The sequence below is a fragment of the Lycorma delicatula genome, chromosome 9 (genome assembly GCF_047948215.1).
Source record: "Lycorma delicatula isolate Av1 chromosome 9, ASM4794821v1, whole genome shotgun sequence".
Classification (NCBI taxonomy): domain Eukaryota; kingdom Metazoa; phylum Arthropoda; class Insecta; order Hemiptera; family Fulgoridae; genus Lycorma; species Lycorma delicatula.
The window spans coordinates 7941384-8210189 of NC_134463.1; the positions used below are offsets into that span (position 1 = coordinate 7941384).

Consider the following 268806-nt stretch of genomic DNA (forward strand, 5'->3'; position numbering starts at 1 on the left):
AAAGTAACAATCTGAGAAAATGCACCCACTCACTTTCTTTGTACGTGTTCTCACATAGTTCAAGTTCATCTTCGAATTCTGCTTGTAATCTAAGCCAAATTGAACGCACTCTTTCCGCTAAAAGTTTTATTTTATCATATCAAATTCCGACACCGTAGTGCTGTATTGTCATCGAAGTTAAATGCGTGTACCAAATTTCATTGATTTTCATACGATAGATCAAAAGATATAGCAGTTGCAAGATTTGATTATTCCTAAAGCGAGTTAAATAAAAGCTTTTAAAAACAAATTGTTTTCAAGTAAAACCTAAAAAAAATTATACTCAATATATTTTAACGAATTTAATACTACGGCTACTTTCTCACTAATTTCTGCCAACTTATAATCATCATATGGTGTTCTGCCTGTTAGAAGGTTTCTGGCACCGCTGTTGTCTCCACCTGATTCTGTCCCCATGCCTTTCTTAGCTTATTATAAAAGTTATTTATAATAAAATCATAAATACGCCGACATCAAGTCTATAAAACCTGAAAATTCCAAATCATTTATTTTTGATCACCTGAAGCGACAATCTTCCGTTTTGAGTAAATTATCCAAATAGAAAAAGCCCATAACGCTATTTGTTTTTTTAATTTACGAGAAAATATAGAATATCATTTTCTAAGCGACAAACGCGTAAAATATTTTTAGCACTTTGTAAACGCCGATTGACAGATACCTTCCAGGCCTAAAGAAAAAAAAAGGCCAAGCCAAACAAACGTCGAATTATTAAACAAAATTTCTGTCACTTTTACAGTTAGTATATCTAAAACAAAAATCAAGTAACGAAGACTTAGCCGGTCAGCTACAGTAAAGAATGTTTTTCTAGATTGATCTAACATAAAGTATTAATCTAGATTTTCTTGTACATTGGCGTATTATGATTTTATGTTTGTGGAGATTTTACTTTCTTGGAATCATAGCTCTAGAACTCTGCTGTAAGAAGGAAACTATGGTAATCAGTCAAAAAATGGGGATTGGGTTTTTCTTTTATTTCTCGACGTTTCATAACCTAGGAACACAAAAAATAAAAAAGGGGGTAATGTTCGTTCGTACGTATGAACGTGTGTTGGCATGTTTGAAGGTTACTAACTTTTGACCGGATAAAGCGATTTTATGTATGAGCCAGTTTGTTGATAAACGTTTTAGGCCAGTTCTTTGGGGTCAATTTTCTCAAAATTTTGCAAACATAACCCTAATTTATATTAAGTTCAGTGCATGCGTGCATGCTTATCTTACCTTTTTTAAAAACAACTTTTTCCAAAATTCCTCCCCCAAAAATCGAAAAATGCTCATTTTACCTACATAAATAAAAATGTAAATTTTCGTTTGTTCAAAATCTTAAATTTCCGAAGTTCTTCACCGATTCCCTTGAAATTTTGACAAAATGTTGCACTCGAATATGCGCATGTTTTTATATACCTAAGATGTCACACCTGTGACAGGTAAAAACATGATTTTTTTTTTAAACAGGGCTATCTGTTAAACGTAAAAGCAATAACACATGCATACTAAATATTTTACGATTCCACTTCAGTGTTTCCGATATGTGTCCACTATAGACTAAAAAACTACTGAACTGATTTACGCGTGGGGAAAAAGAGAGAAAGGGAAAAATCGGAAAAGGGAAAAATATAAAAGATAAAATGAAAGAAGGTAAAAAGGGAAGAAGGAGAAAATGGGCGGGAATGAGGAAGTGGGAAAGGGAAATAAAGGAAAGAGAAACGGGAAAAGGAAAGGGGGAGGAAAAGAGGGAAATGGGGAAAGGGAAAGGGAATATGGTAAAAATGAAAATGGGAAAGGCAAATGGAGGAGAGGGGAAGGAAAACGGGGAAAAGGAAAGGAGAAAGGGAAAAGGAGAAAGGTTAAATTTTGTGAGGTTCCGTAATTTTTATTTTATAAATCTAGCAATAGCGAAGCATTGCCGGGTCTGCTAGTTTATTGCACATTTTTTAACCGTATGTTTTTAATGTCTTCCTAAGCATAGGTGTGGTGCAAGCGACCAAAAAAGAATACTTGGAAGTAATATTGGGGTGGGGGAGAGCCGATCAAAATTTAAAAATATCGATTTTTGAATTTTTTAAAACTTTTTTGGTTTATTTAAACTTTTAATATTAATAAAAATTTAAATAATAAAGTAATTATATTGAAAGAAAAATATTAGGTAACTTTTTTATTGATTGTACATTTTTTTAGTGAAGTTATTTTTAGTTTGTTCCGTTTAACTTAGAAAATATAGAAAAGTAAAAAGATGTTCTTGGAAGGTGAATTTGGAGGTGGGAGAGCAGAAAGAAATTCCGTTTTTTTTTTAATTTTTAAAACTTTTTTTGGTTATTTATACATGTAATGATAATTTTACACTAAAAATTCATTAAAAAGTACCCCTGCCCCCAAAAAAAAATCTTGGTAATTTTTCACGTATAATTCTTTTTCCCCCCTATGTAACAAGAACAAATAATCAGTTCCAGGAACGTATTACTACTTTTTTGACAACTTTTTTATATGGTAATGAGAAATCTTCTGTAATATAAATTTATTAACTGACTGTAAACATATAATTTTTCTTTTGGATGTAGTCAGTAACGAGTAGTTTATAATAACTGCTACATTTAAGTACCCGCAATCGTGACCCCTCATACGCATATACTTTCGCGCGTGTATATTTATGTTTTTAATATCTAAACATTTCTTTTCGAGTTTTAAATGTTAATGTGCCCGAATAAATACATAACCAAACCGTAGCAGTCCTGCAATATAATAAATAAGGGTTCTACGTCATGGTATTTCAATTGATCATTTGTTTACAAAATCATTACCGCCCCATTGAAAGTCAAAATTTTAATCTGAAAAATATTGACCAGTATATTTCGAGACAGCTGATCTCCGTGGTGCGAGTTGTAGCGTCTCGGCCTTTTATCCGGAAGTCCCGGGTTCGAATCCCGGTCAGGCATGGCATTTTCACTCGTTACAAAATTTCAATTTCATCTCATCCTCTAAATCAATACCTAACGGCGGTCTCAGAGATATATTTCGACATAAAGAGAACAGTCCATTGTTTTGCCCTACCATTAACATAATGATATCTACCGGTGAAACAAAAAAGCAAAAGTTCATGTAGACATAGATTCAGAAACATTAGTGAGTGTCGGCTAGTTTACGCCCTGATTTCTGCGCCTACGGTAAAATTAAGGCAAATGGTAATTCTTAGAGCCCAAATCAAAAAAAAAAATTGAAAAAAAAAATAGGTTTTAGAAGTGTATTTTTAGTCATTTTTGAGAAATCAGAGGTAAAAGACAAAAGATAAGGTCAAAAAACAAAGTGTTTTATATTTGGCGTAAAAATACTTTGTCAGATGATTAAAAACACATAGAAATGATTTAAACAAGATTTGTAGAGAATTTGTTTCCGAGTAATATGGTATGAATAAGGTGTACTAGAGATTAAGTACAAACATAAGAATTTTGAATTTTATTAAAAAACAAAACATATCAAAATGTAGCAGATTTTATCTAAATATTAAACAAAACAAAATTTTTAGTATTACAGAACAAAAAACTAAGTGTTTTAGAAATATAACAAATAGAAGCGAAATACAAGAGAAGATTTAATTATTAGAATTTTCAGTGCGTATTACCAATAGAAAAAACTGTTAAAATACAGAAAGCCACTAAAAATAACAGTTAAGTGAAAGAATTTAAAGTATAAACAAAAAAGTATCAAATATTTTAATTATTAATAATTTCATTAATTATAATAAAAATTGTATTCGCAATTTCTAACATTTAAACGGATAATGGAATACGGTATCATTGTTTTATCTGATTCTAATAAATTACACTCACTATCAACGTTGACGCAGCGAGCCTCTGTCTCCAGTACTAACTATCGTCATACTGTAAATATTATTGTATTGTCCTCTTTATAGTTTGTTGAAATGTTATGATATTATTAACGCCGTAACTGGCAATTTTAGGCGAGACAATTCATTCTAGTACTATATTTCCAGTTAATCATAACATTTAAAATCAACCCAAGTTTGCTAATCCCTTTCGATCATAAATTATATTTACTCAAATATAGAATTATAAAACGTATTATTAAAATAAAATAGAATTAATGAAACATCACTACTCTGTTGACCTCTTTAATCGAATTTTTTGGTCTCTGATTTTCGTTTGAAAGATACTCGGTTTGAATCCTGGTAAGGTTTAGCATTTCTCAACCGCTAAAACGTTCAAACATCGCACTAATACTTACGAACCTTCTAGCTTTATATTAAAAAGTTAATGTTTAAAGGTGTAAAAAAAAAGAAATTGTAAAATCACTTTTAATGACGCGATATTTTTTAATTTTAATTTCTTAAATTCAGTTTCATTTATGGAATTATAATAGAAATATAACACATTCAAGAAGTTGGAAATATTTTTAAATCAAACCATATTTTCTCAATCATCCAAATTTTATTTGCTGTTCGGTTTGTATTAATGTTATTTTTAAAAATGTTATATGATTTCGTATGGGTAATTATCATCCATTTCTCTCTCTCTCTCTCTCTCTCTCTCTCTCTCTCTCTCTCTCTCTCTCTCTCTCACTCATTATAGATTTTTTTTTTCTTCTTACCTATCTTTAATTATTATTTTATTTGCTTATAAAATATATTTTTTCGTTTTAAATGAATCTATTTTTGTAGTAGCTCATTTACCAATGGGATTCTTCCAATTTTAATATTAAACTATCTTAATTTGTCTATTTCACAGCATTATTTATCTAATCTCTTAAATTCAACCAAAAGTCTAATTTAACTAATTGCGATCGGAATAAAATCTTTTCTTAGATGTTTTTTTATACATCATAAATATATTTAAATATCTCTGCCCGATCATTATATTTTTATCCATTTGGTATCGTCCCGATTTAGTATCTCTTAGTCTCATTGTCAGACGAAGAGAAGGAGTTTGTACATATTCTTCATTTATGATTTATAAAAATGATTTTTACAATTACTGGTTCATATTAATGCAGAACTTTTGAAAATCTATTTCTTCTTTATTTCTTTCAAATTTGTCCATTATCTTAAATTTTATTTTTCTTCTAATTATTTTTCTAAATTCTTCTCCTAGCATCTCAGTCTCTTCTTTAGTACCAAATTATCAATCTCCTTTTTCTTTATGTTATCTATTTCTTTACATATTCTTTCATTATTTTCATCTTCTGCTGAAGAAGTTCAGATATAATTTGGACTATCGCTATAGTTTTGAGCTTTAAATTTATTCTGATTGAAAAATATCTCTCACTGTGCAAATTTTAATAAAATAACCTTTGCGATAATTTTTTACTCATTATTATTTTTATTATTTCTGCTCCTATTGCTCTGTTTTTTTAATTTTCTCTTTATTATTCTACTCTTTCTTGACCAAAAATCGTAATAATATCTTCTTCATCTTACCTCATAAATGTTTACCATTTTTAGAAAGATTTTACCATTCTAACGATTTTATTTTTGTTTTAAATTATGTAACCCATCACTTTTACTATAATTTTCTAACATTCTAAGCTACGAATAGATTCTTCTAGCCGAAGCTTAGAATGTTAGAAATCAGAGTATAAAAATTCATTGGTCAACAAAATTTAATTTTTTGTTTGGTTAATGAGAGTGAATGGCTGATTCTTAAAGTATTTTTATGCTGATTTCTTGTATGTTAATAGATTGTTTCTATCGGGGTAATTTTTTGTAATTGAATATCTTTTGAAACAGAAAATGTACGGTGAACGTAATATGTCAACATTACATGCATTTTGTACTCACCTAATCTATTTCTTTTGCATCTTCTGCTGTAATTGCTGTAGGTAGATCCCTCTTTAGATTACAACAGTAGTCAGCTAGAATTTTTAGATTCCATTTTCCTTGGTATCGTATTTCCATTGTAGACATCTCCTAGCGAAAGCGTTCTCCATGTTCATCACTGATAGGGTCTAGATTTTTGAGAAAAAATTCAAATATGAATGTAAGAAATGGATTTTGAGTGACATGTTACACCCAAGTTCTTTGTAGTTTTGAAGGAGTTCACCCACAAGTTCTCTGTAGTTACTGGCCTTATGGTTTCCAAGCAAGTTGTTTACCACATTGCTCACCACAATGCTCTCCATGCAGCAACCCCCAAGTCATTCAAATATTCTTCAAACGCCTGATCACCATTAGTTTTATTATTTGTGGTCCGGCAAGTATTTCTTCCTTTATTTTAGCATCGTATGTATTAGGGAATTTGTTTTGTTAAAAACTGAAACCCTGCACCATATGATCCATTGCTTTAAAAAAAACTTTTGAATAAACCTAGCTTAATGTGCAGTGACAGAAGATAAACTTTTTCTGGTTTTACTAATACCTGACTAACAACATTCTTTTCTCCTACAGTCAGTATCTCTCTCTTTGGCTACTGCTCTTCTATGTTATGGTTTTTCCTATCCCTGCTGTTCCACTCGCACAAAAAGCAACAAAACCTAGCATATCCAATTTGGAGTCGAAGTAAAAACGCGATTACTTTCAGATCTCCAGAAATTTGCCATAAATATTTCTCATACTGAATCCTGCTAAATACAAGTTTCATATTTTTATAAGATTTCTTCATGCGAGCAGCGTATGCTGATGGTAATGACGGGTACTTATTCCAATATGAAGTAGCACAGCTTCCTAACTAAGCTTTGATGAGCAACACAATTCTTCGGAAAATTGAGCAGTAGGTTGCTATTTCTTTCCACTATGGAATACTTAAAGCCTAAATTATCTGCAGTATACAAAATTCTTTTTGATTTAAGTTCGTAATCTAGATTTATCAACCATTCTACAGAGGGCTTCTACCCAATTCAGAGATAGCAGCTTTTGTATGATTTTCCGCTGCTCAAAATCCCTCAAACATCTACGCGAAGAATGTCAGCTTTTACTGCGTAATTCACGAAGAATGTAAAAACATTCAGGACGTATTTTACCGGTGAAAATAAAGAAGAAAGTTCATAAAACTTAGGTCCGGAAATGTTTCGTTAGCGAGTGTCGGCTGACAAAATATTTCGTCCTTATTTTTGTTCCTTTAGTAGAATTAAACGAGACCATAATTCTTGGAATTTAAATTAAGCAGTAAACGTAGTAGTTTTATAAGATATCTAATCTGACACATTGAAAACAATAGATCCCAAACTGTATTTCTTGTAGTTTTAATGAAATCTGTGGGTAAACGACGAAAGATTGGGGTCGAAAAACACATTATTTTATGTTTGACGTAAAATAACTTTGTTAAATGGGTAATAAAGACATAACTTACGAAAAATTTGATTCCGAATAAAATTCTTACATACGTAAGAATTTCGAAGTTTGTTAAAATAAAAAAAAAAATGTGGCAGTTTTTTACTAGGTATTTAACTAAGTCTGTAATCTTTGAACGAATTTTTAGCTAAAATATATAGATTTGTATCATAACTTGTAATTTATTAATTATTACTCGACTTAAATATTAATCTTCTCTTTTCTTTACTTTTGTTACAGGTTATCAAGAAAACTTCAAAAGCATATGATAGAAGAAGAAAAAAGATATCGGTTCTATTGTAATTGAAATTTTATTTAAAGAAAATAATTTGATAAAATACACTTATTGAACAATAATTAGTAAATGAGATGGTGTTTTAATAACAAAAATGAGTGAGTTGAATAAATTAAGAGATAGTGCCTAAAATTCGTTTTAAACTTTGTGTACGTGATTTTTTTTTTTTTAATTTTAACTTTAAAAATCTATAAACTATTAAAAAAAGTTATATCTTGAATTTTTTTATTCGTAAAATTTGAAGAAAGAAGTGGTGAATTGTTTTAATAGTTTACAAATACATATATATTATAAGTGATAAAAGCAGATGGAACGAGGGAATGTAAGTAGACCTGGGGACGAAGGAATGCTATGCAGATACTGTGGCTGGTGACGCCATTTCTGGCGGTGCTGAGCCTCGTTATAGTCTGCGTGGCTATCAGTACAAACCAGTGGCTTATTACTGAAGAAAAAATGCCAAATCCAAATTATAACGGTTCAGGTGGTGAAGATTATCTTAATAAAAGGACTGTGTCTGGACTTTGGACTATTTGTACAACTAATCGTAAGTAAATTATTTAAAACTCTTTTATATATTCATTTTGGCTAAACATAGAATTAATTATCTGTACTAAATATTTATAAATCATCAAAGATAAAATTATAAAGAAGCGTTTAAAAAAATTAGACTTTTTAGTCTACATCTTTGCAAATTAGTTTAAAACTCATTACAGACAGCCGGCCTCCGTGGTGCGAGTGTTAGCGTCTCACCCTTTTACTCGGAGGTCCCGGGTTCGAATCTCAGTCAGGCATGGCATTTTTACACGCTACAAAATTGACTGAAAGCCATAACAAAAGTTCTCTGAAGCCATACCTGATGGTGGTCCGAAAGCTAAAATGCTCATTACAGAGAGTGGTCTTTACTCCCCAAACAGTTTCCTGTTAGCCGATACAATATTATTTTATTTTTTATACATATATATATATTTTTTTTAATTTTAAAAAATACTCTTCTGCCTATACTTTTTAACGTAATTTGAATTTTCACCCGTTTGAAACCGGATAAATTCCAGTTTAGGATAAAATATACCCAATTAAATATGTAACAAATAATTTTTTATTGTAATCCTCACTAAATCTGGGCGCTTTAAGGCCAAAACGTTTGCAGTTATTGATCAATTTTCAAGTAGTAACTCTTTCAATCAGTTGAAAAATGTTGAAAAAATTAATATTCTGTTTCTACTAGCAGAGTAAGATAATACTTTTTATTAGTAATTAAAAATAACCATTATTACTATTATTATTGTTATATTTATTTATTATTGTGAATAAGCTAACTCTTGTAAGTAAAAGTTAAATTAAATATTTAACTTCAGAGAGGTTGAGGTACTGTAAAAGTTGCAAAAAAATGATTTACCACTATCTACTTTCGTGTATAGCGCTCTACCATGTAATTTACGTGGGTTACGTTATCTAAATTATATAAAGGTTATTGTGCTTTTTCCTCCCCGCTCCTGATAAAACAAAAGTTATTTTAAAAAGATTTTCTATTCAAATACGTGTTCATCTCTGTATTTCTTTTAATTACAATTCACATTCTCCTATTCGGCTTATCTAAACAATCACAAAAGTTCTTTTCTTATTTACAAATAGGCATTCCTAACTGAGATAGTTACGAAGAAAATGGCTGATAACTGGAAAACAGTTGGTCCAAAAGAGATCAATTTTGGTGAAGTCAGTAAAAAAAAATAATAGTCTAAATAAAGGTCATATTTAGATTTTTGGGGACATTTCATATTGGTGTAAACTTAAGTAAGGTTAAAGGTTGCCACAAGAAGGTTGTCTTTTTTACCGACCTTTTGAAGAAAAAGGTACGGTATTACTTTAGATCGCATGGTGGAAGTTGGTGGATGAAAATCATTTTCACCCACCAACTCTCTCCGTGCGATCTCATCCCACCATATTTGGTGGTGAAAATGAATTTTCACTCACCAAAAATATTTGTGGCTCGAGAATCTCCAAAGCTAGTTATCAATTACATTGAAATTTATACTCGTTAGAGTTTTGTATTTGAAGTTGTGCATGTAAAAATTTAATTAAGATTGGTTTAGTCGTTCTTGTTACGCTCAATTAAGGTAGAAATATTTAGCGGGGCAAGTTAGATGCGTAATTCATTATAATGCTGCAAGTTTGAAAGTTTACGTTTCTTTTTATAAATGTTTTAAGTATTTACCAATAGATAGTCGCACAATGATTGTTAATTATTAAAACAAAATTTTAAACATAAATATTTGAATAAACCAGTTTAATCATCGTATTTATTATACACAAGAAATTTTTTTTTTTTCAAAATTTTAGATAAACTGACTTGATAGTTTTTCAAACAAAATAAAATACCGAAAAGTCAATCTTCTTGCGCAAGCTTATGTAAATTTTTTTTTTAATTACAATAATATAATTAAAAATTACATATAGAAGCGATTGGAAAACATAATCAGCTCATACGATTCTCAACCGTTATTGCGAAGAGACTAATTAAACTTAAAACTCATCGGCAGAAATACATCTCACCAAGTATAGATGATCATTTTAATTGTTAAACAATCATCATTGGAATTATAAAGTAATTAGTAAATATATATATATATATATATATATATATTTTAAATAATACTTAGGAAAATCTACAAAAAAAAAGTTTCTTCTACCTTTATTTAAAAAAAAAAAGAATTAATAATAAAAATTGATTTTTAACTAAAGATTACATTTTTTTTTTTTTTTGAGGTTTTTAGGGGCATCGACTACTTTGGTCATTAGCCCCATCCCACTTCAAAAAAAAAATTAAAAAAAGGTTCAGTGATTCACATTCTCGTGAATCAAAAGAGGTCAAAAATTACATTTTTCTATAACTTCGAATCCAAAAAAATTACTTCCTAGGCTTTCCTTTCGGCCATCCTTTCTTGCACCGTTTCTCCACTCTTCTAACGGCCTCAACCTCTGATGACAGCGTATCTGAGGCCTCAGACATGGCATCGTCTTCCTCTCTTTCCGATGCTAGTGACGTTCTGCGGCTGACGTCAGGAGACAAAAACTTCGTTGGTGCAGTTAGCATCGTTACTATTGAATCTATACTAGCAAACGATGCACTTTCCGCGGCTGATGAGCTGGATTCTATCTCTACTGCAGTGCTGGGTCCAGCTGAAATAGATGCTCTCACTGAAGCTGTTCTTTGAGCTTTTGGAGGCTCCATTGTTGCAGTTTTTATATCTTTATCTGGTGCTTTCTCGATAGTAACTTGCACCTCCATTTCGGTAGACTCGGATTTTCTTGTCATAATTTCTTTAGGCTTGTGACTAGTCGACGGAGTGATCTGTTTCTCTTTGTCAGAAAAGTCAAGATTTTTAATTTTTACGCTAGTTGGTGGCTTTACGATTGCAGATTTGGCTGGTTTTTTAAACGGCGCTGGTGCGTCTCTCGTGTCAACGGCGTCAGTCCGGGGATGAGCCGTCTCAACTTTACTTTGTTTTCTCTGATGAGTCGACTCAATCTTTGAATCAATGATTCTTTCAATCATTGTCGCAAGACTTGGTGCCATCGTGTTAAGCAACTGCTCCACATTAATTTAAGATGTGGACGGGGCAGCCGCTGCTTCTGCATAAGAAGTCGATGGTCGTCGTGTACGCTGATTTACAATTTTCTTCGCTTCAGGATAACTGACCTTGTGAAGCGTTTTAACTTCCTGAATGGCTGTTTGTAATTTATATGTAGGGTAGTTCCCAACATAGTTCCAGTTGTGATGCCCTTTACAGTTAACCCAGATTGGAGGGTCTTTACATGGGTCACCCTCGTGTATTTTCTCTCCACATATACATATTTCCTGCGCTTCACATCTAGCTCTTGTGTGTCCGAATCGTTGACACTTAAAACATCTCATCGGTTGCGGAATGAATGCCCGTACATCAAGCCGATGGATGCCAGCTCGTACCTTTTCAGGAAGGTTCGGCCTATTAAATGTTAAAATATGCGAGGCCGAAGGAACAACTTCACCATTTCTTCGTATGGTTAGTCTGCGACACTGAGTCACTCTCCCTGACTCGACATTTCTTGTACAATTTCTTCTTCTTCTTCTTAATCTACAATTAGAAGATCGCGACAAACAACAACTCCTCTGGATGAGTTAAGTGTGCTATGCGGTTGGACAGAAACCGCAAATTCACCGATCTTCTTCAACGCCTAAACTTTCTGGCTTTGCATGTCGTTGATGGTTTTGACATGGAATCCATTAGAAGTTTTACGAATTTCTTTAACAGGACCACCAGCACAATATCTCTTGCGATTAAAAATGGGCTAACTTTTGAAAGTTTCCATTCTCCTTTGTAACAATTAAAAATCTTGGTTTGGGAGCAATGTTTCCAAACAACGAATTTCTCAATTCCCTACTGATTTTGTCAGCATCTCTCTTGATTTTATCTCTCCTTGCTCTTTTTCCTCTTCGCTTGTCGCGAATCGGAGGTTTCTAAACGAGGGTGTTTACGTGTACCCTCTGCCACGTTAGTTTGTTCAATATTCATGAACATCTATCCCTTCTGTAGCAAGGCTAGCCGCCGGGGTACACCCCCACTCCAGGGCTACTAACCTTGGAGGTCCGATCCGGTACTCCGGTGGAACCGGTATATGTCCTGGCAGAGAGCGGATGCGCAATCTCTGCAGTGACTCCAGGCTTCTACTCACCGAAGCTTTCAGAGCTCCCATGCACCGACATACATGGGCACCATTGCTACATGCTTGCCATCGCAGGGGGCATGTGGACAACGGAAGGGTCTCCGTTACACGTGCAATAACATTGACCCTGGCCGCCACATCGCCAGCTCTAAAAGTGGTATGAGTCCATTTCCAAAATCGTTTATTATTCCATTTCCTGCAGGTAGCCGAAAAATCCAGTCCGTTTAGCGACCTGAAGTTGGAAACAGGTCAAACGTAAAAAAGCATAACCGAGGAATTTACTCGGAACCCCGTTAGCCATCTATATATAATGTACGTAAGTACAGCTGTTGCCGCCCTGGTCGTGGAACATAGATGTTGTGTTCCGACGTGGGGATTATCTACCTCAGGGCGAATACATTATTAACCTCTTTCGTAATCTCTTCAGTTCAAATGAAAAATAAAAATGTATTTATAATACATAATGTCTATATCTCCTAAACTTCCCACAAGGACTATTCTTTTTTACTGATAAATTATTTATATTATATATTTTTAAGGTTTTTAATGTTCTCGTATTTATATTTTTTTTATTGATTTTTTAATCCTCATAATCGAATAAACATCTATTACTTTGTTTTGTTTTTTAGTAAACGTTTCCATTTGGTAATTTAGCTTTATACACTCTAACTTCATTTATTATCCTGAGATCTTATTCTTTTTATGGTATCTTTATGTAACCTACAAAAATGAATTCATTGTATTGAATATTCCAACTCATGCATATTTTTTTGTTTCATGCACCACATTATGCACACATTTTTTTTTTAATTAAGTTTTGAACATCAAGGTTTTGCACATCAATCGTAGTGTTAGTGTAAGTGTAGAAAGAATGATTGAACCAATTATAATGAAAAATTAAAAGATTAGATCCACGAAACTAATTTTTATTATAATTTCGCCGGTTAATTAACACTTAAAACACAAAAAAAATTAAAAGGAAAGAAATTAAAGTTAATATCTTTTATAATCTGCGATGAAATTAAAAAAAAAAATTGTTTTATTTACTCAGGACAAATTTTATAATAATATCAAGAGAAGATTTAAACTATAAAATATTTGTTTAAGAAATTTCTTGCCCGTAATTAATATCCTGCAATTTTTTTGGGTACAGTTAAAGGATTCTCTTAAAGTCTACTGAGAATTAATGTAAAAAAATCTAGTAGAAATTTGATAAACTGAGATAATTGGGAGCACGGATATCGGAAATTTCGGATAATTGAGACCTTTATTTTATACTAATAATAGCTTTACAAAATCATAGAACCTTCAGATTTAATGGATATCTTAAAAACAAGCTATATAAACAATTTATCGTTTATAAAATAGTAACTAAATTTATTAATATAAAATAATTTTTCGTAACTAAAGGCTACGTCAGTAAAACGAGAGAAAATTTAGAACTCCTATACTTTTTTTCCTACATCCCCGAGCCGGACATCCAATTAAGTGTACTCGACTCGAGGACGTGTCCTTTCCGGATCTTTTAATTGCCTGCCTCTAATCTCCAACGGAAGAACCAGGCCCGGCTATGCCGTTCCCAGACACCCCCCCCCCCCCCCCCCCCGGAGACCAGGTCTCGGTCTTTCCTTTTGCCAGCCTCAAACCGACGGCGCGGGAGCCGAAGCCGACAAAGCGTATCCGGCAACCCACACCGCTGGCCGGATTTCGGTCTTTTCATTCATTCACACCTAACGGACCCCAGGAGTCCCCGCTCCATCACGGGAACTCACACACCAGGGCATGTGAGCCTTCAGGAACGGGGCTGTCCGCCCAGCCCTGCTACAAACTAAAACCGTAATTATCCCAGTCGTCTTGTATCATCTTTTATTCTGAGGACTGCTCTTGCAAATATTGCAAAATTATGCCGGTTTGCGGACACAGCCAAGAGCCACTCCGAGAGCTGCTCCGGTCGGGTATGCATCAATCCTACATTTATACGATGTTCCTCCCATCGTCTGCACACAAAAATTGTGTGCTTCGGCATCGTCAACCGCATCGCAGTAACGGCAGATGGGTGACTCTCTCCTGCATTTCTTGACAAAAATTCATGCGAACGACCAAATCAACATCTTATAATTTCTGAGCGATTTTAATTTTATAGGAGGGAAAACTTAAGTCCTTATTTAAGATTTGATTAATTTATGGTTCACTGATATTCAATTTAAATGCATTTTTAATTATAGAACGTTACGGTATGTATATTACGGCGGTTTGAACTCTATTGTTGTGTTTGGCATTCAAACACTTTTTGCTGGCCCTTTATGTTTTAAATTTAATGTGAATCCACTTTCCTCAAACATTTTAACAAATACGTTAATTGCATGAACAAACAGTACCCGCCCATGACGTGAAATTTTGAACCGGTTGAAAAGTAACTTTCGTGCAGTTGTCGTTGAGTGACCATTTTTATTAAATGATTTCCTTCACTGACCTGGCCTGTATATATTTTGTATATTTGTGGGTAAAACAAATTCGTCAACTCTATTACTGTGTTATAAAAAATGTATATTAATTACACTTTGATGATGATGCACGTAAAAATTATAACACCGATTTTAAAATGTTTGCAATTTTTGTACTTCTTATAGAGTTTTTTCTTTTCTTTTACAAAAAGCGTTTGACATTTTTTTTAAATTTATCTTTGAGTGAGAAAGAAATATCGGTCTTTTAAAGACTAGTGTGGAACGGAATACAACGTTCAGTTATTCAGCGTAAGGTACTCCGTACCTTACGATTGCGGTATCAGCCATAATTAGAAACAAGACAGCAAAGGAGAGAGACAGACAGACTGGAATACTGCAGTTGACCTTAGGCGGAGAGACCGAAGCCGGGTGGCTATGGACGGCCAGAATTAAGGGGTGGGCGTCGGGGCTCCTCGGGGTCATCGTTCGCCGAAGATCCCCTTGGGACGTCGCTCTGTCTATTCTAATTTGGTGACAAGAGTGCTTGGGTGATTGCGCAGGGGCTGTGTACATACCACGTGGATTAGGTCTGTCCCCTGCATGACTAGAGGGGGAGATTTTTTAGTGGGTGAGAGCCCCGCACTTGCCATCAGAGCGGGCCTGCCGGCGGCTAGCAGAACGTTTTCCTCCTCATACGAAAAACAAAAAAAAAGTATTCTGTAAGTACTATAAGGTGCTTTCACCCGGAGGGTCCCGGGTTCAAATCCCGGTCAAGCATGTCATTTTCACACATGCTACAAATCATTCATCTCATACTCTGAAGCAATATTTAACTGTGGACCTGGAGGTTAAACAAACAAAAATAAGGTAGTTAATGATTTTGTTACTTAAAGGCTTTTTTCTTCTTTCAGACATAAGGTTGTCTTTTATTACTCGTGCTACAATTTTATCGTTTTAAAAAAAACGAATAGTTACTACATATATTTTCGTATCACTCCATTCTTCAACGTAATTTTCTTTGACGTTTTTTAAACCCTTCGATTTCTTTAATTTATCAGCAGAAGATATTTTTTGTGGCTGTATTAAATCTTTTTTTATACTATTCTAAAAGATTTTCCGTTTAGATCATTTTCGTTGCGATAATCTTATGTATTACGATATATAATGTGAAATTATTTGAAACAATAAATTCTTTCTTTTTTTTTAATGAGATGTGCGGGCATCGACTGTTGTGATCGTTTAACCCGAATGGAAATTTATAGCGTATGAAGAATGCCATATCTGACCGGGATTTGAACCCAGAACCTCCGGGTGAAAGACTGAGACACTACCACTGGCGCCACGGAGGTTGGTATAAATCCTTTTACGAAACGTATTAAAATTTCTCTCAAGTAAACAACGAAAAACATTTTTTTAAATTATTCTGGTATAACTGATGATATAAGCCGTATACAAGATTGGTTTCTAAAATTAAAATAAAATTTTCGAGGTAAAAATTAGTTACAAAATAATTTATTTCAATAACGAGGCTGGAATACGATGATATATCATATTCTTTCATTAATTTAAAAAAATTAAAAGTTACGAAAATATATTATCATGTAATATAAAATAATTGTTTGCCCACTAAACTTAATAAGTCATAAAATTTTATCAAACTTTACCTTAACACTTTTCCGTACTGCCTTATCTTTCTGAGAAAAATTTTATGTAAAATATTCCGTTTTTGTGATAAATAATAAAATAAACCAAATTAGCATAAAGCACACCTACAATGTGTAGTTAAGAGGTCACAATTTCTATAATAAACAATGTATCTAATGTTTATCATATTTAAATTATTTATGTAATTTGTAATGTTCGCCGTCTAAAGGGATTTTTTTTGTGTTTGGTTCTCCTGCTCCACTGGGCCGGCTCAACAATCAAGCATTACTCAGCCCAGGGGAGTGTACTTGCGACTCTAATGAGCCTCCCCACCTACCGGTAGGCAGGTAGCCCCGGCATAGCCGGTCGGCTCACCGGTTCCGGATCTTTTCCTTATTTTTATCTTGCCTCTAGCTGTAATCACTAAGGCCAGGAACACCGGACCCGGCTATGCCGTTCCCGGGCCCTGCCCGAGCAGCCGGGCCTCGGTCTTTTTTTTTTATTATTATTTCTTTTTAGTTTTATTATTTTAGTGTTATTTTACCTTTTTATTAAAGAAAATTCCGGGCGATGATAACGCACAGGCGTTTTTCGTCCCAAACAGAAAAATAAAAACTACGAGTTGCGTTTTTTGTGGAACGAGTCGTAGCCCCTGTCGCCAACCACATGCTTATCTGTGGTAAAGGTGTCGAAAGCACCTCTTCTCCACTTCATCTTCTGTGGGGCCATCAACGAGCACCGCCAAATCGTCGGCGTACGCAACGAGTGTCACTCCCTCCGTTACCGCAGTGATGTCTATTGTGGATCCTTCTCCACGTCCTATGAACGTCCGTACTCTCGGCGTGTTTACAACCGACAAATTTAGAACTCCCAGAAGAACAGCCAGTTTAAAACCTCGACAGATCGACCTGTTCCCCCCCCCCCCGAACGCAACACAGTCTGCATTATAATCACCAGATAGGACCACCGGCCTCCTCGATTCTCTGATTACCGCTTCCAGGTCTAACAAGAACTCGTCGAGCCAACTAAAGGGTTGGCTCAACGCAGACGTTGTATCAGCACCTAATGTTATCTTTACCTCATATTCATTCATGCGCTAGTAAGTAATATAAACATACACACGCATGAACAAAAAATCCTTGTGCAGAAACCATACTAGATGCACTATACTTTGAATTTAGATGTCCATCAATGCTTTGTCTAATATTTTAACAAATTTAATTTAGATTTCTGTAGTAAATCAATAGCACCGGGATGACAGAAACGCGTAAATTAAACTTTTCATTATAGCGTATATTATAGTTGTATATTAACTCTTAAATAAAGTTTTATGCTTTACGTAAATAGCCTACTATCATTTTCCATTTAGTTATTTTATGACTTCATTCTCTCCAAGTTGTTTGCATGCAAATCAAGAGTACTTGTAAAATTCCTAAAAATAAAAACCGGACAGCTTTCCTGTAAAATGAAAAATAATTTTCTTTTATCTTGTATTACATATTGACAGAAATGGTAATGTTCTTCCCCGTAAATCCAAAGAGGAGCACTTCAGCTTCTAAAAGCAAATGTTTATAAAAACGTGCTTTGTAAATATTTACTTTTTTTGCTATCGTTTGCCTGGCACAATTCATCATCTGCTTTTGTTAACATATTCAGACTGTAATTTAATATCAATTCGGTTTTATATTTTCTGTTTTTTTTTTTTTGTATCTAATTGTTATTCCACTACGTTGTTGCTGAGGGGAATTGGAAAGTTGTAGCTAATTGAAAACATTTCTTTCTTTTTTGTGGTTAATTGAAAACATTTTTGATCAAAGTTTATTAATCCATATTTCACCAAAACGGTCTTCGACTTATCTATTGTCCAGGTTAATATTTGGCATTATTTAGCATCAATTTTCCTCAGTTTCTCTTTTTGAGGCGCGTCCTCAGTATTTACCGAGACATGAAAGTTACCTCTAAATATTTATATTTTTTTCTCATCTAAACTCGTATTTTTGTAGTTCTTTAGTACTTAACTTTCCGCTCTTCCTAAAGACCCTTTCTATATTTTATGATTTGATAATTTCCCGTTAAGTTTCCCGTTAATTTCCATTTTTTTTTTGTAATTTCTTGATCTTTTCATGATTTTTGTAGCTATTCATTCAGAGTGCTATCAACATTAGGTAATCTGCATATTTTGCATATTCATAAGCATCAGTCCTTAACCTTATATGAATCATCATGCTGTTCATAATTGAAAATAAACTGAAAGTTTGTTCTTTTATAACAACGAATATATTGATTGATATACAAACAAAATATGATTTCACCACAAATGCTCTATTTCACAAGCTGAAACCGAAAAAAAACATTAACCAATCACAGTACGCAATCTCTTTAGCTTATCACAGATTCTGCCTAAGTTTTTCCTCCCTCCAACACGGAACTCATTCCCATAATTTAATATTGAAACCATCAGAGAAATCATATTATACTGATTACCAACCAACCATAATACTGCAGCTTTTAACCGATTACAAGTATCAAAACTTTAGATTAATCGAAAAAAGCATATTTACCTAATTAAATAATGGCAAGTGTAATATAAAATTTAAGTGTAAGTGTAATAAAAATTTTATTTTTTGTTATTGTTGCTATTATAATTGTTACTGTTACTGTAATAGATAATAGAATTATTATGGTGTGGTCATGGAAATTTAGTAGTTGTTCTATGATTGGTCTTGCTCTATTTATTATGTTAAATTTTATTCATGATGATACTTCTAAGGAAATTTTTTTAATTTATTAATGAATTTTAAGTTCATGGCAATTTTCTGCCACTCTTAGAATGGCTTAGATACTAGTGGTAATTCATTGAAAGAGTGTTCAGGAGGAGGTGTAATTGAAAATCATTCAATTGAGGATGATTTATTGTTTTTGAAGATTGTAATTCGTTTAAATGCTATGGCTTCTCATATAATGAATATGAATATTATAATTCTAATTATTGAAATTAATGATCCCATTGATGAGATTGTGTTTCATGTTATGTAGTTGTCTGGATAATCTGAATATCGACGTGGTATTCCTGCTAGTCCTAGAAAGTGTTGAGGAAAAAATGTTAAGTTTACTCCTAAGAATATGGTTGAAAATTGAATTTTTAATCATTTTTTATTTATTCTCATACCTGTTATTAGTGGGAATCAGTGAATAATTCTTGCTATAATAGCAAATACAGCTCCTATTGATAATACGTAGTGAAAATGGGCTACTACATAGTATGTATCATGTAAAATTACGTCAATTGAGGAGTTGGCTAGGATTACTCCTGTTAATCCTCCAATAGTAAATAGGAATACAAATCCTATAGATCAGATTATTTGGGGAGATTTTTTTTTTGTTATTCCTTGTATAGTGGCCATTCATCTAAAGATCTTAATTCCTGTTGGCACTGCAATAATTATAGTCGCAGATGTAAAGTATGCTCGTGTGTCAATATCTATACCTACGGTAAATATGTGGTGTGCTCATACAATAAAACCTAAAATACCAATTGCTAATATTGCATAAATTATTCCTAGATGACCAAATGTTATTATTTTTCCTCTTTCATTTGTAATAATGTGTGAGATTAATCCGAATCCTGGTAAAATTAAAATATACACTTCTGGGTGTCCAAAGAATCAGAATAAGTGTTGATATAAAATTGGGTCTCCCCCTCCTGTTGGCTCAAAAAATGAAGTATTAAAGTTTCGATCTGTTAGTAGTATTGTAATTGCTCCAGCTAATACTGGTAGTGATATTAGTAGTAAAATTGCTGTAATTAGGACTGATCAACAGAAAAGGGGTATTTTTTCTATAGTTATTCCTTTTGGTCGTATATTAATTGTTGTTGAAATAAAATTGATTGCTCCTATAATTGATCTTAATCCTGCAATGTGTAGGGAAAAAATAGTTAGGTCAACTGAAGGTCCTGAATGTGCAATTTGGGCTGAGAGAGGGGGGTAAACAGTTCATCCTGTTCCTGATCCTGACCCTACGATTGATCTTGCAATTAAAAGTGAAATTGATGGTGGTAGTAATCAAAATCTTATGTTATTTATTCGTGGGAATGCCATGTCTGGTGCACCAATTATTATGGGAACTAGTCAGTTTCCAAATCCTCCAATTATAATTGGTATAACCATAAAGAAAATTATAATGAATGCATGTGATGTTACAATGGTATTATAGATTTGGTCATTTTTAATTATTGATCCTGGTTGTATTAGTTCTAATCGGATAATTATTCTTCTTATTGTTCCAAGTAGTCTAGCTCAGAGCCCAAAAATAAAATAAAGGGTTCCGATATCTTTATGATTTGTTGAAAATATTCATTTATTCATTAAATGGGATGGCTGATTTAGGTGATAGATTGTAAATTTATTTAAGGTTTTAAACCTCTCATTATTTGTCTTGTATTCAATTATGATTCTATATTGCAAATATAGAGGTGCATTACTTGCTAAGGCTTATTTGCAATAATAATTTTAACTTTGAAGGTTAATAGTTTTTTTAACTTAAATCCTTCTTTAATTTAATTTAAAAATTATTATTATTGGAATTCCTATTAAATTTAAGATAATTGGTGTAATTGATTCTTTTTTTGTTATTTTTTTTTATTTTTGATTTATTTGATTTGGTTATTGTAGGGATTATTATGTTTAAGTATATGAATGTTGACATAATTGATGAAATTAATATAATTAATGGAATTATTGGTGCCATGTAAATTGTTGATTTTATAATTATTCATTTTATTAAAAATCCTGTAGTTGGCGGTATACCTCTTATTGATAATGATGAAATTATTAGGGATGTTTTTGTTAAATTTGTCTGTGTATTAATTTGGTTTAAAAAATTGATATTGTTTTTTTTGAATGTGTTTATTATAGTTAAGTTAATTATGGTGTATATAATTAATAGAAGAATAAATTGTTGTTTTGAAATTATTAATGAAAAGATTATTACTGGTGAGTTTGAAATTGAAGAGTATGCTATTAATTTTTTTAGTGAGGTTTGTTTTATTCCTGAGATTGGTGCTATAATTATTGATATAATTATTGATGTTATTATTAATTTAATTCTGGTTATTTGGGTTGCAATAATTGTGGGGATAATTTTTTGTATAGTTATTATTATTATGCATATTTCTCATCTTATTATTTGTATAATTCTTGGGACTCATAGGTGGAATGGATTAAACCTATTTTTATTAATATTCTCATTATTATTAAAATTCTTTCATTAATGGGGCAGTTAATGATAGCATTAATAATTATTGAGGTTATTATAATTGATGAGGATATTCTTTGAATGATTAAATATTTTATAGATTGTTCATTTATTTTATTTCTTTTTTTTAAAAGGGGTAGAAAAGAAATTAAATTAATTTCTATAGATATTCATGAAAATATTATTCTGTTGGAGGATATTGTTATAATAATTCTTATGGTTATTGTTGTTAAAAATATTGTTTTTGATAAATTTATTTTAATTAAAAAGAGAATTTATTCATCGATGGGGTATGAACCCATAAGCTTGGTTTAGCTTATCTTTTTGTAAAAGGATGTGTGATGCATTAAGAATTTTGATTTCTTTAGTTTCAGTTTAATTCTGGATTTTACAATTTAGCATGAGTGAGGTTTCACTTAATTTACTTCATCAAAGTAATCCTTTAATCAGGCATCTTGCTTAAGTATAAAAATCCATTGTTTTTTTTTCCTTTTTTTTTTATATATCGTTTTTTTTATACGGTACATTATTTGCTTATTTAATTTATTTTTAATTTTTTGCAATTTTTTTGCAATTTTTTTGCAATTTTTTGCAATTTTTTGCAATTTTTGATTTTTGAGTTTATTTTTTCAACAAAAATTTTTTCGTTATAATAAGATTATAATATAAATTATATCATTCAATTGATTAATTATTATATTACAAAAAAGAAAAAAGATAGTTATATTATAATATATATATTATATATAGTAATATATTTATTTAAATATATCTATTTCTCCCTTTAATATTTAATCTTATTAAATATAATATTTTAATTCATAAGTGTTATATAAATTTTATATAACAGTTTTTACACACCCCTTGACTAATTGAGTGCAATATATTTAAACCTATCGCAGTTCCTCATTTTGTCGCTAATCACAGCACGGTAACGTACTGACCAATCGCTACTCGCTAAATTTCGACCAAACAGCGCGGAATGAAACTTACCAATCGGAATGCAATAAATTTCCACCAATCATAATTCCGTATTTTGTAACAAAACACAGCGCGGAAACGGACTGACCAATCGGAATCCATCAAATTTTGACCGCTCACAGTACGTAACTGTTTTAAATAATCGACAATCTAAACTCTGTTATCGCCATACCACAGCGAATCACAAATCCAAAAACCCCCAGAGAAACCTCATTGTCTACAGATAAAACATAAAGATCTAATAGATAATAAAAAAATACCACAACTACAAGTTTTTTTTACGTATAGAGTAAGTTATTTTATCATTCATTAGAGACTTATAGATGAAACCAGTCTGACAACTACAACTCTTTACCAACGGAAACTTGACGTGTTAAAGTCAAAACTGTTACGGCAACTTACGAGTACGGCATTAAAGATTTCGATAAAATAAGTTAAAATTTCAGAACACTCCTATTTCACCCGTTTAAAATTCATTATAATTACTTATATATAGTACAGCTTTATTTAAATATATGATTGGGTGGAATTGTTAGAAGACACTTTAATCTAAATTATAAGTTAACTTATTAGCAGTTTGATTTGTGTTTATGTTTTCCTAATTATAAAAGTAAAAAAAAATAAACTCTTAATGCCGGTGTAATGTATGGAATTTCTACTTTTTTCTTTAGAACTTGAGAGTACCTGCAAATTAATTTTTAGGAAATGTCGAATAAACTATATGATTTCATCGCTAAGAATATAAAATTTTGTCATTTGTTTTGTTTAGTTTCGTAAAACATAACTACCAATCGGCTTATGATCTTAAAATTCTGTCGTTTACTCGATACAGACGAGTTCAATTTTTAACAGCTCGATTAATTTTTAAACTTAAAAATTAAACAAATTACTTTGGAAAATTAAATATATTCATGTATTGCAGTCAACTAAAATTTAATATCCACAGTCTTAAAAATTAGTAGGCGGTCGCGATAGAAGCAGTAAATAAAATACAATATTTTTTTATTAGAAAGTACATTTAATTTGTAGGTTTATACTTTTTTGCCGTAAACATCATAAGATATCTTTTTTTTTTGGTAGATATCATAACAAAGCAGCCTAAATAAAATAATAGTATCATGATTCAACTTCCAGAACGTTTCGACATATCTTCGGGTTTCACATTCCCCAGGCCCCAAAACCACCGTGAGTCCAAAAGTTTATATATATAAATATTTCACTTTCTTGTGGACACTATAACTGCTGTAATTTTACGCCAGTCACTTTCAAATTGATACACAAAATATAACGAAGAAAAATGTCGGTCGAGTCCGTTAATGGGCAGGCAAATTGGACCAAGAGAGTAGAAATGGGGGCTTCTTCGAAAAAAAGTACCGCTATAACTTTCTTATTAAGTAAAATATCGAATTCGTTTAAAGTTCCTACTATTTTTTAGATAAGGGCCTAAAACTTATCTAAGTAAAGTTTTTTGATATCATCAACCATTGGCCCAAAAGGTGGAAAAAATTGGGTTTCGAAGACAAAAAATCGTACCTCCCTTAATAGGCACAATATCGAATCGGTTTAAAGTGGTCGTTAGTCCTCTAAACATTACCTAAAACTTTTGTCTGAAACAATTTTTGATATGACCGAGCCTTACGGCAAGGGATGACCAAAATGTTGCTGGAATTGTACGCTAAACATGTGAAACCTTTTTTTCACATGCAACCATTTATTCATCAGACTGAATAAATTTAAAGTTTTTCTTAATTTTGAGTTGGAAATCTTTTTTATCACCTACTTAGCACCGGTTGCCTTTGCCTTCCGGTGTGCCGAAAGGGATTTTTTATTTACATGTAAAGTAAGCAAAACGAGGAGAAAAATAAATAAAAAAAAGTAAGAAGCATACAATGATTGTAAGAGAAAAAACTGTGTGATAAATATTATATACTTAACATTTATTTTTTTTTTTTGCTACATCCATTTTTCTCCAGTTTCTTCAGGCTAAAACTGCAAGCGGTTTGGCAGGATTTATTAACTCGGATGTCTATTCATAACCCCAACCTACTAAGGGATGCCGGAGGCATTATGTAAATGAAGAGTTTTTCGTCAATTTCTTATCATTCTGATGTTTTTTTTTTTTTTTATATTACATTGGACCCGGTAAATTAAATAAGATTAAATATTACTACATCCATTGCAGTTAAATATTCCCTTCATTCCATTGATGTCCATCTTTCCTATTATCCTTTGGAAAATAGTCCAGGATATGAGCCAAAAATTATTAAAATTTCTCATTAAGAAATGTTCTCGCTTTCCACCGAAATTACATGGCGTACGGAAGTATCCAATAGATGTATAAATATAAATCATCGGAGGTATCGTAGAGTAATTGCTAAATATTGCAAATTAAAAAGCACGACTGCCAAAAAAAATTGCTGAGAAACATTACTCTTTAACATAGGATAATTACTAATATAAGAAAATTAAGAGTGCTTGCGACTGATAATTCTGTATATATTATTTGTATATAGTATAATTTTTCAATTTTTTTAAATTTATTTAAACTAAATTTATTGATTATTATAGCCTATGACACTCCCGGTAACGTAAGGTTCCAATACAAAGATGTAAAGTCATACATCTAAATCGGTTCAGCCGTTTTGAGCTGCTGCGGTAGAAGAAACGTACATTAATTTTACTTCAAGTTGTAGAAAATTCAGTAATGTTTTACAGTGAATCTGATATATTAAAAAATGAATTTTACCTTAATATTTAATGTAAATACAAATTTTTCCTTCCTCTTCTACTCCAACTTTTACTCATCCCCATTTTCATCCTCATGCTCCTCTTAGCGAAAATTGTTATTTATCCGCTGATAACGAACACTATAATATGATCTATTATAGTAGTAATTAGGTTTTCTTCAGTATTAAACTCGTTGATGAATGATTTCTCTCAACGAGTTCTATGAAAAAAAAAGCGGGATAAATTTAAAAAATCCGACATTTACAAGCTAATCTGCCTTCCGCAATACTCTACGGAAATTTAATGCGTAAATGTACTATAAACAGAAATTTTTAATGCTATAATATATCCTAGAAAGATATAGATTTAGGCCTAAAGGAAGAAAATAAATAGGAAGTCTAGAAGGAAGAAACATTTAACCTACGATAGCCGCATATATGCTTAGTTTATATAACATGTTGGGAAACGCTCGTAGAACGTAAGGTTTACCCTTAGGTTTACTACCTATCGCCCGTTAAGCTTACGAAGATTTATTTTGAGCTCGAGGCTAGGTGTTAATTTCCCCCTGATTTACAACAAGCTACTGACACTACAGTTTCTCCCTCCCCTCTACAACTCTATCCTCTTGAATATTTATTGCCGGCTACGTTGGCTACGTTACCGTTATTCCATGTACGTTTACATTATGGCCAGATATCTACCGACGTTAACCCGTTAAGGTTGGTTATATAATAAACATAAAGCTAATTTACATGTAATGTTCTATAACATTATCACTGCTACCATTATTATTATTATTATTATTATTATTACGCATTTAATATCAAGATTATGTTTTTTTTTTTTTTTTACCACTTTTTGAAGAAAGGTACGGTATTACTTTCGGTCGCACGATGGAATTGGGGGGTGAAATTGAAATTTTTTTACGTTTTTTACTTAAGTATCAGGAATACGAAAATAGCATTCATTTAAAATGTAATTTCCTTATATATATATATATGTGTGTGTGTGTGTGTGTGTGTGTGTATATATATACCGACCCGTCTAGACAAGAGACTCCGGCAGATGTCGCCATTCCCGTTTAGCCTGGACCCCTGCAGTTTCTTTACTCTCATGATTGTGAGAATAAAACTGATAAATAAATAAAGTATTCAGGATTTATAAACCTAAAAAAAATAAACTACAAAACGCAGAATAGTAATAACTGAAGTACAAAGACCTTCGACTAGGTAAACTTCATAACCTACCTGTACTTCTGTTGCCATGATGACAAAAATTAGTTTAATTTGTATTTATTAATTTTTTCTTCTTTAATTAACAAGTTCACCCTCCAAGGGGACTAGGGGCTCGATCGATGGCTTAAAATCTTCTCTAGGCTACCACAAATGTATCCTGCAAATTTGAAAGGGATCGGTCGGTTGGTTCTCGCTTGATGGGAGAACAAGCAAACAGACAAAATTTCGGTATTATGTAAGATATTCTCGCGTGTTTGCGTCGAGAAGGATAATGAGAGACTAAAAAAAGGCAAACATTCCTTTTAAATATAGTTTATTACTCTAACAACATTAATATGAAAAAAAAAATAGTGATAAATGTGTAAAACAAAATAGTAATTCAAATAAAAGGACAAAATTAATTTAAGGCCAAATACCAAATACTGTCCAATTTATTTAAAACGTTATGACGACTGATAGAAATTAATATTGCATTAACAATAAGATACTAATAGATAAACTTTTAATCGTGAAATTCAGTTTCTGCAAGTATTATTACTTTTACTGTTTACAGAAGATCTACCCTATAATTAATGAAAAAATAAAATAATTTCACCTTCATTCCTGTTCATAACTTCCTGTTTTCAACCACTGTCCGAACAGTATGACGCCGCATTCTTCAGTCGTTAACAATACTTACTGTTACCGTTATTATCGCACACTGCACCGAAATCGGGCTTGAAAAACTACTAACCCTGCCGCTGGTTCCCAGCAGTATTTCTATCTGTTAGCCTGCAGAACCAGTATCCCCGACCCGTCAAAAAAATTATACCTCATTTTAGATTTCTCATTTAATCTGTGTTTTGTATGTATATTTCTTACGCAAAAAGTATTCAAAATCGAATGTATTTAATGGAATGTATATAATCCTTTGTACTGTACAAATCAGTGAGTTGCTCACTGCGAAATTGTGGAAGTGTCGGAAACACAAATTCGGTCTTCTTGCGCAGAAATGCGCAAGAATTTTTTTTTAGATCTTAAAATTAAATAATCTGTATCCGTGGAAAAATTAATTTATATTATAAATCTATTTCATTTTAACAAGATTAACTTTTATTTATATATTTTTTTTTTAGAATAAAAATATTATCGCTTTCAGAATGAAAAACTTTGAATTATTATACAAACTTCTACTCATAATTTACGAAATCCCAGACTTTATTAACAATTATGGATTGCTAATGACTTTGGAAATTAAAACAATGTAAAGCTATTTTTGAAAGAAATTAATTTTAATATAATTAAGAATAAAGCATTATTTTAATAATTAAGTAATGGTTTTAAATTAAAAATTAAGATAGAAAAACGTAATTTACACCTGCACTTCTTATAATAAAAAATAAACACGTAAGATTGAGTGTTAAAATCTAAAAAAGCATTAATAACCACATTATTAACACAGTTTCATTTCTATCGAATGATTCTCGTAGAATATAAAATATTTTCAGGGCATGTACTACTAGTGAAAATTAAAAAAGAAGTTCATATAAACATACGTTCGGAAAGGCGTCCTCACTACATTATACCCCTACTAAGCCCAATAACTGTATCGGCGTCGCGCGTATATAAGACAATATAATTGCGCAAGCTCAGTTTCAGTAAATAGCAATCAAGGTACTCTGACACACTTGCTATTTAGCACGTAGGAATATTCTCGCTTCTGATAAATTTGGTAGTATGTTACCGTATTCTGAGTGCTACGTATTTCGAGTGTTATATTGATTATATTTTATTATTTACTATTATTAGTAACCATATCACGTAAGACAGTCGCGCTTTTCACTGTCAAATATGTTTCGCACTGGTAAATAAACGGATTTTATAAATAACCCATCATGAATAATCGTAAAAGAAAAAGAATTTATTGTTTTAATGTTGACTAGGAAGAACAATTTTGTTCTATTGAGTTTAAAGGAAAATGCAACTGTTTATTGTGTAATAATAGTATGGCGCCCCGAATAACTTCCATGCGCCCCCAAAACTTTTGAATTTATTTTGGGCCCTTACTGACAAAAATGTAACCGACCGCTGTTGTAGAGGATTGGATTATGATTAAAATGATATGAATAAAAGAATTTCGAATTTTTAAAAAAATATATAACAAAACTGGTTGATTTTACCAATATAAAAAAAAAAAAAATATTAAATATTTGAGAAGAATAAACTATCAAAATTTAAAAAAAGAAAGAAAATCAAATAAAACAATTTATTAGGCACCTTTTAACCTAATTAAAAATTAATTTTATATCAATTTATTTAAAATTATTTATTTCCTAAGTTGGCAATACTAACTGATTCGAACGCTTAAATTTTTGTATCGCATTTGAACAGTAATAAACATCATTACAGTGATACGTTGTTTCGCTTATCCTATACTGAGTATTTTAACTTTTTTTTCACGTTTTGAAGTTACTGCATAATTACGCGGCATATGAAAACAAAGAGGGGGCTTTATCCTCATTTCCAATATTCTTAAATTCATGTGAGTATTTTGCACGAAGTCCAGTGATATGTTGCTGAAACTGAACGAGCTTAACTTCAAAATCCGCTGGAAATTTCTGGCCGGCTGAATTTCTCGTCTAAGACAAAATCTATCCCTTTTCATAGATTTTCTGCACCACCTTCTACGTGCAATAAAATTTTCAATTTCAAATTTATTAATGGCTTCTCTTGCCTTCAGTTGTATTTTTTGCATCGTTACTGGCAGGGCTTTAGATCAAGCAACTTTTATAAATTGAGCAACATCTACTTGAGAAAATCTTCCTGTTTTTGATTCTGTGAAACCCTTTTACGTAGATTTGCAAGTAATAATCAAATTAAAGTTGTTTACGCCGTCGACAAACATTTGTTTCTTCAGTGTCAAACTTTCTGGCATCTGATCTATCCCATTTTCTTGATTCCCAAAAAAATCACCTTCGTTTTTATACTGGTATTGTTGTGAACTCTTCTTGACTCTGTTGCTAGTATAGGGTGCTGATAAGATGGCAAACATATGCACCGTAAAAAATTGCAGTATATTAAAAATCAAATAGCAAAAAAATGATAACAGATAGCAGAGGTAACAAATTTACCACAGGCAACGGTGTTTTTCAGGTCATTATTAAAAACTAAAGGTTTGTTAACCTCTAAATAAAGTGAAAAGGCTTATTGTTGTACCTTCCTTGCACTAATGATCCGATTACATTCTGAAAAACTATCTGAGTAAGAAGATAAGTTAAAATTACCAATTTTCAATAAAAAGAAAAAAGATAACTTTGGAGAGAGGATGTTTCATTTTCAGTTATTAATTTTTTTTTTAATTGTTAATATTAAATCGTAATGATATGCAATATTAAAGAAATGAAAAAGTTAGATGATTTTAAAATCATCTAACTTTTTCTGTAATAAACCTTTTTCGAATTAAAAAAAAAAAAAGTTCGAATCTAAGGTGCACCCAATTTTTTTGGATATTAAGAAGAATAAAATGTGCGGTTCAGTTCCGATAAAATATGGTAAATCCATTTTTAATATAAAATTTATAAACTGTAGTTAATAGTGAATCCATTACAATCAAACGAAATTTAGTGAAAACTTACTTAATCTTTGCATTTATGAGTTTATTATTAATTGTGTAGCGTTGAATTTATTTGACGTTAAGTTCATCATAATAAATATTTATTATACCAAGTTCGAGAAATGTTTATTTACGTATTACGGCTGAAATCCTTCTAATTTATGCAAATTGTCTTGGTTGCGCACAGTCTACACTCGCGCGCGCTTAAAACACAAGTATGCCAGTACAACCCACGATTATTTAAATTATTCAAATATCTTTAAAATAATTTTTTTTTCTTCCTAAAGTTGATGAATTTCAGCAGATCTAGGAAGTTAGTATAAAATATAAATTTGAAAGAAAGATTTATTTTTAAAAATTTCTCAAAAAAGAAGAAAAAAATTAGTTTTCTCTCTCTCTCTCTCTCTCTCTCTCTCTCTCTCTCTCTCTCTATCTATCTCTCTCTCTCTCTCTCTTTCTATCTCTCTCTCAATCTTCATATACATATATACAGTTTAAAAGCTGTTTCCATTAACTTAAAACCACAAACTTAACCCTTTTTTTTGAGATATCTAGAAAAATCTTCAGTTAATCAAAAAATGACAATTATTATTTCATGTAAATATATAGTACAATTTTACTTGTTTCCGCGCATCTCTTCATCATGGTCAGTTGAAATAAAAATTTAAAAAAATTTAGTGCGGAATACCACCTACGCGTTATAGTACTACTATATACCTCCAATTTTTACAATTTTTTAAAATTATTTTCTATAATATAAAATATTTTTTAATTAACTGCTTTAAATTTTTTTTATTCAAATTAACGATGACCCATGTGTCGAATAGAGTTTTTTTAGTTACTGTCCTGACACCATAGCTCTAGAGGTACGTATGCAAGATGGAAAGTATGGTAATAAGTTAAAAAATAGGGTACGTGTTTCCTTTTTCATATCTCGACTTTTATGATCCCAAAAACAAAAAAAAAAAACTTGAGATTATGTTCGTATGTTGGCGCGTATGAAACTTAATAACGTTTGACTGGGTAAACCGATTTTGATAGAATTTTGTACAGAGATTTGTGTATATGAGATAATTTGTTAATAAAGTTTTGGGATCAATATCTTCAGGCGGTGGGATGGTTTGGGGGGTCAATTTTCTCAAACTTTGCAAATATAACCCTACTTTATATTAAGCTTAGTGCACTCTAATCTTATCATTTTTTTCTAAATTTATTCCAAAATTCCCCCTTTCCAAAAAATCGAAAAGCTATTTTTTTTAATGACTTCCTAGGCATATTAGTAGTGCGATTGATCAAAATGAAAACTTTGGAGGCAATATGGGAAGTAGGAAAGCCGATCAAAGTTTATATATTTTGTAATTTTTCAAAACGTTTTGGTTTATTTAAACTTTTAATATTATTAAAAGAGTAATAATAAACTTTTAGTAATAATATTACAATAAAATTTCATCATAATTCACTACCAACCCTCAAAAAATAAATCTTAGGTAATTATCTATTGTCATACATATTATAGTAGTTTTTTCCTTTAGTTTCTTCCATTTAACATCGTAAATGTAAGAAAACATGAAAAAGTTTCTTGGAAAGTGATTTTCGAGGTGGAGAAGCAGAAAAATGAAAAAGTCCTTTAACTGTAGGAAAATTAAAAAATGACAAGCATTTAATTGCTATACAGAAGTGTGAAGAAAGAACTGCCGAAAGCTGTCTGTGGCATTTCCAGGACTCAGGTTCATAGCCTAAGAAAAGAAAAAATAGAACTTCTATCCGAAGGGTCAGAATGTTCATTCATCACCCCGTAAAAGAAAAAGAAACGTTCTAAACCGATTATCGGATTAGATAATTTCGATAAGGGGTGGTAGGCGAACTGGGATTGAATTTCACTCAAAAATTGGGAAGCTACCAACAGTTAACAAACTCTTTAAAAAATTGAAAATTAAAAATTATTTTAACGGCAGTGAAACTAGTTTAAGAAGAATTTTGAAAAAAATAGGTTTTAAATGGCACAAAACAGAAGAAGAAAGTAAAATTTTAGTTGAAAAATGTAATATTAAGCAAAAAAGATTTCATGTTTGCAGGCAATCGGTGATTTTATAAAATGTAACCTAACGATCGTATACATAGCTGAATCTTATGTTTTAGCATCTCATTCGACGGAAAAATCATGGCCTGACGACAGCGGTGCAGGTTTTCATTTACCAATAAATAAAGATGAACGCTTAATTATAATCCACGCCGTTGGCGAAATGTGCTTTATTTTAAACCCAATGATAACTTGGACAGCCAAATAAAAATTGGTGATTTCCATGATAGCATGAGTACTAAAAATTATTTGAAGCGGGCTGAAGAAAAATTAATTTCTAAAATTCCTTCTGAGTCTGTAGTAGTTATTGACGATGCTCCGTATCATACTCTCTCTGAAAAACTTCCTGTGTCATCAAATAAGAAACAAGACATGACTGTTTGGCTGCAGAAACATCATATTCAATTTTCGCCTCAAATTGTTAAACTACAATTGTATGAACTAATTAAGTTGAATACCAATTTGACGAATTGTTGGAAAGAAGTGCGCATCAATTTCTGCGGCTTTCACCTTACCATCCTGATTTAAACCCAGTCGAGATAGTATGGTCAGAGGTAAATCGTCATGTTGCGAGCCACAACACAACGTTTAAGATATCAGAAATTCAGAAACTGTGTGAAAATAAACTGAATTCGATGAGCGACGAACACTGGAGACCTTACTGTGAAAAGGTTAAAAATATTCGAAGATAAATATTGGAGCTGAGAATCGTTAGTACAGTCTCTGACAGAATCTTTCATTGTCTCTTTATGTAGCGACAATTTCACTGAAGAGTTGACAACTGGGAGAGAGTTCTAGCTGAGAAATTTAACGGATAATTCATTTTCTAGTGAGTAATTAAAGTTACAGTAATAACTATATATTGCAATATTTATCGTGTAATTAGTAACAGATAATATTTTTCATCCGTTATTACGTTTTACAATATACAGTACAGAATTAGCCGAATGTATTTCATTTCAAAATTGTCATTCATTTGTTAAAAATAGAACAATTATTTAGTAGAGGGATTATTAAGAACGAGGAACATGTTTTTACGTTGAAACTCTAACCTGTATCTATCGCAGAGTTCTATGTATACAATTTTTGCCACGTTGTTGTGCCTACTGGTGTACTTCGTCGGAGCTAGAATCGGAAACCCAGTGATTATACGGTGTATTGTTTCATTATGTTGCATACATAGCCTACATTTATTGTTGATATTTTCTTTAAGAATAAATCTCTTAAAATTTCTCGTTGCTACTACTTGATCCTGTATGCTACATATAAACCCCTCCGTCTCAGAATGTAACTTTCCCTACACAAGCTATTTTGAAGCTGCTGACATTTGAAGCTGCTTTGTCGACTCCTTCCTGTTCTAGACGGTACCTATATCTCCCATGCAGCTCTTTTCTTCCCCGATCTAGAATTTTATCTGCATCGCTCTCTTTCGTGTGTTCTACGTTGCTAGTCCTGTTGGCTAGGTTTAATGGCGTATAGTTTTGGTCTGCCGCTACGATGGCTTGATAGAAGGGGTGATGCCTGCTATGGAAGTAATTTCTTAAGTTTTCGTTCTGGCCGTAGCATAGATTTTTAATATAGAGTACTCCTGTTTCACCTTCCTGTCTCGGGAGCGTGAATCTTTCTTTTGACGAGTGGATGTGGTGGGACTTTCCTTGGTAGAATATTTTTCTAGTGAGTCCGTTCAACTCGTCTAACTCGGTATTTTATTATGCCTAACGCATACGTGAGTACCGTTATTATTATTTTTATTATTATTATTATTATTATTTTACTTATTGGACAGATGACAACAGTAATTGTCATTTTGGTTGTGGTGAAATAAATTCTTATATTTTTTATTTTTATTTTGATTAATCCAGCAGTAGTCGTTATGTAACAACAAAAACTAAGTAATCAATTTCAACAATGAGTCCAATAAAATAATCATTATGTCTTACCAGCTGACAAGTCTGAAAATATATTTTTAATAACAAAAAAGTAAGAGAAAAACCATTATTTCTTACATTGCAACAGTGAGGTGAGAGATTTTATATTATTTCGTGGTTTTCATCCATTTAAGTTGAATAAGAAAGATATTTAGTTCCATTTCAAAATCATGAATAAATATTTATTTTTTAATATTTATTTTTGACTAATGAATTAATTCACCACAGAAGCTTACAAATAACCTTGTAAGTAGTAATATGAAAATGAAAATTTTTAGCGCATTAAAAATGTCTTTATTACCGGGATTCGAAAGCGGGTCCTTTGGATGAAAGACCTAGACGCTACCAATCCACTACCTAGATCGGCTTATTTAATTGTATATTTAAAGCATTTAGTTTAGTATGTTTTGGTTTTATCAACAAAAAAAAAATTGAACTTAACTAATTTTCCAGTGATGAATATAATGTGTTTGCTAGTTCGTTGTTGAAGAATTTTATAATTCTTCATTCATAAAAATTGTAATTAAAAATGTTTTTCTTTATTCGAAAACACAAAAAATAGAATAATTATTTTATAATTAGATAATATGATTTTATAATTCGATATTGCAAAATTTAGTGTACGTGATCACGCTTGTTTAATATATACGGATTGTATACAAAGTTCACTATTGTGCTACGGTTATAAGAGGAGATGTGAATCGGAGATATATTATATTAGTTATGGGTGTTGAGGTCATGAATGGGTGCGGCAGTGGATGGTGGAATGGTCGATTGCAGATAGGTAGGTACGTTTGATGGATTGGCCAGTTGAATAGGTACTTCGATGGGAAATAAATTACGAGGCATGCACTATAACCGACACACAATCACATGCGCAGAATATATGTATATATACGTACACATTTATAATACGTATTCTACCCACGTGCAGGCAACATACACACTTACATAAAAATATTTAAAAAAATAAATGTAAAAAGTATTTCTCATACGCTATCCGTACATTTTGGAATGATTAATTATTTTCACGCAAAAAACTTTAATCCAAAGAATTATTCTTACAAAATAAAACCTAGCAGTTAATAAAACAATTTACTTTCATAGAATTTTAAATTTTCTAAACTTTTGCTTAATTTTAGTGTGAAATTAAGATGTTTGTACTGTAACAATATCTCTGTTAAAAAACATGAATTGAAATCAAAATATGAATTAAAAGATTTTTTATTCAAATCGGCCCTTAATTACTTTTTCTCTTACATCAAAATATTTTCCTGGGTTTAACGATGTAGTTTTGTAGCTGTTAGCAGTGGTTTTTTTTTATAATTATTATTTTTAACGTAGGTTTTTCTTGTGTCTTACTCTCTCAGCAAACGTTGGCGATCATAATTTTATTCACTGTTGTCTTGAAAATTGACTCGACATTCGAAACCATTGTCTTAACTTTTTTTAGCCATGACAACCTTCGCCTGCCTGAATCAAATGTCTTGATGTTTTTCCCTGAATAACTAAATATAACAGGGATTGTTTATCTGGATGTCTCATGAGTTGGCCAAAATAGGACAATTTCCTGATTTTGACTGTTCGCACCATCTCTGGTTCCTTTTTTACCTGGCTAAAAATCCAGCGCACTTTTAGAATACGCCTGCAAAACCACATATCAAACGCTTCAAGATTTTATTCGATGCCTCAGTAACTTTTCAGGATTCCACCTGCATCCAAGAATTCGGAGAATACGTAGCATCTGAACACTCTGGTACGCAGGCCCAATGAAAGGTCTGGTGATAAGAACACATTCATAAATTGGAAGAAGATTTCTCAATTCTGCACTTTATTTCCAGACTGTGATCTTACCGTTCATCGTACGTTCATAAGTACAAATATCTTTTCAGATTTTTTTTTGTTATATTATCGGTGTTGATGAGAAATACTATTTACGTACCCCCCCCCACACACGGGGGAGAGGGTCAGACTCGCACGGGTTAGGCTAGATGTTACTATTCAGAGCCTGTGTGTGCCCGCACTCTACTGACTAAAATTCCTAATTCACCGTTCCTCCCCACCCGAGGTCGGATCAGCAATTAAGCATAGCACAACCCTGGTGTGCCTTTGAGCTCGGGGGGTCAAGAGTCCCGTGCATCATCACCATCGCCCATCCGCACAAGCGCAGACGAAAGATGGCTCCGCAGAAGGCTGTCCGTCACCACCCCCCCCCTGCTCATTGGAACACACCTAGGCACACCTAGGTATGCTGGCCCTCGCGACCTAGGCTGTCCATTCCTAAGATGTGTGGTTAATACTAAACCAGCTCGGTGGGCTTAAATTTATTTCGGAATTATTTTTATTGTTTCGGTATAGTTATTTTTTCTTTAAATTCTTCTTTCAAATTTTTCTACTTCTCTATTATTTAGGTATAAACATTTCGATCGTAACATGTATCTGTAATAAAACAATTTTTCCAATTTAATAATTTTCTGTACAATCTATTTATTAAAGTTTCATTTTTCAGGAAACTGATTGTAAATAAAGTAATTCACAAAATAAACGTAAATAAATAAATAATTTTGTAACAGAAAATCGAAAGTCTTCCCCTTTCTAAATTTTATATTATGTGAATTTCTATTAATATTTCTTCATTTAGAGAACGCCGAATTTAAAGTAGTTTTCAAATATCCAAAGACAAATTACAAAATTAATAAGAATATATTTATTTGTATTATTTTTCATAAGTATTTGCCCGTAAATTTACAAATGTAACAATTTGTAACACATTCAATTAGATTTTTATTAGGAAGGACAATTTTATTGAAATTTATGTGGAATTTTTATTTTATTTTCTTGTTGAACATAGGACCATGAAACTCTAAAAAGAATAATGAAACAGAACAAAATGAAAAGATTGCAATTTTTCCGCAGCAATTGGCAAGAAACCTTTCTTTTTTAAAGGTTACGGTTAAACTTACTTTTCCAATCATCTTACTTTACTATCTGCCCTAATCTTTGTTGGCTTACACCCAAACTCTTGCAAATGCATCTGAAAAAGTTTAAAAAGTTTTTTTTATTAAGTTCCCAATTCTATTACTGTTATATACAACATTTAACTTAATATAACTTTATTTTAGAAATCTGTTTCTTTTTTTATTATTACTCATTTATAACTAAACGGCGTAGTATTAGACATATAGAACAAATTTGGAATTTTTTATGAATGAAAAAATCAACCAATCTTTTTGTAGTAGTGCTTAAAAAAAGAAACAAATTTTCAATAAAAAATCTTTTTTTTTATCATTTACTGTTTAATTGGTTAATGTTTCTTCACATTATTTATTTTTATACAACATTATGTACAATACAAATAATAACGTTTACCGTCTTACTAATTTAGTAGAAATAGAAAATTCGATAAAAATTAACAAAACAAAATAATTTATTTATTAATAGTTAAATTTGTTAATCAAATTACAGTCAATCTTGTATCTACGAGTATATTAAAAAAGGTATTGTTTTAATGTTTCACTCAACCTTTTAGAATTTATTCTATTTTTTCCAGTCTGAATCTCGCATGAACGCGTTAGAATCCTTCCTCATTTTACTCCATCTTTATGTCAAATATTTCTATCTTGACCCTTCTCTTTTTTCCCCTCCTACCTCCCGAGCTGGATACCGCAGGATTAAGCTTAGAACAGCTCAGGAGGTTGTCCTTTTAACTCAAACGGGCCTTCCCGTCCGCCGACAGTACGTCCGGTACGACAGTTCAGCCTGCCGGTTTGGATCTTTTATTTTTTCCTGCCTCTTACCTTTGAAATAAGATGGCCAAGCCCGACTATGTCGTTCCTGGGCCTCACTCCAAAGGTCTTAATGCCTCATGCCTCTACTACGTACGCTCCATAGAGAGCGCCGTAGCGGGTCTGGGTCTTTTCTTTCCCGCAAGGGATTTTGGGAGTCGTCCTTCTTCTACAGTGTGTGTTATTCTGTGTGTAGGGCTATCCCCATTTCGTCCACCCTGTCCTTCTGCTACAGGATGCGTGTAGTAAGCCCTGAAATGACTTTAAAATTCTCCTCGTTGTTCAGCACGGTTTTAATTAAGGTATCAGCTTTGAACGGTCCGGTTATTTGAGTGCACCGACGATGCTTTTCTTCCCGCTGTTGACTCGAACATGATATGTTCAGGGTTGTCTATTTCTCCACAGTAAAGGCAGAGGTCATTTGCTGCCCATCTTCTTCCGTATATGTACGCCCTGAACACATCATGTTCTTTCAGTAGCTGGGTCAACCGATAGTTCAGTTCTCCGAACTTACGGTTGACCCACGGGTCAGTCTGTCTTATAAGGCGATGAGTCCATCGCCCTACTGAAGATTGGTGACCGTTCTCCTAATAATATACAACATCATGCCTTTCTCAGTATATTATAAATCTTTCGCTGTTTTTTTTTAACAAATTCTTTATCGTTACCTGGGAAAAACACGGTGAATATAATGGAATATAATCTTCGCACTTTTTTTCAGTTAATGGTACCAGTTGTGGTAACCGGTGTTCTTTAAATTTAGTGCTTATTGCATTATTATTTGTTTGGTGCTGTCTCAGTCTTTCTTTCATTACGAGTTCGAATCCCGGTCAGTCTTGACATTATTTTTTAAATGTTGTAAATTATCCACATTGTACTCCAACCCACTAGATTCTTTAAAAAATAAAACCAAACTACCAGATTCTATTAGTTCTTTTTGCCGTCTTTTGACCTCTTTTACACAATTTAGTTTTTTCTTTCCCCGAAACTTCCTCATTATCTTTGCTTGTTTTTCTTCTTTCTTCGCTCCACTTGAGATTTCCTTAGGTTTTATGTTTTCTTGAAGCTTAATTTATCAACCATTTTTCTAAATGTTTCTCTTTTATATGTAAAATTCTTGTTTATTTTTAGTTCCTCGAGTTTTTTTTCGATCTATTTGTACCAATTTGTTTTTGTCTATTTTTTGTTTCATTAATAAAATTAAAAATGTTCTTCGTCAGTCTTTTATTACTTATTCTATATAGATGCTAATAGAGTTTTACCCTTCTTTTCCTCGATATTTTTAGAATATATTTTATTTCTTGATATAACTCTTACGTTATTCTTAGGTGGTACATTCCATCCATATATTTTAAATCATACCTTATTAGTTAATTATTTAATAAAAAATAGTTTTAGAAAATGACTTGTGTGAATTTAAAAATTAAGTACAAGTTAAATTAGATTATGTTCAGTAAATATAAATAAGTTACAATGTAATAGTTTAACAAATAAATGAAAATGTTAAAGAACTTAGTTAATTCTTAATCTTTGAACATTTTGCAGTTGAAAATATTTGAAATCTTATCTTAAAACCTTAGTTAAATAATTTAAAAGTATTATTGCAAACCGTTACACGTTTAATAATAGTTTTTAAGTTGATGCTTGCAATATTTTATAGTATTGAACAATACTTAAAGTATTCAAACTCCCATTCATCAAACATATTTACATTTTATGCGGTAACGGTTACACTGATCTAAAACCCTATTATTCCGAATAACAATCTTACATTCTCCGTTGGAATAGTTATATATCATACATCCTTTATGCTCGTAAAGCATATAAGTTGGTCACATTAGTTTTCTTGACTTCATTGTTCTTGATTTAATAAAATATTTTATTAAAATACATCAAAAACTTTAATGTTCATTATAATTCATTCATTTATTCACTTGTATTTTATTATTTACTTGCTTATCCGTCCGTTTTACATTCAATCTATTTTATCTTTAAAGATTTCAGAATAAACTGATATTGTCGTTTATTAAATTTCTATCAATAAGCATGTATAAATTACGAAATGCGGAGTAAAAATAAAATTATACGCTCTTCAAAAAACATAAAAAATACCGGCTGATTTCTACGTCTGTATGTATTGAAATGATATTTTGATAGTTATGATTATTAATAATAATTTTTTTTTATTTGATTTTCAAATTTGAACTTTAAACAAAAGCTAAAACTTTTAATCGAACTGTATGTTTTATTAAAAATACTTTGTATATTATTTTGTTAAAATAATTAAGCGCCGTTTAGGGAAATTTTACTAGAATTAAATGTGTAAATCTACATTTTGATAGAAAAATTAAACGAGAGAAAAAAATCTTTCTACCATTCAAACTCTCCGAGAGTTGCTTTTTGGTCGAATTGCTCTTATAGTGAAATTGCATTATAATTTTAATTTTTGTAGTAGTATTACTTCATTACCGTTTTGTGTTTATTTTTTCTGTTTAATTCTTTTTTTGTATTTATATTTTCTGTAATAGTTCCTTTTATCGAGTACTATTATTGATTCTTTATAAATCTAAAAACCCAGTTGTAGATTTTATATTTTATCTGAACATTTTCTTTATTTTCTTCGAATTATCACTTACATAAATGATTCTTTCCATTTCAGATCATTTTAGGTAAATTTCATAAGAAAGCTACTAATTTTAACGGTACCATGATTCGACTTCTGGAAAATTTGACATCTTCGCATTTCACATTCCCCAGACCCAAAAACACCGTCAGCTCAAAAGTTTATATATACATTTATATATAAATTCAGTTTCAGTTTCAGTTTCTTGTGGGCACGATATATACCTTAATTTTGCGCCAATCAATTTCAAATTGTTCCTTAAAAAATTACTCCTTCCAAAATCTCGGTCGAGTTCGTTAACGGCGAAAATCGAATCATGGAGTGGAAATGGGGGAGGGGCTTTTTCGAAAAACAAAGTATTGCTATAACTTTCTTATTAAGTAAAATATCGAATTATTTTAAAGTTCCTACTGTTTTTTGGATAAGAGCCTAAAACTTATCTAATTAGAGTTTTTTAATATCACCAACCATTGGCCCATGGGGTGGAAAAAATGGGGTTTTGAAGACAAAAAATCATATTTCCCTTAATAGACCCAGTATCGAATCGGTTTAGGAAGTGGTGGTTAGTCCTCTAAAAATTTCATAAAAACTTTGTCTGAAACAAGTTTTGATATGATCAACCCTTACGGCAAGGGATGACCAAAATGTTGCTGCAATTGTAACAAGATGAGAGAGGCTTGTCGTATGCCAACATCTGAAACTTTTTTTTACATGCAACCATTGTATTGAGTAAATTTGAAGGTTTTCTTAACTTTAAGGTGGAAATATTTTTTATCCCCTACTTAGCAGCGGTGAAATCTACTTCCACCTTCCGGCATGCCGAAAGAAATTTTTTTTTAATTATTTTTTAAAAATTATGTAACTATCTAAAAAAAAAAAAGGGTGCAGTACATATTATTTATGTTTCGGTTTCGCAGCAACTTAATTGCTGATCAACTTTTAGAAGCCTTTGTGCCAGAAAGGATTGAGAAACTTTACTTAATATTGCACTGCATTATCTACTTGCATTGCTGAATCGACGGATCTGTACTCTATACCTTCTTCTTCAAAAAAATTCAATAGAATGCCATTGATCTCATCCTCAGCAACTGTATCATTTTAAAGGTGTTTAAAAAAAATTGGCTTTTTTAATTTTATCTAAAAATCTGTGGAACCACTTTTCTAGTACGTAATTTTAACTTATTTTTCCAACTAAACCTTTTTTATTTATAATATGTTTCTCTCATCTTCGTAATTTTCTGAACAACAAACTTAACTTACATCTTACTTTACAAATTAAAATATTTGTGAATAATAAATACATTGCTTAAATTGCTAAAAAATTGGATAACTGTTTGCAACATGAACGGAATGAACTTTATGATAATTTTACTAATCTCTAACTAGAAAGTTTAGTATTATTTTTACGATTAGAATTACTTATATTAACAGAATTCTGTTAAATTTCTACTTCATAGCTTATCAGAAATAGTTCTTTTTCCTGATGACAAAGATGAAAAGAACTAGAAGTTATATTTTTAGAAAGATTTCTTTATACATTTTTATTATGAATAACACATCTTTAAAAAAAAAAAAAAACCTCTTTGTCGTAAATTAGTGGTTGATAAGAATAAAACCAGTGATTTTTATTTTTTATACCTTCTCCTTAAAGTAAATAATTTGTTTTCCAGAAATATATTCATTCTTTTTTTCTTCAGACGATTTATTAAATGAGAGTAAACTTCCTTTCATTTCCTTTTTCTGTTCATTGAATTTTACTTTTTATTTATTTTTATCGAAAGAGTTAACGTTACCGTTTATAAAGAATCAATATTGCTTTGCTTTCTTAATTCCTTCACCGTTCACTGATCTTTTTTTATATTAATATAAATATTACCGTTTACCAGAAATTTTAGAGTTAAATTGGTAGATACTTTGTTTTCTTTTCTGAAACTTTGCAATATTATTATTATTATGATGAACTAGCAAAAATACTTGTTCTTCTCGTTGGTAAAAGTTGAATTTTAAAACCCCTTTTTTTTGGATATCTTGCCCTTTCAAGCTCAATAAAACATCTTTAAAATCAATGAAAAATTTGTTCAGTGAAATCAATTTCAGAATCTACCTTTGAATTAAATGTATGATTGATCAATGTTAAAGAGTTGTCCGTTATATGATCCTTTTATTGATTATTTCTAGAACTTTCTAATTAAAAACTAGTAATACAAAACCCATTTAAATAGTATTAAAAATAGTTAAACAAATGGTTTAAAGGAAAATCCCCAAAAACATTTTCTTTCATTTGAGAGAGACATTTTGAGAAAAAATTTCCCTTTCAGATCTGAATTTTTTCGGTACTTACGTATCAGCTCGTCGGTTATAACCGTAATGATCCCGTAACTTTGAAAATACTTCCGGGATCATTAACATATTTTACATATTAGATATAAGCATTATTGCTTATAATTATGGATATAAATTAAACAATCTTAATCCACGCTGGCTAAACTCGACTAATTAACAGTAATATTTGATTATTTAAATAATAAATAATTACTGAATTTATTATAAAAATTCTCAAAACATTACCGTGTCAATTAGTCAAGATTAGCGAGCAAAGCGAACGTAGGTTAAGTTTGGTTAAATTATATTTATAAAATAAATAAATATAGACGTTTATAAAAATACAGTGTTTATATCAGGTAATATTAACAACAACCCAAAAGTTTGCTATTTATTGGTCGACGGACCAATAAATTTTAGTGCCAATAAATAAAGTTTGCAGGAAAAAATGTATTTACGTACCAACGTAAATATATTTTTCCTGCAATTAAAAAATTTATTTGTCTCCATATCCCAAATAAATGAATTTTTTAATGATCTTAATGACGTTTTAATCACCTTTTTTTTTTGTTTTAGAAAAAAAATTTGTGTACAATTGTACACATAAGATCTCAAATCTTGTAATTTTTTGGGGAATTTTTTATATTAACTTCACTAAAACAATAATATTTTGAATGAAAACTACTTTTAATGAAGTTTTTCTTTAGAAAATCATAAAAACAATGTCAAGATTAAAAATAAATTTTTGTAGAGTAATTTATTACACAGCTTGCTCAGCTTCTCTCCGGCCATGGAGAATTTGGTGAATATTTACACTGATTTGGAAAACGAGAGACACCCATCTGTATATACTGTGGCCTGGAACATTCACCTTACCAAACATTTTATGAGCGTGACAGATGGATGGGATGTAAAGAGAGAGCAGGCCTTAGATGGATATTGCCCGAAAACACTGTGAGCTACATGATACAAGGGGTGGTAGAATGGAATGCTATAGACGATTTGGCCACGGAAATTCTTCAGAGGAAAAAAATACAGTTTCGTGACTGAAACAGGGAACAGCAAGTACAAAAAAAGGAAGAGAAACACCGAGACCCGGCTACTAGGGGGGATCTGGGAACGGCATAACCGGACTTGGTTTCCCTCATCGGTGGAATGAGGCAGGCAAGAGGCAAGGCCGAGTCCCGATTACTGTGGTGGGGCCCGGGAACAGTATAGTCGAGCCCGGTTACCCCGCCTCAGTGATTTGAGGCAGGTTAATGAGGTAAATAAAAGATCCGCCCGCCTGGGTTGAGTATTGCTGGAATGCCGATCCGACCCAGGGGAGCAGGAGAAGAAAAAAGTAACTTATTGTTATAAACCGGTAACAAAAATAATCAAATCAAAATAAAATAAAAAACAAAAACATTTCGCTTATTAAACAATTTTTGTGGACTAAATTAAATAATTATAAAGTTTTAATGAAAAATAAATTGCAAAAATATGTTACAACTTTGAAATCACATAAACTTTAATTATTTTAATCCTGTCCAACCGAATATACTAGTAATTGAATTTTATTTTGTATGAAATGCAAGGAAACAGTTTTTTTTATAAATATGGAGAGACATGTGATCAATTCCGTGAAACTGAATTTCTGGTACTGGTCTTATTTGCCCACGATATTTTTTTACTATATGGTTGTCAGTTGAAGAGTTACTTGGTCTTCCTCTTTTCTTTTTCATGATAGGATTCTCACAGTGAATTAGACCACCACCAACACTCATTTTGATGTGCATTAGATCCGTAAATTTGTTTTTAAGCACATGTCAAGCCGGTGCATCACGTTATATTCCAACCAGCTTTGGACAACAGCGAAATCAATAGCATGGAATATAACACGTAGAGTCCATTTTTTAGATCTTATAAAAATTCTATAATAACTCATCGTTTGGTTGAATAAATTTACTCCCCCCGTAGCATAATTTGTACCTTTTAACGCACAGGTTCATCAATCATAATGAACTCTTTCTCCTTTTTGTCCCGGTGTTGAACCGTACCAACATTACCGCTTCCAATAAAAGTGGATGCCAAGCAAACAGGTTTGTTGTCAATCCATTTAACCATCGTTACATTATCTTTACTAGTAATTTCAAAGATCGAGCCGCGTTCCAATGTCATGGCATTTTTATCGGTAAGTAAAGCCGGTTTATAGAATCTATTTACTCTTGCAGTTCCAACTGCATATATGTTCAGTTGTAAGAGAGCTTGGAATAAATGATATGAGAAAAACCGATTGTCAAAATACAGTTTTTGATCTGTTACATGATTCGTACCCTTTTTGAGAGCTTTAGTACTATACTTGACCCAAAACCAAATTGTCTTAATAAATTTTTGCTTATTTCAGATTCTTTTCCTCGGTACAGTAAAAAATCATAGACCAGACCACTTTTACCGCAAATCATGAAAACTTTTATCTCCACGGATTTGGTTTCTCTTTATAATACTGTTTTACAGATAAGTGGCCGGTAAATGGAATCGATACACTGTTCTTCTGTGTATAGTTCAGAACATATTTTTCTCAAGATATCATACGAGCGGCCTTACTTTGAAAAATTAATCTTTGTTGTCAGCTGGTATTTTGAGATTATTTACTAAGTGTAAATTTGAGCAAAGCTCTAAAAACCTATCAGGACTCATATTATTAGCAAAAACATTAATTTTTAAACCGGTATCCCAGTACAGTTTAAGTCTTGGGAATTTTAACATATCAGTAATAATATGCAGGGCAATTAATATTTGTATTTCGGAGGGATGTTTTGCTTTAAAATTTATTTTATTATTTTGGAGTACATAAGTATTAGTCATATCGGAAATCAGTGAATATAAGTCATTCAAGTCATGTTGCATACAATTGTACATAAACACTTATTATCCAAAAAAATAATAAAAATTAAAAAATAAAGAGAATATACTAACATACTCTACAATATTACTTTATTTACAGACCTCGTATGTATCACATGATAAATAAAGAATAATAGCCTGCTTTATGATCAATTGACTCCTTTTTTTGTCATATAAATTCATGGAGAATTATCAGTTTTTTATTTTTTTATTTTACGCGGTTGATTTAATTTTGGACTTAATGCTTCTTATGAAGAAATTTATCCTCAAAATAATATACATGTATATTTTTTTTAAAACATAATTTTATTATATATTACATCAAATATGAATATAAGCTTGCTGTAAATATACTTAGATATTTTTGAAGTAAAAGACTTGCCACGATTAATGAAAGGAAAATTTACGGAGTTTTCGAAAATATTATTTTAAAAACTTTAAATTACATTTAGAAAATAATGTTAAAATAATTATTTAACAATTTCAAAATTAATCGTTTTATTTTCAAACCGAAAGAAAACTCATGAAAAAAAGTATTTTTTTTTTATAGTATAGCCTATATAAAATTTCATTAGATAATTTATAAAGGTTTAAAAAAAGTTTTAGATTTTTTTTTTTTTAATTATAAATAATTAATGTATTTTTATCATTGACGGGTGAGAGAATAACTATTGACTTTAATTTGAATAAATTAGCTGCCAAAATCGAATAAAACGATTTTAATTTTCACGAAATTGGATTGAAATTCAATGATATTTTATAACAAAAAAAAAATTATATTCCTGGAAAATACAACACAAAATAATTTTTGTAAAAAATTAATTACAGCAAGATAATAAAAATTTATATTAAAAAAAAAATCACGAAACAAAAGAAAAGCAATAACGGTTTTACTTGATGTTTTCAATTAGAAAAGAGAAGATGAAGTTGGCAGCTCTCGCAACTGTTGATGCAAACATTTGACATGTATAGTACTTAGTAAGTAGTCCTTGTAAGAGGATTTCTTTCGTAATCAGTACATTTTGCTGACTGTGAGCGAAAACGGAGTTTATTTTTTGTGTTTATGTTTTATTTTATTGTTTGTTGTTTCCTTTCTGTTATAATGAAAAAAATTATATACATATATATATATACACATTGTGTTGAGGAGCATGCGGGAGTATGTGTCTGCAAGTGTGGTGTTATACATTTTACAGTATTAATAACAAACATACATATGTGTGTGTATAACATATATATGTGTGATGTATATATATACACACACACAGATATAACGATTATTTCTAAAATGGTGGGCTGGCAATACTTTTTCGAATCCTACTTGTAAAACTAAAGAAAAAATATCCTTAGGAAAAATGTCAGTTTCTCCTTCGTTCTCCCCCTGTCCACCATTTTGTTATTTTTATATAAAAATTTATATCTCATTTTGGAATAGACGAATCACATTAATATTCGATTAGCGTCTTGATAATAAAATTAGCAAATAATCAGGACTTAAATACCTTCTCAAATAAAAAAATGGGCCACGTTTATTTTTCAATCCGTTATATATCCATAAATATTAGATTTATCAAAATTTCTGTTATTTGCTAAAATATTAAGCCTTTCACTTTAAACAAAATGACATTTTATTTTTTTAAATCGGTTAACAAATAGCCGAGTTATGGAAGAAAATTGATGTTGTAATTTTGTGTCTGTTTTCATGTCCTCTACTTTTCATTCATTATTAAATCTAGTATTGTAAACCAAGTATCCGATTAAGTAATCATTTTCTCACAATAATATACCTAATAATTATTACAAAATTACAACTTCAATTTTTTCCCATTACTCGGCTATTTATAAACCGATTTTAGAAAATAGCATAAATTTTGATTAAAGTAATATTTATGGAGATATAACAAATTGAAAAATAAACATGGCCGCCATTTTGAAATTTTAAAAGGTATTTAAGTCTAATTATTTGCTAATTTTAACATTTTATTATCAAGACGTTTACCAAATATTAATGTGATTCGTCCGCCGGCCTCCGTGGCGCGAGCGGTACCGTCTCGGCCTTTCACCTGGAAGTCCTGGGTTCGAATCCCGGTCAGGCATGGCATTTTTCACACACGCTACAAAGCACTAATTTCATCCTCTGAGGAAAAAAATGCTTAACTGCAAACCTGGAGGTTAAACAAAAAAAAAAATTGTTATTCGTCTATCCGAACTTGAGATAAATTTTTATATAAAAATGGCGGACAGGAGGAGAACGAAGGAGAAATTGCCATTTTTCCTAAGGATATTTTTTCTTTTGTTTTACAAATAGAATCCGACCATTTTAGAAACATCCTGTATAATATTTAACAACTGTAGGGATTAATAATAATCAAAGAAAATTAGATTTATGCTTATTAAACATAAAATAAATTTAATCTTATCAGAATATAAATAGATTTTGATAATACTTTTTTCAACTATTTGAAGGAATTATTTCTTTTTACCATTGCTCTAGATCTGACCATCCTCAAATAACGAGATTTATTTCATATGACGTTGTTTATACAAGTTGTTCAACAATTATAAACTGTAGAAAAATTATTATTTATTTATTCATTGACATTGAAACCAACCCTACTTTTCAACATAATCCTTAAATACATTTAGGCTCTTATCCCATCTTTCTGCGAGGTTTTTTCCGGTTATAATGAATTACTCACCTTGATGTCTGAGCCATTCTTTTACACAGTTCTTGACTTGCTGATTGTTGCCAAGCTTGGTGTTACAAAAAAAAGACACATTGATAGGATCAAACAAAAAAAATCTGATCGTGGAGTTCAGAATACAAATATGGATATGGCAACATCTCCCCAACTAACATTTGAATAACTTAGCGATTGTTCTGAACGGTATGAGTGCGGGCGTTACCATGCAGACAAATTACACCTTTTGAGAAAAAACAGCACATTATCTTCTTACTGTGGGTTTTACTTTATTTTCTATCGTGTCGTAATAGTACTCACCGTTTATTTTTACGCTGTTCTTCTAAATAAACACTGAACCTTTATTAATAAAATTAAATAAATTGCGCCTTTACAGTCTCAAAACACCATTAGAATTAATTTACCAAAATCTCCGCGTCCGACTGACGCGAAGGATTTGAATTTTTTCCCGGCGGGTGAACTCAAATGCCTTCATTCCATACTCTGACGTTTAGATTTTGGCTAAAAATTATGACTCCGAATTTCATAGTGAGATATGCAATTTAAAATAAACTATTACCTTCCGTTAAAAAACCGTCCTTTAATTTTGTACCGATGTGAAGTCAGGTGTTTATGGTTTTGAGTAGATTGTCTCGGAACACGTTTTGGTAATTCAGCTTATCATGGATAATAGAATTCCCAGGGCTGTTACTCGCTCTACAAATTTCAGTAATTTTCCAAATTTTTATATGTGCTTCCTATCAAATAAAATCATTAATTCGATTTTGTAAAGCATCAGCTGAAACTTCCTCCGGTCATCCGCTACGATAAAAATCGGTAGCAGTTGTTCTATCTGATAAACTGTTACTTATAATAGTTTGCACAGTTAATACCCTTTTTACCGTACTTTTTTAACATTCACGAATGAATTTCAGCCTGTTTACTTTACACCTTCAGAAAATAAAAGAATTATAACAACACGCTGTTCGTCCACGGTATACATCTTAAGTAGAGCTGAAATAAACAAAAAAGCTTATAATATTGGAAAATCTTTTTAGCGGCTGATAAATTTTACGTCAGGGGTGCCAACTTAAACGTCTGATAGTTTCACTTCATTCTATTAATTTTTCCGCTGTTTCCATTTATCCCCTTAGGTATTGAACGATCCTCGTACTTGATTAATCAGTAGTTTTATTTTAATTTTTAATTACTTACAATTAATATAATATTCCTAAAGATGAATTCCTCTTTTGAAAGCGCTCCAATAGGCGGCAAGTGTTCATCATTATCCGTGTCCAATGCGTTTTAATTATAAATTTATTTTACAATTTTGATGAAGCGGTTAACATGTATGAAAAATTATTTATATCAATGAATAATTTTATAAAAAATATAACAAAAATATTGATCGTACATGTGCATAATCTATGTTTCTGTAATTGAATGAGTGTTTGTGTGTTTGCTATGTGTGACACGAACGGGTGCAAAAACTACGTCCTATAATTTTACTCGGTTATAAGGATATGCGACATTAGATACAATTCATTCCTAAAGATGACATAAATATTTTCTAAAGTAACACCATCAATTTATTCTAGAAAGTAATGAGTGAAGTGGTTTCCCATTGTATTTTTCAATGTATTGAATGTATAGTTAGATGTTTGCATGCCAAGTTACTGCATTATTATGAAAAGTTATGCAATAGTGTTTTTAAAAATCTGCGGAAACCTAAAAATCTTGTTTGTTCATAATTTATCATAATAATAAATCTTTTTATTTTGTCATTTTGGGATATCATATTCTGTTAGTTTCCCAAGATCTTAATACATTATTAATAATTTAAAAAAACTTTAACTTATTACTAATTTAAAGTGAAAAACGATATTATTATTGAATTGTTCTTTTACTTATGCTTTTCAACTTTCTTCTTTCTTTCTTATCTTCACTTCTTCACCTCGGTCTTCTCTTCATTCTTTTTATTTTTTCTTCAGTTTTCTTTTTCCAATTTTATACCTTCATGCTGTTTTTTTCATTTTTATCATCTTTTCCTATTCTTCTCAGCTTTTCGTCCATATTCTACCCTTTTTCCACTAATAGAAAATTTTTCCATTTGTACTAACAGTACCTCCCATATATTTACCCCATTCCTAAATTCATTTACTTCTTCTTCACCGCCTCCTTCCCTCCTCCTCTTCTTTTTAAAATGATTTATACTTTCTACTATACACTTTTTCCTCTTCCCGATATAATTATTTTTTTCGCCTTCTTGTTTTTCATAGTTTTCTTTTCTTCCAAGCTCTACATTCATCATTATTTAAATATCTCTTCATTCATTCATTTTTTTTTTGTCAACATTATAGATTAATTTTCTTTAATTATCTCGGTTCTTATATGACGTATGTATTTACAATCGCTGGGAAGATTTTCTTTTAAATACTGCATTCAAATTTAAAAAGTAAATCCATAAAAATTTATACAAAGTTCATGAGAATTTATTTTTAATTGCTGATAATTTATTTTTTTTTATTTTAAAAATTAAAAATTTTGCGGCAATTTTCTGAAAAAAGAGGTTACAACATAGAAAAATTATTTTCTAGAATAAAAAAAAAATTGTAAAGACTATCCGAAAATAAAAATAAAATTAATTATAACAGACAACAAATGGATAAACTAACTGCTACAAAACTGATGTTCTGATGGATAAATAGATTAATGAAGAAACGAGCTAGCTAGCGCGTACGAGTATACAGCAAGATTTATACTACATTAATTTTCTATACTGTTATACATAAGAAATTAATAGAATTAATTACAAGATGAACATAGAGAAGAAATACAAACAAACATAAGACAAGAGGAAAGATATAAAGTGGTTGGTGGTTAAGTGAGAAAGGGTGGATGTTAAGAAGATGAAGTCAGGAAATCAATTAATGTAAGTAGAAGTTTGCTACTAATATACGTAGTTATTAAAGGTCTTAACTGATAATATGACAACAGTCAATTCCCTTAAGTACTTAACTTTAAACATAAGAAACCATCAGCTTTAATATAAATATAGGCTTGCTGTTTGCTAACTTATAACTTTTAGGACCTCATACATACATACATAGTAATCTGATGAAGTTAATTATATAAATTACAGAATTGTACGTAATTCAAGTGTTATTAATAGAAAATTAATTAATTGTAAAATAAGTTTTTTAAGAGAAAACAAACAATATTAAAAAATAACAAAATATTTTAATGATCGCGAATGAATTTATGAGTTATTGATCGAGTTTGTTTTTTGCTCGGAAAAAAGTGATACAGAAACTTTTGAAATGATAGAACAAACACACGGCGATAGAAACGTTTCGAGATGGTCTGATGTCATTAAAAATGACGAGATGGAGGGAGGCCGGTAACCAGGTGTAGCAATGAAAGCATCGAACGCGTGCGTGAATTACTGAATGCTGTCTACCGTATTACTGAATCGCTGCTACTACTTACCGAGATGCTATGAAACGTTTACTGTACCGAATCTGCAGGATGCGGCCGCATTTTCAAAAATCAAGGATTGATTCCTGCTTCATGACGACAATGCGCCATTTCACACAACCGTAATTGTACGGCAGTTTTTGTCCTAACGACAGGTGAAAGTGCTGAACCGTTCTTTATACTTTCCAGATATAGAACCTGGAAACTTTTCTTTATTTTTACATTACCGTCTAAATAGCGCTATAGCTCTAGAAGGCAAAGTATTGTAATCGATCTAATTTTGGCATATGCGGTTTTCACCGGATTTGACGTTTTGACACCTAAGGAACCCAACAAACCGGATGGAAATCTTCTGGATGTAAATGTTCGTATGTATGTATTCGGTGTTGGCCTCTAAATCACCTTATATTTCCAGAAATACTGGAATGATCTTAATCAAACTTGGTCAGACTATTTCTTTATATGAGGCATTGGTGCCGTTAAATGTTAAAAGGTCAAGGGGGTGCACCCCCGTGCTAAAAAATGCTTCAAACTACTGCTACGTTGTAAGTTCACAGGTGAGCGGTGGAATTAAATAAATGAATAATATTTAAAGTGTAAAAAAAAAAACTTGGTCTGGCTGGATTTCGAACTCGATCGTGTCTCGGTACCTGGTGCGTTAAGCCTTGCGGCAATACTAGTCTGCCGACCGTGCAAGCAAAATTTGTTCTATGTAAGTTGTGAAATTACATCAGTTTAGTTAGTGCCGACCGTCGCCGCTAGTACCGCCACACCCGAACGAATTAAATACGGTATGCGCGCGCGCTTTAGTTAGAGTCATTGAATTAAATAAACGAAAATATGTTATATTCAAATAAAATGATAAATATTTTTAATTAAGTTGTATGTGTAAGCCGTGCATCAGAAATAACTCACGAGTTCTACAACTGTGTTGTCAGCTTTTTAAAGTCAATATGCCCATGTAGACGGAGCGGTACGAGTCAATAGATGCAAAAGAATAAAGTGTTACAAGCATCGTAAAGATGATTCCAAAGAAGACTTCTCTAAGGCTTTTGGGGATTTTATAACCGATCTAAACGTTGTATGGCGTTGTATAGAAATTTATGAATAAATTTTGTTTTTGTTTTTATAGTCTCAGTCCTGGAACATTTTGTTCATACTGTGAAGACAAACTACTGTGTAGTGTGTATCTACTGCTTCTGTGCAGTAGAGTTAATATATATTTATATATGCTACCTTCCAGAAAGTGTGTACTGTTACTAATGATGTAAGTGATCATCTTCAAATCCCGTTACTGATGGTGATAACCGAAATTTTTTTTTGCAAAGTTCTACGAAACATATTGTTTTTTTTTTAATTCTAAATGTGGTTTTAAAGAATAATAACAGCGAGCGTAACCAGGATTCAACTTAGTATGGAGTTATATATATATATATATATATATATATATATATATATATATATATGCAATAGTATTTGATCCAGATTTATGATTTTCCTTCCTTTAATCTGAAACAGCCAACACATCTAACAAATTTTATTATATCTAAAATAAAATAGCTTTATTAATCTATTAAAAAAATACACAAAAAAACAAAATTATTGTCATGAGAATTCAGTTTATTTGAAAAAAAAATGTTTCATGAGGGGCAATTTACAATATAATTAATATTCAATAAGCACATAACATCTTTTTTTTTTGTACTTTATAGGCCTACCACTAATTAATTGACTGGTTCAGTTAAATTAATTTGTTGCCCGCAGTACTTTTGTCATGTAATTTAATACTCAAAGCAATTAACATTATTCTAAAGCACTCATGAACGCAAATATAGAGTTACAAAATGTAATGTAATTTATCTCTTTTTAAACTAACAAATATTTTAGCTCCTTATAAAACTTAGAATTAAAAAGATTAATTTTATTATTATAAGAAATATAAAAGTAGGAGGGTTCAGCAAATATAATATATATATAAAATCGTATATATATATATATATATATATATATATATATATATAAAAGATCTTTATTAATATCTTGGGATAACCATTCAACTACACAAACTTATAAATTAAATTCACTATGTTTCACTAATTCAAAATTCTCTTACATACTAAGAAATTAACTGGTCTACCAATTCTCGATAACAATATTCTATCTCCTCTCTTGTTTTAATAAATCCCCCTACTCAAACATGACTTTTCTTATCTATAAATAATTATACGTACCTCTTTATATAACCTGATTGCTATTTCCTGTGTACCTTTACAATGCACATATTTTTCTTAGACATTAAAGATTATTTTTCTTAAAACTAAATTTACAATACGTGACTTTTTAAATTAAATTAAAACATATGTTGTTTAATCCGGCTATGTCTGTTTTATTGTTGACAGCGTTTGCATTTTTCTTGATGTACATCATTCGATATTTTCTTCGTAAAATTCTCGTTATTTTTTGATCATATCTCGTATTTAGAATAAAATTGCCAAAAAATAAAAAATACAATTCGTAATAATAAGGTTTGGGTCCTGATTGATCCTCTTGCTTAACAGCTACGTTATATGATAATCGTAATAATTGTCGCAAGTTGAAAAACAGATAAAGTATCAGAAATTATAAATAATTCAAACAATTTTTAAAAAATTCTTAAGTTGGAGTTTATGAATTCCCTTTTTTTAAAAAGGTTTAGCATCGTAAACATTAATACCAGATACAGCTGAATTTTAAAAATTGAAAATTAAACAGCTCTTCTACTAAAAAGAAGCCCTACTGTAATTTTTGGGACCCAAATTAAGGAATAAAGTTGATGGTTTCTTATACAATTTGAGCTGGGAATTAAGATAAAATAGGTCCCAAAACTGTGACTCCAGTAGTTTTTAAGGTATCATCGTAAAACACAAAATTCGGTTTCGAAAATCAAGTTTTTTTAGGTTTGTAGTACGATAGATTTGTTAAATGATTAGTAAATGTGAAAGATTTAGCAACAAAACTTTCTAAGAAAATTAATGTAAATACAGCCAATAAAAAGTAAATAATTTTTTCTGTACCTAACAAACATTCTTCGGTGTATTAGCATTTAATTCTTTGGTGTATTTTTTTAATTTACGAACGAAAGGGTAATTTCCAGGGGTTTTTCTGTTGTACGCCAAGTAAATCATCGAATTAATGGTGAAAATCGTAAGATTCAGCATATTTAGCGCAGTAGCCCAGGCACTATTACAAAGCGAATTTCCCGTCGCACTCGTTTGTCAAAAAACAAAGTGTGGCGGAAAGGAAATCTTTATCCTTTCCACCGAGCGCACCTGTACAAATTATTAACCGGCAAATTAGAATACCTACGGACACTCTCCTCCAGTGAAGTGAAATAACCTAAAATCATCTTCAATTTTAAATTATATTGTAAAGGGTAAGTTTAATTTTTCAGTTTTGTAAAACGAGATTTACTCCCCGACATTTTAGTTTTTCATTAGACTTTTTTCACCCTTTTTCTGATGAATCTAAGCTTTTGTAATAAAATGCGTATAACTAAACGGATTTTGTAACGAATATAAATGATAGATACATCACCATATTGTCATGGTATTCGAAATATTACTATAAGTTTTCCTGTTATCCTTCGAATAGAATTATTTAAAATACATACTGAAAAATCAAATACATGAAACAAGAATTAAAAGTTCCAATTAAAAATAAATTTTAAAACCCCGTTTTTTAAATCAAAAATATTGTATGAAAGTTGATTTAAAAAAATAAAAGATGTCAGTAGTTCGTTGGGGTTGAGGAAGAAGGAGACATGTGGAAAAAAATTCTGAATCAGCTTTGAAATTTCTAAAAAATAAAAAAGAAAGGGTAAAACAAATAAAAGCAGGGATGAGATAGAGAGAGAGAGTGCCAGAGGGAGAAACTTCAGCCTTTTCATATCCAAGCACAACCCCAGCCTATAAACTTCATACCTCAAAAGGTCAAAAGAAAAAAAAAAGAGTAAAGCGTTGGCTGGATAGATATATGTGTGCTTGACGGTAGTCGGATGCGATGGTCGGAGTATCAGGAAAACGGATGAAGTAGGGTAGGTCTTCCGAAGAACAACAGTTCTGTTTGTGCTGATATTACACCCTGTAGGCGTCCGTTAGATGCAGCTCACGTATTTCGCTATGCTCACTCGGAATATTTAATTTCTAATCCCTCCAATCCGAAACCACCACGACCGAAATGTCTCCCAAGGGGTGAATCATGTCTCCATAGCCCTTTCTCACGTTGCATGTACCGGGAGTATACTTCGTATTTTCTGACCCTCTTATACCTTGTACTTAATTGCTTATTTTCTCACTTAAATTTAAGATTTTTTTTTTGATTCCATCAAAGTTGTTCTTTTAATTTCAGTTTGTTTGTTACTTTCCCTTTAGATATTCATTGCGTAAAACATTTTTAAGAACCGTAATGTATTATTTTAAATACTTTAACAGGAATATAAATTATAATTTAATTATAAAAATATTTTTTATCGAATTAAAAACATCTGATAACGTATTTCAGTATATTTTTATTATCGATCAATAATATTATTACCTTTCTCTACCTTATTTTTATTTATTGTTAGGTTTTGTCTAAAAATTAAACAAGATAAAATATTTTAAATAAAAACTTTTCATTAGAAATGTTTAATAAAGAAGTTTTAATAAATGTTTAACTAAACATGCCAAACACAAAAGTTTTACCGCCTCATTTGCGTAATGTTATCTACTTTTTAAAGTTAAAAAACAAATTATTTTAAGTGGTTCTCGACTTAAATTTCAATATTTGAATTAATATGACTGTGTAATATTATTTTTATGTAGGTTTTGCGACTGAAAGAATGTCATCTATTGCGTCGATCAGTTTTCGGATATATAGCCAATTTTATAATTGATATGTACACAATATTTTCAATAAAATGGAATCTTTTTTAAAAACTTACAAATAGTTCTATTCTTTAAACAAGTAATAATTTTGTTAAATAGAATTTTAACTACTTTTCATTACTACATCCTTAGCTTAATTGATTTTTTTTTTGCCAGATTAAATAACGATTAAATAAAAATAAATTTTATTTCTTCCGATAAGTATTAATAGATTATATAGATATTATACTAGTATGTATTAACATAGAGTAACGGATAAAAAAAGAAACTACTTCAGCTTTTTCCTAAATGGTTAAAGGAAAACGTCGTTCATCAGAGCAGCATCGCTAGATATAATAAGTTATAAAATTAAAGTAGAAGAAAACGGTCCATATAAATATTTAATAATAAATATATGAAGTGATAATGAATTAAGTATATGAACAAAAAAAAGAATTGCTACAAAACAAATAAATACAAAGTTTGTGGCGGATTCTATCTTTCCGTATGAAACATCATCACGCGAGAACCAACCGACCGATCGCTTTAACATTTTCAGGATACCCTTGGGGGTAAAGTTGTGAAGGTTTTCCTCATCAAAAAGCCGTGTACTTCAATTACACAGAAAATTTCGCCGAGAGGAAGCGGTCCTTTGCCGATTGCGGAAGGAAACATGAGAGCAACTTACGGGTACCTGATATCATCAAAAAATACACCAATATGCATACGATGAAAGTGGCGCTTGACTGTGCCCCACGTCCTTGTGGATTCCATACGTTATGCGGCCTTGCGTCGTAAATTTAAATCGCCCAGGAATTTTCGTCCAATCCTGGGCAATAATAAAGAGGTTTTGGACCGGGTATTTTTATTTCTTCGAGCTATTAGTATTTTTCACACTTTTTTAATAGTGTTCCTAATTTTTTTACGCTAGTTTTATGTTTTTAAGTTTAACTATCGGAATTTTTTTTTTTTTAATATATATATATATTCATATTTTTTTGTTTTTTTATGTTTTTTTAAATTCGTCTGTGATATTAGTTGTAAGATTTTGTGATATTAGTTGTAAGACTTTAAACATAATAGTTTTAAGTTTTATTTCCTTTTTTAGTTTTAAGTTTTATTTATTTTTAATATGATAGTTTTTAACGTAGTTTTAAGTTACATGTTAGTGTTTTTGTTATCCGAGAGTGGGCCTTTTACACCCATTCCGGATTTTGTTTCCTGTGACAGTAGTTTTAAGTTTTAATTTTATGTAACAACCTTATTTACTTTTATTTATTTATTTTCCGGGCGATGATAACGTCCAACCGTTTTTCGCCCTAAAAAAAAAAAAAAAAAAAAAAAAAAGTATTTTGGTTTAAGATTTATTTTATATTTCTATTTAGTATTTTTGTTTTTAGATTTCTACTTTACATTTTTATATTCTTTTAATTTTGCTTCTGTCTAATTAGATTTATATTTTATTTTAATACTAGCTCTACCCGCCACGCTTTGCTGTGGCACATTGTGGTTGCATGGATTGTTTTGTGAACTGTTTTATCGCGAACTGTGAACTGTTTTATCATGAACTGTTTTATCGCGGTCGCGGGTATGTGACTGATGCGAAAAATAGATAAAAACAATCTTTGATGCGGGGTATATATCGTGCTAAAATTTGAGCTCAATCGGTGTAGAACATTTTGAGTTTTTAAAGCGTACACAAACGAACTTAACATTTTTATATATAAAGATTCGTGGACTGCGAAAAAAAGCCCTTAAGTCGTACATCATTTTAAATGCTTACAAATGCAGAGTAATGCTTACAAATTAATGCTTACTAAAAACAATGATTGTCGTTTAAGTTTACTTGCAACTATTTATTGTGTATTACTTATTTTGGGAGTTCCTTAAGGACCTCCTTATCACGTGATTTTGTCAGGAAACTTACTTATGACTCCGCTGAAGAGCCGATGGTAATTATAATTGTTATTGAGCAAAAAAAAAAACAAATTTGCCTAACTTTTCCCTTAATGTTACAAATATTTTTTTTAAAAGGAAAGTACCTTTCCGAAAGTTACTTTCTGAATGTTAATTAGACTGACATTTAAGAAAGTAATCCGGTAATCCGGTAATTATAAAATTGGTTACATTGCTTTTACTAAATAAACGTAATTTGTAAATTGTATATTTTATCTGATTTTTTTTTTATCCAAAATATTGGTATACATTACGTGTGTAAAAACAAATCTAACAAGATTAACCGTTATCGTGTTTGCAAATACTTATGTAAATTTAACCGTGTTCCCTGTTATTAGAGTTTTTTCTTTTTAAAGGAGGGTCGGCCAACAATAATGTAGATAAAGAAGGCTTTACCGTAATATTGTGTTTGTGTATGTGACGCTTATCTAACAATACAAGTAAGTTTTAACTACGTACATGAACGCCTTTACGCACTGAAATGCTCAAAATATTTACTAGTTAACATAAAAATAATATTTGTTATATTTTATTCAATTTTCACTTAATAGACATTTAGTTTCATACAAAAACTTTTTAATGCATTTTCTACCTCTTATCTAATATTTACTTTTATAGGAAACTCGGTTACTTTTAAACAAAATCTTAAAGTTATGAAGTTTTACATTTACCTTCTTAATTTCAGGTTTTTTTTAACTTTAAAAATATATCGAATAACATGTCATTATCTAAAGGACGAAGTTGTTATCATGTTGATCAAAGTTTTCTAAAGAATCTCTCGTAATTACGTTCACCTTTTATAATATCAAACTCTCAAAAGAAAAGAACTTTTTCGAGTGAAGTACTTGAGAAAACTTTATTCACTCTTATAGCTTTTATAATATTTCAAATATAAATATATTTTAGGTTACATTATCTATACAGATGTAGTTATTTCATATAAAATAGCTGATTTTTTTAATTAAAAATTTCCTACCTTTTTTTTATTTATGAACCCTATAAATCAGAAAATTTCGTAAAAGCATTAAACTTTTACATATCAAGGTTTAAATAAAAATCAGGATATAGCCTCTATCTATCGATATATTTCGTATGTGTTGAAAATTCTCTATAAATAAACTTGGTTTTTGGAATTTTCGTGTATTGTACCTTGTTTTCATCAATGATATTTGGCAGTTCTATGTAATTAAACTTATAGATATTTATAGGGTAAAGGTAATTTCACGGGCCGATTGTTCATCGATTTTATACTTCATATACGTAAAATTTTAAAGTTGTTTTTCTTTTAAACGCTATAATAATATTAATTAGCTTTCATTAATTTAAAAAAATAATAATCCCGGAAAGAAGCGGTTCTCAAACATGTGTTTTACGTAGTAAACGGTTAGTTTGCTCTAAAACAATTTCGGATTCAATTCTTAACAAAAATCTTGTATCTTTTCATTTGCAATTACATTTATTTCATTTTTCTGTAAAAATATGTACATAAATTCATTTTCAATATTGTAATACGGCAAAACTGAAACGTTTCTTAATTAGTTTTTCTATTTTTTTTTTTTTTTTTTTTTTTTTTTTTTTTATTAAACAACTAGAAGATGTATTTTAAAGATCAAGTAAGTAAGAATAATTTATGAAAACAATTAAAAACGTTGAACCTTTAACGAGAATAAAACCTAAACTTTAAAGGGAGTAACTAGAATTTTTTTTTTTTAACCAAATGCCCTCTTTTCCACATTTTAGTCATTCCTTTAGGTTTTTTATTTAAAACTATTAGAAGGTTTACGCTTCGAGCAGACATTCATTTCAACAGGCTTCAAGAAAAGATTTTCATTTTACGCGAGCATTTTATATATAAATATAAAATAATTAAGTGTATATTGAGTGCATGTATGTATTTGTATGAGTGTATATATGAATACATATATATGTATATATACTATACACTATATATATAAAACACATTTTTATGCAAGTACTAGCTCTACCCGCCACGCTTCGCTGTGGCACGTTGTTGATTGCACGGATGAGAAATGAGAAACAAAACAAAGCATACGTTTCATAGAAGTTTAATTTTGCAATACTTGTGGATATACAATATTTTTTGTTTTTCCACTGTCTGCGTAGATATAAAGGCTATCTGGTTTGCCGACTCGGGAACACGCAACATGCAGTTGCCCATGTGAGAAGCTATCCGCATCTAAATCTAAACCGCACAATTCTAAAGATTGACCTTGAGCTTTATCGATTGTGATTGCAAATGCCAATCGAATTGGGAATTGCAATCTTTTAAATTAAAATGGTGTATCGGTCGGGATTATGGGTATTCGAGGTTCTTTGTCCTTTGTCCTTTGACCTTTGTCCTTCAAAGGTGAAGGACATCTTCACCTTTGAAAGGCCCCGTTAAAATCGTTGCTTCCACTATGTTATTCATCAATTTCTTAACTGCAAGACGCGTGCCGTTGCAGAGTTTTGGCTGATTAATATTCCGCAACACAATAATTGTCATTTTTTGATCGAACCGTTGCTAGAATCAATCTAATGAGGAATGTTTTCCCAGTTCCTCCTGGCGCATCCAAGAAGAAGGTCCCCCCAACTCCGTCATTTATCATTTGCATTATGCGATCATAAATGCCTTTCTGTTCACGCGTTAATTTGGGAATGTTTGATTAAACATATGACTGAAGATCACCGATGTTGTAACTCTGTTCACGGCGTAAATCCACACCAAATGAAGCAATCGCAGCACGGGTGGGTGCCGGCATTCCCAATTGACTAAGAACTTGTTTGCAATAGCTAAGCACTTGTCTTCAATGTTTATCAATGCTTCGTTGTAAATGCCTTCTGTAAATTCCACGGTCATATTGGTATTTTCTAGGCGTACTCTATGCAAAATATCCTCAGCCATATGCGATCGATATCTTTCCCATAACTCTGTGGGAGATGAAGGTAAGCAAGCGGTCAATATAATTGCGAATAATGCGCGAATTTGGTTTGGATGTGCAGTGTTGCACGCGCCATTAATACATATATCCCACTGTTGGTCGTTTTCTAATAAATACAGAGCTTGGTGAAAGGCACAGCTCAATCACGACACGATCACACAAAAGTACCTCGATTAAAGTGAATTTAATTCAGATTGTATAATAATCTGAATCAGATGCAAGTGTATACGTTTTTTTTTTTTTTTTGTTAATAAACAATGTAATTGGGAACAGGTATTGTTTCACATGTGACTGCGGTTCTCGTTAGCTAGTATGGCGGGTGTTCCCCTCGCTTCCGGCAGATGGCGCGGTCACTGGTACACAGCTGACCGTTAAAAAAAACAGTTTTCTCGCGGTCGCGGATATGTGACTGATGCGAAATATAGATAAAAACAATCTTTGATGCGGGTTATATATCGTGCTAAAATTTGAGCTCAATCGGTGCAGAAAATTTTGAGTTTTTGAAGCGTACACAAACGAACTTAACATATTTATATATAAAAATTTGTGGGCTGCGAAAAAAAGCCCTTAAGTCGTGCGAAAAAACACATCATATTAAATGCTTACAAAAGCAGAGTAATGCTTACAAATTACAGAATAATCAAACGGCGTTGATTTCAGATGTTAATAAACTGCTAACGTAAGTAGAAGTTGTGCTGCTTCAATATACAACGTGATTCTCGAGTATGAATCTACTAATGAATTACGGTCTCCAAAGAAAACAAAACCCCGCAGGTCAATTGAAAAAATGGTGAGATTTTGATAAAAACGCGGTTCGTAAAAAAATTACATAGGAATTTTTTAGAAATAGTTTAGCGGTGTATTATGTCCTTTGGAAGAGAATTCGGTTATTGTCTTCGACAACGCTTCTTATCATTAAACGAAAAGAATTCCAGCCGTGTTATAGAAAAACAATGATATCAAAATGCGGCTTAGTTCAAAAGGAATAATTTTTGAAGAGGTTTAAGTTAATGTTCAATCATTGCAAAGGGTTTCGCGTATTAGAAGTAATTATAGTCCGTATAAAATTGGTTTGACACACAACGCCATATTGGTAAGTCGTGTTTTTATTCGGCTCCTAACGAATATGTTTGCCGGCCTCCGTGGCGCGAGTGGTAACGTCTCGGACTTTAATCCGGTGGTTCCGCGTTGGAATCCCGGTCGGGCATGGCATTTTCATAGGCTATAAATCATTCATATCATCATCTGAAGCAATGCATAACGGTGGTTCCGGAGGTTAGAAAAAACAAAAAAAACGAATACTTAGTTGTGTGATTTCAGTGTTACTATTTGTGAATTTTGTTCTTTGCTTTTACATAGCAAAAAACGCTACATGTCCAAAAAACGATTGTTTGGTCATGTATATATAAAAAAATAACCTAACAAAGGATTTTTTGGTCATTATGTAGGGATATTATTTTCTGTGTATTTGGTTATTTCGACTTTTTTTGTTTGCATAGTCTAAGTCTATCTGGGCAATAAGAAAGTCGGGTGTTTTAATTTATTTACTGTAAGTCATCCTTCTTGGCGGCTTTTCTTTTTGTTTTGGTGTTTTTTTTGTTTGTTTTTTTTAAAAATAAAATACAGATGTTTTAGCTGTTAAATATAATTCAAAGAAATTTGTTATTTAATCAGTTGGGATTTTGTTTACACTGGCAACGGCCTTACGGGCTCTTTGTGAATGGTCGTTGTTGTTTGACAGCGGCCATCTTGCATTGATCTGATTGGTTTTCCTTTGTTTACAATTCCAAATTAAAAATGTACAAATTAAAAATAGATAGATAGATTTATTAAAAATAGATGAATACAATCTTTGATGCGGGTTATATATCGTGCTAAAATTTGAGCTCAATCGGTGCAGAACATTTTGAGTTTTTGAAGCCGTACACAAACCAACTTAACATTTTTATATATATAGATTGAAACCATACAAGTGTATATAGAGGTGTCCCAGGAAGAAACGGAGAAAATTTCAGGATATGTTTTGCTGAAGAAAATAATGAAAAATAAACATAGTTCTGAAAATGTTTTGTTTTCGAGTTATGACTATAAATATTTCACCCGGACTTCCACTCTTCTCATAAAAAGAAGCCTTACTGTTATTTTTGGGAACCAAATTAAGGAGTAAGGTTGGTGTTTCCTTATGTAATTTGAGCTGAGAAACAGAAAAAACAGGTCCCAGAACTGTAACAACAGTAGGTTTTAAGATATCCGACTTTAAACACAAAATTTGGTGTCGAAAAGAGTTTTTTTTTTGTTTAGATTTTGTTTAGATCAAGATAAGAGAATAAGATAACTGTATTATGGAATAATTTATTTTTACAAATAATATCATACGAAGATAAGTATTCATTCAGTTGAACTAAGTAAGCTCAAGTTTTATAAAGAGCTCTCTGTTTTTTTATTAATAATTTTTAATTTTTCATTAAATAAAATCATTCCTAATTTCCGGGAAAATAAATATTTCATAAAAATTTTTTATTGTACACAAATAATTTTTTTTGTAATAATATTAAAATAAAATAACAAAGTAAAATATTTATAAAATAATAATTTACCTTCGTCTAATAATATTATAAATAGAATATTTTTGTTTTAACTGATAAAAAAATATATTTAATCAGAAAAATTTATATTTGTATATAATATTTATATATATATTATCCATTTTTAAAAACGTTTAAATGCGTACTGGTTTTTTTTTAATATAAAATGTAAAATGTTGAAGAGTTACAGTAAAAGCAATTTGATGTCGGTGATACCGCATGACTTGAATTATAAAATACAAAATACATATTGAATAAAAACAACTGAGTTTTATTTTTTCCTTATTTTATTTATTACTATTTCTATATATATATATATATATATGTTTATTAATTTTTCTTCTGAACGGTATATCCTAAATAAAATATATATAACTTCCGAATTTGATGAAAGTAAAATATTAGTACGGAAAGATTGATCTTACTCTAATGTTTATATTTCAATTCATCGTTTACGTGATAATTTTTTTAAAAATGAATCATAACATAATTCTACTGTGGTTTAATAAATAATTAGTAACAGATATTGCATAATGTACTGTGTTTATTAGTACAGTTTAATAAAATAAAATTTTACGAAATTAAATATTAAACAAGAGAATAATTAGGGAAAAATATTTATTTTTAGATGGTAATCAAGAAGAAAACAAAAGTAATGAAATGTAGTAGAAATAACAAAGATGGACAAAATAGGAGGAGAAAAGATTACGGAGGTAGAAGAATTTTGTTATTTGGGAAGTAAAATTACTAAAGATGGACGAAGCAGGAGCGATATAAAATGCCGAATAGCACAAGCTAAACGAGCCTTCAGTAAGAAATATAATTTGTTTACATCAAAAATTAATTTAAATGTCAGGAAAAGATTTTTGAAAGTGTATGTTTGGAGTGTCGCTTTATATGGAAGTGAAACTTGGACGATCGGAGTATCTGAGAAGAAAAGATTAGAAGCTTTTGAAATGCGGTGCTATAGGAGAATGTTAAAAATCAGACGGGTGGATAAAGTGACAAATGAAGAGGTGTTGCGACAAACAGATGAAGAAAGAAGCATTTTGAAAAATATAGTTAAAAGAAGAGACAGACTTATAGGCCACATACTAAGGCATCCTGGAATAGTCGCTTTAATATTGGAAGGACAGATAGAAGGAAAAAATTGTGTAGGCAGGCCACGTTTGGAATATCTAAAACAAACTGTTAGGGATGTAGGATGTAGAGGGTATACTGAAATGAAACGACTAGCATTAGATAGGGAATCTTGGAGAGCTGCATCAAACCAGTCAAATGACTGAAGACAAAAAAAAAAAAAGATGGTAATCGGTTTGGCGTAGATTTTAATTTTTTACTGATTTTGTAAGCGTAATATTTTTAAAATTCGTTTCCGCGCACCAAACGGTGAAAATATCAATATAAATAAATGTTTGTAAAAAGTTAAGAGAAACAGATTTTTTTGTTAAACTTTGTAAGTTATCCTTAAGCGTTAACCTTCGATTTCATTATTTTTAAAACATTTTCAACAATTTTATTGTTTAAACAATAAAAAACAAGTTTTTTTTTTGTTTTTAAGTAAGAAATCTTTCTTACGTTTACGACCTTATGAAATAGTTACTAGAAAATTTTGTGTAAAATTTTCCGTTCTACAACTTTTTTTTAAAACATTTTTTGATAAATTCAATATTTAATTAGTTATAATCAAAAAACGTGACTACGACAGGTTTACATCGATATAGAACGGGTCATTTTACTTGATCCATTCGGATATCTCAAACTTTTTTTTTGTAAGGCTCTCGACTTTTAGTATGTTAACTTCAGGCGTAGAGACCTTTTCTACCTGGTCTGATCGACAGAAAAGTTTTCCCTTATATTCATGTTTTGAATCTGATGCTCCTTTCTTCTTATTGAAGAAGAAACTTAGTTTTATTATTAAAACTTGTACTCTTCTTTGTTATTCTTGAAGAAACCCGGTAAATATTACGATATATTGTGCTTACAATGTATCCTGTTTTCTAGCTCTTTTCATAATAGAAAAATGTTCACGTTCAATAACTTTTTGAATAGATTAATTATGAAAAATTATTTTTTACCAACACCAAGTAAAATTTAAGATTTATTTTTAACTGATTGTAAAAGAATATTTTCTTTTACAATCAGTTAAGTTAGGAGGTTCTCTATGGACCGATTTGTATTTTCTTTTCTTTTCTTTCATTTTTAATCTTGATCATCACCAAAGAATTTATTTTCTTTTATTCTTCTTTATAGAAGAGAAATTCTTGTGTGATAGTCCTGTTATAAGTTAGTTACTTCCACACATAAAAAAAGTTAAAGATTTTTTTTTGTAGACACCACATGAGTTTCTTGTACGCTATTAAATTACATATACACATATTTTAAAGTGAAAAGTATATAAAATTTTATTTCATTAATAACTTCTGATATTTTTTTTTTTTTATTGTTATTGAATTATCATATCCTGTAAAACTTTTTTTACAATCAGAGGTTAATAATTATTAATAAATCAATATACTTAAATTAAAGTATAGTTGTAATAGTAAGTTGTATTAGTCTCTATTCAAATCGATTAAAAAACACTCTTTACCTCTTTTACACACATACCGTAACGTTAATGTATTTTTGTTGTCAATCTAATCGGTTATTTGAACTGAATTATGGATATAACACCAGACACCAGACAGTTACAGTTTCCAACACGTAGATTTTCTTCAATCGAGAAAGGCCTCCTGCATATTTTTGTAAAAGTGTTTATTTTCTTACCTCATCAAATGAAAAGTAAGGGTGATAAAAAGTTTTTTCTTTGGCGTGAAAAACCTTCTCGATAGCTCCCTACAATATTGACAAATTTATTAACTCTAATAAAAAAAGGAAATTAGATTGTAATGAAATTTTACTTTTAACAACGAATTTAATATGTGCGCATACAAACATACACACACACACACATATATATATATATATATATATATATATATACACACATAATATATACATATTAATATAATAATATAATTAACTATTAATTAAATAATTATATTATAATATAATAATATAATATAATTAATATAATTAACATAATATATACATATTAATATATAATATATACACTTCTACTTAAAAGCAATTTTATTTTTATAAGACTACCATATCTCCAAGCACAAAGAGGACTCCTATAAAGCAACTAAAATACCTTAAGTGGAAAGTGTAGGTTTGTGACACAACATTTTAAAAACCATTCAAAAATAACTTGACGAAAAATCTTCTACTTACAACGCAAACCAAAATGGCGGTTGCTTAATATTTTTCACAATTAGTTTCAAAGTAGCTCAAATATATCTGAAGTAGTGAAGCCGAAAATTATGTCATTTTGAGGTAGGAACATTTTAAAAATTTTATTTATTTTGCGTTTCACCGTTGAGAAGTTATTTATGAGATACTGTACACCACTTTTCAAACCACTCTAAAACGAGGTGTGGAGTATCTCTTGCCAATTTCAGCTGCCTTACTTTTTTTGGGTGAGAAATGAATTTCATAGCAAATGAAAAATGTCAAGTTTAACTGGGATTCGAACCAGTAAATTAGTTTTATGCATTACAAAGAAAGTTAAATTTTATATGTATATATATATATGACGTATGTTCAACAATATTTATGTACACAATTTCCAAAAAACATCTGATATGGACACCACATGTCTTTCTTCTTCGCCTATTAGATTACATATATACTTTTTTTTAAATGAAAAGAACATAAAATTTTATTTCATTAATAACTTATGGTATTTTGTTATTTTTTTTATTATTGTTATTAAATGATTATTTATTGTAAAACTTTTTTTACAATCGGCGGTTAGTAAATTATTAATAAATCAATAAATTTAAATTAACAAAGAGTTAAAAAAAGGAGAAGAAGTCTGATTCGAATCGACGTGCCTTCCCATTCTAAGATCCAAATACTTCATTAATTAAAATTTCATTTGGCTATAACTCTGGAACCGATGAAAATAAATACCACTTATGATATCACTGAAAAGTTCTCAATAAAGGGTTATTACTGCAGTTAAGTAAAAGTCAAAAATTCAATTATTTTTTGGATTTTGGGCTTTTTTGAACACTTTTGGTTCAGTCGATTGCAATCAAAAGGGGATGTGCACATCTAGATGTTACAACAGTCCTAAATCCAAAATTTCAACATCCTACGGTTAATCGATTTTCATCAGTTATGCGAAATAAAAATAGTACGTACGTACAGACGTCACGCCGAAACTAGTCAAAATGGATTCAGGGATGATCAGAATGGATATTTCCGTTGAAATCTGAAAACCGAAATTTTTCGCGATAACAATATTTCCTTTACTTCTTACAAGGAAGTAATAATTTTAAAAAAAAAGTAAAAATTAATATTTTAAAATTGTTTTTAGGTGAGTGGCAAATTTAAGTCTATTAAGTCGTTTGATCGTTATTTTTTAAATTTAACATTAATTTCAGAAAGTCGAAATTTACAGAAAAATGCGAATTTTTTTTCAGATTCTTTAAATTGATTCTTTTAATTGGTGCATAAATTTTTTTCGTGTTATTTTAATAATTTTTTTTTTTTAATTGAGGAAGTTTACCCTGTTGATTGCATTCAGTTAATTTTTTATTATAATTTCTGTTCATTAAAGAAATTAAGATGTGATTTTCTATTACTTTTAAATTTTTAATTCGACAAGATAAATATTTATTTTTTATTTTATTTATTTATTTTTTGCAAGCTGAATTTTTTTCAGATAATTTGTTTCTTTACAATTGTTTTCGAGTAAGGAACTAGTTATGTTCTTTTTTCCACAAATAACTGTACACGATGAGGAGTTTCCAACGAACACCCTCAATAAAACATGAATATACGTAAAAATATACCGCGTGTCTCACGAAGAGGTAAATTCACTCGCCCATCTCCCAACCGATATTGAAACTTTGCAGACTTTTTACCGAAGGTTCTAAAAATGTTCTGTGAAAATTTTAACATTCTAGGATTTATAGAAACAAAATGGCGGTTTTCAAACAAAAACAATTTCAGATAAACGACATTTTTTATTCATTACAAAATAGCTGATAAAAATGATTAAAAACAGATGATAATTAGAACTAGAATAATTAAAAACAGTTAGATTATTCATGGTTATACTAAATATTAACTTGTTTTATTCAATTTGAACAACTGTTAAACAATACATTATCTGTTTTTAATCATTTTTACCAGCTATTTTTAATGAATAAAATATTCGTTTATCTGAAATCGATAGTTTTATTTGAAAGCCGTCACTTTGTTTCTATAAATTGTAGATGTTTGAAATTTTCACAGAACAGTTTTAGAAGCTTCGGTAGAAGATCTGTAAAGTTTCAATAGAATCGTTGGGGAAATTGGCGAGTGATACTAAATCAAAAGCGTATACCTCTTCGTGGAATTCACGGTATATAAATAAAGTACATATATACAATACATTTTATATATTAAACGCTGTTGTACTGAATAACACACGTGGGTACAAAAGTCCAATGAAAAACAACAAAAAAATTTATAACATCATTAAACAATTGACAAAGACAAACAAATAGTAACGTAAGTTACTAAACAGAAATAAATAGAAGGTTGCTAGGCTCCTATTAAAGTATAATACAGATGATCTTCATCCCGCATCAGATACCGAATCAGCTCAAGTGTCACTCAGATAACCAAATCCAACAGCACATTTAACCGGACATCCTCGCTGTTGTCTAGGAGATTAACTGCTAGAAAGTTCACATGATTATCTAACCGCTGTCTATGTTTTAAACCGAAACGTTTAACTTCTTCTAGGTAATTCTAGGTAAACAGGTAATTCTAGATATTCGTGAATTTCTTCCGAAAGGCACGTCTGTGGTTCCGTGCGAACCACGGTGCCTCTACAATAGATTTTGCCAACTTATTCTGAAAACGTTGTATTATCTCAATGTTCCTACTCTCGCTCCTTTACCCCGTAGCTCTATACCACACATCTAAACCGGCTTTAGATTTACCTTGTATATTAAAAGTTTGCTGGAAAGGAATAACGAATATAGCTTCTGCAACGTCGTGTTTAACCGTTTCCTCTTTTATCTCACGCCGTACCTCCACGTCAAACGACGATCAAGGAGCCCATGGTACTTGACGGGGTCAGAATGCGATATGGAAATGCCGTCTAGATGGACCCGGGACAGTCATCTCTTCTCATCGTAAACATATTGATGAGAAGTATGTGCGACCGCACCTATTTAACGGTCTTCTCCTGTTACGTAAACCCACAAGTAACCTCCAAGTCAGCAAAGCTCCAATCGGTATTAGATTTTATCGGCAAATGGTCGACAAAATGGAGAATAAAGTTGAATCAGAATAAGTCAAGCTGATTTGTTTCGATTTTTTTTGTAAATGACGATAAGTTTTTTTAAAAAGTAATTTATAATTATAACAGGTTCGTTTAACAGCGAATTTTTAAACTATGTGCTTTACTCATTTTTATACAGAAATATTATTATTTTATACTTCATTTAAATAGCGAGATACTTTTTCATACTTTTTCTATTTTCTTATATGAATATGTATATGATACCAAATATTAGATTATTAATTCCACATGAAAATATACTTTATATATAAAATATTGTACGCTGAAGTATTGAGTAAAAATACAAAAATAAAAAATTCAAGTATAGACAGCTCCATAAATTTTTAAAATGTTTTTCTATTTTTATAGAACTTTACACTATAAAAGGCTTCTTTCTTTGTAGTTAAATTGCGGAAGTTTTACGGCTGTTTTAACCATTTCTCAATATAGGTGGGCTACTACCTGTTAAAGGAATCTATTTTAAAGAAAATTGTTTTAATATAATCTTATTTCAAAGAATATAATCGTATTCATTTTACAATAATAGTTGAAAGAATTATATTAACGTAAAATTAAAATTATAAAAATAGTACTAATAACAAAATATTAAAAAATGAAGTTAATGTATATAAAGGCAAAAATAATATTGATTTCGTATAGATATTATCTTAAATTTTACTGACTTCAAAAAAGGAGGAGGTTATTAATTTAGACTGTAGTTATTTTTTTTTAATGTTCGTCACGCAATACCTCCGACGTTAGTAAACCGATTTTGATAATGTTTTTTAAACAAAGAAGTATACTTTCGGAATTATCCCATATATATTTTAACTAAATCCGATGATAATCATAGGAAAAATGCCAAAAAACCGAACGGTTCGACACCGTTAGCCGCTGACCGCTCTCACCAGTACTGTGTTGCTCGCTGTTCCCTATATGACTAGAATATGAATAGCAGTCTACTATCGTTGTTTTGTCTCTGTGGAAATATTCATGGCATTTCTTTCTCTATTTTTCTTCCTTAAACAATCATTCCTTTTTTTTCTTTGCTACTTTCCTCTAAACTCCATATAAATATTAAACCTACATTTAATATTTATATAAAATGGTTGGTAGAATTTAGAACTAGTGTGGACTGTAATTTTGATGAGATGATAGATGAAATGAAGCAACGCTATGTTCTTCTTGAATCGTTATATTTAATCTGTTGTCACCTTTGACATTTTAATTGAATTACAATAGTTACATTAAACTTAAGAATGTATGACACTTTATTCATAATTGAACTTGAACATTATCAAGAAACTATGAGTCCCCTTGGACTGAAATGAAAACACAACCGCACTGCGCGGGATTCTGACGTAGAACAATAGTATGATCCTAGCTTGCCGGTGAGCTCTAGTACCCACTAGATAGTAGCACCCGACGGCTAGAAGTGGAATATAACAACGGTGAAAAAGTGTGTTACCCCTAATTGTAAAATTACAGTATAAATATTTATATTTACATTATGCAGTAATAAATTCTAATTTTGCAATATTAAATAAATAAGTCAAACAACAAGCTCCTAACCGACATCGCCCTACATGAAACGAGTTAAATATTATAATTTTGCCATAAAAATTATTTTATAGATATTATAAACATTTTTTTAACCGGTTACTCCTAAACCTTGTCCAAATGTCTACTCGCAATAATGAAACCTATAAATTGGATAGATTACGCGACCTCATCATTTCCGTTACAGCTTTCTCATCATTTGTTCAGTTTAATAACTTATTTGGATCGAAATCAGACAACACAATGCCCTCTAAAGTTTTAACTCGACTAAGAGTTGAATAGGGCAGTGAAGCCCCCTTGCCGGGGTTTTCACTGCCCTGTCAAGTACTGTACTCTGTAGTTTGTAAACAGTTACAACCCAGCTTAATATTAGCAGTAACATTCTGCGCTCGACACCTCGGTATCCATTTGTCGCTTAGAATGTTGTTACAAATTGGTGAAATGGCTACGCAACATCTTTCATTTTAAGACCAATCATCCATCATCAAATTTTAGGAGTATAACTTCCGGTAACTCTCCTTCCTCGTATATCAACTCAAGGCGATGAGAACGATGCTCTTGCGTTTCGTTTGTGTATTAAAGTGACGCGATGAGCATGACTCTGTAGACTCATTCCGTAAGAATCGACTTGTACGTTCTCATTTGTGAGTCTACATTATCGTTTTTGAGAAGTCTCTGCGTAAATATTCATATCATTTTTTCTCTAATTTTCCTTAAATGATCATTCCTTTCTTGACATCTTTCCTTTAAATGTCGCTGTCTCATTTGATCAGCTCGTTTAGTAGGCCTACCCATATTTTAATTATATAATAATATATATATATATTATTATATATATATATTTATTTATATATGTACTAGAAACCAATAAAATTTTAAAATAAAACAATTTATAAAAAATAAAAATAAAAACCGACTTTAACAAATAATAATACTAAAAAGCTACTAATAATTATATTTTTATTTATTACTTAAAGTAAACGTATTTACAACAAATAATTATTTTTGAAGTTGGTACCAGCCAACACAAGTTAAACGAAAAAAAAAGACCTATGATAAATGTAATACAAATCCTACTGTAAATAATGCAAAACTGGTTATAGAAATTTTACTACAATAAAATGAGATCTACAAATAAATATATAATACAATAAAATACGACATACAAAAATATGATATTAGAATACTTTATAGACGCTTATAAAGACCATATATACCGCTTTATAAGAGGCATATATTATCACCAAGTATATATGTCTTAGCGAACTTAAGTGCTGAGGTACGATCGTGAGACGCTCTGTTTTATTTGCTCTTTAAACCCAATTTTACATGTGGGAATCCCGTTTAGCCGCCTAGCGGTCGATTTAGGTACTAACTTTACGTGACTATGTTTAATTTGTGTTGGTTGGCGCCGACTTCAAAAATAATTATTTGTTTTAAATACTTTAGGTTATTTGGTTATACTTTAAGTTATTTGTTGTAAATATTTTTTCTTTAGTTAATAAATAAAAATATAATTATTTGTAACTTTTTAGTACTATTATTTGTAGAAGTAGATTTCATTTTTATTTTTTATAAATTATTTTATTATTTTTATTGGAAATATTAGTAGAACTTTAAAAACACGCTGGCTATACCATATTTTAAAAAAATGCAAAAATCAAGAAATCGAGCTCTTAATAAAAAATAAAAAAAGGAATAAAAATAAAATTCAATAAGATGATTACCGAGAATGAAATAAACTGTTTGAAATCTAATAGTACTTATTATACTTTACCCTAAGTTTTTTTAATAATTATTTTTTTTTAAGTTTCTCGTGAAACTATTTTGGGTATCAGACCACAAGAGGAACCTTATCTACGAAATAAGAAAAAATCATAGAAATGATTGATTTTGTAAAGAATAGGCCTTGAACATACCTAAAAAAAAACAAACGGTTAAACTTGAAAACTTTCTCCAATTGTTTGAAATTATTTTTAAATGTTCAACCCGATCGGGATTATATTTTTCAAACGCTACGAAACTTACTATAAAAAAAGGGATTATAAATGGGGAGGGAGGTAATTTTTTTATTATATGAATAAACAAATAAAATAGAATTTCATTATTTTTTCTGCATTTTACCGATGATCTGATGATTTTTGATGGAGATGAGACCGTACATGTTTAGTGCAGAAAAGTTAAATGAGTAATACAGGAAAGGGGACTGCAGATTAATATTAAAAAAATGGAATACTGGTTTTCGGTTGAACGATGGTGATTTGATCGTGGAGGACAGGTATGAATTTGTGTATTGTCAAAATTACACATATTTGGGGAGTTAATCTCTAATAAAAAAATGTGTAACTGCGGTAAAGAAATGAAGCTTTGAATCACAAAAGATAAAAGATGGTTGCTAAACTACTGCATTCATCCTTGCGGAATAGATGAGTCCTTTAACATTCAGTTATCTAACAGGGTTAGAATTGAGGCAGTAAGAGAGAGGATGTATGTATTAATGAATGTAATTGACATGATAAAAGCTAAAAGATTAAACCGGTATGGAAGTACGAGGCGCATAAGGACGATAGATGTCCACGAGACCAAGATCTGGAGCTAGAGACCCCTCACAAAAGTAGGAAAGAGTAATCAAGATCGCATGGAAGGACTGTGTTTTTTAATTACGAATAAGTGAGAATTAAATAATTGGTAAGATTGAAGATTGGTTGTAGGAAACTCTGTTTGATCACAAAATGTCAATTATTTTAAAATATAGAACCGGTCCGGAAACACAGAAAAGTTTTAAAAAAATCTTATATATCTTTTTTAGCCTCCGTTGAAGAGGGTATTAGATTTAGAGAAAACTTTACTTAATCAAATTTATTTTACTTAAACTACATAGGAATATTTTTAGAAAGATTCTTCCAAAAATGTATTCTCCAGTTCTAAAAAATATATACTGGTTTTTGGGCTTTAACATTTTTAATTTTTATTATTAGCAGTCGGGAAAGTCATGCTTTGACAGATGTTTTTTACGTATTCTAATTAAAAGTCGATTTAAAAAATAAAGTTATGCTTATGTTTATATTTAATATATATATATATATATATATATATATATATATATATATATATGAAATATAAACTTTCAAAAAAAATTTGAAAACTATTTAAACCTAAAGGAGATAGAGCAAAAGAAATATATATATATTTCAGTTTTAAGAAAGAAGGGTTGATTTTTGAACAAACCTTTGATGAAATATTTTTGAAGGAAAGTTTGAAAAAATCAAAAAATTTTGAAAAATGCTAAACCATTTTGGATTTTTTATATATTCATTGTACGAAACAATTTTTTTTTTTTGTCTTCAGTCATTTGACTGGTTTGATGCAACTCTCCAAGATTCCCTATCTAGTGCTAGTCGTTTCATTTCAGTATACCCTCTACATCCTACATCCCTAACAATTTGTTTTACATATTCCAAACGTGGCCGCCTACACAATTTTTCCCTTCTACCTGTCCTTCCAATATTAAAGCGACTATTCCAGGACGCCTTAGTATGTGGCCTATAAGTCTGTCTCTTCTTTTTACTATATTTTTCTAAACGATTCTTTCTTCATCTATTTGCCGCAATACCTCTTCATTTGTCACTTTATCCACCCGTCTGATTTTTAAAATTCTCCTATAGCACCGCATTTCAAAAGCTTCTAATCTTTTCTTCTCAGATACTCCGATCGTCCAAGTTTCACTTCCATATAAAGCGACACTCCAAACATACACTTTCAAAAATCTTTTCCTGACATTTAAATTAATTTTTGATGTAAACAAATTATTTTTCTTATTGAAGGCTCGTTTCGCTTGTGCTATTCGGCATTTTATATCGCTCCTGCTTCGTCCATCTTTAGTAATTCTACTTCCCAAATAATAAAATTCTTCTACCTCCATAATCTTTTCTCCTCCTATTTTCACATTCAGCGGTCCATCTTTGTTATTTCTACTACATTTTATTACTTTTGTTTTGTTCTTGTTTATTTTCACGCGATAGTTCTTGCGTAGGACTTCATCTATGCCGTTCATTGTTTCTTCTAAATCCTTTTTACTCTCGGCTAGAATTACTATATCATCAGCAAATCGTAGCATCTTCATCTTTTCACCTTGTACTGTTACTCCGAATCTGAATTGTTCTTTAACATCATTAAGTGCTAGTTCCATGTAAAGATTAAAAAGTAACGGAGATAGGGAACATCCTTGTCGGACTCCCTTTCTTATTAGGGCTTCTTTCTTATGTTCTTCAATTGTTATTGTTGCTGTTTGGTTCCTGTACATGTTAGCAATTGTTCTTCTATCTTTGTATTTGAACCCTAATTTTTTTTAAATGCTGAACATTTTATTCCAGTCTACGTTATCGAATGCCTTTTCTAGGTCTATAAACGCCAAGTATGTCGGTTTGTTTTTCTATAATCTTCCTTCTACTATTAATCTGAGGCCTAAAATTGCCTCCCTTGTCCCTATATTTTTCCTGAAACCAAATTGGTCTTCTCCTAACACTTCCTCCACTCTCCTCTTTCATTCTTCTGTAACAATTATAGGTAACAATTATTCCTTAATAAACTTTTGTCCAAATATTCCTCCGATTAAAATAAAAATTGGTTTTTGGCGATATCTTCCACCTCCTCTCCGAATTTTGAAAAAAAATTAATACAATCAGTCCCCCATTAAACATAAATATAAAAGCCAAATTTGTAGAAAATCGGTTCGGTCAATCCTGAAATAAAAAGCCAAAAGCAGTGCAAACACACACGTACATACATACTCGTACGCGCATACGTACTTACATATGTTTTTTTGATCAATATAAAAGAGTTGGATTCTATATTATAAATATTTGTAAAAAAAAACTCTGATACCCAATTTTTGACATTATCACCATTCTTCTCTCTTTAATATGGCTATTCTACCTATATTTGTCGGGAAAGTAAAAGAATGTAATTTTAGCGCTTCATAAAAACGTTATCGACTTTTTAAAGAAGGCGAAAATATCTATAATTAAAAAATTGTTAAAATGTATTATTCACTGTCCATGTTGCGACGTCAACGGGACGGTCTTGGTCAACCAACAGCGTTGCGGTAGATTTTAGAGCGAGGGTGGACTGTATGTGTTCATAGTTGATAAATGAAGACAACACCTTGTTGATTACTGAAAGATTGTTTAATTGTACGCCGACTTGGCGGTATAAAATAATTTTGTAACCTAACACTTGTAACTTATAACTTAACGTTAAGGATAGTAAACATAAACTAAATAAAACTTAAAGTAATTTTCATCCGAACAAGAATTGTGAGAGTCCATCCGGACGCGACCGCCTTGGGTTAGGTATAAGTGCAGACTGGTTAAAGACGCTACGTACAGTGCTCGAGGTAGCAGCTTGTGACGTAGAATAGCGTGATGGTCGCGTCTAAGTTTGCCGTGGGCACCCTAGCCACCGCTAGGTTTCAGCACCCGACGACAAGAGGGGGTGAAAACGTAACATTCCGAGTTAATTGAATAATAATAATTTTTTTTTAATATGTATATTTTTGAAAACTGCTATAAAGTATTTTTATTTAACAACTCAATTGATAAGTTTCCAATAGTTTTGCTTTGGCACCTTTGTAAGAGTTTTACTTAAAGACCGCTTTTCCTTTAAATCATATCTATGTGATCGTTTGATGTCTATTTAGGAAAATCGTTACAATCTGTTATAAAATTACAGAAATAAAAAGCATATAAAATTTTAATAAATAAATAACCTTACGTACTACCTAAAAAAAATTATCCTTTTAATGTAATGTACGTGCAATAAAATACAAACAAAATTTTTGATAAAATACTGTAGGCATTCAATTTATCTTTCGAAAAAATAACACAATTTTTAAATAAATAAAAATAATTTCCTGCCCTAATTATTATTTAAATTTTCTGTTTAAATACATAATACGGGTATATAATACATGTGTTTCATAATGAATGTCGGGGTTTATTAAGTTATATTTATTAAATTTTACTTACATTGATAAATTATATATGAATGAGAGAATAACTTAAACGGTTTTTCCTATAAGTGTTCATTGTGAGCACCATTCGTCACACGGCACACACCCAGCCGATAGGAAAGTCCATCCCGTATTTTAATCAGCAAGTCTGGAGTAATTGATGCGTCAGCTGTTTTAATCCTGTTTCTCAAGTCGGGTAGGTCAGCCGGTAACAGTGACACATATGCTTGATATTTATAAACCCCCAAAGAAAAAATCTTACGGAGTCAGATCGGGCGAATGTGGAGCCCATGGCAATAAGCCCTGTCATCTAGCCCGGCGACCGACCCAGCAGTCGGGAAGAATTTCATTCGATCATTCACGTGCAGCGTTACGTCAGTCTAGAGATGCACCATCTTGTCAAATAAAGTTCTACGGTTCGTATTCAGGAAAGAGCCGTAGTTGTAGCACATCAAGATAGTTCATTCCAGACACACTTTCTTATTTGTTTTCGGTAGGAGGAGGGAAAATCTCCAACCAGACGCCCGTTCCTGAGATGTGTGGTTAATTGAAACCCAACCCCCAAAGAACACCGGTATCTACGATCTACTGGTAGTATTCAAATCCGTGTAAAAATAACCGACTTTATTAGGACTTGAACGCTGGAACTCCAAATCAGCTGATTTGGGAAGACACGTTCACCACTAGACCAACCCGGCGGGTTAACCTTGAAAATAACCTATCCCGAGCATCCTCTTTTCTGTCCCCATTTGCCCTTTCGACTCTCTCAGCGACCCTGAGCTCTACAGGCGGTATTCCTGCGATAACGAAGGCTGCCTCAGAGGACACCGTCCTGTAGGCAGATAAAATCCTGAGGGCCAATCTTTTTAACACTCTGTTGAGTGACATCCTGCATCTCTCATATTTTAGTGATCCCTGCCAGATCGGTACCGCAAATAAAACTACGGACGACACCGTCGTGGCAAGAAGCTTCATCTTAAAGAATCCCCTATGTTGGCCTTCAACCTGATCAACGCCCTGGTCACCCTGTCTGCCATAGCGATAGTTCTACTGTCTGGTGAACTTCCGTTCATAATCCATCCAGAGACCCAGATACTTCGCTTGTCTGACTGGCTCCACCAACTTATTGCCTCCAGTAACTCTTAACGACGGGAGCCTCCTCCTTCCCGCCTGGACCAACACCTCAGTTTTCTCCGCTGCAAGTGTCAGTCCCTTCTCCTCCATCCAGGACAACCGTGCTTTCGCAAAAAAGAATGGTTCACAAACTTGCAGTCGGTATACGGCACAAAAGACATTCAGTTTCGCGGAGTCTCGTTCACCTTACAATATTTCATGAGGATTTTCTGATCCCCAGATAGCACATTATGAGTGTTTACTTTTCTATTAATATAAAACGTTGATTTGTCACTAAAAACGACACGTTAAAGAAAGTCTTCATCGGCACGGTGCATTTCATTTGGGGTTGCCATCTTTGCTACTAGAGCTTTTAAGCCGAAGAAATATGAAACAGTTTATGAGCTTGCACACAGCTAAAATTGTTTGAGTTGCTCTTTTATTTTATGTATAATTAATCAATGTACGTGAAACTTGAGAAATATTACATAGCTTTAAAACCCCAGTATTCATTTTGAAACATTCGGTCTTTTACTCAAGTATGCAGGTTATGTGAACGAAAAATGATTGTCCTAACTGTCAGATATCAGAAGATAAAATTCCATTTTAATTACATTTAAATATATTAGAATAAATATTTTCTTTGTTTTGTTTGTAAATAGCTTTTACTTTAATTTTAATATACAGAAGAACTACATTTCTCAATAAATTTTAGCTTCTAAAGTTTTTTTTGTTATATTTGCATAAATAGTGAACATTTCCTTTTGTTTGCTTTATCAAAATGGCTTCATCTATAATCTACTTTACGTTACAGTAATCTAGGAATAATATTTAATAGATTCTGATCAAAATACATTACGTTGGTACTTTAAATAACACAAGAGAAACTTCAAAAAAGCTCTATTTCACTCATACCTGCATATTTATAAACACACACTTTTGCGCGCGCACGTACACACACACACACACACACACACACACACACACACACAAACAAAAAGAGTTTAACTAATCCAGGCTTTATAAACGTTGTCTCATGTCTTTATATCTATATTAAGAACGTGAGAAGAAATAAATTGAGTCTTTAATTTTATTACAAGAAAGGTAAAGTAACGTAAAATTTCTTTACGCTTCGTCTGTCATATCAGGCTATATCCTCCGCATAAATCAACCGTCAAACTTTATATATACATATATATATATATATATATATATATAGTCGTTCATCTCGTATCGTCATAAGACAGCAAAGTTTCTCTGTTTATTTTATATCTTTATACATGAAAGCTACTATATTTAACAAAAAAAAATGCCCTTCAATAAATTAAAAAACATAAAAATAACCTGCTTCAGCCAAATACTAAATTTATTACTTTTTGCATTATACGTACAATAATTATATTCGTAAAATTTTAAATTTTGAATTTCTTATAAACAGTTCATAAAAATTTAATAAAACCCTTAATACGTTTATTCCTAAGCAGAAATTGCATTTCATAAAAATTTTCAAAATTCATACAAATATTTAAAGAAATTTCAAAAAGTTATTGATAAAAAACTTTTAGCTCTTTAAAACATTTCATATTATTTTATTGTTAGCTGGCATCTTTTTTAACCTCCGGAACCACCGTCAGGTATTGATTCGGAGGATGAGATGGATGATTTGTAGCATGTGTGAAAATATCATGCCTGTCTGGGATTCGAACCCGGTACCTCTGCACGAAAGGCCAAGACGCTATCATCACTCGTGCCACGGAGGCCGGCTTAAAATTGTTTTGTTTTTTTTAATTGTATAAATATTTGATGTTAATAACTAATATTTTAGCGGTTGTGTAACTGTCCTTTTTATTAAAGAATTCTGAGATCGTATCTCACTTTCAAATGAAATAAGTTTAAATGAAGTGCAGGAAAAAATGTGTATGTAATTTAATAGGCGTACAAGGAAGTCATGTCCAGTCAGTGTTCACATCAGATTTTTATAGTTTGGATACTTTATTCATCTACCTATCTTTTTTTTAAATTAATGATTAATACGTTTTCCGTATTTGTGCTGTGATAAGTTCAAACCACCGATATAAATAAACTTACTTTTATGTATTCCCGTTGTTGTTTTTTTTAAATATAGTACAGTTATCGCAGCGGGCTTTTATTTTAATTTACAAAGTTCAAAAAGTAGGGTTTTATGATTTTTAATTTTTACTAACCTCCATATTTCTTCCGAAAGACTTCGATTCCTGGTCAGATATGGCATTTTTCATTCTAAACATTTCCGAGCTTCATCCGCTTTTGCATTGTGGTCTCGGCAAAGATATCCAGTTTAAAAATCCAAAAAATTTTATCCGTATTACTCTGTATATATTAGTAAAAAAAGAAGAAAAAATAAATTAATTAAGTAAAATTATTGGTTGAAGGAATAAATCGTTGGTTAACCCACATTTTACCCGAATACTTCCTTAGAAGGAATGGTGTTGTATTTAACTGTTACGTTTTTTTTTTTTGTTTGTTTGATTGTTTGTTTGTTTTTGTTCTCTTTTGTAATTTCATAGATCCAATTAATTACAACCAAACTTTTGGGTAGTAACAGGTTTTTGGTCTGGAACCCACCGGCTTGGTCTAGTGGGGAAAGCGTCTTCTCAAGTCAAATGATTTTGGTAGTCGAGAGTTCCAGCGTTCAAGTACTAGCAAAGCCAGTTATTTTTACACGGATTTGAATACTAGATCGTGGATACCGGTGTTCTTTGGTGGTCCGGTTTCAATTAACCACACATCTCAGGAGCGGTCGAACCGAGACTGTACAAAGACTACACTTCATTTACACTCATACATATCATCCTCTTTCATCCTCTGAAGTATTATCTGAAAGGTAATTACCGGAGTCTAAACAGGAAAAAGAAAAAAAAAGATTTTTTGTCTGGAAATAACAAACAAAATTTAAAAATAGCGTTATTTTCAAATTTTAATGATTATATTCTATAAAACAATAAAAAATAAACACTTTTTTCTTCTTGTGATCTTGTGATGTTTTCGAAAAATTCATCGTTCTCGAGATATAAGCGAAAAATATGCTTAGCAAAAGGAATCAGGAACGAATCGCAGCTAATAATACATGGATTACATGTAAAAAAAATATATTATACCAGTATCGTAGATGAGTAAAAAAAAGTTAATTAAAATAATTATTTTTAAAAAAACCGACTACTGATTGTACACATCTACCTAAAATAATTATGGAAAACGAACAAAAAATAAGTTTTTTCTTTTCTTACAGGCATGTTTTCAAGATACGTAGTTAGTGATAGATGTGAAATTTAATATTTAATATACTATATTAATTATTATTTAATGTACAAAATGTACATCTACATTTTACGTTGTATTCGGGTGCCTGTTAAGTCTTAAACAAAGTGGAGGCCATTAAACTCACCATGTCATATAGCCTACACAGGCCCCCGACTACAACATAAAATGTAGAAAAAATATTAAATTTCACATCGCCGACTAACCGTATCCTGAAAAATGTTTGTAAGAAGAGAAAAAAATTATTTAACGATTTTCTTTTTAATTTTCATAATTATTATACTAGGAGATGTGTGCAATTAGTAATCGGGCTTTTTGTTTTTTAATGATTATTTTATTTTGGAAAAAATATTTTATTTTATTTCATAAAAAAGATCTGCTATTCGAATGCACACACCCTCCCACCAAACTACACCCACGCGCACGCACGAATTCCTATAGAGTATTCGAGGTAGTCTACAGTTAATTATTATAGAGCAAATTGTCCTGTTATCCGGTCAAGTTCAGGCCTAAACTGAGACCGATTATCAGGGCAGTTTTTTTACGTGTTTTGTGTAAATATACAGAGTGTTTCTAAAATGGTGGGCTGGCTATACTTTATAGGATTTTACTTGTAAAACTAAACAAAAAATTTCCTTAGGAAAAATGGCAAAAAATGTCTCCGTTCTCCCACTGCCCGCTATTTTGTTATTTTTATATAAAAATTTATATTTCAAGTTCGAATAGAGAAATCACATTAATATTTGATAAACGTCTTGGTAATAAAGTTTTAAAATTAGACAAAAGTCAGGACTTAATACTTTCGCAAATTATAAAATGGCGGCCATGTTTATTTTTCAATCCGATACATCTCCATCAATATTAGTTTTATCAAAATTTATGTTACTTACTAATATATTAAGCCTTTTATTTTGATAAAAATGACTTTTTTTTTAAAATCGGTTAACAAAAAGCCGAGTTATGGCAGAAAATTGATGTTGTTGTTATTTTCATGTCCTCCAGTTTTATTAATTGTTTTTATTTATTGTTAATTCTAGTATTGTAAATTAGTATCAAATTAAATAATAATTTTCTCACAATAACAGACCTAAATTACAATAGACAATAATTATGACAAAATTACAACATCAGTTTTCTTCCACAACTCGACTATTTGTTAACCGATTTAAAAAAATAAAATATCTTTTGTTTAAAATAAAAGGCATAATATTTTAGCATAACAAGAATTTTGGTAAAACTAATATTTATGTAGATATAACGGCTTGAAAAATAAACATGGCCGCCATTTTGTAATTTAAGATGGTATTTAATTCCTGATTTTTTGCTAATTGCAAAACTTTTTATTACCAAGACGCTTACCAAATATTAATGATTTGTCTATCCGAACTTGAGATATAAATTATTATATAAAAATAACAAAATAGCACACGGTTGAAGAACGAGAAAAAATTGTCATTTTTCCTAAGGATATGTTTTGTTTTGTTTTACAAACAGAATTTGAAAAAGTAGCCAGCCAGCCCGCCATTTTGTAAACACTGTGTATTCTTTAATATGTAACAACGTGTTGTGATGTTATGTGTTTTTTATTTGGAAAACTGACGAAATGTAATTGTGGATATTTTCATTCCCTGATGATGCTGATACATTGCAGCGACGAAACATATTAGAAATTCCTATGACAAATGTAGGTAAGACGATAATTAAAATTATGTGTGTTTTTAATAAAAAATAGAAAATATATATACACAAAACAATAAAAAATTCTGATGAAAATATTAATATAGGTATGTATAAAATTTTGTGGCTCAAAAATCTCAGAAAAACTACTAGGTCAATATCATTCAAATTTAGATATGTTATAATAGAGTAGCTCAAGTTGTACATGTGAAAATTTGATTACGGTTGGTCGAGTTGTTCTTGGGTTAGGCTCGATTTAAGGTCTAGAAATTTTTGATCTGAGTACGTATAAAATTTTGCGGCTTGAAAGTTTCCAAAATTACTAAATCGATATCATTCAAATTTAGATATGCTATTTTAGTTTATTTCTACATGTAAAAATGCAATGAAGATTATTCGAGTCGTTGTTGAATTAGGCTTAATTTAAGATCGAGAAAAATTTGAGCGAAGCAAGTTAGAAGCGCGATTCGTTGTAATCCTGCAAATTAGAATGTCGGGTGGCCTATTGATTGGCGTGTAAGGTAGTGCGGCGGAGAAACGGTGATTCCGTTGCTGGAGTACGGGGCACCGGGCCGTGTTTTGTGGCAGTCCGGATAGGACTGGCGATTGCTTTAAACGAGGGGTCGGCCGTGTCAAGAAGAACTACCAAAAGTGCCCCTGTGCTTCACGAATGCCCCTGTGCTTCTGTATGCCCCTGTGCTTCACGATGCACACTCGTCTACGCTTAGGGGGGTTGGGTTGCAGGGTTGAACATTGGAATTGAAGAGTACACACCGGTGAGTGTGAAACTACGGTGGCTACGGCACGGGACAACCTTGTCCGGGAGAAATGGGACGCTCCGGCGTCCCATCCTCGACGAGCGGGCGGCGATTCCTGGCGGAGCCACGAAAGGGAGTAACGACCGAAGACCCGGTGGAGGATCGCTTCCGGGATTTCCCATTTGAGGCAAAGGTATCGTAAAGACCGGAGTTTCGGCGAGGGGATCCCTTCGGGGGTCTCCTGACTAGAGGCATTGTACGAAAAGACGGAGTCCCGGCTGCCTGGGTGGGGCCTTAGGAACGGCATAGCCGGGCTCAGGGTTACCGCTCAGGTTATTTGAGGTACTGGCACTCCCCGGAGTTGTGTTTATGTTTAAGTGCGAATTCGGCTCTTGGGAGGGCGGGGCTAATAAAGAGGACAAAAAAAAGTCAGAACGTTGACGTTGCTTTATCTACGGTATCTATTATCAGCAATATTATAATTTTTTTTTTATTTCCTATTTTTTATTACAATGGGTTTTTTATGTAATTTTTTATGGGTTTTATGGATCATAGTAATTTTTTACGGATCAAACGTTACTATTATTTTCTAATTGTAAGATTTAGATTAGAATTAGTTAACTTTTTCAAAATGAAACAGAATAAAATAACGAAAAGTCGCTCTATTTGCGCGACTCGAAATGTTCGGGTAAAATTTTTTTGTAAATGAAATTACCGAGTCGCACTTTACGATAAGTTTGAAGCTTAATTAAACTATATCCTTTCATAATAACTTTAAAAATTCAAAAAAAGATATCATTTTATTCTCAATTACGTTTCGTTTAAACTATAAAATTTCATTACGTTAGTAATATTTGATTTCAAAAACTTATAAAGATCAGTAAAACTGAAAAAAAAATACATTTTACATAATATCCTTTTAAAACCTTTTTTGTAAGTTTATGAATGTTATAGACGCTGACGTTACCCATAACAACAATCTTCTTTTAAACAATAGACGTTTATCCGGAGAGGTGTAAAGAGCTTTAGGCTTTGGCTTTAAAGAGATAAAGTTAACATTTAGTTATTAAAACAAGCAGTCGAATTACTAAGACTAGATAAATAGTAAAAATAAATATACATATATATATAAAATATTTTATATTAAAATGCATAGATAATTATATATGCATTTCTCATAACAAAATATATGTCATTTTACCAAGTGTCAAAGGTAATAGTGTGGAGTTAGCATTAGCCACACCGTCTGAGGTTGATAGGTCGAGGACCGACCAAGTCAATTATTTATTAACGCTTAAGGCAATCGCATTCCTCGACACTGTTCCCAGCCACCCCGTTCTGTAGTTTGGTTCTAATTAACAACTTATCCTAATCTAGCTAACCGTGAATATAACGCGCTACACATACACTAATTTATACGAACAAGGAACGTGGCGGCTTATAGGATCGAATCGATAAATCTTCTCTTACTGTCTGAAAACTTCCGAAATGTCAAACGGATCAATAACAGTTGCTTCTTTCTTCATTTTGTTTTTTTTTTTTTTTAAATTATCTGAATTATAAATTTCTTCTTTATTTATTTTTTGTTGTATAAAGAAAATTATCTAACATATTTCCAAAAATATTTTTCCTGCAGAAGTTGTATTTATTTTTTTTTTTTTATAATTTAGGTTCATGTTCCATTCTAAATTACACTAAGATGTAGTTTGATTATTCTTGTAGGACGCTCAATATATGTATTCTGAATATTATATTATATTATATTACTTATAATCTAAAAATTTGAATTTGCATTACTTTTAAAAAAGAAATCTTTATTAAATTTTTTTTAATAATCACTTTTAATCCACTTGAAAAGATTTTACTTTTATCTATCTCTATCAGTTATTTTAATGACGAAACAGATGTTATGATTATTTAACAGAAATTATAAAAGTCGAATAAAATAATAGATATTTTATCATATCTGCTGAAAAAGGCGAATCCAAATTTGGTGAATGAAAAAACCAAAATAAAATATGGGCGGTTTTCTAAATTTTGTAATGGGTTATGACATAATTATAGCATAGTAATATAGAATTGATGAATTAGTCTATAATTAATCTCCTGTAACGTAAACTTTCGTTTTGAATAAACGTCGCTATTTCAAAGTCCTTATTTGAAAGGTTTCTGATTTACACGAAGTGAAATACGGTAAACTTTAGCTTTCCGGGCAGATAAATGAGTAAAATATATTCTACACCTCCTAAACATTACTTTAATGATTTTCATGTAGACTACGGACAAAAATGGGAATAGCAATTTAAACAACGTAAGAATTAATAAAACCTGCTTTATCTTGTTCAATTCGTTCGTCGTAAACAGCAATCAAACGGCTAAAACGACAACTTAAGATCTACTCTAAATTATTGTCTTCTTTTCTGTAACTTATAAAATCCATGCGGTTTTAAATAAAAGGTATTTAAAACCTTTCATCGTGTTTTAAATTAACGCCTGACTAGATAACCGAAAGTTTTAAGCTGTATTTTTAAATGCCTATGTACAAAAATATAAGAATTCATTCTCAACCCGCTTGCTTTTGAGTTATAAATATGGTTTAATGAAAAATATTTTAGTAACAGTGCTGAACATCAATACCAGAATGTATCCGCTGTACCGGAGAACATTTTCAGCAATTCATTTAATTTTTTGTAAGTTATTTTTATTTTTTATGTTTTGTATTTGCTATTTTTCTAAAATATTTAATTCTATTGTTTTTTTTAATATTGAAAATATCGTTTCGCTTAATACCTATTTTAGATTTAACTCATTTTGATATGTTTTGTTTTTAACCCTAAAGAGGTACTCTGGGATACAGAAATACCCCTGAAGTCATCACTAGATAACGCTAATGGTACAGTATTTGGTCGGTAGTTTCCTAACTTTGGTACCAGTATGTGACACTGTCACACGGTCGACCGGTTGATATGATCGACTAGTTGGTCGAACAGTGCTGTACCTGTGTTCATTTTGTTTACAAACATCATTTGGGGTACGTCTGTACCCCCGTGTACCGTTTGCGTAAGGTAAATAATTCTCCTTATTATATATATGCTTATTATTTATAAATTAAAATGCAATGGATTTTATTAGCTGTTTGATTAAAACGTACCAAAAGTTAGTTGTTATTTTCACAGCATCAACATTAATATTGTAGGTAATTTACTTTCAACTACCCCCGTTATAAGCAATTTTTTTTTCTCTTCCTGTCAGATATATTATTATCATGGCCTCTTCGAATAAAAAAATATCTTCTATAGAAGAAATTTATAGAATATTGATAGACGAAAATGCCAGTAATAAAGGTGGCTCAGATGTTAGCGATGAGGATATAATTATTCCCGATTTTAAGAATGAAACAAATGAATTTGAGCCTCTACTGAAATCTGAACGTGTTGGAACTATAGAGTGAGATCTTCCTATTTTTGAACCTGACAATATTTTAGACACGGTTCAATCGAATTTGATAAGAAGTGAGGATAGTGACGATGAATGGGAAAACGAGGATGATATTATCAGGGACACCAACAGTGAATACGTGAAAATTCTTCCTATGCCTACAAAAATAAGAGGAGTTAATCGGCTTAAGCGAACAGGAAAAACGGGGAAAACTCATAGAACTCTTGCCAGAAATATATTCATCCGTTTACCTGGTAATAAAAATGCAGCTAAGGTTATCAGAACGCCACTTGAAGTTCGGAACTTGTATTGTTTTAGTCAGCCTATTAGCACTATAGTAACATATACAAATGCTGAGATCAAAACCCGAAGACCAAAATATTCTCAAAGAAACTACAATGTAGATGAAGATGAGCCGGTTTCGGAATAAGAATATCCATCAAAGGAAGAGAAATAAGAGCTCTTACCGGTTTACTTTATTTTGCTGAAGTCTACAAGATGGTGAGTGTAAATACCAGTCAATTGTTCGATGTCGCTAATGGAACCCCAATTTTTTCGAGCTATCATGTGTGAAATGCGTTTCAAATTCTTGATACGGTGCCTTCGATTTGATGATAAACAAATACGAGATTCGAGGAAACAGACAGACCAAATGGCCGCGATACGTAAACTTTTTGAATAAATGTTTTGAACCGTACGCACCTACACAATTCTGCACCGTAGATGAACAACTCGTAGCATTCAGGGGGTGTTGTCCCTTCAAAATGTTTACTCTAACAAAACCAGACAAATATGGAATGAAGATGGTAATCATGTGTGATGCTAAGATGTCCTATTGTGCTTCTGGTGAAATGTATACAAGCAAAGGTTCGACCCCAAATGAAGTTCCAGCAGCAGAGTATTATACTGTAGGATTGCCGTAGCCTATTCATGAAACATATGAAAATTTGATCGGTTCACATTTGTACCCGCTTTAAAAAAAAATGATGGACCAATATAAAACAATTATGGACCGATTAAAAAAAATAAAAGAGAAACATCAAAATTAATAAAAGAACTTAAAGGAAGAGGAAAAATGCTGCTATGTTTGCCTACAGTGATTTCTTCACACTTCTCTCATACTGTCCACCTAAAAAAATAAGAAAATTGTTTTACTATTATCTTCCATGCACCCTGAAGGAGATAATCCGTATGCAGTAAAGCTTCCAGATATTATTGAAGTGTACAATATCACTAAAGGTGGTGTTGATACTTTAGACCAGTTGAGCCACACACACGCGCGAGGAAGACATACCGCTGGCCCTTAAGATTATTCTACAGTATTTTAGACATTGCTGGAGTTAATTCATTGATCTTATTAATCGGGTCAAAACATCAAAGTAGAAAAAAATTAAAAATAGAGGAAACTTTATAAAAAGGCTCGATTGGAAACGTGAGATCACACATACTGGGCCGATTAAATAGACCAAACTTATCGTCTTCACTCTGCTCTCTGCTGTACAAATATTAAAAATTAAAACATCACGCGAAGTAAAAACTACTAAGGAAGTAACAGCTGGGAGATGTTTTTTTTTCTTTTTGACCGGATAAAAGGATCGAAAAAGACGCGCTCAATGTATAAAATGCAGGAGATTCATTTGTTTGGAGTATCAAATGAAATATGTGTGCTGTACAAATTAATTATTTTTTCTTCTTATATATGTTTGTATATGTTAATACTTTACGCCTATATAAATTAAGTAAAAATAAAAATTCATAATTGTAAATAAAAACCTTTTTTGTTGGGGTACACCGTACTCGTGTTACCTTTCCTAGCATATTTTTCACGTGTACCACTCCAGCGTTAAAGAACTTCGAAGTCAGATTTCATACAAAATCACTACTACATTTATCCCGTAATTTGGATTTGGATTTATTTTACCGAAGGCGCAAAAATCAGGAGGAAAACGTTCCCTAGCCGACACTCGCTAACAAAGCGTTTTCGAACCTAAATTTATATGAACTTTCTTCCTTATTTTCACCATGTCCTAAATGTTTATTACTATTTCGGGAATCACCTGTATAAAAATTTCCGATCGGAATATATATCCTTGCTTTTGATTGGTTAAAATGTTCGGTATTGTGATTAATTTACTCGTATTTTATTTTAAAGCTAGTTGTATGTGAGCACTGTATATGTACTATACATAACTAACTAATGTTAACACTGGAAAAATACAGTTTTAGTTTCATATCATATTTAGGTTCTGCACTTAACGAATGCTAAACCTCTTTGACTTCAATGGAATTTTTTTTTTAAATTTCAATGTTAGTTTATTATCTGAGTTTGTCTATTTTATTTATTGTACGAGATTATGCGTGAATAAGATTGCCTGTTCTATGAAAATGTTAAGAACAAACTTATTTTAAATTAAAATATTAATTTTCACTACCGAAATGGCATATACCTACAATCTTTTCCTTTTAAATTATTATTAATCGACCGTACTTTTTAACTAAAACTATTATTTTAACAGATATTTTGGCTTAACTCATCCATGGTACAATTATTTCGTTGTCAGTTACAATTTACAACATGATAAAATAATTATTGTACAGGTTATTTTTCGGTTTTAAGAGAAAATCAATAAACATGGAAAAATGAAATTTTTATTTTTTGTTGTAATGAAAGTGATTTTTTGCTGGGTTCATATGAAATTAAAGTAATTTTTGTAACGAATAGTTTTATCGATAAATTCCAAAAGCTTTTAAATTCAACTTATAACTGAGATTAAAATATAAAGAATTTTTTTCAGGAAAATACAAAACACAAATCGTTCTCTTCCTTTTCTTTTAAACTATGTCAGATTCATAAAAATATAACATACTATTCACCCCTTCTAGCCAGCCCCTTCTAGGGTTATTCAGCCCTTCTAGCTGAACCTGGACCTTCAGGGCTGAGTCGGCTTAGGCGATCCCCAGAGCCAACTCCGGACTCCTCGGAGCCTTCTCCACCCCAGGGACGCCGCAGAGCTCGCTTCGATCGCTATTTCCGTGAAACTAGAGGACTCCACCCCCTGGACTCCCGAACTGTTCTTTATCCTCATGATTGTGAGAATAATACTGATAATTAACAATTAAAGTATTCAGACTTTATAGAAACCTGAAAAAGAAGCTAAATTACGAAAGACAATAATAACTACGATGACTAGAGTACGCACATCTTTGACGACGAAAAATTCATAACTTATTTTTTTGCCATGGAGTCAGAAATATAATAATGAAGTAAAATAATTGATTTTTTTCTCTTTGGGGATGAAGAAATAATGAATATTTTAATCTTAAAGGGAGCTAGAGCCTCGATCTGCGGCTTTAAACCTTTCATAGTACAACACCAAGGTATCCTCAAAATTTGAAAGCAATCGATCGATTGGTTCTTCGAGATGAAATGTATCTAAAAAGCTTCTCAGTTATGTCTAGAAACCCATCGGGTAGGTCTAGTGGTTAACGCGTCTTCCCAAATCAGCTGATTTGGAAACTCGAGAGTTACAGCGTTGAAGGCCTAGTAAAGCCAGTTATTTTTACACGGATTTGAATACTAGATCGTGATACCGGTGTTCTTTGTTGATTAGGTTTCAATTAACCATACATCTCCAGGATTGGTCGACCTGATATTGTACAAGACTACACTTCATTACACTCATACATATCATCCTCATTCATCCTCTGAAGAATTATCTAAACGGTAGTTACCGGAGGCTAAACAGGAAATGAGGGTTATGTTTAGAAACATGAGTAAAAATTTGGTTGCGATTGATCGATTTTTTTTTGTTTATCCCGAAAAAACAAAAACTCTCTTCGTCTTTATATTACAATAGTATAGATTTAATCATTATACTCTTGAAAAATGTTTTTTTTTATAGAAACAATAGAAAATGGAAATTTATTTTTCTATATGAAAAACGTACACCATTCCTTTTAAGTAAAATTTAGATTTATTACGATGAACTGTAGGTAAAATTTATATGTTAAAATTATCGTAATAACCTACATACCGTATACAAAAATGAATTTTATCCATTTAATTCTTTACCGAGCTTTTACTGAGATCTTTGCTTAGTTATAATGTATGAAAATACATAAAATGAATAAAAAATAGTTATTATATTAAAATATGAAGAGATATGTATACCATCTCATTCATTGATATTTAAATATGAATGTACTCAAAATATTAAAATGTTTTATATCTGCGACTGAGATGGCAAACATGCATCTTTATATTTTAATTTTATGAATATAATTTATGCATTATATATATATTTTTATGTTCTAACGAAGCAGAAACTCCTTTGGAAAAAGTTAGCGTAGAAAAAGAGTAGAAAAAAGTAAAAAGTATTAAACGGAAAGTAAATGAGATTTTTTTGCAAATAATATAATATGCTTATTGGATGGAATTTTTTAGATTATTTATTAACGGTGTTTATTATCTTTTTTGTACTAATTGAATAAAATAACGAAACAGATGTCTACCCATCGCGGTAGAGTTTACTACAGGATCGCAGTTTTACTTGTTAAAACCCGTTCCGGGTTTTAATTTTTTTTCTTAAATTTAATTTTTTAACTAAATTATACTTTTTTTAAGGTCCAGATAAAATAGAAATATACATTTATTTATTTATTTATAATAAATAGATAAAGATTTGTAAATATGATTACATTAAATGATAATTTTTTTTCTTACATAATTTCAATGTATATTTTTGTTAGTGTATTTTTTTAATAATATTCTATTTATCTAGAGAATTAAAATTGAAAACAATTCTAAAACTGTGTTTGTTATAAGTTTAACCCTGATGTAAACAGAGTGATGTTATGAAAAGTTTCTTAATGCCTCACAAACAATAGCGAATTTATGTCAAACAGTACGAATAAGTAAGAAAATACGCATATCAAACAGAACACTTACACTGCAAAACTAAAACTAGTTCCGTCAAACTCATTATGTAAACAGCTATAGAATAAATAACCAAGCATAGTGTTTTATGTTGTGGATATGAGACATTTTCAGTATAACGCTGTATTCCCACGAGTTCAGTTTGTTTACATGAGAGTAGAAGTGAGAAAAAATTAAGTACGAAATGTATGTTTTAACTTTCGTTTATATAAATGTAATTTTTACTTTTATTATAGATAATAATATTAAATTATTACTACTATTATTCTGTTTATTTTTATAGCTGGAGAAAAGGAGATGCATTGTTCGTCGATTGAATATTTTCCTAAAGAGGAGTACAGTCCTGATCCAAATGATTCAACCATGGCAATACCATGTAAGTAAAATTACCGTAATTTATACAAGGATCTTTTGTTAATTTAACATTTCTATCCTGAATTATATGTACGAATACAAACATAATATAAAATAACACATGAAATGAATGAAATTAATAGAAGCAGAATTCTTTTATTATATTTTGACGCGTTTCGGAACCACTCCATTGTCAAAACTTATTGTACTGGTACTTTTAAATTTCTGTTAATCCTTTATATAGCGTTTAGTCAACGCCCCTCCCTATGTTTGACGTCATGCCTTATCTGGCCTTCTTGTTTATTTGTTATTAGCGGTTGTACTTATCTTTTAATTTTATTTATCTATTTCCAGTTTTTAATAAATTGAAATTCTTGAACAAGACATCCGCTTGATTGCAATGCAAAATATATTGAACAAACGGTTAGAAAATTAAAATTAAGATAAAACGAACACATCGAAAATTGAACAAATGAGCATATGTCGATGACGACTGTCGATGATTGCTTTAGCGCCCATCGATTTATTGTCTTCGAGATCCCTGGTGGCCTACCTATATAGATGGCTCCCTGGTAGAGCCATCTATACGACTCTGTCTCGGCCGACGGATGTGGCTGTTCAGTAATACTCCCTGATAACAAGATAATATTTAAGCTTAATGCCTATTCCTCTGTATTCTTTTGCAAGGCCTATGCAATTTACTCTGCCTTGAGAGTTATATAGATGTACCTGCAGTACCATAGTGGTTGTATCAACCATCATGAGGTTAAAGGATGTCAGTAATGTTCTTTTTTTTTTTGTCAAATGACTGAAGACAAAAAAAAATGTTCTTGATCATAAAGGTTCAAGAGTGAAAAAGAGAACATGTACAACAATTTAGCGGGCAGTCTCAAGTCCGACTTGGTGATTAGTGCAGAGTTACGGCTTGGATAAAATAATTAGTGTCCAGGTTTTCTTTTGTGCAGATCAGCTATATCTTCTTCATAGAAACAATGTAAATATGCACTGCAAGCCAGAACTTATTAGTTTACTACCGCTTTCCTGCAACTAAAATTCTTTTTTCCACTATCATTTAGTCACGGTACGGTGCCTAAAGTAGAGTACCGCGGACAAGCAGAACTTCAATTTCTCCTCCCGTCCTTTAACTGCATTACCATCCGTGTAGTATTACAAGGGATCCTTACAAACTGGTTTTGGTTTAATAAAACAACTTTTATTTTAAGAACAGTGCAACTGGTCTCTTTGGTATAGTTCAGGGAATTTTTTTGGCAACCTCTCGATATCACCATTATATTCGCTTTTCTTATTATTCTTTGGCTTTCTGTTCTTTTGTGCCAAAAATATGTATATTCAATCCTTAATGGTGTGGCTAATTTTTCTTCAGTTGCATCATCTGAATATGAAGACACTTGAATTGTTGGAAGTATTTTTATTTTATTTAGTATCTAGATAGTTCCGAGATATTTTTAATTAATCAGGACACTAATTTATAAAGTACATATAGTTATTTGAGGAAATTTTTATTACAGTTTTATTTAAGTAATTTTCATTAAAAAAAATGTTTCTATCATTGTTACACCTCATTAATTTAATTAAAAATTCGTATATGAAAATCTAGGAAAGAGATAGAGAGATGAACTATACGATAAATGAAAGAGAAAGACTACAAGTTTCTTAACTATTCGGTAGATTTCGATGTGTGTTCCCTTAATTCCCACATAGGCAAGAAAACGATATTCAGTCTCTTGCCATACACGGTAGAGAACATCCGGCGTGATAGAAGAAATAGCTTCAAGCTTCAGTGATCCTGTCTTTTAAATGATCCAGATTTCAAACTTGAACAGAATACACTTGTATTCTTACATAACCCTAAAAATAGAAATCTATGGAGATAAGGTCTTGAGACCGTGAGAGCCAGGAAATCCATCTTTTTGTCCGGCCTATCGCTAAGGAAATGTTTCGTTAAGAAAATCCTACACGATAAAGGCAAAATGTGGAGAAGCTCCGTCTAATAGAAAAATGGAATTCTCCGGTATTTGGGGCGTTGCATATCTTTCTAACATACCCAGGAAGATGTTTCCCGTATTGTTTTTTTCACCAAAAAAGAAGGGATAAATTACTTTGTCTCGTTAAATAGCGCATCCCATATTCACTTCTCCACTCTCACGCTGATGTTCAGTAACGGTATGTGGAGGTTCAGAACCCCATATACAAATATTATGCTGAGGTACTCGTCGAGAAACATGAAACGTTGCTTCATCACTGAAATGAACTTATTTAAAAAAATCATCCTCCTGCTTTAACTTATCCAGAATATCTACAGCAAAATCAAACCGTTTCACTTTGTCCTATGGATAAAGCTGCTGTAACACCTGGATTTTGAACGCAATGAAACGTAACCGTCTTTTAACATATTGTGAACAGTTGTTTTAGGAATGTCCAGCTGTATAAAAAACTTCCGTACAGATTTCTTCAGTAATCACAAGAAATTTGTTCGTACTGCTTCAGTCATTCATCAGACACTGATGGCAGTCCTGGACGTGTTTACTTCAGTAACCTGCCTGTTTCATTAAATTGTTTGTCCCATTGCCGAATGTTATTTTCATATGAGAGGTTTTCATTGTACATACAACGGTATTCTCGCCCAATACGTGTAACTGACTCAAACAAAGCACGCCACAACATAAATTGATCCTTTCTCTGCACCACAAACATAATGATTAACGCCCATGTGCTGTTTGCTTGTACTAAAAACAGAACGCGCATGCGCTAGCTTTCACACAGATAAACCTAGAGTGTTTCTGTTTCATTTAACTTACAGTTCATCTCTCTACAATACTTTGTTCCGAAGCTGTAACCACTTAAAACCCCATTATTACTTTAAGGACACACTGTATATATATATATATATATTACAGTACATTAGGTTACTTTTCTAATACGGGATTTCGTTGATTGTTTGAAATGAAATGATTAAATATAGTTTGAAGAGAACTAATAATTTACTTAGTTATAAAAGAATAAATGATGGAAATGGTAGATGGTAGAGTATCATATGGTCTATAAAAACGACAGGATTATATAGTAAGAATGATAAAGATAGAACTGCTACAAAGAAGGGGACCAGAAACAGCTTGGTTTTTCTTTTTAAAAGAAAGAGCATTTATCACAAAGCGTGACGGGGTGCGGTGGGTGATCTGATACTGATCCCGGAAATCAATTACATCAGTGTTGCCAACATAATAATACAAAATTCAATTTCAACTCTAAATGTTTCCTATATTATTTAACAATATCATTTAAGCCTTCCGTAATCATTACGTTGTATTTTCTTTATTGAAACTTTAAATGTATCTTTATTATCACAGGAAATAAATAGTTTTTTTTTCAACAGATATATTATTTTTAATATGTATTTACTCAGAATTATCTGGCTTTTCACAGTAATTTTATTTTCTACCCTTTACTATGAAATCGTACCTTTTCTTTCTGATACGTAATGTATATTTTTTCTAATTTAACATTATATTAGATCACAACGGGTTGTAACATCAACTAAATTTTATGTAATCTCGTTTCAGGCCGACTATTCTAGAGCCATTACTATTAGTTGAATATTATCGATTAATTACACGGCTTCTTAGTAAGAATTGTATGGTTTGGAAAGAATTATGATGATGTGATGATGAATTACAATTCGATGTTTTTTTAAACTTCATAGGTTCTTTTGTTTTAAGTATCGTTTTATAATCCCGCCTTTTTTTTAGATTTATAAATGTTGTTCTTTAAAATTCGTTCGCTTTAGACTTTAAAATCATTGAATAATTTACTATCTTATGTTGTATAACTATTCATAAAATTTCTGGCTGCTGTAAATCGATTTCTTTAAAGAATAGTCTAGAAATTTTAGTTCGGATAAAGGTGACATTTTTTATAAAAAAGAAGTTTTTAATCACGAAAACGAATCTAAGATTTTGATTAATTAGAAAAGAATACGGTAATCATTGTAGTTATACCTCGAAAAATTTTCGAGAATTTTCTTTTCTTTTGGTGAATATATATTTTTTAATCAGTATCCAAATTGTAATTTGACCATTTCCATTTCTTTTTTTATTGTTTTATTAATTTTATTTAATAAGTCTATTTCCAAATTATTAAACAGCCTAATTTCAAATATTGCACATTATAGAAATAGATATTAGTAATTAATTCTGAAATAATGCTTTTTATTTTATTTCTATTGACTTTTATAACAGTGTGTGTATTTATGTGTGTACATACAGACTGATTTTAAAGTACGGAAACGGCTGCGTAATTCAAAACTGAAGGATACTAGGAGATAGAAACAAGTGCGAATCTACATAGTTACAAAATTACTATTGGATATTTTTTTCGGAATTCCCCCCCTCCAAAAAAAACTTAATTTTTTAACCAATCGGCTAAAAGTCGATGTATTTTTAATATCCAATAATAAATAGGTGGGAATATGCATGTTTCAAAATAAAAAATTAAAAATTGGTAATTTTTCGTTTCTCTCCCCCCCCCTTACCAAAAAGTTTGCAAGTTTTTCACCTGAAGATAATTGAAATTAGCAACAAATATTGATATTAACAATAACCATGTTAGAAAAATAATTTAATAACCATTCTTATAACCATTTATATTTATTTATTTTACGAGTATAAATATAATCTAACCAAACTTAACCTACGCTCGCTTCGCTCGTTAACCTTAATAATTAACAGTAATGTTTTGAATATTTAAGTAATAAATTCAGTAATTATTGCTGCAATTATTTTTTTTAATTTATTTTTTTTTTGAAAATGCTATGCCTGACCGGGATTCGAACCCGGGACCTCCGGATAAAGGCCGAGACGCTACCATTCGCTCCAAGCAGGCTGGCAATTATTTATTATTTAAATAATCAAAACATGACTGCTAATTAGTCGATTTTAGCGATCGAAGCGAGCGTAGGTTAAGTTTAATTGATTATATTTATAATTTATATCTATAATTATGAGCAATAGTACTTTTATTTTTTTTTTGTCTTCAGTCATTTGACTGGTTTGATGCAGCTCTCCAAGATTCCCTATCTAGTGCTAGTCGTTTCATTTCAGTATACCCTCTACATCCTACATCCCTAACAATTTGTGTTACATATTCCAAACGTGGCCTGCCTACACAATTTTTTCCTTCTACCTGTCCTTGTAATATTAAAGCGACTATTCCAGGATGCCTTAGTATGTAGCCTATAAATCTGTCTCTTCTTTTAACTATATTTTTCCAAACGCTTCTTTCTTCATCTATTTGTCGCAATACCTCTTCATTTGTCACTTTATCCACCCGTCTGATTTTTAAAATTCTCCTATAGCACCGCATTTCAAAAGCTTCTAATCTTTTCTTCTCAGATACTCCGATCGTCCAAGTTTCACTTCCATATAAAGCGACACTCCAAACATATACTTTCAAAACTCTTTTCCTGACATTTAAATTAATTTTTGATGTAAACAAATTATATTTCTTACTGAAGGCTCGTTTAGCTTGTGCTATTCGGCATTTTATATCGTTCCTGCTTCGTCCATCTTTAGTAATTCTACTTCCCAAATAACAAAATTCTTCTACCTCCATAATCTTTTCTCCTCCTATTTTCACATTCAGCGGTCCATCTTTGTCATTTCTACTACATTTCATTACTTTTGTTTTGTTCTTGATTATTTTCACGCGATAGTTCTTGCGTAGGACTTCATCTATGCCGTTCATTGTTTCTTCTAAATCCTTTTTACTCTCGGCTAGAATTACTATATCATCAGCAAATCGTAGCATCTTTATCTTTTCATCTTGTACCGTTACTCCGAATCTAAATTGTTCTTTAACATCGTTAACTGCTAGTTCCATGTAAAGATTAAAAAGTAACGGAGATAGGGTACATCCTTGTCGGACTCCTTTCTTATTACGGCTTCTTTCTTATGTTCTTTAATTGTTACTGTTGCTGTTTGGTTCCTGTACATGTTAGCAATTGTTCTTCTATCTCTGTATTTGAACCCTACTTTTTTTAAAATGCTGAACATTTTATTCCAGTCTACGTTATCGAAAGCCTTTTCTAGGTCTATAAACGCCAAGTATGTTGGTTTGTTTTTCTTTAATCTTCCTTCTACTATTAATCTGAGGCCTAAACTTGCTTCCCTTGTCCCTATACTTTTCCTGAAACCAAATTGGTCTTCTCCTAACACTTCTTCCACTCTCCTCTCAATTCTTCTGTATAAAATTGTAGTTAAGATTTTTGATGCGTGACTAGTTAAACTAATTGTTCTGTATTCTTCACATTTACCTGCCCCTGCTTTCTTTGGTATCATAACTATAACACTTTTTTTGAAGTCTGATGGAAATTCCCCATTTTCATAAATATTACACACCAATTTGTATAATCTATCAATCGCTTCCTCACCTGCACTGCGCAGTAATTCTACAGGTATTCTGTCTATTCCAGGAGCCTTTCTGCCATTTAAATCTTTTAATGCTCTCTTAAATTCAGATCTCAGTATTGTTTTTCCCATTTCATCCTCCTCAACTTCCTCTTCTTCCTCTAAAACACCATTTTCTAATTCATTTCCTCCGTATAACTCTTCAATATATTCCACCCATCTATCGACTTTACCTTTCGCATTATATATTGGTGTACCATCTTTGTTTAACACATTATTAGATTTTAATTTATGTACCCCAAAATTTTCCTTAACTTTCCTGTATGCTCCGTCTATTTTACCAATGTTCATTTCTCTTTCCACTTCTGAACACATTTCTTTAATCCACTCTTCTTTCGCCAGTTTGCACTTCCTGTTTATAGCATTTCTTAATTGCCGATAGTTCCTTTTACTTTCTTCATCACTAGAATTCTTATATTTTCTACGTTCATCCATCAGCTGCAATATATCGTCTGAAACCCAAGGTTTTCTACCGGTTCTCTTTATTCCGCCTAAGTTTGCTTCTGCTGATTTAAGAATTTCCTTTGTAACATTCTCCCATTCTTCTTCTACATTTTCTACCTTATCTTTTTTACTCAGATCTCTTGCGATGTCCTCCTCAAAAATCTTCTTTACCTCCTCTTCCTCAAGCTTCTCTAAATTCCACCGATTCATCTGACACCTTTTCTTCAGGTTTTTAAACCCCAATCTACATTTCATTATCACCAAATTACGGTCGCTATCAATGTCTGCTCCAGGGTAAGTTTTGCAGTCAACGAGTTGATTTCTAAATCTTTGCTTAACCGTGATATAATCTATCTGATACCTTGCAGTATCGCCTGGCTTTTTCCAAGTGTATATTCTTCTATTATGATTTTTAAATTGGGTGTTGGCAATTACTAAATTATACTTCGTGCAAAACTCTATAAGTCGGTCCCCTCTTTCATTCCTTTTGCCCAGCCCGTATTCACCCACTATATTTCCTTCCTTGCCTTTTCCAATGCTTGCATTCCAATCTCCAACTATTATTAAATTTTCATCTACTTTTACGTGTTTAATTGGTTCATCAATCTCTTCGTATACACACTCTACCTCATCATCATCATGGGCGCTTGTAGGCATATAGACGTTAACAATCGTTGTCGGTTTAGGTTTTGATTTTATCCCTATTACAATGATTCTATCGCTATGCGTTTTGAAATACTGCACTCTCCTCCCTATCTTCTTGTTCATCACGAAACCTACTCCTGCCTGCCCATTATTTGACGCTGACTTAATTACTCTAAAATCACCTGACCAAAAGTCGCCTTCCTCTTCCCACCGAACCTCACTAATTCCTACTATATCCACATTTGTCCTACCCATTTCCCTTTTTAAATTTTCTAGCCTACCAACCTTTTTCAAGCTTCTAACATTCCACGCTCCGACTCGTAGAATGTTATTTTTTAATTTTCTGGTGACCCCTTCCTTAGTAGTCCCCACCCGAAGATCCGAACGGGGGACTATTTTACCTCCGGAATATTTTACCAAGGAAGGCGCCTCCATTATTGCTATGTGAAAATGCAGAGAGCCACATTTTCTTGGAAAAAAAGCAGCTGTAGTTTTCCATTGCTTTCAGCTGCGCAGTACTCAGAGGACCGAGTGATGTTGATACGGTCGTTTAAGTCATTGTGACTCACGCCCCTAACAACTACTGAAAGAGCTGCTGCCCTCTTTCAGGAATCATTCGTTAGTCTGGCTCTCAACAGATACCTCTCCGATATGGTTGCACCTTCGGTCCAGCTACTCTGTATCCCTGAGCACTCAAGCCCCCTCACCAACGGCAAGGTCTCATGATTCATAGAGGAGGGTAATGGTTACAGTTGACTTAATTATTGATTCTTTGTTTTGAAATATATTTTAAATAAATAAATCAAATACCTCGAGTAAAGATCGTACTCTACCGCTGCACATGTATATCATCAACAGAGATTCTTTCGGTTTCATTCAAACGTTATTCGTTCAAAATTTATTGTATTAAATGGTGTAGGACCGAGAACGTTTAACTAAATTGTAAAATTAAATATCGATGTAATTTAAGTAAATAATTTCAGTTAACGTAGAAATTTAACTTTTAAGTATTGAAATTTATTAGTTATTGCACGTAATAATTATTATTATTAGTGTTTGAGCCATTCATTCCAACATTAACTGTTTAATGTTTGTTACTGGACATAATTTTGAAGGTAATACAAAATAAAAAAATCCCTTTCGGCACGCTGGAAGGTGGAGGTAAATTTCACCGGTGCTAAGTAGGGTATAAAAATGATTCCATCTTAAGGTTAAGAAAAACTTCAAATTTAGTCAGTGCAACAATGGTTGCGTGTGAAAAAACGTTTCACACATTTAGCAATGTTTTGGTCATCCCTTATCGTAAGGGTAGGTCATATCAAAAATTGTTATAGACAAACGTTTTAGATAATGTTTAGAGGACTGACGACCGCTTTAAACCGGTTCGATACTGTGTCCATTAAGGGAGGTATGATTGTTTTCTGTCTTCGAAACCCCATTTTTTCCATCCCCTGGGCCAATGGTTGGCGATATCAAAAAACTTTATTTAGATAAGTTTTATTCCCTTATCCAAAGAATAGTAGGAACTTTATACGAATTCGATATTTTACTTTGTAAGAAAGTGATAGCGATATTTTGTTTTTTCGAAAAAGCTCCCCGTGGTTCGATTTTGGCCGTTAACAACCTCGACCGAGGTTTTGAGACGAGTTATTTTTAAAGTACAATTCGAAAGTGATTGGGGCAAAATTACGGCAATTATCGTGTTCATAAGAAAGTAAAATATGTATATATAAAGTTTTGAACTGACGGTGGTTTTGAGGTCCGGGGGATTTAAAACGCGAAGATATGTCGAAATTTTCCGGAAGTCGAATCATGGTACCCATTATAATAGGTAGCTTTCTTATGAAATCTACCTAAAAGATACTACAGGGCGTTTTACATCGTTTTATTACTACTCCGACTTTTCCATTTTTTTAACTTGATTGCTTATAACTTGAAAACGAAGTGTATTTAAAGAAACGATTTTTCGTCTTCATTTTTCTTGTAAAAAAAATTCATTAAAATAATGTCCAGTTTCGTTATTAAAAATGTTTGATTCAATGAGACGAATCCAAGATTGTGGATAAAAACACCATAATATAACAGTAGATCCCCGCACTTATTTCTACATCTTAATATCCCTCAGTTTTAAAATACGAGGCGGTTTCCGTGTTTTATTATCATCCTGTAAATATATATGTACAAACTACATGATATATACAAGTGAAAATAAAACAATGGAGAACTTTTGTCAATCGTAGGGATATTTATGAAAACTTTGATGGTAATACTCGTATTTATTTGTTTTAATTATAATTTATTTCCTCATTTGTTTAAGGTATTCTGAGAAAATGAACGCAAAACGTTTATTACAAGTTATTTTCACTCATTTTTTAATTTCTTTTACTAAAAATGCGTACATAGTTATAATCACATCAGGAAATATATCTTATTCGTTAAGTTTTCATCATAATGTTTTACTAATTAAATTATTCTTTTTTCTTTCAAAAAATAATTGTTATTAATTAAGTGTATTATTAACGGTAAAATGTTCTTTAATAACTCTATTTTACGTTATTGTTGTCTTACATTTATTTTCAAATCATATATTTATTCTTGTGGGTATTTTTTAATAAGTAAGAAGATAGTGCATAAACATTAAAAAGGATGTAATTCATGTTGCGTGATGGTTAGTAATTTATTTAATTATTAACGCTCTGTAGATCATAAACGGGTGTTGTATTACGAATATAAAATGACCTACGGAAGAACGAGCGACTTCATTTACTTCGATAGGTTTAATACATCATCTTTGTTCGTAAACTCTATTCTACTGAATAACTTTCCGTACCTTTCTATGAAATACTTTCAATTTATTGTACGCCTAGCTACCGTGATATTACATGTATAGAGTATCATATATCAATGCTTAGTTAAGCATTCATTGAACATTGTTCATACCGTTGTTTATTTATACATATCTGTTATTTTACGCTGTGTTTAATAAATATTGTATCATCCTTCTTATTTATTTTATATAAATACTATTAAATCTGAAATTAAAAAGAAAAATTCTGATCTATTTCGAGTCAAATTTGTTTTTTCTTTCCGTACTGTTGCGAGTCAAATTTTATTGGTAGATCGCATTAAAAAAGTGAAGTAAATCACATTAAAAACCTCTTTTTTTCTACTAATGCAATTTTAACGCGCTAAAACATCTCACAGCAAAAAAATTAGCGGTAAAGTATGTGTTAAAATATGTAGTTATTCAGAAGGAAAGGGAAATAATTTGTGAACTGATTCTAGAGCTTGAAATAGGGAAAAAAAATTACATCATATAATAATATGTCCAAAAACACTTTGTTATCGAGTTACGGCTAGCGAAAACTTTCGCACGGATTTCAGTTCCCCCGGTGAAATATGGTCATAATGAAATTATTAAGGCGTTATATAAACATGATGGTTTCTTATGGTTTATTTTACCTTAAAAATCTAATAAAATAGGTATCAGACTGTATCTTACGTAGTATATATGATACTAAAGTAAAACAGAAAAATTCTGATGTAAACACCGATGACATCCTTGAACGCCTATTAAATTACATATACACATTTTTCTTTAAATGAAAAGTACAAAAAATTTTATTTCATTAATAAATAACACCTGATATTTTTTCGTATTTTTTTTTTTTTTTGAAAAAACTTCTTTTGGCGCGTTAGGAGAAACTAATCAGAGTGTATTTTCACAGCAAGTTACGGAAGTAGCGCGCGCCGATGTAACACACCATGAAGATTTGCGCAGGCCAAGTGGATCAGTTTGTACGCACATGCGTGTAGAATCTAATTCAGTTAGTCGTTCAATGTAATTAAGTCATTAGCACGTGTTGCAAATATAACAGATATTTAGTCGTAATAAAAATGTATTTATATACAAGGATTTCTGAAAACGGATATTTTAAACTGTGAATATTGTTGTTCATATTTATAAAACTTTATTTATATTGCAGCGTATATTTATTTTTGTGGTGAAAATTGTGTATCAAAATTTGAAGTTATATTTATGTAACTATTTTTTTTTATGATTAAAATTATATTTTTTAATGACACAGGAAATAGCACACATCGGATAAATTCTTGATTTTGCATAAATAATTTTAAATTTGCAAAAAGCAAATTTTTTGATAAAATATGCTATTGTAAAATAAAACTATTTGTATCATATTTTTCATATCATAAGCCGCTGATAACCCTTGTGCCTATTTAATCGTCATCCGAAGAATTAATGGAACTAAACTAATCGAAATATATTTGATTAACGTTGGTTTATATGACAACTTCAATACTTTTTAAACTATATAAAATAAATATTATTTAATTTAAGTTTATTTATTCAAACTTTTATTCATGATACTTAACATCGTCTATTGATCGTTTAACTCGGTTCAAATTTGTCTGAATGCATAAAAAAATTATTTTTTTGTTCACGCCAAAGAAGTATAACATCTTACATAAGTACATACGAGCTTTATTTTGTTATTACTGAATTATTATTTATCTTAAAACGTTTTTACAATCAGGGGTTAATAAATCAATATATTTAAATTTAAAAAAAAAGTTAAAAATAAAAGGAGATGAAGTCGGATTTGAACCGATGTGCCTGTTCAGTTTCATGTCCTCCTTATTAATGATAAATAAATATGTAACTCTTTTCTTCTTACTTATGTAAATCATATAATTTTGTTGTTCGAATTGAGTTCAACAGCTGTTTTATATTACATATTTTGTCTTATACATTGTTGTCAATGCAAACATAACAGTTGAAGACGTAAGTTAAAGTATGAAACTAAATATGAATACGTTAATTATATAATACTCTTTAACATTATTACTGTACATTTGCACCATTTTTAAACACAACACTGTTTGTGATCATTACATATTTTGTTTATGTTTAATTTATAACACATTTAGATACATTTTCACTTATTTAAATATTATATTATTAGTAAATTATCTCTGAATTTAAGAGAGCGTTAAAAGATTTAAATGGCAGAAAGTGTATGTTTGGAGTGTCGCTTTATATGGAAGTGAAACTTGGACGATCGGAGTATCTGAGAAGAAAAGATTAGAAGCTTTTGAAACGCGGTGCTATAGGAGAATGTTAAAAATCAGATGGCCGGATAAAGTGACAAATGAAGAGGTATTGCGGCAAATAGATGAAGAAAGAAGCGTTTGGAAAAATATAGTTAAAAGAAGAGACAGACTTATGGGCCACATACTAAGGCATCCTGGAATAGTCGCTTGAATATTGGAAGGACAGGTAGAATGGAAAAATTGTGTAGGCAGGCCACGTTTGGAATATGTAAAACAAATTCTTGGGGATGTAGGATGTTGAGGGTATACTGAAATGAAACGACTAGCTCTAGATAGGGAATCTTGGAGAGCTGCATCAAACCAGTAAATTATCTCGCATTGATGAGTTTAAAATGGTGAACATGTACAGTATTTATGTTAAAATATTGCAATTAATGTGTTCATATTTCGTTTCACATTTTAAGTTACATCTTTTACCGTTTTATTTACACTAACAAGACTATTATAAAGACAAAATATATAATATAAAACAACTGTTTTATATTAACTCAGTTCGAGTAACAAATATGTATGCTTTACATAAGTAAGAAGGAAAGAGTTACATAGTTTATTTATCATTAATAAGGAGTACATGAAACTGAACACTGCCTTCCCCTTGTAAGATCTAAATATTTCATTAACTAAACTTTTATTAGCTATTACTCTGGAGCTAATAAACATACCTACCACTTGTGATATATCGTTCAAAGCTGTCAGTGAGGGCTATTACTGCGGTTAAGAAAAAGTCCGAAATCCAATTTTTTGGGGTTTTGGTCTTTTTTGGACACTTTTAGTCCAGTCGATTGCAATCAAAAGGGAAGGTGCACAAATAAATGTTATAACAGTCCTAAATACAAAATTTCAACATTCTATTGCTAATCGTTTTTGAGTTACGCGAGATACGTACGTATGTACAGACGTCACGCCGAAACTAGTCGAAATGGATTCAGGGATGGTCAAAATGGATATTTCCGTTGAAATCTGAAAACCGAAATTTTTCGCGATCACAATACTTCCTTACTTCGTACAAGTAAAAGTTTAAAATTAAGTGACGCAAAATAGTATCAGGTGGTACTAATGAGGATGATATGTATGAGTGTAAGTGAAGTGTAGTCTTGTACAGTCTCAGGGCGACGATTTCTGAGATATGTGGTTAGTTGAAACCCAACCATCAAAGAACATCGGTATCCACGATCTAGTATTCACATCCGTATAAAAGTAACTGCCTTTACTGAATTTGAACGTAATAATAAAAAGTCAAAGTTTAAGATCAACATATTAAATGTTTTGTTTAAAAAAAAATCTTATGTAGTCTAATTAGACTAATAGGTGGAAAAAATCCTTTATTATAAACAGGATTTTTTTAAATTTTATATTACGAGTAATTGATCTAACTGAGTATAAAGACGTAACAGTTGTCAGCTGACATAAGTGGACAATTCATTCCTAAAAATCAGATATCCATTCTCAAGGTAACCAAGCATCCCAGGCCAAACTTACTAACATAAAAAAAGGGGTGAGGACATTTTCTTCTTTATTGAACCGAATATACCATCAACAATGTCATTCTCACCAAAATCCAAATGATTTTCAGCCCAATAAGTGACACTTTCTCTCGGTTCACCGCAGGAACTGGCTTTAACTTAAATTGCACATCAATATTCTCATAGAAAGCTACTATGACGGGTGATTTATATGTCAGGTGTTTTGCTATAAAACATAGAGACATCCAAAAGTCGCGCACATCAAAGTAATGGAAACATCAAGTTTAATATCTAAAGATTTATTTATTTTCACAACATATTTTCAAAATAGCTGCCCCGTTTAATAATGCACGTACCAACTCTTTTTACCATATTTTTCTTTACTCGCTTTTCTTTATCGGGCTCCTTCAATTCCTGAACACTACGAACGTGATATGCACGAAAATGTAATCGCTTCATCTCTCTCGTAGTACTCCCATGTGAAATCTGAGAGTGCGCTGATAGTCTCGTCAAGCTTTTTGAAAGCGAACGCTGTATCATATTCTTAACCTCAACCGGTTTAGCATCAGTCAAAATGGCCGGTCTCCCGGTTCTCTTCTTGTCTGCAACTGATCCGCATTCTTTAAAACGGACGATTAATCTGGTTATGATCGAATTGTTAGGCACTGCCACAGCCGGGTATTTTCCACGAAATTCTACAACACGTGCATAAGAACACGTGAAAGTCTACAACACGCGCAAAAGAAACGACTGGAAAAATAATGTTCATCAATGAAAACTCTTTGCTCTTGGGAAAACGACATGTTTACCAAGCAAAAAAACAAAGCACTACTGCAAGCGTCATGTGATCAATACACATCGTAATGGCGTTTAGGTTTGCTATTATTTATTAATATACCCATAGTGCTTTAACCTACCGGGTTGGTCTAGTGGTGAACGCGTCTTCCCAAACCAGCTGATTTGAAAGTCGAGAGTTTCAGCGTTCAAGTCCTTGTAAAGTCGGTTATTTTTACACGGATTTGAATACTAGATCGTGGATACCGGTGTTCTTTGGTAGTTGGAATTCAATTAACCACACATCTGAGGAACGGTCGAACTGAGACTGTGCAAGACTACACTTCATTTACACTCATACATATCATCCTCATTCATCCTCTGAAGAATTATCTGAACGGTAATTACCGGAGGCTAAACAGGAAAATAGAGAGAAAAAAAATACCCATCTTGCGATAGCCGATAGAACTTTTCAACTATACTACTATTTATAGAAACTTTAATTTTGATGTGTGTGACTTTTGGATCTCTTGGTAAACAATGCGTTTATACACAACTTCAGTCCAGTTTGGAAAGATAAGATTATTTATATACATATTATTTTAACAAGAATTACAACAAACGTTGAATATCAAGTAAATTGGGAAAAATTATTAGATAAAAAAAAAGCATAAATCTTGCGAATTTATTTCAATAACCTCAAAGAAAACTGGTTTTTATTTATCAAATTTGCGGACCCTGTTGCTATCTTAACATCATAGAAATGAGTTTTCAATTCTTTTATAAAATAATGTTACGGTAACAAAATTAATTATATATTTAATAAGAAACAGAAAAAACCAACTAATTTTCTCTTAATTAATATTTTGAGAATTAAGTTTTAATTTCAGTTATCTTCTACGGTTATGCTAACTTGATACCAAGTTAACGTACCGTAAACTTATTTTATTTAGTCGAATTACGGTTAAGTTTTTGATTTAAAATTTTGTTTGTGGCTTATCTACGAAAATTTAGTTTACACAAATATTCAAAACTAATTTCATCAAATTGATATACTTCACGTATAAACAAATTAATTTAATTAAATGTCCGTCAATAGTCGACGTTCTCTCAAATTTAACCAGCCATTGCACTTCCAAAAATTATTGTTTCTATTATGGTTATATAATTTCAAAAAAAAATGTATTTATTCTCAATAATTCATAGTATTAAATTATTAATTCATTAAATAATAAATCTTAATTTACTTACTAAGAAAGAATTATTTTATAAATTCTAAATGAATATAAAAAAATTTCAACCCTTCCCAAATTCAACCTCTCAAACCTAAAAATTACTTATAAAATTATACAAATAACAAAAGTGTATTTTGGTTAAAAAAAAGGATATCGATATAATAGAAATAAAAATACACTAGTTCCAAGTTACGCTTGTTATTTCACGGTCGTTTGACTTCGAGCTGATTCTCGAAGTATATCACATACCACATTGATATGTGATATCAGGATCACAAATCCCTCCCAGTTCGATTATTATTATCGGTCCTAAGGTTTGATGGTCCGACTACATCTGTGTATTATCGGCAAGACTAAACTCTGTTGGTTATAAAACCAGGCGAATAATCCATGTTATTGATCTAGTAGATGTAATGACCGCTTATTGCGGTTACTTTTAGAGGTATTATAGGATATCGTGGCGCTACATTCTATCGTATTTTTCTGACTTTAAAAGAATCTTTAGAAATCAAAAGAACGACTATATTGTACGGCTAGTATTACGTCAAAAAAGTTGTATTAGTCTCTATTCAAATCGATTAAAAAACACTCTTTACCTCTTTTACACATATACCGTAACGTTAATGTATTTTTGTTGTCAATCTAATCGGTTGTTTGAACTGAATTATGGATATAACACCAGACACCAGACAGTTACCGTTTCCAACACGTAGATTTTCTTCAATCGAGAAAGGCCTCCTGTATATTTTTGTAAAAGTGTTTATCTTCTTACCTCATCGAATGAAAAGTAAGGGTGATAAAAAGTTTTTTCTTTGGCGTGAAAAACCTTCTCGATAGTTCCCTACAATATTGACAAATGTATTAACTCTAATAAAAAAAGGAAATTAGATTGTAATGTAATTTTAGTTTTAACAACGAATTTAATACGTGCGCATACAAACATACACATACACATACACACACACACACATATATATATATATATATATACATATATATACACTTCTACTTATAAGCAATTTTATTTTTATAAAACTACCATATCTCCAAGCACAAAGAGGACTCCTATAGAGCAACTAAAATATCTTAAGTGGAAAGTGTAGGTTTGTGACTCAACATTTTAAAAACCATTGAAAAATAACTTGACGAAAAATCTTCTACTTACAACGCAAACCAAAATGGCGGTTGCTTAATATTTTTCACAATTAGTTTCAAAGTAGCTCAAATATATCTGAAGTAGTGAAGCCGAAAATTATATCATTTTGAGAAGTTATTTGTGAGATACTGTACACCACTTTTCAAACCACTCTAAAACGAGGTGTGGAGTATCTCTTGCCAATTTCAGCTGCCTTACTTTTTTTGGGTGAGAAATGAATTTCATAGCAAATGAAAAATGTCAAATTTAACTGGGATTCGAACCAGTACATTAGTTTTATGCATTACAAAGAAAGTTAAATTTTATATGTATATATATATATATATATGACGTATGTTCAACAATATTATTGTACACAATTTCTAAAAAACATCTGATATGGACACCACATGTCTTTCTTCTTCGCCTATTAGATTACATATATACTTTTTTTAAATGAAAAGTACATAAAATTTTATTTCATTAATAACTTATGGTATTTTGTTATTTTTTTTTATTATTGTTATTAAATTATTATTTATAGTAAAACTTTTTTTTTAAATCGGCGGTTAGTAAATTATTAATAAATCAATAAATTTAAATTAACAAAAAGAGTTAAAAAAAGGAGAAGAAGTCTGATTCGAATCGACGTGCCTTCCCATTCTAAGATCCAAATACTTCATTAATTAAAATTTCATTTGGCTATAACTCTGGAACCGATGAAAATAAATACCACTTATGATATCAATGAAAAGTTTTCAATAAGGGGTTATTACTGCAGTTAAGTAAAAGTCAAAAAAGGTCATACTGCGAGTTATGCGGGGAGGCTCATTAGATTCGCAAGGACACTCTCCTGGGCTGAGTAATACTTGATCGTTGAGCCGGAGCAGGAGAGCAAACAAACACAAAAAAATTATAAATTTGCAAAGTTTTATTATAATCATTTCAATAGTTTTTGTGTAAAACACAGGGACGACCCTAGTTGTAATTTTTGTCATTTATATATATATATATATATATATATAGAGAGAGAGAGAGAGAGAGAGTGAGATAACAGCAGACCCGGCAATGCTTAGCTATTGCTATATTTGAGTATACATATATATACATAATTAATTGAATACAATTGAAAGTTTGATAAAACATTAACAAAATGAACATTACGGAACTTCTCAAAATGTAACCTTCCCCTTTTCATTTTTCCCTTATACTTTTTTCCCTTCTCCCCATCTTTCTTTTCATTGTCGTTTTTACCTTGTTCCCTTCCCCTTTTCCGTTTCCCTGTTTTTACTTTTTCCCTTCCTTTTTTCCCTTTCCTTCCCTTTTCTTTTTTCTTTATTTTCCTTTCCCCTTACTCTTTTCTCCTTTTCCCTTTTATTTTTTATCTTTTCTCATTTCCTTTTACCCACTATCCCTTTGTTTATTTTTCTCATTTTCCCCTTCTTCTCTTTTTACCTTTTTCCTCTCCTCTTTTTCGATTTTTCTCTTTCTCCGCACGTAAATCGGTCCAGTAGTTAGTTATTTAGTCTATAGCGGACACGCATATCGGAATCATTTAAATGGAATCGTAAAATATTTAATATAGCGTGTGTTGCCTTTACATCGAACAGAAAGCGCAGTTTTTCAAAAAAAGCATTTTTTTACCAGTCACAAGTGTGACATCTTAAGTATATAAAAACACGCGCGTATTCGAATGCAACGTTGTGTCAAAATTTCAAAGCGATCGGTTAAGAAGTTTCGGAGATTTAAGATTTTGAGCAAATGAACATTTACATTTTTATTTATATAGATTAATATTTAAGAACATAATAGTTGTTCGTTTTTTTTTAATTTTTCCCTTAGCCAGTTGCTGTTCTAATTATTGTAATTCTGTTTTATACTTAGTTCTTTTCAAGTTATTATCGTTTTCTTTTCTAAGTTTACGTCATCCTTAAAATGCTTGTTTTAGATAAATTGTAGTAAGAAAGAACCTCATTATAATCAGTCAAACTTGACTGATTGATCACCTATGAAAAACAAATAAAGATCGAAAATGGAGTTTTGTAAATTAAACAATTGAGCTTACTTTTATTACAGAATGTTCATATTTTATATAATAATCTATTTTTCACTTCCTAAAATTAAAAAAAGGAATAATTGAAGAACCCTAAAAAATTATGGTAATTATTGTTTCTTCAAATTAATTTTCTACGGATAAAACTTCAAGTATAACAAAAATAAATAATAATAAATAAAATATTTTTTTATTAAAGAAAAAATCTTAAATCGAAAAGTATTATCATTTTGCTTAAAGAAAAATATGATAAATTATCTAAGAACGAGTGGATTTGGTTCGTCGATCACTAAATGAAATATATTCTTATTTAATAATGCTGATAGATAAATTACGCAGTAATTTATTAAGCGGAAAATTACAGTCCTGCTTTCCTCTTGTCTAATATGAATCATGTTTTATTGAATACATATAAACATATATACATGTATATATTTATAAACATATCATTCTTGTTTTAATACAGTAGTAATAACTCTGTACGAACATACTGAGTGAATATAACTGTGTATATAAGTAACATTTAGTTAGGTTTTGTTGGTCTGAAGCCAAGGAGGGTCGCCAATAATTCATGCTTTGATCCCGTCTTATCGACTGTAAGGATTTTCTCTCAGAGAAAAAAAAGAGCGTAATCAATTATGAAACTCGACATCTCTATCCGTCCTCCGAGTCTGAACCCTTCTGCATCCACAATTTTCGCTCTTTTGCTCCTTTTACTTATAGTAACCTATTTCTTCCTTTCCCTTTAACGTACTTTAGTATGCTTTCTTTTTTCTTTTACTTTTTTCTCACCGTTTCATTTGAGAAAGATGAAAGGAAAATATAAAAGTACAGTAAAATCTTATTTTAAAGTAGCTAATTCGCATCCGGAATCTAAACGAAATATTTTTTTTTAATTCTCTTTCTTTTATAAGATACAAAATAAGAATCATAAAAACTGGGGAAAGATTAATAATTCTGTTTCTTATATATGAATATTTATTTTATTCTATGGTTTCTCTTCGTAACGATTACTTCCTGCACGTTTATATTTTTGTTCCTTTCATGACTACGTTACATTATATACCAGAGAGAGAAAATCTTCCGCAAAGTTATTCCATTAACTTTTTCTTTCCGCATTTTTAGGTGCCCTTAATTCGAAAATACTAAGATGTATGTAAAATAATTCTTTTACAGATTGTGTGAATATTTAAAGTGGATTTTTTAAAATTCATTTCTCAATCTGATTTTCAAATTAAATGAACTTTTAAAAAAAATCTGATGTAGACACCACATGATTTCCTTGTACGCCTATTAAATTACATATACACATTTTTTTTAAATGAATAGTACATAAAATTCTATTTCATTAATAACTTCTGATTTTTTTTTTTTTATTGTTATTATTGAATTATTATTTATTGTATTTTTTTTTACAATCAGAGGTTAATAATTATTAATAAATCAATATATTTAAATTAAAAAGAAAGGAGATTCAAACCGATGTGCCATCCCCTTGTTAGATCCAAAATTTTCATTAATTAAAATTTTATTTGACTATAACTCTGGAACCGATGTGAATAACATTGCGATATATCGTTGAAAATCTCTCAATGAGGGCTGCTTATTACTGCAGTTAAGAAAAAGTCCAAAATCCAATTTTTGGGGGTTTTGGTCTTTTTTGGACACTTTTAGTCCAGTCGATTGCAATCAAAAGGGGAGGTGCACAAATAAATGTTATAACAGTCCTAAATACAAAATGTCAACATTCTATTGCTAATCGTTTTTGAGTTATGCAAGATACGTACGTACGTACAGACGTCACGCCGAAACTAGTCGAAATGGATTCAGGGATGATCAAAATGGATATTTCCGTTGAAATTTCGCTGATAACCGAAATTTTTTTCGATTATACTTTTTTACTTCGTACAAGGAAGTAAAAATGCTTAATATAAAACAATTTTTAAAAACTTGACTTCAAAAAATAAAACGTAGTTCAATTATTCTTTGAATTTTGACTTAAAATTCGGTTCCAAATTTCAATTATTAAATATTAATTTTTACATTTTAATCATCAGTATTAAGTTATGTTGTTAGCATAACTCTCAAATATGCTTGTTTGAGGAGATGGAAATACAATGCAGAAATTTAATTTAAAATCAAACAAGCTTTGGAAACATTTAATAAAACGCGAAGCTTTCTGACATCAAAGGATGTTACTCTGAATACTAGGAAACACTTCATTAAAAATTTAATCTGGGGTATCTGAATTTATTCATCAAAGATTTGAACCTTAAAGAAATAGAAAATAGACTTGAAGCTTTCGAGATGTGGTGCTGGAGAAGAAATTAAAAATTCAGTGAATAAATTGTAAATAATGAGCGGTTTTTAAACGACGAGTTACTTTCGAGATAGATGAAATGCATTCATTCATAAAAAAACAAAAGAAAAACATAATGATTGGGCAACACATAAATCATTCAAACTGGTTTACAAGTAGAGTAGAATGGAAGAAACTTTAGGAAGCGGAAGATCACAACAGAAATACATTGACGAGACCAAGGAGAGAAGAAAATACGAGACGGTAAAAAGCATATAGCTACGCACCGAAAAAACTGTACGTGATTTTATTTTTTTCAAATATTTAAAATTATTTTATACATTTTATTTGTTATTTATTTAAAAATCATATGTATAGGCTTACAACATATTTCACCCGTGTGAAAAAAATCTATACATAAAACCTACGGTCTTGATAAAAATAGAAACGAAAAAAGTAACGTAAAGACTACCACTGAGCTATTCTAAAAAAATGGAATTAAAGTTCGACATCATTTTTAGTACTTTTAGTCTGAATAATTTAATTTCGTATAAGAATTGAAGAATATTTCTTTTATCGTAATTAAACTATGGTTTTGCATTACTTTTCTTCTAGTACTGTCCCTCTTTTATTTAACTTCTTTTAACCCCCTTTCTACATCTTTTTCACCTTTATTTTCTTCTGGTTTTTATTCTTCCAGTTTCGTCAAAACATTCTCCACCTCCACAATAAAACCAACTTAATCTAGAATGGTTCCACTCTTTTTTTCAATATTTCTTAAATAAATTAATTAATTTGTTCCCTTTCCACCCCCTTCCTCGTCAACTTAATCTCCTCCTCATCATCTCAAGCATCCCTTTTCTTCATCCTTTATTTTATTCTCGTTCTCCATCTTCTTTTCTTTCTGGTTTTTTTCCAATAAGAAACTTTTAATTCTTGAATTTTTCTCACTTTCTTGGATTTTTTGATTTTTTTTTTATTACTTAAAATAACAAAAGTAATTAAAATTTTTTAACATGGATGTAGTCCACATCCATGTTAAAAAATTATTTAATTTGGTATACAAGATGTTCTTAATATTTTATTTTTAGCATATTTTAGATTTTTAAAACATTATTTTACGTGTTTCTTTGGAGGTGAAGGAATGAGCTTCCAAAATCTCTGATGAAACCGGTGAAGTTTTACTTAAAGAAAAGTCCTATATTAATGATTACGTTGACCGCCTTAAAAATATGTTGAAATAAAAATTTTGCTTTACCTTCATTAAATTAAAAAGCCGTCCAAAAAAATGTATCAGATTTTTATTATAAGAACAAACTTTGTTTTAAATTTCTGAAAACAATTTTTGTTTCAGCATATTTTTAAACCGGTCAACGTAATTATTATTGTAGGATTCCTACTTGGATAAAGCTTCACCGATTTCCCGAGAGATTTTGGGATAGAAGGACGCTTTTTACATCGAGGAAGATGTCTTGAACTTTGCTTCGGGTAGGATTGTTTGTCAAATTTCATGTTCTTCAAGAATAAATCGTCCTTTTTATGACCGCTTCTTTTTTCTAATAATAATCCCTTCAATAGTTTAACATAGAAAAATAAAATTTACCAAATGCTCCTACGTTAAAAGACCATTACATGTCCAGATAGTCACATAGGGTAACTAAAAGATTTTAAATTTAAAGGATAGAGTTGAGACGTGATTTTAAAGGCCATTGAAAACAAAAACGTTCACGTAAAAAACTTCAGGATAGGAAAATTCTAACCAAAATAGCGTCCATTAATGTACTTCACTCCAAATTTCAGAAATAGCTGAAATATCTTAAATAACTATTCTGCAATGAAGCTTGGCTAGCTTTCGGGCATAATTAAAACGTTTCATAATTGAAATTGAAAATTTCCATTTCCAGTTAATTATAATTTATACATTTACATTATGATCTAGTATTAATTTATTAATTTTCTATGTTGAAATGTAGTAGTTGTCTGTAATGGATTTCAAGTAATTATTTTCTGCTATACGTGTAGAATTATCGTTAAAATAATATTCTTGCTGAGATAAACATTCATGTTTAAGTTTGGTTCTAAATGAAATATATTTTTTAAGGATTTAGAATAATTTTTTCCGCTAATATTTCACCTTGAACACGTTAGATCATTTATTTATTTACGGTTGTTTCTTTTTTCTGTTTTTCTATCTGTCCAGAACCTATTCGCTCATTCTGTTATCTTTTTCCTTCGTTCTTCAGAAATTTCAGCTCTGTTGTTCTTGCGTCTTGGCGCTACCTTTTATTTTAAAAGGAAACCTTTCATTGGAACCTTTTATTTTCATTTTTTAATATTCTCTTTAAAATTTCTCTTTCTCTTATAATTTTTTTCTCTTATCTTCAGTTCTTTTAGATCTTCTTGGATTTGGCTTTAATTTGTTTACTTTGGAAAAAATCAAAAAATTTTTTAAGTCTACTGTTATTCATTCTAAATAAATTGGATTCAAATGAAGCCTGTCGTTTCCTTATCGTCTCTGATAATTTTTCAGTTTTAGTATAAAGTTTGTTATTTGAAATTAATTTTACCTGATTATTTTGAAATTTAGAACCTGAAATGTTTTTTTATAATTTTTCCTTGTTTTTTTATAGATTTTCTAGTAACCCTTTTTTCCACACTCTTAGGGTTTCTGCCGCATAGAATGCTTCCGGCTTTATCACAGTTTTATAGAGTCGAAATTTTGAGTTCCATAATAAAAACTGTCACATGCATTTTCATCAGCCGGAAAGCTAATTCCATTTTATTAGCTCTAACTGTTAAGGCTTTATTATCTAAAGAATTTCAACTGTTCCATTCTCCGATATATTTGAAATTATCCACCTTCTCTATTTTTTTATTATTTATCCTAAGGAAATTCGGGCAGTTTTTATCATTAGTCAAAATTTTCGTTTTCTCAAATACGAATTTTTGTTCCATTTTACCAGCTTTTTTCTAATTCTTTAATTTGTTGTTCAGCTTCTTCCAGTTTTTAGCTAATAAGGCCATATAATCAGTGAAAGTAAACAGTTAATCTTTAGTCCTTTAGTTCCCAGACGTATTTCACTATTTTTGTCTAAATTTTTGTTCCATTCTCTAACCTCCTTTTCAAGAATACAGTTAAAAAGTAGTGAAGAAATTCTATCTCCTTGTCTTACGCCGGTTTCGATGGGAAAAGATCAAAAAATTCTCCCAGAAATTTTATTTTAGAGTATGTCTTAATGTTGCTTTGATTAAGTATGCGGTTTTATTGTCTATGCCTAATTCTGTTAATTTTTAAAAAAGTAATGTTTAATTTAGAAACAACTGTGTTTAATCTACCGAAAACCGACTTATTTTTCCTTCCTTTTAAACGAAGTAAAGAAAGTATTGCCATCGCAAAAAATTTCAGTTTTCCGATTTAAACGGAAATATCCATTTTGACCATCCTTGAATCCATTTTTACAAGTTTCGACGTAACGTCTGTGTGTACGTACTAAAAAAAAAACCAATCAAAAAAATTTTGATTTTGAACTTCTTAACTGCAATAATAAATTGAGAACTTTTCAACGATATTATCATAAGTGATACTTATTTTCATTGGTTCCAGAGTTATAGTCAAATAAAATTTTTAATTAATTAAATATTTGTCTTACAAGGGGAAGGCGTATCGGTTCAATCCGTCTTTTTTGGATCTCCTTTTTGGAACTATTTTTTTTTAATTTAAATATATTGATTTATTAATAATTATTAAGCTCTCTCTCATTGTAAAAAAAAAAGTTTCAATAAATAATAGTTTAATAACAACAATAAAAATAAAATATGAAAAAATATCATAAGTTATTAATGAAATAAAATTTTATGTACTTTTAATTTAAAAAAAAATGTGTAAATGTAATTTAATAGGCATGCAAGGAAGTCATGTGGTGTCAACATCAGATTTTTAATCTGCCGAATCGTATGCTTTTTGAACATTTATAAAAGTGATAACGTATATTCTATTTTGATATTTACAGTATTTCATAATATTTTTGAAATTAAAAATTTGTTCGGCACAAGATTTATATTTCCTACATCCAACCTGATATTTAGCCAATTGAGGTTCGGCACGATTAAGAAGGGCTTTAGATCAAATTTTTTATGTAACGTCCAAAAGCGAAATTTACACAAAATATTAAAATATTCTCTTTACACAAAAAATAAAATTATATAATTTATTCTTTAAAAAAATAATAAATTAATTAAACACATGAAAATGTTTAAACTATTTATTTACAGAAAATAAACTTACTTTTTATTTATTATTAATACAAAGCTAACTCTTAAGTTATGGAATAGCAAAACTAGTAAAGTAGAAAAAATAAATACCTCAGGTCTTAAGTTGATAAAAAAAATTGCTCACAACAGTAAAACTTATTTATAATTCGCTAAGATAGTAGAATACAAAAACATCTTTTAAAACTTTATACTTTTATCTTTAAAAAAAGAAACTAAGAAAACCTTTTAAAACTATATTAATGAAATCGATTTTAAACCCTTCTATAAAATTAGGTTATTATCGTTATGCAACTACACCGTATAGTTTAATTAACATATTTCTTTTTTGTTTGCAGTACGCTAATAATGTGAAATAATAATATCCCTGTAGTAACAATAGTTTTTCATTGTTATAAACTTTTGATAATAATGGATCACGTATTATAAACTCGTTAAAATGATTTAATGGGCCTTATTATTATACAAAAGAACGATATATATACGTGATATATTGTAAAGAGGAAACTACATTTATAAATCATTCTATATAGAAGCCTTATAGCCTAGAGTAGGATGCATAGTACGACAGATCAAATACGAAGGTAACTCATTAATTATTTCTTAGCGAATTATTCTACTCTACAATGCTCATTACTGATGACTAATTTACTAAACAATGCTAGTTCGTTCCCCTTTAACTTCATTGTCAACTTGATTGCTGTTTCAAAATATGGTTGAACTAATTCAGTTTAACGTTACTAATCGCTTAATATTGTTTGTTCTAATGTTATATATATTTTCAGTAAGAAAACTGACTTTATTATTCGATTAAAAATGTATTACCAAACAATTATTTATTTTAATTATGTAGATACTTTAAATACATCTATTCTAAAGAGTGACCGAAAATTTCCACTGGTCTGGTGGAATGTTAGGTTATTAAACACCCTGGGTTCATAATGGTTGTCTGCGACATGGCATTCGTCCTTAATTCTGCTGCATAGGTGGCCACATCGCGAATCTTCACACTGTACACCGATGACTTAAGATACCCCTATAATGAAAAGTTCATTGAATTCAAAAATGGCGACCGTTGGGCCCATTCAAAACGTCCTTTGCAACCGATCTAATTTTCAGGAAAGGTTTCTTAGCGAATTTCAACTAGCCAGCGTCTTTCGAGGCTCGTGTGTGGTGGGTCTCCGTTTTGCATGAACCGTTCAGGACGCTCTCCAATTATATCCGATTTCGGCATCAGTTAAAAATAATTACTGCTATTAAAGCTTAAATACCCGCCCGATAATAAAAAAGATTCAGTAACAAGGGACCATTGTCCAGGCTCTGCGATTAATAAGAGGATATTAATATACTATTGCGTTTCATTCCATGGGCTTCAGCTAACATTTAGGCATTTGAAGGTGTACTTTTTCGCCCTCCACATTACCTTCAAAAAAGTACAGGCCAATGATAAGTTCATTCCAGATGTCATACCACACCACTACACGATCAGACCCAGCTGTATGAAGGAATTGTACTAATTAGAGTTCTCCTGTAACCAGTAGCACCGATTTTATCTGTTGATTTCACATTCCGCGTAAAAATTAGTATCATCGGAAAACAATATAGAAAATAGGAATTCTTCATTCTCCACAATCCTATCCAAAAACCACTCGCATATTCCCATCCTACTATTAGGATAATCTTCCGATAAGTGTTGCAAGAGTTGAAGCTTGAATGGGGGGAAATCTTTTCTCCACAGGATATCGTGAACGGAACATTTAGTTCCAGGTTGGTTCACTGGATTGACTTTTTTGGAGTGCCATAGACCTTGACAATCACAGCTTTTTGTACTGCGTCATCAATCCGTGGCCTTCCCGATTGGGGCAAATCGTCAATATTACCGTTCCCGTCATCAGTCCGTGGGCTTCCCGATCGGGGTAAATCTGCAAAATTACCCGTTTCCTTAAAGTTTTCAAGTAATCTTCTCATCCTGGTTGATGTTCGGGATGACGTCGACTTAACTCATTATCAGTATCGTGATGTGAATAAAGCGAATACGCGAAAAAATATTTTGCGCTTAAGATCATATTTTTATTCAGGATTCTTAAACACAATTCATATATTCAGAATCATTTTTATTTATTTAATAAAATGAATTTGAAAGTACGGAAGATGTCGAAAAATCCTATCTTAAAGATCATAGAGGTAGCTTCGCCGCCTCCCTGTCAAGTTGTCATACTTATCATAGGGGGCGTTAGCGACACCCGTCGATCTATATATCTATCTGTCTGTATAGATTATAGAAGACATTCTTTTTGTATAAATTCATTCCTTCGTAGGTATCTCCTTTACATATCTTATTTAATTCATTAATCCTTCCTGATTTTATTACCTAAAAATTAAAAAAATTCCATAATCTTAGATAAATGATGTTCCTCTTATCTTATATTTTTATTTCTAATATTCCTGTTTTCTATAATATTTTGACACTTTTTTTTAATTTGTTTTAAACTTGAATTTTTCTCAAGAGAAATACAGTATTATATATATAGTATGTCGTACAGTATTTCTTATAATTTATTTTTGATTTTCATTAGAAGAACAACAAAATTAATGGAAGAACAATAATGTTCATTAAAAGGAGAAAATAACGGGAGTTGACCAAGGTCAGCTAACTAAACACATCTAATTTTTTTCAAGAAATGTGAATAAAATTATATGTTTTTAGTCTTATTCTTAATTTTTATGTTTTATTAAAAATTTTTAATTAACTTTTGTATTGGTTTTTTTATACCATTACATTCATTAAATTTCGTTTATTATAGTGATAATGTTTTCTAGTGGATACTTGCTTACGTTAAAAAATAGTTACTAAATGGGTGTAGTGAAGGCTTTTATTTAATTCCAGTTTACATTATTTTATATATATATATATATATATATATATATATATATATATATATATACATATACAGGTTGTGTGTAACTTAGGATTATGAATATAAAAGCCGAGTCGGTTTTAATGAGGTGGGAATAATCCTGACCCGCTTAAAGTGCTATTATATTACGTCTGAATAAGAAAAACGCCGATCTATATGTAGACTACTACCATTAAAATAAAGGGAAAAATTAATAATATTTCTGTGAAGTTAGAAGTTAGACCTAAATATTAAACGTACAAAAAATATTTTAAGGCATGAATTAAAAAAATTATTAAATTAAATGAAAAGATTGCTGATTTAATACGTAGTATAAGGAATTATTGTAATTATTCTTTTCAAATGTAATTAAAACAGAGAACATTCCTTTGAATAATAGTAAAGTTTCATTCGTTTTTATGAAGCGGATAGCGGTAGGGATTGAGTCTCAGTTTGATTAAGGGATGCTTGATAATAATTTTAGAGGTCGTACAAAAAGATTAACTCACATCCATCGGTAATTATAAGTGTACAAAAGATTTGGATAATTAATCCTTTCTTCGTAAGACAAAAGGGAATATCGATTGAAAAATCTATACTCTTGACTTCAGCTCCATTTTTGTATATTTATGCGAATAAATATCTTATTTTTTATAGTTATAACTTTCTTAAGCGAGTTGAAGTAGCTGGTAAGGAAGAGAAGGTTATTCCGAGTTTAGATAAAGAATTCATCAGGCCTAAAAAAAATTAGGCTACAGTAGTAATGACTACAGTTGAAGAAAAGCTACAAGAAATGATAGATAGAGTAAGCAAGGTAGGAAAAAAATATGGAATAACAATAAACGCTGATAAATCCAAAGTAAAGAGAATATTGAGGGAATACAGTGAAACGAAAATTACTGTTGAGGAGAAACGATTAGAACAGATTAGCAGTTTTAAATACCTTGGAAACACAACAAAGTTTGATAAAAGTTGCACTGAGGAAATTAGAAGCAGAATTGCAAATGGTAAAATGGCGTTCAGCAAGGTTAGAAACTTACTTATAACAAGAAGTATACAAACTGATCTGAGAAAGAGATTTGCAAGATTTTTTTGTCTGGAGTGTGGTATTATATGGATCAGAAACAGTGACAATAAAGAAATTGGATATCTGGAAAGCTTTGGAATGCGGCTATGGAAGAAAATACAAGGTATCAATTGGAGAAAAAGAGTAACTAATTATACTGGTCTACATGATTTTTGTCCCACAAGTACCAACAGGTGTACTAAATGCAGCCTTTTATCCTGTTTTCATATATGTATTCAAAATTTCTTCATCACCCAATAGTTTTTTGTTATTTTAATTTTTTTAAGTACTTTAAAACACTTTTTTTTTCATTTTTCCACTGTAAATGGAAGAGCATTGTAAATATGATGGAACCAAATGAGCTAACTCAAAGGATAGCGTTGCTACTGTTGTGCAGTTCAGACATGTATAGATATGATCTAGTGTAGCATACATTCATCAGAACGATGCCAGTTTTGAGATAGTAGTGAACCAGTAAAACGTCATTGTGAGAGCTTTGTGTGTCTGAATTATTGTATATTACATATTTACAATTTTATTTCTTTTAATTAGTCTTTAGTTACAAAATGCCTAGAGTTTGTTTAAATCATCCTAACAATTTTTTGTTATGTATGTGGTGAAGTGACGCTCAAGTCCCAAAGGGGAAACCTTCTCCATTAGTAAAAACGTGTTTGAACATTATTTTGGGTGTAAAATTCGGGGACCAAACAAGGGCCTGGGCCCCACATATCTGTTGTTTATCGTGTTCTAGGCTTCTCACTGCATGGAAAATGGCACACCTCACATGCCATTTGGTATCCCTATGATTTGGAGGTAACCCAAAGATCACTCTTCTGACTGTTATTTCTGCTTAACAAACATTAAAGGTATTACATCAAAATCAAAACATGCAATGATGTACCCTAACTTGCAATCAGCAATGAAACCAGTTCCACCCTGCAAAGAATTGCCCGTACCAAAGCCACCAGAACATGTGATATTAGATGAAGAGGACTCAGATTCTGATGGAAGTAAAGAAGAAAAAGAAACAGATTATGGTGATACAACGTTTGAAGAAAGCAGTTCATCTGAGTCTTATTTATTGACTCAAGAAAATCTTAACGATCTCGTATGAGATTTAAAGTTATCTGAAAAACAGTCTGAAATGCTTGTTTCCCAGCTAAAAGGAAGGAATCTTCTTCAAAAGAATACAAAGATACTTATCATAATCATCATTCTGATTTTAAAGACTATTTTTCAGAAGAAAATGGCTTAATGTTTTGTAATGACATTTCTTCTCTTATTACAGAATGGTGCTTGTTCATCGATTCCTCTGAAGTTAGTTTAAAAGCTGTGCTTCTGCATAATGGCAATAAATTCCCATCAGTATCTGTGGCTCACTCTGCTAGTATGAAAGAAACATATGAAAACTTTAAATTTATATTGGAAAAGTTTCAATATTCAGTGTATGAATGGAATATTTGTGGTGATTTGAGGGTAATTGCACTTATTCTTTGTTTGCAGCTTGGTTATACAAAGTATTGTTTTTTGTGTGAATGGGATAGTAGGAACACAAAAAACCATTTCATTAGAAAAGAATGGCCTAAATGCGAATCACTCATCCCTGAACAGAAAAGTGTGAAGCATAACTCATTGTGTAATTCTAAAAATGTGTATCTACCTCCGTTACATATCAAACTAGGATTAATAAAGAATTTTGTCAAGGCCGTGGACAGTACTCCTGGTTTCATGTACTTAAAATAAAGTTTCCTACAATTAGTGATGCAAAAGTTAAAGAAGGAATATTTGTGGGTCTACAACTACGATCGATCACTAATGCATGATGGAAAGTTTGAGAAACTATTAACTTGGAGAAAACAGCTTGGCAAGCATTCAAAAATATTACTCAGACTTTTTTTGGAAATCAAAAGACGAAAATTTACTGTGATATTGTCGACAATTTCATAATATCTTATAAAACGTTGAGTAGTAATATGTCCTTAAAAGTACACTTCCTGCACTTGCACCTAGCTTTCTTCCCGAAAAATCTTGGTGCAGTGAGCGATGAGCACGGCGAAAACTTTCATCCGGAGATTTCAGCTATGGAAAAAAAGAATCAAGGTAATTGGAATCCTAATATACTGGCCGATTATTGTTGGATCATCAAAAGGGATGCCTCACAGACAAAATATAGTAGAAAATCGTCATTTATTACTTTCTAGGTAAGTCAGATGTTTGAATATTGTGTAGTTAAGAATGCAAAAAGTAATAAAATGTTTGAAATTATAAATGTCTGTCTCTCGGTAACCTTGCGTGATAAGGAGAAACCGATATCATATTTGAATTCAGGAGAAAAAATGCTATCATAATCACATATCTTTCTTCCTGAGACAAAAAAAAAATATTTTTTGTTCCCCGTTGTATCAGATCTAGACAGATATAAATGAGAGTAGGAGTTTGATTAAAACAATACAAAAAATAAAAGCTAATTGGATAGGTCACATTCTAAGATATGATACCATTCAAAAAGTAATGATTGAAGGAGAAATTGTGGGTGAGAGGGGAAGAGGAAGAAAGAAGATATGAATGTTAGAAGATTGAAAGGAAGACAAGGATACTGTAATTTAAAAGAACAAGCTCAAGACAGACCATCATGGAGAATGCTGTTTTTTGAAACCTATCAATAGAGATTTTCACTAAAGAAGAAGAAAAAAACAGAAAAAATTGTCCTCCATTGTGAATACTATTGCGATTATATACTAACCCTCTACAGTTGAAGACTTTTCTGGTGGGACTCGGAGAATGCTAAAATCGATACGGAGAAATGAGCAAGTACTTAACAATTTAAATACAAAAGAAGAAGGAGGAAATGTGTGTCTGAAAACACAAGAGATCATAAGTAGAGGAAACCAGATAGAGGAGATCAGGAGTTTACGGAGAATTTAAAGTGGAGGGTTATATTAATGTCGATTCGAATTTGTAACTATCTACAGGTTCTACCTTTTCTACAAAACTTTTGAAGAAAAGTGACGTATTACTTTCAGTCGCATGGTGGGAGTAGAGAGTGAAAATTAATTTTCTTTACGTTTTGAGGTATACGAAAATACCATTCTTTCGCATTGTAGTTTCCTTATAAATATATTTATAAGCCTATGTAAAAACTTTTGTAGCTCGAAAATCTCCAAAACTACCTGATCAATTTCATTTAAATTTAGTTATGCTGCAGTAGTGTATCTGAAGTTGTATGTGTGAAAATATGATGAAGATTGGTCGAGTCGTTCTTGAGTTACATTCAATTTAAGGTCGAAAAAATTTGAGCAGGACAAATTTGAAAATATGTAACTTCATATTACATACGAGCCGTCCCGTCAAGCTATAACTGGAGGCTAAGAACTCAGATGAACCCCGGAACAAATTCAGGGGCTCCTCGGGACCTCCCGGGGCCGCAGAGTTTCCTTCGCTCGCCATTCCCGTCTATCCAAAGGGCTCCACTCCTTACTGTTCGTTATCCTCATGATTATGAGAATAATACTGATAAATAACAATTAAAGTATTCAGACTTTAATTACAAAAGACAGAATAGTCGTAGCTATGGTAACTTATGTACACACACCTTTGACGACGAAAAATTCGTAACTTATTTCTTTGCCGTGAAATATAATAATGAAGTAAAAAGATTAATCTCTTTCACCTTAATGAATATCTTTAATTTACAACTTCTCCACCTTTGGGGGTGAAGAAATAATGAATATTTTGACCTTCAAGGGAGTTAGAGCCTTGGTGACGTAGCTTAAAACCTTCCATGTTATAATACGAATGTATCCTGAAAATTTAAAAGCAATCAGTCTGTTAGTTCTTCGAGATTTATCGAGATGAAATATATCTAAATTTTAACCTTCTCAGATATGCCAAGAAAAGAAGGTAAAACATGTACTGCAGTTGCTCGAGTAGTTATTTTGTTTATCCAGAACAAACAAAAACCCTCCTCATCTTTTTATAATAGTATGTATATATATATATACATATTTGCATATAAGGAAAAGTTATTTGAAACAGAACTGTGCAAGATTGTTTTTTTCGAAATATTATCGGTTGGAGTTCTCTTTTAAATCTTGATCTTTTCAAACAATAATCGGGTATTGTTATTCGGGTTTTACTAAAATATGGGTATCAAATGATAAATTTAAAGTTCCTAAGTTTTTAAAAATTTAATTATTTTTTAATGAAACAATAAAGAAAAAACTGTTGGAAAAATCTTGTGGGAATTTAAGTATTTTATTAAATAGAAAATTTTTTCTTTATTAAATATCTAATTTATATGGATAATACATTAATTATCATTGTAGTATAGTCTATTTGTTTTTAATATGAAATTTATCATAATAAATATATACATTTATTTATTATTTTATTTTTTTAAGTAATGAAAATATTTCTTTTAATTCAAATTATCTGGTAAGAATTATAAATAGCCGGGAAAAGCGCCTGATGTGTAGTTTTATACTCGTAATTGCCGCTTTAATTAAGTTTTTTTGGCCTTCGGTATAATTACAAAACATTTATTTGTTTTTCTTATTAGCAGGAAAATGTTAGGCTTGTTAACAACAAAAATAGAGCATTCCCTCCGTTTCCAAACATTTATTTTTATATAAAACTAATAAATAAATCACACTTATTAATAAGTGTTTAAATAATTATTATTAATTTTTTTTTTTTTTTACTTATTAGAAAAAATCGATAATCATAAACAAATTGATGAAATAATTAATTTCTGTGATTTATGTTGCATTAGCAACAAATAATTATCATTTTCCATCAATAATATTAATCAGCTAGTCTATAAATTATGCGTAGCATAAAAAAATAATAAATGGATAAATAAAAAAATTGTTCACGGTACGGCTTGAAATTGGATTCTCTTTGTATTTAGTTAGCTTGTGTATAAAACGGTTTTCCCGGAAATTGAGGTTTTTGTTTGAGTTTTGTACCACCCTCTGTCAAAACATGTGATAAATTTCAGTTTTCCCTTTTGTTGGTCACTAGTCAGTAGAAATTCACATTTCGACTTATCTTCTCAGTAAATAAACATTGACTAATTACGTTCTTCTTTTTTTTTTTTTGTATTTCGTTAATCAACGAAAATAAATAAATATTTTTTTTTTTATAATTCCGATATTAATTTTTATGTTTTATTTAACTTATTTAATGTAGTCGTTTAAATTTTAAGAAAGAAAATTTTTGCTTATAATGTTCCACTGTCTGCCACCAAGATAAAGAATACTTTATTTTTTTAAATTATTAATTTCAGACAGTTTAAGAAATATATAATTAATCAACCTGGGATGAATCTTCCTCACTTCTCTGGAAAGAGTATTATACTAAAATTGATAATAGTATTTGTTATAAATTTACATTTACAGAAGGTAATTTTTATTAATAAATAATAAAATTTGTATACCATTTTTATACGGACCACTAAGTATCAGTTTTCATAATAGTCTGGAACTTTTACCCAACATTTTTTTACTTTGTTGCTGTTTTTCTTCCTCGCGGTCCACTTTCTTCTTATACTCCTGTTATCCTTCTTCTCTAGAAACCTAGAATCTTTTATTAATTTTCTAAATTGGTTTCTAATTTAAATTGGTTATTAATTTAAACAGGTTTCTTTGTAGATTTTTATATTTTTAATAAAGTTTTCTTTAAACCGGCAAGTTTTAATAGTTCTACTGTTATAAAAGTTAAATATTTTTTGTGTTAATCTGTTTTCGCTCTGCCAGTATAATTGTAATCTTCTTCTCCGGTTGGTGTCTTTTATTTTTTCTCTATTTTTATAAATTTCTGTTTCATTTTTTAGTTTATAAATTCCGTCCTGGGAATCGGGTCCATATATGTTTCTTAAATTTTTTTTTTTATTTTAAAAAGGTCTTTATCCGAAAAATTTTGCAAATATTCAACGCCTCCCGAAGAATTACTGTTTTTTAACGTTGAAGTTTAGCATTATGCGAAAACAATTTTTTTAATATAAATTTCATGTTAAGTTGAACGCTAACGCCATTTTCAGCGTTCGCTCTTTTAGCGCTTCCTTTTTCTAGTGCGTTAGGCTTTATTACTTTTCCGATATATTTAAATTTTGATACGCTTTTAATTTCCTAGTTTTCGAGAATTTTTAGTGTATGTAATTTTTTTTTGGTACTTACGTATTAACGCCACCGCAGCTATAGCTTTATTTAAAAACAAAGTAGTTAATCGGATTTCGGTGGGAAATGAACAGTCTCTTTATTAATTTTAATAAATGGTTATTTATATTTATTTATTTTATAAATATAATTTAACAAACTTAACCTACGCTCGCTAACCTTGACTAATTAACACCGTAATTTTTTGAGTATTTATTTAATAAATTCAGTAATTATTGAATTATTTATTATTTAAATAATCAAAACACTCCTGTTAATTAGTCAAGGTCAGCGAGCGTAGGTTAAGTTTGGTTAAATTTATTTATAAAATAAATAAATATAAATAACCATTTATTAAAATTAATAAAGAGACTGTTTTGAATCTATGTTAAACCCTATATCGGCCCATTTTCCACCAAAATCCGATTGACTGTTTTTAAATAAAGCTGTAGCTGCGGTGGCGTTAATACGTAAGTACGTTTTTTTTTTTATCGTTGGAGAATCATTTTGTTTTTTTTTACTTAGCACCGGTGAAATCTACCTCCGCCTTCCGACGTGCCGAAAGGGATTTGTTTTTTTTTTATTTCATTTTCTGCATAGTGTTGAAGATGGAAATGTCCTTAGAGTTCCATGTAGATAAAGTCATACTAGCTCCTAAATCATTTTTTTTTTTTTGTAAAATAAGAATAATCACTAATTTTGAAAATATATTTGGAGACGAATTTCTGTTTTGAAAAAGCGTGGTTGTATGCGTGAACAGTGTTCAGCATAAATATTAAATAAAATCATAAAAAATACTTGACGGGATGTGTTTTGATTTCATTGTTTTGCGTAGAGTTGAAGGTGGAATTGTCCATATAGTCTCATGTAGAATTAGTAATTCTATATTAATTTCTTATATTGAAATAAAAAATAAACTTTATGTTGTAGGAAAATTGTCGAAGGAAAGTTTAATCGACTATAAGGATAATATATTACATAAAATATTATACTACTAATAAATTATGAAAAATACTTGACAGGATGTGTTTCGATTTCACTTTTATCATAGTGTTCTGTTTGAAAGTGTATTACAAACAAGGCACTCAATTTTTTGGAGCATCAATAGTTCGAGGTAAAACATACCCGACCTCAGAAACATGACTGAATACCATATGTTATTGTATGGACGTTTTATTTACATAAATTCAATGGAAATACAGCTACGTAGTTGAGAGGTATAAACATTTTTCTTTTTCTTTTTTCTGTCATGTGTAATTTTAAAGAACAGCTCGCCAAATCGCAATTTAATTTCCTCGAGCCCTTTTGACTATTCTGCCATCTTCAAGAAGAATATAATTAAGATTAAAATAATAAATTACCATAATTGAATTATATATATAGCAATTGATCATCATTCTATTATTCGTCCAAAGTTAAAGTTTAAGTGAGTACGTCCGTTTTGTAATAGTTTCTCAATTGTTATGAGCTCTGTAAATTGTAGAATCAGTTTATCCAACTTAATTAATACCGTTCATTATCTGCTTATACAAAATATCATCGTCGAACTTAACTTTTTCATTTAGTAATTTGTTAAAATTTTAATCATAATCATATTCCTCTTGAAGATGGCAGAATAGCCGAAAGCGCTCGAGGAAATTAAATTGGAATTTGGTAAGCTGTTTTTTAAAATTATATATAACTAGCAGACCAGGCAATGCTTCGCTACTGCTAGACTTGAGTATACATACAGATTAAATGAACACAATTGAAATTTTGATAAAACATTAACTGAACATTACGGAACTTCACAAAATTTAACGTTTATCTTGTACCCTTTCTCCATTTCCCTTTTCCTTTTCCCCATTTTCATTTCTCCCATTTTAATGTTCACCATATTTCCTTCCCCTATTTTATATGTCCCTTTTCCCCGTTTTCCCCTTTTCTTGTCCTTTTCCCTTCTCCCATTTCTCTTTCCTTATTTTTTTCTTCCCCTTCCTCTTTCCTCCTTTTACTCTTTTCATTTTCTCCTTTCCCTTTCCATTTACTTTTCCCCGTTTTCCCTTTTTTTTCTTTCTTCCATTTTCCCCTTCTTCCCTTTTTACCTTCTTCCCTTTTATCTTTTTCGATTTTCCCTTTTCCCATTTTTCCCTCTTTCCCTTTTTTTTCCCCGAGCGTAAATCGGTCTAGTACTTATTTAGTCTATAGCGGATACACATATCGGAAATACTGAAATGGAATCGTAAAGTATTTAGTGTGTTGCTTTTATGTCTAACAGATAGCGCTGTTTTTCAAATAAAGCATGTTTTTACCTGACGTAGGTGCGACATCTATATAATAGTAGGTATATAAAAACACGCGCGTATTCGAATGCAGCGTTGTGCAAAATTTCAAAACAATCGGTGAAGAACTTTCGGAGATATAAGATTTTGAACAAACTAACATTTACATTTTTATTTATGTAGATAATTAGATTAGATTATACCAAACGGTGCCACGTTCGAAAAATTAAATTTGATATATTAGCTGATCGGTCGAACCACTCGCAAGTCTGAAAACCTGAATGTTTTTAGTTATTTTGGAACTCTGATACGCTCCAATAAAAAAACAAGAATGATAATGCTAATCGAAAAACTGTTTTCGAATAAGATTTCATTTTTATTCAGGATTTTTAAACTCAATTCTTATATCCAAAATCATTTTTATTTATTTAATAAAATGAATTTGATATTACGGAAAGTGTCAAAACCCCCTATTTTAAAGATTAAATAGATAGCATCGCCGCCTCTCTATCAAATTGTCATACTTGCCAGAGGGGGCTCTAGCGACGCCTCTAGATAAGAAATAAATAATAAAGTCATTAATATTTTTAAAATGTATGGCGTATTTGAAATAAAAATCTATCGACGATGAAAATTATGCAACCCTTTACCGGCTTTTTATAATTTTTACGTTTAAAAATGTATTAATTTATTGTATTAACGTTTTATAAAAACTAGTTTAGCCATTTATATAATTAATACATGCACGTAACCGTTTATTAAACATCATTAAAAGAATGTTCATGCGGTTGTAGGAGTTATCTTACGAACAATGAACAATTGTGTAAAAATGTAATAGAGAATTTCAATATAATTTAATTAATTTTGCTATTTATTTAACTAAAATTTTATAGCTTGAAGTTATGACAGAATTGTAATCTTTAAAATGTAAAAAAAAATAAAACGTTTTTTCAATGAAGCACGACGCTAAGCAAGCTTTAATCAATTGCCAGAAATGAAATTTAATGTCACCTTTTTATTGCCTCTCGCAATATTTCATTTATAAAGTCCCTTTTTGTAATAAGGTTTAATACCATAGCCATATTTAATTAAATTTTAAATCTTCCATTCTCTTTTTAGTCCCTTTTTCATTTGTATCGCTAATACATTTTCCTCCTTTCTTTCACATCGCGTTGTAAGTTATTTTACTGATTTTTTTTTTTTAACTTTGCCTTTTAAAAAATATCCAGATTCGTAAAAAATAAATTATTTATACTTATTTGATATATTAGTCGCTAATTTATCGTTGATTTATGTTTCTATTTATTAATTTTCTTCAAGATTTTAAGGAAAACAAAACAAGTATAAGGAAACCGATTTTTTTAAGAGCGTAAAATGGAAATAATGAATAAATCTTTCAGTACAAAAAAAAATCTTTTTTATACAGTCTTTTTAACCGAGATCTCTTTTTCAGTTGATCAATTCAATTTTTTGTATGTTATTTGTATAATTATTATCTACCAATATATTATATATTTTAACAACGGCTTATTGTAACTTTTTAAAAGATTTGTAAAGGATTTCCAAAGAATTTGTAGAAATCGCTACTGCTCCCAGTTAGATTTTCTAAGACGTGTCGGGAGAACTGAACCAACTTTTTTAAGGTTTGGAGTCTCCTGAACACGGTTAACGATTGAATAAACATTTCAAAATCACAACTCAGAAACCATAAAACCCAAAATGTTGATCTTTGTATAATTTTGTTGATTTTTCTTCTTTTTCTATGGTGCGCCTTTGTTGAGGTTCGTTATGTTTCTTAAACTTAACCAGATCGTTTTTTATTTCTTTTATACCACAAATAAAATCAGGTATTTTATTGTATGCAGTATATATGTGTAAGATATTTTCATCCACCCTACAGGACGCAAATCTTACCGATTTTGACGAAACTTGGTGGGATTTGAGCCCTATTGATTTTCAAGCGAATCGATTGACAGGATCCGTAGTTATAACTACAAAACTAATCTTTGGGTACATTTTCAGCTATTTTTGTTCGATTGAGCTCAATTTTAACAGATTTTGATCATATTTAATATGATGATGTAAATCTTGTAGAAATGAAACTCTATCGATTTATAAGTGAATCGGTTCATAGGAACCGGAGTTAAGACGCAAAACAAAAATGTTGTTTTTGTAACGTTTTCAAGGTTTTCATCTTGTAACTTGAAGGGTGTCATGTTAGAAAGTCAAAATTAGATTTTTTCGAGCACAACCAGATGCGAGCTGGTTTCACAATGATTCAAAGTCAAAATACCATGATGCCAAAATCATAATTTTCAAGCATCACCAGGTACGAACTAGTTTCGCCATATTACTTTTGTTTCGCAATAATCCAAAATGTGATCTGGTATGAAGGAAAGAAGTTTGTATCCAAAAAATCAGTTTTTGAAGTTTTAATCGTTTTGAGTCTGTTTTGGGATAGTTTGAACTTTTTCTTTTTTATGAACACGGCCTCAAAACTACACAAATTGTGGGTAAAAATATCAAAATGTATTGTTGGCAAGTAGCAGTGTTAAGCAACTGATGCAATCGCTACTCAACAATCATATGAAAATGACAAAGAAAAGAAACACAAATACACACGTATAATTTATTTATTGGAACAAAACCCGGTACCTTGCAGTATTATAAATTAACACATGATTTTATGTCAATAAAAAAAAAACAAAAAAAAAACACCGAAATAAAATTATTTTTAAAAAGCATTACAGCAGTGTAACATTCTTTCTTTCTTAACTAAAACCGGAAATCTGCCCTTCTGACGCACTTATTGGGATAAAGTTTTTAAAAAAACAAAAAAAAAACAACTTTTTCATAATAAAAAAATAATATTTTACTATCAATCTATAAATGAAGCGATGCAATCTAATTAAGTAGTTTTAATAAACTGGAGATACCTATAGTGACAGTATGAATTTAAAACTAATCACGCTATTATAAATATAAAAAAAAAAATATTATTTTAAAAGATAGATAGATATAATAAAACAGCAATAAAACGTACAAATTACAAAAATACCGTAAAATAATTACAGAAAAATATTATCGATACGAATTATTAACAATGTGTTTTTCTTCTCAATTTTGGCCGCTTTACGACTGTGTTTCATTTCTTTCTTGTTGCTGTTTTCTCTCTTCCCAGTACCTCTTCATTTCCTCCGCATGTTGTTCTTTGCGTTCTGCCGACCGTTTCGTTTTGGAATTTTCTTTCCTGGTATTTTGTTCTTATAAATCCTCTAACATGATAATTTTTGGTCTTAATGGTGTCTTTTTTGTTATATTTTTAGATTTTAATTAATTTTTAACTTTTTTAATCTTCAGTTTATTTCTGTTTTTCTGTTATAAAAGAAATTAAAAATTTACCTGGTTAACATGTTTTTAATGTTAACAGTTTTATAATTTTTATTTTTATTACCGTTAAAAAGTCTCTGATTTTAAGCTTTTCATCAACTTTATTCCGTTGTTCTCGAACCATACTGGAATTTCAGGCAATAAGCGGGCTGATAGTGCGGCAAAAGAAGCTTGTTTGCAGCCTCCTTTCACTAATCGTGTTGTTTCTGATGATCTTGTCTGTTTTCGGAAGAGGGTAGTCGATGAAGAGTGATAAAGCGAATTAAATGCTACCGTCAACAATAAACTTGGTCCTTTTAAGAACATTGTATCACCGTAGAGCTCCTCGTGCAGGAATAACCGTCGAAAGGAGGTAATTATTTGCCGTTTGCGAATAGGGCACGCTAGGCTCACTCATGGATATTTCAAGACTCAGACCGATGTAATCGTTTGTATTCATTGCGATTGGCAACTAACTGTATACCGCATTTTTTTGGATCGTGTCTGTTACGCGACATTGCGTCTAAGTTAAACTAGCGGCTAACTTCCAAAATATCTTAGGAAATAATGAGACGATGTTATCGAATGATTTACGACTTCTTAAAGCCGTCCGTTTATATTCAAATATTTGATTTTTATTGTAGTAAATTTCAGCTGTTTATGCCATTTGATGTATGGCAGATGGTAATTGTATTGCTTTAATTTAGATTATTAATGTAATATTTCATTGCGGTTTTATTTCGCTTTTAGCATACGTCATAAGGGTTTTCCATTTATGCTATTTTTATATTACTGGGTTTTAGTTTTTATTTAATTTTAATATTTATTTATTTAGTGTATAAATATCGTGTCCAGGCGCTGTTGACGACACTTGGTTATGCGCCCAGGAAAAAACGTACCGAAATTTTTTTTAAATGTTAAAAGTTCGGGCTTTTTTTTAAATATAAAGTTTCATATAAATTAATAATATGCAGTTTTTTTTTTTTGATTAGCCGATGGACTGTTAGTCAACCTGAAAAATTTGTTTTGAATAAATTCGTTCTCTCATATCGATTCAATTTGTTTAATTTCTTCCTTTTCGTTCTCAGGTTTAGAATTAATTATGCAATAGGTTTTCGTTGTTCTTATTGTTTATAATTTAATTAATTAATATGTAATAATGTACAAAGTGGCGTATTTCTAAATAGGCTAGCTAGTCTATAGCCTACAGCGACAAATTTTCGAAGGCGGTAATGAGCCGCACAGCGGCGGCTCAGCGACAGAGTGCAGCGCAGCGCCGGCCGGTCGTTCAGCCTGTAGGCGTCACATTTGTAAATTCGCCTTTGAATGTACAATAAGTTTTAATAATTATTTATTTTTTAAAGTTTATTTATTAATTATTAATTAATAAATTAATTATTAATTGTTAAATTAATAATTATTAATTTTTTAAATTAATTATAATCTTTAGCAGAAAATTGAAGTATACAGTATACAGTATACAGTATTTTAAATAATTTTTATACGATACCCGTTCTATCGCAATACTTTTTTTTAAAGTAAACCGGTTTTTTTCGTTTTTAAAAATATGTAATCGCTGCTCTGATTGTTTAAAATAGAATAGATTAAAAACTTATCACTTAATTAAAATTTTTCAGGTCATTCTCCACTGTTGTAGATAATATTAATGAAATTAGTTAACCTTTTTACTGCACCTACCCATAAGACTTTAAATACTTCTATAGCTATTTAATCACAACCAACCGTATCTCCTTTCTCAAGTTAGCTATAGCCAACCTGTCTATATAATTACAAACTAAAAACCTGTATCATTAATAATACTTATATAAACATATATATTTTACTTATTTAAAAATTAGCAATAATATATAAAATTTTTATTTCCACATTTATAGGAATAATTTTTAAAAAGATTATTTTTCTTTGAGAAGTAGTCAAATAAAAGTATTTGCAATTCGAACTACATTTATTTTCGTAATATTTTTGTTAAGCTAAATGAGCATATCAGAAAAATATTGAAAACAAAGAAAAATACGCGCAGGATTTCTTTCGATTAAAAACTAATTACCGAATAATTTATTTTAATATATTATTGATTGACGTTTTAATTTATTAATATATAACTGATTGAATATTTATTTTTCTAGAAAAAAAGAACAAATCAATTAGGGAACTGTCATTAAATTACTTAACGTTAATTAATTATAATCGTTATTGACTAAATGGTAACTAAAATTTTATATCACTTATACGAGTTATTGACTTTAAAAACTAAACCGATACTAATATTTTCCATTATATTAAAGGATAAATAAATTTTAACAAGAAAAAGATTAATCCGAAAAGGAAAATTTTTAAAAAAAGGTGCAAATTATATCCGCGTTGTAGATTGTTACTTGACGATAATAGTCCCTTTAAAATTTCCAACATTTTGTAAAAGATATAAAAGACCCAAAAAAAATGTACAACAAAGTTTTTATACTTTCGTGACATTGTTCATTTATTCTAATACAGTGGAAAAATAATTACGTTAAACTAAAAAAATTTTAAAAGATTCAAATCTATATTTTTAAACTTTGCTCGGCTCCTCCTTCTCCAACATTGCCCCCAAAGTTTATTTTGGCCACTTTCATTACTACTATGCTTAGGAAGATATAAAAAAATTCTCTTAAAAAAATATGCATATACATAAAAGATAACTTTAATGATTTTTAGGGAAGAGGGAAAATACGAGGGCAATTTTTTTTTTAAATGGTAAGGTAATCAAGCAAATACGCATGTACTGAGCTTAACATAAAGTGGAGTTTTATTTTGAGAAAATTGACCCCGAGGAAACTATCTGCCCCACCTCCTGGAGATATTGACCGCAAAATGTTACAAATAAATTGTCCCCTATTCATGAGTTTCGTGCCAAATTTTATCAAATCGGTTTATCCAGTCAAAATTTATTAAGCTTCAAACACGCCAACGCATGTAATTAGGTACGTACGTCCGAGGTCTGCTCAGAAAATAACCGAACATTTTTTGTGCTAACCGAAGATATTTAGTGACGTGCGGTTGGAAGCATTTTGTTCCGCATAAACTCCTCTGTAACCGCATGATCTTGGATTTTTGATATCTCGTTTATTTTTTCTGTTACTTTTATTTTAGTAAAACGTGTTTAAGTGTTAGAAGCGATTTCTATAATGTGATATTTTCAGGAGCAACAATGTAACATAAAGTTTTGCGTGAAACCGGGGAAAAACTTTCACAGAAACGTTTCAACTTTTGAAACAAATTACGGAGATGATGCTCTGGGTCGTACGCAATGTTACGAATGGTTTTCACGATTTAAAAGTGGTCATTAGTCGACTGAAAATGGCCTTCGACCAGTAAGTCAATCGACTTCCAACTGATAGCACCCGCGTTCAAAAAATCAACGATCTGGTGCGTTCAGATCGCCGATTGACGGTCAAAGAACTTGCAGCAGAGATTAGCATCTCAATCGGATCATTCCGTGACATTTTGACTGAAATATTGAACGCGCATGGCGTTGCAGCAAAGTTTGTTCCTCGTTCGACGACCGAACAGCGAAAAGAACATTGAGTAGATGTTTGTCGCCAACTTCTTGAACAAGATAGCGACGATGAAACATTCATGCAAAGGATCATAACGACAGACGAAAGCTGGGTTTTCGGCTACGACATCGAGACAAAAGTTCAGTCATCACAATTGATTAGCAAAGGACCTCCAGGTCCCAAGGAAGTACGTCAGTCTCGATCCAAAGTCAAAGTAATGCTTTCTGGGTTTTTTTCGATTTTAATGGAATTGTACAATTTGAATTCTTGCCTCAAGGTGAAACAGTTAACTGTGCGTACTATGAAGGCGTTTTACAACGGTTACGTGAAAAAATCAGCAAAAAGAGACTAGAATTTGTAGCGAGACAACTCGTGGTTCCTTCATCGCGACAATGCACCCACACAATCAGCTTTGTCAATTCATCAGTTTTATGCGAGTTTTTCTTATTTCCGAAATTAAAATCAGTGATGAAAGGGCGCCGTTCTGACAGTAAAGCAAATTCGTCACCGACCTTAAAGATCATTTCCAATGAAACTACCCAGGACTGCTTCGCGAAGTGGAAACACCGCTGTGAAAAGTGTGTGAACAGAGTACTTTGAAGATAACAAGGACCAATAAACCTGTAAAATTAATAATAAAGATTAAAAAAAATAATTTTGGTTATTTTCTAAATAAACCTCATACTTATATGTACGAACGTTACTCCAACTTTTGTTTTGTTTTCTGGGGCCCCTGGGTCATGAAACATCGATAAATACAAATAACACACGCCAAATCTTTTAAATGATTACCATACTTTCATTTTTACAGCACAGTTCTAGAGTTATGACACTAGGAAGGTAATAAAATTAAAAATCTACTTTAAAAATATAATATTTTAAACGACTAATTTACAAATAATTTTGAATAAAACGTGTATAAAAGAGAATATAAACATTTAAACATAGAATTTCTAAACTGTTAGTAGATAACATTTTTATGGTTAAAATCTTTCCTAAAAATTATGTCACAATCAATGAATATAATATAACAATATTTCCAAAGCGAATGAGTACTTTTAAAAATAACAAAAGAGAAATTTTAGATGGACTATAGTAAAAAATTAATAACCATTCCTTTTATAAAACACAAGCACAAAGAAAAATGCTAAAACAAAGAGAACGAAAAAGAATTATCCAACCAAAATAGTTAAATTACATTAAAAGTTAATTTGGCTCAGTATAAACTAAACAATTTAAAACTATATTTAAAATAGAACAATTCTTAACCCACCGGGTTGATCTAGTGGTGACTGCGTCTTCCCAAATCAGCTGATTTGGAAGTCGAGAATTCCAGCGTTCAAGTTCTAGTAAAGACAGTTACTTTTATACGGATTTGAATACTACTAGACCGTGGATACCGGTGTTCTTTGGTGGTTGGGTTTCAATTAACCACACATCTCAGGAACGGTCGAACTGAGATTTTACAAGACTACACTTCATTTACACTCATACATATCATCCCCTGAAGTAATACCTGAACGGTAATTTCCGTTATACCAATTTTCATCATTCAAAAAAAAATATTTTTACACAAGAGGTAATCAATTTTGGACACCTTATAATCCCATTCCGAGACGCCGCCCACCAGGGCAACCCGCCCGTAGGGCCTAGCTGCCGTAGGCACGCCCTGTTAATTAAATAAATTAGCATCCATGGAAACTAAAGTATCTAAAAATAATTAATTTGTTAAAATATTGATGTTTTAGGTAATATACCAACCCACCGGTTGGTCTAGTGGTGAACGCGTCTTCCCAAATCAGCTGATTTGGAAGTCGAGAGTTCCAGCGTTCAAGTACTAGTAAAGTCAGTTATTTTTACACGGATTTGAATACTAGATCGTGGATACCGGTATTCTTTGGTGGTTGGGTTTCAATTAACTAAACATCTCAGGAATGGTCGAACTGAAACTGTACAAGACTACACTTCATTTACATTCATACGTATCAGTCCTCATTCATCCTCTGAAGTAATGCCTGAACGGTAATTCCCGAGGCTTAACAGGAAAAATAAAAAATAAAAGAAAAGTTACAATTACCAAATGAACATGGATATAAGATAAGAGATTATTTAATAAACGGAAAATAAAAGCATTCTAGGAATTAATTAGTTTTATAAGTAATCATAACAGTTTCATGTTAAACAATCATGTTTGAGTTATTAATGGAAATATTTTAAAGAAGTAGGGATGAAAAGATATAGACGATAAGTTAACACAAATGCGTTGATGCATTTTTGTATACTGGAGATCTCTGGTTGGTAAATTTCTACGTAAAAGAGCAGGATTACCGAATCATCGATAAACTTAATGGAGAGTATCTGAATTGGTTATTTTCTGTATGTTTAAGTAAATAAAACACTTTCCTTCTGAAAAAATATATAGATAGAAATTGATAATCCAATCAAAATATTTATATATATTTTTTTTTTAAATAATACATTAATGGTCAATATTTTATCTCATTCTTGACTTTTATATTTTAAAAGAATAAAATTCAGATATTTTTAAACTACAGTAAACTCTCCTTATTCGCGGGGGTTAGAGACCGTAAAAATGCCGCGAATATAGAACGGAACTAATACTCATTTAAGGAAGAATAATTAGGTTCTTTGTAAAATGAAAAAATCGTCTTTGCGTACTTACTTAGGACGATGTTATTGATGAAATACAGACGGTAATATTAATTATAAGACTGGTTTAATACAGTACATAGGTTCACTACACAAAAAATATTTAACAAAATGTAGTATATTTGCTAATTTACTCGTAAGCACTTACCAAACTGTTTGATTTAAAACCTCACTACAGTATGTACTGTATTAGAAAACGGTATTACATGTTCAAATCTTACTCTGTAATCGCCTTAAAAAGTCAAGAAAACAGCATTAAAGTACTATACACTAAAACTTAAATTACCGTAAAGGAAATTTACAAAACTAACCTACAGTATTTCGGATTACATTTACAAAAATTTATAATTTTTCCTTGTCTCGCTCTTGTTTTTAAATCCGTGTGAAGTTCTGTGTATTCTTGCACGATATCTTCAACTCTGCACTAAAAGATTAAACTACTATTCAAAGATGGATCAGCATCTATAGAAAACCAGATAAGATCATGGAATACTTTAATGTCTTCGATAAGCGTTTTGACATTCAACTGTTTTCCAGTGATCGTATCTTCTACCTCTTCACGTTCATACTCGACCTGCACCATTAAATCTTGTAATATTTTTATTTGTTAATATCACTATATAATGTAATGTGTAAAAATTTTCCGCGAATATAGAAAAAAAATATGCAGTGCCTCCCTGGTTTTCGGCACTAAACAGCAATAGGAATGTGAAGATGATGACATTACTTCAGAGTCAAATGAATTTAAGGATCGTGGGGCCTACCCAACGGTATCGGCGGATGCTGCGGGAGTCCTGGCCGGGGTACCGCCGATCCAGTTACGGGCTACCCAAATGAGACGGATCTATGAGGGCATAGATGTCACTAATCTCTCGCTACAAGAATGGCAAGAGAAGTGGCACGCCGCTACAACTGGGACGTGGACAAAGAAACTTATTCCCTAGCTAGGACCGTGGCTGGGGAGGAAACACGTCGACGTGGGGTACTACCTGTCACAATTCCTCTCCGGTCACAGAAGATTTGGTGTATACTTACACAGGATTAGAAGAAGGGAGCTCCCAAATTGTGTGTACTGCGGTCAAAAGAACACTCTCTGCCACATCTTTTTTGAATGTGCACGTTGGGAGGATCTAAAACTAAGAAATAGCACACAAGAAATTACCCTGCAAACTACACCTAAGTATATGCCGAGAGGTAAAGAGGAATGGCTGACAATAGAGAGATTCGTGGCTGAGGTTATACAAGCAAAGGAAGTGGATTGCAAGAAGTGGGAGGAGTTACTTTAAGGGAATAAAAAAAGATTGTGACCCGGCTGCTGGGGCAGGGCCCGGGAACGGCATAGCCGGGCTCGGTGTCCCTGGCCTTAGCGGTTAGAGGCAGAGGCAAGATGAGAATAAGGAAAAGATCCGGAGCCGGTGAGCCGACCTGCCATGCCGGACGTACTTCCGGTAGGCGGGGAGGCTCATTAGAGTCGCAAGGACACCCCCGCTGGGCCGAGTAATACTTGATCGTTGAGCCGACCCAGAGGAGCAGCAGAACAAACAAACGCAAAAAAATATAGAAAAACATCGCAATATATTGTACCGCGAATAACGAAATCGCGAATACGGAAAGCGCGCATAAGGAGATTTCACTGTACTTACGAATTTTATCGGTCACGTCATTTATAAAAATTGGATTGTATCGGTTATTGTATACAGAAAACTTTAAAATTGATCTGATCTTAGCCTATTTCATTAGCCTGTGTCCTCAAAACTGAAAGAGAAAATATTATTGAAACAAAAATATTAAATCTACTAACTGCATAGCTAAATAAAACTCTGACGTCCAAGAGATCGCTCGGTATCCGAGCGGATCAGTTGACCAGGATAAAATAATTTTACTGTATCTTTTAATAGAATATAAAATATAATTATGTGAAACTGGTTTGATAGATTACGCTTGATGAAATAGATCATATAAAGCTGTTGCATCAATTATTCGACTAATTAGGATTTTGCTAATAACTGAATAAGGATTAGGGATTTGAGAACGGTTCTGTGGTGGAGGGGTTAGTAGGGATAGCAGGTTGAATCAAAGGTAGTATTGCGGGCAGTACAATCAAGTTATAATTTAGGGCCAATTTCCCGCCGGTCGGTGGATGCCTACGAAATTTATCGCTGCCGGTCGAAAGCCTCTAATAATTGTATTCCAATAGATAAACCGGGTAAACGGCACAGATACAAACGGGGTATAGGCGGGTATGGGTGTAGTCACTGGGTATAGCTTTGTAGTAAACTTGGCTTTACTCTCGAACCTTCTCTACTACCCTCATATTCTCTCATACAACGACCTGTTTTCAAACACATTGTGTTTGTATCCTTCTAACAACCCCGCCGACTAACACACATACACATATAATCACGATCTACTCTCCCCCGCTGTTAACCCTACGTATAATATCTCCTTTTAACATATCCTTTGATTAATAACACTGCTTTGTTCTAATGTATAATACCATGTTGATAGGTGTTAGTCCTTTCATATCAATACCCTCCTGCCCGACAAAATTTGTTCCGCTAATTATAAAATCAATTAACTTCACACTATGTTTACATTCACAAATTTTATTATTACCCACAAATTAATAGAAAGTTATTATTTAAATAGAATAGGATGTGTGCTATTTTTGATCTATTTTTATTGAATTTATTTTAATAAAACAAAAATTTTTCGCAAAAAATTTATAAATCTTTTTTTTTCCTTAATTTATAATATTTTGTCATTTTTTGACCCGTTCAGCGATAACTTCATCTCTGAATAATTTATCATCACTGTGTAAGTCAACCCGGCAATAAGTTGGTGGACAGCCTCATTTAGGATCCCTTACTACTAATATTATATATGAGTTGAGTGATTATTCTACTAGATATCTGGGGAAACAATTGTAGTTCAGTTAGCTAGTCCGTATAATTCTGAGGGGTGAACTAGAGTTTTCGTTAAGGAATCCTAAGTTTTATAATCAAGTAATCTTTAATATGTTGGGGAAAAACAAATTTCTGGATAATGTATTTTAGCCTGTCAATTTAAAAGGTTTATATCAAGGTTCACTGTGAAAAGGTTCACTATAACAGCTAAAGAGATACCGATCTGCTGTGGGATTCTTGATAAATTAGATCCCCATTGCTACAAGAAAGGCAGAGCTGTTGGTCGGATTCCATTGTTGTTCTTCGATGAACTTTCCCTTTGTTACTATTTAACCGTCGATTTCTTTTCTTCCATGGTGGTGTTTTGTGGGTTTGATTTTATACTTACTGGATCCATGCTAAGGGTATAAACGACTGTAAAGTTACAGTATCCTCAATGTTTTTTCCTATCTTAATTTAGGGATGATATGCTTAAAAATACATCACATATCTAGTGTTAAACCGTATACACCAGGTTAACTTTATAGGAAAATCATTGATACGTTTGTCCTATCGTTTGTTACTTGTCCACCATCTCTGTATCACTTATCAGCAGCAAGGCAATTTTTGTTCAGGGCATTGTTGTGGGATTTTATGCTTAATTTATCTTCTCTTGTTTACTATGCTCTACTTATTATGACAATAAAATTTTTCTCCATTTAATGATAATTCATTTCTACTTACACATTCAAAGGTTCACTGTGAAAAAAATTAGAGCACATGAGGAGAAATGTGTTTTTTCATAATAAAAACTTGAACAATAATCTACCTCGGAAATATTTATGAATTAGACACTTTTTTTAAGACTAACTAAATCAATTTAAATAACTTAAAACTGTTAGAGTATCAAATAATATTTAATTTATTATCTATTTGAATAATACATTTTTGAGCATTAGATATTACAATCCCAAAATCCTTTCAAATAAAAATATTAAAGTTTCTTGCAGATTTTTAGGTATAATGTCAGATATTTTGTAAATGTTATCTGGCAATGAGTTCTTCAGTATAATCTGAAATTTTTGTGATAAGAATTTAATACTTTTTGAAAATAATAACAGCAAAACATTACAAAAAATAATAAGAATATAAAGTACTTCCCCACTAAAATTAGATGATAATCTAAAAGTATAACATCAGGAGTAAAAGGAAACTAAATAAAAACTTACACAAAAAATCCATTTAACTGCTGGAGGAAACATCTGTTTAAATGATAATCCAAACTTATGAGTAGATTAGTTAATTAGAAAGTTAAATATGCCTCTTTCTAAACCACTTGCATTAAAATGTGGAATAAAATTTTATCATCATATAAAAGTTTGTTGCCAAACTATGCCATACCTTTTCTTTTCTTACTTTCTTTCAGCTTTTCAATACCTGTACAAGAGTTTTATGTTACTTAAGGTAATTTTGCAATAAAATTTTAATAAAGATGGAACCCCCAATAATCTTAATTAAAAATAATAATAAATGAAATGTTGGAATTATACTTCAGTAATAGATTATAATTATTTCCATTATATCTTACTATGAAAAACAAAGAAATCATAGCAACTGATTAATGAATTTAATATGAATAGAAACATGAGACCCAAGTATTATTAGAAAGAGCCCTTACAGGAGAAGATGTGATATTAATTCAATACTACTGTGGTTAAAATTACATCATAACCAAAATAAAATAATTTCATTGTAAAAGTGTTACTGAATCTCCTTATGACGAAAACATTTGAAATCAAAAAATGGTAAATAATACAAGCCCCCTAAAAAACTCTTACGGTGTGAAGGTATCCCTAATAAAACAATTATTTGTCTCAAATCTGAAAAAAATTGTATGTACAAAGGTTCACTCATCATGGGGCTGTTTTAATTATAGAATAATAATTTTTTTTTGCTGTGCGACAAAAAGTTACAATCGGTTTCTTCTGATGAAACCATAAGCAAATAATATGTTAAAATATGGATGGGGGTCATCCAGTGATGACCTCCCCCACAAAAACAAACGGTAAATGATTATAATAACAGTAAATATCCATGTTAATAAACATACTTATAGTAACAACCAAGATCCATTAAACACTCATTATGTTAAAAGCATTATGTGTTTACAAGAGATTTTATGTATTTAATAAAAAAAAAGCATGCAAAGTGAATGTGTTGGACAGATGTGGTCTGTAGCTTGGACAAGTTATAAAACCCAGAATAATAAATTGCAAAATAATATTACTTTAAATATTTGTTGCTCTTGATGATTAAGTAGATTGCTTGTTTTTTTTCTCATGTTTTTCTAAACCAGTTATTTTTATATTTTGAAACAGCCCTAAGATGAATGACCCTTGTAATTTTAAAATTGTTTTTTTTTTGGATTCAGAACAAATGATTATTTTTTGGGGGGATACCTTCACACTGTAAGTGTTTTTCAAGGGTTTGTATTAATCAGCACTTTTTTTAATAATGCTTTTGTCGTAAAAAGATTCACTAACATTTTTACAATGAAATTATTTTTTTTTTCATCACCTTTGTCACAATATATATGATGACATAAAGTAAATAAAAAACACTGCTATTTTATCTTTAGATTGTAGTTGTCAATTTTCCAAACAAAAACATTTAATATACACATATGTATATAATCTTTTAATTTTTATTATTATTACTTACTAATCACTGAATCAATAGATATCTTTTTTCTGTTTTTTTCCAATTGTATACATTGCAATTTGTTCAACTAGTGAACGTCTCAATTACCCCCCCCCCCCCCCGTGGGAGAGAAGAAAACCCGCTTTGTGTCATGTCTGGTTGCCACACACCCCCAACTAGTGAACAGTAAGCAACTCCTCTATGGCCCAGTGAGATGAAGATGACATGTAAACAGTGATATGTGACATGTAAATGAAGAGACTTCATTTACTTCAGGCCAACATTCCTCAGACATGTGGTTAATTGAACCCCAACCACCAAAATACACTGGTATCCACTGTCTGGTATTCAGATGTGTACAATAGCAATTAACGTTTATTAGAATTTTGAACCTCAAAACCTTCAACTTTTAAATCAGCTGTTAAACATCTGATTTGCTATAATGAGTAACTACTAGATCAGTTCAGTGGGCTAAGTATGTGTATTATGATAAGGATAACATTACCTTATCATAGACAGCCAGTCATAATTCAGCTGTAATTTTACTGTGTTTACCTATCTAAATCATAATAAAACATAAAAAGTATAATAATGATCTTTACTATTATTTTTTTTTGTTAACTATTCATTAATTCCAATTTAATTACTTGTATATTTATTTATTATTAATTTTATATTTAATTAATATATACATATATTTATTTATTTAATTTTATATTAGATTAATTTTTTTTTATATTTAATTTAATATTTTTTTATAATTGTTTAACTCATGTTGTATTATACTTATATGTATAATTTATTAAAAGGTTTTTTCATAACCTTTTTATTCATTCTAGTATTATCTGAACCCTGATAGCTGGCGCCATCTGACAGAATATACATGGAAAAATGGAGGTTTCAATTTTTCTTAATGAGAAAGAGCAAAACATGTGATTGTAGCGTTCATTATCTGACTAAATATGAGGAAAACATAATTTATTTTTTATAAAGCCAACTTAAGTTGGCTGTTGGAGAAAAATAAAAATGGCAGATTCATTTTGCGTGATGAGAAATATTAAAAACATGTAAAGCATGTCAATCATGAATGAGCAAAGCTATACTGTTATAAAATAACACTTATTTTTCATTTTTTTGTGTTTTTTTTTGGCAAATATTCACCTGACTCCCAAATGGGAGTTTTGATTAATTAGTAAATATACACCATATTAAAAAAATAATAATATTTATTAATAAATGATAATAAAATTTAAAATTAAAAAATTTAACTAACAAATATTATTTTGTATACGTCAGAGCTAAAATGAAATTTAGTTAGATATTGTAATAATAAAAATTTGATGAACAGCATGAACAATGTTATGATTGTAAACTTATAGTAAATTTCAGCTCAACCACCACCAACACTCAGAAATGTTGCTTCCTTCTGTATCCAAAATTCAGTCTTACACTGTTTCATTGCTTGAAATGAATCAAACGATTGGCTTTTTTATTACTAAAAAAAACTAAACTCAGATGAAAAGAAATGTTCCCTTAATTCATTCTAATATCACATAATCAGAATTTACTTCATTAGTCATTAAGTTTAAAATATTATTTATCACAATATAAGATTCTGTTCTCTCTATGTAATGCCATTATTAAAAATTTATTATTGATATTCTTTCAATATTTATAAATGATAAATTATCAGTCAATCAATATTTATTTTGTTAAATAATTAAATTCTTCATTCCACAGAAGAAAAATCAAATCCAATAAAAGAAAAATCATAAATATGAGTGCGCTACAACAATCACATACTTCTATGAAAATCAAACCAATCAAGAATTAATTACGTGTTCATTTATTCATTCTGTTCTTAAAAACAAAGCATATAATTTTAAAATAATATATACTATGAAATAATTCTTGTAAATTATCCAAGAAAGATTGTCTTTTATCATTTGTTAAGCAACTAACTCTAATTAATGATTTTTAATTAAACTTTTAAGATTAAATTTTAAACTTTGATTCAAATAAATCTTTGAATACAAATAAGAAACTTTATATGTAATTTTGATTAAACTTTGCTAAAGTCTTTCTCTGGTATCTCTAAACCTTTGTCAGCTAACCGCTGAAGCAGATTCTCATTAGAATTAAAAATTAAAAAATGTTAATGATCTTTTAGTTATTTAAATTGAAATACAAAAAGTTAGATCGATTTTTTTTTTTAGGCGATTAATTCATCACAGAAGTTAGTGTGTGAAATATGCAATGTATTGCAAGCATAACACAAGTGCCAAATATGATAAAATTCAATAATTTTTATAAAATTGATATCAATAAAAAAAGTATTATTTTTATTTCTTTGATCAAAGAGAATTAAGAATATTTCCATTTAATCCTACAAATAGTCTTCATTTCTTAATGCATGTACATAAAATAAAGTAATATTAATTTTTATATGACGTAACATCTTATTCTGTTACAGATGCTGTCACAAGATCTGCATTCTTCTTCATATTGGCTACAGTTCTATTGTTTTTTGGAGAGTTCTGTTGCCTTTTTGGGCAATTAGTTAGAAATAAGAGACTTTATACATTTATATCTGGAGTTGTATTCATTATTTCAGGTAAAATATTTTATCATTCCAGTAAAGTAATTAAATAAAATTGAAAAAATAATTCTACATTATTTATTTTAATGTGTTTATTTTTAAAATTTAATTCATTATAGTTTTTTTATTAAAAAACTTCTGAAATTAAATACATTTATGTAATCTGATGTACTATATGAATATTGAATATGTATAAAATATATACATCTATTTATATTGTATGAATATTATATTATATCTTATATATATAAATATTTATTTGCTTGTCTGTCCCATATGCGTTCCTATGCCCGTGAAGGTGTCTGAATTAGTTTGGATCTGTTAGGTGGCGCAAGGGTCAAGATATTTCAAAAAATTGTATTTTTGGTCCAATTTGGCTCATATTCAGCATATATATATCAGTTATATGAAAAGAAATATTTTTATAAAAATTGGATCCACTAGCTGGCGCTGGAGTCAAGATATTTCAAAAAACTGTATTTATGATTTGATTTGACTCATATTCATTACATATTAGTTACATGAAAAAAAAATATTTTGGAAAAAATTAACCCACTAGGTGGCACTGTGGTCAAGATATTATGAAAAATTATTTATGGTCTGATTTGACTAATATTTAGAATATGTATTAGTTAATTGAAAAGAAATATTTTTGCAAAAAATGGACCCGCTAGGTGGCACTGGGGTCAAGATATTATGGAAAATTGTACAGGGTCATTCACGGGAACCGGATGTTTTTAAAATAATCATAAAAAATTGAATATTTACTTTAAAAAAGTTTTATTGGTACTGAAACACTTGTTAAATCAAAGCATTTGTTACTTACTCATGAACGAAAAATTATGTCCGGCAAGTGATGTCCATTTTGGGCAATGCGTTGTTGTAGCCTTTCACGGTAACTGGCCTCAATTCTTTGCAGCATGTCTACATCAATCTGGGTGATGACAAATTGCGATCTTTAGGTCCTCCAAAGTACGCGGTTTATTGCCGTACACACGCGATTTCAGAAACCCCCACAGAAAAAAATCACAACTACTCAAGTCGGGGGACCGAGGGGGCCAAGGAATGTCGCCGAATCTGGAAACAATCCGTCCAGGAAACAAGTTACGGAGAACAGCCATCGTTGCCCTCGCTGTATGCGCTGTAGCTCCATCCTGCTGGAATAACACATTTTGAAAATCGATTCCCCGGTTTCGTAACTCAGGGATGAAAAACCTATTCAACATCGCAATGTAACGATCAGCTGTTAGTTACGGCAGCGTCATTTTCTTCAAAAAAATATGGTCCAATAACACCGACCTTTCCTATTGCACACCAGACAGTCACCTTTGGGCTATGAAGTGGTCTCTTGTGAAGCCGATGTGGGTTTCTTTCTGCCCGATACAGGCAATTCTGTTTGTTGACGAAGCCATTCGGATGAAAACGGGCTTCGTCACTCATTAACAATAACAAATTTTCATTTTCTTCAAAAACGGTAAGCATTTGTCGACAAAATTGTAATCGCTGCGTGAAATCTTGCTCGTTTAACTGCTGCACGACGGCTATCTTGTAAGGATGGAAATGCAGGTCTGTATGCAGAATTCGTCTTACCGTACTTGTGCTCATTTGAAGCGCTGCTGAATACCTCTGAATAGAGCGGGGTGGGCTTCTGACAATGCCTTCCCTTACTCGTTCGATGTTCTCCGGAGTGCTAGCAGTTCATCGGGGACCCGGTGGTTTTTTCTTCAATATTGAACCGCGTGTTCGAAGGTTGTTTACCCATTGCAATATTGTGTTACTAGAAGGGACACTTGCATTACGATGGATATTAAACTGACGGCGGAAATCTCGCTGAACAGCAGTTACGGATTCGTAATTTCGCACAAAACTGTCATACGCGTACAGGCATTGGTCTAGCGTCCACAGCTCCATCTCAACGACTAAAATGTAAATGCTATGAACAAAGGAAACGTCAGACAACAGCCACGTGCCCCTCCCACCACGAACGCCCGAGTACAACCCACTTCAAAAACATCCGGTTCCCGTGAATGACCCGTTATATATGATCCAATTTGGTTCATATCCAGAATATGTATTAGTTAATTGAAAAGAAATATTTTTGCAAAAAATCGACCTGCTAGGTGGTTTGGGATTGAGATATTTCGAAAAATTGTATTTATGGTCCGATTTTACTCATATTCAGAATATGTTACATGAAAAGAAATATTTTTGTAAAAAAGGGAATAAAAAGAAGGGAAGGGATGAAGATCGGAAAAGGGAAAGAGGGAAAAAAGGAAAGGTTAAATTTTGTGATGTTCTATAATGTTCAGTTTTTTAATGTTTTATCAAACTTTCATTTGTGTTCGTTTAATCTATATATGTACTCAAATCTAGCAATAGTAAAGCATTGCTGGGTCAGTAGTATATATATATATATATATATATATATATATATAAATTGATATTGGCTTGCATAAAAATTATATACAAACATAAGTGCTTGTATAGTTTATACTAGGTATATACAAGTAGCTTCAACATTGAGATTTTTTAAATTACAGGATCTCATGAACCAATTTTATTAATTTTAAATAAAACACATAAATATTCTCACTTTAAATTTTATGAGAGGTTAAAGCCCCAAAACAGTATTTTCTAAGCATTCAAAGCAGAAATTGTAAATACCTATAATTAAATATTTATTTTAATTATAATAAGATAGGTTGTATTATACCATATGTTTCAAACAACACAGTTGAACCTACTGATTGTAAAATCATCTGTAAAATTGCATAGTTGTGGTTGTGGCAAGTCAGCTACCATTGTTGAAGTGGCACATATCTGAATACTACATGTCCCTCTATTTTTCTGTTTAGTCTCTGGAATTACCAACATTAGCCTCTGAAAACATATGTTAGCACACATACATACATTAGCCTCTGAAAACTAAATCAACCCACTCGTCATCACAAATCAGCTGATTTTGAAGTCAAGAGTTCTAAGGTTCAAATCCTAGTAAAGGCCACCACTTTTATACAGATTTGAATACTAGGTCATGGATACCAGATTTCTTTGGTAGTTGGGTTTCCATTAACCACACATCTCAGGAATGGTCGACCTGAGACTGTACAAGACTACAACACTTCTTTTACATTCATACATAACACCCTCATTCATCCTCTGAAGTAATATCTTACGATGGTTCCAGAGGCTAAACAGAAAAAGAGAGAATATTACTTGTGAGCTCACAGATGCACGCATACATGCATGATATCTATCTAAAATTTTAACCAAAATTCAAAACAAATGTCTGCGTTTTTCACTGATATAAAATTTAACTTTTTAGCTTCTTTTCAAAATATTATTCTTTGTTAATAATGAACATTTAGATATTAGTCCTTAAAATGATTTTAAAAAATATTGAAATCAGTATTAAAAAAAACTAGAGAGGCTAGAATCAGAAGTCAAGTATAATCAATCATAAAAAAATAACTTGATTATTTAAAACATTCAGACACAAAAATATTTATTTTGTGTAGCAGTTTTTTTTAACTTTTTTGTTGGTGTTTTAGCTTTATTAAAATTACCATGCTTTGCTTAATTTGTTTGGCAAATGGAAAACAGTATTTCAATTGTTTTCATTGTTATCTAAACTAACTAAAAAAAAAAATAAAATTTTTTTTTTTCGATGATAAAGATATAAATAAGTTTATTTAGATAAATTGAAGATTATCTAATAAAAATTAAAATAATTTGACATAATTTTTTTTAATAAAAATATTGGAACCTCCAAAACATAATTTGAAATTTTTTAATCATTTCACTCTGAAAAATATAATTAAGAACCTTTTTTTTTGAGATTTACAATTAAAATTAAAAGATTAAATCAACTTGTTAATTTTTGTATTAAGTTTCAACTGAATCTCTTTCTCTTTGTAGTGACTGATTAATAAAGTATATAAATTCCTTTAAGTATTTCCATTGTGCTAAAAAATTTAATAAAGTAGAAGCTGTGTGGATAACAGCAAGAGTTAAGTACTACAGAGAAAAACAGCGTTACTGAAATTAGTTTTAGCAAGTGACATTATACTTCAGCTTTTAAATCTTTATTTAACATTTCATCTGAAATAAAATAACACAAAAGAAAAAAGGAAAACATTTGGAAATCTTTCAGATGTAGTTGTAATGAAAGATGTAAAGTAAAAAACAGAAAGATTTAGAATGAAAGCGTTTCAAAAGGATAACAAAAAAGTGATAAAAATGTTTAAGCCAATGAGGAAGATAATTAAACTTTTTAGGGCTTATTCTAAGGACGATCAAGTCCTTTAAGATCTTCTAAACCAATAGGAAATCAGAATCAATTTCAATAATTAATAATGCTAACTTAAAACATTTTTTAAATGCATTGGTATAATTATTTAAACAAACTTTCGTTTAATTCAGATTGTTTTATTTGTAGAAAACTCTAGTCTAGGGCTAACTATTATAACCCAGGATCATCAGTCCAGGATGAGTTTTAATTTGAGCCTGACAGCAGAATGTTGGCTAGGATACAATATTGAAGAGTCAGTAGCATTAACTATAATTGATACAATCTGACCTCAACTGTCAATCTTCCATATTAAACGCTTGTAAGGCACTAACCCTTTGCACCATCCCAACCGGACTTCATATTTAAATGATATTAGAAAAGTAACATATGAATTTTTTTTTTCTTATTCAAACATGATATATAACTGTACCTTTCCTAAAATCTAAAATTTCAATGGCATCCATTATTCCTACTATAAAAGACTCAACTCCCACATTTGGAATGTACTTCCATATGGCTGTGAAACATGGACTGGTCGCTAAGAAAAACAAAAGGTTTAAGGCAATCAAAATAATTGTGCAGGAGACTGGAAAAGATTAAATCAACACGGTGAAAAATAAAATAGTGGTGAGAAGAGTTAATGAGAGTAGGAACTTAATCAGAACAATTCAGAATAATAAGCTAACTGGGTGGAACAGATCATTAGAGAAGAAGGATTATTTAAAATTCTGCTTGAAGAATCAGTAGAAGTTGCAAAAATAAAGAGGGTGTAAAAGAGTAAAAATTATACATGAACCAAAAAGAAATTAAGGTTATGAGAATGTTAAAGAGCTGGGAATATATGAGATTGGAAATAGACACGGACATGGTGCAAATGGTCTGCCTCAGCACAGATAACCAACGATATGATGATGATGATGATGAAAATGATGGTGATATAAGTCAGGATCAGTAGGGGACCACATTATTATTCTAGGATGTGTGCTTTTAAGGCAAAACAGATCTCAGATCCCTGCATGACTCATAGTCTACTTTACTAGTGTTACTGTATAACTATTTAACTTTACTTTGTTATATTGCTGTGGTTAGTTCCTTCCTGATCTCAGTCAGTTACAATTTATAAATTTATGTTTTGTTTAATAAATTTACTCATCATTTTCAATTATTCATTACCCCCAACCACAATCATGAAACATAATTGTGATTATAATGTTATTATGTTTTTAACTGATACTTTTATTTGTTACTTATTACATAATAATTTAATTAAATATGGTATTTAATAAATAAATATTTAACAACTGTGATTTAGAAAAATAAACCAAATGTATGTTTTTATTTCATTACTGTATTTTGTCTATGTATTTATTTATTTATTTATTTACTGATTTTGTTTATTTAAGGTTTGTTGATGCTGATTGGACTCGTAATGTATATCAGTATATTTAAAGCAGAAATTGGTAGTAAATTGCGACCACGATCACAATTGCAACCACCAATGTTTACATTTCAATATGGCTACAGGTGAATAAACAAATTTTTTGTGCGCAGAATAACATTTGCTTACAATTTTAAATTTATATATTTTCATGGAAAGATTAATAAAAATCTAAATTAAATTATTTGAACTATGAAAGATTTTATTTAAATTTGCAGAAAAAAAATTAAAAAGTAATTTTCATCCAGTTTAATAAAATTAATTCCAATTTTATTATAGAAGCAGTTACGAAATAAGTACACATAAAGATGAAACAGATCTTAATTATATTCTCACTATTTATTTTCTGATTCCAGTTTTTCTACACACTTAATTGCTGATTTATATAATAGTATATACATATATAGTATATTACACGGTGTATACTACATATGATATTATTTAAAAATGTGTTTGTTTAGTTAAATGAAAAAACAAAAGCCATGAAATTTTTAATGATAAATAAAAAGTTTCTTTGAATATAAGTTTTAAAACTCATGTCATAATGCTATCAGTCACTTTCAAGTATCTTCAGTAACTAGTGCTGCAATTTTATTGAAAATCATCATTATGTGAGTTTTAAAACAAATTATTTTGATTTTGTTTTAATTTAGTTTATTATTCATGAGTATCAGTTTTGCATAATTTTCACCACCTTCTTTTGTAACAAAAACACTGCAAATTACTATAAATGTATTGCTTTTTAATCTGGAAAAGGTTTATGATGTTCAATAACAAATTTATCATTTATATTATTTATGTTTAGTATAAAATAGCCACTTGAATTAAAGGTAAAAATATTTAGTTATTCAAATTTAAAGAAAGGATTTAATGATATTCACTTTCTGCACTTTTTTTGGGCAATTCCTTTCAGAATTATCATAACAATTTTTTCCCTCCTGAATTTTATAAAGTAACTGTTCATGGATTTAAAAAGGAAGAAGAAAATAGACTGTTTGCTAGTTTCATAAATGTGACTTAAATAAATTTATTTATTTTCTATAGATTTATATAAAACAAGTCATTTTAATTTATTACAGTGTAAATCTTTTCAGGGGTTATTTGTGGTGAACTCTAAAAAAACAAAACATATCATCCTAGAATGTGAGTCCTGAAAATGAAAGCATTTGCACATTTTCAAAGCCTGAAGTTTCCTTTTTGGGGATGGTGACATTGCTGACTTGGTTGAAGCTCTGGAACTTATGTGAAATGCAGAACTGGTTGGGTTAAACAAATTTTCGAGAAAGCATAATAAATATCTATGGCGACTTCAGTAATGCATAGGATCTCAGCCTTTTATCTGGAAGTCTCAGATTTGAATCTTGATCAGTACATTTTTCTTATACTACAAAATTCCCATTTAACATCTCCACACATGCTTCAAGCTTATATGGTGAATTATTTGTCAACCAAGAATAAAACCTTATGATTGAAATGTACCTTAGGACTTATCTTCAGTCACTTATGTAATAATAAAAATAATAGGCAAGAAAAATGAGGTGCAGATAAGTTAAAAACACATCCAAACACATTTAGATATCTTGTCATACTACAATAAATTCAACCCTGCTTATTTTTTTTGTTTTAGTTTTTTATTGTACGTTAGTGGTTTTATGGCAATAGAAACTGCTGGAACATGTGCTGTATTTCTTTATATCTCATGGCAGCAGAAAGAATGGTCAAAGAAAAGAGTTGAATTACATGCAATGAATCATAGACGGAAACATTCAAATGCTTCGACAATAAACATTGATCAACAGCTGTATACAGGAGGTAATAAACACTCTTACATTTGTTTATCAAATATTTATATAACAATATAATGATGTATGTAAATTTAATACAAAAATTTAACAAATCTTCCAATATTTCATTGTTTGAGTGATCCAAAAAAAAAAATATTTTTGACAAAACATTTTTTTCAATTTTTTATGTAAATTTTGGTTTGAATATTTTTTATATCTTACACCTTTTATGTCTTACTTAGTCTGTGATTCTATAAAATGAACAAGAAAGAAAGCTAAAAAGACAGTTAAATAATTAGTTAATTAGTTGTGTGCCCAATGTTGGTACAGATCTACCATTGTATATTTACCTATGTTAATGATCTCAATGAAAATAAAAAAGTAAAAATAGTAAGTTTTGCTGATTTTATAAATGTTATTTACAAAGGATATTCTTATTAGAAACTGAAAGAAATTATTGCTGCTGCAATGAATCTGGAAGCTTGGTCTATGACAGCTTATACATTGCTTGTTACCCAAACTGAAAACATTCAGTTTGGTTGTCACGTGAAAGCAAATTGCTTTCTTGTAAATACAACATATTATTTTATGTTACTGGATGGTATTATACATTACTTTTAAATATTTTCTAATTTTGCTATTTGTACTTTATAAATGATTAAGTATTTTGCCATAAAAAGAAAAGTTATGATATATTTTTTAAATGTTATAAAAATGTAAGCCTGCTTATTCTCAACAAGTATTATAATTACATCAGCAAACGCTAAATGATAAATTAACTAACATTATAATTATCTGACATATATAAACATAGTTTATACTATATTGCGATTTTATTTATTGTAAAAATAAACACAGATAAGCCAAGTATTATAACTCAGGAAATGAGTTATCATATCAATAAACAGTATAGTTATACTGTTTGCTATGTACTCATAATTGTCAAATACAGGCAGGCCAATGTAAAAATAAATAATTACTCATAAGCTTATCTTATTGAATGCTTTAGTATAATCTAACTAACTAACTAGTTGTCCTGTATTTATTGATCCTCTAAGAGCATTTGTGTAAATTCTGTTTCTTTTATTACATTAAAAGAAATGAAGTTTCTTTTACTGTAATAAAGGTAAACTCTTGCCGTTTTTGATTGGGGACAACTTTTTGCAACTCACCACCGTTTTCCATCTTCTCAATAAAAAGTGGTCTGCGCCTCCATGTGGTGCAGCTGGATACCTTAGAAAAGTATGGTGAACTTTTCTTCGTGAACTAAAACAAATCCCTCTATAGTTAACAACTATAGTTGTAACTAGGGAGCAATTGCAAGGTTGACAACCTACAACAGTCAAATATGGAAAGTTTTTTAAGGAAAAATCCGCCGTCAAGCAAAGACTTGAAAAGACTGCACTTGGATTTGGCGGGCAGATGCAGATGAGTCGAAGCATCTGAACAAACCCAAAAATTGAAACCACAACACATAAACTACCTAGCAAACCACAACATTAATTCTTTAATAAAAGTTGGAAAACTCAAAACACATATATATACATTAACAAAACACAAAATATTAATAGCAGGACTACAAGAAATGAGAAATACTTCCCCGGAACCATTCAAATCACAAGGATTCAGAATATATAATAGATCTCCTGGTAATAAAGTCATGAAAAACTGCTCTATCTCTGAGACCAGATTCATAGCAAGCACCAAAATCCTAAACTCTGTTATCAACTTTAAAGCAATATCCCCCAGAATAGCCACACTCACAATAAAAGCATCTAACAAAATATATACAATAATAAACAGACATGCACCTACTAAAAATCAACAAAAGTAAAAAAGTCAACAAAGTAAAATCAAGACAAGAAGTGAACAAATGTTGGGAACTACTAGACCAAACAACTACCAACATCAACAACAAACACATCCAGATAGTGATAGGAGATTTCAATAGGAGATTCAATACCAACTAGGCAGAGAAAAGAAATACAGAGATGTGGAAGGAGAACATACAACACATAAATGTACAAACAAAATGGAATGAAATTAATAGAATATTACAGAAACCACGGAATGATATCTAAAGCTACATACTTCTTACAAAAAACCTGTAAACTCAAAACCTGGAAACACCTGACTGGAAAAAAAGAGAATGGCAACTAGACCACGTATGCATGGACAAGAGCTTCCACAAACAGATACAGAACATACAGAGTGCTAAAAGGCAAGGACATAGGATCAGATCACTACATGGTCAAAATAAAAATGATTTTCTCCTCACAAAAGAAAATACCATAAACCACTAAAAACAAAAAGGAATACAATACAGACATCCTAATAAATAACCAAAACTACCAAGAGGAACCAAAAATATTAGCGAAAAAGAATTAACTAAACTTACAACAAAACTAAAAGTTTCAGCAAAACACACTGCTCCAATCCAGCCAAGAGCCAAGCACCAATGGTGGAATAAAGATTGTGACATCACAATAGAGAAAAGAAACCAAAGTTGGATCAAACACCAATGTGACCAATCAGAGGAATCTCACTTGAATCTAACAAAACAAAAAAAAGAAACCCACAAAACAATAAGATACACCAAAAGACAATTCCAAAAAGACCTACTAAAACAAATCGAAACTGAAAGCGATAAAAATAATACAAGGGAATACTATAGAATGTTTAAAACAAAAATACGAACCACCAACTCTAATCTTAAAAGATGAAGATGGTAAACCCTCGTATGATAATAAACAAAACACAGAAATATTACCTACATCATTCAAAAAACTACTAAATTGTGAAGAACCCAAAGAACTCTTCCAAATTGACACAAACACACTTATCAAATCAAACCAAAAACAAATAAATCCACCTACACTAAAAGAACTAAACCAAGCATTAAAGAAATGAAAAATCACAAAGCAAGCAGGGAAGACCAGACAGTGGTAGAACTTTGGAAATACTCCTCCAAGGAGACTAAACAATCACTTCTAGAAAATCTCAAAAAAATCGGGAAAGAAGAAAAATTACTTAAACACTGGACAACTGCACTCATACACCCACTACACACAAGAAAGGAGACAAAATCAATACCAAAATCTACAGAGGAATTTCACTGTTAGATTGCATATATAAAATACTCTCAAGAATAATCCTGAATAAAATAAAAGATCAACTCAAAAATGAACTGGGAGAATATCAGGGGTGATTTAGACCATGGAGAAGCTGTCCTGAATAAATAATCACTCTCAAATTAATAATGGATGTCCACAAAATGAAACAAATACAACTAATAATATCATTCTTAGATTTCCAAAAGGCCTATGACAGTATTCATAGACCATCAATGCTGAAAATACTAAGAAACCTTGTATTACACCCAAAACTAGTAAAAATTATAGAACTCACGTTAACTGACACATACTCCAAAATAAAATTTTGAGAAACATCAGAACCATTCCTAATCAAAACAAGTTTAAGACAAGGAGATGGACTATCCCCACTGCTCTTCAACTGCGCCCTAGAATATGTAATGAGAGAATGGTACAAAAAAGACCCACCACATGTAACAATTGAAGTAAGGAAACATGTAAACCATATCAAAGTAAACTGTCTAAGATTTGCTGATGACCTAGCATTTCTAGCCAATAACATCGCAGAAGCTAGAATCCAAATAACTTCATTGGAAGAAGCAGGAAAAATAGGCCTAAGAATATCATATGAAAAGACCAGAATAATGGTCATAAATCCCATGGTATTGAACCACATAATCATAAACGGACACAAAGTCATGCTAGTTGAACGGTTTTAAATATTTAGGAGAAAATATCACATGTGACCTCAAAGAAAAACTAAACTGGAAAAAAGAACACAAAAGCTCACTGCACAAAATACCACCAAAACAATATGTAACAAAAGATACATCTCAATAGATACCAAACTCAAACATTACAAAACTGTAATCAGACCTACATAATAAGATCCAACATTTCCTACCCAACAGAGATGCAAAGAACAGAAAGAAGAATTCTAAGAACATGCATAAATAAAAGATGACTTACTGATGGGGGAGAACAGAGACTCATACCAAACCAAGAGGTACATAAAGATTTAGAACCAGCCCTAGACTACTTTAGAAAGAAAAGAATCTCCTTTTTTGGGCACTTAATAAGAACAGAACCAAACAGGCTCGTCAGGAAACTGGTCGAGAAATACTGGATAATGTCCAACTTGGATCACCGAAATTAAACAGGATATGCAAGAATTAGAAATCACAATAGAAGATTTACAAAACAAAACTGACAATATAAAAATACTAAAAGAAGCAAACTCCAGATTAAAAATTAAAGAAAAGAAAACAAAAACGAGGGTTTGTTCAGAAGAACTCAAAAAAGCAAGGTCTGAAAGAATGAAGAAATATTGAAAAACAATCAAGAAGAAAATTAAAAAGAAAAGACGAACAAGAGTTGACTAAAGTGGTCCACTGTCACCTCAAAATCCTCAAAAAAAAAGAAAGTAAACTCTTCAGAGTTTTACACAGAAGTTCAAGATTTGATTGAGAAGAATAATTACATTTTATAACCGGTTGTGTGTTTTTAGTGTTTTATAATTATGAATGAACTTAAGTGTACTGTAGAAAACAAAAATTAAAATCACAGGCCACACAGGAAATAATAAATAATGTGTATGAGTTTATGTTACAAGATTTATGATCGATTTCTGAAGTCAGAAAAAGAAAATAAACATCTGATTCACATTAAAAAATGTGAGAAAAGAACAACAGCTGCGTGTGGGGTATCATGATTTCAAGTCCAAAGAGTGAGAAAAGAGAAAAAGCAGTTGCTAGAATAATTAGCTGAAAATCTTCTTTTTTTTTACTTCTTTCTTTAATCCAATAAAATACAACCCCATGAAATGTCAATAAGACTCAATAACTTTGACAAGTGTGTGGTGAGACAAACTCAAAAATTTCATTTTAATAAAAATTGGAAGGTGTATTGTGGTAAAGTTAAGGAAACAGAAGCTGAATTATGCCTATATAATTATGAATAATGCGTGTATAATTATGAATATATGTGACAAGAACACATTGTTAACAATACTATGGAATCATTTATTATTTCTTTACAAGAAGATAGTGAAAGTGACAATGATGATTACAATGACGGTTACCTGGAAAATTCTAATATATTCTGCTAAGTTGATAGCATTCACCCCCTTTAAGTAAAATATTTTTATTTTGTTTAAACATTTAAAAATGTTACAGCAGTTTCTGCTGTAATTTCCAATTCCATTATTTAGTGTATTTAATTGTTATCTTGCATTAACTTTTAAATATCTGTTTGAAAATAAAATGGAACACCAGCAATCAATGAAGGTAATACATTTTGATTTCAATGTTATACCACTTTATGTGTAGGCCTACTGTTGTACAGTTCCCAAATTCATATAAGCACTTCTGAATTCTTGTCACGTTTACCATTTTGAAAAATGCGTAACATATTTTTTCACAGAAAATGGTTGGGTACTAATTAAATATTTTTCAGTGAGCCAATTAAATCAGACATAATTTATTTATTTATTTAAATCAAATTAAATTTAAATGTAATAATGTTTAAAGTATTAACTACACATTGAGGTGATTGAGATTTCAAAAAATGTTCTGTGATCCAATACTAACACCACAATGCATCTTTTGAAGTCCATTCACTGTTAGATAATGAAACAAATGAATTCACAGAAAAATGAAATCTGTGCTTTGTATGTAGCAGTATTCTGTGCTTATCTGTGTAGCTACTATATTAAAAATGTTATTAAGAAATGATGTTAAAGATAATCTCTTTATTTTTTCAACTCGCCCAATACGTATAAGTTGTCCTTGAAAACATTAATTTTTATATAACCAATCAATAAAAATCTGGAGGAGAATGAAAGATATAAAAAAAGTTTACTCATAGATCATATTCCGAAAAAAATTTAAAAGATCATGAACTAATTTACATGTTCAGCATAGCTGAACATTACATTACATTATTTTATTACACATACGTGTTAGAACCGTGTGTTAATGATACCATTCTTATCTCAAAAAAACTGTTTTCCAAAACATAAACACCTTCTCAATTGAAATATTTGAATCACCTGTAATAATCTGTTAAAGTCGGTTCTCCAAGCTCTTACACTATTTTAATCAAAGGTAGATGTAAATTCAGTTTTATTTATAGTCCTGCAAACATTTCTAAGATAGTTCCAAGTATATTAAGAAAGTTTTCTTAATGTTTGAAGAGATTGCAACAGCTTATAAATGTTTCACAAACTGTGATCATTTAAGATCAACAGACACCAATTTACAAACAATTACAGCATTTTTTACATAATCTAGTTATTAAAGAAGAGAAATTAGATAAATTAATCTATTATATTTTGTTAAATAACTAGATTTAGTTTTACCGAATATTTTATTTTACACAGTCATAGATATGTTTGGTCTGGCATCCTGCGTATGACTAAGATGTTACAAAATGTTCACAGTAATTATGCATAGTGTAATTACTGTGAACATTCAACACTTCATTATTCATTCAACACTTTGAGTCTGCTGATTTAGGCAGAGGAATGACATATTTCATTCACAATTTGAGGGGACAATCTTTTGGTCTCTATTGGATGCTCTCTTTATTACATTGTTATAGTTTTTAAATGTCATTTAAACGTAATTGAATCAATTTACATATCTCTGAAATGTTTGATTCTGTACAGAAATCATTTTTTATAATATTTTGGAGTAGGTTAAAACCTCCAGCATGTATTTGTAATCATGAATTAAAATAGACAAAAAATAAATTAAAAAAATTTTTTGTATGTTAGAAAGTTGCATTAATGAAAAATTGATTTTCATTAAATTAAAATTTTCTCACTAATGTTTTTAAGTATATAAAATTTTAAATCAGAAACAATCAGTAATAAACATTGTAATTTAGCAATTACCATTCCACCTATAGGTTATCACTAACATAATATACTAAAGTTCAATAATAACTTATTTAATTGGTTTTTTATGTTGTTTTTTTTTCAGCTCCACTTTATCCATGTAGAAGGCACCCATATTATCCGCCACCAGTTCTTGCAAATCATACAGGAGTTTCTCCTAGTATACAGCAACGTCGGTATTACCTTGATAGTGACGGACACGAAGATTCTTTAGTACAAAGTCCTATTGCAGTAAGTAGTAACAGATATTTAAATTGATCCATTCCAGTATAGAGACTTATCTTTTTATCTCATCATCTCCTAACTGTAACATTTCAAATATAAAAATAGCATTTCTGTCTACTGTCAATTAAGAACATTATAATACTCTATTTTGAAAATTAAACCAGAGTTCTTACTCATGTGTTATTGAAAAAGCTTAAATATTAAAAAGCTGTAAAATATATTATGCTTTATTGCTATTTTTGACAATGACTATTCCAAAATTGATGTTCAATTAGCTAATAAAATAGATAATAATTTTTTTTTTTTTAAATTGTAACATTTGACCCAAGAAGTGGTTAATTTACTACCTCATATGTACATTTCTTGTCCAGATAGATACCTAAACATCATTAACTGTACCCACAACAACCTTATTATAAATATAGTTATGTAATTATAACTACATATGTACTTATAGATTTGCACGAAGGTTAGAACTTCCATTTATAAAAATGATATTCCTATTTTAGGAATAAATAATACACTTTCTCATTCTGAATATGATGTTGTATTGACATTACATTCTTTATATATAAGCTTTTCATTCCAACTGCAATGTGCTATTTTAACAGAAATAACAGATAGCCGACCGACGTGTACCTCTGATATTTTGCAATTTTAATTTGCCTCATAATCTCTTTTTTCAGATCCTGAATTTAACAAAACAAATAAAACTGACATTCTTACTGGAGTACAATTTTATTTTGCTTAGGCACAGTTATTCAAACATTTTTTTTGTTAGAACATGTCATCAGCTAAAATTATTTATTATTTGATAAAATGACTCATTGAAAATTTTAACTCTGTATTGCAATTTCTGTTTCACATATATTACTTCTATAACCAATCTTTTAGAACCAGAGCAAACAAAAATGTATGTAATACCTTTACTAGAATATAAAATCTCAAATTAAGCTGTAAACTCAGTTATACGTTGACAGTTAGTCTTCATAGACTAACTGTCTATGAAAATCTATGTGTCTACTTTGAGATCAATTAAGTAAAAGTTTCATTAATTGAACTCAACTATCAAAATGTCATAACAGTATAAGTATTTAGATCTGCTTAAAATTAATAATATCTTTAGATAAATTTGAATAAAAATCTTGCACCAGCATAGAACAATTAATTTGTAAAACTATTTATAATACTTTCAACTAGAGTTTCTGGACTCATTGTTTGAATTCGTAGTTCCCAATGTCCAATGGAATGTGAACTACTGTTACTCAAGGACTTTCTCTTATCTAAAAAGACTAACTACAATATAGAATTAATTAAGTTATAAGAGTGGGAGAATCATTTGAAAGTAGCTGCTACCTGTAAGTAATAATTTTACAGGTAATAATTACCTGTAAGTAATAATGTTGTAGCACTACTTATCTATACACTGTTGGTAAAATAATAGTACTTTTAAGTTATTATTATAATTTTAAGTTATTTAATTTAATTCTACCAAAGATGGTATTATTATGTTTTAGAGGGTGAGTAATGTTTCTACTTCTTATTACACATTTGCGGAGACAAATGATAATTTTGATACAGTCCCAATTGAAGGAAGTGATTATATACCACGTCCATGGGATTTACCAAGAGATATAACGACTCACACTGTATCAACAACAGCAGATATTAATTCTTGTGATGACATCGGTGATTTCTCACCACATCCAGATTTTGTTACATTTGACCTTGATACTGTGCCTCCAATTAGAACTCCAGATGGACGTAGGAAGGATTATGATAGTCTTCGAAGGACAACGCCCGTTTGATCATATATGAAATCATATGATAATAATTATGATTATAATTATTATAACTGAAATGGACAGAAATATAGTCAATTTTATGACAGTTTTTAACAGAAGTTATGAGTATATTCAATTAATTAAAAATTACATTTTTTTATTAAACTGATAAAATCTAATTTACCATAAGTAGTTTTTTCTGGTAAAGAAGATTTGGAGAATTGTGTAAATCATGATGAAAATTTAAAAGAAAAATGAGGAACAGGATTCAGCTTTTATAAAAGAGTGAGAGTCTGGTGTATTAAAATTATTATTATTATTATTATTAAATTTGTATGCTCATAACTGTTGCTACAGCTCTCATATAATACTAAAAATACAATAATTAATTCTACTGTTGAATTGGTGAAAAATAAAACAGTGAGCATTGAAGATTTATGTTTTAAACAGTGGGGATTTTGAAAAAAAATCAAAATGAACAACACAGTGTGTAATTTTAAAAAGAGTGTTAATTATAAGAAAAATAATGAGACAATTTAGTTATTCAATCATTTATAATAAATTTAAAAAAAAGACTTAATCAGAGATGTAATAAATAATAATAGATAAAGAACAATTATTCTTTAGATAATAAGTTTATCATGAAAAGACATTTATGTAATTTTATTAGCTATTAACATCATTGAAAACATTATTTTTGGAAATCTTAGACATCTATGACAAGTAAATCAAATTCTATTGTTGGACAAGAATAAGTTAATAAATTTAGACAGTGAATGTACAACATATTAAAGAGTAGTTGTTTGAAATAGGAGTCACATTTCTATATATTGTTACCAACACACCAACATATCTGTTTCATTTTAAATATCTTCTCTCCTGGTGAGTTGTTCTGCACATCTCACAAGTAATTACATTCGTTTCAGACTACATTCATAAATAACAGGAAAGTTTTCACATACATCCTCATAATTGTCAGCACTTTACCATGATAAATGAAATGTATTAATAAAGTTAAGGTTCTAATAACAAGATCAATCAGGACAAGACCCATTCTAAATTATAAACATGATTGTTGAAGTGATATCTCTTCAAAATTCATCAGAAAAAAATAAGTAAAATTTTATTCAGACTGGTAAATACATTTACATTATACAGAGCACATCAGGAATGAATAGATCTACTATTACATGCTTAAAAAAGGGAATTGCCCCAGCATTTTCCTGATTGATCAACATTGAAATCTTGAACAGACAGCATCTTTTTCTTTTATGCAAAGGTAGCATATTTGTAAATATAAAAGCACACATAAGAAAGAGTTTGTAATTAATTAAATATCAATCTATGTGACTCATATTTATGGGTACCAAATAACGATCATTCTGTTCATTTTTTTATCTTGAAAACTCACTCAGATTTTCTGAAGAACTGTAAAATGTAATAGTTCAGGTGGGAATAAAAGGTATAATGAATATTAAATAATGATAAGACTATCATTTTATTAAGATGCTTCAAAGCATCTCTTTAAATGTGGTATGAACTAAAACAAAAATTATAAAATTGTTAAAACAAACATAAAAGGAAAGTGGCTAATAACATGAAAATTTTAAAAAATTTAATATAAATTGGCTACAAAAAATTATTGTTCTGACTGCATTACAATAATGTAATCCACAATCACAATTCTAAATTCATAATCTTACAAAATTTTCAATAAATCATGGAAATGTTTTCAATTAGTTTTTCCAATGCCATGATAAATTTGGGAATATGATTTGGATTTATGGATTGACTTAAAAATTAGCTCAAATTTTTAAATTTGGTCATTTTTATTCTTGGATTAAATTGTATACTCATATTACATTAAAGATTATTTTAGAATCTGAAAATTTGTCTGTATTTTTTCATGCTACAGCAGAATGTATAACATTTTTATTTTATAACTACATATATGAAATCTTACATTGCTAAAAGAAATCTGATCATTGGCTTCATAAAAAGAAACATACAAAACAATATATTTGACTATTAAGATTGCAGTTTTTATTTATTTTTATTATTATTATTTTTTTTTTTTTTTAACGTATTGTACGAGTAACTAATGTGAATGAGAGATAGCACAGATAATATTTATTCACCTGTTAAGCATAAAAGTTGATATTGACTCCTCTACACAGAGCATGGTCATAAAATAATGTCATTTAGAAATTTAAAAAACTCTTAACAAGACAATGTTCTCTCATGATACTAAAAGAATTATAAAATGAAACATAATTATAAAATAATTATAAAATGTTTTGTGGAAATGAAATGTGATGTGTTATCTCTTTTCACTTAGTCAACAGCAGCAGCAATAGCAGATATTGAATCAAAGTATCCAGGTATTCATATACAAGTAAGCTTCATTGCTTGCAAACTGAGAAGATATTTATCAAGCATAAATTCTGTTAGTGGCAGACAAGCAACAAGAAAATACTCCACACTAAGCTATTATATAAAATCCATAGGAATCATTTGATTGGGGTTGAAAATAATTAGGAACAGAATTAAAATATTCATGGGCTCTTGATGTAATATGAAACTAATCTAGGGTAACGGGTAAGATGGTAAATTGCATCATTATATCCTGAAAGTTCCACAAAAGCTGAAAGATCTTTATACTAATATCCTATAAAAGATTGCAAAGTACTGAAAATCCAAAACAAAGATTCAGTTTAATAGTAGTTTTCTTTCTCTTTTTATTTATCATAAAATTTAAACTTTGTTAGTATCGTTTTCTTGTACAATGCAAATCTTTATTTGTGACTGTATCAATGATTGTATAATTTGATACATAAAAATAAAATATTTTAAAAATAATAAGTACAAAAAAAAATAAGTTACAAAAAAATAGAATTTCCTGGATATCTGTTCAAAAAACAACATTAATTAATAAATTAAATAGAAAAATAAGTAAGGTAAAAAATATGAAACAATTATTTAGATTTTTCTAATGATGTTAATAGTTTAAACTACAACTAAGATCTCTTTTTTTATATAAAAATGTTATATTTTAATTTAAAACCTAAATTTTTATCTATAAAAAATTATAAATTGTACAGAACATATTGAACGTTTAGTGAATATATACAGTATTGAAATGTGTATTAAAATTAATGTATAAAGACTGCAAATACACTGCCAAAATACCTATAAAAAAAAAGACTCATTATTAATTAATTGATAAGAAAAAAATAACTATAAAATAATAAAAGAGTGATTTATTTTAGTTTTATTTAAGTAAAGTTTACAGTAAATAAAATATTATAGATACTTTTGTTTATAAAAAAAATTACAGAAAACCAAATTAATTTTAATTCATTATTTTACAATTTACATCTACATAATCTATCTCATTTTCTAGAATTAAGAATAAAATTGTTTGGAAAAAATATTTGCAAATGTCAGTCAAAATTCAAGAAATAATTTTGTGTTAAATATCCCACACAATAAATTTTTTCCAAAAAAGAATTAAATTTGTTATCCTTTAAATCTTCTAATTAGAAATTTTGTTGTGCTATTGCTATTAATGTAATGAAGCAGCTTCAGATTTTTTTTAATTTTTGGGACTGATGTTAAATAGAGCAAATTAAAGAACATAATCTATTACTTATTTTTGCCACTATCTGCCTGAAAATAATCAATAGTTTTTTGCAGACATTAGACAGTGTACTGTGTGTTCATAATGATTACAATAACTTCTTTCAATCAAAATTAAATAAAGCATTTTCAAAATTAAATTTTTTTATTATAAAAGCTTTTAAAGTACAATAAATTTTTTAATTCTATATTTTGACCTGTAAGTGTAGCAAACAGTTATGTTTTCATCCAACAATTTAACCCGAGTTGTAACAAACACATATATATATGTGAAAGATAATTCAGATGCTTTATTTTTTATTGTAACTCTATAACATTATTACTCAAGCAAATATTATGTATGGTGAAGTTTGAGAACAAATATCTCAAAATCAAGATTCAAAATTTGTATAAAGGATACATAAAAAGTTAGCCATTAATTTTACGTTTGTTGATTGAATTATTTTTCATACACTTCATTATTTTTTTAAGGTAATAAAATTTTGAATTATTATTCATCATAATGTTTTAAATGAATTGGCCAAATCTCAAATAACTTAATTTTTATACTTTTTACAATTTTTTACAATGTCTCCAAAATTACAATAACTTAGAATACTCTGTATTGGTTTTGTCCAGAATTATAACATTTATTAAATTGAACATTAAAATAAAGTTATACATAGATACTCTTATTGCAGTTTTTTAATATATTGTTAGACAACTTTTGGATGTGAAAAAGAACCCACTATTTATCAAATCCTTAGGGAAAAAGTAAATGTTTAAAAAAAACAAGAAGTAAAAGTTACATTTAAAAAGTAAACAACTTCCCCATCACATCTCCCTTGTAATAATAAATATCAAGAATCATAAAAAAATAAAAAGCTTCACTCAATATTTAATTACCAAACTCATAATGAATTTAACACAATGTTTCTCGTGAGTAGGTGTGTGTGCATGTGTGTGTGTGTGTGTGTGTGTGTGTGTGTGTGTGTGTGTGTGTGTGTGTGTGTGTGTGTGTGTGTGTGCACGCACATGTGTGATATAAGCTGTAAATTCAGAGATCAACAAAAAAAAGAAAAATAATAAAGTATATTCATTTGACATTGGCAGGTGCATTTATCAAATAATGTTTTAAAATTTGAAATAATATGATTTTGAATGCATGTTATCAGATAGTAAAGTCTTTAGAATTGGACCTCTAAAAAAAGTGTTTTTTGTATTTACCTTAAGTAACATTTCAAATAAATTGTCTGAACTACATTTTAAACCAGTAGAAAATTAAATAGTTTAAATTTTGATGTATCCTATACAAAAATCTGCCTGTTTCTAAAATATTTATTTTCAAAACTTAGTCACATAATTTTTAATTGGATTGTAAACACTACTTAATAATGATCAAAGTTAGGCATGAAATATTCAATGGGGATAAAGCTCAAATCTAATGCAGAATATGAAAGTAATAAAATTTTAAACTTATTATTTATTTATCTAAAAACTTCAAAATTTAGAAAAAATTACTGCTTTCATAGAAAACTTTGAGACAATTAACAAATATACTGAATTAAAAAATGTATTTACATACTGACAGATGTGTTAATACAAAACAAATGAATTGCTGGAATGTAAGAACAGCAGATGAAATATGAATGTAGTGCACAGCAGATGATATATGTAAAGCTTGTCTGTGATTCAAATCTAAAATCTTCCATATGAAAATTGGTTATAATATCACTTTGTCTCGAAGATCAGTGAGGTGCTACAATATTGATGTTTTATAACACAATTAATATTTTTAATTAATTTATGCATTATTCTAGCAGATGTCAAACTTTTTATGAATAATTTAAAATTTAAAGAAAAATAAAAAAAGTCCTTACCTGTGATGTACATATAGTTTACACAATGTATATGAGGAATACAGAAATTTACTTGCCTCATTTACATCTAAGATTCTATATATATAAAATATCTATTCCAATAAAACCCTTCTTTTAACATATAATTGATATTCACAATTTACTGTATGCTTATTACATACTGTAAGATTATTTTTAATTTCAGTAATGTTGTGGTCATTTTTTATAGATTTTTTTTTGACAGGCATTTTATTAAACCATTTGCAAAAAATTTTTTTTGTAATGAACTCTACTAAAATTTACATAACCAGGCATGAATTTATGCAGCTAATTGAATTGTAATTAAATAATGAAATTTACAATCTGTCAAAATAAAATTGTACATATAAATAGCATTGACTTTCATTAAACAGCAAAAATTTGTGATGAGCAAAGTAAAGTTAAAATGAACTGTAAAAGTAGGGTTGAATATCAACTGAAGCCCAATAAAATGGCAATAGGAAACTATCAGACTCCTCACTTTCCTTACAGAAGTTTAGCATTGAATTACATGTTATTCTTGGGAAGAGTGACATCATTTTCAGAAGTGACTTGTAACTTTTGTCAGTTCATTTGCCACTATTATGGCTATAGTTGCTAATAAACAAGCAAACACAATATTGTTAGGGTCATTTGTAACAGAGAACAGTAAAATAAATAAGGCCTAAGGCATCAAAAACCTTAAATTCATGTCTGGACGAAACATTACTGTAAAACCTTTATTAACCAAAACCAAAGAAGAGGATTTTATTTCATATTTTCTATATAATATAGATAACCAAGATAATGTAAATATACTGATTTTTAGAATTAAGATATAAAAAATTAACTTTTATTACATGTATTACAAAAGTAACAGAACAGACAATTTAATAAATAATATTATGAAAATACAAAATAATATTTTTATTCTTTATTACAAGGGTCAATCCATTTGAAGTGTTCCAAAAAACATGCTGGTTGCTTGACCAATTAAAAAAATATTGAAACTTACACACTTGTTTCCTACATGTTTCAGGACCTTAAAACTACTTTTTTTAAATTTTTTATTTAAGCAATTTACTTCTGGCAGCCATTTTTGTTACGGTACGCACACCTATTTTTGTGATTTAAGGGTTTACAGAAAAAAATCATAACTAAAAAACTATTGGTCCTGGAAGGATGAAACAAAAAGCAATTTAATCATATTTTCTCAAGGAAAAATATTGGTCTAGTGGTTCATTTACCTGTCTCTCTTTTTTTTAAGAGAAAATTACCAATAAAGTTGAACATGAAAAACGATGAAATTTCACTTTTGGTAATTTTTTTCAAGAGGCAGGGATGGCATACACAGTTTGAATTATTTTTTTATATGTAGGTATATGTTAATAGTTTTACCATAAATAATATTAATGGTGATATACTTACCCCTAAATTTTTGTGAATCTTTGAAAACTCATTTTTTTTTTTAAATTCAAATTTTGGCTTCAAACAACTCTGATGGGGCTGGTGATAAAAATCTCAAATTTGTACAACTTTCAGTGTTTTTGTAAATGTTTATGGCAAAAAAGGTTTCTTGTTTATTGTACTAATAAAAAAGTTATAACCTCTCAAAAACATGAAAAACCTGTTACTTCAAATGGATTGACCCACAAGTGTGAAACGTAAAAAATTATACTATTATATTTTTGTCTATAACAATTGACGATAGAAAATGAATCAAAATTTTTAAAACAATAAACGATTTAAATTATAAATATAGCATTTTCAAAACATGTCATAATATTTTCAATTGCTCTTGTGACCAGTAAGTAAGTGACTGGTTCTGCAGTTCATTGTGGTTCATCCTGGTGTAAGTTCTTTGCAAATTATTTTTAATAAGTCGGACACGCATATTGATTGGGCTCAAAAGGATTTGACTCTGGAATTTACAAACTATACAATGTTCTCAATGATAAAATAGGATATAACTTCAAATACAGACCCAATGAACAATTAAAATTCTTGTCTTTACCTAATTCAAAAAATGTCTAACAATAACATTAGTTATCACAAGGGTGACGATTGTCATAATGTCCTGAAAATGCTACAAAAGTGACTGAAAAAAGATTATGATATAAATTCTGAAAATGTTACATATCGTAAATGTTCAATCGTAATTTTTACAAACTTTATCATTTTAAAAAAAAATTATATTTTAAGAACAGTTTTAATAACAATTTCCATATCTGAACAAGGCAAAAAACTACATTAAACCTCTTTGTTGGTGGTCTTACTTTTCCCTGCTCACTCCTTTCCTTATTTATCATCCTGTTATCCTAATATAGACATTAAGAAAATTGTATTTGCGCCAGCCTAATTATACCTTCTCTTTAAACCTGCCTCTATCTGTGGTAACAAATCTAACAGAGCAACTACTCCTTCATTTAGACTGTCAGAAAGTGACTGTCTATAAACTTTTTAAGGATTCTGTTTTCTATTCCAAGGTTGTGTAAATTCAAATTAATAGCTTAAGTTCTTATAAAATTAATTTAGATCATATACTTCTATGTGATAAATTTTAAAGTAAAAATTTTAAATATGCTTTTTTGCTTATATTTGTTTATTCTTATTGAACCAGATTTTTTATTGACCAGTTTTGGTTAACAGAACTTTTACTAAAATTATAGTTTCATTATCCAGTTTCCTTACCTTAAATAAGGTAATGTTAGTGGAATTACATAAAGGCATTTTAGTTTAATCCAAATGTTATGTTATTTTACAGACATATTTATAATGCGCACACAAACACACACACTCACAATCACATTTGGCCAGAATGAAAAATTTAACATACTTTGATTTTTGTGTTTTTCACAGAATCCACAGAACATAACATTATGACTTCCATTTTAATATTAAAAATCCATTTGCAAACATTTGTTAAAAAGATTGTAAATATTTTATTATATTTTAACAGAAGAAAAATTATAAAACGTAGTGTTACAAAAATATTGTATGAAAAAACCAAAATTTTATTTGTAATTTAATAATTAATGGAAAACAAATAATCCTCTTCAATATGTATTACCACAATATAGATAAGTTCTAACTATCTTAATCAGCTCAATTAATTTATTGTAATTAATGGTTTATAGTATTTAAGAGAAACTTTTTATTAACAAATTTATGTTTTATTTTTATTTTTATTTTTTTATTTTTATTTTTTATTTTTTAATTATGAAGAATATTCATTATTACCATATCACATATACTGTTTTTTAATAAAGATTTGTATAATAACATTTTTATACAGTAGTATCTAGTTTTATGTTATAGTGTGGCCAAAAAAATTATAAATGTACCAAATTAAGCGCTGCTATATTATATTTATTAAATACAGAAACTTCAAAAAGTGAGTATGTAAGTAGAATTTATATATGTATATTTACAATAAAAAATATGTGTATTTTGTATTAAAAAAAATTAGCCTGCAAGCATTTGCAGCCTCTGAAAACATTTCAAAATATTCCCATGAAAGAGATATTTACTTTACCATATTTATTAGTGTTATGTCTTCATTTTTTTTTTACACATTTAATTTTCATTGGGTATTAAAAGGTATATTAATGAGACTTTTTTAGTTTTTAGTATGAGAGTTTAGTATGAGAGTAGTATGAGAGTAGTTTTAGTATGAGACTTTTTTTAGTTTTCTAGAAGGTAAAATAAAAACTGATGCTTTTTATCATTTTTAAAACAAAAAAATGGACTTAAAAATAATAACAATACAGTGGAATTCCTATAACTCGAACATTCAAAGGAATAAAAAAAAATTTGACTTACGGGAAATTCAAGTTAGAGAAATACTTGTTACAAAATTACTACCCCCTGTAAATTCAGTTACGTAAAATGTACAGCACTATTTAAGAAAATATTTCATATTTTCATATACAGTCTTATTATATCACAGCAATATTATTACATGACATGATTCAGCATTATACAGTACAGTACAGTACAGTACAGTAGTAGTATACAGTACATACTACTGGTTTTATGTATATATAGTATGTATGTAGTTGGTAAGTTAAACTTAACTTATCGGAGGAGTATTCATTACCACGGAAGACAGTAAACAAAATGTAGGCTAATAAATACATATGAAAATACTGTACATAAATCGCATTTTTTCTCACTCATAATCAATTTATTGCACAAAAATTGTTAATAAATAAAAAATACAAAAGGTTATAATTTAATATGAATAGTAAAACACATCATTGTTGTATATAAAACACGGTTCAATTTTAAATTTAAGTATTGTGTTTTTAAAAGTTTTTCAGATAAAATAAAAACAATATTCAAATTTAAAAAAATAAAATAAAAAGTGAAGTATAATTGGCTCTTTGGTAAAAAAAAAACTTTTAAAATCAATTAAAAAAATTGTTGAATGTTGTCTGTCGTTTATTATGATGCAGTGCAGTCTACCATTTTTCTACATTTGCCACAGCGGAAAAGACATCTGGTACATCATCTTTTGACTCAACAAATCATCAAAAAGAATCAACACTATCCGTAACTCCCATTAAAGTTGGGGTCGGTACATAGGGTAGTTCATCATTGTTGTTATCCGAATCAGTCTCTATGGTGTCATTCTTATTTGCCTTTGCATTAATCATATTGATTAAAATATCTTCGTCAGTAGGGTATTCGACTACAACCAAATCTTCATCTATAGAAACATAAAACTGATAAGTTTCACTGGATACTTGCAAAACATCGGTAACTGACTGCCAATCATTATCATCGTCATTATTGTTGCTAGAACAAAGGTTTTCACTGTTAGTTTGTTCACATTCTGATAAAATAACCAGTTGTTGTGGGTTTTTAAATCCAGCTTTTTAAAACAGTTAAAAATTATTTGCTCAGTCACATCATTCCAAGATTCTTTAACTTTCGACAGACAATGAAGAAGATTAATTTCTGGTAACATTTTCATTATAATCCTTTTCCTGTACATTTTCTTAAAATTTTGTATAATGCCCTAATCCATTGGCTGGAGTGTAGAGGTAACACCTGGTGGAAAGAAAACACATTTTATCGATAACAATTTCTGAGGAACGATTTTGGATGTGCCGGGCAGTTGGCAATAAATAGAACAATGTTTCTACTTTTCGAATGATAATAATGATCTGAATTGAATAACCAATTTTTGAAGATTTCACTAATAATGCATGCTTTTCCATTGGCTTCAAACTGAATAGACAAAGATGTAACGTTAGCGAAACAACATGGATTTTTCGATTTACCAATTAAGAGAGATTTCAACTTTTCTGTCGTTGACATGTTCGAACCTAAAATAATTGTGACGCGGCCTTTACTTTGTTTCTCACCTTGGCATTTATCACCTTTAAAAATTATGGTCAGGTAAGCATTTGTAAAATAGTCCAGTTTCATTAGTGTTAAAAATGTCCAATTCGTTGTATGTGCTCATAATTTCTTTTAGCGTACTATTTATCCACGAATTACAAACTTCTTCATTTACTGGTACATCATGGTACTTTTACCGTCAACATTTAAAAAAATTATTCCATGCCTATCTAACCTTATTAAGCCAACCAACACTAGCTTTGAAATCCGTACAATTGAACTGTCTCACAAAGTACTCGGCTTTTTCATGTAAATTAGGTCCACTGATGGGTAAATTTTAATCGTGACTGTTTTTAAACCTCTCTAAAACAGAATAATAACACCCTTGTTTACAGTAGCAAACAAACCCAAATAGACATACAAAGACTATGCACATGAGCTGAAACAATTATAAAAAGACACATTGACCATGTAGGTCAGTGCCCTTTATAGAAGTGTCTTCTTATGACAAATGAGTTCCGGTGAATACCGATGCCTGATGTATAAGATTTCACTTCCCTCTTTACTGTATGATAAGTCTTCCTTTTTTTTGTTATCGTGTAATAACAGAAGTGAATCATGCTTGTTTCATGTTTCTGAACTGAAAATAGATTCAGTATTATAGACCTAATGTTAAACTTGGGTTTTTTGTTTTTTGTAATAAACTAATCAAATTTTTTACTTCAACATATAGGTATTTTGTTCAAGTTAAAGGAATTATATTTTTGTATAACGTAATACAATACAGCCTGGACTTAGAATAAATTTTGAAGTGTAGAGATTTTGAAGTTATATGTATTCGAGTTACAGGAATTTGACTGTATTTAGTAAGCTTTTTTTCACTTACGTAACTAGTAGCTACATTAGCTATCTCTTGATATTACTAACATTCACCATGAATTCTTGCAGTTTTTCAGCCCATCACTTGTTATGTAGTTTTTGTATAATTGACTTCCTATGAATGTACTTCGAGTGAAAACATATATAAAATGTCAAATTGGGTTAAAATTCTACAACTTTTTTTTTCTTAGTATTGATTGAACCATTCTGTCATGGATGGATAAAAAAACAAACAAGCCAAGATAATGAGCTATAATTTGCTTCAGTTTTGTATGTAACACAATATCATGTTAAAATAGTAATTTACAGATAAAACACAAATTTTTTATCTGCAGATCTATAGCTTTTTCATTTTTAAAAGGAGGTATGAAAACTTGGTAGCAATACTTATAAGTTCATATCATAATCTAGCAGAATGTTTTATTTCCTTTACTTTTAATCACTCACAATATAGTTAATATTTCATTTTATTATACAGATTTTATGTCTGCAACAATATACCAGGTCGAAATGAATGCAAGCAAAAAAATTGATTCATCTAATCTCAAAGGTATATAAATCTCTTTACATAATTTGATAAAAACTATTTATACATGATCCTAACTATCATTCACTACCATGCTTAATTTACTCACAGTTAGATTAAAACTTTCCTAAGTAAGATAATTTGTCCACAAGCTGACGAAACGTTATATTATTCGACTGTTACAACCGATTAAAAATAGTAATTTCAGTAAACAATATGATTTCAATATAATATCAGTATTATTTAATATCAATATTATTTCAATATAATAATTTCAGGAAAAATAAATACTATCAAAATCAAACTTAAACTTTCCTCATATCACATATATTGAAGTGTTATGATATTATCTTTATTTAATTTTTTTATTTTTACACCACAGATATTGTCAAATATCTTTTAATGAGGAAGATGAGGCGCAATAATGAAATCCCAGACCCTTACCAGGAATCTAACCCAAAACCAAAGTTGTAGAAGCTAATGAATCTTATGCTAAGCAACTGGCTGCCTTGGATTAATGTATGTAACTTCATAGTAAGAATTAAACTGTTATGTTTTTTTATTTCACAAATTCATCAGTTTGTTGACAAATCATAGTTATGGATTAATAAGTAACTAACCACTGTACTACTAGATTCACATGAACATAAACATCTTTATGTAATATACTTTTTTCATTTAACATGAAAAACTGCATATACATATAAAATTACTTATACTCATGTATCTGATTTTAGCCCAATTGGCATCATGATTAATTCTCTTACTTGTAATCTTAATAAGAATCGACTCTAAATTACTTGTTTACTTTATCAAATGCTGTTACTGTGCTTGCTTTTGTGTTCATACACAAGGTTTTGTAGATTTTCTGGCTTTTCCACAGAAATTTATTGATGCCAGAAATCTTATAACAGGAAGATGCCAGAGATAATGGAAAGGTAATGTTATAATACAAGTAGTAATCAGAGGAGAGGATATAATCCTTTATCATATAAGATACTTCTTATATAATATGTGTACATTCCTTTCATAAAATAATATTATAAGTCCAAATAGGTTGAATGTTACTGAATTAAATAATTTTATTGTATGATATTGTGGATTTATTTGTCAAAATATAAGAAAAATATTCACCAAAATTTATTTCAAAATGTACCTCTATTAATTTTTTTTCACTCAAAAATGTTTTTCTAAAATTCATTCTGAGCAAATTAATGAAGTTAAGCAAATTATTATTTTTTTTTTTTTTAATTTTATTTTAAAGGAGGATTGAATACCCCGATTGCAAAAAATAGTATTCATGAAAATTTTGAAAATACTTAATCTTATTTTTTATTTTTTTTACCCATGTTTTCCAATAAATTTTCTTTTGTTGTGTAGAAATATTCTGAATATTAGAATGACATCAAACTAAGATTGTTACATTATAACAACCGAATACTAACCAATGATAATGACAAAAAAATAAAAATATCTTCAATCATCTATGTAGATAAATTAATGCATGTAGATTTTCTTGTGCATGTAGTGCATGCATGTAGAAAATAAAAAAGAACCTTTGAAATAAGTCCATTTGAAGAATAAAGCTTGAATTTATGTAAAAGGTGTCAAATTGAGAATTTCTCTTTCATTAGTTTGTTAAAAAGAAAAGTAAACCTTTTAAATAAATAGGCACAGATCATTTCAGTGTTTGTTATCAGAAAAGCTAATGGATCTGGAGAGGTAAAGAGTTCTACTTTATGATGTTACAGAGCTAAGGTGTTAAGGAGCTAAGGTGCTAAGTAATTCCAGTTACAACTGAATTAACCCATCTGGTTAGTCTAATGGTGAACACATCTTTGCAAATCAGCTGATTTTGAAGTCGAGAGTTCTAAGATTTAAATCCTAGTAAAGCCAGTTACTTTTATACAGATTTGATTTTATACGTGGATACCGGTGTTCTTTGGTGGTTGGGTTTCAATTAACCACACATCTCAGAAATGGTCGACCTGAGGCTGTAGAAGACTACACTCATACATATCATCCTCATTCGTCCTCTGAAGTAATTCCTGACGGTGATTCCCAAGGGCTAAACAGGAAAAAAGTTACAACTGAATTAGAATGTCCAAGTTAATAATGCAATTATTCATTATAATGTGAGTTTAAAATGAATAAAGCATTACAGATAATATTTTTAAGAAAATAAATAAATAATTTGTTAGGCTCATTAATTTGCTTAATAAGTTTTTAAGTATAAAATTAACCAAAAGAAAGCAATGGCATAATAATCAAAGAACAAAAATTCAAACCAAATATCATATATGTAGTAGAAAAAAATTTATTTTCTCTGAAATCAGATCTCATAAATTCTGTTATCAGAAATTCTTTTAAATTTTTTCTTGCTACTTTGTCTTGAATTGTCAATTATAAAAAATAATTTGTAAAAAATAATTTCTAATTAATTATAACTTGTCTTCCCAACTTGCTAAATGTCATAACATTTTACATTTTTGTTTTGTAAATATAGCTGGCTTTAATTTAAAACAAAAAAATCATTCATCACAATAATAATTTATTATTACTATTGTTAAATAACCGTATAAGTAAATATAACTAGTGAATATTCAAAAACAAAAAGACTTTTTTTTTTTAAAGAAGGTTAATCTTAGACTAAAATTGTTGAAATATGTTATTCAGTAGGTTCATCAAATCCAAACACTTCCTACAGAAGATATGTGGGTGTAGGACGGAATTAGAAGTGTAATGCAATGTCATCTTTATAAATTTCTTCTAGATTTTTTCAAACTGGACTTGTTATTATTATTATATTTTTAACAATTTTTTTTTATAAAGATGTTTGCTATAATTTTATTAATATAGCAGCTTTTTAAAACTGGTATCGTAATTCAATTCACCTAAGATATATGTATATAATTGTTGTGATTATTCCCTACTGTTTATAACAACATAATTACCATGTGAACTAATCAAATTTTTTAATGTTTTTGACAAATAAAATTTTAATTACAGTTAATGTTGTTTAATGTTATAATGAAGAAGATGATGGTTATGTGTAAAAATTAATTATTTAATATATAAATATAATAACAATAATTAAGTGTTTAAAATTAAATTATTTATTCAATCTTTTCTCAATTTACCATTTTTTTTACAGACTTTTTGAAGAGCAGTACAGAATTATTTGGTTGCAAGGTTGGAATGGGGGTAAATTAAATTTTCTTTATGTTTTGAGGTATGAGGAGTATGAAAACACCAATGACCAAAAATGTGATTTCCTTGTACATAAAATTTGTGCTATGTATAAAATTTCTCCCTTGAAAGTCTCTAAAACTAGTCAATCAATTTTATTGAAATTTAGATATGCTGAAGCAGAGTATCTGAAGTTGTGCATGTGAAAATTTGATAAAGATTGGTTGAATTGTTCCTGATTCACGCTTAATTTAAGGTCGACAACAGACAACATAATTTCAATTTGGGATATTTTTTCCCACCGCACTGTGCGATTGGAGATGGGGGTGAAAATAAATGTTCTTTATGTTCTTAAGTATGAAGATTACAAAAATACCATTCATGAATAAAATTTTATGGCTCAAAAATAACATTGATGTATCAAATTTTATAATTTGAAAATATCCAAAAATACTAGATCATGACTGCTATTGCAGCATTGAGTCCTGGCAAGAAAGTAATTACTGCTAGAAAGACTGATGGCAGTTTATCTAAAACCACTTCAGTCGTTACACCACATTAAAGTTCCTGCTGCACCGATTATGCAGCAATCTACCAAGATCCCTGGTAAATGGATGTATTAAAGCATCATCGCTAGTATGGCACCTCCGTCTTCCTAGGCTTCCAAGTTCCCTACAGCATCTCAAGATTTCTATGAGGATATGGTGTTGGATGAAGTGCCCGAAAAAGCAAAGCACTTCCTAAAGGTTATAAAGTAAAAAAAGGAAAACCGGACAGTATTTGATAAATAATCGGCACTCAAAGTCTGTATATACAACAGGAAAATGAAAAGGTAAAATGTTTTAAAATGCTAGACATGCGGAGTTCTCCCGTTTGGGGAGCTGATCGAGTACGCATGTTGCATACAGTCCATCATTCATTTATTCATTTATGACATAACGAAACAGGTTCGTTTCGTTCAAGCCCCGCGGTAAGTCTACTAATGGACAGTGGTGAGCCATAACTTTGGTATAGCCGAAAGCAAATGATCTGCTCCTACATAGCTCGCATTTAAGCTAAACCAAACCATCCGACCTTTGACGCGGTGTTCTATAACCCTCAACTTTCAATATTAAAACAGCCGAGATCTACTGCCACGCTAAGCATCAGATCTCAGCGCACTTTTTTCACTAAATATTCAATTATCTCTAGTTCTTCCTGTTACTCAATGTTATTACCCCCTTTGACGGGCTTCTCTCGTAAATTATTGCTTTAGTCTTTGTTTAAATCATAAAACGTGCACGAATCCGGTCATCTTGCGAGAAATGTTGTATTTTTAATAGCGTGAATCCTGATGCTATAGTTTATACAGTCGGCTCTAAACACGATAATTCTGTCGATTGTGTTTTTGTGGTCGGCAACAGAAAATTCGATCTTTCCAGCATCGTCAGTGCTTTCGTCGTTTGCTATTAATAAGACCTTAATTAAAATTAGCCCATCATATCAATACGTTCTTGTCTATTCAGATTCCACGAGTAACTTGCAGGCGATTACTAACATGTTGTGCAGACATCCTGTTGTCCGTGAGATACAATTTATTATTTATGAAATGACTCGGCATAACACAAGTGTGAGCTTCTGCTGGATTCCCAGCCATATTGGAATTTCAGGCAACGATCGTGCTGCAAAGGAGGCTTGTTTGCAACCTCCTTTCACTAATCGCGTTGTTTCTGACGATCTTGTCTGATTTCTGAAGAGGTGCGATGAGTGGCAAAGTGTCTGGAATGCTACTATCCACGATAAATTTCGTCCGGTTAAGAACACTGTGTCACCGAGGAGCTCTTCATGCAGGAATAACCATCGAGAGGAGGATATTATTTGCCGTTTACGAATAGGGCACATCAAACTTACTCATGTTTACCTCATGAATCAGGCTGATGCACCAATTTGTGTTGACTACGACTGCCAACTAACGGTACACCACTTGTGGATTGTTTCTGTTAATGGTTGGTTAATGGAACACTTTGTCGGAAATTTAAACTAGGGGCTAACATTCAAAATAACTTACGAAACATTGAGATGATGTTAACGAATGTTTTACGATTTGTAAACCCCGTGAATTTGTATACAAATATTTGATAACTCATATAATGGAATGGAATGCAAAGTTGGCAGGAGTCTATTACTCCCTACTTTATCGCAGAACCTGGACAGAGTCCCTTGCTGCTGGATCATTCTAATCGGGCTTGTTTTTAAAAGGGTTATTTTTTTTTAATCTCGGATCTAATTTTTCAAGTTTTGTCTATTATTATTTTAGTGAATTTAAGACGGATTTAATTGCATTCCAATCCGTTGTTAAACCAGCGTTATCGAACCCATTTCATGGGCCGACCGCGGAAGGCTAGGCTTATAAAGCCTGTCCTCCCGACGTAATTCCCCTTCAGACCGTCCACTGAAGTCCTTTCGGTGCTAACTCTTTAATAGGCTAGCAGGAATACGCCACAACGGGGCACTAGCTATAAGGAGGGAGCAATGCGTCCCCTTTTCCGGAGGAGTCGCAATTGCTGGGATAATTTGTCTTACTGTAAGTTTTTTTTTTAAATTTAGACCGCGTTTTTGTTTTATGCGCGACTTACCGTGTTTGACGTCTTCAAACTATATAACTCGCGAAAACTTTTCACTCGCGACCCCGGAAACGCGTCTGACGCACTATTCCGTTTATGGCTCATGCGATATGGAGGCCCCTAAGCCTGGTTTGTCGATTTTCGGCTACCGCACCGCACCATCACGGTGGTTCGTCCAGTACGGCGTGAGGCCGCTTCCTTACAACTGTCGGAGTTGGGTCCTCTCGGCAGATGTCCCGAAGATGACTGTGTTCGGACACAGCCGCTCTCCCGAACAGTCTGCGCGCCTGCGCCACCCCCACCTCGGACACGGATTGAAATCTCGCATCAGATCGGAGAGTGGCGTTCCTGACGAACCACGGAGCTCCAAAGATCGTCCGCAACGCGATGTTTTGGACGGCCTCGATCTTCTTTTGAAGCGAGGAGCTCAACACTGCCCCCCATGCCGGGTAAGCATATGTTAGAATCGGCAGTACGTATAGCCGAAAAATGAGGAGCTTAGTTGCCAGTGGGTACGGGCTGGCACTGTTCAGCACTGGGTACAGCGAGGCTCTGGCGGCCTTAGCCCTCCGGGTCGCATAATTTACATGTTCGCCGAAGGTAAGCCGCCTGTCCAACACCACCCCCAGGTACTTAACTGTTTTCTCAAAAGGGATTTTCTCCCCTGAGATTTCCAGCTCTCTGGTCGGTTTTCGTGTCTTGCATGTGAACATCACGGCCACCGATTTTTCACCGTTGACCCTGATTCTCCACATGTCGAGCCACGGTTCCACTAAGTCCAGCTGCCTTTGGAGCCTCCGGACCGCGTAATCCACATTTGCGGATTCGTAGAAATATGCCGTGTCGTCTGCGTAAAGGGCCGTTTTGACCCCTTCCGACAGCGGCATATCGTTCACGTACAAGGTGTACAAGAACGGGGAAAGTACTGCTCCTTGGGGAACCCCAGCGGCTATTTCTCTGGTAGAGGAAATCGTTTCCCCTACGCGCACGACAAAATGTCGGTCTAGCAGATATGACCGCATCAGTCTGACATAGCGGTACGGGATCGCCGATCGCGCTAGCTTATAAAGCAGCCCGCTATGCCAAACTTTGTCAAAGGCCTTGGCCACATCCAGAAAAACGGCTGCAGTCACCCGTTTCCTGTTCAGGCCTCCGACAAGGTCGTCTATTATTTTTACCAGTTGGAGGGTGGTTGAGTGACCCTCCCTGAACCCAAATTGCTCGGGCCGCACTTCTCCCTCCATGTATCGCCTCAGTTTTTCGAGAAAAATCCTCTCGAACAACTTAGACAATACCGGTAACAGGGAGATTGGCCTATAATTCCGTGGGAAAAGTAAACTTTTCCCCGGTTTGGGTAAACATACGACTTTGGCCGTTTTCCAACAATTCGGGAAATATCCAACGTACAAAATGGACGTGAATATCACCGAAATTGCTGTAATCACGGAGGCCGGTATGTTCCGGAATGCACGGGCGCTGATCCCGTCGACACCCGGGGCCTTGTCGGGGCTTGTGGCCTTAATGGCTGCGGAAACTTCCGCTTCAGTGACTTGGTCAATCTCTAGAGGGGCGTCCTCCACCTGTGAGAAATAATCTACAAGAAAGGATTCCACCTCGGTTGTGTGCTCGTCGTTCGGGGAGGGAGGGGGGTTTGGAGTGAACTGCTCCTCCAAGGTATCGGCGAATACCTCGGCCCTCTCCGCCTCCGAGTATGCAAGAAAACCTCGCTGCCCCACAACCGGATGGCGAGGCTTCTTCCCTTCTCGCAGTCTCCTGTTCAACCTGAACACCGAGGAGATGTCGTCAGAGACCGAGGCGAGGTATTCGTTCCACGAATCCTCTCGATGGCTTGTCAGCAGTTGTTTTACCCTGTCCGTTTGATTATAAAAGGCCCGCTTATCAGCGGGGGACAGGGTGATTCGATATCTCCTCCTCAGTCGTCGTTTCTCCGTTATGGCTTCGGAGATGTGAGGAGGGAGGTCGTTTCGAACAACTGCTCGAGTTTTGGCCGATGAGCTGCCTGCCAGGGCCTCGGTCATTGACGACGTGACGCGCCCGACAGTGTCGTCGATTTCCTCCGGGGTGTTCAGGAGCTCAGGATTTACCGGCCTGTACTCCCGCTGGAGGGTCTCGTAGAACCTTTTCCAGTTGACTGACCTTCGGGGTATAGGCGGGGGATCTCGGCCACCCCCTGCCTGACCTAGTTCCAACAGGACAGGGGAATGGTCCGAGCTGAGGTCTTCTATCGTTTCAATCATGAATGGGAGGGTACCCCCCTTCATGACTGCGATATCCAGCACGTCAGGCCTAGATCTGCCTGAGCGATGCACGAACGTGGGCACCTCAGGGCCTACGACGACCAAGCGGCGGGCTCTCGCCCTTTCGTACAGCAATCTGCCATTCGGATTTGTCAGAATGCTGTTCCATGACACGTGTTTGGCATTGAGGTCGCCCATGAGTATCACGGGGCCATCCCAATTTTCCAGCATCATATAATGTTTTTCGTCCTAATTGTTTTCCTTGTTTTAATTTTTTAGATTTTTAATATTGTATTCCATCGTCATTTTATTTCGCCTGTACCATACAATATAACACTTTCACATCTATGCTGTGTTTTTATATTATTGCGGTTTAATTTTTAAGATAATATTTAATTATTTACTACATTATTATTGAATCCGGTCACTGATAACGACACTTGGTTCTTCGCCCAGGAAAAAATATCCTTATATAATAAATAAAGACTGATTCTTAACAAATAAGTATTTCTTAAAATTTAATTCTTTTATAAATAAGAATTTATTATTAGCTGAGAGACTATAAGTCACGGAAAATATATTTTTCGTTTAGATCGACATTCGATTGATAATATTGTGAAAAAAATGGCGGCTATTGATGAGATTTCAGCGATAGAAATTGTTATTTCTATAATAATAATAATTTTATTCCAGTCTTTTTTTTTAATGTATCACGCCGGTAACACGTATTATTCTGAAAAAATTTTAACTTTGAAACCCTGTTAACCGGCTGATAGAAAAAAAAAAGAATTGAATCAAAAGCCTTCTTGCAATATATAAATATAAAACCAAAAGATTATATGAAATTTGTAAAAAAAATCTTAGAAAAACTTTATAAAACTTTATAGCAGTTACTTACTGCTATAAAGATATTTATATATCAACGCATGGAAAGCTCACGTTTTAATAAATTTTATACCTGTCCCTTATACAGAGGACCGTTGGAAAGATATTAATATGAGATATTATTTAAGCAAAAATGTTTAAAAATTTTCAGATAACAAAAATGTGATAAGCTGCATGGAGAAGAACAAAGGCCATATTAACTATAATTATATTATACTACATAAATACTGCCACAGAAAAATTATGTTTTTTTTATTTCATTTAAATTCTTAGTATTACGAAGAATATAGTAAATGCTTTAAAATAATATTAGGAGAAAGTCATATGTCACTCATCCATTTGTTACACAGTTATCATTTTTTTTTTAAATTGTATTTGTACTAAGGTGTAGCTGCATTCCATATTGATACTTATAAAAGAATTTAAACATACCTTTAACAATATAATTAAACATATTTAATATGCTTGTATGTGAATGTCACCTTCATTCACTTATAGAATAAAATGTTTATTTGATTAGCAGAGATGTTAAATAAAATTAAACATAATTAATACAAAGTATTACGGATTAGTTTAAGTATGTAGATATGACACGCACCGATGTTAATACTATTGTGTAAATATTACTTACTAAAAGTAAAAATTTGTTTTAAAAATTTATTTCATTGTTATACGAGTTACTTGGGTGTAAGTTGATCCGGTTGCTGATCATCAAGGTATTCAGTTAAAGTGATTAATTTGTCATCAATAATTGTTTCATAAACATTTTCTTCAATTTTATTTAAATGGCAGTTTGAGAAAGCTGTAGATATATGTACAAATGCCTGGAACAGAAAAATTAATTATGTTTATAAATCTCTATTTTTTTGCAGTTATTGTGTTAAATTTGAAATAAAATTAGATTAAAATAAAAATAACTATCCTTGAACAATTAACAACCTCATGCACACCAATGTCAAGTGCAGATTTTAGGCTATTTGGCAGTTCTGTCTAGCGTTATAATTATGACTAGAAGTCGTGTTTGACTACATGCCTGACATTATAGGATTTTTGGTGTGATCGTAAATTTAATAGCAATCGGTGATGTCGCACAATACTTTTATCATCAAAATTTCTAGTTCAAAAGTACTGACCGGTTAATTTATAAATACTACTAAATAGTTAACGTATCATTGACAAGATCTAACATGTCTGAGGTCATATGACATCACAAGCAACAATATGTTGGGTGCTGTTGACGGGTATTGTGAGTTGCATCAGGAATGAATAAAATGGTGCTATAGGAGCAATATCGGATTCAATGTGTTGCACGATTGTCTCGATGGGCCTAGGCCTGTCAGAAGATACCTATCTTTCTCTAAACTGTTTATGGATACGGCTTCTGAATGAAGTGGTGGCGAATACTGTGTACACATTAGCTTACAACTTCATCAGTAACAACCTTTAAGAGGATAAACTTACTGAGCGGTGTAGAAACAACAGTATTGAAAAAGCTATAAGCCTACTATTTCAATACAGTTCAATCTCTTGACAAAATCTACACCAAAATTTAATGTTGAAATATAGCTATACAAAAACGTTACTCATGATAAAACAGATGATCTCATTTCTGATCGTTATAGGTGAAGACATCAAAATTTTGCCTGTTGATTCGATTAAAAAGATATGCCGCATTACATTTAGACTGTAATAAATTTAAAACAGGTTTTGTACAGAAAATGAATGTTATGTCAGAGAAGGTAGACAAAGTACTCTGTAGCATCCTCATCCCGTTGGAGAAGACACCCTCCATGGCGTTACGGTTGCCAGTTCACCGCAGCAACGACATCTTCCACCAGTCTCGACTGCCTCAGTCAGAATGCCACGAATGACATTCCCATCGGTGTGCTACACTAGCCTAGTTAGCCGTACAAATACTTTCATAGTATTAAGTAAGACCGTCCCGATTGAGCTGGTAACTAACACTACACCTACCCAAAAATGGGAAAAAGCAATTACTACGTGCAACAACGAACTATAAAATAACTTTTGATTTGTTATTTTAAAACATAACTTGAAATCCATAAAACTATACAATAAAATAATAATAATTAAATTAACAACAAAAAATTTTATAAAAATAAATAAATAAAAACATAAATATGTAAATAAACTTAAACACAAAAACATAAAATGAAATCAACAACTATCTAAACACTATAAAACGAACAAAAACATAAACATAAACCCAATCATAACCATTACATATAAAACAGGAATACAAAATAATAACAGTACTAAATTAATAAGGGAAACTAACAGATACCAGAATATTAAAAAATCAACTATCTAAATATGAACTATCTATTTATCTATTTGATTGCTAAGAAAGTCCCACGCACATTTGTACGCAGGACATTCTTCTGACCTACAGTTGTGTCTAGCCGGCTTCTTTACACGAGAACAATTTATACACACAGATGGACCCCCTTCTTTTTTGACCAAACAATCTATATTACGATGCTCTTCCTTACTGTAGTAGGAGCAGAGCTCCTTTTCTTTGCATGATTTGACTACAAGCCCAACCTTAAACACTGAAACCTTTATGTAATTAACATTGGGTAATAACCATTACCATTATGTAATGGTTACATAACCATTATTTTGTAATTTAACTAATGGGTCACCTTTATATAATCTTTTACCCTACACGATCAAAAGTCTATGAACAAATATCCATTTTCTACAAAAGCTTTCTGCAACTCCTTTTTGCGTAGTGCACTTCACTGCTATCTTTTCTTCCAGTCCGAAATACTATTTTACAAAGCTTATTAAATTTCTCTAATGCATATTTAATATTTTGAACTCAAATGGCATCAATAAAACCCTCCTCACCTAAATTCCGCGGAACATCATAAAGTATCATGTGTGGTCCCAAAAGCTTGTTAACAACAGTCTTGATGGGATACTGACGTATCCCCTCATTTTACCGAATACTATTTTCTGTCTTACTATCATTTGTGACTATTCGTTCACCTTTAAGATTATCTGTAAAACTTATCTTTAATTCCTACTTGCTGGCATCCAACTTCTTTATAACTTCATCCTTTAAGGCCTCGAGAAATACCAACAGGCTTTTCTATCAAGACCTTTTGTTTTGACACAACAATGGTATGAACGTCTAAATAAACTTCTTGGTCATAGTCGGCAAATCAGATTTTACTCTCTCACCCATCAGAGGGATATGTAGAGGCCCTAAAGCCCTCTACATACCCCTGGAGTCTATCATTTCACGTAACAGTTAAATAAAAGTCAAAACCTTAATTGTAACTTTTTGCAGATTTTGCAGTGAAAAGTGCAACGTATTGTATGACTTGATCGGCGTAGCCGGAAAATACGTATGACGTATATGAAGGTGTGTTTTTTTTTTTAAATCAGACGGGTAGTTTTTATTTTATAAAGCTTCAAATCTGAATATATGTTATTTCTGCATCGATAGTAGAATCCTATCTTTAGTTGACCGGCGTTGTCGGGAAAGTCGTGCAATACTTTACCAGCTTTTTAGAGAATCACTGTTTATCAAAAAATTATTACCGCAAAATACAATTTAGGGTCATATCCACTTTAAAAAGAATATGTTGTAAAACACTGAAGATGCAGCCCCTATATCTTAAACCCCATTTACAGCTGTTTCTCAATATGTAAAACCATATAAATTTTATCTTCTTTCTTAGATAGCGAGCCGAGGAAAAATGGCCTTTTCAGCATTTTATTTCACCCTTTTACACTAAAAGGGTAAATTATTTTTCCGTACGTAAAAATCTCTTATTGTAATTTAGGTTAGAAAAAACTTTTATAAATATATACATTTATTAATTTAAAATAAAAAGAACTTTTATAAGCGTTCAAAGTCGAATAGAAATGAAGATAAAATTATTTTACTTACTGAATGACGAGTCTTATATGATTAAAGATATAGATCTTTAATCAAAGGGGTGATAAGTTAATAAAATAGTCTATCTGTGTAAAAAAAATTCATTGAGATCTGTGTAATAGTTTTTTAATGGTAAACGACAAAGTCAAAGTATGTGACACAGGGTGCGGAAAATGTTGTCTTTTTCGTTCTTACCACAATAACATACTTTAAAAATGTAAAAAAAAATTACCATTTAAACCATTAAATGCAGAATAAAATTATATAAATGATGGTGTGTTTTTTTTTAAATCAGACGGGTAGTTTTTATTATATAAGCCTTCAAACTTTATAATGTATGTTATTTCTGCGTTGATAGTAGATTCCTATTTTTGGTAGATTAATGTAAAGGCATCGTAATCAAGGTAACGATTTATTTGAAATAAAATGAGAAGTTAGTAATTTTTTGATCAACCTTGAGAGTTGCCGGCATCCGTGGCACAAGTGGTAGCGGTTCGGCCTTTCATTTGGAGATCCCGGGTTCGAATCCCGGTCAGGTATGGCATTTTCACACACGCTACAAATCATGCATCTCATCCTCTGAAGCAAGGCCTAACGGTAGACCCGGGGGTAAAAAAAAAACCTCGATAGTTAATCTTATGTTTTTCTTAGATTAAATGAGATTTTTAAAATATTTTAAATGTTCTTTATGCGATATAAAGTATTTATTTTTTAGCTTCTTATTACACTGCCTGTAAGATAACTTAAGTAGTTATAAATCTATAAGTAGTTATTTATAAATGTGATAATAGAATTTTAAAAATGCAGACATACTGCATGTTTAAAAACATATAACTAGGAAATTATATTTAAAATTTTTGAATATTTTATTGATATGAAAAAATAATCTTCAAGTTTTCTCCTCCAATTTTTTTTTTTCGAGTAGGGCCCTACATTTTTTTTCATTGTCTCCTCACACCCACAATTCTTCCATTATATTTTTCTTCCGATTCCTTTCTCAACCGCTCATTTATTTTGAATTTTTTTCCCTCCTTTTTCGTTAAATGTAGAACGTTCTTGTAATATATTTTCTCTCGTTCTATCAACGTAGTTCTATATCTCAATTCTTTCCATCAGAAATTCCATTTCCGGCTGTTTTCCTCGTTCTAATGAATAAATAACATAAATGTAAACGTGGCATATATTTACAAGGCATTTTTTATGTTTATTATTATTTATTTAGCGTATGGCACTAAAACATAGCACCGATTACAGTCAAAATTATAAACAAAGATTTAACAAACTAATAATATGCTATCGATTCTGGAGTCGCCATCAGGAAATCTTCAGGATGATGTGTCTGATAGTTTGATTTTCACCACACTCACAAAGGACGTCGGTGTTTTACCCCATTTATGCAGGAAATAGGCGCACCTACCATGCTGAGTTCGTATTCTGTTTAATGTTGGCCATGTCGTACATGGCAAGTCAAAACCTGGCGGCTTTTGAGTAATACATGGAATTTGGTTATTCTACTTTGTGTGGTAAATTCTTGTTGCCAGGCATCAGTCAGGTTGAATTCTTCCTCTATGACAGCAATTGCTGTTTTGATAGATGGCTTTCTAGGTCGAAGGCGACCATGATTGGCATCTTCAGTGTCCTCTATTGGTAGGTTTCGATTGTCCATTATCTTCTTGTACTCTTACAAGAGCGTTCATGCGGCGCAGATTCAGGGGTGGTATGTGGCTCAATACTGGGGTCCATTTCACGGGAGTGGACCTGATAACCCTGGCAATCATTCTCATAGTGTCATTAATTAAGATGAGTATCAATTCTATGAACATAAGGGCTGTTAAGCCACACTGGAGCACAATATTCAGCAGTCGAGACCAGGCTCAGAGCCGATGTGCGCAAAGTGGAAGCCGATGCTCCCCACGTCATTCTACAGAGTATGATGTTTCTCGCTCTCAATTTCCCTGTAGTTTTCATTAAGTGCTCCTTAAATGAAAGCGTTCTATCAAGTGTCACGCCTAGGTATTTCGTTGTCTTATTTTTTTTTTTTTTGGAGGGCGAAAAACGTCTGTACGTTATCATCGCCCGGATTTTTTTTTTTTATTAAAAAAATGAATAAATAAAAGTAATTAAAACTAGTACGTAAAACTAAAACTTAAAATAATAAAAATAAAAGCAAAACAATTAAACAAAGTCCGAGATGGGTGTAAAAGGCCCATTCTCGGATAACAAAAGCACAAAAATGATACATAAAAGATAAAAAAATAAAACACAAACATAAAACCTTAAACTAGGTTAAAATTAAAATAAGAAATTAAATAAAACTTAAAACTAAGTTAAAAAATAAAACTTAAAACTAATATCACAGACCGAGTCATTAAAACATAAAATGTATAATAATAAATTTAAAAAAAACTATATAAAAAATAAAATTTAGCAGATTCGGAAAGGAAGTGTAAAAGGCTCCCTACCCGGATAACAAAATCAAACCTATTAAAAACTTTTCTAGAATAAGAAATATACCCGACAATATTAAATTTTCTGGGTTAACCCTTTTCTACGCAGAAAAAGAAACATCCGGGTTAATACTTCAAATAATACATCTGATGTCAATTACACAAACTACTTCTAATTATTAAGTCAGTGTTATTTTAGACCGTTTTTAATTCTTCATAACTTACAAAAAGTTGAGTAATTTTATTGTTAAGGACCTTTTATTAATGCACGAATGAATTTAACTTTTCTAATTATTTATCCTAATTTTTTTGACTGAACTGTGTTTTTTCTTCTAAACTTTGTTTATTGTTATTTAATGTATCTATCTATTAATTTTTAAAGTAGGATAATGTCTGAAGATCCATAAATCACAGTTCTAAAATCTATAGAGTGTCGTCATTAGTTTCCCTTATTTTTACTGCGTAAAACAAAAAAGTACTGGATAAAAATTGTATTGCTATAACTTCAGCTGAAACTTCAGTGAATAACAACAATATGCTGTCACTGATAAAATCTAACCGTGCCTAACGGTTTAAAAGTTTATTTATTTGAATTAAAATCTTCTGTTACATTTTAATTCAATTCAGTTCACTAAAATAAAAATGTAGACAATATATTTACATTATAATTTTTTTTTCGTTTTCACGCGTAGTTTATAAATTCAATAATACATCATTTTATTATACTTGTTATTTTATTTTATACGTAGATAAGCACTTATTGCTTATGTAAAAAAAATCATTAAATCTTGTTGGTTGGAGGCCTTTAATTGGGAAAAATTTTAAAACGGTAATTATATAGTATTTGGTAACCATGTTCAATTTTTTTTCATTTTTATATATTAATTTTTTCATTTTACTTATATATATATATATATATATATATATATATATATATATATATATGTATAACGTATACATATAAAGGCGGGGGTATACATATAACGTTTAAAGGCGAGGTCTCAATATCTATTGGAACTGCTCGAGAAAGAAAAATGAAGAGGCGTATGCCGTTTATAATTTGGGAACTTTCTCGAAAATCCAACAATTCCTCAAACAAAATCTGTGGCGTGGAACGTGAAAACATCATCACAATTAGACAAACCGCGATACGTTACTGTGGGTTTTCAAACCGATAGGATAAATAAAGCTACAAGGGACGCGTTAGAATTTGATTCGTGTAATGTGAAAAATATTGAAGTATTCATAAATTCAAATCGTTATCCGTACGAGGATTTAGAAGGGAATCGAACGATGATGTATAAGATGTTTATAGACTTTCAAAAATCATATTATAAAAATATTGATTCGCCGTACACGTTTTCAGATTGTAAAAACAAATATCCGTTGTACGCGATTGATTGTTCGAGACAAGATGAATCGCTTAAAATAAGCGTTATTGATTTGAAAATTAAAACTGAAACAGAAAGAGAACCTTACACCTAATACAATAGCGTATTGTTTATTAATTTATGAAAATATAGTTTCTTACTCACCATTAACAGTGAAAAAGTAGTAAAATACGAGACAAACGAAGAGTCATAGGCTGTAACCAGAGTAGCTGTTAGATAATTTTAACATATTTTTTTGCGTTTGCAGTTAAATTTCACGACGAAAGAGTGGATTCAATGAAAATATAATAGTAAAACACTGCTGATTTTTTTGAAGAGAAATAATTATTTAATATATCGAAAATCCCTGAAAAAATACGTCCGCATACGGCATCACTTTGACCTTTGATCCCTTGACAAAATTTATTGTTCTTTGTTGTAATTTTTGGGGTCATTTCAAACCCGTGTTTTACTATGTATTTTACAGTGAATGCACTCGTTCAGCGTAAAAATTTAACGAAAAACAGGAAGTAATTGTGGAGGGGTGGTCTCCCTTTAATTTTCCAGCTTTCTGATGAGGGTGGTCAAGGTCGAATTGATGCCGTATGTGGACATATTATACTACTGCTACAATCTTCGCTGATGCAGCTTTGAAACCCCGGTCAAAGAAATATTTTCATCTTTTGATAACAATTTAATCCTTCACCCTTTTCTTTATTTACAACAGGCAGAAACCGATTACATAAATATTTAAATGATTTTGTTGAAAAAATTAAGTTTTTTATACGTAGCGCAGATAGACCTATGCTCTACATAATTTTTGTGATTACGCATATTCATTAACTCAGCCATTTTACAACGCGCAGCACTTGATTCTACTTTTCAGGTTGATCTGGGGTAGCATTAAGATTTCTGTAGTAATTATTAAAAGAAAAAAAGAAGCTTTTTATTCACTTCAATTAAGTATTTACAGATACTAAAAAATATTTATGTATATTTTACAGAAAATACTCTTCAGGCCGATAAATACTCCGAACGTCGTAAACACCAAAAAATTTTAATTTTTTTTTTCACAAGAAGCGAATTTTTTACTAAAAAACGAACGAGAAAAAGTAAATATTTTTTTTTATTCACTTCACCCATTAAGCGTAATAAATTTCATCATACACACTTATGTAAGGGATTTTCCCGGAATCGATATTCTGTTGAGTCAGAAAAATAAATGTCTAAACGGGTCACTTATAGAACGATAGTAATTCTTTTCCAGTATTATTATGCTTTTCATTGCAATTTTCATCTCAACCACTTCTTTTGCAACCAATTTAACAAAAATTCAGAGATTAAGATCACAACTACATAACCCACCAACCAAATTTTTTTTAAATTTAAATTTGAATTTTTATTTAAATTTTTCTCAGAAATTACGTTTTTATCACGAATATTAAAAGCATGGAGCTTAATAAATCGTAAAGAAATTTTGGATCTCATGGGTTATACGACCGTCCATGGGTTATCTGTCCATATATATATATATATATATAATTAAATCAATGCAATTAAGTATAATAATTCATTTAATATTTTATCTATTTTTAGTATAAATATGCATCGATTGAATTATATGATGATATATTTTGTATTATATTTTAAATTAATATGATATGTTTGATAAAAAATAGTTTTTTCTAGAATGTTCCATGCTTTCATGATGACACATTCTTTCTTTTTTCTATTACAGTAATGTAATTAAACATTTTTATGTATCCACATTTTCAGTTTTTTCACTATATTTACTATTTATTTCTATAACATTTTTTTCTATATTTGGATTGAATTTTAAAAAAAGAAGATGAAATTAAATGGCTGCTACCTTACATAATGTAAGATTATTCATTGTAAGCTGTTGAAATTTTTCCTGTAATTTTATTTGATGCAAAACTGAATGTTTCATATCATATTTACAGTAGAATTGTTAAAGTTGTTGCAACAGAATGAAATTGGGTGTTACCTTAAATAATCCAAGATTATTCATTGTAGGCAGTTGAAATTTTCTCTACAATCTTATTTGATATGAAACTGAATGTTTCATTTTCTTATATTTACAGTTGAATTGTTAAACTAGTAACAGCAGTATGAAATTACTACTTATATCAGAGACTTATTTTACCAATTATTGAGAAAGTCTGGTAGAATTTATGCTGTTTTAAAGCAATAATTTGAATCTCTTTATTTGACATTAGATGATCACTTGTCATTCTTAAATAAACAAAACATATTAATATTATTTATTGTTATTTCAGTATTTTTTATTTGGGCATAACATAAACCATTGTTTTCTGTTATTTCTTCTGTTTAATATGAGTAATTATTAATTTTATTTCATGAGTACTGTTTTAATAATTAAAAAATAAAAAATAAAAAAAAAACACCTTTATAAACACAATAATAATGTTATTTACAAGTTTTCTATCATTTATCTAATTTTTTTGTGTTCATATCCCACCCAGTACACTTTGGTAAAAGTTATTAGAAACTGGATTTTAATTTTTTTATAGATTTCTATATTGTAGAATTAGCTGTACAAAAGGTATGTAAAACATAACTATATCTTGAAAAGAAGTGGAAAAATAAATTTTTTCATGCATGTTTTTTGAAAAATTCCAATTCCGGATCATACAATTTACTTCTCGTATTAAGTAATTTTTAGGGGGATTTTCTTTAATTGTGATATTTTTGTAATATCATATTTGCTATTTTTAACTGTTTGTAGAACTCTATTCATTAATAAATGTTTATCTTACTGTATCGCCTTGGTTTTGATGTTCGGTTAGCTTTAGTAGAGTGAGTTGTGGAGTTGTTTGGTTTTCACATATGTATTGCGCATGTTCTGTGTGTGTTTAGTTGAAGTGCCTAGAAAAGTGTGCGTTTGTAAAAAGAATGTTGTTAGGATACTAATATACGATCAGCCCTTCAAAAGTACAGCCTGATTCTCATGCACAAAAAATTCAAGAAAATGTTTGTGATAATTTTTCACTATCATCACCATATTTTCTAACAGGTAATAATAATTTTTTTTATGATTATTATTAGATAATATAATTATTGTTTCATTAATATCATCAAGATAATTTTTCTGACAAATAATTTTTTTTTTGTTTTCAGGTACATGTGTTACATATAAAACTTTTTGCTTAATATTAAATTCATCCTATTTCAAAGAGCTGTTCGATGTGACTAATACATGATCTTCAGTATTAATTCCATAACGGTAGTAAACAATTTTCTCAGTAACTTAGTGCTATATTTTTTGTTGGTTTACACATGTTGATTTATAATTATAAGATTTTATTGGAAACATCCATGTAGTTAAATAATATTATAATTGATTATTGTTTGAGATTTAAAAAATATGTTTATTTGTGTTTCAGATGCATGAGTTGTCATTTAAGTACTGTACTTATTTTAAAATTATGCCGCTTTCAAGACTTTCGAGCTGATTAATATATCCTGTTCAGTATAATTTAAATAGCAGTAATGTACGGTTTTGTTAGCATCGTCATATTAACTAACAGTTTTTACTTATTATACGATTATTAGATTTTATTGGATAATAGGCACATAGATTAATAATAAAATCATAAATTTTTGTTTAAGACTATTAAAATTTTTTTTTTTCGTTTCAGATGTAATTGTTATCATTTAACACCTTACTCATTTTAAAATCGGATGCTTTCAAGACTGCTTGACAGTGAGTAAAATACAAGGGACGATCGGAAAGTAAGTTACAACCGGTCTAAGAAACAAACATATATTTATAAGACAAACCTACATATTTATTTTCTGACTGCCTGTATTTTTGTGTCTCCATCTATGTGTTGCTCATTCAGTTTAAATAGTGTAATGTAGCACCCAGCTCTCATACCCTTTGCGGATTTCTTTCAAAACATGTAGACCAGTCGTTGATTAATGTTGATGAAAATAAAAGAACTGATGCAAAAAGTTGACGTTTGTGGTTGTCGGTCAACAGATGTGGCACAATTTGTGCACACATGTTGGGGTAACCAAGCTGATCGTGAATGAAATCGCATACACAATACTTTAACAGACGTTATCTTCACTTGCAATTTCTCCAATTTTACTGCGCCGGTTACTCATTATCATTTCATTCACGATTTCCGATTAACCCATCGTGTTTTCAGTTAAGTGATCCCAAAAAAAAGTGAGCTTGGGATGAAAGTTGGCACCGTGTAAGTCGTGGGGGTTTCACCCTATGGCTATTTTGTTCTCTTCACCCACACGCATCAGTGGGGAATCAGGGCTTACTGATGGTGGCAATGGTGACCCTCGACATAATGATGAATCTGTGAGGAGTGCGGGAAGGACATGTCCTAAGCGAGTCTGGATCTGATAGGCTGTCCCCGGGAAGGTTAACCTTTCAACCTTTTAAGATTAACTGCCGGTAATGTAGAAAAGGAGGTCGGTGTTTCAATGTAGCGGGAGGGATCCGGACGAATAAGCTCTTTAGATAGGAGCAAGAAAGGGTGAAAAAGTGTGCAGGCAGGCAACGTTTGGAATATGTAAAAAAAAAATTGCTAGGTATGTAGGATGTAGGGGGTATATTGGCACCAGATAGGTTATCTTGGACAGCTGCATCAAACCACTCAAATAACTGAAGATTAACAAAAAGAAAGTCAGTGTGTTTGTCCTTTCCATTTCTTGTGAAGGAATCACAACTACAAGGCAGAAAAGTTTAAAAAACTTGGCTGTACAGTGGTGACTCCATATTTGGGATGACTCATAAATATTTGATACCAATGACCCTAAGAAAGAGTTTTGCTAAAATCTTCGGAAAATCCAACAAACACAATTCCTGATCATCAAATGTACGCATTGACCTTATTTTATATATACACCTTATTTTACATTTGATATATTTATCTCATATTTTATACATACTTATATTTATTATATAAACCTTATTACATATTTTTTGAAGCACTACCAGCAGGGCAAACCAATTGTGCTGCACTAATACATTAATGCACCACAAGTGGATTGCCGGCTAATGCCTATAGCATTTAGTTCTGTCAAAAATGATGTTATTGTACTTTATATTTTATTTAAAAATCGTATTTTGTAATTTAAAAATAAAAAGACAAATGTGAATTACTGCTTTTAATAACTAGCAGTAGCATAGTCAAAATTCAAACCTGCCATCGTGTTAACCTACTCCTATATACATTCTGCAATCAAATAGTTTTTCCAGTTAATTATTTCAGAAGAAATATAATAGGTGTGAGCAAATGGTCAGGATAGTCAGGGTATGGGCTTAAGTTAGCCAGTATAACGCCATTAAAAAATTAATTTGCGCAAAACAGCCAAAATATTTAAATTTCACAAAATATCTAGAACCTTAATCTTTGTATTTGAAAATAGATGATACCAACGTAACAATCGAAAATAAAATACTACAGCTAATTTAATTTTAAATGTGTAATTTACTTACAAAATATAATCTATCTTATTATATTTATGCAAATAAATTTGACGTAACTATTTAGAAGATGATTTTATTTTTAAAACGTATTAAGTTTTTATTTCATTTCTACTGCGTATTTGTGGCAAGCATATCAACATGTGATCAAAGAAGTTAAGGACACAAGTAGTCCACGCTGAGCTGACTGAAGACTCCGTGATGACATATTCTTTATAAATTATCGTTAACATAATTATTCGATGACGCTATGTTGTTTGTATCAGTTACACAGGCATTTAAATTAAGTAGATGAAACTTTTCAAAAATCTTAGGAAATCTCTTTTATACAGTTATGTAGCAAATAAATTCGAATCTTTTTACAGTACACATAACCTACAATCCATATTACAAAACATGCCCAAACCATCGAAACACACTGCTGCTTTGCAGAAACATAGACAGAAATTGAAAGAAAAAGCCTTAAAATATCAATGTGCTAACGTTACACTTCAAGTGCTTGGCAGTGGTGCTAATGGAGCGCCGAGATCTCTGTATGTATTAACAGATCAGTCAAGGTAAGCATTGTTTATCATAACGTGGATTTATTAACCACTATCTTTGTTGTAGTTGTTACGTTTTATATTTAATACTTTAAAATCTAACTTACGAGTATACTGTAACTTTAGTACCTTGTAACCTTAAACTGTAAATATGTCTATAATCATTCACGATAGCAAAATTCATGTTGTATAAATTGAACTAGTATACCTATCATTAATAGTCCTTAAAAATCTTTGTAGAGAAAATTAACTGTAATTTTAGATTACATTTATTTTGTTTAGAATTTAAGATTCATTGATTTACAATTCTTGTTTGTTTTGTAATAATTTATTGTTTAAAATAAAATTTGTAATTTTTATGAACCCCTGATGCAAATATATTATTTAAATTTATATTATTGTAAAAAATAGTTATGGTTAAATTTTAGGAAAGTAATTTGTTCTGTTAATTGAATTGAAAGGAAGATGCTGGTAGAACACCTATAATATGTAAAAGTTATGATGCAATTTACTGTAATTATAATGAAATATAGAAAATTGTTTATCTTAAGTTGTGGAAATCATATCCTTCAGTTGATTATAAAATGATTTACAAAAATAACAGAAGTATGTATTCAGAATTTTGAAATATCTTAATTTAGTTCTAAAATAACTTTTAGTGTCCAGCATTCGAAGTGTTGCATTATTTTTTGCCATTGAACATTTCATTCACTCTTATTTTGCCATCATTCTTCCTAAAAATATTAGCCAATAAATATATAGAAGCCAAAGCACTTTCGATAATTACACAATTGAATAAAACTTGTAGAATAGTTACAAAAATTAGTTATTGTAATTATAAAGGATGCTTGGATATGTAAGTTTAATTCATATTTGGTAATTACATCAGTGTTAATAAAATGCCATAATTCTTAAAAATTATCTTATCAAATAAGCTCAGTCATACTAAGCTGTTAGTTTGTTACTTAAACAAAATGCTTGTGATATAATTTCTGAGAATATATTCATCTTAACTGAAAAATTAATCATAAAAATGCTCTGTAAGTATTACGATAGAAGGGTCAATCCATTTGAACTGACCCAAGAGTGGTTGCTTGACCAATTAAAAAAAATTTAAACTTGCACACTTGTTTTCTACATATTTCAGGACCTTAAAACTATTTTTTTTTTTTAATTTTTATTTAAGCTGTTTACCTGTGGCGGCCATCTTTGTTACACTGTGCACATGTATTTTGGTGATTTAAGGGTTATGGAAAAAATCATAAATAAAAAACTATTGATCGTGGAAGGATGAAACAAAAAGCAATTCAATCGTATTTTCTCAAGGTAAAAGATTGGTCCAGTGGTTTATTTGCCTATCTCTCTTCTTTCCTTTAGAGAAATACCAATAAAGTTGAACAAATATGGAAATTTCAATTTTTTTCAAGAGGCTGGGATGGCATACACAGTTTGAATTATTTTTTTATATGTAGGTATATATTAATAGGTTTACCCTAAATAATATTTATGTTGTTATACTTACCTAAATTTTTATGAATTTTTGAAAACCAATTTTTTTGTTTAAAATTCAAATTTTGGCTTCAAATGAGGCTGGTGATAAAAATCTCAAATTTGCACAACTTACAGTGTTTTTGTAGATGTTTATGGCAAAAAAAGGAAGTCAGAAAATATCATGTCGCAACATGCTCATTTATGCTTGTTGCGTCATTTAGCTTTGCAGTTACAGAGTGGTCAGTCTGACATTAGTCAGTGACCTGTTCACATCTTTATAGAGTGTCTCAAATTTCATCCTGTGTTTGGAAGTATTTATTAAATAAATAAGTTTTTCTTAACAATATTATATTTGCGAATTTAAAAATCAGTTAAAGTTTTACATTATTTTCAAGTAATTTCACATAAAACAATGGAGGAACAACGTTCCATAGGAATTTATGAAAATTAAGACTGTCATAAAACAGTATATGATACAGTAACAAAAGAATTAATTAAAATTTGTGAATTTAGTGATGAAAACCAACAACTTATTTTTTTACGTGTTAATTCAGATGTTGATTCAGTTGTTTGTAATATGAAAAACGTTTTTGTCAAAATTCAGTCACCTCTATAGACGGTTCAGTTGTGACCCTTTGAGAACTCATAAAAAATAGTTAAGAAAAATTTAAGACAAATAACATTAGAGCAAGCTCTTAAAGAATACATTTATCCAAATTTAAATTTAGTTCCTGGAAAGTCTTTTTGTGTTAATTGTTTCAAAAGTATTTTTTCTCAGCAGAACAAAGCACTATATGAATGCAAAGACAAAGAGCAATATATTGTCCTGCATCACAATATTGAACATCTGAATGCTGCTTTTAGAATTTTGGGGTATATTACCTCCATCAAAATTGAAAAAAATTAAGTACAGATCAAAGGCGATCAGCATTAAAATTTAAAATAAATAAGGTATCTGAAAAATTAAAAAAGAATCTTAAATTGTGTTTTGACTTAAAAGTTTCTGAAAATCCAGTTCAATGTTCTTCACATGAATATGATGATCTTATTTTAAAACAAAAAAAATGTGTTTTTTCTTCTAAAGAAGATAACGTTAAAATTATCATTTACTGATATAGACAACACTCATGCAGTTTGTGTCTGCACCCACCACCAGAACTTCAAACTCAGGATTGATGGTCTCAAAGTTAATGTTGATTATAAGGACTTAGTAGACATCTTTGTTTGTGACAAGGATAACTACAGCTGTATGATGAATGTGTACACCAAATGTCCAGGTAAGCAGGCAGTGTTTGACATGCTCAACTTTTCCAAAGAGTATGATGTGCTGTCAGATACAATAATGTACAAACAGTGGGTAACAGCTGATAGGGCAGAGATGATTACTATTCTTCAGACCAAAGTCGAGTTTTTCAAATCATTATTGGAAAAGCTGAAAACTCACTATTTCCTGTAAAAATTTCAAGCTCAGTTTTTCAAGAAGAAAAAATCAGAATTAGGTGAAGAAAAATGTTTGGTGTTGGCAGACTTTGCAGAAAACTTTTCATTTCTTGTTCAAGATGAGACAAAGCTCTCTTCCATTGGGTCAACAACTGAGCCACAGTTCACACGTTTATGTTCTATTTCAAAGAAAATGATGTATTACAACACAAAAGTTCTGTATTTTAAGTGGTCACTTGAAGCACAATACAGCAACAAATTAACTTTACAAGTGTATGTAAACAACCAAACCAAAACAAAAGGTATGGATAGCTTCTATTATATCTTTCCAGTCTGCCGGGGACCTCTAAAAGAGACACTCTACATGCCACTGTTTGTACTGCGGTTTCATAGTTGCATAATGGTGCAAAATGTTAATGAAAATATAAAATAATATATTCTTATATTATATATATATTTTCATACATAAAAATAATTGAAACTATGTATGCCATCTCTGTCTCTTGGAAAAAAAATACCAAAACTGAAATTTCAATGTTTTTTCATGTTTAACTTTATTGGTAATTCTCTCATACAAAGAAGAGAAATTGGTAAATCAACCATTGAACCAATCTTTTACCTTGAGAAAATATGATTAAATTTCTTTTTGTTTCATCCTTCCAGGACCAATAGTTTTTTAGTTATGATTTTTTTCCCTAAACCCTTACAACCACAAAAATAGGTGTGCGCACCGTAACAAAAATGGTGACCACAGGTAAATTATTTAAATAAAAAATTTAAAAAAAAATGGTTTTTAAGTCCTGAAACATGTAGGAAACTAGTTTGTAAATTTCAATTTTTTTTTAATTGGTCAAGCAACCAGCTTATGTTTTTTGGGACACTTGAAATGGATTGACCCAGAAAAGAATGTTTCTATGAACAATTATCTCATTTCAGAACTAAAATTATAACTTATAAATAAATAAAACAATTTGACAAATTAACACCCATAATACAGAGATACACTTTCTTTAAATCTCAGTTTTATGAAACTAAAAAATGTATCAATTATTACATAAAATATGTCATTCAAATATCTAGTTTAAAACAGTGAAGTAATTGTTCAAATTAATTTTTAAAAACGTAAAATCAGCTTCAATAAACTACTAAAAGTTAAAACAACTTTTTTTTCATTTTTTTTTAGATTTATACGCTTGGAAGTTGATGCTAAAATAAAAACTACTATCAGCAAATTACTACACATTAATTTGGCACAAATGTCAAAAATATTTAAATTAAATAAGAATTGAAGAAAAATTTTGTAATTTTTAGTAATTCTTTTTAGTTGGATATTTATTTAGATTCTCTACATAAGCTGAAAGTGTGTGTATTGAAATTTCCCATGTGTTCAGCACGTGAACTTAGGACTTTCTCAGTGAAAGCCTGAGATATTACAAATTCACCAGATTGTTAATTTCCATTTTTAAATTGTGATGTATATAAATAACACTACTAATAGGAAAAAACATTTATGAAAAATGAAGAGGTGAGAAATCTGAATCTTAATTAAAAAAAATATACATTGTTGCTACTGAGCAATATTATTTTTAATAAAAAAAAAAAAAAATGTTTTCTGCATTCCAGAAAATGTTCCCTGCTTTTTTAGATTTTTATCCTAAATTTTTCAATTTTCTTCAATTTTTCACACAAAAATTTATTTAATATCATAATGATACCTACCTATATACATAAAAGTTAATTATTATGACAAATAAGAAATTTTATTCTTTAAAATCATTTGTAAATAATTGAATTTTTTGCTGAATCTTCCACCTAAGTAATATGGAAAAAATGAGACCTTTTACAAAAAATAAATTCTTTAATAAATGAAAACAGAATCCTAAAAAAGATTTTGTTTGGTTGGAGTGAACACATCAAAGTGAAAACTGAGTATCTCTTACGTTACAAAGTTGGTTAAAAATATTAAATTTAATAAGTTAATCAACTTACTGTGACAAAATTTCTGTTTATTAAAAAAATAATAATAATTTTCTCAGAAAAAAATTATCCATTTTAATCTCTTTTATATATATTATTATCAAAACCTTTTTACATGTATGTGTATATGCAATATTTAATTTTGTTTTAAAAAATGTTGGTACTTACGTATTAACGCCACCGCAGCTACAGCTTTATTTAAAAACAAAGTAGTCAATCGGAGTGTTAATTAACAGGAGTGTTTTGATTATTTAAATAATAAATAATTTCAATAATTACTGAATTTATTAAATAAATACTCAAAAAATTACGGTGTTAATTAGTTAAGGTTAGCGAGCGTAGGTTAAGTTTTGTTAAATTGTATTTATAAAATAAATAAATATTATTTTTGGTGTCTGAAAATAGAAAAATTATAAAAATTTACATAGTGATACAAATAATAGATGAACACAATGAAAATCGAAAAAAATTCTTAGATCATAGTGAAACATATTTAAAGATATAAACATGAAAATATAATCTAACCAAACTTAACCTACGCTCGCTTCGCTCGCTAACCTTGACTAATCAACAGTAATGTTTTGATTATTTAAGTAATAAATAATTAATTAGGTTAGGTTCAGCTCATGCTGCAGCTGTGGTGGTGTTAATATGTAAGTACCAAACTTTTTCAGAAATACTGGAGTTAGAGCATACAATGTAGAAATCAGTGCTAAAAAAAACTACAATTAAATTTGATTCATATGCAGTATTTCCTTTCATATAACACTTAATGAAAAAAAAAATCATTCATCCTTTAATAGTTAAATGCTAACTATAAACCTTGTAAAATCACAAGCTTTCACTGAACAAAAACTTTCACTAAACAAGATTAATTGTGAAAATGGAAAAAAATAATTAGCTTATCATTGCATTATGTATACTTTGGAAGAAATAATAATATTGTACTTACAGCTACGTGATTTCAGAACACTCAGAAAATATTATTCTGAAGAATTAAATGTTTACATCCAAATGCATATTTAATAAACCACAATTCCTGAGAATCATTGAAGTTAAAACTCTGCACAGTGTGGTAATTAAGGTCATTTTTTAATGGCTAATGACCACGACAGTTAGTATATTTAAAATAAAATTAATTTTTTAAATTAATATCTCGAAAAAGTTGTTTGTAACCAGTAATTATTATAGAACCCACTGGGTTGGTCTAGTGGTGAACGCATCTTCCCAAATCTTAAATCTGAATTTGGAGGTCGAAAGTTTCAGCGTTCAAGTCCTAGTAAAGCCAAATATTTTTACATGGATTTGAATACTAGATCGTGGATACCGGTGTTCTTTGGTGGTTGGGTTTCAGTTAACCACACGTCTCAGGAATGGCCGAACTGAGAATGTACAAGACTACACTTCAATTACACTCATATATATCATCCTCATTCATCCTCTGAAGAATTATCTTAACGGTAGTTACCAGAGGCTAAACAGGAAAAAAAAAGAAAAAAGTAATTATTATAGAATGATTTGCAGGTATATGTTTAACTGCGGAGAAGGGACTCAACGTCTTGCTCATGAACATAAAATGAAACTAGCTAAACTCGAGCATATTTTTGTTACATATGGATCTTGGGAAAATATTGGAGGATTACCTGGTGTATCTTTAACTATTCAGGATGTTGGGGTACCAGAAATTACAATACATGGACCTGAAGGCATTGTATGTATTCACTCAATTTTAAATCTACTTAGATTACTTATTTTAGTTTCACTTAATTTCAATATTTAGCTTTAATAACTACATTCATTTTATATTAAACATTAATCAGTTATATATGAATACATATTAAATACAAATAATTAATAAAACGTATTTGCTATGTTTTTCTCCACTACAGTCAGTGATGATATTAATTTAAAAAGGTAACTGAAAATGCTTTGAAGTAAGTTTTTATTTTTTTAAATCAATAGAACATAATTTTATCCATTATATAAGCTTATAATGGATGATTGTTTTGTTTTGATTAGATTTATTTGGTACTGCATAACTTTCTATTATAGAGCACAGGCTACTGAGATAGCAGCTTTCCAAAAAAAATAAATTAAAAAAATAATTTGTAAATGAAAAAAATTGCACAAAATAATAAATGAATTCAAAAAAATTATAAAACTTTGTTGAAAATAAAACTTCATCCTCTTGACCAAAATATAGCACCGAGGACAAAATTAAAAAATTAAGTGATCACTAAATATGCATGTTTGATATTCAACATCATCAAATTCTTTTTCTATTAAAAAAATGTGTTAATAAAATTTAGAATTATTTTTTCTTGGATGGATGAAATAATTGTTATAAACAGGTTAGCAGCGCATAGATATTGATGTTTAAGCCATTTATAAGTATACATTTGTATGACATCTTATTGGTAAGTTAAAAGCTTTACGTGTATGTAAACAACCTAATCTAAACCAAAGATATGATTAGCTTCCATTATATCGTTCCAGTCCTCAGAGAACCTCTTTTAGAGACACTCTGTATGCCACTGTTTGTACCGCGGTTTCATAGTTGCATAATAGGCCAAAATGTTAATGAAAATATAAAATAATATATTCTCTAATTAATTTTAAAATTACTTGAACAGGAATTATTAGAATTATTTTTAAAGCAATCAGGTATGAAGGCAGAATGCTTTTTAAAATTACTTTGTTCTAAAGTATTAATACTAAAGTATTAATAAAGCAAGTCAGTTGATTTAGTAAGTCCAACATGTTTTGCCTTATGAAGGTCTGGACTACAAATTATGTCATATTAAAAAAAAAAAAACATTCTTAGATTCAAAGAATTGTGCAAGATAAGACAGCTTGCAAGAAAATATAATAATTAAAATTATAATTGTTGCCCTATTAAAGATCGGATTCAGTTAGTGAGAAAAAGTATTATTTTTATGCCTTTAGGATAATAAACTACATAGGTGTTAGAACTGTTTATTAAATAACTTTGAGGTGGAGGAATATTATTTACATACAAAGTGTCAGGCTTGCTAACAGTTTCTGCAAAGTGTTAATAAAGTGTGTATGTATGCCTGAGCCCTACCGACTAAACCTCCACCCTGCCATCACCCTCCTATAGGAGGGTTGACTTCTCTCAAGTCGCATGGGGGGTCGGACCTAATCCATGGGGTATGTACTCAGCTCCCACGCAACTTCTGGACAGTTAACGCCACCTCAGGACAACGACGGTGACATCCCCAGAGGACAATAGATGAATGACGACTTTAAGGACCCCCCAGAGGCTGGCCACATACTTCCATTCCTTGCTAGCTTCTGTGTTGGCCCAGTGACCAAAGAATCACTGGATACTGGCTAGCTTCTATCCTGTCTGATCTTTTCTACCTCTACTTTAGCCTGGATCATTGTTGTTATGGCTCTAAATATTCTGTCCCATGTGTCTTCTTTATCTCTCAACATTATTTTTATTATGTTGTTCACTTGAACATCTTGATCTATCTGCTGGGCTCTCAACTCCCTCCATCTAATGCATGGGAATATTAGATGTTTTGCTGCTGTATCTACTTCTCCACAGTCGCTGCATCTCCTGGTATTGCTCTTTCTGAACCTAAATAACTAATCAGCGAAGCAGCCATGTCCTGAAAGAAACTGGGTGAGTTCATTACTCATATTGCATGTTTTTCTTTCCTCTCAGCTTCTGAGATCCTGTATGAGTCTATATATTCAGTGGTCTGCCTCCGCTGTACTCCATCTTTCATTCCACAGTTGGTACATTTCTTCAATGGCCTATGTTTTGTCCTTACCCAATGCTATGACCATTCTCACTCTAGCCTGGAGATCTATCGCAGGTATCCCTGCAATCACCGATGCCGCTTTCAAGCTTATAGTTCGATATCCTGCTATTATTCATAAGTTCAGTCTCCGTTGTTGTTTCAACAGCTTCATTCTATTTCGAGCCTTCTTCATTGCATCAGCTCAAATTGGCACCCGATATAACAGCACTGAGGTGTACAAACTAGATAGAAGTCTCCTCTTCCCAGTCTTCGGACCTCCTATATTGCTTATAAGTTTTGTCAGTGCCGATATTACACATTCGCCTTTGCTAGCTATCTCATCTACATGAGTTGGAGGGTAAGTAAATTGTATGACCCCAAAAAAAAGGGTGAAAAAAAATTGGGGGGGGGGCAATTTTGGATCTTTCCACCAATCGGTGAAGAATGACCCAAAATGGAGATAGATCTTGGAGGGGAAGTTAATAGGAAAAATACAAAGGGAATTATACAGGAAAAACCATTCCCCTAATAATAAGCTCCGGACTTAAAAAATTAGTGAACACGATATCCTGTGCACACTCACCTACACACTGGAAGATTGTTTACTGCTATGTATGTTGCAATTTGCAAGTACTAACTCGCAGAACACAGAAACACTCAATAATAATCCTTATAACTTATGGTTGTAAGGACCATCCTCTTTTTTATTTTAATAAGTAGTTGTCCATTATCTAATACCATGAAACTTTATAACAATACAATCCGAATTTCAACCAACACTTGTCAACGTTCATACTGAAAATTTATCCACAAAAACCACTAGGAAATACAAAGTGAAGTAGTAACACACATCCATACACTATGAGCTTTCCGACTCAACTCCATAAAAGAATGTAGGAAGAACTTTAAACATTAATAAGTCAGTGAATTGAGTGAATCCATTTAAAATCTGTTTTATAAAAAAAAAGGTGTTAAAATCCTTATTTAGACTCTCATAAAATCTGGTAAAACTAGTTGATCCAACCCGTAGCAGTTGATAGATTCCAATATTTTAAACTTAATAGAACTTAATAGAATAAACTTAATAAGAATAAACTTAATAGAATGAATCATCACCCTCATATTATGAAATATTCTTTTTTAACTTTAACATGGTAATTGTTATCTTATCTTTTATTAATTATTGTTTCAATGTTTATAACTACTTCTACCTAATTTCATAACTATGTCTTCAATTAAACAAGATAATTCATGCAAAAAGTTTGACATAATGCTATTTGTTTGAATATTAGATAAGAAATGTATTGGAGAAATCAAAGGTGCCTTTAACTCTTTCAGTACCAGTGTATTTTTTAAGGGGATACCAATGGTGGCTCATAGCTAAAATTAGGAGGGATCTTGCTCCAGAAAATTCTTATCTGAGCCATTTCAAGATTGTGGTGAAAGTTTTCTGTTAAATAAAAGAACCAAAAAAAATGCTGGAAGCAGGATAATAATCTAATTCTACACTTTATCACATTCAAGAATATGGTACATGGTTTTTAAGCACATTGTGCTTAAAAACGTATTCGGTAAAACCGAATAAATAATAAAATGTCAATACAGATAATATTTTTTAGTATTATTAGATAACAACTTAATAAAATGTTCGCTTAAAAACACTACAGTCTAATGGTGCTTAATTTAAATTCTGATGCTCACAGACACAAATACATAATTAGTTTTTACTAATTACCTTCTCTTTGCCCTTCCAGCATGTTTTTAGACAGATTTGGCAATCAAAGAGCCCTTGCTCTTTTTTCCGCCATCTTCTGATCAATACTGAAAAAACCACTTTCATTTTCCTTTCATCAACTAAACTAGAAAAGGGAACGAACAAGGAACGTTCCATATACATGCGGAATAAAAAAAACTCCCTTGCACCCCCCTACGTTCATGCAGCTTCCTATGTGCACATGCACACAACAGTCAAAGTTTACGCTGGAACTGTGAAACGCACAGTTCCATATAAAGATTTTTATATCTTTTTCATAAACTGGAGGATAGCTACTGACATTAAGCTTAAGGATTATGTATTGTTCAAGTATAAAGACAGAATTAAAGAAAAAAACTCGTTATATTAAATGTTATTGATAATATCAAGTGGAAATAGGGAGTACTGCAGTTCCCTATTCTAAACTAATAGCTGATATTATCTGATATTCATTTTCTAATAACTGTTTAAATGTATTTTTACTAAATCGAGATCTAGATTGTTCCGTTATTAAAATGGCACGATAAAATGTCATAAATCATGAACAAAAAACACACCATAAGCAAACTAACACAAGACACACAAAGTTATAAACAAACATGTGTTGTGGAAACATAAGAACAACAGAGTAATTGATATTTTGATTGATTCATCCAACACGCTACAGCCCAAATATGCAATATTGCATTACAAAGTGAAAGAAAGATTTTTTCTTTACACAATTACAGATATTGTGTAAAAAACATCTGATTAGGTTTTTTATGTAATTTTTACTAGATGTCTGGTTATACAGACGTTGGCATTTTATGCATGGTACACCCAACGTCTGTATAAGCGAACATTAGCACTTTATGCACAGTACTTTCTACATCTGTAAAAACAGACATTAGCACTTTGTAAAATTTTCTGAACGTCCATAAAAGAGGACATTGGCACTGAAAGCGGTAACTATGAAGGTACAGAAGGAAGCGTAAGATAAATTAATGGAAGATTACTCTGCATTGCCTATAGGTGTAAAACTGATGAAGTTATTCAGTAATATGAAGGCTGCTGTAAAAAAGAGACTGATTTGAACACAACCAACCACTATCTTAGTAATCTCTACTTCTACATAATTTAATAATAGATTTAAGCTTACAATTATATCATAATTTTAAAAATGAGACTTGTAAACCTCTGTTAAAGTAATATTATTTGGATTGTTTTATATTGGAATATTTGAATTTATTCATTTAAGAAGTTAAGTATCATCTCAAAATATTTGAACTTATTTTGGTTTGTTCACATGTCTGTTATTATCTGTACTGTGTAACTTAATGGCCACTTAATTATCATGTGGTTTTGATGTGACGTTTGATAGAAATAAAAATTTAGTAGCACTTTTATTAGTATATGAGTGGTAACTTTAGAAATGAATTTATAACGTTATTTAAGTTTTGAAAGCAAATAATATGATGAAAGTAAGGAGTTTTTTTATGTTATTTTCCTGCACATTTTTAAATAAATTTCTTTGTTATCAGTTTGTATTATGGTATTAATTCATTCTAATTTTATCTTATAATTGAAGTTTTAAAAATAATATTCGTAAAATATGTAATAATTGACTCGCTTTCAAATAATTTAGGAAAGATATTTCCAGAAGTTTTCAATTGAGCTAATACTGTAACTTCATTAGCGGATTTACTGGTGCCACCATTATTAATGGATACTGTCTTAAAAAAGTTGAGAAATCTCTTATTATTTATCACATTAGCTTGTTTGTAAGATATAAATTTTAGGCTTTTATTACAAACATTAGCCAAGTTCTAGTAATTCCATTGCTATTAGATAATTTTTATTTCTTGTAGTTTTATAATTTTACAAAAACATATTACTTATGAATACAGGTTGATATATTTTCTGCAACAAGGAGGTTTATAATATTAAAAGATCTGTCTGTTAAAATGGCTGATTATAAGGAGCAGTCATATTTTGAAGATAATGTAATGAGAGTTAATTATGTTCCACTTAAAGTAGGAAGTGGATTTGTTTCACGAAGGACAGCTGTGTCATTAGATAGGACAGGTAAAAGGTAAGAAATTTCACTTTTTTTAATATATAGTTGCTCTTGTAATATTTAATACAATTATTTTTGTTATTTATCATTTATTTGCTGTTTTTGTGTTCTATTAATGTTGTTTTGAATAATGATGAATATGAAAATTTAACCATTTGCTTCAGGTCACATATAGTTGTAGAATTATGTTATTGTGTATGAGCTTCTATGATAACTTATCTTGGCTAGAAATACAACTTTTTTTTGCACACTTTAGAAACTAAATCATCAAAGAATATAACATGTTATGATCTGTTCTTCATCTCATTGGAAATTATGTTAAATTTATCTTGTAATGTGAGCTTGTATAGTTGAGAACAACATGTGAGAGAAATATATACTTGAAATATTACAATAAAAGTTAGTGTGAATACAGTGACCTTGGTTTTGATACCAGTTAATGGTTAACACTGATTACCAGTTTATTAAACATTTATTGTTCTCAGTGATCAACTAACATTACAAAAGTTATTTAAATGCCATTACTTATTGTAATCATGGTGCAAGAAAATCTTTTTTTTAATATGAAATAATTATAATAATCACTGAATATGAGATCCCCTGTAGATTGAATATAATCTAAGGTTCAGAAGATACCAGTGAATTTGCACGTACACACACATACACTCACATAAAATTTAAACATAATATTTGTCTTACCCCTATTCTTTCAATATCAAATTGATAGCGTTTTGCTTTAGACCAGATCTAATGAAGTCAAAATTAAAAGCATGTGATGAAGGTTAATATCTACTCCATAATAGAAAATTTTGTATAAAAAAAGCTAAACTGTAATGAAAAAAAGTAACTTTGTAATTATTAACATGTTAATGTTAAAAGTAATTTCAAAAAAATTGGTGCTGCCTTTTTCTCAAATTCCTGATGTAAAATTTATAAATATAGCAAAAGCTCAGTTTTTAATAATAGGGCCATTTAGAAAGTTCTCGACGTGACACAGAGATGGGGGAAATATGTTTAAATAATCATGATATTTGTCAAGTGTGATCCTTTCGATGCAAGGTGCAAAGTTTCAGATGTGTGTGTTTAGTTGCTTTTTGTGATTATCAAAGTAAAGCAAAGAAGTTTTAACATTTTCTGAAAAATGGATGAAATGATTGATTTTAATAACATATTCTTTTTATCCTATACTCTTATTTTTTATTATTCTTGCTCCTGAAGAAGAGAGATCTATGTATGTTTAAACTATGTCAAAATTTAAAAACGATTGCTTAAAGTCTGTGCTCCAGTTAGTAGTTTGAAGTAACAGCATTTAAATTGTATTAAATAAGAAAGCAAACACAACAATAAACTTTGCAAAAGAAGTTTTATGAAACATAAGACCGAAGTATTTATCATTTTTATTTTATATGTATAATAATTATAATTTTATATAACAATCATACTTCATTAATAATGTTGAGATTCATTTAGTGAATCTTGTCTCTGATATATCAATTTTTATTTTGACCATTTCTTCCCCAAGTTGTATTTTTTATTTGTATATAATAAAATAAAGTAAAAATTTACCTTATACTTTTCTTAAGGTTATAGGCCTGTTCTTAAGGTTATAACCCCTCCATCAAGTTGAATTAAGAAAAAATAAATAAACGAATGGGTTCTTCTCTGGTATTGTACACAAATATTATGTAATCATGGTCATGTTTACGTAAATCAGTTGACTTGTAATATGCTAAAATACAATGTACTTTATAAGTCAAACAAGGTTTTAATGTTTTTGTGGAATTATGTACTTTAAATGCATCGATAAGTAATTATTTATCAATTATTATAATTAATAATTATTATCAAAGAAAGTTTCAAAATTGATCAAAAAATTAAAGTAAATTTTACCTTTTCATTAACCTTACAATTTTTTTTAAAATTTATGATTCATTATACAATTCATATTATTTGTTTATTAAGTATATTAATAGTAGACTTAATAATATGTTCTATATCACTTTTAGATATAATCATTTCAAATCTGTTTTTGATTACATTTATTATATTTAAAATTATTGTAGGGATGAATCGTCTGATGGAGCATCATCTAGTACTGACGATGGTATTATAACCAGCGATGATGAAACGGATTATTATGCTCATGAAAGAGGATCAGTGTTAGCAGATTTACCCAATATTAAGAAAAGGAAGAAGAAGAAAAATAAAAGAAGTGCCTCTGTTAGTAAAGGAGCAGGTAAATATTCAAAGTCTATTATAATGAGAATTTCTTATAGTTCAAGAAGTTATGAAGTTTTTATTCATGTATCTAGCTCACAGAACACTTGGTAGTGTTATTTTTAATTCTTTTCACATAGTTTATGAATATATTTCCATATTTGCAATAAGGTTAAATACTAAATAAATGTAGTGTAAGTGCATATATAAAAAAGGACTAAATGTGATTGAGATAACACAGCGGTTACACATTGTACTGAGGTGAGTCACATTACTTAGGTTATGTGCTATTGCTTGGTTAAAAAAGAGATATCCCAGTGTTTTCCTGGAAGGATCAAGGAAAGCCATGAGGTAATGTGATCATAGCAGTGTTTCTAATTAAGAATATCATAAATAAAAAAATGGAAGTCCATCTAAATATATAAAAGTAATAGTAAAGAGAATATTTGAAGATAATAAATAAATAAATCTGTAACAAATTAAATTTGTATGAAAGGCATTTATTGACATTAGTTGAATTTGAAGTCGTACATAAACAAGGATGCAAAAAATTTGAGTTTAATTTTTTAATTATTATTACTTTAGAAATCATCAAAGAGGAATATTGGTTTTGTAAAATAAAATCTTTAATTTTAAATAAATTTGCAGAGAGATTTTTTAAATGGGTGGGTAATTTATTAAAAGTTCAAAAAAAAAGCAAAACAATTACCTTCCTCATAGGCCAAAAAGCCATGCTGTATTATTCAAAAAATTTCTCTGTTATTGTGGTTTGATAGAGATGGATTTTTTAAGCACACTTATAAATATAAATTCAATTATTAATGCTTTTGTGCTCTAAAACTCATTCAGAGTCTTTGAAAGAGCTCTGAAAAATTATATTTCATTTCAGATGAGTATAACATAGAGATAATAAATAATTATTCACAATTACAATTTTTGTTTTTTATTAAGATATTTCAAGAGAAATCATAGAATAATTTCCTTAATCCTTCCAGGAAAACACTGGGATAGCCTCTTTTTTAACCAAGGAATAGCACACATATCCATAACTAATATGACTCGCTTCACTTCACCTCAATGGGATGTCCGAGTTCGGACGATCTAGGGAGGGCAGACTGCGCTGCCATGAAATCCTGAGGCGACTGTGTTAAGCTTTTTAGCGTGTGCTGGTCATCTTGGGGGAGTTAAAAAAAAAACATACTCACTTCAGTACAATCTCTGTGTTATCTCAATCACATTCACTCCTTTTTTACATACGCACTTATACATACATTTATTTAGTATTCAACCTTATTGCTAATATGGTAATATATTCATAAATTGTGTGAAAAGAATAACCAAATCAACAAAAAAATTTATAGATAGAATGATTTGGTTTTATTGAAGACAAAATGTAATTTGATGGGAATTTATTGTCTTATAAATATTGGACATACAGTTATCATAATTTAAAAAAAATAAATAATCCAAAACAGTCAATAAAAATTTTTTTTTTAGACAACAATGCAGTAAGAGAATAACACTTGTTTTTACATGACTTCATGGAAGAGTTATACTGTTTGTAAAGGAGCAATGTAACTGGGAAATCGTATGTACAGAACAGATGGAATAGTTTATAACAAGACCTTGATATAATTTGAATTCATCTCTCTCTCTTCTTTTTTTAATAGTATAACCATTTGAATGTTCAATAATAGAGCATTCATATAAGTCATTCATGCAATGATTTGGTTGATCATCACACAATTACTTCATTGGTTATTGAAGACATTCTTTCCTCTTCCAAGCACCCCAAACTTGTTACAGTACTTAAAGACTTTCATAACAACTAAATATAATCCCATTTAAAAAAATCATAATTAAGAGTATGTGAAAAAACCTGTAACAATTATCACAGTACAATACACTATCATGTACCTTATCTTAGTTATTCATACACTTGATCATGTAGCTTGTTCACAATGTATTAGTGTCATTGAACCATGGCATACCTCGTGATGATCTTCATGTAACTGAAGCTCTCTCTGTTCTTATGTGAGAGATATTTATTTACAAATGCTAATAACAGCAAGTAAGTACATGGAAAAAAACTGTAAACATTAATACTTTTTTGTATTATTTACATATATGTTTGTAAATATTGTGTTTAAAAATAATATTACATGTCAAGGGACACAAAAATATTGGACTTAAAAATATTGTGATGGGAAGGTTAAAGGTCATAGTTCACACTTCTGCCGTTGGAGTCAGTATGCAATGTGGTGCAACACCATCCCAAGAGGTACTATTGAAGCAAAGTGAATTTTTAATGCAGTTGTTTTCTGATTTTGGTGAAAACATGATGGCCAAAAAATCATGAGCAGTGTGCAGTCATCAAGTTTAGTTGCCTTTTAGAAAAATATGTGACCGAAACAATTGAAATGTTTCAGAAAGCCTACCAAGAAGCTGATTAGCAAAACATGTTTACAAGTGATTTTTCATGTTTCAGAAGAGAAAAAGTGTTGATTGAAGATCTGGGCATCCTTCAATGCGCAGATATTTTGTTGGTTTAAACCAACAAAAATTCATGATCCCCATTATCTAAGCTTGTCAACAAATAAACAGTTCTACCTGTAAATTTTCAGAAGATTGTTCACATTTCTGTATGAAAAAATGATGGAGTTGTGGCAAATAAGTGACTATTTTTTATATCATGACAACACCCCTGCCCATACCACGCTTACTGTACGGCAGTTTTTGTCAGGAAATGGAAAACCTCCTTGCCCAAACTTCTGTGTTCACTTAATCTTGCACCTTGCAGTTTCTTTTTATTTCCAAGCTTGGAAAGGGACCTCTAGGCAAAGTGATTTCACACAATAGAAGAGGTGAAACAATAAACAGCCAATCCCTTGAAAGGCCTGACAAGTGAAGAGTTCAAAAATCAATTAGAGCAATGGAAAAAATGTTTGGGTAAGTGTACTGGATGTAATTGAATTTCAAAATGTAAAAAAAAAAAATACTTGATTTTTAAAAGAAAAATTCTTGTTAATTTTTGGGTAGTTCTTCACATAGTGTAAATGCTATTTTTATTTATTTATTTTTTTTTTTGCAGTTTGTGATAGTAAACGTAGATGTATAGAATCTGGCGATAATGTTGCAATGAGTTACATATGTAAATTACATCCTCGTCCTGGAGCATTAAATCTTGAAGCCTGTGTTGAAAGAGGTGTTCCTCCAGGCCCTCTTCTTGGTCGTCTTAAATCTGGAGAAGATATAGAGTTAGAAGATGGTCGTGTGATTAAGTCATCTGATGTTACTTTACCAGATGATCCTGGTCCAGTTTTTATAGGTAATTTTAAGAAGCTCTTACAGAAGTTCTAAAATTTCAAATGTGGCTGTTACTTGTTCAAAACAGTATTAAGGAATTTAATATGAATGATCTCAAGGGCTAATTTTCAGGCAATTTACTAAGTAGTTGAAGTAAGAAACAACTTCTTTTTTTTCTAGATAATAAAATGTACTTTGGTCATGGCAAGATGATAAATTGGCTTTATGTATCCTTAAAAAATGTAGACATATTTATTGTACCTTATCAAGTAATGTTTTTCATTAAACCCTTAATTTTTTTTTTGTTTGTTTTTACTTGAATATTGGAAGTGAAGAGTTATGTTTAAAACAATTAGCAGTTAATAGAGTAGAAGATAAAAACCCTGATTTTGGCCCTGTTCCTTTTCAGTGTGTATGTAGAAGTAATGCAAGAATTAAAGGAAAACTTTGAAAATGGAATAATTATCCAATAAGAAAAAATAGACATAAGATTTGCTGCTGACAATATCCTTTAGAAAAATCAAACATGATTTTGAGAAAGTACTTAACTATATAGATTTATTGGTAGAAGAGAAATTTAATTTAAGTAAATAAAAATAATGGAATGTGAGTGAAATGAGGATCGTGATAATGTTATGGTAGGAGAATGTAATATACCAATAGTGGAAAAATTTTGTTATGCAGGTAACAATATTATAAAGGATTGATGAAATAGTCCAGATTTTAAAAGCAGACTGCAACAAGCAAGAAGAGCTTTCCTGCAAAAAGAAGTCTGTTGGTGTCAAATGTAGATCTAAAATTTAGAAAAAAGTGAAAAATTTTGTACAGTGAAACACAATGATTGTACGGGGCATATTCATAAAGTAAGAGCTGTCAGCTTATATTTAAATATTAGCGGGTCTAAACAGTTTCATGCATGCAGAGCCATCTATAAGCTATTTATGAAGTCACTGCAGTTGTGGTTTTGATTGAGTAGTTGTTTGCCTGCTGGTAACTGTAGATCGCAATGTCCGTGACAATCGTTTCTCCCACCAGTTGTGAAAGTGTGTGCTGTGATTGAAATTTTGTATGCAAAAGGATCTTCAGCTGCTGAAATTCATCAGAAGTTGTGCCTAGTGTATGGACCTACAGTAATGAGTGAAGGAAAGGTTAGACAGTGGTGTCGAGACTTTAAAAATAGCCACACAAGTAGATATAAATAACCGCTTCTGGCACAACTATACATTAAAGAATAATTAAAGAACATTAAAGAATCACCGCTTCTGGCACAGCAGCCAATCAGAGAGCAGCATTTACAGGCAAAAATCACATATTTCGCACTCTTTTGCAAACACAATTTTCTCATTAACGATTCTAATAATTATTATTAATCAACTTACTTAAGCTGCGCACACTGTTTTAGAGAAAAAGTTACATACATGCAGCATTTACAAGCAAAATTCACATGTTTCGCACTCTTTTGCAACACCATTTTCTCATTAATAATTCTAATAATTATTTAATTATCTAATTAACTAATAATCATGCAGAATAAACTAACCAGCAGACTTAAAATAAAACTAACATGCAGAATTAACTAATAATCAATGGAGAATACACGATTACGTTACCATCTCGTATATTAACATTTTATACCGCTTGAAATCAAATACAATATCGAAGCGATTTAGCAAAACAGCATTTACAAGCAAAAATCACATATTTCGCACTATTTTGCAATCACAATTTTCTCATTAATGATTCTAATAATTATTATTATTATTAATCGACTTACTTAAGCCGCGCACACTCTATTTTAGACAAAAGTTACATATCATGTAGCATTTATAAGCAAATTTCACATATTTTGCACTCTTTTGCAATCACAATTTTCTCATTATGAGATTCTCTAATCTTTTACAACAGATTCTTGGAATCCTCTATCTTGCGTTTCTAATGTATTTATTATAGCCTGTTGATGACATCAGGGAGTTCTTCTCGTTCCTATAATAATAATTGCAATTTTTTATTCAGTGAAAGATAAATATTAACAATAGAATTCACTGACTTTAATGTAAATTACAGTTTTGTTCACGCATGCGCAGTAGCATATTTAATAATATAAATACAATATTATGCAGTACTTTATTCATTTATTATATAGAAGTGATGTATGGTAAACGTGTGTGTTAAGATAATGATTGTGCAACCGCTAAAAAAGCGATCTAGATTAGCTGTCTGTGACACAAATTCTTTCACAATTTTAGAAAAGGTGTTTAAAAAAAATTTAATCACATATAGTTATCGTAACTTATAATTTTACTTTCTTTATGAGGTAATTACAATTAATATCGATTTAATACATAAAGCTTCTGTATTTTTTATTATATTGGACTTACTGTTATCAGATATATTTTCATTTAATAAATTTAAATCCGTCTTCCTTTTGGTTATATATTATATTTGATTTTGAATATTCTATATTAAAGGTAATTTTACAATTGTTTAAAGTTTTATACTCGAATAAAGTTATTATATATGAAATGTTTTTTGATTAAAATTTCTCATTACTAAATAATTATAATACATTTGTAAAATGCATCGTACAATAGAATCTTTATCGTTTATATTATTAAAATCACATTCACAGCATTTTTTTTTTGTTTATAATAATCTATAGGATGTATGGGTTTCATTTTTAAACTAAACGCGAAAATATTAACATTTCTATTCAAATTGTATTATAATTTGAATTTATACGGTAAATGTCATATTCATCTTTGTATGAATTAATAGCAACTGTCAATAATAGAATCATCAACGGTTTCTAACTTCCTTATAAAGACTAATTTAGGATATGTCATTAAATTGTTTACTTGTACATTCTTTGAAAGAAAATCAAATGTAAAAGAGTCGTTGGGTTTTACGGGTATAATTGCAGAAATTATATATGAATGTAAAAGATCTAAACTAGATTTTACGTTCAAAATAGATATCCAATGAGGAATTCTACAATCTGAACCTTTATTGAAACTATCACTTTGAATATAACGATATGCGTTAATGTTTGTGTAAAACGTACAATTGTATTTATTACTAATATTATTATTATTCTTAATATCGGCATAAGTTATTGTTGGCAAATAATTAGGAATCGGAATTTGATTTGAAGTTATACGAACATTTAAAGGATCAAAAAGACTAGATTTAACATCTATTAAAAATAACATGTCTGATTGTCCATGCACTATTAATCTGTAAAAAGTTGAATTGTCATATATTTGATAACAAGCACCTATAAATTTAGTAATTCGTTGTGTGTTGTATGTACTATTTATTCGTTTGACAAATATAAATTTGTATCCAGTAAGTTCCTTATCAAATAAATAAAAATCAGCATCAGTGTCCAATTTATATATTTGTTTTGATACTCCAACTGGAAAATAATCACTTTGATTGAAGGTCGAGATTTTATCCGATTTATAAATAACGCCTAAATAATTAAAATATGTATATTCTTCAGCGAATAAAATTCTATCAAAGGGTGTTTTAATCTCATTTGGATTAATCCAATAGATCCATTGATTTTTGATAATAGGTAAACAATAATCGCATGATACATCAAATGTTTTATTTTTTATGAAATATTTTCAAACGTAGAATCTCCAATTTGTATATTTATTATTTCTACTGAAGAATACCCTAGTCCAGAGTATTGTATATATTTATCTGTCATTATTATTGGTGGTGTATAAAAATGAGTGTATCTATTTAATAATATTGAAGATTTTGGCAATTTATCGTAATTTATGGTTTGTAACCGATAATGAGGTATTTTATTTATTACAGTCACATATTCTGAGCATGTATATATTCGATAGGATATTCAAATGTATTAAATGGGCCGTTGAAATTTTTTGATACCCAATATTGACCGCACTTAGGAGATTTGCATGTTAATTTTGATTCATAACCAACTAACCCGTAAGGACTGAATATATTTTCTGGTAAACCTCCTTTACATATTATGTAATGATTAGCATCTATTTTGATTTTAGTTCCGTTAATTTTCGATGTGCATTGATTCTATACATCCTTTAGCTGCGATACTAAATACCAATTCAGATTTACAAGTATTTAATTGAGATTTGTTATTGGTTATTTGTAACTGTTACGGTAGGGTCTATTTGTAAATTGTGTATATAATTGTCTGGCAATTCGATGCATATATCGTAAATTTTACACAGTCTAGAATCTGTTACGGATGCGTCAAACATTTCGTTTTCGTTACATATAAAAATGCTAGGATGATCGCATTTTGCATATAATTTTTTATGATATAATTGAGATTCAGAATTAGTTTCAGTAGAATGTAAATTTATTTTATTTAATTTTGTAAGTTTACTTAACGGGTTCGATTTATTTATATATTCTTCATATTGATTCCTGTGTACGTACCTGCCTTTTCACAAATTGGTCGAATAGTACATCATCCCGTGGAATCTCGTATTAACACTTTCATCTATACATGGAAATTCATTAAATACACCTTCAACAGTAAAACCAGTATCGGTTAATGTTAAAATACCATGTTTTTCATCTTTAACGTACAACACACCATTAGTCATTACTGGTTGAGATTTGTTTTTTTTTTAACAATCGTAAATTCTCCATCATCATATTTCAAATATAAATTGGTAAATGTACCGTCGTTGTTTCGTTTATAAGTAAATGCAGACGCGTCTTGATTAACAGATTGTGTATATTTAAAGAACCGAGTTTTCAAACTATCAACCCTTGAAGAACAAAGAAAATGATAAATAACTATAACGATTATTATAAAAATGACTAAAATTATATAAAATTAGATACAGAATCATCTATCAATACATTCTATATAGGTTATTAGAATTTAACATTTTTATTCTATATTCGCAAATTAAAATATATTATACGATAGGAGAAATAATATTTTTCATTGAATATGTGCATACGAAATCAAAAAAAATATTTATTGGAATACTACAAATGAAACTTTAAACGTATCCTTGTTTTGATATGTCAAATTTTCAAGGAAACCAACTTTTGTACAATGCATGGTGTGTACTTTTAGCTTGCTGTAGATGCGATTATTTAACAAATATATTTACAAATAATACATTTAAAAATCTATTAGATCTTGTAATAAGAAAAAAGAATTTGCCATTTGAGATGTACGATCCTCAAAGCAAAATATCATCTATTTTGAATGTTTACTGTAAATTGTTCACGCTTTATATTGATGAAATGACTTATCGATGCAAAATTAAAACTACATTAAATACTTCGTATTCCGATATAGAACGGTATATTGAAATTGTTATGAGAATGATTGAATATTCTAAATGTGGGATTAATATAATGAATAAATTAAATATTAATTTATTTGAAGATTTTTCAACTAAAATATCAATTACGATTTAATTGTCTATTTTAATTTGCAACATAATCTATGATTTATTATATGTTCTATTTCAATTTGCATCTGCCGTACAATTCACAAAATTGTCTATGATCTGTAGTATGCTCGGGTATATTTTGTGCTTGTAATGCTGAAATTTCAGGTTCGTCTGCAAGAACAAAATAGATACCAAGTAGAATTTATTTTTTCGTATAATACACAAACATCAGTAGTTGAAACTTTATTTATGAAAAATCGATGATAAAATGATGTTTTTGTGTTCAAGATTATATCAGATCCATTAAAACTAACAAGTTTTGTTTTTGTGTTAATCTATTATTAAAAATCAATATTAAATGTTCATTTGACACCCAAACTTCAACAAACATCATATATAGTAAAAATTATTCATGAACCGTTTATATGTTCATACGCATGGTTTTCAGGATCAACTCTTATATACCAAGGCATATAACATCCAGATATTAAAATTTACTCGTAATGATTTATAATAAATTCACAATATACATCTTCATAAATGGTATTGTTATAATTTTTAATGTTTGTTTTGTGCTTTATACATGTACCATTATTAACTTCAAGTGTAATGATAAATGCTGACTCTTTTATTGTTGAATTTATTTGAAGTGTTACACTTTTAGAACTATAATGTGGAGATACATTTGAATTGTTTTTATATATTGAATTATTAAAATTAAATTGCAAAAGCATTTTATATGTATAAATACCATTTTTTAAATTTATAAAATCATCTTTATAATTCAAACACATCGCATTAATTGTATTTAAATCGATTTTATCACAAACACAAAATCAAATGAGCACTATCACTAATAACATAATATTAATATAATATTCCATTTTTCCTTACGACTTAATGTACAATACTGAATTTAATTTAATATCACATCCTTTTTATATACAATTGGGATGCTTATCTAACTAATACATTTTATAGTTGTACCGTTTTATTCACAGTTTATGTAAAAATAAATTTCATTTAACTATTCGTTTTTTATTCAATAATAGAATAAGTTAAAAGATAAATATGCAGAAATTAGATGACGATTAAAAATGACAAACGAATCATCACAAGATTCATCGGATTTATATTTGAATCGAATCAAAGAATATTACAATAAAAAAATAACAGTAGATAAAATATTTTTATGCTGCATTTTATTTTTGTTTATTATTTTATTTTTATTTTTATTTTATTTCAATCGTATAATAAAAAATATAACAACAGTAAAACCGGGTAAAAAAAGTTAAAGAATAATCTTTAAGACGACAAAAAATTATAAAATTCCAAATTGCAATTGTCCCATACGAATTACTTTGGTATTTTCTAATTCTGTTCAGAAAAGACAGTTGAAATTTACAACACATTTACGATGAACATGTAAATGTTGACATGTCTTTTGATGACTTTAAATCTTTATGCGAACATGTTTGGAACGTGAATCGGTATGGTTTTTTAGTTATCGATAAAGAAAGCGATAAAAATAAGGGTCTATGGATAAATTTATCATCATCAATTGAACGCACCAACGAACGCCGATGAAACGACACCATGTAAATCGCAATAACAGTAAAACAAAAATAAAATGCAGCATAAAAATGTTTTATCTACTGTTATTTTTTTTTACTGTTATTGCGATTTACATGGTATGGTTTTGTCGGCGTTCGACGGTGCGTTCAGTATAGCATCGCCGCGTTCGACGGTGTGTTCAATATAGCATCGCTGCGTTCGACGGTGCGTTCATTATATAATATAATCGACTTACTTAAAAGCCGTGTGCGTGGCTTAAGTAAGTCGATTAATAATAATAATTATTAGAATCATTAATGAGAAAATGGTGTTTGCAAAAGAGTGTGAAATATGTAAATTTTGCCTGTAAATGCTGTTTTGCTAAGTCGGTTCGATATTGTATTTGATTGCAAGCGGTATAAAATGTTCATATGCGAGATGGTAATGTAATCGTGTATTCTCCATTGATTATTAGTTAATTCTGCATGTTAGTTTAGTTTTAAGTCTGCTAGTTAGTTTATTCTGCATGATTATTAGTTAATTAGATAATTAAATAATTATTAGAATTGTTAATGAGAAAATTGTGTTTGCAAAAGAGTGTGAAATATGTGAATTTTGCTTGTAAATGCTGCATGTATGTAACTTTTTCTCTAAAACTGAGTGTGCGCAGCTTAAGTAAGTTGATTAATAATAATTATTAGAATCGTTAATGAGAAAATTGTGTTTGCAAAAGAGTGCGAAATATGTGAATTTTGCCTGTAAATGCTGCATATATGTAACTTTTTCTCTAGAATTGGACTAAGTCGCCTGCTGCTCTCTGATTGGCTGCTGTGCCAGAAGTGATTGTATTTGTAAATGTTTTTCAGTAACATGTACATTAAAGAATCATAATGATGCTCGTGAAAGAGTGCAAAATATGGGAATTTTGCTTGTGAAAGGCTGCGTAATGTGTAAATTTCTATCTAGAGTAAGTGGGCATGGCTTAGGTCACGTGATCAGAATGCTGCTCTCTGATTGGCTGCTGTGCCAGAAGTGGTGATTTATAACTACTCACACAAATGTGCTGACGAAGAACAGAGTGGCAGACCCAGTATTCAGACCAACGAAATCGTGAACAAGTGAATCAAAAACTACAGTGTGATTGGCAATTGACAATTAGTGCTCTTGCTGATGAATTTCCGCATGTTGGACACACCTTTACCTGTACGATTGTCACAGAAAAGCTTGGATATCACAAATTGAGTGCAGTGGACGAGTGTTTTTGGACCACTATTGACGAGCTGTAGATGATTTGTTTTCCCACATTGTTAGTGGTGATGAGACATGGATATCCTACACCAACACAGAATCAAAACAACAGGCAGTGCAGTGGCGCCATTCAAGTTTCCCAAAACCGAAAAAGTTTAAGCAATCTCTTTACTCGCATTGAAAAATGTTGGCTACCAATTTTTGAGAATGAAAAAGGCATAATTTTGGTTGATTTCATGGAACATGGATCAACAATTACAGTTGATGTGTACTGCGAAACAGTCAGAAGACTGAGATGTGCAATCCAAAATCGACAACGCGGAAAACTGTCATCCAGAGTAATCCTCCTTCATAACGTGCATCCTCACATCACTGCCTTAATTATGAAGATTTAAGATTTTCGTTGGGAACTTTTTGACCACCCTCCACATAGTCCCAACTTTGCACCTAATGACTACTTCCTCTTCTTGCATTTGAAAGAGTGGCTTGGTGGACAACAGTTTGAAATGACGAGGAACTCAAGACTGCCATTTTCAACTGGTTCAAACTTACAAGTTCTAGATGAAGACAATGATTGAAATATATTGAAACTTATAACTGTAGATTTAGTTTGCTGTAAGTATGTTGAGTTTTAAGGATAAGAAATTAGAAAAAGATTTGGAAAAAATGAAGAATAGCATTAAACTAATTATCTGACTAATGATTTCAAAAAATGAAGTAAATCAAAGTTGGCAGTTTTACAGTATTGGCAGTTGCAAGAATAATTTATTTATGAATGTAAAAATAATCTCAAGTTAATGAAATTCCCAGCTGGGCTATAGTTTGTTTAAATTAGCAGAGGAAAGATTTAATGGTTTATTGTACTGGCTGCACTGTTAATAATTTTTTTTTTTTTTTAAGTATAATTCAATTATATGGAACTCTTTAGCAAAGTAATGTGATCTTTTTATTTATTAATTTTTAACTTTATGATATATAATTTTTAAGAAGTAAATATTTAATAAAGGAACTGATGGTGCAGATATCTTTGAAAGCATGTTCCTGAAACGTGATGAATGAATGGAATCATTCTTGTGTTTATTACTAAACATCATATTAATTAAAATTTAATAATAAAACACTAGAATTCATAATAAATAACTTTGGTCATATGTACACATACAGCTAAACAAAATAGCTCTAAACACACCAAAATAGCAAGCTTAAGAATTAACCAATTTATTATATAAAGCTTTTTAAATTTATGGTTTCATCATCAGTTATAAACTTTAACTTCAGGCAATAATACCTTTACCTTTATTACATGTAGAATTTGATAGTTATAATTGAATTAAGAGTGCTTGCTATTCATACATGGGTTTTATTAAATAATAAACTAGTTAACATGTTTAAAATATTTAAGATGTAATTAAAAAATAATGGGAATCTTAATTTTTTTATCAAAAAGTATTTACTTTTTCTTTATTGATAATGTCCCCTTCAAAGTAGTCCCCAAAAGGATACGATGCACTTAATCCATTATTTCTTCTAATCCTCAAAACATTTCTGGAAAGCATTGTTTGGTATTGCTAAAAAATTTATCTCTTTTTATTTTTTTCTTTATTTAATACATTATTGCAAATTTTTGTCCTTTTAATATCCTCTTACAGTGGGAACAAGAAGATATAGCAAGATGTTTTTGTCTGGATAATATGGAGACCGCTGTTCATTATGATGTTACTTTTTGCTAAATAATCACAAATTAATAATGAAGTATGAAGTAATGAAGTATTATCGTGATAAGAATTCATAATGGATATTGCCATTATAATTTTTAAAAAATAATCAGAACGTATATATTCAACGTAATATTCAATCAAACTTTGTTTACTTTTTCAGTTTTTGTTTTTCCATTGATATGATTTGACCATCATTTCAACATCCTAACCGTACACCCATGTTGCATCACCTGTTATGACATGTTTAAGTAATTATGAGACATTACTGATGGTGGCTAACAATTGTCTTGTGTTGATTTTGTTGAAAATTCAAGTTTTGGAATAAATTTTGCTGCTAATCATTTCATACCCAAAATGTCTCAAAAATGTTTTGCACAAGCCATAATAGATTCCTACCTGATCAGCAACTTCTCTAATAGCAATTCAATTAATCAGTAAAGTTTTACAAAAATTAATATAATCACTAAAGGAATATTGAACATAATCATTTATTTTCATTAATATTTTCATTGGTTAATTTTCATTGATTTGTTAAGGTCCAACCCCTTATATGTCATCTTCACAGCCTTCTTGAAGTGAGTTGTTTGTACAACTCACTGGACTTGTTTGTACAATCAATTTACTGGACTTCAGTCTGTTTTTTAAAGCAAATCCTTTGTTTTTAATATTCCTTTGTTTATTTTCAAACAAAATAAACCACCACTTAATAAAATACATCCTAGTTATTAGACCATCAAATTTGAACTACATGTTTAATCTATGACTGAAAATATTGGTATACATTATAGGTAGTGCTATATTGCATGAGAAAAATAAAAAATTCTTGTTATTTTTTTGGTCACTCTTCATATATTTATTTGTTTAGTTAATCTTATGTAATAATTATAAATGAGATCTAGATTAAGTATAATTTTATCTCACTAGTGTAGTTTTCTTTTTTCAGTTGTTGAATGTCCAAATGAAAAATTTTTAGAGCCTTTAGAAAAAGAAGTAATGTTTACTCATCATCAGTTAACTGCTACTACTCCTGATCAAATCGCTTATTTGGTTGTCCATTTTACACCACCAAATATATTACATAATTCCAGGTAGGTATTTTCATTTTATTAATGTGAATTCTGTAATGCTGTGTTTTTTAACTACTGACTCATTTTCACAAAGATGTAAGGATTCATTTGTAGTATTTATTTGTAAGAGAATTCCCATAAGCTACTAATGTATTAAAACTGTTATTAGTCTGTAAAAACAATATTAGGTTTAATTAATATCAGTAAAAATTCTTACAGTATACAATATTGTCAGTTTATTTATATATATATTTCAACATATTCATACCATTATAAAATCACTCTCCAGTGCTTTATCAGTCAACAGTAAGGAAGTTATTGTTAAATTATTACATAAATTTTCATTATTTTTTTATTAAAAGAGAAAATTATTAATCTTAGCATGATAATTTTTAAAAAAATGAGAAAAGCATTTAATAGTTGCTGAACATTAATTGTGTTTGGAATTTAGAGTAACATGTCTTTATTAAAATTAGTTTAGTATCAAAACAAAAAAAAAAAATATTTTTAAAACAATAAATTTCTTCATTAAGAAGACTTTCTCTTTATGGTGTAAGGAGAATTGAAATTCTAGAATAATTTTAATAATTATTGATCGTATGTTCATTTCCCATAAACTTAATTTTTAATGTATTTTGAATGAGTTTGTTTACTATGCATATAGTTTTTATACGGATTTACTCTATATGCTGAACTGTTTGACCTTGGATTTTGATTCGGTATACATTTGTGCCGTACCGCATATCACATTGTTTTTAATCTCTTTCTGACAATTTTATATATTTTTATCACAAGTTATTCAATAAAATATTCATAATATTACTTAATCTTATAAATACTAATTTTTATTTATAAATTAAATTATTCATATTTTGACACCTAATCCATTACTCACTGTTTTGATTTGTCAACTTATTATTCCTAAATGAAATATATGTTGAAATATTTTTGTTTAAAAAAACATCCATTCAAATGTATATTTTAATAATATAAACGCTAGGTGAACATAGAATTTATTTCCAGATAATTGGGGTCTGAATCACTTCACATAAAATGTTTATACACTTGCTTGTAAACTTATCCAAATTAATAAATTGATTTATTTTGACTTGATTATGAATAGATCCTAATTAAGAATATGTATAAAAGAACTGTTTCAACTAGAGTTAGTTCACATGTTTTCTGAGAGATAAAGTAAACTATAAAATCGTTTAAAAAAAATATTTTTAGTTATAAAGAAAAATAAAATATTAATTACATATGGCACATTATGTGTTGTAATGCACACTCGTCAAGTACAATACAGCAACAATGAGGCCCATACAGCACGAGAGTTAATTTAAATAACTTACCAACCCACACTGTACTGGAATTACGCAATTGAAGATAAGCACACAGCAACTCCCTATTACGGCACATATATGCACTGTACCACAGTGAACGTGTTAATAAAGTTGAATTTCAATATCCTGTATTTAATTTTTTCTTAAGTAATTTACATGAATCTTTTCAGAATTCAATTTTCTACGTTTCTAATAGAAAAAAAGTACAAGTTTCCATTTAACAAAGTTTTCTTATATTAAACCAAAAAACATGTTATTTTTTACCTCAAATTTTTGTTTTTTCATATCAAATATCTTTAAAACTAATGGATATACAATTCTGGGACCCATTTGTTGTAATATTTTCAGGTCAAAAACCTTAAGAAACAGGTAAATTCACCCCATAATTTACTTTGGGCCTATGGTTGTATGAACATTTTCCCCATTTTTAGCTAAAGAGTCACTTCCTGAGAGATTGCCATATATATATATATTTACAATAAAAATGAGAAATGAAGGGATATAGAGGAAATATTTCCTCAACTGTCAGCTGTTGTATCATGACAAATTCATTGACATAATTGATGTCACAAACAAAAATTTCTGTATTGAATTGAAATTGCATAAGGTAACTGATCTGAATTTTAATTTTTAAGCAACTTATTAAGCTTCAAACTCATCACCTGAGATCTACCTTTGTGTAAAGATTAATCGCCCAGTATGTAATAGCTCAAATAATAAGATCCAGTAATGGCCAGGTAATTAAATGCAGAAGGTTTTCTTTTGATAAATTTCATGTATTCTAAAGTTTATTTGTATTTGCCTGCAATCTGAACTGTTTTTGTTCTTTATTCCAGTAGAGATTTGAGTTAACATCTGGCTAAGTCTACTGTTATTGGCATGGTCTGCTATGTATATTCATTATTAAGTGATTTTAAATATGTTACGAAAGCAGCCTGCACGTTTTTCTATTTTTTTTTTTAAATAAAATGTCCTTTTTAGGAGAAAATTATGTTCAAATTATAGTGAACATATTTTATAATTCATGTCAGTGAAACTTATTGAATTTTGATTATTTATTTCTTTATTTAAATGTTGATTTTTTTTACATTTTTTTCCTGTGAAGGTATAAACATTGGATGGAAAAATTCCCACCTAGTACACAACATCTTATTATAAATGAAGATAATTCATGTATGGGGAGTGTTGCTGTTCATAGAATACAATATAAACTTAATTTACTTCATCCTGAGGTAGTATTCTGTATATTATTTTAGTACTATTTAAATTTATTCTAAATTGTAAAATATTGAGGCCCTCATAGTTTAAATTTATCCTCCAGTTGTAGTGTGGCTGAATGTTATACATATCCGTTAGATAATTCTATCTGTCATTAAACTAGAAATGGATGGGAGCCCCTCAGGGAAGCCTGATTCTCTAGACATAGTGGATTCTTTGATGTTGATGTGAAAACATTATTTTCAGCTGGTTAATACAAAAATACTTTTTTAATAATGTGCCGCTCCCATCCTTTGGTTTTGGAATTACTGTGATCTTATTGAAATTGAACTGAATATAAAAATGTTGTGTGAAGGAAGACGTATAAAAGTGGCTTGTTTGTTGCTCATACATACAATAATTTTTTATGGCTCTATCGTCCTCTTTAATTCCAACCCCATTTTTCTTACCATTGAACTCTTCCATGATACTGAAGGAAGTATTAATATTAGGCCCCTATCACCTTCTGAGCTTCGTGCTTGTTTCCTGTCTGGGACTTATTTAATAAGCCTTACTATTGGTTGTGATAATTAATTATAGATTAAATGTTATAAATTAATTAACCTTTTACTGTTAATTACGTAAGTTAAAAAATAGAACAAGAAAGCTTACAGAATCTGTAACTTAAGATATCTATTGAAGTTTTTGATGAAAATAAATTCAGTTACATAAACTGGTAGTTTAGCTTATGTACATTTCCAATTATTTTATTGTACAACAAAATAATTTGTATTTTTAACTATTTTGAGTTTTAAATTTATAAGTGCAAAATAAAGTATAAACCTGATAATAGATTTTTGAGAATCTTGAATACTTGATGTGAATTAACCAGAAATAACTTGTATTGCTCAGTTTTCTATTTATTGTCACTTTATTTAATCTTTCAACATGTGAAATGCTATATTGAATATCTTAGTGTGAGAAGGATTTGACTACTTTTACTGGATTTATTTAAAAATCCCAAATTTTGTTGTCATTAAATAAATTCACAATATTTCCTTATTCTAAATTAATCCTTAGTACTCTGTATGTATTTTGCTAAATTGTCCAATCACTCTTGTGGCCTGCAATGCAGTCTATAATCATTCCTCCATCAGGTCTTTTTTTTTTTTTTTAACCTCCGGGTTCACAGTTAAGCATTTTTTCTACAGAGGATGAGATAAATACTTTAGTGTGTGTGAAAAATGCCATGCCTGACCGGGATTTGAACCCAGGACCACCCGGTGAAAGGCTGAGACACTACCACTCGTGCCACAGAGGTCGGCTCCTCCATCAGGTCTGATTCTATTTAACATAACCTGTGTTTGTAGCTCCACAGTCATTTTCCACAAGTGCTTTAATCAAACTAAAAAATTAGTTTTTTGAAAATTATAGAAATTTTAATATAAATAAATGACATGAACTAAAATTAGGCATTTGACGCCAGTTTTGTTATATGAGGTGCTACCCAAAAGTTCAGGGAATTTTACCATAAAAATAAAATAGCTTACCATAACTTATAATTTCCACTGTCTCCTTCAAAGTAATCCTCTTGGGCATTGATACAGTGATCCCAGCGTTTTTTCCATGATTCCATGCATCCCTGGAAGTCTGCAGGTGTATGTGTTCGAAGCACGTTCTGCGTTTCTTCCTGAATCTCCTCAATTGTGTTAAAACTACGGCCTTTCAATTGAAATTTTATTTTCGGAAAGAGAAAAAAGTCGCACAGGACAAGGTCAGGTAAATAGACTGGGTGGGGAATCACTACCGTCTTTTTGGAAGCCAAGAAATTCTGAACGGCTAGCGATGTGTGCACGGGCACATTGTCATAGTGCAGAACCCAGCTGTTGTTACCCCACAGATCTGAATGTTTGCGCCTAATGCTTACAGGTAACTACTTCAAAATTTCATAATAGAACATCCCATTGACAGTTTGACCAAAAGGAACAAATTTCTTATGGATAATGCCTTTGATGTCGAAAAAAGCAATCATCATGGACTTCACGTTATTTTTTCGGCTGCGACGACTGCTGCTTAGTTTCAGGGTCATACCTGTACACCCATGTCTCATCACCAGTTATGATGTTGGAAATGAAATAGGGTCATCTTTGCTGAATTTTTCAATTCACTACAGACAGCTACACGATTTTGTTTCTGGTCGCTGTTCAACAGTCTCGGTACGAATTTTGCAGCAATGCGTCTCATGTTCAGATTGTCCGACAAGATGCATTGCACGGACCGGACCCATATGACATTTGTACGATTGCACAAACATCTTGGATTGTTTGTATTCGATCTGCAACAATAGCCTCACACTTTCACGATGTTTTCCGGTGTTGCTCTTGTTGATGGTCTTCCTGAACGCTCATCGTCATCGACTGTCGTTCGTCCATCTTTGAATCGTTTGTACCACAAAAAAGTTTTACTTTTAATCATAGCATTGTCACCAAATGCTTCCACAAGCATGCGATGGGTTTCTGCACCAGTGTTTTAAGCATGAAGCAAAATTTGATGCAGGTTCTTTGCTCTTTAAAATCTGCCATTTAGAACTTTGCCGAAGCAGTAAAACACAACGTTACACAACCGCACGAAAGTCAACAATGCAGCCTCTCACCGTCACAGCTGTTAGAACACTGATTCACAAAGAATACTGTTAGCCACATCTAGCGGCAGCAGGTCGTACCAGCAATGGTTCGCGCACGAAATTCAAATTAAACAAGAGCTGTAGAGACACAAGAGTGCATGGACAACTTACCCAATACAATACTGCAATCCTGGACAGGAAAGCACAAAGGGTTAATTTTCTACATAAAACAGAAATGTAACTGTTTTTACTCCGTAACACAAGTAATAAACATTAAAAAGCCTTTTCACTTCAAAATTTTATGCATCAGACATAATCAGCTCAGAATAGAATATAAAAAGAGAATTGAGATATGCAGTTGTTTGTTCTCAGCCATTCAGGTCATAATATTACTTTCATCTTTTTATAATTATTTTCCAGAGAAATTAGAAGAAATATTATGATCAAAAAGTAAAACTTTTTTTTTAATATTAAGTTATTTTTTATAAAATTCAAACAGTATAATTTGCAGGCCCTGAAATTTCATTCAGTACTGCATGAAAATTATATAAAATTTAATTTTTTACACCAATACTTGCTGGTTTTAATTTTTCCTTAATGTTTAGTACCTTCTCTGAGATAAAGCTTCATCAGAAGGTGGATTTTATGAAGATAGAATAAAAAGAAATAATAATAGATTTATTTCACGATGAAGTAATTTTTTATCAATGACAAAAATGTTTATAATATATCTCAAATCTTAATATTTTAAATAATGTTTTTAATTTTTTTTTTTCAATAATATTTCCATAAGCATTAGTTTTACCAAAAATGTGTTTTATTAGATAAAATATTAAGCCTTTTATTTTACCTTTTGTAGCCTTTTATTCGTAATGAGGTGTTACTTGTAAATAAAATAACACCTCATTGTTCAAATTGATTGATAATTAGCTGAGATATCGCTGAAATTGTTTAAGTGAATTCCAAAATTTATGTAGTCTGACATATTATGCCTGTTTTCACTTTCTTCACAAAATAAAAATAATTAGTAATTGTTTGTATTATAATTAAATTTTAATGACCGTCATTTTGGAATTTCCAGAAATAAAATTGTCAAACCTATTTATTTTGTAGGTATTGTTGGGTACATGACCACCAAATTTCATTAAAATATCTCAGTCCATTTTAAGATATAATTTTTTATTGCAAAAACAAAATGATAGATGGAAAATTGAGACAAAACCTCTCAAAACTGTAACAGGACATTTGTTCACATGCGCTTTATTTATTTTGATTTCCTGGATCACTGCTTTAAGTTTAGCCAATATCTTCAAGAACACTGTGTACTGTTGCCACTTTGCTTTAAAACTACTGCTGTTTAAATACATCTGAGATGAGATTTGTATTTTAAATTGAATATGAATGAATAGAATGCACTTACGATGGTTGAATCAGTTACTTCTCTGCAAAGTTTCATTGCTTTTCTAGCAAGCCAGATTTATTTAGGGCGCAAAATATAAGTTTTATTTTAACCTTTGTTAAAGTAATCCTGTATTATTGATTCTATTTACTATTTGCAAAAATATAATTCAATTCAATTACAAAATCAATATAATTCAATTTAGAAAATTTAATTCATCCTATTTCATGTCTATTCTGTTATACTTTTTCTCAAAATTTGTATAAATCTTTTGTCAGTAGTCTGTAATGCACTATTTTGTTAAATATGACGTACAGCCACCCAAATCAGTTAATTTGGAAGTCGAGAGTTCCAGCGTTCAAGTCCTAGTAAAGACAGTTACTTTAATACAGATTTGAGTGCTAGATCGTGTATACCGGTGTTCTTTGGTGGTTGGGTTTCAATTAACCACACATCTCAGGAACAGTCAAATTAAGATCGTACAAGACTACACTTCACTTACACTCATACATATCCTCATTTTTCCTCTGAAGTAATGCATGAACGCCAATTCCTGGAGACTAAACAGGAAAAAGAAAGAAAGGACTTACACCCAATAATAGCTCATCTGTTCTGCCCAAAAAAAAATCAGTAAATAAATAATTAAAGAATAAGTATTTGACTTAAAAAACCAAATTTAAAATTTGGAACACTAACCATTAATAAAAACTTAATCTGTAAAAATAATTTCTGTTTAATCTTAAACAGAAATTTAAATTGGACACAATCCAGTCCCAAGTCTTGATCAGGCTTCTATTTTATTTGTTACATAAAAATGACAATGTTCTAGTTAAATAATTTTTTTAACTAGATGCATTAAATTTCCAAGGTTTAAACATAATTATATCGATATCAAAGCAATGTTACATGTAATTTACATCACTGAAATTAAACAGTACTGAGCGGTGCAATTTCTCTTTGGATGATACTACATTTTGGCATTTAGTAGCTAATGTTAACATAATATCAGTCAGTAATTTTTACAGATTTGTATTTTGTAAAATTGTTATTTTTTGGTTGTCAAAGTCTTAAGAATTACAAACTATTTTTACATTCATGAAAATATTTTTTACTAGTCATAATTAGCTTTCATCAGTGTTTTCATTGATACTAAAACGTCTGTCTGTACACATTTAAAAATTTAATGTAAGTTAAAAGACATTGTAAGTTTGGTTATGTTTATCTTAAAGTCATTTTCATTGTCTCCATTTTTTAAAAGATATTTTGTGGAAAAGAAATTTTTTTTAAATTAATAGATTCTATCAAACAATTAGACTTTTGATAATGTGTATTTTCAGATTTTTCCACTTTTATCAGACTCTGGAATTCCAACAGTAACATTGCCATCAGAAACATCAAATGGTAACGTATTATCTGAAGATAGTAATAATAAAGAAAGTGAGTGTAGTATGAAAGCCAATAAAGGAAGTGATTGCAGTGTGAGTCTCAGTAGTTCCTCCTCAGTGTGCTCTTTTAAGGATCCTGACACTCCTGTTTACCAAGGGAGAACTTGTAGTATTATTCAATTAAGACCGCAGAAACCATTGGACAGGTATTAATTTTAATTTATTTAACCTATAATTTTGTTTAACAAATCATACATTTTCATGTTTTTATTGTAATTTAATTATAGTTAATTGCAATAAAGTTGTTTTTATGATTATGATTTGGGCTATATCTATTACCAAAATTTTCCATATGCATATGCCAATGAAAGATAAATAATAACACAAAACATCATCCAAAAAGTGGAAAAACATTTTTTATAATTAAATTTATTGGTTATTAATTCCAACTTATTAATTTATAAAATAACTTTTCAAGAATAATTATTAGTCTTAAGACTTAATTTTATTAATTTTCAATTAATATTTCATCAGAAAAGAAGTTTTCTATTGATATTAATATGTTGAAAAGTTTTCAATGATTGAACTCTACAGTTTTATTTATCGAATATAAATATATTTTTTATTAGAAAATCAATCATTTTTCCTCTTAAATTTTTCATGTAGAATTTGCAGTATTCCTTTTTTCACATCATATTTGTAGAACAAGTCACTATAATTTGAAGTATTCACTATTTCAACAGTACCTAGTCAGTGATTTACTGTGCTTAGAATGGAGTAGAAATAATGCTGTTCATGGTGTACATTTAAAACAGGAGAGGAAGAAATCACATATTCTATTCCAAATCAAAGCATTGATACATTATGTGAAAAGGGAATGATGGAAATATTATTGTATTATTCAGTACTAAAGTTAAAATGACTTAATGTTTACATGTACGTGGTATATCAGAGGTATTTTTAAAAATTGCACTTTCCCTAGTCATAGTTAACTCATGCTTTATAAATAGATCTTGTAAATATTCATATAATAAATACAAATTTGATGAATGATTAAATAATAAAATTTTTATTAGTAAAATAGATTTTTTTATAAGCTTAATAAAATTTAAATAATAAGAATTTATGTAATAGGGCTCATTTATTTGATTATCAATAGAGGACACTTTTTTATCTTCAAGTAACAACAGCTACATGTATAAATATTTAAAAATTGAGTTGCTGCTATATCATAGTATAAGTACAAATTATTTAGACTAGATGATGAATTGACATCAGTAAGGCAGGCAGTGACCAAGACATTGTCACTTAACTAAATACTGTACATGCTTTACAATACATTATGTGATGAAAATTATTTAAGTAAATTAATATAATCCACCTTACCAGCACGTTGATATGTTCTATAGAGCTTTTGGCTTACTTGGAAGCCATCATCAGGAGTTAAAATTAATGCAGTAAAGTCGAAGTTTAAAAAGTCATAGTTAAAATTTAAAAACAGTCATGACTGTCCGATCCTACTAGTATACACAGTATTGGAGTTTACTAGTAGGATTGGGCAGTCATGACTGTTTTTAAATTTTAACTATAATTTTTTTTAAATTTGACTTTAATACATTAATTTTAACTTCTTATGATGGCTTCCAAGAAAGCTGAAAAATCTAGAGAACATATCAACCTGCTGGTAAGGTGGATTATATGAGGTGTGTAAGAAAAATAATGAGACTGACTTTTTACTTACCCAAGTTTTTATTTTTTTCAAACAACAATATTATACCCTTCAAAGTAGTTTCCTTGGGCAGCTATACACCAGCGGAATCATTGTTCCCACTCCTGGAAGCAGCGCTGGAAGGCTTCAACTGGTAGGGCTTTTAACTGGTCGGTCACAGTCTTTTGAATGTTCTCCAGAGTTCCAAAATGACGTCCTTTTAAGACATGTTTCAATTTCGGGAAAAGAAAATAGTCACAAGGACTGAAAATCAGGTGAATAAGGGGGTTGAGGAACCGTAGGAATGCGTTTTTAGGTCAAAAATTCCCTGATGGAAATGGCCGTGTGACATGGAACATTGTCATGATGAAGCATCCACTTGTCTGTAGTGTCTGGTCTCACGTGAATCCCTCTTTTCCTGAGCCTTTTAAGGATATCTTTGTAAAACACTTGGTTGACAGTTTGCCCTCTCGGAACAAATTCTTTATGCACGATACCCCTACTGTCAAAAAAGCAAATCAGCATGGTTTTGATCTTTGATTTGCTCATTCGACATTTTTTCGGTCAAGCAGATGACGGCGTGTGCCACTTCTTGCTTTGCCGCTTTGTTTCAGGATCATATTCAAATGTCCAGGATACATCACCTGTGATCACACGATTGAAGAATTCTTGGTCATTGTCAATCCTCAAGATCAACACACATGTTTCTTCGATTGACCTTCTGTTCCATTGTGAGGTTTTTCGGCACCAATTTTGCACAAACCTTTCGCATGTCCAAATTGTATGTCAACATTTGATGTATGGTAAAAGTGTTTAAATTTAACTGTTCACTCATCATCCTTATTGTTAAACGACGGTCTGATCTCATAAGAACCCTCACACGCTCAACATTTTCGTCAGATTTTGAAATTGAAGGTCTCCATGAGCGAGGTTGATCTTCAATGTGTTCTTGGCCTTCCAAAAATGATGTGTGCTGGCGGAAAACTTGTGCTCTTGATAAGCAATGTTCCCCATAGGCCTGTTTCAAGTTTTCAAAGGTCACACTCGCAGATTCCCCAAGTTTAACACAAAACTTGATTGCACAACGCTGCTCTAAATTCTGATATTTATTCTGATATATCCATTTTCATATCACACAACTTCACTGATGGCGCTGTCAATAATTATGTGTTGGTTGAACGGAGTTGAAACTCATACTGAGCATGTGGAAGGGATGAACAAACCAGTCTAGCACAGACTGGTAGACACAGTGTTGCCAGATCGCTCACAGTATTACCAATCTCATTACTTTTCTCACACACCTCGTATTAATTGTTAATTATTTATTTATTTAACGTATCAGCGGTATCAAGTTTGAGAAATTAAAAATTACTTTAAGTGAAATTGTTTTGATAAAATATGGATGCAAGTAAAAATGTATCAAGTGTAATGACAGAAGCACCTTTTCATTTTCATACATGTTGAACCACTTATGAACTCTGTACGATCATCCACAATAGAATACAGTGTATAACTCTCCAATTGTAAGAGTGTTAAATTATTTTACATGGTAATAAAATTTATAAAATTTTTAATTAACATTGGTGACATTACATGTTATTGTGTTATCTTGATTACGGAGTAAGATGGTAATAGTGATTCCAGTAGTTTTCCATTGAGTTGTACTGATATAGTGATTATGAAAGCGTTTTGTTCAAAACAAAGTAATCACTCTTTTTTAATAATGTACCAGTAGTGAATGTTTTATTATTTAGCTATAAAATTGTATGATGAATGGAAAATGATTCAGAAAAGTGTGCAAGTATATTTTGCATGTATTAAAATCTTGTTTGGTACGGTTCATTTAGTTTTATGTTTTTAATTTAATTTATTTAAATTTTCAGTTCAAATGAATTAATATTGAATCCTGCTGAATATAGTAAAGAGGTCTTTCAAGAAGAAGAAATGTTGGAAGCTTTGAAAGAGCTTACAGATTCTTTAAATTCAGCCGAATTCAGTGTTAATGATAAACAACATCCAAATATTATTTTTTTAGGAACTGGTTCATGTATTCCAAATAAAACACGAAATACAAGTGGTATTCTGTTAAACATTAGGTGAGTTTTTTTATTAAAATGTATGTAGTAATTATATTACCCAGTGTAATAAATGATTTTAATAAAGCTATTTTTTTCATTAACTCATCAATTGTGTTACTCTTATGGTTGATAAGTTATTTATAATGTACGAAGGTCATTCAGTAATTAGACATAAATTACTCTTGAGCTAAAATGGTTTATTTAATCAGTTTGGCATCTTTTCACTTCTCAATATAATCTCCAGCAACATTAATCCATCTCTAAACTTGTCCCACTCTAAATCACTTCATTTATACCTGTTCTTAAAAGAGATCTTGGCTTGACGTCAAAGCCAACTTAGGACATTTTCTTTGATATCATCATTACCATTTCTTATCATGTAGTACCTTCTTGAATGTACCAAGTAAGTGAAAATCTGACAGAGCCAATTCAAGTATTGCCTAAAGCAATACTACCTCTAAAGCCAGTTATTTTTACACGGATTTGAATACTAGATCGTGGATACCGGTGTTCTTTGGTGGTTGGGTTTCAATTAACCACACATCTCAGGAATAGTCGAACTGAGAATGTACAAGACTACACTCATTCACACTCATACATATCATCCTCATTCATCCTCTGAAGAATTATCTAAACGGTAGTTACCGGAGGCTAAACAGGAAAAAGAAAGGCAATACTACCTCACCATCAGGTTTTCAAGTTACCACCATCAGGTTCTCAAGTTACCTGAGCTATAGTAGACCAGTAATTATCCTTATAGTGATTTATCAACTCTCTTGGAAAGCTTGTTTTACAGTACTTCAGCTTGATAGTGATAATGTTATGAATTCTACAGACACTTACTTGTAATTTTTCATTTATAATCTCAACTCTAATCTGTCAGCCTGCTTGGATGTCTATGCGAGTTTCAAATACTGGAGTTAAAACTTCAAGACATCCAGTGTGGTGCTCCTCAGTTATCTTATTGCAAATATTTTTCGGGTTCATACAATTTGGTTCCTGTTGTTTAGTCATACAAGAGTAAATGTTAACTGAATTTCACCTTCAAATAGCAAGTAATAGATCACTGCATATTTTTCAACTGATTTGCAAACTTCAAGAGGACCTGCCATTATAAAATGAGATTTTGAGGGTATAAACAAAACAATTTTATTCAATCAACTGATCAGAAATCATCACAAGGTTACAAACTTAATGTTCTGAAAGTATCACAACCCTCTTACCAAATGTTATGCCTCCATAGCTGTTTGTGTGGAGGTTTGGAAATTCATGTCTACTGGAAAGTCTGACAGATGGCAGGACATAATAATGCCATTCACAACTTACAGATTATTTGTAATCTACTACTATCAATTATAATTATGCATTTCTTGTTCAAATAAGACTTGTCAGCTAGTTAATATCCTGTCATTACACACTTTTTATGCTAAATAGAGATATTTGAAAACACAGAATAATCTTGTATATACAATTATATGAGCATTGTTAAACGAGAATTTATGGGGAAAGGTTTGAAATAATTGATATGTGACAAAAAGAGAAGAAAAAATTGTTCTGTTTAACATCCAACTCTTCAATAAAATATTTGCACTGTAGATGCTACCTATTGTAAACCTAATTAAGTAATAAATCTGTAAATTATATGTTTGTCATTGACAAATAATTTTCTGGGTCTTTCTGTTATGCACTGAGTTTGGAACCTATGACTATCCAAAAACAGAATTAGAATTTTTTCACTAAGACATCGCAAGTTTACAGAAGAGCTGGACAACTTTTAGCACATGTAGTCATGACGCCTGTAACAGTGGTTTTACAGCATACTGTTACACGACACCTAATAAAACATTACCTTAATTTCACAAAGAAACATTCAGTATTAGAATATTAACAAAATGGAAACTTTCACTTAACCATTTTGTAATTTGGTCATCCAAAATGCAGACCTGCTGTATGAATAAAAGTAACCTGTAAAGTACTTTTAAATATTATTCTACACACTTAATTCACACATTTAACATATTCAATGCATTTAATTAACTAAAAGTAACCTAAACAATACTTCAATAACTGATCATTATTAAGCAGACACATTAATTTTAGTGCACAGAACAAGATAATAATATTGTGTACAAATAGACAATACCAGATCATTATCTGTAAGCCGTACAAAACAACACAGATAATAGTTGTACGAAAATATTTTTCTACAATATCTATTTAATATGATGATTTAAATGATATTATATCATAATTTATATAAATCCATGAGAAATAAAAAAAAAAGGCGCGGGGCACATTACAGAAAATACCCAATTTCTTACTAATCGTGTGTATAACCTTTGTTCATAAATAATATATATGTATAAACTATGTATCATGTAAAAACTTTTAGCTATATTTCCATCTAAATTTTTCTAACAATTTTCTGTGTTCTTATGAGTAACTGAGGTAAAGTCTTTGCAAACAAGGCACATTTATTTTAAAATTTCATATTTTACTTATTTTATGTTGTATAAGTTCATTTTGAAAATTTGTTGTTTTTACAGTGTTATCCGTGATGAAGATTATTATGTAAAACTTGTTTAGTGTCAATTCAAACAAGTTTTACTTTGAATTGTCTTGACTGTCACTTAAAATATTACAAGAGTGAATCTTCTTTTTTAATTTTATTTAATGTAAATTTTAGGTATTAAAAATAGTTTGGTATAATAACTTACTTTCTACTTGTTATATTTACCATTGATGTCTTATAATTAATGTTAGTTTTTTCTTATTGATTTCAGTGAAAAATGTTGTATGTTAATGGATTGTGGTGAAGGTACGTATGGTCAGCTTGTTCGTTTTTATGGTAAAGATAATGTTGGCGATATATTGTCATCAATGCGTGCTATTTATATATCTCATCTTCATGCAGACCATCATATTGGATTAATTGGTATATTAAAAGCTAGACGGAAATATACAAATAATTCTTCTAATTCTCCTTTATTTTTACTGGCTCCTAAACAAATAATGACATGGCTTAGATATTATAATGATAATTTTGAGCCAGTATTGCAGCAAGTAGAAATTGTTCCTAATGGTGAATTGGTGAGTATATATCATAACCACTATAGTTTTCAATTGTATGTTTTATTATCATTAATACTGAATTTATTTTGCTTAAATATGCGCTTAGGTTTACCGGTTTATTGCAAAATGTATTGAAACTGATAGCTATTTAAAGCACATTCCAAAAAAAAAACAGAAAATAGTTGTGCTGGCTGGAAGTTTTTAAACATAGAATTATACCTGAAGCTGCATAATAAATGAAAGCCATGTGGTTTATTGTTGATAACACATTTACTTTGTTTCTCACATTATAGGATGATATCAATGGTTGCAATGGCAAGGAGGAGAGCAGTGAATTTTCACTCACACACAGTCTTCAACCAGGTTTTCTTTGTCTCATTTTTATTTGGCTCTGATGTATATGACCTTTTTTGAATCCATCTTAGTGAATTTCACCTGTTACAGATTTTACTTTGTATTTTTTGGGCGTGTTTCAAATTTTCACTGCTTCTCTTACAAACTGGGTCTCAAATTCTTTTAATTTAACTTATATAAATGATATTATTATCCATTGCTGCAAAACAAGATTCTTTCTTCTGTTTTCCAAATTATTCTGACCCAATCAGCCATGACTCTTGCACATCAGCGCCACACCAAGATCACCGAGGATGACCATTTTCACCACATCCCGTCACCCTTCATGGATTTGGTCAAACTGATTTACGTATTTTTAAAAAGCAACATATGTCTTCTATCCAATTTACATAAATAATTAACAGAGCCCTTACAGTTGTGTACAGTAAGCTTCTGAAATTTTGTTGTTTTTGGGATATCCAAAAGTCTTTACATAACCCATTATCCTGAAACAGAAAAGACACAATCATATATTCTAAAAGAGCTGAGAAAAAGTTATCTCTTATTCTTTAATTTGAGAGAAATTTATAATAAAAATCTTGAAATGCTCAAGGAATCCTGGGGGAATACAATTATCATGCACATAGCTGAAGCCTAGTAAGAGATTTCCTCATTACCAGAGTCCCTGTTAGCTATTGCAGTCATTACTTTATTATCATCATCTTTTAAATATGATCTTTTTTCTTTGTAAGTTATGTTTTCTTTGTTTTAATTGCAGCATAGTATACTGCTATGTTGTAAACTTGTATAAGGCAAACGCTAAATAAATAAGGGACATAGTCACTGTAATGGGCTTTTGCAGATTTACAAAATGCTGATAACAGATATTCATTATTGTTGTTACAAATTTTGCAAAGGTACTTTTTACTAGACATCCTATGCTAAGGTTATGGGCCAAAAATTTTAATTAATCAGATAAGTACAATAAAAATAGAAATACATTGATCAGTCGATGACATATCACAAAAATTAAATTTTAGTTTTGCAGGAAGTACTTTGTGTACAGTGCCATGATCAGTTTTCAAAATAAAAGAAAGTAGTATGCGATTATTGTTGCTGAACAACATGAACTGATATTCAATTAAAGAAAATGTGGTTTGATATGATGTACAGTACTGTAATGGTAGTGGCAATTTGTAATGGTTGCAGCTGACCAACTTTAATATTTCTGCCATAATATATTGTATTACCTACATAAAATTAATTCTTACTTTTTTAGTATGGAAAGAAATAAAAGAAACTAATTCTATAATTTGTAAAGTTTGTGTAAGAGATCTAGGAATTATATTTTATGAGATGTCATAAAACATGACATTATGAGATGTAATGCATTTTGAAAAGGTAATGTCGAATAATATGCCGCCTTGGTTCAATACCTCAGTTAGGTTTAATTATTTCAAATATTTTATTACTTGCTGCTTCATTTAAATAAATAAAAGTCTTTATTTCGTTTATAATATAAATTATTTTTTATGTAATCTTTGAACGTGTAATTCATATATATGAAACATTATTGTATTAATTAATCAAACATTCGTAATAAACACATCTTGAGTCTTTGAAGGATGGAACAAGACTGACCAACAATAGAGCATTAGACAAATTCGTTAATAAGATTAACTAAAAAAGTGAGAATTTATAGAGTAAAAGAAAGAGTGAAAATTTATAAAGAGTAAGAAAAATGTGAAAATCTTTTATTTTTACAAATAAAAAATGAGAAAATGAAACTTGAGTTTTAACAGGTAATCAATAAGTCTTATAGGTAGCTCGGTTTTGTTAGGAGTACTATAATGCCCTCTTTTAAAAATTTGGATTATATTGTTTCTATACAATTATTGTATGTACCCAGCTTCAAAATTTATTTTATTAGAATGTATGCACCATCCACCTTCTCCACCTTGTTCAGAGACTCAAAGACTAATATTTAGGAATTGAATAAATAATATATTGAATAAAAAACAACCTTTCATATTCTTTTTTTTTAAGAGAATATTTATTTGACAAATATATTTTTAATACGTAATGTATTATACAACAAAATATTATTACAAAGCAGCAAACTATAATTAATAAAAGGTTGTTCATAAATAGTTAGCTGCACTCGATTAAGTTGTACTAGTGAGCATTAGACAAATTAGCTTCCTTTGAGTGAGTGGCAGCTTCCTTTCATCAATCAAGGTTAAAAGACTGTCCAAACAGTGGTCCTACTAATCTAACAAGGCTACAAGGTCTGTTCAGTCACTTTCAGTAAGTAAGCAGAAGTCCTGGTACAAGCAATGAACACTGATTGTCTAAGTTCTCAAGACCTTGTATGGAAGATTTAGACTAGTATTTTATTTCTGTTTGGTGAAAGCTTCAAAGCTAACTTTACCTGGCAGTAAGAATAGCTTTAAATGGCAGTAAAGCTTTGTTACATCGACTGAATGGAAACTGTGTTATTGAATCACAAACCAGTCCATTGGTGATTTGCAGCATTTGTTCCTCGTAACCTAACTCATACAGGTCGTGTCTTAATGTAACAGGTATCAAGCAACTAAATAATTGCATTGAATAGGAAAAGGATATCCCAGTAAATGATTTAGACCAGATTTTTTTTTTCATCACTTTCTTTTCTTCTGGTATGCATTATTTCAGTTATAATTTATCTGTTCCAATCAGGTGAATGGAATTTACCTCATTTTTCAGCTAGATAAAGAACTTTCTGTTGCATACAAAATGATTCCTGTATGTTCAGATTATCCATTATCATTATCCACAGTCAACAAAGCTGTTAAAATCTCTTTAAATTAAATAATTTTATTTAAAAAAAGATATGTGGTAGACCATCCTTTTTTAAGAAAAATTTTAAGATTGTTAATTATAATCTAAAGTAAAGATGTATAACAGAATTCATTTGATGATAAAGATACTAAATCGTAATAGATTAATTGAATATTATAATTTTAAAATTGAATCATTAATTATTTATCTAATTTTATAACATTAAATGCTTCAAAAATTTAGTAATGTCAGAATGTTGTAATTATTAAATTTTGTTTAATCTTTATTTACAGGTATATAACAATGTTACACTTGAAAAGAATTTAATGAATAGGTTGTGCAATACTTTAGATATGTCAAGTGTTTTAACAGCAGGAGTTAAACACTGTCCTAATTCATTTGGTGTTTCTGTAAAACATAATTCTGGATGGAAAATCACATATTCTGGAGATACAATGCCATGTGATTCACTTGTTGAATTAGGTAATTTTTTGTTTATATTAAGTATTGTTTTATTTTTTATTTTTTTGGTAATAATATAACTTTTCTTCTATTAAGATGAAACAGTACAAATGAGTGTAAAATGGATTGTTTCATAACATTTATTAATTTGTTACTTTATTCTATCTCAGAGTTGCTCTAAATGTACAACTCTGCAAAGAGTGACTTAGTAACGTAAAAATTAGAATTTGTTAGATGAAAGTAAACCTACATAGAAAATTTGTTAAAATTAAAATTCCATATAAGATAACCGTAGAAGAGGTTCTATATTTTATTAGCTAGAATAGCTATATTTTTCCTACACAAGTTTGTTATTCAAAAATTGTTTTTGTAAATGATTATAATGGTTTATTATGGAAATTTTGTAGCCCATGAATTACACACTATGTCATGCTTGACTAGAATTAGTCAATCTGCATTTCAGAGGGTTTGGTGTACTGATATGAAAGTGTATTTGCATCAGTAAAATGGTTATGGGAAATTGATGTTATAACAATAATATCAACTTCCCATCAATTACTATTATCTTTTCTACTAAGATCACTATAGTTTTAATGTTGAGTACTGTTTTCCTTTCTTAGCTTCATTTTTTTATCACATGTTGATGCATTTCAGAACCACTCTATTGTCAAAACTTATTGTACTAATAAGTTTTAGGAGCAGTAAGTTTTGACAATGGAGTGGTTATGGGAAACACTATTTCTTTCACTAGTTAAGCCTATTAATGATTTGGGGTGCAAACACGCGTAAGAAAAAATTGGCAAAAACATCAAATTTTTAATTTGACACTATGACTTGAGGTACTGTCCTAAAATTATTTTTACCTTTTAGTGCGTTTAATTTAAGATTGGTATTTTAAACATTTTTTTTACATATTTTTTTATTTATTTGTGATTGTTTTTCTTCATATAAATAATGTACTATAACCAAAAAGTAGGCACCGGAATATACTTATCACTGGCAAAAAAAATCCCGATTTGTTAGTATCAATTTCTGGAGTTAAATTTCTCATTTTACTTTCGTTATATCAATTTTCATCATTCAAAAAAAATATTTTTACGCAAGAGTTAATCAATTTTGAGACGCTGTCCGCCAGGGCAACCCACCCAAAGGGCCTAGTTGCAGAGGCATGTCATAGCCATATCCTGCAGCTAGTGATTTTACTAAGCCAACATTTAATGTTATTTATAGTAAATAAATGTAAATTACAGTTTTTATTAGTTTTCTCATATATTCTGATTAATTGAATGACATATCCTTTACATGAATATGCAAGTGTTTTTAAGACAAATCATGAAGTATGTGACGTATGTGTGTGAAGTACATCACATACTTCACATAGTGTGAGTATGTGTGTGAGGAGTATGTGTAAGACAAATTAAGAAGTATGTATGTTGCACAAGAAGTGTGCAAGTGTTTTTAAGACAAATATTTATTTGGTGTAATAGAATTTGGCTATAATATCATTTAAAATAATTTTTTTTTATTTTAAACTTTGTTTCAGGAAAAGATTCGACACTTTTAATACATGAAGCAACTATGGAGGATGAATTAGTTCGTGAAGCATGTTTAAAAATGCATTCAACCACATCAGGAGCTATAGAAATTGGCAATAAAATGAAGGCAAAATTTACTATATTAACTCATTTCAGCCAAAGATACGCTACTTTGCCACGATTTAATGAAAATTTCAAAGAAGGTGTGGGAATTGCCTTTGATAATATGAGGGTAAGTTGTGAAGAAATTTTTTATTTTGTGATTTATTAAAAGGATTGTGATTTTAAGTTAGGCATTAGAGAGATGATTCATTCTTTGTGGAAGGTGACAAAAAAATTCAAATGACTACCAACCTCATTCCCATTGTTAGACGGCTAATGGGGTGGGACAATAATGACAGCCAAAAAGCCAAGATGTTCACTAAGCATTTAAGCAACGTGTTCCAGCTGCATAAAATGCAAGGAAGTATTGAGGAGGAATTAGTCACTTCTTAAACAGCCCGATTCCTTTATGTCTCCCTTTGAGGCTCTCTCAAAGGTAAAGATAACACAAGAAGTGAAGAGATTGAGAACATATGAAAGGCTCCAGGGTTTGACTGCATTATACAGAGGATGACATCTACACTACCATCTAGAGCTATTTCTTACATATAGGAACATTTTAATGTAATCCTTAGGACAACTCCCTACTCATAAGAATGAAAAATATTGCAGATAACAATGATCTTGAAAACTGGAAGTAGAAAGATAAACCTGGACGGGTCTTTGGCAGAAACCTAGCCTCTTTGGCAGGAAGTGTTAGAAAACGAATGAATGTTACCCTACCATCAATTCGGCTTTAGGGGTAGTCGTTCAACAGTGAAATAAGCCCATAGAGTTACTAATGTTATGATCAGGTGTCTAGAAGAGAAAAGTTATTATTCGGATACCTTTTTTGGATTTAGAACAAGCATTTGACAATGTTTGGTTGCCTGGTCTTTTCAAATTAAAATCGTGCCTGTCACAACCTTATTATTTAATCCTATGCAGCTATCTGGATGATCACTTCTCATGAATTAGCTACAATCAAGAGATATTTTAAGTTTTTCAACAATAACTCAGGAGTTCCTCAAGGTTCATTTCTGGGACCAGTACTATTCCTAGTCTACACTGATAATCTACTTAATCCAAACAGTCTTACAGTTGCATCACAAACAGATAATACAGCAATCTTGGCAGTTGACAATAGCTTAAAAGCCTCAAAGAAATTACAATCTGCACTAGATACCATATCAGCGTTTGGCTACATAACTGGAGAATAAAGGTAAATCCAACAAAGTCCAGGCACGTAATGTTCACGATGAGAAGAAAAGATGCCTTGAAATTCATTTAAACAGTGTCAGAATGCCTTATGCCAGTAAGGTAAGGTATCTGGGCTTTCATCTTGATCACTGTTTAACTTGGAGAGATCATGTAAGGGAGAAAAGGAAATTGCTTGACATTAAGCTATACTGGATATTGGGTAAGAGATCTCAACTTTCTTTATCCAACAACATTCTGCTTTACAAGGCTTTATTGAAGCCGGTATGGACTTATGGAATTAAACTCTGGGGCACAACCAGTAACAGTAATGTGGAGATAATTCAACAGTCCAACTGAAGTCCACAATTACATAGACATTCTGTACATTCGAGAAGAGGTTGAACGCCTAATTTCAAGATATGTGTCCAGGTTGGAGAAGCATGTCAGTCATCTAGCTCCGAATTTAGAGAAGCTTGTCAATCATCTAGCTCAGTATCTACTTGACAACAGTGGGGACATTAGGAAGCTGAAAAGACTTCATGTTTTTGATCTGTTTGATGGACCATTATGATGATCCAGTTTGTTGGAGATAACACTTCTTATAAGAGTTTTTGTTTTATTTTTGGTTATTCAAATTTATAGTTATCCTAAAGTTAATATTTCATTTATTTGCTGTTTATCTAAAGTTAACATTTTATTTATTTCTGTTCTATTTACATACGCGACTTGATTAATGATGTGAAGATATTTAATTATATTGAAAGACACTATGAAATTTTCTGTAATTTAATAATTAATTACTAGTATTTATCTTGTATTTGTACTTGTTCAGGATTATCGTTTTATGATCCTATTTTAAGTAATAGTCTGTCATATGACTTACTTATAGCTTCAATATAAAAGCTAATTGTAAATAAAGGAATTCAATTAAAAAAAAAAAGACCAACTTTAACAAAAGGAAGAGTTTCTCAGTTCAACCTATTTGTGTGTGTTCAAGCCTTATTCTGAACTAAATGGATCAATTTCCAATTATTCTCTTTTTTGTTTTATTTTATTTCAGGGGTCTTTCTGATGGTCCTATTGCACTAAAAACTACCGTTTTTGGCACATGAAAATTTTATTGTATTCCAAACTTAACTTTATATACTGAATTCTAAAATGCATTCAGAATTTTTCCATCACACACAGTTTTTGTGTGATAACATTTTTTAAGTATAGATTTTGCGGAATTGTACATTATTTTAGAGATATCAATGTACATAAAAAAAATTGTTAAATGGACTCAACATGGAGTGCATTACAAACAACATTATCAAGGCAATAATTATATATACAAGGCATGGCTATTAAATAACGAGACTAATGCTGCTACAGAAGAATTGCGCATGCGCCAAATTTATACGACCGACAGCTGTGTAGCGTGAAGCCTTCTCTTTCGATTGTTGCCACTCCAGTTTCTGTAGACATGTTAGTCTGGCTAACTAAGCCAGACTAAAATGTAACTAATCACGTAGCTTGTACATGATTATTCATTTAATGTAGGTTCTGACAGTAGGTTGCATGCCAGCACAGAGCAATCTTCTAAGTTATACAATTAACATACCAGTGTTGTTTAAATGTTAGTTGAGTATGTTTGTACTGTGGTTTTATTCTGTTTTGTGATTTACAGTTACTGTTTCTAGTGTGTTCTGTTAGTGAATTAATATGCCAAATAAAAAATGAATAAATATGTGTGTGGAGATTTGACATTTAAAGAATGACAACAAAGTTTTACTCCACTAGTTAAAAAATGATACGAATTATATTTTGGCTGTAAAGTTGGGGATAAAAACTGGGTCCCTCACATCTGCTATTCAGCCTCTAAAAAAGTCTGACAGACTGGGCTAGAAATAATCAGAACATGATTTTTATTATATTCATGTGGTGTGGCATGAACCGTATACCATTTATCAGAATATTATTTTTGTGTAAGTTAAAAGGAATAAGTAGTAAATCCAAACACAGTACCCAAATTTATTGTATGCTATAAGACCATGCTGTCATGGTTAGGACTTAACCTATATCGTATGTTTCAACATTTCTAACTTTAAATGATAAATCAGAATATGAGGAAGCCACTGAAATTTAACATGAGGAGCAAGATGTTTCTACTTTTAAAGCAGAATCCTCTTCCTGTGAACATCACCTGATAACTCAAGGTGAATTAAATGATCATCAGGATTTGGACTATCAAAGAAAAGCCAAGCTTTCAGGATCTAGGCTGAAAGACTACAATCTTTATAGTGATACTAAAGTGTGTTTCTTTTGTAATCAAGGAAAAATGACCAGAAGCCAAGAAGTTTCAAGGTGGTTTATTTGTGATGGAATTGAGCTACTTAGTCAAAATGTTCAGGAAATTAAATACCTAGAATCTTCAACCCCAAAGAGCAGATACACATTTGTTGGATACAAATGATAAAGTTAATCCTTTTTCTAGAAAATTGGAATTGTGAAGCAGAAATTTAAAGCAAAAAACCTAGTAATGTTTGCAAATTTAGATGAATTTGTTAAAACTTACAAGGCTGAAGAACATGTGAAAGCTATTTTTGTAACCATTAAAAATCATTTAACCATGATGACAAAGAATTTTAAACAGTATTTTCTTGCTGACGACAACTTGATGAAGTTATGAGTGGATTAGGGATCCATTTCAGAATACTCTAAGGGCTCTCAACTGCCGAAGAAAAAAATCTTCATTAACTTTACGGCAAGTGGTGAAATCAAAAGACAATTTAGTAATAAATCACTCTTTGAATTTAGAGCAGGGATAGAGGATGAGTTTTCTGCACTGAAAACAAGGGCATTTCGTATAGTATTCGCGATTTCAATATCCTACCTTTGTGAAACCGGATTTTCTGCAGTGGCTGCTTTGAAGACAAATTATAAATCTCAGCTAAATATAGAAAAAGAACTCAAGAGTGTCTATTTCTAATATTAAACCTTCTTTCGAAAAACTTTGCTCTGCAAGACAGGCCCAAGTGAGTTACTAATAATTACACTGGGGAACAAAACAGAATGTTTTTGTTTTTGTCTCGGGAAGAAAGATATGTGATTGTGATAGTATTTTTTCTCCTGAATTGAAATATGATAATGGGTTTTCCCCATCACACAAGGTTTCCAAGGACAGGCATTTATAATTTCAAACATTTTAATAGTTTCTGCATTCTTAACTTCACAATATTCAAACGTTTGACTCACCTACAAAATAAGAAATGAATATTTTCTGCTATATTTCACCTGTGGAGCATCCCTCTTGATGGTCCATCAATAATCGGCCAGCATATTAGGACTCCATTCACCTTGATATCTCTTTTTCGTAGCTGAAAATGTTACTCATGCTGATCTCTCACTGCACCATGATTTTCCAGGAAGAAATGTAGGTGCGAGTGCAGGAAGTATACTTTTAAGGACATACTGCAACCCAAATTTTTATAAGACTGTTGACAGTATCATGGTAATTTTCCACTTTTTGATTTCCCAAAAACCTCTTGAGTAACATTTTTTAGTGCTTGCTAAGCTGCTTTCTCAAGTGGATTGAATAGTTCCTCAAACTTTTCATCATGCATTAGTGATTGTATTTGTGAACCAACAAATATTCCTTCTTTAATTTTGCATCACTAATTTTAGGAAACTTCTGTTTTAATTACATGAAACCAGGAGTATTGTCCATGGCCTTGACAAAATTTTTCATTAATGCTAATTTGATATATAACAGAGGTGATACACATTTTTAGGGTTGTGTTTCATATTTTTCTGTTTCAGGAATGAGTGATCTGCATTTAGGCCATTCTTTTCTAATGAAATGGTTTTTTCTGACCCTACTATATCACATTCACACAAAAAACAGTACTTTGTGTAACCAAGCTGCAGACGAAGAATAAGTGCAGATTACCACAAATATTTCATTCATACACTGCATATTGAAGCTTTTCCAATGTAAATTTAAAGTTTTCATATGTTTCTTTCATACTAGCAGAGTGAGCCGCAGGCACTGATGGGAGTTTTTTGCCATTATGCAGAAGCACAGCTTTTAAACTAACTTCAGAGGAATCAATGAACAAGTGCCATTCTGTTGGGTTACGTTCATTACAAAATTTTCATAAGAGAAGAAATGTCATTACAAAACACTAAGCAATTTTCTTCAGAAAGCTAGTATTTAAATTCAGAATGATGATTATGATAAGTATCTTAGTATTCTTTTGAAAAAGACTTCATCCTTTTAGCTGGGAAGCAAGCATTTCAGACTGTTTTTCAGATAACTTTAAATCTCACATGAGATCATTAAAATTTTCTTGAGTCAATAAATGTGGCTCAGATGAACTGCTTTGTTCAAAAGTTGTATCACCGGAATTTGTTTCTTTTTCTTCCTTACTTCTATCAGACTCTGAACTCTCTTCATCTAATGTCAGATGTTCTGGTGGTTTTGGTATGGGCAATTCTTCGCAGTTTGGAACTGGTCTCATTGCAGATTGCAAGTTAGGGTACACCACAGTATGTTTTGATTTTGACGTAATCCCTTTAATATTTGTTAAGCAGAAATAACAGTCAGAAGAATGATATTTGGGTTCTCTCCAAATCATAGGGATAGCAAATAACATGTGGCATGTGCCGTTTTTCCATACAGTGAGAAGCCTAAAACACGATAAACAGCAGATATGTGGGGCCAAGGCTCTCGTTTGGTCCCTGACTTTACACCCAAAATAATGTTCCAACACTTTTTTACTAATGGAGTAAGGTTTCACTTTTGGAACTTGAGCGTCACTTCACAACATACATAACAAAACCTTGTTAGGATGATTTAAACAAAGGCATTTAGTAACTAACGACTAATTAAAAACAATAAAGTTGTAACTATGTAATACACAATAATTCAAACCCACAAAGCACTCATAATGACATGTGTACTGGTTCACTACTATCTCACAACTGGCATCATTCTGATGAATGTGTGCTACACTAGATCACTTTTGTACATGTCTGAACCTGCACAACAGTAGCATACGCTATATGAGCTAATTAGCTCATTTGGTTCCAACATACTTACAATGCTCAAGGAGCTTTTACTTTACAATGGACAAAAAAAGTTTTGAAATATTTAAATAAATTAAAATAACAAAAAAATTGTGGGTGATGGAGAATTCCAAATAAATATTTGAAAACAGGATAAAAACTGCATTAAGTACACATATTGATATTCTTAAGACAAAAATCATGTTGATCAGTGTTATTGACTTGTTTTTAATTTAATATTGATAAGTTAATTATTGCAGAACTGATACAACCCTGTTTATAAGTGTATTGTAGCAGTGTAAATGTGTATTTTATTATTTATTATGTCTGAATGTATTTTGTTTTTCTTTCCTTTCAGTAAATTAATAAATTTTTTTTAATAATATCTTTTCAATATGCTTGGGCCCCCATTAGTGTTATCACACTCCTCTAGAGGAATGCACCCCACAGATTGAGAAGCACTGGATGAACAAGATCAATTTTGAGTAGTGATGGAGTTCACATCGGTTTGAGTTAATAAAAAGTGCTTAAAAGAATTTTTATATAATTTAACTCAAACTTATTATTCTTTGATTATTTTAATAATCATTAATCATTAAAAGGGCGTATAGTAAAGAAATTAATAAGAACTGTAATGTGTTTACTTTCTAAAATTCATTTTTTATATGCAGGAAAAAACTTCTTTTAATTTTTTTTTTAATAAGAAATTTATTTTATTATCTTAACTTGGGTAAAAAAATTAAAATTCTTCCTTTTTTTCTTTTAGGTAAGACTTACTGATCTTCCAAAACTTCCACTGATGTATCGTTCATTGAAGCTAATGTTTTCAGCTCATCAAGATGAATTGGAACAAAAAGCATATCGAAGACAAATGAAAGAATTGAAGATGGCTAATTCACGTTCAAAATCTCAATCACCAACTCCAAAATGATGATTTTGTATGTTCATGATGTATATTAAATGTTTAAAATTTGAAATAAATATTTATTTATATTTTAAAGTATTGAATGTATATGTGATAAATAGTTTTCTTAAAAGAATATCATAGTTATTTTGTGTTGATAAATTCTGTAAAATTGATTAAGTTACCAATCATATAATTTCCTTTGTATTTCTGTAATTTGTTATTGAAAACTATGATTAACAAGCTCAATCTTGAAGCGTCATAGTGTTCACATCAGGGTAATCGATGAGCAGTTTGGGTCATTTACAAAGAAATTTTTAGCAAAAAAATTATACTCCTTTCATAAATATGACTTTAGTGATATGTTAAAATTTAGTCATTGTTGACATATATTTTTATTTTTTATATAGCAGTAACCCTTAAACTCAAATTTTTCTTTCACACTTTTTCCCTAAATTTGTATAATATTCTAATAAATCATAGTAAAATCCTTACCAGATACGCTTTTTAGATACTCCTTTTCTCCATTATTAAATGGAGAATGAAATGTCACTTCTTACTTAATTTACAATCTTAAATATATTTTTCAAGGCACTTTACTAGGTTTAAGCCTTTTTTTTTTTTTTTGACTGATTCACCACAGAAGCTTATAAAGAAATTTGTACATGGCAGTATGAAAATGGAAATTTGTAGTGTATGAAAAATGCCATGCCTGACTGGAATTCAAAAACATGGAATCTCTGGATGAAAGGCTGAGATGTCACCACTCTGTGATTGAGATCAACTATCGCCAATCAGTTTTTGATGATATATATTTAAATTATGGGGTATATTGACCAGAGCGTTGGGTTTATTTCATGTTACAAGTATTTTTTAACATAAAGTACTGTACCATTAACATACAAAAAATATAATACATAGTTATAAAAAAGATGTCATAAGGCAAATATATTGAAAGGAAGAACAGTGTTTGTTACTCAGTTTGTTATAGATTTATACAGGTTTGCATTTATACATAGTTCTAATTGATGTTAAAAAGTAACAACACAAAATTATAAGAAATTTTACAATTCTCATTAAGTCAAGGCAGCTATAAAAATGTAGTGCTCAAAAATTTTTTATTGATTAGAACATTTATTAATTCATATTTAAAAACAAGAACAAAAAACCATCATATAATTGTGAATTTGTATGACATACCATATATACAATTCTGCCTACTAAATATTTAAATATGCTGGTTACAAATTTGCATTGTAAATTTAAACCATTTCCTTTTTTTGTCAGATAGTACAAAAAATCTTTTAAGTTGAATTACTTTCATTAAAATGTAATGTGATTGCGAAATTGAATGAAAATCTTTGCTCACTAAGTATAAAATAGTAGTTGACCAACTAGTGCTAATGCTTTAATATCCGTTTTCATTAACAAGTAGAAAAATTTTTTTTTTCATCAGTCACCAATTACTCTGCTAGCATAATTTATATGCTTAACTCTAGAAGTTCAAAAATGTTTAATTATTCAAAATATCTGTGAATTTCTAATTATCCTAATTTAAATATTTTCAGTTAGTCATTTATTAAGAAATAATTTTATAAATTCAAATCTTTAACTGATCACTGAATAATGTTATTATGTCAGTTTTCTAATTGGGATAAAACAATCATTGTGAATTTTTATTAATTTGATTTTTTTTTTAAATTGCACTTGCTAAATTTTTTTTGATGAATCCTAACAGGTTCAATCACTTAAAATCTCTACATTTGAAAATGTTTTACAAGATATAAAAGTAATATTAGAGACAAAGCATACACTGGACTAAGTCAATTACAAAAACATAGTCTTTGGCAACTATCCCTAAGAGCTTAAAAAGAGTTTGACTGCAAATCTTTTATATAAATGCAAAATATCATTTACTGACTTATCAGAATACATTCCTGATCCAAAGTTATAGAAAATTAAGATTTAGCAGAGATAGTTCTTAAAAGCCCTTGCAAATATTAAAAAAAAAAATTGCACCCCCTCAAATTTAGCTTTCATAATTTTGTGGTCATACTTCAATTGATTTAGTTTACATGTAAGTTTTATGATTTTTAGATATCAAAGATCTCCTCAGCGACTGGGTTTATTTTTAGTTTGATTTATGAGGCTTGGTTCAAAAGTAAGGACCAGTGAGTTATAAACAGTGATTGGCAATACTGATTGGTTTGCGTATGCACAATAGCTTTGAATGGTCTTTGGGCATATAACCACCACATGGCTTCAGTACATTGTTTTCCTTTATGAGACAGTGTGTTAAAATGAGTGTGGTAATAACAAATCCCACAAGTTATGAAGTTGAATCAATGATTAATACACATTAATTCATAATCAGTAAAGGAAAAGTGAGGTAGTGGTGTTGTGAGTTGGAAGGCTGTTCAAATGTTCATGACAAACAGAGAAGTGGCAGACTTAGTGTCCAGACTGACAATCTCATTGAATTTGTGAATGCAAAAGTGAGAAAAGAATCATTGCTTTACGATTAGCAATCTTTCTGTGGAATCTCCAGAAGTTTCAAAGACAACATTGTTGAGAATCTAACTGACATTGTAGGCTATCGTAAACTTTGTGCACAGTGGGTGCTAAAAATGCAGACAAGTGCTCCATAATGATATCTGTGTGTTCTTTTCTCAATCTCTTTAATCGTGGAGACAAAATTTTTTTCTCATATTGTCACTGGTAACTAAATGTGGATTTTGTATGTCAGCGCTGAGACAAAACAACAATCCATGCAATGGAGTCGTTCCAGTTCACTGAGACCTAGAAATTCAAAAAATTCAGCCTCAAAGGAAAATCATAACAACTGTACTCTGAGACAAAAAGGGTATGCTTTTGATTTATTTCATGGAACACCATAAGTCAATTGTGAAACACTTTTTAAACTGTGTCATACCATTCAAAACTGATGACAGGGAATGCTGATATTAGAAATTGTTTTTCACAGTAACAGAGCTGCATACACAACAGAAACAATTCGGATGGGAGATTTTTTATCATCCCCTTACAGTCCTGATCTCGCACCCAATGACTACCAACCATCTCTTCCTACACCTCAAAAACTTACTTGCGTCTCAATGATTTGAGGAAGTGAAGAATTGAAAATCTCAGAACAAAAGTTGCTACAATCCCAGGCGGCAGAATTTTATACTGGGTTTGAAGAAGCTTGTTTCACAATATCAAAACTTTTGGAAAGAAATGGTGATTATGTAGAAAAATAAAGTAAATATATATTTGAAAACATTAATAAATTTTTAATTTTTTTCAACTGTTCTCATTTTGTTACCAATCAGCCCTTACTTTTGAACTGAACCATGTACAAACTTATTTTGTATTAAAAATTTTGTTTACGTAGCTTATTAATATGCCATGCAGCATCATAGTATCCCATTAAGTTTTATACTTTTCTCTATCCTTTGCCAACCCTTTTGCATATTTTTTCATCCCAATTCCTTGTTTCATTTCAGATGGTTTATAACTACACCTTGAGTAAGCTATTGATTCTACACCAAGGATTGTTCATTTTTTCTGTTGAAGGGCTGCATCTTAGAGCAATCAAAGTGTGCCTAAAGACTGCTGTATCAAAGTTTTTCAGCCCCCTGTACTAAATCTACTCGCTGACTCAGTATCCTACTAGGATTGGTTACCCAATTTTCACCGGTTTACTCTGGTGGATTAGAAGGGACATTTCTTGCTAGTTAATTATGGAAATGGAGTGAGAGAAGCCAGAAAAATTTTCTTGTATGAATTGCAGTTACATTATGTGGAACATACATGTTAGCATTATTACACATCTCCCACACACTGTAGCTGAAGCTCACAGACTCCACTTACCAAGATACAGGAAAAATGCTTGTATAGCATATAATATCTTGATTTAGCCCAATCAGAGGCAGTTGCTGTTGGTTGAACTTCTCTTTCATTAATTTTCATCCTTCTACTTTGTTAAATACAATGTGTAACAAATAGATCTGTCACTGCCATAATTTTTCCTGTGGTATTTAGTAACCAGCAGAACAACCACTTCACTGAGGGTCAGAACTGCAATCTACATATAGGATTGCCCAGAGACAATATTTATTATCCTCATGTTAATATAAAACAAGTAGAGACTTTCTCTTATCATGACAATTTTAATTGTCTTTCTGTATTTTAAAATCAATATATTGAAAGCTGATGATACATTACAAAAATTGTAGTTCCTATTCATTGCTTGCTGGGGAAAACATTTCTTCATATTTTAATGCAAAAGTAAAACAAGATTTTTACATGAAATGTAGTTTATTAAACCAATTACGTACCGGATCAACCACCTTTTACCATTTTTAAGCTAAAATCATGATCGCATCAATGTAGTACTTAGTTTTCTGGACAAAAACTTTGATAACTGATTTTCACAGTCTTGTTTTAAAGCTATATTTAATTATGCCACTGAAAGAGTTCTATAGAGACTGAAACAAACGGTAGTCTAATGATGCAAGGTCAGAACTATACAGTGAATATATTATAACTCCCAGCCAAGCTCTCAATTTTCAAGGTCACCAAATGTGAGTAGGTTCTAGCATTGTGATGGAAGATGACATTTCCTACTGGTAACTTTATCTTGATTGCTTGGGGTAATCCTTAAAGTTGTTGATAGTAGAGGTTAGAAACAATGTTTGACCAGGTCACAGCAATTCATAGTAAGTAATTACTTTTTGATCCTTACACATGGACCTTGTCACCATTGGTCACCACTGACCTTGTCACCATTTATGGAGCTTCGCCTTCCTTTGACCACAATATTTTCTGTACATTATTATTGTATATAGTATTTCTGTCATTACCGGTAATGAGCCATTTCAAAAGTGGTTCCATTTTAGCAACGATTAAAATGGAAATTTGATCCATTAAATTCTTCATTGTAAAATCATATTGCATATAAACACTTGAGTTATTTTTTTATATGCATCCTTCTTCAAATGATTCAGTTGTGGTTGATGTTGAGTTTATTACTGATATCATAACTACTAGTGAATCAGTCTAGCTTATTTTTTTCCATGATTTCATCAACTTTTTCAGTTACTGACTGACTAGAATGAGGTGCATCATTGACATCAATATTTCTTTATTGAAAACACTTGAACCAGCTTTTTACCTTGCACACACTGATACTGCATCATGAACATAAACATTATAAATTTGTTTTGAAGCTGAGTTGCATCCTTCCTGGTTTTTGTAATAAAATTTCTTCTTTATTTTCACTCATTTTAAAACACAGTAACTTTTAAATAAATAAAATAATATAATCATAACTTTTGTAACAAGTAATAAAATTAAAAACCCATGAAGTTGTTTTGAAGAAACATTACTACAGCGCCCCCTGGCTGCTTATAATCGTAAAACTAATCTAAGAACCTGCTCCGTGGTGATACCTATGTAATGCAAAAAACCGCATTAAAATTGGTCCAGTAATGTTTGACAAAAATGGTAACAGACACACACATAACCTCTTACTCCGAATGCGCACATACCATCTCCATTCTGTCATGGATTAAAATACCCTGTGATATGTCACCTTTCAAAAGCACACAGGTGTTGTCAGATTATCAGAATTATGTGATCCTAAAGCTATCTGTCTATATAATATGGAGAAAATTTTCCCCATACCCCAATATTAATGTTTAACATTCATAAATTATTTATATTACACATTAATATTTGATTGTAAAATAAATGTTTTACACAAAAATGTACAGCTTTTAACTTATGTGTTAAAGCTAAAATTAAAATTTTATAAAATTTTGTACTACAGGAAAAATTATTGACCCACAATTAAAAAATCTTGCAATGGTAGAATAAAACCATTTAATTCTGTTTGTTTTTCTGTATAGTTTTTCAGAAAATCATAGAGATGTAATTTAAGAAATTACAGATTTATAATAAAGTATATATACTTGATTGTAGGAACATAGTAACTTATGATTCAAGTTTAAACAAGTATGAATTTTAATTTCATAAAGGGGGTTAATGATCACTGATTATGAATCCCACCCTTTCATCATTTTAATAATAATTTCTGTAATACAGTAACAAATTTCCTTCATAAAATTGAAGTGAAAACATAATTTATTTCTGTCAAATTATTTTTATTGGTCATACAAATTGACACTTAACAATAAAGGATATTTTTCGTATCTCATTCTATATCATTTACTGTTTCATTAATGATGTTAAATTATAATAGTAAGTCGTTGGAGTGTATAGTCATTGCTTTAAATTATTTCTCATAATTATTAAAAGATATCTCGTTTAATTCTAGATTAGAATCAAATGTGACAGTTTCTGTATTTGTTTACAGTATTACTAATAGATACATCCATAATAAATAAGCATTAATTTAAATTAAAATCTGTTGATTCATTTAGATAATATCATGAATTTTTTTTATGTTATCCAATGTTTATATATTACGCATTAAATAACAGTTTCAACTAATACCAGTGTAGTTCTATGGTATTGTATTCTCTTAAAGTCATTACTCTATATTTTGTGTATCATTAATTTATTCGTTTTTCTTCGTTAAATGTAATCTTTATTTTATAGTTTATTTGCTCATAATTTATACTTACAAAAATGGTTTCTATTCATTAACATTAAAGGATGGTACATCCTTTGAAAAGTTAGATGGATTTTAGTCCAACTTTCGTAAAAATTATGAAACAGTCTTTATAACAAAATGTTACTCTTTTATTTTAATTTTACTTATTATTACAAATTCAGATGTGCTGCAAATATATTTTTACAAGGAAGATGAGATGGCTGAAAAATGCCAGGCCTTTAATAGTAGCAAAACCTGATATCAGCTGATTGAGAAGCCAGCATGCTAACAACTCATTTAGAATTAAGAATTTATGTGTTAATTTATAATTCATTTTAATTTAGTCCCAACTTCTAAAAACATAAAGAAATTTTGTTTAGTTTAAAATGGTGTTATTTTATGTTACAGTTTTACTTATATGAATAAACCTAAAAAAAATACTACTTGTGTGAAAATAAAACCATTTATAAGAAACCCTAAGTAGAATCTTCATACTGATAAGAATAAGATAAAGATGTCAAGAGACTAGCGTGAAAAATAGCCACATTCTCTAGAAAATTATGTGGAAATAAATAAAAAAATGTTTTTTATCCACTTTTCTGATTATGAAATTTTGGATGAAGCAACAGATCATTACATAATAACAATCCAATTCTAACCAATGATGATGGCAAACAAAAAAAAAAAATTAATTTATTTTCCAATCAACTAAGTAAGTAGCAAATATAAATCTTTCATAAAAATAATCCTAACGTATAAGTTATCCAGAAAAGAGTTACAGTGTAATGCTAAAGGGTCTTCTTTATAAAATAAAAGTCACTGAAACTGGTACATTTAATTTTAACGTAAGATATGAACAATTTTTTTTAAATTTACATACAATCAAATTGAGATTATCATCTATTTTTATAGTCATTTAACACGATGAAATCAGTTGGACTAGATATATATTGTTGTGAAGTAGGTTATAACATTTTTTATTGATAAAAAACATATTTTAAAGTAAAATTTAGATTTCTATTAAAATATAAATTCTATACTCTCTTTCTTAACTTATAATACTTTTTCTGTTGATTGGTGTGAGCACCACATTTTTTCATGTTAACAGTTAAAAGAATTCCAATGCATTTTTTGATTGATTCAAGGCATGGGACGATTGACATGGCAAATTATTATAGAGGCATTTTCATTATTTGTTTGCCAAAATTTAAAATACTCTCTGCTTGTGAAACTTTACAGTAGAGTACCCTGCTTGCTCATAATTTTATTTTATTTTTATCTGTAAGTAGAAAACAGCTCTGTGGATGAAAGTGAATATAACAAAATTTTCTTTTCTCAGAAGAAAAGAGAATTTTTTGAGTTTAAAAAAGAAACGGGTAAAATAACTAACATTGAATATTTATATTATATCTTATATTTCTACAAAAATACACAAATTTACAAATGTAATTACAAACATAAAAATAAGAAAACATACATCACAAAAGACACTGGACATTAATTTGTATATGCTACAAGATCTTTTTTTATTTTAATTATATTCCACACATAGTAAGAATTCCTTTATATTAAATGTTCTTGTTTCGATCAATAAAAAGCAAGTAAATATTTCATATTGCTCATAAATATATTTATTATATACAATAATTAACAAATTTTTAACTATAAAAACTTCTTACATCCCGTACTTTTTCCATTAAAATATAAATCATTAAATAAAATTACACATAGATACAATAAAATCTATGTACACAAAATTATAAATACATGTCAATATTTGTATAAGTTTAACAAGTTTAATATACAGTTCATCCAAAAAGGTTTTGTACTGTACTGTCTAAAAATAAAACTAGTTTAAATAAATTGCCAGAACATGACCTCCATGAATTATAATTTTTTAGTTTACACAAGGCTGTTTTTATTGATAATTTGTGGTTATTAAATTTAAGGGTGCAGGTTGTTACGTGCTGCTCTTCTCCATGTTAGTAGAGCAATACTTATACTTTTGTGTAATGAAACAAGCATCTAGCAATGTGTCTTTATCTGGAAAAACAATGAAAGAGGAACCTGAATGGAAGGGGCTATTATTGAATATTAATATGACTTCTCTACCTGTTTGGTTCTTGAAATCTTTTTGCTCAGCCCCCAGCCTTTATACATATTCTTCCTTAGTTATGGTTAATAAAATCAAAGGATTACTTTATTATATACAGTTTATAATAACAAATTTTTAACCATAAAAATTCATTTCATGAATAAAAAATGAATTTTTTTATTTTCCAAATGAAAAATATTTCACCATGGAATCTTGATTACTGGTAGTTATTGCCTGTCTGTGTTGGATGTTGTAACTGTAAGGTAGTGTACTTGGCATGAAACAACATAGCCACTCCCGAGAACAAGCCCTCATGCTGAAATTGCACAGAGTAGAGAGAAGTGATTTTCAGCAGTCTTCTCGATTGACCAAGTATGCTGCTGCTCATCAGCATCCGATCCCACTTAGCTGCAAATGATGATCAGCTCAACAAATGACTCCATCACTCAGTTAACTATAGAGACTGTAGTCTCTATAGTTTACTAAAATCAATTGTATATTGAACGTCATTTCTGGGGTGATTGTGTAATGCACGTAATTAATTGATAATTGATAAATTTCAATTGATAAAATGAATATCATATACTGTATACGGCAGCAGAAACTATTATCTCGGTTACCAAGAATGTACTTGACATGGACTCTCCCTACATATAGACATGTCATTTCCCACTTTATTAAACAGATATATTGCATTTTTTCATTCCTTAAATAAGATTATAAACCTGGGTGTATAGAATTGTCAAACTTTTTGATAAAAATGTTATGGTATAATTTACATAAAAATAATGCATAACGAGACACATTTAAGTAAAATGAAATACAGTACATACCTGCAGTCACTGTAAAGTACAATCACGTACAGTAAATAAAATGAAACAGAACTTAAATGTATATATGTAAAGTTAAAAAAAATATATACTCGTGTGTGTATATATATATATATATATATATTCATTAACATATTGACCACTATGCTAATAAAATTTAATATAAATGAAATTTAAACCACCAAAACAGTAAATAGATTTAAACTTACATTAATTTCAAGAATTAATTTTTGTGAAATATCACATCTTCAGTTTGTATTTAATTCTACAATTACATTAAAATAAATTGTTATTATAATTTGTCAAAAATGTTAATTTTATAAATTTTTAAGTTACTACGGACAAATATGCAAATTCTGCTGTTCATTACTGGAATGATGTTATTTAAAATGAAATTTCCTTTGTTGTGATGTCATTATTGCCAACTGTTAGTTTGTATTTTATTATATTTTAATTAAATCATCTTCACATGTGTAATAATGATAAAAAAATGAATATCCTTGAGAAATATTACACTTATGAATATAAACAAAAATTATAAATTGATGAACCACCAAATCACATTTGAAGATGTTGATTTAATTACAAACATAATTAAGTACTAAACCACATAATTTGTGTATTTGTCCATAATAATTTCAAAATTGATAAAATAGTAACATTTTCAACGAATTCAAAATTCACAAATTACAGAAATAACTATTTTAAATTAATTATAGAATTAACTAAAATAAATTGTTAAATACCAACTGAAGATGTGGGATCCTGTGAAATCGATTCTTGGAATTAATATGGTAAGTTTAACTTATCAATTTACAGTGTTTTGGTGGTTTAAATTTAATATTTATATATATATATATATATATATATATATATATCATCATGATCAATTCTCCAATTTACTTATATTATTATGATTTTTATTTTCTTAAACCACCAGAATACAGAAAAGATAAGCAACTTCTTGTTTACATAATTTTTAAGATTTTTTTCTACATATATATTCTTTAAAAAATTACACAAAATATCAAATTCGTGATATCCACCTTTCTGTGTACATACAATATACATTGTAATATCTGATTCATTTTAACAATATTTTAATTGACACAAAATTCTTCAAGGAAATTCTCAGAAATAAGGTAAAATAAATTTTCTACATCCTGGTAGTTGTAAAAAGTAAAAACTGATTATACATTATATAATATATGTTTTTAGGATATAAAGACGCTAGACACTAGCTCTCTTCTGTTCACACTGGACCACATATTCATGGCTTTCATCAATAATCTAATTCGGGAGTACTTATCCTCATTCAATCTATCCAGTTTCCACTGACTAATGAGGTTGGATCATAAAACAATAATTCAGAGATATGGTTTATAAACTATTCACCAGATTAATTAGTCATAGCCATAGTTTCTTTAAATAACAAATTTACATTTGAGCTACTGAGGAATAACTTAAACATGCACATTTTTTAAAAAAAGTAACAAACAAAACCCATTCCTATTTCTCTCCCACAACAATAAGTTACAAGATTGCCTTTTTTTTTTGCTATACTAACATCTGCTTTATAATCCTTTGGAACCCCCCACTGCTAATTGAACCCTACTTTT

General features: G+C 30.4%; 2 protein-coding genes and 1 pseudogene across 4 annotated transcripts; 2 read left to right on the top strand and 1 right to left on the bottom strand.

Moving 5' to 3' along the window:
* The first annotated feature begins 7820 nt into the window (after positions 1–7820).
* Positions 7821–166514, top strand: stg1 (stargazin-like protein). Its single transcript, XM_075374573.1, has 7 exons — positions 7821–8172; positions 93817–93909; positions 149853–149993; positions 155673–155793; positions 157335–157540; positions 164567–164712; positions 166224–166514. The coding sequence occupies exons 1-7, from the start codon at positions 7980–7982 to the stop codon at positions 166512–166514; spliced, it is 1191 nt and encodes a 396-aa protein (XP_075230688.1). The 5' UTR covers positions 7821–7979.
* Positions 19890–20769, bottom strand: LOC142329779 (cytochrome c oxidase subunit 1-like; annotated as a pseudogene).
* A 34526-nt stretch (positions 166515–201040) lies between the features above and the next one.
* Positions 201041–264689, top strand: RNaseZ (ribonuclease Z). 3 transcript variants are annotated; one of them, XM_075374479.1, is made up of 14 exons: positions 201041–201455; positions 207873–208059; positions 213761–213945; positions 215994–216166; positions 219239–219475; positions 230334–230478; positions 232906–233032; positions 238357–238610; positions 241996–242208; positions 244974–245280; positions 248709–248898; positions 250421–250644; positions 257509–257680; positions 264671–264689. In XM_075374479.1, the coding sequence occupies exons 1-13, from the start codon at positions 201190–201192 to the stop codon at positions 257671–257673; spliced, it is 2673 nt and encodes an 890-aa protein (XP_075230594.1). In that variant the 5' UTR covers positions 201041–201189; the 3' UTR covers positions 257674–257680; positions 264671–264689. The 3 variants fall into 3 exon arrangements, with proteins under 3 accessions (XP_075230594.1, XP_075230595.1, XP_075230593.1); XM_075374480.1 differs by lacking the exon at positions 264671–264689 and adding an exon at positions 261150–261500; XM_075374478.1 differs by lacking the exon at positions 264671–264689 and having other exon boundaries at positions 257509–257745.
* The last annotated feature ends 4117 nt before the right edge of the window (positions 264690–268806 follow it).

Excerpts from the sequence above, each read along its gene's own strand:
- stg1 (XM_075374573.1), top strand. The coding sequence starts at position 7,980 with ATGCAGATACTGTGGCTGGTGACGCCATTTCTGGCGGTGCTGAGCCTC. Across the intron at positions 157,541-164,566 it reads TAATAAACACTCTTACATTT|CTCCACTTTATCCATGTAGA; the intron begins GTTTATCAAATA and ends TTTTTTTTTCAG. Across the intron at positions 164,713-166,223 it reads TAGTACAAAGTCCTATTGCA|AGGGTGAGTAATGTTTCTAC; the intron begins GTAAGTAGTAAC and ends ATTATGTTTTAG.
- RNaseZ (XM_075374479.1), top strand. The coding sequence starts at position 201,190 with ATGAAACTTTTCAAAAATCTTAGGAAATCTCTTTTATACAGTTATGTA. Across the intron at positions 201,456-207,872 it reads GTATTAACAGATCAGTCAAG|GTATATGTTTAACTGCGGAG; the intron begins GTAAGCATTGTT and ends AATGATTTGCAG. Across the intron at positions 219,476-230,333 it reads TCCTGGTCCAGTTTTTATAG|TTGTTGAATGTCCAAATGAA; the intron begins GTAATTTTAAGA and ends TTCTTTTTTCAG.